This window comes from Lutra lutra, chromosome 11 (genome assembly GCF_902655055.1).
Source record: "Lutra lutra chromosome 11, mLutLut1.2, whole genome shotgun sequence".
Taxonomy (NCBI): domain Eukaryota; kingdom Metazoa; phylum Chordata; class Mammalia; order Carnivora; family Mustelidae; genus Lutra; species Lutra lutra.
In genome coordinates this window covers 65,560,186-65,802,595 of record NC_062288.1, presented here as the reverse complement: position 1 = coordinate 65,802,595, position 242,410 = coordinate 65,560,186, and the positions used below count along the sequence as shown (strand labels likewise).

Genomic DNA, 242,410 nt, shown 5'->3' with positions numbered 1-242,410 from the left:
TCATGCCTGTATAATTAATTCCTTTACACAGTGACACTTTCCTTCTCTGAGCTCTTCGGGAGTGAAGCATTTCTAGTTTAGTGGTTCTCAAATTCAGTGTGCCTCAGAGTCACCTGGAGGGTTTGTTAAAACCCAGGTCACTGCCCCCCCCACCACAGAGGTTTCTGATTCAGTTCTCTTCAGGTGGTGAGGTGGTCTGAATGTGTCCCCCAAGAATTCATATGTTGATATCCTAAACCCCAAGGTGATTGTATTCGGAGATGGGACATTTGGGAGGTGATTAGGTCATGAGGGTAAAGCCCTCACTAATAGGATCGTGCCCATATGAAAGAATCCCAAGCAAGCTCCCTTGGACCATCCATACTGTGAAGTTAAAACTACAAGGTCCATTTATGAATCAGGAAGAGGGCTCTCACCAGACACTGAATCAGCTGGCACCTTGATCTTGGACTTACAGTCTCTAGAATTGTGAGAAATAAATTTTTGTTGTCTCTAGGATAGCCCAAATGGACTAAATAGACGGGTCTCAAGAGTTTACATTTCTAACCATGTCTCAAGTAGTGCTCATGCTCTTGGTCCAGGGACCACAGGAGAGCGGCTGCTCTCATGGATTGCAAGACTATGTGGATGGCTGGCCTCTAGAGGGCGTTCCCTTCTTGACAGCATTTATCCCACATGATAGGCTACACGGTCCCTCTATTGGAAACTGAATTTTGTAGAGTCCCCTCTTTGTCTTTTGGGAGCATTGCCTCAACGGAACTTGCGAGGAGTGAAGAACAGATAAGGTATTTTTTAACCAGAACGTTAAAGAAGCTTATTTACATGGTGTTTGCTGAGCAGGTGGCTATGATCATTCAAATACTTTGAAACTGTAAACTAGACTGGGCTTCAAACACTTTCTTTTCAATTGAGAAATAAAAACGAGGAAATCCTTTAAAATCGAACTTCCTTTTGTAAAATTACTTTATCTAGAAGAAAATGGATAAATTCAATGATGTGTGTGGATTTTAGAACTCCATTTTTCACTTTATTACCTTTGGCCCCAGAAATCTTCAATCTTCTCCCTCTATTAGAGAGCAGCTAAGGACAAGCTTTGAGTCACGGATCACCTGTTTCTCTCTTCTGCCTTCCCTTTTCCTTTCCCCACAACTAGGAGTTTCTAATTTAAATCAGTAAAATTGTTCCTGTGCAGAGAAAAGAGAAGCTGCTTTTAAACTTCATTACATTCTTGAATTGGTCTTTATTTCACAGTACTATATCAGTGCAAATACAGTTTTACATTTGGAGTTGAAAAGGACATTAAGGCATAGGAGGGTCTTGAAAATTCTTTCCTTTAACCTTTCCTTCAGTAAGAGATTGAAAAATTCTGAGTGAACATACAAGTTGAAGTCTTTTTCTCTTAAGATTTTGAGTAATTGTAGTGTAGTTAAAAGGTAGATTTTCCTTCTTGTGCAAAGAGATTAGGATGGTATTGACTTTGGCTCTGCTTTCAAGGCAGTGTTTTCTGTACTCCATTATCTCTAACCCCAAATTCTAATTACTTTAAGTAAGCAGTATGTTGTCAAAATGACTTTCAAATAAATGGTAGTACTACCAAGTATTTTGTTTACGCAGGCATGTTCTTTTTAATTGAGCATAATATCATTTCATTGATTTTTAAGTACCTGGGCTTTTTTTCTGTATGCAAATTTAATGCCTTGAAAAAAAAGTTCATTGTAGCGAAATTAAGCTCATTCAGTTGTGATGCCAATTGCCCTTAAAGCTTTTGTACTTAGCCATTTCTAAAAACATTGAAAGAAATGAAAGCAAGAAATGACCATTTTTAAGTAGAGTTGGCTTTAGGCCACTAAAACTAGTTTAAAAAAAAAAAAGAAGAAGAAGTGCCCAAAGGCAACTCTTCAGCTTGGTTTTATCAACACAGATCACATCTCTGGCTCTGCCTCTGGGTGACAATCCCCTGCTCACTGGCCAGACCCCTCAGGTCTTCACTTTTGGTATCTGCTTATTGACCAGAGTCCAGATCAGAGGCCTCCCTTTTGCCCTAAAATAATAATCCCCAGGAAGTGCAATTTGGTAATTCTTCCAGCCCTTTAAATCTATAATGAATTAGACTTTTTCTGACAAAGACCCCTTATGGCAGTCATTCTCAAACTTGCTGCACATTGGAAATTACTTGGGGAGCTTCGGAAATACAGAATCTTTTCCTCCCTCCCCCAGAGTTTGGGACTGAATCAGTCTAGGGTGTGGCCTATGATTTGGGGACTTTTAAAACTGTCCAAGTGATATTTTAGAACCTGGCCTCTCTGCCTCACTTCTGGATCCACCCTTTCCACATTTCCTCCACCCAGTCAAATCAGAAATGGTCAGCAAGTTTCTCTCATATATACTTTCCTTTATAAAGGATGATGGACTATTTCTACTTTATCAATCATGGAACCTCATGTTGAGTAGACTCAATGCTGTGGAAAGAATGCTGTGTTCAGTTAGAGATCCCTGCCATGGAGTAGATGTCTCAAATGCATAAACCCTGTGTAGAGCGTCAGTGAGAAATGGGAATATAATGGCAAAAAATTAAAATAAAATTTCTTTAAAAATCACTGTCCATTTAATATTAGTGTGGAAAAGTATGTTTCTTCTCTTCCCAGTTTTTTTCTTTTTTCCTATTTCACTTCAAGATGCAGCTCAAGTGTCACCTCCTTCATGAAGCCTTCCCTGACAGACTACCCCTTGGCTGAGTGACCTGCCCGCACTGCCCATGCTCCTATAACCCCTATATTCCACACATATAACAAGACTTTTTCTACTGCATTGTGTCCTGGACTTCTATCTTACTATCTAACTATGTTCTGAATCTACAGAGCCTCCTAGCACCGTTCCTGGCATGTAGTAATGCTTAATGTTTTTGAAATAAATTATACTTCATTCAACTTCAACAAATAAATTCATACAAATTGAATTCAACAATAAATTCTTTCAATAAGGAAATCATACTTCATTCAACAATGCAGTAAATTCCATATAGCACTAAAAATTATTTGAACTAAAAGAAATGGAAGATTATATATTCTAGAGGCAGAGATGAAATAATAAGGACATTCAGAGTACCTTTAGATGAGATTAATATATATAGGAGAAAGGATATCCTTGACAAAGAGCAAAACAAAAATTAACCTCAAGACATATTCTGGCTAGGTATTTTGATACATTCAGACATGACTAGTCACCAGAGAACTATTTTTAAAAAATAATATGACAAAGAGGAAGGACTCACTGGCCTGGTTTAGGTTGTGTGGCTTAAGATTTGTTGCTGGCCGAGAAGCAGAGAACTCTAGGAATTTGGTTAAAGTATAATAGAGGAAATTCCTCCCATATGGGGAGCGATTGATGTGTCGTTGCTATATGAGGATATTAATGAAACATGACAGTGACATAATATTGTCATAATTGAGACAACTAAGTTGGAATCCTGGCTCCATTTTTACAAACTTTGTGAGATAAGATATGTTTCTCATTTTGAGAATCAGTTTTCTTGTCTTTCAACAGGATATGCCTCCTATGGTGGTAATTAAAAACAGAATAGATGAATTCACAAACAAACCAGAAAATCTTAACCTACCTCTCTTAGAAATTGATATAATAAGCAGGCAAAAAAAGTCAGTAAGGATATACATAATTCAAGTAATAAGAAAAGGAATCTTGATTTAATGACTATACTTAAAACAACTGCACCCAAACAAGCGGAGAATACACATTCCAGGTAAGCATGTGGGACATTTCCAAGAATTGACAATAGAATGTGAACTCCAGAAAGGCATGAATTTTTGGTCAGTTTTGTTCAGGGATGTAACACAAGCACTGAGAACAATACCTGGCATAGATGAGTGCTTAATACTTGTCCAAAAAAAAAAAAAAAAAATTGATCATATGTGGAACCAAATAGCACTTTGAAAACAAACTCATGATTGAAAACCCCTTATGTTAGAAATTAATACAAAAAGTTTTATGTAATCCATGATCAAAAAACTGAAAAAAATTTGAGGAAAAAAAACCCAGAACAATTATATACCACAAACAGCTTGTGCAGTATAATTAAAGAATGTCTAGAAGTATACTTTTTTCCCATTTAGTCTAAAATGCACATTAAACTAAAAATGAATTCAATTATCTATGTCAGAAATATAGACAAAGGATAGCAGCATCCCCTTTCCCCAGCCCATGAAAGGAAATAACAAGCAGAACTTGATGAAATAGAAAACAGAGATCAATAAGGCCAAAGTTGGTTATTTAAAATCATTCATAATAAAGACAAAATAGAGGAGGCATAAAATATTAGGATTAGCAAATTACTGAAGCTGCAAAGAGTAAACAGATAACGGGGATATTCTGAACAATTTTGTCAGTAAGTTTGAACACTTAGATAAATGGTTAAATTTCTAGAAAAATACCACTTAATAGAACTGACCCAAGAAGAAATAGAAATTAAGAACAATCTCATTTCCAGCAAAGAAGTTGAATTAATAATTTTAAGAAACATCTTGCCCTTAAAGAAAACAACATAACCTAGACAATTTTATAAGTCTGTTCTACTACACTTTCAAGATACTGATAATTCCAATCTTATACAAACATATGGAGAATGGACAATTAGGGAATTCCATTTTTTAGGTGATTATAACATTAATACCCATAGCAGAGTGGGGTTAATGCAGTAATAGGGAAGTCCAGGTTTATTATATGCACAAAGATACAAACAAGAACCTAAGAATAAATTGTACATAAGATAGAAAAATTCCAGCTCTCCTCAAATTGACCTATAGTTTAATCAGCATACCAATAGGGCTTTTTATGGAGCTTTCCAATCTGAATGTAAAGTTTTCAAGGATGAACAGTCCAGACAAGTCTGAAGAAGGACATGAAATAGGTGAATATTTTCCTACCAGATAACAAGATTTATCACAACAGATAAGAAGCATGGCACAAGGATATACAAATTGACTCATAAAAGAGGATAGCTCAAGAACAAATGTGCATATATTTAACAAATGAGGCTGACAACTAGTTATCTACATGGAAATTAATGAATTATTTTCCTACCTTACATCATACATAAAAATGACATTGCAAATAGATGAAGGACCTAAGAAGGAGAGAGAGAGTACTAGAAAACCTAGAAGATAGCATAGGGTAATATCTTCATGCCCTCAAGGAGGAATTCCTCAAAGAATAAGGACTTCCAAAACAAAAGCAAACAATCAAAAACCTTTAGAAGAAAGGATAAATCAATTCATTAGGGTCATTAACTTCTGTTCACTAAAAGATATAAAGAAAGTGAGGCAAGCCATAATGTGTAGAAAATACTTGATTAGCATCCAGAATAAAGAACTCTGATGAACAGTAAGAAACAAATATCTCATTAGAAAAAGAGACCGAAGACATGACATTTCACAGAAAAAGAAATGTGAATGAGCCAGAATCATTAAAGAAAATCCAGCCTACTCATAATCAGGGAAATGCAAAGTGAAACCATAATAATATCATTTATAACAGGACATTGGTTTAAAAAATGTACACATTGGGAAACGGGGAAAAGCACAGTCTCCTTTATTCTTGGTAGAAGGTCACTATTTTGGAAATAAATGGCATTACCTGCTAAAATTGAGAATGTACATACTATGACCTAGCTTCTCCACTCCTTAGACATATACCCCAGGAAATTTCTTATACATGTGCAGCAGGAGACATTGTCTAAGAAGGTCATTGCCAAGGGTTCATAATAGCCGAAAACCTGGAGTTCACTTATACTTGTGTCTGGAATAAATAATAGAACAGATAGATAGAGGGTCTTACTAAATATTTAAAACAGCGATAGACAACAATTTGGATGACTCTCAGGGGACTATTATTAGGCCAAAAAATCTAATTTGCATAAGAAATTATGCAAATTTTGAGGTGAGGTTATTTACAGGACATTCAATAACATGTAAAGTTAAACAATCTATTTTTAAGGACCTGAAACATGCTAACATACAAAGAAAATCAAGTGAATAATAAGTACAAAATTAGATTAGTAGTCATCTCGCAAAGGATGGGTGGAAAAGCACTACACTGGGGTCTTCAGAGTTGAAGGTTATGTTCCTTGAAATAGGGTAGTGGTTATGTAGATGTAACTTTATTATAATTATTTATACTTTTTCAAAGAGAGAGCAGGGGGAAGGGACGGAGGGAGAGGGAGAGAGAGAATCGTAAGCAGGCTCTACACCAAATGTGTTAGCCCGATGCAGGGCTCGATCTCACAACCCTGAGATCATGACCTGAGCTGAAATCAAGAGTTGGACGCTTAACCAGCTGAGCCACCCATGCACCACTGGTAATTATTTATACTGTAAACATTTTATAAATATTCGTCAACAAGTATTCAATGTTGGAAAAACAGGTAGACACTCTCAGATGCTAACCCACATGAAAAGAACAATCCCCAATAGGTGTGACAGGAAGTAGAGAAGAAATCCTCAATTTCTCTGGCAATCACAATTTGTAAATAGGATTTCCCTTAAGACTTGTGCATGAATAACAAATAGCATGGGGGACAAGGGGAGATGGAGAGGAGAAGGGAGTTGAGGGAAATTGGAAGGGGAGGTGAACCATGAGAGACTATGGACTCTGAAAAACGATCTGAGAATTTTGAAGGGGTGGGGGGGTGGGAGGTTGGGGGCACCAGGTGGTGGGTATTGTAGAGGGCACGGATTACATGGAGCACTGGGTGTGGTGCAAAAATAATGAATACTGTTATGCTGAAAAAATAAAAAATTTAAAAAAAAAAGTAAATTTTGAAGTATCAAAAAAAAAAAAAGACTTGTGCATGATGTGAAGTTCAATTTGAAGGGACAAGAAGGATGAAGGAAACGGGTGTCTCATTTAAAAAGCCAGCAGTGGCCACTTAGGTAAACAAAACCACAGACTGTTAGAAGAACATGTTGACTGGCATGGTCAAGGTTAACATATGTTTTCAAATCAAGAAACTGAGGCTCTGAGAGGGGAAGTCGATTTGCCTAGCTCACACTCCTACTCAAGTATGAGAGCTGAAATTAGAAAGTAGCTCTCTGGGTCCTAGCCCAAGGCACTCCTGTCACCTGGGTAAGGTAAGAAGAGCATGGGCTTGATCATACACTGAAGTTGGGTTGGAATCTAGGCTCTGACACTTAGCTCTATGAGCCAGCACAAGTCAGTTACATTCTGGAAAGCCTAATTTCCCCTTGGGTAAAACGGGGAGTAGAAATCGTACCAGTCTCCTATGGCTGTTAGAAGATTGCATGAGGTACTGTATGTGAACGTTTTATAGTCAGAGTAAAATCAATGCCAGCTGCCTCCCTTTCCTCCTACCCATGATGGCAGCAGATGAGGAGGCTGAAATGATGTGACAATGTCAACTCCGCACACACCCCAGCAGAGAAGCGCGCTGCCTGTGGGAGAGCCAGGGCCCTGTGCCTCTCTGGGTGTGCTCTGTGCATGCTGGGGTTTCTAGTTCAGTGTCTTCTTGGTGCTCCTTAGTTCTTACTTTTGAGATTCAAACCAAATTTTTTTCTGGTGCCAGATGACAGGACATTCACTTTACATTTGTGCAAACAAAACAATTACTGTTGTTTCCTGTTGACTCCAGGCCCACAGAGCTTTTGTTATCACCCAGAGATCCCCATGGGAATCAAGCTGAAGAATCAAGCTGAACAAAGATTTTTTTTTTTTTGCCAGAATCAATTTCCTGAAGTTGAGAGGCTTTATCATTTACAGTCTGTGTGCTAAGAACTTTTTTTTTTTTTTTTTTTTTGGATGAATGACTGACTCCTTTATTGGTTTCTTCCTTCACCCAACCTCCCATTGCCTGCTATCTCACCCTGATTTTGGGATCTCACCCTTGGGGGAAAAGAATTGCCATCTCTCTGCCCACAGCGACCACTGGGAGGCTGGCTGAGGGTCCACAGTAAATGTGCTATTGAGGCATGTCTGGGTCACATTCCGGCTATGTAATCTCGGGCAAATTAATTAACTTGTGAACTATCTGGAAAATATTCTCCATGACAGAACTTAAATAGGATGTCATTTCTTTCTTTTTCTTCTCTTTTTTGGCGGGGTAGGGGGTGGGGGTTGCAACTTAGTGTCTACATCTTGAGTACCTGCTGCATGTCAGGTAGCAGGAGAACACTAGAAAAGAAATAAGTCGCATTCCCTGCCATCCCAAGGAGATAGAGAGTGAGGTTTAGGGATGTGCAAATTTTATCACAAGCAGACTGGCCAGGAGCCCAGGAGCTGGAGTGGATCAGAGAGGGGTAGGCAGCTTGGTTCTACCAGTCTCTATACAAGGCTGCATGAGCTTAGGCAAACGCAGTAACATGTCCAATTCTGTTTTCCTGTCTCTAAAATATGGATAATAGGTCCTCACAGTCTGGGTGTGAGGTTTAAATGAGATCGTAATTTTTGATCAGGTTATTGCCAGCTCTCTGAGTTCAGTCTCCCATTTACTGTGAGAATAAACTCCATCTTGGGATCCTGCCACATGCGACATTGTTAATCATGCTGGCTGGCCTTCCTTCCATGCCGATATCTTCCCTATCATTCTTCTCTCTCCCGCCCTGAACTGCACTTTAAAGCCCCCCCACCTCCACCCACTAACACAAGCTGCATCATGTCCCGGACCTCCCTGAGGTTAGCAAGGAGAGGAGGGCCTGCCTCGCGGTACTGTCATTGTGCCCCCATTTCTACCTCAGGAACTTGTTCACGGCCGAGCTTCCTTCCTCGGCCCTGTGGTATGAACATTTAATCCGACATCTGCCCTGCTGACAACATTTCAACTGTGTGTCCCCCTGTAGTTAACTGCAGGCACAGTGTTGCGCAGGAGAGCTCTAGAACTCTACCTTGCATAACTGTTGATTAATAACTCCCAGTTCCTCCTCCCACAAGCCTGTGACAACCACCATTCTCCTCTCTGCTTCTATGACTTTGACTATTTTAGTTTCCTTATATAAGTGGAATTAGGCAGAATTTGGCCTTTTGGCACACCCTGATTTCACGTAACCTACTGTGCTCAGAGTTCATCCTTGCTGTCACAGATGGCAGGATTTTCTTGTTTGGAGGCTGAATAATATTCCACTGTATGTATAGACCATATTTTAAGAATCCACTTATTTGTTCTCAGACATTTTAGGTTGTTTCTGCTTCTTTGCTGTTGTGAATTCAGTGAGCCCAGGAGGGCTAATATCTCTTCGAGATTCTGATTTCAGTTGGTGCATCTAACCTTCTTATCTGGGCGATCTATTCCAAGAGGGTTTCATGATCCTAATCAAACATGTTTGTTAGGTTATTTTTCCCAACCAGAAGACCAGAACTCTCTTTGAAATGAATTTTCTATCAAGCTCAAGTAGCAGAGAGCTTTAAAAAATAACATCTCTCTCTGTTTCTCTTCCCTTAATCATAGTACCCAGCAGATGAGCAAATTGGGGTGGATCCGCTCACTCACCATTTCTAATGCTGAAAATCTTTGAGGTTTTCTTTGTACTTTTCTCCCAGATGTCTCCCCAACTCTTTTGGAATAATTTCTTTCTGTTCCTCTCTGCTTTTCATTGAGAATAGGAATAATTCATCCAAACATAAGGAGAGAAAAAAGGTTTTTTGGGAGAAAGGGGGAGGGGGGAACCCACCCCCTGTCAAAATAGTCTGGCTCCACATCTGCCCCTTTCACTCAGCCTTTGTGCAAAGCGGGGCTGGTTGGGTACGGCGGACTGGGGCTCTGTTCAATAGAGCATCTGTCACTCCCAGCAGAGCCAGGGCTGCCTTCTGAGCTGAACAGGAAAATGACTAAGTGATGACAGAAAAATGGCTGCCAGTTTCAAGTAGAATTGCCACCTCTGAGGATGCCCAACATTGTCTTTTCAAATGGCACTTTCACAACGAGCTTGCTCTCCTTGCAGTGGCTTATGATCTGAAGATTTGATTCCTGTCAAAATGCCCAGGCATCCACTGATTCCTAGATTTGCAGAATTTTATGCTGGGAAAGAAGTTTAATGGCGAAAGGCCAAGTTGAAATCTATGAGATTGATTTTGGACGGACAAGAAATTCCTAAAGAAATTTTTGAGAATTCCAAGGTTTCAGGGTGAGTGCTGACGAAGGAACACTGGACTGATTCCAGAAGACTTAAGTATTAGTCTCTGCTGTATCACTCTGTGGGATCTTGGACAAATTACTTTACTTCTCTGGATTTTAGCTTCCTCATCTATAAAGTAAGGATGTTGAATAGGATCAATAATTTTCAGATTGTGTTCTGAGAATCCTGTAGTCAATAAGTTAGAGGAAATGCTGGGATAAATTTCATAAAGTGCTTTAGTAATGAATTTCTCAGAAACTTTAATACATTACTATGCACCACAACTTTCCAGGACAAGGGTAAGGTAAAAGTTTTCATAAGCAATCAAAAGCTCTTTAGAGCAGGTGACAGTCAAGGCACTTAATGGCTTTATTGGTATGAAGGGTACTTGTTCTGAACATTTAGTTGCATCACTCAGGAAGGTGGGGAGAGGCTAGAAGAATGAGAAGCACAAGTCCTAATGTTATAGAGAGTGAGATCGTAAGAATAAAAATCCATAGAAATGAGGATGTGAATTAGGAAAGATGGGTAAAAGGTAATGTGATTCATCTTCACTTATAAGAAGGGCTTGCACGGAGAACCAAGTGAAGGAAGAGTGACTTAAAATTTAAATCGTAAGAAAAAAAATCGTACTGCTTGTTCATGGCTTTACCAGTTCTCATGTTCCTTACGCATATGTGTAACTCCAGATTTCCAACCAGTATCATTTTCCTTCTGTATGGAGGACTTCCTCTCACTTCCTTCAGTGTATGTCTGCTGGAGATGAATTCTTGCAGCCTTTGTATGAATGAAATGTCTTTATTTTGCCCTTGTTTTGAAATGTTTTTACTTAGTTATAGGTTGACAGGTTTTCAGTACAGTGTTTTCAAGACATTCCTCCATTGTCTTCCTGCTCTCAATATTTTCAAGAAGAAATCTGCTGCAATTCTTATTTTTATTCCTCTGTATGTGACTTGTCATTATTCTCTGGATGTTTTTAAGCCTTACCCATTATCACTGTTTTTAAGCAATTTCATTGTGATGTGTCTTGGTGTAGTTTTCTTAATGCTGTTGCGTGTGTATGTGTGTGTGCACTTGGATTTCATTGAGTTCTTTTCATCCCTGGTTTATAGTTTTCATTGAATCTGAAAAATTTTAAGCCGTTATTTCTTCATTTGAAGGAATATATTTTCTGTCCACACTCCTCTCTCTAATGTCTTTTCTGGAGACTCCAACTACCTAAAATTTAGCTGCCTGTGACCGTCCTGCAGCTCACTGATGCTGTTTTCATTTTGGGGGCAGTAGGGGGCAGAGATTCTTTTTACTCCCTTTCATTTTGGATCATTTCTATTGCCATGTGGTTGAGCTCACTATTCTTTTCCTCTACAATGTCCAGTCTGCTGGGGACACCATGTAGAGTAAATATTTCACCTCTTAGACTTCACAATTTTCACTCCCTGATGTTCCACTGGGGTCTTTTAAAAATATTCTCCGTGTCCTTAGATAACTTCTGACCATACTGGAATAGTTAAAATAAATGCTTATTAAAGCATTATTTTTTTTTAAAAGATTTTATTTATTTATTTGAGAGAGAGACAGTGAGAGAGAGCATGAGCTAGGAGAAGGTCAGAGAGAGAAGCAGACTCCCCGTGGAGCTGGGAGCCCGATGCGGGACTCGATCCCGGGACTCCAGGATCATGACCTGAGCCGAAGGCAGTCGTCCAACCAACTGAGCCACCCAGGCGTCCCTTATTAAAGCATTATTAATGTCCTTGCCTATTTGTTCTATCATCTGTTCTGGTAGTTCTGGTAGTTCTGGTAGTTCTGGGTCAGTTTCTATTGATTGATCAATCCTCATTGTGGGTCATATTTTCTGGTTTATTTGCATATCTGCTGATCTTTGATTAGATTCCAAACATTGTGAATTTTATCCTGCTTAGTGTGGATTATTTTTTATATCCCTATAAATATCCTTAAACTTTGCTCGGGGATGCAATGAGGTTTTTGAAAGATCCTTGTGAGATTTATTTGTGTGTGTGTGTGTGTGTGTGTGTGTGTGTGTGTGTGTGTGTTTGGTGGGTTCAGAGCTGTGCTCAGTTTAGGACTACTTATTCCCACTACTGAGGTATGACTTCCCTAGGTACTTTCCCAATGTGCCATGAATTATGTGTTTTCCCCTCTGCCTGGTAGGAACAGGCTTTGGTCATAGTCCAGTGTGAGCACTGGACACTGTTCTCCAATCTTTCAGATGGTTCTCCCCCAGCATTGTGTAGTTTCCTTAAACGTATATACTACTCACTACTGTGCTACATACCCAAAGGACCCTGAACAGGCTACTCTGTGCAGTTTTCTCCTGTCTTTGTACCCTATCTTACCAGCTCCAGCTCCCTTCTTGTTTCCAGACTCTCAATTCACAGGGCCCATCAGGCCCTATGTGGCTTCCTCTTTCTTATGCTCCAGGCTATAAATTCTCTCAAGGTAATCTGTGGCAATTATAGGGCTCACCTCCTTATTAGCCATCTCAGGGATCACTGTTCTTCATTGTCTAATATCCAGTGACTTGAAAATCTTCCTTTCATATAATTTGTCTGCTGGTCGTTGTTGTCGTTGTTGTTGTCATTTCAGTAGGAAGATAAACTAGTTCTGGTTACTCTGTCTCAGGTGGAAGCAGAAATCTTTAACTGAAAATTATAGCAGGAAGTTTAATTTGAATGTAAGGAATGATTTCTTTGTTTAACTCCCACTATTAGAAAAACAAAAAATCATTGAAATAGGAGACCCAGGAATATGCGGGAGTCCTCATGCTTGGAGCCTTAAAAAAGGGGACAGGTTGAGAGGGTGATCTGGTTGGGACATCTGTCACCCCATTCATGCCACGGTTGATTTGGATGTTCTGGTTGGTCAGGCAGGTGTCTCCATCCTTCCTAACTGCTGCAAGTTCGTACCTCCCAAAGTTGCATGCATGATTGAAGAGAATGACCGTACCCATAGAGGAAAATCATTCTTCAGTCAAGGCTATAAGAGTAGTTGTGCTCTTCTATTAGAACATCCAATCAACCCCTCAAAGTCCATTTGTAGAAGAACATAGTGTAGGCAAGCTTCCAAAACTCCAGACAGATCCAAACGAGCCACTGAATGTGGCAGTCTACCTTTCTTAAATAAAAACAAAACAAAACAAATACAATATAATAAATAGTATTTGTTATGGGTGGTTATTTATTAAAGATTCTTTCTGAGCTATGTGACAGAAAATAAATTTGAGCCTTCAGCAAAAAGGGTTATTAATTATTTTAACACTTTTCTGGAAAGTTCAAGGAGTTGTGCCAGGTACATCTGTTACTCAAGGTTTGAGTGATCATTTCAATCTCATGGCTTCCCTTGACTTGAGGGCCAAGACAAAGAGAATAATCCTCTCCCCAACAGAAGTAATCTGAATGATGCCTAGGTCATGTGAACACTGCCAGATTGATTCTTGTTTCCAGGGAAATGATGTAAATTACTCTGATTATTTACTTTGGATCTTGTTTTTCAGCCTCTCCACACTCCCCTCTGCCTCCCAGCCCCATGATTGACAGTTTTGCTAGAATCACACATAGTGGGGGAGGGATCCTGTGTAGTCAAAAATGTACCCGTGAAACATGAGGCAGCTTTACGAGATGATCTTGCAAGATTTCTATCGACTCTAAAAATTCATGATTCTAAGGACCCGAATGGTATTGAAAGGATTTGAAAAATATTTGAAAAATGATAAGACCGCAGATGACACACAATAAATTGATTTCCTCCCTAGGAATCCTTTCTTAAGGTTTTATTGTCTTTTTGATTTTTAAAATAATGCATGTTTATTACTGAAAGTTTGGAAAATCAAGAAAATGTCACTACCCGAAGAAGATCCCTGGTAACATTTCAGCGTATGTCCAAACTGTTCAAGAACTTGATTGATGGGAGTTAAAAGAAGGCACACCCGAATAAAGACTGTTGTTAATTCTCTTGATCTTTCATGCATATAGACCAACTTGAATACCAAATCTTGGCATTTATGCTCCTGGTAACAGTAAGCAGATTTTTCAATTAATTATGGCATATGAGCACTCTTGAAGGTCTTATTCCTCTAATTACTTACTAGTTGCTGCTCTGCATTTTGCTTTATTCAATAAAAATGCACATCATTAATGTCTAGTCACTGCCCCTGCACCCTGCATTGCAAAGCTTCAACAGAACACACATTTTATCTTGATGTATTTCTGAAGGATCTCACAGGAATGGTGAGGAATGGGTTGAATGGGGCCTATAATTAATTTTGTGCTAATTCTACTCATTCATTCCTACATTTATTTACTCATTTATTTATCACCTATTTACTCATTTATTCAACAACCTTTTATTGAATTTCTACTATGTTCCAGGTACTCATGGGGTAATAGAGAAATAAATGTAAACAAAGCACAGTGGTTTTTTTTTCCCCTTCCTCATAGTTTGAAGTTTAATGGGAGACACAGAAAAAAATAAATGTCAGTGAAATAATTACAAACTGTGATAAGTGCCAGGAAAGAAGCAAACAGGAGTATTGAGATTTATAAAATTGAGACCACACAAGGCTCTTCTCTGCTTCTAACCTTCCATAGCTCCACATTGCTTATGCAAGGCAGCCAGCAACGCAGCTTGATGTTCAAGGCTCTTCACGGTATGGATCCTGCCTGAAGTTCACACTTCCATTTCCCCCCAAACTCAGGCACACATAAATATCCACCACTCCCTGGCTGTGTATGTCATGTCAAGGAGCGCAGGATTTGACTCGCTAGTGATGGGGTGTCTTTGAGTGGTTCCAAGCAAGGCAGTGACAACGAGCTCACAAAAAGCTTGCTTTGAATGGTTCACCTTCACCTTGCAGGGCGATGTGTGCAGGAGGACCTGGTCAGGTGCAGGCATAAGCACCTAGTAGGAAGCATCGCCAGGACTGCGGCAAGAGGATGACATTGACTACATGCTGGTGGGAGCGACTGAGCTACAAAATCTGGATGCGATCCATTCTCTGGGACGTGGTGAGGGACTGGCTGTGATGGTGAGGATACAGCAAGTGACTCCCATCCTCCTGGCCTTGAAGAGGTTGGCGAGCTGCCAGCTGAAGCCGGAAAAGTTGCAGTAAATCGGTGTTAAGGTAGTCATACTACTTAACTCAATATATAGATTCTTCCAGAGGGAAGTCAGAAATAATTTCCTCCTCTGGGTTTTGCAAGAGCAGTATCCAGACTTCCTGCTGGTGGTTCTTTCCCAAAAAAGGATATGGCAAGAAAGATCATTTCGTAAGTCTCTAACCTGGGGTCTCACAAGGGTGGCCCACAGGCCGAATATGGCTTCCAGCCCAATGAGCTGATTTAACTTGCACTGTGTCTTAAAACTGGGAATTTCCCTCACAGAATTTCTGATTTTACCTTCTCTTTTATTTTATTTTTTTATTTTTTTATTTTTTTTAGAATATGACTTTTATTCTCCTCAAATGTCACTGTAGGATTTTGACAGGTCTTTCTTACATTTTGATTCTTTTTTTTTTTTTTAATTTTTTAATTTTTTTCAGCATAACAGTATTCATTATTTTTGCACCACACCCAGTGCTCCATGCAATCCGTGCCCTCTACAATACCCACCACCTGGTGCCCCCAACCTCCCACCCCCCACCCCTTCAAAATTCTCAGATCGTTTTTCAGAGTCCATAGTCTCTCATGGTTCACCTCCCCTTCCAATTTCCCTCAACTCCCTTCTCCTCTCCATCTCCCCTTGTCCTCCATCCTATTTGTTATGCTCCACAAATAAGTGAAACCATATGATACTTGACTCTCTCTGCTTGACTTATTTCACTCAGCATAATCTCTTCCAGTCCAGTCCATGTTGCTACAAAACTTGGGTATTCATCCTTTCTTTTTTCTTTTTTTTCTTTTTTTTTTTTTACAGCTTTATAAACATATATTTTTATCCCCAGGGGTACAGGTCTGCGAATCGCCAGGTTTACACACTTCACAGCACTCACCATAGCACATACCCTCCCCAATATCCATAACCCCACCCCCCTCTCCCAACCCCCTCCCCCCATCAACCCTCAGTTTGTTTTGTGAAATTAAGAGTCACTTATGGTTTGTCTCCCTCCCAATCCCATCTTGTTTCATTACTCTTCTCCTACCCCCTCGACCCCCCATGTTGCATCTCCTCTCCCTCATATCAGGGAGATCATATGATAGCTGTCTTTCTCCGATTGACTTATTTCGCTAAGCATGATACCCTCTAGTTCCATCCACGTCGTCGCAAATGGCAAGATTTCATTTCTTTTGATGGCTGCATAGTATTCCATTGTGTATATATACCACATCTTCTTTATCCATTCGTCTGTAGATGGACATCTAGGTTCTTTCCATAGTTTGGCTATTGTAGACATTGCTGCTATAAACATTCGGGTGCACGTGCCCCTTCGGATCACTATGTTTATATCTTTAGGGTAAATACCCAGCAGTGCAATTGCAGGGTCATAGGGTAGTTCTATTTTCAACATTTTGAGGAACCTCCATGCTGTTCTCCAGAGTGGTTGCACCAGCTTGCATTCCCACCAACAGTGTAGGAGGGTTCCCCTTTCTCCGCATCCTCGCCAGCATCTGTCATTTCCTGACTTGTTAATTTTAGCCATTCTGACTGGTGTGAGGTGATATCTCATGGTGGTTTTGATTTGTATTTCCCTGATGCCGAGTGATATGGAGCACTTTTTCATGTGTCTGTTGGCCATCTGGATGTCTTCTTTGCAGAAATGTCTGTTCATGTCCTCTGCCCATTTCTTGATTGGATTATTTGTTCTTTGGGTGTTGAGTTTGCTAAGTTCTTTATAGATTTTGGACACTAGCCCTTTATCTGATATGTCATTTGCAAATATCTTCTCCCATTCTGTCAGTTGTCTTTTGGTTTTGTTCACTGTTTCCTTTGCTGTGCAAAAGCTTTTGATCTTGATAAAATCCCAAAAGTTCATTTTTGCCCTTGCTTCCCTTGCCTTTGGTGATGTTCCTAGGAAGATGTTGCTGCGGCTGACGTCGAAGAGGTTGCTGCCTGTGTTCTCCTCAAGGATTTTGATGGATTCCTTTCTCACATTGAGATCCTTCATCCATTTTGAGTCTATTTTCGTGTGTGGTGTAAGGAAATGATCCAATTTCATTTTTCTGCATGTGGCTGTCCAATTTTCCCAACACCATTTATTGAAGAGGCTGTCTTTGTTCCATTGGACATTCTTTCCTGCTTTGTCGAAGATGAGTTGACCATAGAGTTGAGGGTCCATTTCTGGGCTCTCTATTCTGTTCCATTGATCTATCTGTCTGTTTTTGTGCCAGTACCATGCTGTCTTGATGATGACAGCTTTGTAATAGAGCTTGAAGTCCGGAATTGTGATGCCACCAACTTTGGCTTTCTTTTTCAATATTGCTTTGGCTATTCGAGGTCTTTTCTGGTTCCATATAAATTTGAGGATTATTTGTTCCATTTCTTTGAAAAAAATGGATGGTACTTTGATAGGAATTGCATTAAATGTGTAGATTGCTTTAGTTAGCATAGACATTTTCACAATATTTATTCTTCCAATCCAGGAGCATGGAACATTTTTCCATTTCTTTGTGTCTTCCTCTATTTCTTTCATGAGTACTTTATAGTTTTCTGAGTATAGATTCTTAGTCTCTTTGGTTAGGTTTATTCCTAGGTATCTTATAGTTTTGGGTGCAATTGTAAATGGGATGGACTCCTTAATTTCTCTTTCTTCTGTCTTGTTGTTGGTGTAGAGAAATGCAACTGATTTCTGTGCATTGATTTTATATCCTGACACTTTACTGAATTCCTGTACAAGTTCTAGCAGTTTTGGAGTGGAGTCTTTTGGGTTTTCCACATAGAGTATCATATCATCTGCGAAGAGTGATAGTTTGACTTCTTCTTTGCCGATTTGGATGCCTTTAATTTCCTTTTGCTGTCTGATTGCTGAGGCTAGGACTTCTAGTACTATGTTGAATAGCAGTGGTGATAATGGACATCCCTGCCGTGTTCCTGACCTTAGCGGAAAAGCTTTCAGTTTTTCTCCATTGAGAATGATATTTGCGGTGGGTTTTTCATAGATGGCTTTGATAATATTGAGGTATGTGCCGTCTATCCCTACACTTTGAAGAGTTTTGATCAGGAAGGGATGCTGTACTTTGTCAAATGCTTTTTCAGCATCTATGGAGAGTATCATATGGTTCTTGTTCTTTCTTTTATTAATGTGTTGTATCACATTGATTGATTTGCGGATGTTGAACCAGCCTTGCAGCCCTGGAATAAATCCCACTTGGTCGTGGTGAATAATCCTTTTAATGTACTGTTGAATCCTATTGGCTAGTATTTTGGCAAGAATTTTCGCATCTGTGTTCATCAAGGATATTGGTCTGTAGTTCTCTTTTTTGTTGGGATCCTTGTCTGGTTTTGGGATCAAGGTGATGCTGGCCTCATAAAATGAGTTTGGAAGTTTTCCTTCTATTGCTATTTTTTGGAACAGTTTCAGGAGAATAGGAATTAGTTCTTCTTTAAATGTTTGGTAGAATTCCCCCAGGAAGCCGTCTGGCCCTGGGTTTTTGTTTGTTTGGAGATTTTTGATGACTGTTTCAATCTCCTTACTGGTTATGGGTCTGTTCAGGCTTTCTATTTCTTCCTGGTTCAGTTGTGGTAGTTTATATGTCTCTAGGAATGCATCCATTTCTTCCAGATTGTCCAATTTGTTAGCGTAGAGTTGCTCATAGTATGTTCTTATAATTGTCTGTATTTCTTTGGTGTTCGTTGTGATCTCTCCTCTTTCATTCATGATTTTATTTATTTGGGTCCTCTCTCTTTTCTTTTTGATAAGTCTGGCCAGGGGTTTATCAATCTTATTAATTCTTTCAAAGAACCAGCTCCTAGTTTCGTTGATTTGTTCTATTGTTTTTTTGGTTTCTATTTCATTGATTTCTGCTCTGATCTTTATGATTTCTCTTCTCCTGCTGGGTTTAGGGTTTCTTTCTTGTTCTTTCTCCAGCTCCTTGAGGTGTAGGGTTAGGTTGTGTACCTTAGACCTTTCTTGTTTCTTGAGAAAGGCTTGTACCGCTATATATTTTCCTCTCAGGACTGCCTTTGTTGTGTCCCACAGATTCTGAACTGTTGTGTTTTCATTATCATTTGTTTCCATAAATTTTTTCAATTCTTCTTTGATTTCCTGGTTGACCCATTCATTCTTTAGAAGGATGCTGTTTAGTCTCCATGTATTTGGGTTCTTTCCAAATTTCCTCTTGTTATTGAGTTCTAGCTTTAGAGCATTGTGGTCTGAAAATATGCAGGGAATGATCCCAATCTTTTGATACCGGTTGAGACTTGATTTAGGACCAAGAATGTGATCTATTCTGGAGAATGTTCCATGTGCACTAGAGAAGAATGTGTATTCTGTTGCTTTGGGATGAAATGTTCTGAATATATCTGTGATGTCCATCTGGTCCAGTGTGTCATTTAAGGCCTTGATTTCCTTGTTGATCTTTTGCTTGGATGATCTGTCCATTTCAGTGAGGGGAGTGTTAAAATCCCCTACTATTATTGTATTCTTGTCGATGTGTTTCTTTGATTTTTTTATTAATTGGTTTATATAGTTGGCTGCTCCCACGTTAGGGGCATAGATATTTAAAATTGTTAGATCTTCTTGTTGGACAGTTCCTTTGAGTATGATATAGTGTCCTTCCTCATCTCTTATTATAACCTTTGGCTTAAAATCTAATTGATCTGATATAAGGATTGCCACTCCTGCTTTCTTCTGATGTCCATTAGCATGGTAAATTCTTTTCGACCCCCTCACTTTAAACCTTGAGGTGTCTTCGGGTGTAAGATGAGTTTCTTGTAGGCAACATATAGATGGTTTTTGTTTTTTTATCCATTCTGATACCCTGTGTCTTTTGATTGGGGCATTTAGCCCATTAACATTCAGGGTAAGTATTGAGAGATATGAATTTAGTGCCATTGTATTGCCTGTAAGGTGACTGTTATTGTATATTGTCTCTGTTTCTTTCTGATCTACTACTTTGAGGGTCTCTCTTTGCTTAGAGGACCCCTTTCAATATTTCCTGTAGAGCTGGTTTGGTATTTGCAAATTCTTTCAGTTTTTGTTTGTCCTGGAAGCTTTTAATCTCTCCATCTATTTTCAATGATAGCCTAACTGGATATAGTATTCTTGGCTGCATGTTTTTCTCATTTAGTACTCTGAATATATCATGCCAGCTCTTTCTGGCCTGCCAGGTCTCTGTGGATAAGTCTGCCGCCAATCTAATATTTTTACCATTGTACATTACAGACTTCTTTTCCCGGGCTGCTTTCAGGATCTTTTCTTTGTCACTAAGACTTGTCAATTTTACTATTAGGTGACGTGGTGTAGACCTATTCTTATTGATTTTGAGGGGGGTTCTCTGAACCTCCTGGAGTTTGATGCTTGTTCCCTTTGCCATATTGGGGAAATTCTCTCTAATAATTCTCTCCAATATACCTTCTGCTCCCCTCTCTGTTTCCTCTTCTTCTGGAATCCCAATTATTCTAATGTTGTTTCGTCTTATGGTGTCACTTATCTCTCGAATTCTCCCCTCGTGGTCCAGTAGCTGTTTGTCCCTCTTTTGCTCAGCTTCTTTATTCTCTGTCATTTGGTCTTCTATATCGCTAATTCTTTCTTCTGCCTCATTTATCCTAGCAGTGAGAGCCTCCATTTTTGATTGCACCTCATTAATAGCTTTTTTGATTTCAACTTGGTTAGATTTTAGTTCTTTTATTTCTCCAGAAAGGGCTTTTATATCTCCCGAGAGGGTTGCTTTAATATCTTCCATGCCTTTTTCAAGCCCGGCTAGAACCTTGAGAATTATCATTCTGAACTCTATATCTGACATATTACCAATGTCTGTATTGATTAGGTCCCTAGCCTTTGGTACTGCCTCTTGTTCTTTTTTTTGTTGTGAATTTTTCCGCCTTGTCATTTTGTCCAGATAAGAGTTTATGAAGGAGCAAGTAAAATACTAAAAGGGTGGCAACAACCCCAGGAAAATATGCTTTAGCCAAATCAGAAGAGATCCCAAATTGTGAGGGGGGAGAAAGGGGATAAAAAGGGGTTCAGAAAGAAAGAAAAAAAAAACTATTAAAAAAAAGAAAGCCGATAAAGAAAAAATATAAAAAGAGGAAAAAATATATATATATTAGATAAACTATTTAAAAAACGTTAAAAAAAAGAAAACGGTAAAAGTTAAAAAAAATTTAGCAGAAGAAGAGAAAAAGAAAAAAAAATTGAAAAAGAAAAAAAAATTAAATTAACTGCAAGGCTAAAAAATCATGGGGAGAAAGCCATGAGTTCCGTGCTTTGCTTTCTTCTCCTCTGGAATTCCGCCGTTCTCCTTGGTAGGTGAACTTGGTCCTGGCTGGGTTTCCCGTAGATCTTCTGGGGGAGGGGCCCGTTGTAGTGATTCTCAAGCGTCTTTGCCCCAGGCGGAGTTGCACCGCCCTTACCCGGGGCCGCGCTGAGTCATCCGCTCGGGTTCGCTTTCGGGAGCTTTTGTTCCTTGAGCGCTTTCCGTAGAGTCCGGAGGACAGGAATAAAGATGGCGGCCTCCCGGTCTCCGGCCCGGAGGAGCCGAGAGCCCGGGGCTCCACTCCTCAGTGCGCCCTCAGAGAACAGCGCCAAATGACTCCCGTCACCCTGGCCTCCGGCCGCGCTCCGAGCTGACCGAGCCTGCGACCGGTTCAAGGCAACCCTGAGCTGAGAGTCACTCCTCGGCTCTGTCTCTGCAGCTGGCTTCCCCGTTCTAATACCGGTAAGCTCTGCGACACTGAGACACCCCCGATCCTTCTGCGACCCTGCGGGACCTGAGGCCGCGCTTACCCCGCCTGGGCTTCACCCCAGTTAAGCCTCTGGAGCGATGTCCCTCAGCGGAACAGACTTTTAAAAGTCCTGATTTTGCTCCGTTGCTCTGGCGCTCGCCGGGAGCCGGCCCCTCCCCCCGCGGTCTATCTTCCCGTCGCTTTGGATTCACTTCTCCGCCAGTCCTACCTTGCAGAAAGTGGTTGATTTTCTGTTTCTGGAATTGCTGTTCTTCTTCTCTTCAATCTCCCGTTGGATTTGTAGGTGTTTGCAATCTTTAGATAAGCTATTTAGCTGATCTCCCGCTACCCGAAGTAGTCTCAGCCTGCTACTTCTCCGCCATCTTGACTCCTCCTACCTTACCTTCTCTTTTAAAAATAAGATCTGTCAACATTCTCATGGGACAACTGGCTGGAGCTGAGGGAGACTCTTTCCAGAGGCATTTCCACCCCTGGGTCATGACAGGCCCCACTACTCGCTAACATCTGTCAGGACTGCAGGTTAAGGAGTCCCCAGCTGCTGCTCGGCAGAAGGGCCCATGTGTCCTAGGTGCTGGGCCCTCCAGTCCAAGTCCCAGAGCATGCAGGTGAGGTTGTAAATGTGTCACCTTTCCCTGATGGCCAGGGGGCGTGGTTCTTCTCCAGGTGTTTCAGCAGGTGCTTGCCCCAGGGCACGCCAGGCTCTGGCTGCCCCCCTCCCCAAGTGGGCCCCAGGCAGCATGCGCGGTGCCTTGGTGCCATTACTGAGCGCTAACAATACTACCTCCAATACCACCCATAAGAAAAATTATAGAGCACTTACCATGGTCCAGACACTCTGTCAGGGGCATCACGTGGATACACGATTCCTGCAGTGAACAGGAGGGCAGATGTTATTGTTCCCATTTTACAGATGTGGAAACAGGTGCAGATGTGGAAACAGGCGCTGTGGCCCAAAGTTACAGCACAGGTGCTTAGGGAGAGGGAAGAATCTAGGTTAAATCCTTGGTGTCTACTCTTGAAGAATTTCTTGACCCATAGTATATTTTTAAATAAAAATCATTCCCGTTTTTTCTATTTCTTTGAAGTTTAATAATGCATATTTGAAATTCTCTTCAAATAGCCACATCGATCTGGAATGGCTTGTTATTTGCAAATAGTGTGTCCTATGCTTTCCTATTCTGCTTCTTTGCCCACGGGGTTCTCCTGCATGGGTTATGGTTCCGTCCTCCTCCTCTTGTCCATATGTAGGTCTCTGGCCTGGAAGCTTCTGGTAGCAGTTTGCATATGCCTTTTACAGATGACTATGAGTCATCTTGATTTAAAATATTTGGTCCTATTGTTATGCTTTCTCATCTCTTGGGTCCAGACCATGGATACCTGATTCATGGTGTGTTTACAGTCCTTTTAATTTCTGTTCAGGGTTCAAAAAAACTGTATGCAAGTCTCCCTGATGAGACAGTGAGATCCTAAGAGTGGAAACTGGGTCTTCCTCATGTGTATCCCTGTCCCTCCCTAAATGGTAATGAGCATTGCATAGAGTGGGCAAAGTCTGTCTTGTCCCATCAGTGTCCTTCTCTTGACTTAATAGCACGTTCAGATCCCTTTCTCTCTCCTCATCACATCGGCTTCCTTGAAATAGTGGGAATTCATTCTGAGGTGTCAGAGACAGATGACAGCTTTGTGTGGTATCTCTCTAGGCACTTACTCTTCAACTGGCATCAGAGGCCTCATCCAGAAGCATCCACGTAGAAAAGGTCAGTGAACAGAATCCAAAGTGTAGGAAGACAGAGTGCATATTAGAATGAATAACTATGGCAGGTTTGGGGCAGTGGTTCTGAGCCGGGGGTGGGGGATCTCCCCCCTTCTCTCCCACTTGGGGTAGTGTCTGGAGACACTCTTGGTTGTTACAAGTTGAGGAAGGGGCTCTACTGGCATCTACTAGGGTAGGGGCAAGGAATCCTACTAAATATCCTGCAATTCACAGGACTGCAGCCACGAATTTTCCAGCCCAAAATGTCAATAGTACTGAAGTTGAGTGGCAGGTGGAAAGGGTTTTCTATTGCTGCTTCCACAAACACCATGGCTTAAAACCTTACACAGTTTTAATCTTACAGTTCTGGAGGTGAGAAGTCCAAAACAGGGGTCACTGGGCTTAAATCAAAATGTCAGCAGGGCTGTGTTCCTTGCGGAGGTTCTAGGGGATAATCGACTTCCTTAATTTTTCCAGCTTCTAGAAACCACCCCCATCTCTTGACTTGCTGCTTCATCCTTCATTTTCAAAGCCAGCAAAGGCAGGTCGAGTCCTCAGCTGCCAGGTGGCTGGTTCTCCATCTTTCACCTAAAGACCCTGTGATTACATTGGGTCTATCTGGATAAACCAGGATAAATTTCCTCTTTTCAGGTCATCTAATTAGCAGCCTTTATTCCCCTTTGCCACATAAACTACCATTCTTGTAAGTTTGGGGATTAAGATGTGGACATCTTTAGGGGCCATTATTCATCCTACCTCGGAGGACTGCCCTTGTCCTACAACTCCAATGCATTTACTGGCTTTATCCAAACCAAGTTGCAAGTCATGTAGATGATGCCCAAACCGCGTCATATGATTTTAAGAGACTTAAGTGTGGACGGCTCAAGACCTCTAAGTCCCTTTCAGTTATAGCTGCTCTTTAACCAAGGCCTGCCCTAGGACCTCAAGGGACATCGTTTCCTGAGCTGTGGGAGTCTGGGCTCGATCACACCTGCTTCCCTGGGTGGTTACCAGGTAAGAGACTTATACACAAGAACTATGAGCCAAATGGAAATCCGTGTGCTTCTTCGTTAAGTGCCAGATGCAACAACTCCCAGTACAAAGATAGGAGTCCTAGAAAGACTTTACTCCTCTTTCCAGAAAATTAAAGACACAGCCTAAATTTCCTTCCCAGTTATACGCAGAATGAGGGTGTAAGAGCAAGAGCCCTGGGGCCTCTGGGTGGCTCAGTTGGTTAAGCACCCAACTTAACCCAAGTCTGCTTAAGATTCTTCCTCCTCGGTGTTGGGATCGAGCCCCACATCGGGCTCTCTGCTCAGCAGGGAGCCTGCTTCCTCCAATCTCTCTCTGCCTGCCTCTCTGCCTGCTTGTGTGTTCTCTCTCTCTCTCTCTGTCAAATAAATAAATAAATAAAATCTTAAAAAAAAAATTCTCCCTCCTCTCCTGCCCCCCCCCCCAAACTCTCAAAATAAATAAATAAATCTTTTTTTTTAAGAGAGAAAGAGGGGCACCTGTGGCTCAGTCAGTTAAGCGTCTGCCTTTGGCTCAGGTCATGATCGCAGGTTCCCAGCACTGAGCCCCACGTTGGGCTCCCTTGCTCAGCAGAGAGCCTGCTTCTCCCTCTCTCCCCTGCCCGTGCTCTGTCTCTTGCTACCTCTCTCTCACAGAAATAAATATATAAAATCTTTAAACAAAAAGACAGAAAGAGAGAGAGAGAAAGAGCCCTGGCCAGGCCTGGGCTGAGCTGGAGGCCATGCCCAGGTGTGCCTGCACAGAGAGCAGGGCATGCCCATGTGCCTGAGCGCTCCGGCTATGACCGATCAATGACCATGTTCAGTTCCTTTGTACCAACTTAGAAAATTAGGTAAGAAAATGGCTAGCATGAGTTTCGGTGGCCTGTTGGAGAGTTACACTTACCCTTAGGAGGCATGTTGGGGGGTGCCTGGGTGGCTGAGATGGTTAAGCGTGTGCCTTCTGCTCAGTTCGTGATCCCAGCATCCTGGGATCGAGCCCTGCATCAGACTCCCTGCTCCATGGGCCTGCTTCTGCCTCTGCCTCTGCCCCTCCCCCTGCTTGTGCGCTTGCTCTCTCTTGCTCTCGCTCTCGAAAAATTAAATCTTAAAAAAAAAAAAAGAGGTATGTTGGAGTTTGGGGTCCTTTATAATAGTACAGAATGGGTAGTGGAGAGAGTCCTGGTGCTGGAACCAGAAGACTCCGTGTCCGGGTGCCAGCTCACCTCTGCCCTGGACGACTGCCTTCCAGAGCCTTCCAGGACGCAGGTGGCGGTCCTGCCCCTGCGGTGCCACGGCCTGAGGTTCCAGCCCCTTCCGGTAGGCAGGTGCATCCCAAACAATAGCCCCTATCGAAGATGCCTCTGGGGGTCAGTGGCCTGACTGTGGGAACCCAGTAGGAACACAGGTGTCCTCTAGGCACTTGCCCGCTTTTGACAGTAAGGCTGTCAAGCCAGGCATGTCTTGGGTGGTGCTGTTTTTACTTCTTGGGTTGTCGCGTGAGCCAGAGAAATACTCTCCTTTGCAGCCAGCAATATGATTGATTTGAAAGAAAGTCTATAACGAGCATGTGCTTCAAATGAAAGACTCGGGAAGGTACTGCCAGAGCTCTTTTATGCTAATGCTCTGCAGGGAAGTCGCTTGAATGTGGCTTTTAGGAAGGGAACGGGACACGCAGAGTGGGGACATGGAGCCTGCGGGCAGCCAGAGGTCTCCTGTCTCTTCACCTTCAATATGTGAGCAGTCGGGATGCCAGGCGCAGTTGGCAGGGGCCACTGGCATGACGCTGGTGTTGCCAGGGCTGGCCCTGTGGGCTCTCTGGGCTGGAGAAGTGCTTTCTTTGCATTCTGTGGTCTGAATCTGCTTTCCCTGGCTCCATTTGCTCTCTCTGGGTATGAGTGAGGAAACAAGAGCCAGCTCTGAGTGTCCCCACAGGGACAGGGTGTGACACGTTGTGCTTCTGCTCAGAGGCAGGGTGATTGGTGGAATGGCTGGGCGTCACTGGCCCTAATAAACGCAATTCTTTCTACTGGGAAGAGGATTCCTGAGGGCTCTGGGTGGACACTGACCTTACCAGCTTCACAGGTAACCTTGTTGGTGATATAAATAGCCTTCTTCCAAGTGGGTGAATGAGCCAGCAACCGGGACAGGAACCTGAGGAGGTGCTGATGTTGCCATCTGCAGCATACATGCCCCCCCAAAGTTTTTGCAACCATCCAACTTCCCCATGCTCACCCCTCCCCGCTCCCTGCGCTATACAAAAGGGTCTTCCTTTCCTGTTGCCTCTGTTACAAATTACCATAAACTCAGTAGCTTAAAACAACACATATCTATTCTTCTGGGGTTCTGGAATTCAGGAGTTTATTTTATTTATTTTTTTTTTAAAGATTTTACCCATTTATTTGACAGAGAGAAATCACAAGTAGGCAGAGAGGCAGACAGAGAGAGGAGGAAGCAGGCTCCCCGCTGAGCAGAAAGCCCGATGTGGGGCTCGAACCCAGGACCTGGGATCCTGACCTGAGCTGAAGGCAGCGGCTTAACCCACTGAGCCACCCAGGCGCCCCTGGAATTCAGGAGTTTAAAAGCTCAAGATGTCGGTCAAGCTGCATTCATTCTAGCGGCTTTAGGGAGAATTTATTTCCTTGTCTTTTCAGAGTCTAGAAGCCGCCTATGTTCCACCCTCTGTAACCTCTTGCTTCCACTACTGACCCTGAGCCTCCTGCCTCCCTCTTATAAGGACCCCATGATTCCACTCGGCAACCCCCATATAATCTAGCATAATCTCTCTGTCCTAACATCCTTCATGTAACCATGTCTGCAGAGTCCCTTTTACTGTGTAAGGCAGAAGGTTCCGAGTCGAGGAGGTTGGCTTATCCCAGAACAGCAGGACAGCAGCCTGTGGTGTGTGTGTTGGGGGTCGGGGCACGAAGACCCTGCCCCTTCCAGCCTAGCGATGCCCCCTTCAGGGCAGTGGCTCTAGGACCAGACCCAAGGGCAACTCTGCCTTGGCTTGCTTTCTAGGTCAACACCAGCCACTCTCCATGACCTCTCTCTGACACCCAAGCCTGTTCCTCTGACCTGGATCAAGCCTGGGGATAGCTATTCTGTCCTTTGGGAGGGGACCTCGGACTGGAGATTCCAAGTCACCCTGCGGGGGATTCCCTCACATCCCCATCACTGTCCCTTTGTTTTAGTTTCCTGTAGGGAAGTGACAGGGGCCTGAGGGAACAAGGCAGAGGAGAGCCAGGGGCTACCTGACCTCTTAAACCTCCCCACATTCCTGTCTCTGGTGGTGTCACAGCCTGAACCAGTGCCTGAACCTCCTGGGGGCGGCGGGGAGGCCCTGAGCTCCTCAGCAAGCAGACAGTGCCGTCATGAAGGCCTTGCCTCCAGCTGCAGCGGGGCACAGTGTCCCTTGCCAACTTGTTATTTGTTCCCCTAATCTCTCTCAACACAACCCGCACTTCGTTAGAAAAAAAATCCTTGGGGATCTCCCTCCGCTTCCTGTGCAAATATCTATCTTTCTTTCTTTCCTTCCTTCTTTCTTTTTTCCTTCTTTCTTTCTTTCCTTCTTTCTTTCTTTCTTTTTTTTTCTTCTTTCTTTCTCCCTCCTTCCCATCTCCTTCCTTCCTTCCTTTCACCTGTTTTGAAGCTTAACTATAGATAGTGTGTTGGCTCTGAGGGGTTCTGGGTAATTTGCTAATATTTTTGCTTTGATCTTAATCTTTTAACCATATTTTTCCTAGATCCTGATTCTTTTTTTTTCTGTTTTTGTCATTATTTCATTGAATGTGTTTTTGTCATTATGACCTAACATCATTATGACCTAACACGGGGGGGGGGTGGGGGTGGGGTGTGTGTGTGTGTGTGTGTGTGTGTGTGTGTGCGCGCGCTATGTGCTAGCTCTGGAGACCTGAAGTGACTTTACTCCTTAGGAACGGGTTAGCTGCTCTTGGACGGGTTAGATACCATCCCTGGATCTTCTTTTCCTCATCTAAAAAATGAGGTAATTACCCTGCATAACGGTTTCTTGCAGCCCTAACTTCTTTCTGAATCAGATGGAAGCCTAGAGCGTTGACGGACCTCTTTTCTTCAGAGGTGTGCACATGGACATCACTGGACAGCCTCTCGCTCCCGCAGTGATCAGTCTAAATCAGGAAACTTATATTTGCTTTAGAGAATTTTTCCCCTTACTAGTGGAATAAATGTTCTACCATCTGTATTATTTTCCTGAGGCTGCTGTAACAAATTCCCAAAAACTTCGTAGCTTAAAACAACAGAAATGTATTCTCTCATCATTCTGGAGACCAGAAGTCTGAAATCGGTATCAGTGGGTGGAAATCAAGGTGTGGGTAGGACTAGCTGGCTCCGGAGGATTTGGAGAGAATCTGTTCCTTGTCTCTTCTGACTTCTGATGGCAGCTGGCATTCCCTGACTTCTACTATTCTAGTCTCTGCCTCTGAGGTCACATCATCCTCTCCCCTTCTCTGTGTGTGACCCCTGGCTGTGTTCTCTTCCCAGGACATTTGTGATTGTATTTGGAGCCCCACCCTGATCATCCAGGACAGTCTTCCCACGTCAAAATCCTTAACTGAGGGGCACCTGGGTGGCTCAGTGGGTTAAAGCCTCTGCCTTCGGCTCAGGTCATGATCCCAGGGTCCTGGGATCGAGCCTCGTATTGGACTCTCTGTTCAGCAGGGAGCCTGCTTCCTCCTCTCTCTCTCTGCCTGCCTCTCTGCCTACTTGTGATCTCTGTCTGTCAAATAAAATAAATAAAAATCTTAAAAAAAAAATCCTTAACTGAGTCACATCTATAAAGAATCTTTTTCCTTATAACATTTGTAAGTCCCAAAGGTCAGAATCTGATATATTTGGGTGACTGTTTTTCAACCCATGACACCACCTTATAACAGCCTTCCTAATGGCCACTGGTGAGCAAAAGAGATGAGTGACTATAGTGTCATTTCTAGCATCTCTCTCATCATAGCTGCAACCTTTGTGAAATCAATCCCGGGGGACAGGGGATCGTGGATAACTCCCGACATTCTTGGAGAAAAATGCATGGCACTTTCCCAGGCAAAGAAGACAGAGTGTGTGTCCACAGGTCTGTAGTCTGGGCTTCTTTTTGAGGGCACCATGAAACCCACAATGCCCCAATTTTCTGACAGATGATAAGAGACAGATAACCTGTTCTAAAAACCTTTTTCTTCTGTTATTTTCTCTTCTAAATCACTGTTTAGAGAGACAGTGGCATGGGAGAGAGACTGCAGAAGGAACTGGAGACCCATTGCCATGGACAACTGTTTTATTGTAAACATGGGACCTTCAGATCCAGAGCCTATCACCCCCAGGGCTCCTCTCCGTGCGCCCTCACTCCCTGCACATGGCTGAATGGTCAGATTGTTAATAAACATTTTTTGGATTTGTAGACATTAATTAAAAGTCCCAATCTCAAAATTTGTTGCCTGTATTTTTCCCTGTGTGACATTGGGCAAATCACTACCCCTTCCTAGACCTCAATTTGGAACTTAAAAGAGGATGGACAGTGAGGGCAGAGGCAGGAAGGGATGTCTAGTGTGGAAAAGACTACAATGTAGTGCAGAAACCCAAACTTGAGAACCAGGCAGACTTGAGTTAGAAACCTGACTTTGGCTCTCTGCTAGTCACATGCTCTTGAGCAAGTTGCTTCTCCTCTGCCAAGCCCTGGCTTCTCATCTGTAAAATGGGGGTAACAACTGGAGTGGGGATGGTTATGGGTTGAATTACATCCCTCAAAGAGACACTGAAGTCCTAATCCCTGGTACCTGTGAATGTGACCTTACGTGGGAATGGGGTTGGTGTGGATGTAATTAGTTAAGATGAGGTCTACTAGTGGAGTGGGATGGCCCCTAATCCCATATGACTGGTGTCCTTATAAGAGGGGAGGTAGACACATGGGGAGAAGATGGCCATGTGACAGCAGAAGCGGAGATTGGAGCCATGCATCCACAAGCCAAGGAATGCCTGGGGCTAACAGAAGCTTGAAGAAGAAAGAAAGGATCCTTTCCTGGCATCTTCAGAGGAAGAATGGCTCTGCCAACACCTTGATTTCAGACCACCAGCCTCTAGAACTGTGAGAGAAGAAATTTTTGTTGTTTTACCCCCTCCCCATTTGGGGGTCATTTGTTACAGAAGCCCTAGGAAATTACGACCATTGTCCTGCCTGCTCTTGGCTATAATAGTTTCTGGGGCTTTCCTTGCTTTCGATGACCTTGACAGTTTTGAAGAGTGCTGGGGAGGTATTTTGCAGAATGCCTTCTATCAGGATTTGTCTGATGGTTTTCTTATGATTACACTGAGGTTATGGAATTTTTGAAGGAAGACACAGAGGTAAAGTGGATTCTCATTCCGTCGTATCAAGGGTGCATGCTATCGATATGATTCATGGCTGTGAATGCTGATATGATTTATGGCTTGACCACCTGGCTGAGGTAGTTGGTCAGCTTTCTCTACTGCAAAGTTCCTCTTCTTGCCTCCTTTTCTTACCATATTCTCTGGAAGGAAATCACCATCTGCAGCCCACAGTTAAGAGATGGGCATTATACTACACACCCTTGAAGGTGAAATATCTGTATACATTATTTAGAATTCTTCTGCATGGGAGATTTGTCTCTCCTTTCTTGTTGATTAATTGAATCATTTTTCTATGAGTAATGACTGATGGATATTTATTGTGTCCTACGGATTATGATTCAACCCTTCTTATTTGTTGCTCAAAGTGTTTCCACTTGGCCGTAGTGGCTCTTCCCTTTGGCTTTTGTTTCCCATTAACACAGCCCCCATCACTATGGGATGTTTTTCCTTCCCTAGGACTTATTTCTGGCGTATAAGATGCTCTAGGTTCATCTTGTATATAGTCTGTTCTGGTTCTAGAATTAGCCATTTCTCTAGGGGGACCTGGCTTTTTTTTTTTTTTTTTTTTTTTAATTAGAAGTTAGTATTAGAAATCACTATGTGCTTGTTGCCCTAGTGTGTCATTGTTTCTAGTCCCCCTCTGTTGGCAGAGCAAGGAAATACATGTTTTTTCCTAAGTTGCTCTTCACTTCATGTTTGCTGCTTCTTGGATTCCTCCTCGTTATACTCCTAATGGGCATCTAACCCCCTGATTGTTGGGTCCATAAGCAGGAAGGATCCTAGTAGAACTCACATAATGAATGAATCTGAATGGACATGCTTTCTTTATCTTAATGACCCATGTGTGTCAAGCCTGGATTTTCATATCCTCTCTAGTCCCCCTTCTAAGGTCCTACGTTGGGACTTCGATTCATGTTGCTCCTTTCTCCTAACATGTCTGGCTGGCCTTTGACTTCTGTTTCTCCATGTTTTCCCCATTCTTCCAGGCCCAACCCAGGTGGTTGCACAGGTGTGTTCCCAGTATATTAATTTATCAAACTGTACACCTAGGATTTGCACACATTTTTATGAATGCTGCATTTCAATAAAACAGTTACTTAAAAAGATACCTTCGATCCAGTTACAAGACATCAACAACTTTGCTTCCATGAGGTTGCAAATAATCTTCATGATGCTAAAAATAAAACATTTTATGCATCAGTTAAAATATGTTTGCCTGTAAGAAACAGAACCTCCGTCTCAAACTGGTTTAAACAGGGACTTTATTATCTCGGGAAACAGGTGGTGAGGTAGGCAGCTTCAGGGAGAGCTGACTTGGTGGCTCAGTGGCGACACTGAGAGCTGGCTGTATCTGTCTCTTCCTGTGGCTCCCTCTGAAGAGCAAGAGAATTTTCTAGCAACTTCCCCTTTCAGAAAAAATCTTCCCTTCACATCCCTTCAGGCACAATTGAAGAAGAGAAGTGAAGAATCTTTGAATCTTGGTGTTAATAACAAACACTGTCACTCCTTCTTGAGGAAGGAAAGCTTTCTCGGGTCTCTTTTCTGCTCTGGCTTCTGATATTGTTGAAGTCTGGCTGGAGTGGCCATAAGACAGCCAGCCTGGAGGAGGAGAAGGCAGTGGCCTTTATGGAAGGGAGTTGCAGCCCCCTGGTGCCCTGAGGGGGTTATTATCAACAATGGTACAGCTTCGGCGCCTAGCCCAGTCCTCATGGTGGGTAAAATTGATCCTGGCCAGGATTTTGAATGTGGTTTCACAGTGCCACGAAAGTGTTCTCTCCAAGCATTTAGCACCGTTCCAATTTTATATTTTCTTTAGTGATTAACTGATTAATATCTTTCCCCCTACTCTGTAAGCTCCCCAAGAGTAGAGAACATGTCAATTTTGCTTAGTTTTGCATCTCCAGCATCTAGAACAGTGTATGCAACATGTGGGAGTTCACCACTATTGGCCAAATCCATGAACATGGTGGGAACGACATGGGTTTTTAGATCAAACCAATGTGGTTTCAAAGCCCAACCCAGGGACATGTCAGCTTCCAGCTTTGACAGGGCCACTTCGCTTCTCGGAGCCTCTGAATCCCCCACCTCAAAACGAGGATAATGTCCCCCACCCTTTAGAGGAGTTTCATGCATGTTAGCTTGCCCCTCATTTTTCGCTCCCCTGACTCCCAAACACCGCGGCAGATTGTTACTTTATGAATCAAATGGGCACCAAATGCTTATCTCATAGAACGGTTATGGAAATTAAATGAAGCAAAATGTATAAGAAGGGGTGCTTTGTAAAAGCTGGTGTTAAAATGACGATAATCATCATGTAAAAAGAAGTGTCGAGGAGCATGGAAGTCCATGTCCACCTTATGAGATTAGCCAGAATACGCCAGTCTTCTTACCCTGCAGTCAATTTTGAAGACCCAAGTGGCATTTTCAAGGGTTGATTTGCTGTATTTAAAATTTTTTCTGTATTTCTTATATTTTTGAAATGATCTGTATTCTTGATGCTCTGGCATTTGGGGCCTTATTCTGGGGAAACTGCCACTCCCTGCGCTAGCTAATTCCTCCAGATAGCAAATGACTTCCCCCGAGAGTGCCTCTTTGATACAGATACCACGGATCTGGTGCCCACATCCCCAACCATCACCTTCGTCGAACTCCCCCAGACCAAGCCTGTATTCCTCTTGCCCTGAATCACTCCACGGCCACGTTCTAAGGACAACTAGGGACCACCCCTATAGCCTAGACCCTGCTGAGATTATTCCAACTATCAAGTCCTAAGCTGTTCAGAGCACCTACCTGCCTCGCGCCTTCTTTCCCAGGAAAACCCCCATAAACGCTCTGGGCCAAGCTCTTCCCTCTCCTCTCTTTCACCTCCTGACTGACCCTGCTGCTTCTCAGTGTGGTCCTGCATGGTGTGTTGTGTCTCCTGTTTCTTGGGATCTGTGGGTATAGACTTCCTCCTTCATGACAGTCATATCTGTGTTTGTGTGTTTTACCAGACTTGATTTAAACGAATCCTGTGTATATTTTAACATAGAAACAGACCCCAGAACCAAATGCTCTGGATGGGGGTGGGTGCCTGTGTTAGAGAAAGGATATCAGGGGACCCCTCCCCCATCTTCTGAGAGGACACCCAAGGGCAGAGGCTGCCTGGGCAGTGGACTCAGAGCCTAGGGGTTCGGCCGTGAGGGTCCTCACAAGGCCAGGTATGGCCATGGAAAGGCTCTTGAATTTCATACTTATATGGTGAAGAATGTCCATACCCCTCAGGAATAGGTGGAAGAGATGTTATTTAATGCCCTAGAGACTTAACTGGAATCAAATCTGCAGATATTTCTGGTAAAGGAGTCAGAAAGGAAAATATTTTGCGGAGCGCCTCCGTTGAGTTCTGTGTCAGGGACCCGGCAGCCTTCCGGAGAAGGTACTATTTAACGTCATTTTACAAATGGGGAAACGGAGGCACAGAACAGCAAAGTCCCTTGCCCAGCTTGTAGGTGGTGAGACCAGCAATGGAACGCAAGCGCACTGCTTCAAGTCCTCCCCGACCTCAGCTGCCTGTTGTTTTAAGACAACAGTGTTATCTGTCAGACACATAGGGACAAGGGAGCCCCAGGTCGCCGCCATCTTCTGGGTGTGAGAGCAGAAGTGAGATGAGGGAAGGGCCTCTACAATGCCCTGGCTTCTTGGGGAGCCCTCTGGGCTGTCTGAGCCTTCCCCATGACAGTGGTGCTGAAGTAAGGTTGCCATGGGGCAACCCTTTCTCCTTTTGCTGGGCTTTGTTGGGCCCTTCCCTTTCCAGGCTCTTCCAGGGAACCCCTGGTGCCCACCACCTGCCATTTCCTGCCCTCCCACTACATGAGCCCAACTCGAAGGCAGGGAAGGGGCATTCCCGACGGCCATCTGTGTGCCAGATACCACATGGGGCTTCTTCTAAGTTATCATCACCAGCACCGGGACTTTGAGGTGGATTTTCCCATTCCGCTTTTGCAGGTGGGAAAATGAGAGGAAAAGTGTTTCATTGGGGCACTGGTTACTACACACAGCCAGGAAGTAATAAGCTGGGTTCAAACCAGATCCTCCCACTTCCTGTCCCCTCCTGGTATGAACAATAGCAGAGCCGGTTCTAGCACAGCTGGGCTCTGGCATTGGTAGCACTAGGGGAACCCGGAACCCCCCACAGCTCCAGCTCCCTGCTGACGTTAGCCCCAGTTTTCCTGCTCAGTCCTGCCATCTCCTGCTGACGGGAGCCCGGTCCTGAACGCAAGCCCAGGTCCCTGACCTCCTCCTTCACTCCTATTAAAAACAAAAAAGTTGATATATTTATTGAATGCAGTGAAATGAGTGTTCCTTCATTTGCAAAAGCTGGCCAGGCTGTCCAGCAGTCAGGACAATAAGAGTACTTTGAAGCAGACATCTGCAAACTCTCTCCAGAAGGAAGGAAGGAACAGCACACCTCTCTGGGAGGCATTTCATTTTTAGGAAACTCACACCAAATGTGTCATAATCTGCTCCCCAGCATTCACAAAAGCACATATTCATTAGTGAAAGAAATACGTGTTGATTGTAGAAAACCTAGAAAACTGAGAAAGAAAGAAAAAGAAAAGCCTGTCATCCTACTGCCTAGTATCTATGCATCTAATATGTACGTGTATTTTCAAAATTCAAGTTAGCCTATTTATTATATACTACAAAGCATATATAGACATATACACACACAAGTGGAGTTATACTATTTATAATCCTGGAGTCTGAATGTCTTTTGTTAACATCCCTTTTAACAGTCGAGTAGTAGTAGTATTTGGTGGAAATCAGTCTGGCTTGCTTCATTGTCGCCTGGGGAGCTCAGCTGTGTTTGTAGGTCCTTGGGCTCTTTCCCATACCCTGCCATGTCAGAATTTCTGGGTTTAGAACTCTGCGTTTTGACAAGACTCCCCGGTGATTCTGACACAGCCTGGCCTGCTGTGACCCATTTTCGGAGCCACCGGTGACCAGGAGCTGTCGTAGATGTCAGAAGTGGTGCCAGGCATGGGGCCACCTGCGGCTTGTGGGAGGCCGGTGACCGAGTTTCTCCCTGGTTTTCTCCTGGAGGGAATGGCAGAGCCGGCCTCCTGGAGTTGACACGGAAAGCAGCACTCTGGGAAAGAAGGAAGATGCATCGAAATGGAAAAGGCCTGAGTCTTCCTATGTGCGGACTCCTTTGGGGAACTCCTCACACCACAGAGAGTTCACCCCCTGACACCTGTTTTTTACCTTCTGACTAATCCCACTGTGGGGGCCTTCCCCACCCCCTTCCCCTTTGAGTGACTATTATTATTTTTTTTAATCCTCTTCCACTCCTTTGTCACAGCTGACCGGGGCTGCTCCATCTGGGCGTCTGCTCTGAGGATGGCTGGCATCCCTGCCAGTGGCAACTGAGAAGGTCCCACACAAGGTCACACACACCCCTGGAGATGTCCACTCACTCCAGCAAGCCTCTCAGCCTTGCTGTAGAAACGGGGTCCCAGACCTATGCAGAATCTCAGGCTGAATCCAAACCTGTCTTGCCACAGGATCCCAGGCATTGCCTGTATGTACTGGAGTTCCAGAAGCCCTGTCCTAAGCGGGAACTTCACTCAAAGAGCATTGCTGCCCTCCACTCATTGGTCTGTTTGAGGGATGTCATAGGCTTCAAGGGCAAGCAAGGAGCTGAGACCTGGCCCTGCCGTTCTGTTCCCAGTCTGTCCTCCAGCCTGGATTGTTCTGGAAATCCCAAGCTGAAGGGAAAAGCACAAGCCATTCTCCAAGGGGCATCAAGAGCCATGCTGCCTAGAGGCCTCTGGCTGTGGTGCCCCCGCTCCTGGCGACCACTGGCTACTCTGTTGGTGGAGAGTTAAGGGACAGTGGGGACAGCGGCTCTGGAAATGTTAAGTAATGGGGTGAAGCTAGGATCCTAGCTGCATTTGGAATGACAGCCCTGTTCTGTTTGGGGAAGAAGCACAATGGCTCTTTATCCCCGGAGGTACAGGATTTCAAGGGCGGGAGCCAGCCAGATAGGCCAGGGGATGATTAAGAGACAAAATGCAAGCCATTGTGAAGGGCCACGCTTTGCCCAGCCCCAAAAGTCCTATCATAACAGCCATTGTTCACACAGCCCCTGCCTGGGCCCCACCTCCTTCCTCAGGAATACTGTGGGACAGGGACATGGGTCTATTTCAGGAAAAGGGGGGGTGAAGTGGTAGTAAACTCTGGAATCTGGGAGGATGGGTGGGAGAGGGGTGAAGGGGGGGCACGGGTAGGACAGAAGGTGATGGTGAAGGTTGGTTAGCTCATGGACCATAGCAGATCAAGAATGGGACGTGGGAGGCAGGATGAATTCGTGTTGCACCGGGGCTTTGAGGAGCCAACAGCAAGTGGAGTACAGGGAAGGGCAGGGAAAGGCTGCTGCCGGCCCACACTGAGACAGGATGTCAGGGAGCCCAAGTTCAGAATCCATGTCCCACTTATGGGTACATGGCTTTGGCATTTTGTGTACCTTTCCCGAGTCTTATTTTCCTTGTCTGCAAAATGCAGATACTGACATTTGCCTCAGGAGGGGATGCGGCAATGAAATTAAATGAAATGAAGCATAAGAAAGTACCTAGCGCAGCACTTGGCACGAATCACGAGTTCGGGTTCAGAAAGATGTTGTTTCCTGTTGCCTGTCAACGAATATACCGTACGCTCAGCCCCGACAGATCTGTGAGGCATCCCTCCTCTGAACCTAAGAAGGTTCAAAGTGTGATTCCAGAAAGCAGCATGTGGGGGCGGGGGCAAGGTAAGGCTGTGGGCGGTTAGACTACTGCAATCATCCTAGTGCTGGTTCATTATGGTCTGACCTAAGGCAGGGTGTGTGGGACTGGGGAAAGGCAGAGATTTTAAACAGGATCTGATGTCACCAAATTTGCATTTTAGAAGAATGTCTTCCAAACACTGTGAATGACTGGGCCTATATTTTCTCCCTTTGAATTATTTTATTGTTTCCCTTGAATTGTTTTATTGTCCAGTCTCCTTTTGTCTGATTTTTGCCTTCACCCATTAATGAGGACACTTTCTCCCTTGCATTTGCCAGAGGGTGTCACTTGGCGACAGATATGTCTGCTACCACGCAGGGTAACAAGATGGGCAGTCTCCTTCCCATGGTCCTCATGGGACTCATTTTCATGGAAGCCTGCCCCTAAAAGCTAACAAGAATTAATTGTTCATCTGACATTTGTGGGTGCTGAGGGGTGCAGCCGCCTGGTCCATCCCCAGGTCTCCTGTAGAGGATGTTAAGGGGATACAGACCGCCTTTCCCTTTAATTTCTGGCATTCCCCATCTGCCCCAGGCTTCTGAAATTTGCCTTTCTTCTCCCGACTCCTTGCTCTTTAATAAAGGAAATTCACCAGAGATTTATTTAATAACATTCTAGTGTGTGCACCAGATTATTTGGTTAGTTGGCTAGTTGAACTGTCAGTTTTAGCTTCCTCTCATTTGATTTCCTCACTAACTTCTTTGTTTTGGGGAGGATTTAGAAAATTCAGTATATTATAGCTTCCCGTGTTACAAATTCTAAAGATTGGAAGTTTTTTCGGAAAACTGGCTGAACTTTCTGCATTTGGAGTAGATGAACCTCATTAGTTTATTCCTTCCACTGATTTCAGAGTGCCTCCTTTTCATAAATGAGCTCTCTCAAGTGAATGCGAGACTGTTTGGGATGCATCCTGGAACGCAGTCTGGGATCACTATTCCACAAGGAGGCCATTGAGCATGGGGAGCGCCTGGCTTCAGAATTTCTTAAGAGATTCTGCTTCTTGAAGACGTTGCATTAGTGTTCCCAGTGACCCTTTTCTTATTTCCAGATCAAAATCAATAGTCATTATTGCTCCTTGGGTGATAAATGGGAAATCTCCAGGAAGAAAGATAGCCCTCCTCTGTAGCTATAATAGATATGGGTCATGGGGACTTGGATGTGTTTCTCTAGTAGAACCTGTGACATTACCGGCAAGTGGGCATTGCCCAAAGACTACATTCGGACCCTCTAGCTCCTGACTTTGGGGCCCCAAAAAGCCTCAAGCCTTTCCTGAAGATGGGGACAGAAGGTGCACTGTGAGTCATCTAGTGCCGGGGATCTCCAGCCTCATGTGGGGATCCAATCTCCCAAGCTTCCCAGCTGCCACTCTGCTACTCCCTCCAGGGCATGGCATGGAGCTAAATTCTTCACCCATCCCTCTTCCTATTCACCCTGCTTTGGAGGCTTGTCCACTAAGACTCTTGGTCCTTGCAGCTCTGTCAGGACAACCACCCCTTTTCTTGGGGACATCTGTTGGTCTTGAGAATGGATTGAGGTTCTAGGCTCCATGTAACTGCAACTCATGTCTCTGGGCTCTTGTACTCGGAGCCTCTTTGCCGTCACTCAGAAGGGTCTCACTGGGAAGGGATCAGCATCTGTCTTGGGTTGAAAGGTAACAGTGAGGACATGATTTAGGTCTCTCCTTCCCAGCAGTAAAAAAAAAAAGTCAACTGATTTATATATTTATTTATTTATTTATTATCCAGTACTCATCATTTCCTCACATGGCCTCAACTGGAGAATTCTTCAGTCTGGCCAGGATTTTTTCTTTTCTTTTCTTTTCTTTTCTTTTCTTTTCTTTTCTTTTCTTTTCTTTTCTTTTCTTTTCTTTTCTTTTCTTTCTTTTCTTTTCTTTTCATCTTTTCTTTTCTTTCTTTCTTTTTCTCTTTCTTTCTTTTTTTTTTTTTTTAAGGATTTTATTTATTTATTTGACACAGAGAGAGTGAGAGATAGCAAGAGAGAGAATACAAGCAGGGCGAGTGGGAGAGGGAGAAACAGGCTTGGGAGCCCAACGAGAGGCTCCATCCCAGGACCCTGGGATCACAATCTGAGCTGAAGGCAGACGTTTAACAACTGAGCCACTCAGGTGCCCCTGGCATGGATTTTTTCTGTGGGTGACTTTTATCCTAAGCTCCAAACCTCATAGAAACCTATAGAATATCACAGAGATTCACCTGTCTTATTCTGCTTTCTTCCCAAAGTGCCAGTCTTGCCGAACTCTCTATTATTTATTCACAGCTTCTTCCCAAAGTTTGTAGCTCAAGGCATCTGACAGGTAGGAAGGAAGAGGAAAAAGCTCATATGAGCATAGTTTTCTACGAATCACTCATCACAGTTTGATAACACAATTATAGAAATGAATTGTTCTACTCAGACAAGGCTCTGTGATGTGCTTAAGTCAGGTCCAGGAAAAAGGAGGTTATTATAAGGATAGACATGGAAAGAACTGAATAACTATCAGGATCCAAGATATTTCTGTGGATGGGTTCCTCCAAACTGTGTTCTCTCTCTCTCTCTCCTCTCTTCTCCCCATCCTCCCTGTCTCCATTTGCATTTCGCCACACAACTGTCTCATTGTCTTTTCTCAGTCAATTTCCTCTGCTTACTCATGGTCTTATTGCCTTATGGGCTTGAGATGGTCCATTGTGACCTCTCTTGTGTGAGTCCTATATCATGAACTTTGGGTTTTTATTCCTATAAATGGCTTAGTCCCTTGGCCATAGTTTGTGGATCAGTCTGTAGATGAGCCCCCATGGATTGGGGGCTACCTTGGTCTAATCTGCTTTGGCCAGGAGGTACTAGGTCACATGGTGTTAGGCCAAATGTTGGCCTACACATTTAGTACCGAGCAGGACAGTGTCCCTCAGAAGGGACTGTGGGTGGGGCAAGTACATTGAAGTGGACCCACTCCAGGATATATTCTTGCTATGGTGAGGATCTGAGCTTTTCTCTTTCCATTTCAAGTAAAGGTAGAAGAAAGGTGGGTCCAAGGAAGGTGAAGTCTGGAGATGCTGAGAGCACAAATTTTCCCCAGAAATAGCCTGGTGACTTGTAAGCAAATGCCACCATTCTTAAAAGATAGAGAAAAAAAAAAAAAGCCAACAATCTCCTGTTATATCTACTGAGCATAACCCTTTGCGGATCCTGGAATCTAGAGCAGGTTGGGGAGGGGGTGGTCCAAGAAGCATTTTTTTTTTCTTTAATTTTCATCTAACTTTGCCCGGAGGGCATTTGGGCGGGGCTCCCATGGGCCAATCTCAAGAGAGAAGCAAAGGCAGTTGCCCTCTGTTTCACACCTGCTAGGGAGGTTGCGGTGGGAGTGTGTATCTTGGGAAAGAGCTAATAGACTCTGGATGGGGAGCAAAGGAATGTCGTCGGTGATCAAAGCAAGAGGTGCAATAAAAGAAAACACATCTTTGGTGGGCACATGCTTCCAGATGGAGGCATCATGATCTTAACCTCTGGAAAGAGGCTCCCTCCTCCCAGGTCTTAAAGTGATTGGTTTGAACCTGGGAAGACTGTGCTGAGCACACTCGGCTCAGCCCCACTCTCTTTCTCTCAGCCTTGGGCTGTCCACAGGGTGCAAAAGCTGCTCTGTCTCACGGAAGCAGCTAACTCCCTGCCATAGGAAAACCCATCCCGGGTGAACACTTCCAGAAGCTGGATGTGTAGATCAGGCAGGGTACGCTAAGGGCTAGAAGAAGCAACTTCTGGAAATTGAGTACCTTCTCCCTTATCTATGCCCTCAGAGTCCTCTCCAGTCAGTCTGCTGTTGGGGGTGGGAAGGAAAGCAGGAGAAAATGCAAGGGCATTGTTTATGGATCGTGCTAAGAGGATGTGTGTGACCTTCTCACAATCCATTGACCAAAACTCATCTAAGCAGAGTTGCCTTGAAGAGAGGCTGAGTATATAGAGTGCAGCTGGGCCTAGGGAAAGGGCTGCAGAGATACTGGTGAACAGCTGTATATGCCATAGCTAGGATGTCTCATTCTAGGATTCATTATTAGTAGGCTCTCTTGACTGCAGGTATAAGCTACATTTATTTGTAATAAGGGTGTTTTATCCTCCCTTCTGTCATCCTTTGTTTTATTTTATAATTTGCTCAAAGCTCTCATGGGGAAGAGAGAGGCTATTTTTGGACCTCTCAACTCCAACATTTGGTGCATGGCCTCGGAACACTGAGAAATAGAATGTAGGAGTGGAATAACAAATCAGGAGGAGATTTAGACTTTAATTTTCTTTGAACCTTAAATCAGAAGGGGAAGAGAATATGATTTTGGACTTTAAGTCCTTCAGACTCTAATATCTTTGGACTTTAACTTAATCGTTGAGCTTTAATTCCTTCCCAGAAAATTCACGATGAGCAGGGGTCGATATTCAAATTTGGAACATGCTGTAATTTGTATTTTATTGCCAAAGTATTTAACGTCATTTGATTTCATTGCAGAACATATAATGGTCTCTATTTAGAATGCCCATATAATTTATCACCCAAACCAGGATAGTTTTGAGAGAGAAAAGAGGCTCTATCAATAATTAAGCCATGACAACAGGTACAAACCTGGACCATTTTGGGTGAATTTGGACATGTGGTCACTCTAGCTATACTGAACAATGCGGAAAAATGTAATTAGTAAAGAGGAAGGGAATGGGGAATAAATTTCCAGTAACATAGTAGATTTAATCAATGAAGATTTTCTGACCCACATAAAAGCCCTCTGGGGATCAATTCTAACTTGTCCACCAGTGGTCCCAGGAGGACCCACAAAGGAAAATAACTAGTCAGGGACCATCCAGTTAAGCAAGAAGAGCCGCCATATGTATTTCAGATAGAGGGGACTCAATGCAGCGAACTGGGTGCACAGGTGGGAGGACAAAGGGACAGGGAGAGCGAAAAGGAGGAGGAGTAGAGAGATGAGTAATGACAAGAAGCTGCTACCATCCCTACGACTGGGGGAACAAAACGTAAGAGGTAGAGTCAGCCTAGGAGGTCATCCTAGGATCCAAGCTCCATGCAACTGAGGAGAGGTACAGCCTGGATGTTGTTGGTAACTCTGAGGAGAAGACAAGGCTGGTGCTTCGGACAGGACGAAAGCTCCCCCATTCTCCCCAGATTGTGTTCTTCCTTCCATTCTCCTTCCCATCTCCCTTTGGCAGACCCTACCTAACAGGAACCAACTGTCAAGGGAGTCTGGGAAATGCAGTCTGCAGAGTCCCAGCCCCGGAATCAAGGGTGGAGCCGACAGGTGGGCTTAGAGCCGAGAAGCAGCAGGGAGATGAAGAGCCTCCATGCAGTGGATGGCACTGGGGGGCATGCTTGAGGAAGGAGGAGCAGAAAGGTCCCGGCAGAACTGATCTCCTTCTGAGTATGGCCGCACTCCGCTAACCATGGCTTCATAGGTGAGCACAGATTGAGAACGAACAGTTGAGGAAAGTCACAGTGGCCGCTTCTCTGTTCCTGATGCTTCCTCTCACATGGAGGTGTCTCATAAGTTAGGTGTTCTTAACTTACCCTTGTTTGCCCTTCAATCACCCAAGGAAACTGGAATGGCCTTATCTGGGTCATGAATTTGGGGAGAAGAAAATGGCCATGCTCAGCTCTGCCTTCCCTTCTCATGGGTAGAGCCTACTTGTAGGAAGCTGAGGTTCTCCCCCGCCCCCCTCCATGTGTAAATCTTACCAGTTCATTCATAAAGCTGCCATTTATTGGCACTGTTCTGGTCCTGAGGATACAGCAGGGAATAAAATAGATTAGCTCCTTATCTCAGGGCACATGCAGGCAATAAACAATAAGCATAATCAATAAGTACACTGTAGAGTATATTGGAAAGTGATAAACACAGGTGCAAAGAATAACAGAAAACCGTGAAGGGGGACCAGGGTTGCTGGATCAGCACCTGTGATTCTAAACACTGTGGTCTGGGGGGGCCTTACTTAGCAAGCCCCTCTGAGCACACGGGGAGTGCTATTTGTTGTTGCTGACACTCAGAACCCAATAAAGGCCCTCACTTTTGAGGGGAATATTGGCCATTCTGTTCCTCAGTCTAAGTAATCACTGGTCCCCAGTCCTGGACGTGCTGTAAGACGATGAACTCAGCCCCCAGCAGAGACAGGTTGGTGTGGTCTGGGAGCCTCAATCAGAATTGCCTATAATTAGTGCTTTAAGGAGCTTTGCAAACAGAAACCTAGGGGCCCTTACTCTGCCACCTCACGCTGTTCTTGATTTGCGTCCAAGACGGTGGTAATGGCTAATGCTGTTGGTAAGGAAGCCAATGCTGTTTTTTTGTTTTTTTTTAATTTTTTTTTTATTAATTCTTTATTTTTTCAGCATAACAGTATTCATTATTTTTGCACCACACCCAGTGCTCCATGCAATCCGTGCCCTCCACAATACCCACCACCTGGTGCCCCCAACCTCCCACCCCCCACCCCTTCAAAATTCTCAGATCGTTTTTCAGAGTCCATAGTCTCTCATGGTTCACCTCCCCTTCCAATTTCCCTCAACTCCCTTCTCCTCTCCATCTCCCCTTGTCCTCCATGCTATTTGTTATGCTCCACAAATAAGTGAAACCATATGATAATTGACTCTCTCTGCTTGACTCAGCATAATCTCTTCCAGTCCCGTCCATGTTGCTACAAAACTTGGGTATTCATCCTTTCTTTTTTCTTTTTCTTTTTTTTTTTTTTACAGCTTTATAAACATATATTTTTATCCCCAGGGGTACAGGTCTGCGAATCGCCAGGTTTACACACTTCACAACACTCACCATAGCACATACCCTCTCCAATATCCATAACCCCACCCCCCTCTCCCAACCCCCTCCCCCCATCAACCCTCAATTTGTTTTGTGAGATTAAGAGTCACTTATGGTTTGTCTCCCTCCCAATCCCATCTTGTTTCATTTACTCTTCTCCTACCCCCTCAACCCCCCATGTTGCATCTCCTCTCCCTCATATCAGGGAGATCATATGATAGTTGTCTTTCTCCGATTGACTTATTTCGCTAAGCATGATACCCTCTAGTTCCATCCATGTCGTCACAAATGGCAAGATTTCATTTCTTTTGATGGCTGCATAGTATTCCATTGTGTATATCTACCACATCTTCTTTATCCATTCGTCTGTAGATGGACATCTAGGTTCTTTCCATAGTTTGGCTATTGTAGACATTGCTGCTATAAACATTCGGGTGCACGTGCCCCTTCGGATCACTACGTTTGTATCTTTAGGGTAAATACCCAGCAGTACAATTGCTGGGTCATAGGGTAGTTCTATTTTCAACATTTTGAGGAACCTCCATGCTGTTTTCCAGAGTGGTTGCACCAGCTTGCATTCCCACCAACAGTGTAGGAGGGTTCCCCTTTCTCCGCATCCTCGCCAGCATCTGTCATTTCCCGACTTGTTAATTTTAGCCATTCTGACTGGTGTGAGGTGATATCTCATGGTGGTTTTGATTTGTATTTCCCTGATGCCGAGTGATATGGAGCACTTTTTCATGTGTCTGTTGGCCATCTGGATGTCTTCTTTGCAGAAATGTCTGTTCGTGTCCTCTGCCCATTTCTTGATTGGATTATTTGTTCTTTGGGTGTTGAGTTTGCTAAGTTCTTTATAGATTTTGGACACTAGCCCTTTATCTGATATGTCATTTGCAAATATCTTCTCCCATTCTGTCAGTTGTCTTTTGGTTTTTTTAACTGTTTCCTTTGCTGTGCAAAAGCTTTTGATCTTGATAAAATCCCAAAAGTTCATTTTTGCCCTTGCTTCCCTTGCCTTTGGTGATGTTCCTAGGAAGATGTTGCTGTGGCTGAGGTCGAAGAGGTTGCTGCCTGTGTTCTCGAGGATTTTGATGGATTCCTTTCTCACATTGAGATCCTTCATCCATTTTGAGTCTATTTTCGTGTGTGGTGTAAGGAAATGATCCAATTTCATTTTTCTGCATGTGGCTGTCCAATTTTCCCAACACCATTTATTGAAGAGGCTGTCTTTTTTCCATTGGACATTCTTTCCTGCTTTGTCGAAGATGAGTTGACCATAGAGTTGAGGGTCTATTTCTTCGCTCTCTATTCTGTTCCATTGATCTATGTGTCTGTTTTTGTGCCAGTACCATGCTGTCTTGATGATGACAGCTTTGTAATAGAGCTTGAAGTCTGGAATTGTGATGCCACCAACTTTGGCTTTCTTTTTCAATATTCCTTTGGCTATTCAAGGTCTTTTCTGGTTCCAGCCAATGCTGTTTTTAAGTCAGCAGTCCTCAAAGTGTGGTCCAGAACCTGGAAGGTGGAGGGCTGTGACTTTGAGAACCTTTCAGGGGGTAGTGTGTGAGGTCAAAACTATTTTCATTGCAGCACTAGGATGCTATTTGCCTTTTTCATTTTCATTCTTTCATGAGTATGGTAGAATTTTCCAGAGGTTACGTGGCATGTAATAGCACAACAGATTGAGTGCAGAAGCAGATTAAAATTCTCCTTTTTTTCCTAACTACGTATTTGGGTGAAGCCTGATTTTCTTTATACATTTCCATCAAAACAACATATTGCAACAGATTGAATGCAGAAGATTTGAAAATCCAGCTGTCTTCTGTTAAGCCAAACTTAAAGAGATTTGCAAAAGTTAAAACAATGTCACCCTTCTCGCTAATTTTTTGGAGGGGAGATGCAAGAATTTTCCATATAAAAGATATCTTTGTTAATATGGAAAGAGCTTATTATTGTTACTTGTAAATGAATTCATAAATATTAAATATTTTTCACTTTTAATTTTTAATGCAGTAAATATCAATGAGTATAATCCACATAAACAAGTATAAAGGGGTCCTGAGATAAATAGGTTTAAGAAACGTTGTTCTAGAGGGCTTTGATGTGATAGCACCTGTTGTTAGAACCCCCACAATACCTCTTCAGAGACATTCTTTTTTGGGTCCAGATGTCACATAAATACTTGGCCATGCTTGGGTGCCTGCATGGCTCCATCAGATAAGCTTTTGCCTTTGGCTCAGGTCATGATCTCAGGGTCCTGGGATCGAGTCCTGTGTCAGGCTCCCTGCTCAGCGGGGAGTCTGCTTCTCCTTCTGTCCCTTACACCCCACCCCTCTCCTTATCAGTACTCAATATTTCTCAAATATTAAAATATTAAAATAAATAAATAAAATCTTCAAAAAAATACAGGGCTATCCTTGTCCACTTGACTCTCTTTTGGGTATCTACATGTGTGCAGAACTGATTTCAATTAAGTCTATCATCTTGGGTGGAAAAATGCCATTAATCCAGAGTGGAAGGAAGAAACAAGAGCTATCTTGAGTTTACCTACCAGATATCTGGAGGGCAGCAAGGTGATGAAGCTGTGGTCTTAGGAGAACACGTTTGTCCTCAGGTCGCACCCAGGGCAACCTGATGGAGGTAAGCAATGGGAGCCCGCACACGTCCAGCCACGAGGCACGTGGACTCATGGTTTCCGGCCCACGGAAAAGCTGCACAGAAAGTTCCCTGACACAATCACCCGAGTTGCTTGCCATTCATACGGAGTTTCAGGCTCCGCCCAGAACCCAGTTTAAAAAAAATCTAGGGCTGGAGATCTAGCAATCTATCCCCCCCCCTTTTTTTTTTCTTTTTAATTCCTTGGGATTCTGTGAGATAGATTTGGGACCATTTGATCAGCCTCGGTAAAGCCAGTCACGTAGTTATGGGGATGTGCTAGTTACATGTTGCTGCCCCAAATATTTCTCCCAGGTACCTACTGTGGGTCCGAATTACACACCTGTGGCAATTCGTTCTTTGGGGTTGGGGCAGCACCTTCTCCACTGTTCCCTACTTACATATAAACCTCCCAGGGAATGCTGTGTCCAGTTCTGCTCTGGGAATAACATCTTAGCAGGTGTATCAGACACCTGCTCTGCTCTCAGGGATGAGGAAGGGCAGAAAGAATGGGGACAAGGAAGAGAAGGAGACTTGCGGGAAGGATACAGAAGTGGGAAAAGTTTAAGGACTCCAGGGCCCCTTGACAGGCAAGAAGAGAACAGAAGACGAATATTGATTTCCACTGAACCGACTCCCAAGGCTCACTGAAGGAGCCAAGACATCTCTGCAGATTTTGAACAATGTTGTCGTCAGTATAGCTATTACTGGATGCTAATGATACATGCTGGTTCTGAATGCAGAGAAGGAACCCAGGAGTTTCCTTTCAGCCCTCTCTGCTGTTTCTTGTGTGTAACTGAGACCCAACTGATTCCCTACCTCCTCTTCCAGTCTGGTTCCCTTCTCCACACTGTTTCCAGAATGATTGTTCTAAAAGGCTTTTGAAAGACAGTTTTGGAAACTCTGTTTATTGTGAAATATGACACATGTTCACAAAAGTGCTCAAAACATAAATATATAGTTTAATGAGCAATTAGAACCTGAAGTGCCACCCAGAGCAAGAAACAGAGTCCGGTCCTTGCCTCTTCCGCGTGCCCCCTCTCAAAGGTAGCGCTTCCTTCCCCCACAAAGGTGCCTCGGTCTTAGCGTTTATAAAAAGTTGTTTTCTTGCTTTGCTTAAGAATTGTATCATCTATGTGTGAATTCCCAAACATTAATTTCAGGTGGCTTTGAATTTTATGAATCAAATTATATATAGTATCATTGGGTATCAATCTTCTTTACTTTTATGTTATGTTTTGAAACATTTTTTCATGTTACGGTAAGCCGCTATGTGGTTTTTTTGTTTTTGTTTTTTTTCATTTTTATTACTGTAAAGTATCCTACTGTGTGAAATACATCATCATCTCTTTCTTTATTCTCCTGCTGGTGGGCATTTGCTTTGCCTCCAACCAGAGTTCCTACAATCAATGTTATTATGAATACGCCTTCACACATATCATGGTGCTATAATCACACTCTTCTGTGGTGTGTGTACCCAGGAATGGAACTTCAAGGTCATGGGGTATAGGCATCCTAAAGTTTACTAGTTAAAGGTACATATATTTTCCCAGAATGGTTGTACTAATTATTCACCCACCAGAACAGAATGAGAATTTCAGATGCCCCATGTCCTTACCAGTACTCAATATTTCTCAAAGTTACACATGTTTGCTGTCTGGTGGGTGCATATTATTTTCTCATTGTGGTTTAATTTACCTTCTCCTGACCTTTAATGGGATTGAACATCACACATGTTTACTGGACATTTGGGCTGCCTCTTTCCTGAGGCCAAGTCTTGCCCACTTGCCATTATCTTTTCCATTGTCTTTTCTTACTGAGTAGCATGAGTTTTTATATATTCTAAACACTCGCTCTTGCTCAGTTATGTGTGTTACAAACACCATCTCTCATTCAACGGCTTGCCTTTTCACCCACCCTGTGATGGCTTTTGATGAAGAGAGTTTCTAATCTTAAGTAATCAAATGTATTGATCTTTTCCTTTATGCACTGTGTGTGGGTTTTTTTGTTTTGTTTTGTTTTGCGTTTTGTTTAAGAGCTATTTCCCTATTCAGAGATCGTAAAGATATTCTTCTACTTGATCTCCTTAAGGTTTTTTTTTTTCACAATCAGATCCATAATCCACCTGGAATCACTTTTGCATATAATCCACTAGGCTTTCATTTCAGTTTTCTCCCATGTAAACACCCAACTGTCCTGGTGTCATGTATTAGAAAGAGCACCCTTTCCCCATCCCTCTGCAGAGCTGCCTCTAAAATAAATCAACTTTTCCAAATACGGGCATCTTCTTCTGGACTCTTTTCTTGCTCCATTTGCTAATTTGTCTACCCTGGAGACCATGATAAGATAAGATTTATTTACTTATAAGATTTATGATAAGATTTCCTTTGGGTTTGTTTTGGTGATTTTTTTCTAACTTCACAAAATAGGTGATTTGTTTATTGTCTTTAGCTTTTTCCTCTTTTAAGTATGACTTTATCTGTATCCCACACATCTGACATATGATTCCATGATCCCTTAGTGCAACTGTTTTCTAATTTCCATATACTTTCTTCTTTGACTGTAAGTTCCAAGAAGTGTATTTCCTAATTTCCAAATAAATGGCTACTTTCTTGATATTTTTCTAGCAAAACTGCATTGTGATCATGATGAGGGAGCAGGAGGCTGGCTGAAGACAAAGCAAAAGCTGGCACCTTGCACCCCCTCTCCATCCGCTCCCCCTCGGTAATATGTGTAGCATTCCTCAGGCACCCCTGACCGCCATAAGAAACAAATAGTTAATTTGCAGAGATCACAATCCTGCAAGACAGGAATCTCCCAACTATCTTGATGTTAATGGCGTGCTAAAAGACAACATTGGTCTCCCGGCACCTTGTAGGCCCTCTTTAGCATATGAAAACTCTGTTGAAACCTCCCTTTCCCTCCCCTTCCCCCAACTGCAGGGTACAGAACCTGCCATCCCTCACAACCGGGGCAGCAGCTCTTCCTTTCCAGGGGTCCTGTCCCCGGGCTTTAATAAACCACCATTTTGCACCAAAGATGTCTCAAGAATTCTTTCTTGGTCATCGGCTCCGGACCTCAGCCCACCGAACCTCACCTAGGTTCTAGAACTTCATCAATCAGAGAGACTTGACTGTATGAGCTCAGTCTTTCAAAAGTTGTGAGGCTTGTTTTGTGGCCTGGTATACAGGCAACTTTTGTAACTAACTGTTTCACTTGTTCTTCAAAGCCTGATTTTTCTGGGGTGTTAGGGCGAAGCGCTTTCTGTGTTATTCACATTGTTCAGATCATCTATATCATTTCTAATTTTTGCTTCAATTACTGGAATTAAGTGTGATCAAATTCCCCAGGAGGCTATGGATTGGCCTATTTATTTTGTCGCTCTGACCACTTTGCAAAATAGATATTTGAAACCACGCTGTTAAATGCACAGAAATTGAAAATTATTATACCATCCTATTGAACAAAAACATTTATCATTTGCAGTGTCCCTATTTAACTCTACTAATGCTTTATGCCTTAAAATCTATGTAGCCTTTGTTAACATAGTTCCCTCACCATTCTTTCAACAGCTTTTGCATTGAGTGCCTTGATTCCTTCTTTTACTTTCAAACTTCCTGCGTTTGTTTAGGCATGTCTTTTTAAAGGACAGATTGTTGTTTGTTTGTTTTAAATCCAGTCTGATGATCACTGATTATTAGTTGGATCATTTAATCTGCTTACATTTATTATACTTACTGATATATTTGGATAAAAAACCCTGTTACCTTCCTCTGCTCTTTTTACTTGTCCCAGCTCTTCACGTCCCCCTTTCTCTCTTTTCTTGCTTTCTTTCAGTCTGCTTGAGCGATTTTATCATTCCACTTTCCTTCTCCTCTTTTAGTTTAGTAGTGATATACTTCTTCGATTCTATTATGTTACAACATGCGTTCTGGAGAGGACAACATGCATTCTAGCTATATCGATGGCTGATGGTAATCTATATCCTCTCTCATTCCAGGTAATTCAAGGACCTTTGATCAATTTCACTACATCTAGTTTTCTCTGGACATATGCTCTTGTGTGTAAAAACAGTGCTACTGAGTCACACCAGCTGGGAGCCTCTTAGAGGGTCCCTGAGCAGTCCGAAAACCATGAGATGACATAAGCCAAGCCACTGTCCACATTAACATTCTACAAGCATGGAGCTGCGCTTCTAAAATGTTAACTGGATCAGCTCTGTTGTGGATAATGCGTTTTAAAAATGCAATTGCGGAGCGATGAGGCATGGGTTTTTCATGATTCCCAAGGCAAGGAGGTTGGCACCTAAATGGGGCTATCTCCTTTTAATCAAATGCAATCGAAAGCAGTAGGGAACACGGGGAGATCTGCATATCAAATGAGGTACATTCAGATGATGATAAAAGAACTCTGCTTGCCTGCAGGTCTGTAGCTCACCTAAGGTGATTCTAGAAGGACTGAATCACTTTCCTTCCTGCTGTAAGTGTTTTTGTATTTCTGTTTCCTCAGCAGACCCAGGCTTGTGGTCCCTTTGCACTTGGTGCATGCAGAAGGAAAAAGCAAAGTCATTTCTGTATATGTGTGTACGAAGTTGTCAAAAAAAAAAGGGAAGGGAAGAAAGTATAAGCTGCATGTTTGTTTGCTTTAAGAAGGGAGACAAACCTTGTTAAGACTTTTGACTCCGGGAAACAAACTGAGGGTTCCGGAAAAGGAGCCGGGGGTGGGGATGGGCTAACTGGGGGATGGGCATTAAGGAGGGCATGTGATGTGATGAACACAGGGAGTTACACGCAACTAATGAATCATTGAACATTATGTCGAAAACTAAAGATGTACTCCATGTTGGTTAATTGTATTTAAATTTAAAAAATAAAATAAAGGGACGCCTGGGTAGCTCAGTGGGTTAAGCCGCTGCCTTCGGCTCAGGTCATGATCCCAGCGTCCTGGGATCGAGTCCCACATCGGGCTCCTCGTTCTGTGGGGAGCCTGCTTCTCCCTCTGCCTCTGCCTGCCACTCTGTCTGCCTGTGCTCGCTCGCTCTCTCTCTCTGACAAATAAATAAATAAAATCTTAAAAAAATAAAATAAAATAAAATGGACACTTTGTTTTCTTCTGATTGATTTCAAATTAAAGCCATTAAAAAGGTGTTGCTACGTTCCAGAAAAAAGAAAAAATGGTGGGACACGTTGCTTGGTGAAATTAAACTTCAATGAAATTATGCTTCACGCAAGCCCTGAAAGCAGAGAAGTTTTTACCATTTATGTTTAATTTAGTTCAGTGAAGTGGACACACTTATTTCCATAGCATGGCTAAATATATTAAGCACTCCTACTCTTGTTATCCTAAATTTTCACCTGTGCCCGATGTACCCACAGACCTCTGTGACGCCTCAGTGTAGGAAGTAAGCATCTTTATTTTGCACAGCGCCTTGCTGACTGCTCTGACCCCACTTAGGGGTCCACGGCTATCCACAGTGACATCACAACACTAAGCTTCTCATTTCCTCCAGGAGCACAAACTGTATTTCTCGATTGGGAAACGTGTCTCTGACTTCGTACTGATAGATGGGGAAGTTACACCTTCTAAAGGGCAAATGACTCAGTGTTGAGTCACCAAGTCTTTGGTCCCCTGGGGAAAGAATTTCAGAAGGTCAGGCTCTCTGGGTGTCATATAAACCATTTTGGTCTCAGAACTCTATCTATAAAGAATCCACAAGACCGTCTGCTCCAACCTTATTCTTTTCTCATCTTACAGACAAGACAGTGGGCGCCCAAAGACATTAAATGATTTCTCCCAAGGTCAGAAGACTAGTAATTACCGGTGTTCTCATAATGTCTAAATCATATTTCCCCAAGTTTAGCAGATACAGGGGAGATGAGGATTCCAGAATGCACACCACTATCGAGCGACTTTCATTTCAGCGGTAGCTTCTCCTGCAGCAATGTGAGCCATGATCTTCCTGATGTCCAGTCTTCCCAGGGAAGGAGAGGCACAGCGTTAGAGCAACTACAAAATTGCATTCAATTTCAGAAGAGCACGGAGGCCCTCGTTCCCCTCTCTCTTTCGCTGTCAGACTCTACTGATAGATGAGGTGGGCATTAATGGCTCTCACAGACCAGAACTTGACAGAGATTGAAAGTATCTGTCAGGAGAACCCAGGCCTCCTGTTCTGCCATCCAGGCCACCTGCCAGGTTTTGCTCTGTTAATTGGCTTCCGTGCAAGCAGCTATTTTAAACAACGATTCTGTGTGGGTCTTCTGCGGCACATCTTGATTTAAAGTGAGATGTTGAAAAGTACTTCTCGACCACTCAACACGTCCGGGGTTGCTCATGTTTAGTGGATCGGACAGAAAGGGAGGCATCCTTCAAAACTATTGTGTCGACATAAAACTAAATTATTCAGTCTCCTCAATTCGGAGAGTAATTCTCAGAGAGATGGTGACTGAGGAGTCTGATTTCTGCCTAGAGATACCTTCCCTAAGGACAGACAGAATTGATAGGAGAGTTTGTGGAAAAAATGCCACTGTGACCTTAAACATGCAGTTTCTGGGCTGACACCATAATGAGGAATGTAGTGCTATTAAAATATACTGCACATTTTAATGACTCCACTAGCGGTAGGCCAAAAAAAAAAAAAAAGAGACTTAAGCTCAGAATAATTCTGGGAAGGAGGATTTTGCCAAGGAGATTTTAATGTCAAGAATGTATGTGAGGCTAAAAATAAGGAGCTCACGCACATTCCAGAGCCGTGGGTGGGGATGTATATATAATCAAATTAAATTATGCCATTTCCACTTATGAAAAAATCTGATGGCAAAAATTGACTAGAAAACATTTAGTCATATTTCACTCGGATTAGGCTTATAAATACCAAACTCCAGACTTGTCAAAATAAACCCTACCAGCACTTTCTGGCCGAGGTGTTAGATAGACAATGGCTGCAACGTGCAAAACGGATAGAGAGCTTGCAGGAACATCATGCCTGGAAAAGCCACAGGGGTTCAGCTCCCAACTAAAGAGAGGGTTCAGAGAAGTCAGAGGGGGAAGAGGGGACCTGCAGGGTGAGGACTGGAGCCCAGAGTCACCCAAATGTGGAATGTCAAGGGAGGGGCTGTCCAGGAGCCTCAAAGATCTGTGAAACCCAGGTCCCAACTCTCAGAAATGGGAAATCTGGGGCCATGACCTTTTAGTATCATTATTATTTCCCATCAGAGAAAGTACCCCTCAGTTTTAACCTTCGTCTAGAGGGCAAGCATTGAATTCTTTTGACAAATCATAAACCATACTTTAGCCTCTCTGCTTGCTCGAGAATGGACCTTGGTCCAGAGATGTCTCTGTCCATTGAGTTCTGGTGCTGACCAGTGGGAAGGAGGGCCAAGAGTCACGGGGAAGGAGGAAGCATCTTTCCTGGCTGGCATGAATAGTTGGTGACCTCACATTGGCCAGTACTTGCTGATGGAGGAGACACACACTCCTTAGGCTGCTTGCCTCCTGCATCTCCCAAGTGATGGAAGGAGCAGGATGGAGAAGTCAGCTCAGGCTCCATCCACACACTCAAGGTGGTGACAGGGACCCAGAATTGCTGATGGGGCTCAGCCTCACAATCCTACTGCCTCAGAGTCTAGATAAATTCTGGCTTGGATAGAACTCGCATCTCGTGCCTCTGAGTTCTGTCCCAGAATGTCATTCTGGAATCCCTTGATGTTCGCTCCCTAGTGAAAGAATAAATCAGGGAGGGAAAATAATTTGACCTGATGGAAAGGGAAGCAAGGATGTTAAAGGATAATAGTTATGGAGGAGGTATTGAGGACCAAACACTGTTGTAAGCAGTTTGTATGTGTTATCTGGCCCCCTCCCCAGCCCCCACACACTCCTTCCTTGCCCACACTTCACAGCCCTCCTTCCCACGGGTCAGCACCAGAGTCTGGGTAGGAACTGCTACAGCCCCATTTTAAAGGCAAGGACACTGAGTTTTAGGGAAGTTAAATATCTCACTCAAGGTAAACACATAGCTATGAATCAGCAGCGGCCAGATTTGAACCTCAGCCACGGGCATCAAACCCAAGCCTTAAACCATTTTATTATTCTGTCTCCTACGGATCTCTCTACCTACTCCCTGCAGCTTCTGCAGTAAAACAACCGCAAAACAGCAAAATGACTGAGTAGTTGTGGGAAGGACCTAATTTCAACGTTGGTCCTTATTTTTCATATAATGTCAGTAATGTCACTTACCTCATGAGCCTTCCTTTGTTTATCCATAACACGGTAATAATGCTTTGGGTCCTGCTATTCTCACAGCATCGTATTGTACTGAGGAAATTCATGCTGGGAAGCTCCAAACAAAAAGTTTTATATATGACCTGAGTGAGATGATTGCTACCGCAGGTGAGGTGGTAGAGAAGAAATAACAAGGACCATGACCTGGACCTGGATTTGAATTTGTCACATGAGCAGGACTTTTCTGACCCTCAAGCATCTCATCTACAAGCTGCCAGGGAGCACTGAGAGAAAAGACACGTCAGAGTCCAAGTACAGTGGCTCTCTGCACTGACCCAGGCAGGAGGGCCTCTTACCTGCCTTCAGCAGATAGAGCTGCTGAAGACACAGTAGATGAGTGGGTTGATGGCACTGTTCAAGGCTGGGAGGTTCTGAATGATCACAGAGGCATAGAAGAGTTCCTCGGTGTCCGGAAGAAGACTGAAATTGTCCAGTATGTCGAAGAAGAAGTATGGACTCCAACAGCAGATGAAGGCTGGGGAAAGATAGCCATGAGCACCGTAGCTGACCACAGCTGGGGGGGTAGCTTTCAGTGGTGGCCCCAAGTGGAGCTCCAAATAGGTTCCTTAGCATCTGCGATCTCTCAGAAATATTTAGAACTGTTGTGTGTTAACATCCATGTCATGTTTACTCACATGCAAGCACACACACATATGCATGTGTACATGTCCCACAGATAACGTTGCTAGAGTTGAGTGAATTTGTAAACAGAGGGTTTGATTTGACCCCTGTTGTGAGTCTTTGTGGAAAGGTCGGGAACTGCTCAGCATGGCCTCAGCTTCTCATCCCACATAATGTGGAAGGAAAACCAGCAAAACTCTTTGGAGACTCTATGAGAAAAAACCCCAGAAGAACAGGAAGAATTTTGACCAGTAGTGACTCCTGGTCTTGGTGTATGGCAGGGGGAAAGGTGGTGCCTAACGTTTTCAAAGCACAATCTGTATTCATCACCATGTTCTTAATTTTCTTTTCCATTTGTTAGTCTGCCACTCCAGAAAAGAGCTGCACTCTACCCCTCTCCAAGTCAATCAATGTGTGTGAGCCCCTGATTCTATTAGTCTCCAAATCCTGAGAGGAAATGGGTGGTATATGGGGAGATCCAGAGTATGATAGTGAATTTTATGGGTCACCTTGACTGGGTCAGGGGTGCCCAGATATTTGGTGAAACATTATTTCTGGGTGTTTCTGGATGAGACGAACATTTGAATTGGTGGACTAAGAAAAGCAGACCACCCTCTTCGATGTGGATGGGCCCCCTTCAATGACCAGAAGGCTTGAATAGAACAAAAGCTGAGGGAAAGAGGATTCATGCTGTCTGCTGGACTACCTTCTGGCTGGGACATTGTTCTCCTGCCGTCCTTCACACTCAGACTGAACTACACTATCGGCTCTCCGGGGTCTGCAGACCCTGGGATTTCTCAGCTCCATGATCATGTGAGCCAATTCCTTATAATAATTCTTTTTACATATATGTCCATCTCTGGAGAACTGGACTATTACCCACACGCACCAACGTGAACAGTCTTGGCGCTGACTAGACAGGGATGTGCCCTTTTCTGCTTTCTTGCTACATCCTCTCCAGCCTCCCTCTCCCCCTTCTCACCCATAGGACTTCTCCTCAGAGAAGTCAGGCTTCCTTTGCCATCTCCTCGCAGGGGCCAACTTTCCTCTGTAACTGACTGGTGCGTGTTTATTCCCCAGGCCTTGGCAATGGATTAAAGAGGAGCAATTGAAACACAAAGACCACGGAGCACTCTAGGCACCAGTGGGTAAGCCTAGTGTTGGCTTAGAATAGTGGTTCTGGGGTATGATGGAGCAAAATTGCCTTTTGGGGGCATTTTGAAAAAAAATGTGTGTGTTTATGTATGTACGTGTGTGGGGTTGGTGGAGATCTGGTTTGCCCAGGGATACGAGTCCTGCTGTCTGGGGCAGTCCCATACATCCTTTGAAGGCCCAAGTGGACATTTATGTAGCTGGGAGCTCTGCTTATAATTACCCCGGTCTGGAAACCTAACTCTATTCTATATATGAACACAACTGTCTTTTTAAAAATAGTGAATTTTCCAGAAATGTAATTCCTTTGCAGAGGGAGGAAAGATTACTTTCTTTAATTTGGAACTTCAGCAGGATTTATTTACCTGTTCAGAAAATCAAGTCCTTGACAGCAATGCTGCTTTATTTTCACATCTTCATGAAAACACACCTGTACTGATTTTCCTTTGTATCTGTTACTACATCTAGCTGCCTACTTCATTCTTCTTCTAGGGCAGCCATAGCCAAGTATTTACATATTGAAATCTGCTGCTTTATTATACATTATTTCCTCTCTAGTCCTCCTTTGTGTCATTACATATTGATCTTGGAAGACATCTTAGGTAGATAGTGTTAATTATGCATTTCATCGCATGATGGTAAAGGAGCATCACAGAATAACTGTCATAGGAAGGGCTGGTTTGGTCTGTCCGGGCTGTTAACACTGGCTGACCATCTGGGGTCCTCTCTGCTCCCCGATGAAAGGACCCCCAGGGCCTAGCAGATGGTTCTTGATTACAAATAATTACGTTGGCTCTGGAACACATGTCTAACATTTATCTCCAGACTCAACATCCAGGGGATGAGTATCTCCTTTTCTGTCTTGGAAGGCAAGAGAATCTTGGTGCTACTTGGTTGGCTGCTGGGGAAGGACTGACTATGAGCCCCAGTGCTTGTATCTGCTCTGGCCCCAGCTCTGCTTGCACTGCTGTTCTGGGCCTCTATTCTACTGGCTGAGTCCCACTGCACCTATTCTGTTTGGCATTTTGCAACAGCTTCTCGGAAAGGTGAAATTGCCTGTTTTGGTGATCTGACATGCAGTTAACACGAGAGGTGTGAGGCTTTCTCAGGGCTCCCAGGAGCTGCAAGTGGGGTACGGAGGGGAAGAGGAGGACTGGAGACCCTAGTGTATGTGGGATTCTATTTCAGTTTTTGGTGACAATAGTGCAAGCGGCGCAAAGGCAAAAATCATTGGTCTCATGGAATTAAACCAGTAGGGGGAACAGACAATAAGCAGATCAATAGATATAATATTCAGAAAGAAAGGGGAATAGGAAGAAAAATACAGCGGGGCAAAGACTAGAGGAGGGCTATTTAAGACTTATGAAGGAGGCCTGGCTGAGGAGGGAGCACTGTTGGGAAACAAAATGATGTGAGGAGGGAGCCAGGCCATCCGGAGACAGAGTATTTTAGGTGTTGGAAACAGCACGTGGTCCCCCAGGTGCAAACAAGTGGACATTTTAAAGAAATAGCAAGAAGACCAATGCAACCAGGATAGAATGAGCATGGAGGAGAGCACTGGGAGGAGAGGAAAGAAGAGAAGATGGAGATCTGGCTGAGGGATAGATCACACGTGGTAGAACTGTAGGGTTTTATTCCAAAGTAATGGGAAGCCAGAGGTGGGTTTGCAGGATAGTGATGTTACCTGATTTATAGTCTTGAAAGATCACATTGGTTGTTTTGTAGAAAAGGAATAAAGAGAAGAATAGGTATAATGTTCTAGGCAGAAAGTGGTGGAAACTTAGACTAAGACAGGAGTTGTACAGATAGTGAGGACTGGTTGGGTTTGGGAGCTATTTTGCAGGTAGAACCTTCAGGACTTGCTGCTGTATGAGTTATGTGGGATGTCAAAGGAATAGAATAAAGACAGATAGATGACCCTTAAGTTTTTGGTATAGACACTGGGTGAAAGATGGTGTCATTTACTGAAACAGGGACAACTGGGGGAGGAGTTACTTCGTGTAGGGGAGGAGAACATGATGAGACTTTTGGTTTGACATGCTGACTATGACAAGCTTACTAGAAACACAAATCAAGATCTCAAGTAAAAATCTTAAATAGGATTTCTAAGCAAAGGAAGTGTTCTAAGAAAGAGAAATTGATTACACGTTGCTTACAAGTCAAGATGAAGATTGGGAATTGACACTGGCCTTTTTAGACGTCGTGATGACATTGATGAAGGTGGTTTTAGGAGCGACTGGAGAGAAAGCAGATAGAAACAGGCTCCAGAAAATGAGAGGTAGAGCATGGAGGAGTTGTACTAGAAGAGAAACTGATGAAGGGGGTCTGTTTTGAGGAGTTCACTGAGGGTCCTCCTGCACAGTTAAGGGGAGCTCCAGCAATCATTCTGGGTTTAGAAAGAAGCAGTGCCAGTTTATTCATATGAACAGGAGAAAAGACCGAGCACACTGTAGAAAGGCAGATAGGTCGATGAATGTGAAGGTGGGAGGATGAGGGAGTTCTATTCTGATATTACATTTTCTTAGTGAAATATGATGCGAGGTCTTTAGCTAAGGGAGCGTAAGGGGGAGGAGGCTTTGAAGGTTTGAGAATAGCAAATCTATCTACACCAATCTGACACATATCATGTGCTCTAAAAATACCTTTTTTTCCTAAGATGAAGTGATGTTATGGGTCTTCAGAGTAGAGAGAACGGGGAGAGAGTAATGAGGCCATGACAGAGGGATTTGTAGTGACCCTGTAATTAAATATCCAGAAGAAATGGAATGCCACTTCTGCTTTTTTTGCTCATAAGCTTCAGCCTTAGGAGAGAATATGTCTCAGAGAAGGCAGCTGGGTCACCTGGGTGAATGTGAGCATCATTCAGCCCGTTATGACTTAATCAACTTTCTCCCAATTATCTACCCCATGGTCTTGGTGGACAACTCTATTCATAAAGGGAAGGATCGGGAACCGCTGTCTGCCCTTGAAGGAGACACGGATGGACTGCTAAATTCCACAGATTCTTCTCCACTCAGACAAAGGTAGAGTGCCTGCAGACACCTTCCTTTCTTATGGGACCACCCCCCCACCCCCCCAGCCCGGCCCCCCAGCTCCTGGGACAAGCTTGCTTTTGGAATGTTCACACACAAGGAGGGACTTTGCTTACCCAGAATGATGACAATGCTATACTTGATGGCTTTGATTTTTGCCTTTGAGATGAGCCCTCCGTGGTAACTGGTGCACAGCTTTCCATCTGGAGATACAGAAGGGGAAATGGTGAAACGGGGTAGTGTTTGTGCCAATAGGAACATCACAGGTTAGATCCACAGCTATCATGGGGCCACTTAGATCCTGTTCACCTCTGCCCCGGAGGACACCCTTGGATATTTTCAGAGTCAAGATGGCTTTGGGCTGGATGCTGGTGACAGCTCAGGTTGCAGCTTAATATAAAATGTAAATGCACTGGGACATCCAGACTCTCTCCAGAGTCTTGGCTGAATGCCCTGAGTCAGCTGAAGCTGGAATTAGCCTTGTGACCTGGAATTAGCCAGGGGATGATGCTAAGCTACCCATCTGGTCACTTCTGCAACTTAGGGTGAAGCCATTTTCTTAGAATGGTTACCCCAGACTAACTCGTTCATCTAACTCAGAAAATCCACTCTCAACAAAACCTCAAACCAGGGATACGAGAAACAAAGCAAAGCAAAACAAAACAAAAAACCTCTCTCAAGTAGGATCCTGGATATATAATTTAATTCTATGTGGGCTGTTGTTTGATGGTAAACACACGAAGGATAAATATAAGAATCTATTAGTATCCAAGCTTGATGAAGGCAGGGACTATGTTTTCTTCATTGCTGTATCCTCTAAACTTCGTGAGTAATTAATAAATATTTGTTGAATCAATGAATACAAACCTCTCTCTAGTTAAGAAGCAGTGGTAAAATAAAAGTTGATTAGGGTGTACAGAATTTAGAGGGATAGCTCTCAGTAAAGAAGTAAATCGGTGTGAAGTAAATCAGTGTGAAGATGGTACACTTGGGAATGGAGATGTTGGATGCAGGGTCCTCTACCCCTGCAGAAGTGTTTTTACTGTCAGAGCTTCCGTCAGGCAGTATGGCGCCTTTGTGAAAATTGGGAAAAGATGCCCTTCCTGTGGATGCCCTCAACCTTGCCCCAGCACACCCTCAGCGAGGGAAGCATTGATGGGATGCCAATCCCATGCACCGCTAGCCGGATGCCGCTGACTGGAGCTCAATGAGCAGGACCCTAGTGGTGGCCCATGTCAAAGGCCTACCGGGGCACCTGTCGTATGGAGTTGTACACTAGAGGCCAGCTGCTGTGCTAGGTTGTCCTCACTACAGTGTTCCGATTCCACGTTTTTATTTTAATTTATTAAAATAAATTATTTTATTTTAATTTTAATTAATTTTAATTAAAGAGATTTATTTTAATCCTATGGAAACTGATCTGAAATTTACCTTGGCACTATTATTCTAGACCCTCTCCAGTCTAATCCAGCCCAATCCAACCAACATGGCACGTCTGCCAAGAGATAAGACTGAACAGAAGAGGCTGAGATAGAGTTCCTGTTCTCTAGGAGGTTCCAGTCCAGCAGGAAAGGTTGCACACTGTGCAAAGAAGAGAGAGAGGAAAACCAGCTGTGAGGGAGAGAGCCATCCCCCGCTACCCTGCGGGGGAGGCTGCAGGGCAGATGGAGAGAATCCAGAGGTAGAGCTGGGGCTGTGTGGGAGTGAGATTGGGAGAGACCAGCAAAGCAGCTGGAGCGTCCTCAGCCAGGACATGGAAACCAGAAAATGTCAGATGCATCTGGACCATGGGGGAGTCACCTCACTTGGCTGGAGCCTAAAAAAGGACGTTGGTTTTCAGGGTGGGGAGGAGAACTGAGGCAGAAGTGGAAAGACCTAGAAGGTACTCCCAGGGAGTCTGGGCTGAATTTCGGAGGCAACCGCCAACCACTGAAGCTTCTGAGTCTTTTCCCAGTGTGAACATGTATTCACTGGAGAGGACAAATGGTTATCAGGAAGAATAGGAAGAAACGTTTATGTGCAATAAGCTGAAATGCTAATTAGAACTGGTTTTTTATTTCTTAATGTATACCTTATGAGGCCACTCTTAGGTACTACTAGGATTTCAAATTATTCCATGCATTTCACAGAACCACAAGACTTCAGTCTCTTAAGGAAGCAAAAACCCTTCAGAAGCATTGATAGCTGCGGTTCTAAGCTGTGGGCAATATTGCCCCCGAGGGCTACATTTGCCAATGTTTGGACACATTTTGGGTTGTCTCAGTGTGCTGGGGGGTTGCTATTGGCATCTAGTGTGGAGAGGCCAGGAATGCTGCTAAACATCCTTAGAGGCACAGGACAGTGAAACAGAATTATCTAGTCCCAAACACCAATAGTGTCAAGGTGAAAAAAAACCCTGATTTCCACAGTGGTCTCCTGGGAAGGATATGGGCTCCAAGGTCAGACCTGAATATACCCTCCAGCTCTACCAAACTCCACCTGTGTAACCTTAGGCAGCTACGAACTGTTTCCAGCCTCAGTCTCCCAATTTAAAAAATGAGGCATAAAACACCAAATTCAAGAGGCTTTTTGAAAGGGGCAGAGGAAGAGAATCTTTCAAGCAGACTCTCTGCTGGGCGTGGAGCCCCATGTAGGGCTGGATCCCGTGATCCATCCCACAACCCTGAGATCATAGCCAAGAGTTGGATGCTTAAGTGACTGAGCCACCCAGACACCCTGCACCAAACTCAGAGTTTTGAAGATTAAAAAAAAAAAAATGTATTTAAGATGCCAAGTCCCATGCTGAGAATGTCAATTCCCTTATTAATTGGAATGAATAAAGTTTTAATAGTATTTCAGGATGAACATGAACTGCCTTTATGGAAGTGAACAGAGGTATTACTACATTTAGAGAGTCTATTATACACTGTTGTTATCTGGATATAGGAATTATATACATACAAAAGTTCTCCCAGAAGGATTTTACCCATGGGAGGCAAGTCAGAAATACAGCCGACCAAATTATATCCATTCACAATATCCCCATCGGCTGGCCTAACAGCTGCCTCCGAAACAATACAGTTCTGAAAAGTTGGTTGGTTTTTCAGAAAAGTTCTTGAGAATGAAATTTGTGCTCTGAAATCTTTTTAAAATGGAACCTCGAGGTACTTTCCGCAGGGCAACTGGGTGACAATATAATCAACTACCTGCCCTTTGATCTCCCAATGAGATCCGTGAAAGGCTTCTTTAATCTGACCACTTGAGGAAATGCAAAGCCTCTAGCTTCTAAAGATGGCTCTTCAAGGGAACTGAGCTCCCAAATGCCAGTAATTCTCCTTTATTGGGAGATAAAAGGATTATTTCCACCCAGGCCTTGGCACTGAGCTACAGCAAAAAACGGTTAAATCCAGCCATCCCTGCACATTGGTAGCTGGGGCCGCCTTGAGGCAACTGGTCCATTAGATTCAGGACTGGAAGCTGTATCCTGCCTCAGGCAGTCTCAGTTCCCGGATGCATCTTTGTGGGGGGGGGGGGGCACACTGTCCATCTAGTCTCCAAGGGACCACTTCCTGCCCCACCCTTCCTGCCCCTTGCAGAGCCATTGGGAATCCATTGTTTTCCTGAACAGACCACCTGAAGAGGGAGCAATTGGTATCTTGGGATTTTAAAATGAGACAGAATTTATTCCTGGCGGGAGGGGATTGTTCCATCTCTGGGTTTATAATGAGTGCAGGAGATTGGTTTGTAACAAGGAAATCTACCTGGGGATGTTTTAAAACAAATGTTTTTTTTCACACGTTGGGAAGTCTATGTATTTCCGATTGACTTTAAGAATGTAAATGTTTTTAATAGTCATGCCCAAATCGTAAAATTCTTAAAATTTGAAATTTTTTATTTCCAATCATTGATGGCCTGTTTATTTATAAATATAGCCTCAGGATTAAATATTTCTAGTGCATTTTTGCACTAAATTTTGACCACTACTTTCCCTTGTTTTGTTTTTGGTTTTTTTTTTGGACCCTCTAACAAACCAGAGGTCATAGCTAGATATGAGGAGGTATGACCTAATTTAGCTACCTCAAGCCTTTTCTGTTCCTCAGCTCCTTAACTCAGGGGGAACCAGGAAGCCTGGCAGACCTAAAATAATTGTGGCTGGGACAAGGGAGCGGTCCACCAAGCCTTTTCTTCTCAGCAGGGTGTAGTCATATGACAAAGCTCTACCTATGGGAATATGGGAAGAATCCATGGACACTATTCTCAGGCCTGGCTCAGACAAACCACCGAGTGATCCTCCTCTCTCTTGTGTCCCTACCCCTGAATGTAGGATGTCGATGCTGAGAGAGACACCTTATAGCCATCTGTTCAGTGAGGCAGAATCTTCATCTGCTTGAGTTCCTGAATGACTATGTGGAGCAGGGCCCTTCCCTTTGACTTTGTCGATTGGACTTTAATTAAATAAGAAACAAAGTTTCTTGTTAAGCTACTGTCTTTGGGGGGTTTCTTTGGTAGAGCAACTAGTGTTTCCTTAACTGAAGCAGAAATTGGTATCTCATATGCAATGCTATTATAACAAAAATCTAAAACATGTAGCATTGGCCTGTGGGCTGGCAGCAGGAGGCAAGGAAACTGATATTGGAAGCTGGGACACTAGAGATCCATTTCATAGAACCATCACATACGATGCCTAGGAAGTCAAATTGTGTACCTACTGAGCCTGGAGCCCATAGAACAGGCCTGGTTCAGCAGTCAGAGCTCTCCAGAAAATGGAACCAACAGGAAATACATAGAGATATACATAAAAGGAAATGTATTATAGGAATTAACTCACAAAATTATGGAGGCTGGGAAGTCCCACAGTTTGCTCTTTCTAAGCTGGAGAACCAGGAAAGCTGGTGGTATAATTAAGTCTAAGTATAAATCATGAGAACGAAGGAAGATGTTTGTGTAAGTCTGAACACAATGGCTGGAGACTCAGGCAGTCTGGTCCTAGCCTGAGGCCCAAGGAACAGGAGAGCTGATGTCCAAGGGCAAGAGAAAATGCATGTCCCAGCTCAAGCAAATTTACCCTTCCTTTGTCTTTTTGTTCTATTCGCCTTCAGCAGATTGCATGATGCCTACCACATTGGTGAAAACACCTTTATTTAGTCTACAGATTCAAATGCTTCTAGAAATGTCTTCCAGACACACCCAGAAATAGTGTTTTGCCAGCTACCTTGGCATCCCTTAGCCCATTCAAGTTGACACATAAAATTAACAATCACAGTTGGTAAATGGAATGTTAATAGTGTGTGTTGATTGCTACCGCTATGTTTAGCAAGGTATTAGAAAAAAGAGATGAGCTCAGACAAGAGTTTGTTGGTTTATGAACAAAAATCACAGGAACTTAAAGTCTTAAAATATGAGATCTCATGGAATTGCAAGTGTCCATTGCTTCTGGCCCCTGATATTAACAGATACATCCACCACATCCTTTGCATGACCTGGTGCAAATTGAAAATGTGAGTGGAGCATTAAAGCAAATGTGTACACCTTCTAAGTGTGCAAGTCTTATACCAGTGGAGCTGACCTTGGTCCCTAAATTAAGTTTGAGAGGTTTTAACCAACAAAGACCCATTCAGAATCATTCCTGAGGCAAAGATGAGACTAAGAATGTGGCCTCCCTACTAGTGTTTCAGATGGCTTCAACCTAGCCTCCATTAAGTTAAAGATAGGGATGGTATATGGAAGCAAAGACACAAGTCGGATATGAGAATTCTATTAAGAAAAACTTTTTGGACATGGTCACTGGCACATGAAACTGACTAAAAGCAAATGGACCAGAAGCCTACTACATGTTTGAGGAATGATACTGCCAAATAAACTCTGAGCTCTATATCTTTTTCAACACTTTGAGAGATCGGATGTTAACATTTTTACTAATCCTGTGGGTAGAAAATTGCATCTGAGGTTTAAATGTGCAACTACTTGATCATCAATGAGGTTGAGAATCTTAGTTTTGGCCATTCCTTTTGTCCCTTCTGTGAAATGTCTGTTTGTGTATTGCTCATTTTTTTCTTTTTATCTCTTGTTGTTGTTGTATATGTTTTTTAAAATTGAAGCATAATCAGCATATAATTTTATAGTAGTTTCAGGTGAACAACATATTTATTCAACAATTATATCCATTACTCAGTGCTCACCATGCTAAGTGTGGTCACTGTCTGTCACCATACAACCTTATCACAATATCATTACTATTATTATTTTTAAGTTTTATTTTATTTTTTTTCAGTGTTCTAAAATTCATTGTTTATGCATCACACTCAGTGCTCCATGCAATATGTGCCTTCCATAATACCCACCACCAGGCTCACCCAATCCCCCAAACTGCTCCCCTCCAAAACCCTCAGTTTGTTTCTCAGAGTCCACAGTCTCTCATGGTTTGCCTCCACCTCTGATTTCCCTCAACTCACTTCTCCTCTCCATCTCCCAATGTCCTCCGTGTTATTCCTTATGCTCCCCAAGTAAGTGAAACCATATGATAATTGACTTTCTCTGCTTGACTTATTTCACGCAGCATAATCTCCTCCAGTCCCGTCCATGTTGATACAAAAATTGGGTTTTCATCCTTTCTGATGGAGGCATCATACTCCATAGTATATATGGACCATATCTTCTTTATCCATTCGTCTGTGGAAGGAAATCTTGGTTCTTTCCACCGTTTGGCGACTATGGCCATTGCTGCTATGAAGACTGGAGTACAGATGGCCCTTCTTTTCACTACATCTGTATCTTTGGGGTAAATACCCAGTAGTGCAATTGCAGGGTCATAAGGTAGCTCTATTTTTAATTTCTTAAGGAGTCTCCACACTGTTTTCCAAAGAGGCTATCACAATATTACTAATTACATTGCCTATGCTGTACTTTTCATCTCCATGACTTACTTATTCTATTCAACTTTTTAAAAAATTCTTTTTTAAATTGGTTTTTAGGAGTTCTTCCTATATTCTGAATACTAATCTTTTCCCAGGTCTGTGTGTTGCAAATACCTTCTCCCACTTTATACTTGACTTTTTAGATATTAACAGAGCCAAATTTATCTATCATTTCTTTTATGAGTTAACATAAATTATGTTGGATCTTGTTGATCTACGTTCAACTTGTTTAAGAAGATCCAACATAATTTATGCTAACTGGGATATGACGTTGGGATATCTTATCCCAATGTCATAAAGGTATCACCATACATTTTCTTTTAAAAGTTTTATATGGGGGCGCCTGCGTGGCTCAGTCGTTGGGCCTCTGCCTTCGGCTCTGGTCGTGGTCTCAATGTCCTGGGATTGGCTCCTGCTCGGCGGGAGGCCTGCTTTCCCTCTCCTTAGTCCCCCTGCTTGTGTTCCCTCTCTAGCTGCGTCTCTCTCTCTGTCAAATATATAAATAAATAAAATCTTCAAAAAAAAATAGAAGTTTTATATGTTGTGAACATAAGGAAACAGGAGTCAGCAAGGCTTGAAGGGGGCGCTCACAGGCACGTACCACTCCCCGCAGCCTGCCTAACCAACAGAAGAACCACTTGGAGAAGGGAGGGCAGTTTTCACAGGAGTATTTGTCTCTTGCCTTTAAGAAAAGCAAGGAGGATCCCGCCTGCCTCAGCACCAAAGCACCAACCACCGCCTGATGCCAGTGAGAAACCGCCGCCACCCGGAACTCTTCGTTCTCCAGTGACCTTTTGTTCGGAGCAGCCCACCCCAGTTCCTCCTAAAACCTAATAAAGCTCACCTTCCCTTTGTCTCTTTGGACTTGCCTAAGGTTCGCCCCAGCTTGCTTGTCCCGAATTGCAATTTCTCTGCCGTTCATGAATAAATTCATTTTCTACATAAATAAAATTGCTCTTTGCTCTGCTTGCAGTTAACAAAATTTCAGTCTCCAAGACTCCTGGAATTTGTTTTTGCTTATAAATTGAGGTAAAGAACCAGTTTTATTTCTTTCCCTAGGGTCTTCTGACATATATCAAGTTTTTGTATATATGTAGGTTCTGTTTTGAGGTTGTTTCATTTTCTATTTGTGTACTGTATTGTCTCAATACCATACTCTCTTAATCACTCTGACTTTATGATAGATTTTAATATTGAATACAGTAAACCTCCTCTACTTTTGTTCTAGTTCTCTAGGAGTGTCTTCTTGGCTATTCTTGGCTCTTGGAATTCCCGCATATATTTTAAATTGGTCTGTCAAGCTCAATAAAATGTCCCATTTTAATTTTGACAGGAACTGCATTGATCTGTAGATTGTTTGGGAGAACCGACATCGTCAAGCTATTGAATCTTACTATCCATGAACTTGTTATAAGCTTCATTTACTTATATCTATTTCTTTTATGAAGTTCTTTGTCTTTTACTAAATGCCATTCTACATAGAGAAGCCATTTTGCCTGCGTTTACTGATGAAGAAAGGTGCTGAGGGCAGTTAAGGGGCTTATCTTAAATCATTTAGCTAGAAATGAATAGGACTCTAACCCAGTTCCCAATCCAAAGCTTTCTTCCCCACCTCATTCTGCCTCATTTGATTTGAAACATGCAATTTGAATGTGGCGTGGATCGTGTCCCGTCTCCTAAACCACAATGGCCAGACGCAGTCATACACAGGTTTGCAAACCCTATGGCTGCACTTCCTGCCTCTTCTGTCCCTATGTAGTTAAATGCTCTATTTTACAGAATTAGATTCCCCTGGGCATCAAAAACATGCCTGTTCAGGAAAGATAACTTACAAGATTGAAAAATCTCATCTCCTGTACCTCTTGCCTTCCGCCCTTGTTTGTGGGAAAGTATTTAGATCATTTATTAAATAGTTCTTTTTCTTTTCTTTCTGTCCACCTTTGAGGGAGAGAAAATAGACTTATTTGCTGGTAAGAGGAGTGGTTCATAAAAGAATGAGAGCTTGAATTTTGCAGCCTGTATTTACACCGTGTGCTTCTGTTCACACTAATCATGGCCGATGTCCCCTCGTTGATGAGCGATAATCCTGGCAGGCTAGCACCACTGGAGATCTATTTACCAGGCAACACCATAAGCTGCCTAGTTGTAATAACAAATAGGAAATCAGGTGAGTTCCGTTTATGAATCAGATACAGAGAGTATATGGGCTTTTGACACTACTATCTGCCCCTCATTCTAGAAGGGGCTCACTGGTGTTAATATGGACAACTAAAAAAAAAAAATAGGGGTAATGTAGATGTAGACTGGTATTAAAGAATAAAAATTGACTGTAGCCATTTCCACTTTGGGGAGGGTAATGGCATATTGTATCTCTATGTGGCTTTGGACTATTTCAGAAACTGGAGGACAGGGCTAAGCCAGTAGTTTAGGGACTAGGAAATCTAGTAGCAGGGAGATATGGGGGACTCTGGAGACAGACAGAGCCCAACCACAGTGGTGAAAGGCCTGCTAGAAAAGGGTGGGGGGCAGCTGATAGGAAGTGGAAAACTTTCATCCCCTCAAACCTACAGCAACATTTGCTCTATTTACTCTTGGGGGTGATAAACTCAAAGAAACTGATGTGGATCCCATGCTTGCTGGGCCAGGAGCAGAGGGAACAGAAGAGCGCTCCGTGGCAGGTAGGTGAATGTGACAGCTCTGGGCAGGAGGGAGCTCAGGACATACCAACCTCCTGGAACTGGAAAGAAGCATAGGACAGGGGTTTAAACCAAGCTGATTTAAATCTGTAAGTACAGGAAGACCTTAGCCTACCGAGATAAAATCGGGCCCTTGACCAGTAGTGGCCACCTTTTAGATTTTAAAGACTTCAAATCAAAACACTTCAGGGGCTGGGATCTGAATAGCAATCTGAAGGCTAAACTCTGGAGGGAGTGGGGTGGAAGAGAAGCCACGCCAAAAAGCCAGGGTTTGGGTTTTTTAACTAAAAAAAAAAAAAAAATTTTTTTTTTCACTTTGAACTCCTTTTTTTTTTTTTCCAGCCATGTACCCATGTACCACTCCCCTTCTGCAGTGTCCTTCCTTCTGAAAGGCAGCCTGATACTGGGGAGAAAACATAGGCTTTCTGGTCAATTGTATGGGCTGTCCTCCATTTGTAAGAGAGAGATTAATAATGCGCCTTGCAGCGTCATGCACAGATTCAAGAAGATGTAGTATGGAAAGAACTTAGTGAAGTGGCTGACAGGAGGTGCTCTGTCTGTTCCTCTGTCTTGTCAGCTTGTGTTGATAGACCATGTAAACAAATGCATCATGGCTGGACCATATATAGAAACAGAACCCCTGACCCACATTCTGCAGCCACCAGGCCAGGGAATTCCCAACCCATTACCTGTAGTGACCAGACCAGAAGGCCAAGCTACCATGTATAGGTCAAACGTGTAGCCAGTCTGACCTGTATCTCTCTCCCCCTGTCCAGTAAGATCCATAACAATCTACCCCAAATGGTCAACACTCAGTTAATGACTGACAGCTTCTTTAGTTTTTGTCTCCACTTTCAACTTAACCCCAACCAGAGCTAGCCAAGTATATACCCGTCACCAACCACATGGGATTCCATGCTTCTACCTGGCCTGCCTGCAGCTTCCCATGCCAACAGCCACCAGCCAGGGCACCTCTGAATTCTTCCCTTTCTCCACTATAAAGCCTTTCCACTCCTCTGCTTGCTTTTGAGTCTCTGCCCAAACAGAAGGCATGGTGCCTGACTCCCTTGCAATGCCTCTTTTGTGAGCTCTGGATAAACGATGTTTGTCTGTTCTCATTTGGTTGGACTTCAATTATTTCTTCAGTGTCTTCCCCCCGCCCCCGATTCTGCCTCTGTATGGACTATGGGTTTGCATTCTCCCCTAATGCATATGCTGAGGCTCTAATCCCCAATGTGATGGTCCTTAGAGATGGGACCTGTGGGAGGTGATCAGAGTTAGATGAGGTCATGGGCATGGAGCCCTCATGATGGGATTAGTGCCCTTATAAGAAGAGACACCAGAGCCTGTGCTCTTTCTCTCTCAATCTCCCCTCACCCCCATATGAGGACACAACAAGAGGGAAGGGGCAGCCATCTACAAGCCAAGAACAGCACTCTCACCAGGAATAGAATCAACCAGCACCTTGATGTTGGACTTCCCAGCCTCTAGAACTGTGATAAAATAAATTTCTGTTGTTGAAGCCACTCAGTCTAAGGCACTTTGTTACGTCAGCATGAACAGATGAAGACGTCCCCCTTTTTACTTTTTTCCCCTTCAAACCCAATGCTCTGGACCTTCCCAAACCCGCTGGTCCCACCACACTTGATCTGTCCACCATCAAATCAGGGTCATGTAGTCTAAGTAACAGTTTCATCAGTATATGCTTGTATAGTGCACATTACTCAATCCAGGTTACAAATGCACTGCTCCTAGGCTCTCCTAGAGACAGTACCTTAGTGAAAAAGGACTGATTCCATGTGTGAATTTCAGGCATCACAGAAAGCTCACAAGGGACTTATCTGTGGGCAGGCAGAGGCATTTTTTGTTATCTGTTATATCAACCTCCGGGAACTTCCTTATTGCTGGTAGCTTCTAGATCCTACCTATGTATCAGGACACATCTTATCTTGGTCATTACCCATTCCCTGAGAATATAGGTTTTGAATGTTTAGGGATTTATCAGTTTAAGATATATCTCTATATCTATCTATCTATTCATCTATCTATCCAGCGTACTATCACCTGTATATGCACATGCATATTCTAATACTTATTATATATTCATATATTTTTAAAAGTGATATCATTTAACTTTCTCCTTCTTAGTCTAATACATAATAAACATCTTTTTATTGCAATGAGTATATTACATAATACTTTTTACAGCTGTCGCATTTCCTTGTCTATATAATTAAACTCGATCCCTCATTACAGGTACAGGCAGAACTTTTCCCATTTTTTCCTGATTATAAACAATGATTCTTATGTTTTCTTTCCTTTCTCTCTCTTTCATTTAAATCATTAAAAAAAGTTTATTTCCTTGTGGCACATGAGGTAGGACTGTAGCTCTATTTATTTCCAAATAAACTGTCTCAATGACACTAATTACTGAATGATCTCTACTACGTTATCAATCCAAAACACTTTATCCTCCCCTAAATTCCCAAGGTTTCCTTTAGAGTTTCTGTTCTATTCTCCTCCTCTTGTAATTCTTTGATAGAGATACCCTAGTTCAACAATTATAGTATTTAATGTATCTATTTCATGCCTGATAGAGGAAGGATGTCTTCCTCCATTTTTTTTTTTCAGACAAATATGCTGACCTTTAGCCAGAGCCACTGATGATGAATAAAATGAATGCATTTGTGTTCATTCTTTCTGCTTGCTCTTGTTCTTCTAGAAAAACCAGGGTGCAAGACTAGACTGGAGGGAGGGAGTCTGTGTGGAGGACCTGCATGGAGACCAGAAGGGGTTACAAGTTGAATGATAGGTGTTTCATGGGTGTCACATTTCCAAGCAGCCTGCACACACCTCGGGGTTGCTCTTGTCAATCATGGTGGGAGTCAGCAGCCTCTAACTGTGCCTCCCGCTGGAGGAGAGGTTGCCAAACCTGGGTGCACACTAAAATCATCCAAAGAAGGGCGCCTGGGTGGCTCAGTGGGTTAAAGCCTCTGCCTTTGGCTCAGGTCATGATCTCAGGGTCCTGGGATCGAACCCCGCATCAGGCTCTCTGCTCAGCAGGCAGCCTGCTTCCCTCTCTCTCTCTCTCTGCCTGCCTCTCTGCCTACTTGTGATCTCTGTCTGTCAAATAAATAAATAAAATCTTAAAAAAAAAATCATTCAAAGAGCTTTTCCAAAGTAACAATGCCAGACCTCACTCCAAGCGGAGTGAATCAGAACCTCTCAGGCAGCGGTCTCCTGGCATTTGGTGCATTTGAGAATCTCCCCAGGCAGTGCTCTGGGGCAGCCAGAGCTGAGACCCTACATGGGGGCCTAGAGGCTTTCTCTAGTCTGAAAGTGTGCTATGGATTTATTTGGCATCCCCAGGCCTGGTACTGCTGCTGACATGTGGCGGACACAGCAGAACTGAACTGAATTCAGATAAGAACAGCCAGCCTTACACGTCTCTCCCAATTTACCTAGAGAAGGGACACAGATGATTAGTGCCCGCTTGGGAATCCTTAAGACTTTCCCTCCATCACACTGGGAGAAGTAGCTTCGAGAGGGAGGAAAATGAGCAAGGTCTTGGTCCGATAAAGGTGTTTGTTTGCTCACAGTTTGAAAAGAGGAGGGTGTCAAGACCATTTAGGCTTTCTCCTTATTTTAACCTCGTGAAGGCCAGAGAGGTTAAATGACTTTTCAAGGTGGCCCAGCTCTCAGTGGCACACCTGGAACAGAAACCAGCCCTTTTGTACTCCGGGCATCCGCATTATAGCCTGCTGTCCTCATGTGAGGGCGTGCGGGTATGTGTGTATATGTGTATATGTGTATGCATAAGTGTGTAAGTGTGCATGTGAGAGACTGTGAAAGGGTGCATTTGTGCATGTGGATACCAGGAACAGGAGGAGGTGGGGAGTCTGAGCAGATAACTAGTGGCATTTAATAAGTAGAAAGCCAGGAGTCCTCAGCCCTCTGTTTCCGGCATGTGGGTCACTGTGTTCTCTCTGGGTTGGTCTCCAGCAGGTGCGGCAGCATTGGACTGGGTGGCAGGGTAGGCCTCCAGGTCCCAGCGCCCGCAGTGTGGGAGGGGCTCTGCACTAAGGTTTACTGATGCAGAATTTGGGGAAGGGCTATAGTGGGTGTTCTTGTGCTCATTCTGGGGTGAGATGGTGTGTTGGGAAAGCATTGACCATGCTTTGCCTGGATTAGGGTCCAGGACTGTCCTGTGGATGGACAGCCGTTTTCTCCATCTGTAAATTCAAGTCAAGTAGAAATGTCTATGCCCATGCATCACTGAATGTGTGCTCCTTGGGCAGACCTCTGTACACCCCAGTGTCCTCCATGGTGTTCTCTTTGCCAGGCCTAAGAAACCAGGGGGACCTTTGGATCCTGGCACCCAAAGTCTCCTCTTCCTTCTTGAGTCTTCAGGGAGGCCACATGGAGGGGACAGCCCCTACCAGGAGAGGCTTTGTTGGGTGTGATCAGCTGGCTGGGTCCTGATGGAAGAGTGCAGGCTGGTTGAATTCAGGCAAAGCCTGAGCTCTTATTTACTGGACAAAAACCACTGAAGAAGGAAAATTATTTAAGAGCCAGGTAATGCCAGTTAGACACTTACCTGCGTAGTTGGAGATCACTGTCTCATGGACTTTGCTTTTCATCCAAATGGTTCGGATCACAATGGCATAGATGACACTGTGGAAAGGACCAGAGGTAATATTAACATGGCTGGTGGGTTCCTACTGTCAGGACACAGAAAGACCACTCTAGTTCTCTGAGTGTGAGGTAAGGAGGGAGGTTGCTCTAAACCATGCCTGGTCCCTATCCTGGCTGATTATAGAATCCCTGCATGTCACAGCTACCACTTCTTTTTTTTTTTTTTTTAACTGAAGAGGATAGAACATGGTGAAGTGAAATGGTTTCTCCAAGATAACTCAGATGGTTAGAGGTAGAGCTGAGATTAGAATCCAAACTCAGTATTTGGGATCAGAAAGATTTGTATTTGTATCTAGCTCTACTACTTGCTGCTTGTATAACCTTGACCTTAGACACTCTTTAATATGGCCCCATGACTCCTGCCTCTGGTATGCATGCCTTTGTGAGATCCCCTTCCCTTAACTGTGGGAACTGTGACTTGCTTCTAATCCATGCATTGGGCTGAAGGTGATAAATGTCTGGGATCATGTAAGATTTATGCTTGTCTTGCTAGTGCCTCTCTCTGTTGCTGCCATGAGTCCTACAGCCCCAGAAAATTAATTCTGCCAAGAACCCACGGGAGCCTGAAAGAAGACCCTTCCCTGTTGAGCCTCTGGTGATAGCCCAGCCCTGGCAGACACCTTGATGGCTGCCTTGCTTCAGCGGAGGTGAGCCATGCCCCATTAAGCCATGTCTGACTCCTGACACACAACACTGGAGATAATAAACATATGTTGTTTTAAGTCATGGTTTCAGGATAATTTGTTACCCAGCAATAGATAAGCAATCTACTAACTGATACAGGTTGAATGTTTGCTGCGTCTCCACCCCTAAGTTTACATGTTGAAATGTTAATGACTGTGGTGATAGGTAGGAGGTGGAACATATGGATGATTAGGTCGTGATACAGCCCTGATGAATGGGGTTAGTGCTCTTATAAAAGACACCCCACAGAGCTCCCTAGCCTCCTCTACCATGTGAGGACCCAGGAGAAGTCTGCTGCTCAGAAGAGAGCTGTCACCAGACTCTGACCATGCAGGAACCCTGTTCTTGGACTTCCAGCCTCTAGCACTCCAAGAACTGAAGTTCTGTTGTTTACAAACCACCCAATCTGTAATATTTTGTTACAGAAGCCTGAACAGACTAAGGCACTGGGCCTCTGTTGACACTAAAATGGAGTTAATAACACAAACACATTTTTGGGGATGGATCGAATGTGACAACATTGAAAATGCCAAGCACAGCACTTGGAAATTAGCAGAGACTCAATAAATGTCATTTTCTTTCCCCTCTTTCTTCCCCTTTTTTTCAAATATGATCACACCTACTGTAGCATGAAATAATTTATGCCTAACAGGAAAACAAAGTATTAATGACTCAAAAGCATCAGGAAATTTTGTATCTTTTGTTCCCTTTGATCAGTTGTTTGATGCTTCCAATATGTTAAGAACCTCAACTAAAGGGGCGCCTGGGTGGCTCAGTGGGTTAAGCCGCTGCCTTCGGCTCAGGTCATGATCTCAGGGTCCTGGGATCGAGTCCCGCATCGGGCTCTCTGCTCAGCAGGGAGCCTGCTTCCCTTCCTCTCTCTCTGCCTGCCTCTCTGCCTCCTTGTGATCTCTGTCTGTCAAATAAATAAATAAAATCTTAAAAAAAAAAAAAAAAAGAACCTCAACTAAAAACTTTGGGACAAAGCATTGCTTTACTTTAGAATGGCACACATTTCTCTCCTGAGATTTACTGGTTAAAATAAAATCAGAACTCTGGTCTGCAGTGGCTGATAAAGCGCTATTGTTTTTAATGATCTTTAGAATATAACTTAATTAATGACTGTGTTAAAAATCTTCTGCTCCTTTTTGTTTTTCCCATTCTTGCTTAGTGAACCCCTCTGAGTGCTCCAGGTGTGCTTGCAGCCTTTTTGGAACATCCCCAGTCCTTCTCATATACCTGCCCAGGGATTTTTCTGGAATTTGTGTGTCTACATTATAGAAGAAATGAGGAAAAATTACTTGTGAGTCTATTCTTTACCTTAAGTTGGACATTTGTTATAGCAGAGAAACTTTTTCCCCACGTAAATGAAATACAAGGAAAGGTTACAACCACCATGGAACATTAATTATGTATTACAGTTGCAACCCCAGTGCTAAATCAATCAATAATTCAATTATTTATTGGCCATGAGCCATATACACAATGGAAAATTGAGGAAGGTCTTATGTGTTAGGGGTTTGGGCCTAAGTCATCTCTGCCTCATCTCCTAAGGACCCTTTAGGCAAGTGGAAAGCAACTCCTAATTAGTAGGGTGTCCCTTTATGACCCAAATCAGGCCATTGCTCAAAGCGGAGCGGTTATGCATCAGAGAAATCTCTGAATTATATTCATCTCCTTCTTCTTCGTTGTTCCTTTCATCAGCAAGTTCTGTGGTCTGTCCCTTCAAAATGTCTCCATGTCTCCATGATTTGTTCCTTCTTCTCCATTCATGCTCCTCAGCATCAGTCTAGATCCTTACAACCTCTTTCTTTTTCCCAAATATTTTTACGTTTTATTTTTATTGTGGTAAAATAAACATAACAAAATTTACCATTTTAACCACTTTTAACTGCATGGTTTGGCAGCATGAAGTACATTCACACTGTTGTATAACAGCCCCCACTATCCATCTCCAGAATTTTTCATCTTCCCCAACTGAAGCTCTGTACTCATTAAAAGTACGGCTTCATGAACGTTCATGGCATCTTCATACAGGGACAGACTAATTTCTGTATGATTCCACTTTCAGTATGTGCGCTCCTGAAACAAGCACCCCTTATGACCTCTTGCCTGATTATTGTGATCTTCTAATGCCTCTGCTCAGCTACCATCTTGAATACCCGCACTGCCCTCAAGGTGGCGCTCTAGAACCCAGAGTCATTCTCTGGTTTAAAACTGCCCCATCTACAAGATGACATCCAGGCTCTTACACAGGGCATCCAAAGCCTCCCGCAATCTCCCTCTGTCTTCCTCACCTTTACCATCATCATCCTTCTTCCCTCCACCCCACTGTCTCTCAATGACCTTTCTCCATATCAGCAACAGGAGTGCCCAACAGGAGTGAGCTGACAAAACTGACCCCAACTCCATGCTTCATATGCAGTTGACTTTGGGTAAATCTGAGTTCCAGTGCCTTCTCTCTGTGTTTGCTTTGCTTTCTTGCTGAAATGCATTTTTAAGCCCATTCTCCATATATCACTTAGCTATGAAACCTTTCTGAGCAGTCCCTGTTCCTCAGTGATAACCGGCTCTCTCTTCCTTAGGGCCTCCATGCTGATCTAACATGGTTTACGTGGAGTCTTGTCTATGATGGTCATGTCCTAAAGATCAGCAGATCTATCCATAGCCCATTCTCCGAAATGGAGCTCAAAACAGATTCTCAAAACCAGAAACATCTCTACTGTTTTGGTTTAACTTCTTACATGTCTTCAATCTATTTCCACTCTCCCAACAAGAGCAAGGTTTCTTCAAGTTTCTGACAAATCTGAATACTGAAAGATCATCCAGATTGAAGAAAGTATCCCTTATCTGTAACTGGCTGCCTGAGTTCTTGATTTTATGGGACACTCTCTAGACACAGATCCATTTTCTCTCATTTCCTTTGTAGAGGCAGCTCGTGATGGGGGTTGCATGACAGCCCAAGCCAGAGAAAGACCTTGTAGGACTGCCTTAGAAGGATTCTTGAACCTGGTTCCTTAGTCCTGATTCTGAATTATGTGTAAGAAGCATCTAGGGAAGAGAACAAAACCTTTGCCCTTCCTGTGAGACACACCAGACAGTATTCCCCTCAGACTGTAAGTGCCCCAACCCCTGAAGGATTCAGCACAAGTCTGGGGACTTCATGGGTTACAGTCTTGGAGCCATAGACATTCAGAGCCAGAGGGGACCTAAGTCTCCATCTCTGCTTCCCATTTGGGGTCCGAGGATTGTGTCCAGTTATGCCCTGAAGGTCTCCTTAGAGGTCAAGCATAGGGAAGACAGGTAGGGTGAGTTGGTGTTTCACTGAACAAGACCCTTTTTTCTCTTCTCCTAGCAGGGGCATTAAGGGTAGTTGCTAGTCAAAAATATCTCTCTCATTAATTAATTCATTTCATTTTAGGTATTTGAGGACTCACTTTGTCCCAGGCACCTGTTGAGTCATTGTGGATACTGTGGTAGAAAATACAGAGTCCTAGCCCTCATAGAGCTCACATTACAATGTGGTAATACAAAACACATTTGTGGCAATAGGTAATAATAAAATGAGGACACAGTAATATATGCTTATAAAGAGGCAAAACACTATGAAGATAAAATGTAGGGTGAAACAAGAGTATATATTAGGGACTCTGACTTGTTCTGGGGGTCAGACTTCAGTTTTGAGAGATTCAGTGATTTGTCTGAGTTCACACAGCTAGAGGATGGGTCCTCTGACTTCAAGGGCTGTTAACCAACTTGTTAACAACCTTGTGTGTGTGGTTTTTTTTTTAAAGATTTAATTTATTTATTTGACAGACACAGAGGCAGGCAGGGGTGGGGGGGGGGAGCAGGCTCCCCGCTGAGCAGCTCAACCCCAGGACCCTGAGATCATGAACTGAGACAAAGGCAGAGGCTTTAACCCACTGAGCCACCCAGGCACCCCTGTTAACAACCTTGTTAAGAAGAGTGCCCAAGTTCCTCTGGGGGCTGTATTGGGTTACATATGCTATATATGGTTCTAGTTATTTCCTGAATGCCTTCTTTGATTCCTAGACCAGGTTAGCATCCCTGCTGTGGATCCCCTAGGGCTCTCTATTTACTCTACTACCACTCATCACAGTGTTGTAACTCCTTCCTTAATTGGCTGTCTTCTCTGTTATATAGGAATATTCTTAAATTCAGACAGCATGTGTGTCTAGTCATTTCTGTATCCCCCTTACTAGGTCCAGGGTCTCCCAGAGGGTGGGTGCCCTACAGGTATTTCTAGAAATAATGAATATATGGCAAAAGGCAAAATGTCAGGGACTCAACAGTGTCTCTGTATGTAGTTGGGTTTTGGGAGACATGAAGGCAAAACTAACTTGTAAAAACAGCTTGATACTTAAGAAACTAAAAAAATACACGAGAGTTCTGATATATACAGTCTATTGGCACCATGTTTAATGGGCTCCCAGACAGAGAAAGTCAAAGGGATGCCTTGGCTAACTCACTTGGTACCACTGAAATAACTGAGATTTCCTAATGGTCTTAGAAGAGTTCATTCTGATGACTTCGGTAGTTCAGATGAATTTACTGATGTCTGAAAACAGCAAGTTTGGACTGTTGGGTATCAGTTAGGATACTTTTTATAGCAACTTATAGAAAACTCCCGACTCAGATTGTTCTAAACAATTGGAATATTTCTTATCTCCCATAATCGCAACTTCAAAGGGCCAAAGATGAGCTTCAGAAATCTGCCTTTTCTCTTTTCTTTTCAGTGCAGGTGTCTCCCTGAGTCAACTGCAGCAGTTTCAGCTGTCAATCCTGGACACCTGTATCCAGAAGCAATATCCAGAAGATGAGAAGCTGTCCTTTCCTGGACTTGTTTCCTAAGAATGGGGAAATCTTTTCCAAAAGCTCTTCAGAAGACATTCCCTCACATCTCATTGGCTCGAATTGGTCACATGGCCATTCCCAAACCATTCACATACTGAGGGGAAGGGCTGCCATGAGTGCCTTATTGTGGAATGGATACTGGAAATCCAATCACAAATGTCTACCCTAACCTAGCAAATTAGTGAGAATGGCTTTTCAAAAGGTAACTCTTGCCACCCTTCAGGCAACACCATATGGTATGTCACTTCCTTTAATACTGTGATGGGTCATTCTCCTTGACCTTGGATCTCATGCCCAGGGACAGTGCTGGCCAGACCCCTGGGGCCTTTCATGCACCATGGCCTTAAACTCTACTGGGCTACACCAACCTTAGCATGGGACTTTCCCATAGTCTGATCTCCATTCTCCAAGCAAAATAAATGGATTTTTTTCCCATATAACATGAATCAATGCTCCATGACAAATGCGCTTTTTTCCCACTTATTCCTTTGCAATTGTTGGCCATGGATCTTTTATGCCTCTTTCTTTATGTCACAGAGATAAAAATGATAGAAGAATGAGAAATCAATTAAGTTACAAGAAAATAACCACAGCTAAAGTAAAGCAATTACACCAGGGCTAATAACCTACCCAGCAACAGTTAGACAGTTATGTTAAGTAAATTTTGAAATAATGGGAGTTATGTTGACCCAGAAAAACAATGTATTACCTTTATTGTCAGTCACTACGGTTTCAAGTGCTGGGAGCCTGATTTAATTAATGACAGAAGAGCTAAATCTTTATTCATACACAGCTCTCATGAGAGTTTGCCCCAGATAATGCAACTCTTCCTTCCTCTCTCCTTCCCTCCCTCTCTTTCATCCTCTCTCCCTTTTTCCCTTTCTCGCTTCCTTCTTCCCTTTCACATATATGGAGGATCTACCATCTTCCAGAAACTGACCTAGGTACTAAATAGCTAGAAATTTCCATCTCAGGTGTGTGTGTATCAGAGTGTCATGGTACCTCGGTCCTGGGATTGGTTCACCTTATCGGTCAAGCCTGCATTGTACATTTACTCCCACATTTATAGAGTGTGCATTAGGTACTGGATTTGGAATCCAGAAATTAAGAGACAAAGTTCTGTACTCAAGAGATACATCCGCACAAGCAAGCAGGGGTGACACTACCACAAAGTCTTCATGGCGGCAGGGACGAGCGGAGTTTGGAGGTTATGGGTGAACACCCAAGGCACTACTTGGCCTGGGACCTGCAGTGGCCACTCCGTGTGGAGTTGGTATGTGGAGTAAGATGTGAAGAATGTGACCTGGGTTTCCAGAAACAGAGCCGCAAGGCAGGGTGGGTGTGGAGGAGTGTTCAGGCGTAAGGAATGATGTGCATAATGGTAGAGGGGTGAAAAGAGAGAGGGGCATCCCTGTTATGGCTGTAGTAGTGGGTGAAGGAGAGAGCATCGGTAGCTCCCGGAAAAGAGCCAGGGACCTTTGAGAAAGAGAAAACATCTGTCTTATCAGATATTAAATGTATATAAAGCTATAATAATTAAAACAATATGGTATTGGTGGCAGAAAAGCCCCCAGCTTAGTTATTTGTGCATTCTCTGCTTTCTTCATTATGGCAATACCTATTAACTGAAAATAAAACTATTCAAAATGAAGAAGCAAGTGACAAACTAGGGACATGTTTGTAACATATAAAAAAAGAAAAAAGCTATTGTCTAAAGACTACCCCTCAAGATAGAGAAAAAAGAAAATAAAAGTGCAATGAAGAGACTGACAAGTTCAGAAACAATGAGAGTGTTTAAAATATAAATATACATATGATAGAATTGCCACTTCATACTATGTCAAAAAGATAGGTTATTCAGTATTCAGTAAATGGTGTTGGGACAAAGGACCTGGCCTTAAAAAAGCAAATTTAAGTTAAATCTCTAATTCATATATAACATCGAAAGGAAATGGTATTGGGGACTTGGCAAATCAAATCAAATTTTTTTAAAAGATTTATTTATTTGAGAGAGAGAGAGAGCGCATGAATGAGTGGAGTAGAGGGAGAGGGAAAGAGAATCCCAAGCAACACTGAGTACAGAGCCATTGTGGGACTCGATCCCAGGATCCTGAGATCATGACCTGAGCCAGACCAAGAGTGGGATGCTTACCAACTGGGCCACCCAGTGCCCCAAATCAAATTTTTTTAAAGTAAAATTTTTAGGGGCATGGAGTCTGCTTGGGATTTTCTCTCCCTGTCCCTTTACTCCTCCTGCTCATGCTCTCCTTCTAAAATAAATAAGTCTTTTTTTTTAAAGTGACATTTTTAATGTATTGTCAACAGTGAAATTATTTTCTAGTAACTAAGATAATAAATCATTGGGGCACCTGGGTGGCTCAGTGGGTTAAAGACTCTGCTTTCGGCTCAGGTCATGATCCCAGGGTCCTGGGATTTAGCCCCACATCAGGCTCTTTGCTCAGCAGGGAGCCTGCTTCCTCCTCTCTCTCTCTGCCTGCCTCTCTGCCTACCTGTGATCTCTATCTGTCAAATAAATAAAATCTTTAAAAAAATAATAAATCATTAAAAAGTTAAATCAAAGTAGAAATAAGCATGTGCAAGGGACAATTTCCTAAGAAAGAAATGGGAGGCAATATGTAAAGAAAAACATGAGTCAGTGTGAATACATTTCAACGTGAAAGGTCTGTGTATAACAGAGAAGCCTTATACATTTCCTTCGTATTTCCACATGCATTTGTGTAAAGTTTTGCATAACGCTTTCCTATGGTTCTTTTGACTTCTTAAAGAATTTGACTTTTTCATTTCTAATTTTTGATATTCATGCTGTCTCCCCTTTTCACATTTATGCCAGTCTTATTAACTGAAAGCAAAAAAAAAAAAAAAGAAAGCAAAATAAAGCCATATTCAAAACAAAAAGGCAAGTGATGAACTAAGGGATTGCCTCAACATATAAAAACAGGAAAAGTTTATTATATATAGAGTATCTTTAAAAATAAAGAAGAGAGAAAATAAAATTGAGAAAAATGGGTAAAAGAATATGAATATGGAATTTATCTAAAAAACTAAAATGATAATGTACATTTAAAAGTTTTTCAACCTCATCTGTAATAAAAAAATTAAAACAACTTTATATGTACTTTTTGCTTATCAATTTGGTAAGGATATATATATATATATGTACATATATATATATATATGTAAGTATATGTATATATATAGTAAGTATATGTATATATATACGTAGGTGTGTATCCTGCCTGAAGAAAAACGAAGCATTAGGCATGGTTAAGAAAGTGAATAGATACCTAATTTGAGTTGTTTCCTTTGCCTACTTAAGCTTGGAATTAAAAGTTTAACTTTATCCAAAAGAACTATAAGCAACAGGATCGAGCTCAAGAGTCCAAAATGTGGTTAAGAAAGAAAAAAAAAAAAAAAGATGAACTTTAACTCTGAGAGATATAAAATTGTAGCAAGTTATCCCAGGAGCTAGCTGGAAAACAAATTCTTCACAAGATTCCATCTGGGCCTGGTCTTGGGTCAAGAAGGAGGAGGAGCTCAGAGGGCTGGAGGGTGCCATATTCCCCAGAGAGAAGCTCTTGCTTCTGCAAGAGGAGCCTGACCACAGAGGACTGAAGGTCATGACTGAGCAGATAGAAAACGCTTCAGGGAAGCTCGAGACTGTGGGAGGTCACTCTGAATCTTCATCATTCTACCACAGCTAGGAGCAAGGAGCACAGGGCAGGATTTAAGGAGGCTGTGCTTTGTTGAAAGCTGAGTGCAACTTGCTTTTGAAATCATCCCTTTCATCGTCGTATTGTACTTGGCTTTTTCTAAGGGCACTACAAGAACACACAAGTCAGGCTGTAGGCAGGTCTGAGAGGTCCTGATGGGAAGGAGCAGCTTGAATTGATGGGGAAAGATTATGGATGGGGAAAGAGCCACGTGACAGATCTGGCCAGACAGCGCATTGGGAACCCTGGGGTGGACACACTGTATCCACCCGCCTGAGCTGGTGTTTGGACTGATTTCATGAGCTGATGGGAAATCAATCAGGAGAGAACAAAGACAAACACTGTCCACTGAAATCGATGCGTCAGTTGCCTGTGACGGACGGCAGGAGATGCTTCCCCCCAGATGCTTACCCTTGCAACCAGCCACCTTCCTCCTCCACGTGCCACTTTCAACTATGCTATGACTTAACTTTGACTGCTTGTCTAAATAACCTTCATCTTTCCTCCAAGATTCCTCCCAAATTCAACTCAGTGGAGAGGAGGCAGTACCTGGAAATCATGTAGGCATCAATTTGTCAAGTCAGCAGAGATGACTGACAATCTCCAGTCTCAGCAAGGTTGCTGCACTGGCTATGGGATCACTCCCCTGCCCAGCTCGACCTCTGATGGAGAGCAAGTCATTTTGTTCTTTTTAGCCTTAGGCCGACTTTTGTGAAAAATTCAGGGGCTGGCCTATGTGATGGATCACATTCTTCCAGCTATGGTATTTTATGCAACTAAAGATGAACAAAGAGCAAGAATGCAGGAGTCCCATAATATCAGAAAAAACTTGAAACGTATTTCATACACCTAACACTTCATCAAAGAAATGCATATGAAAACAATGAGATATTTTTTTGAAACGTCTATGTTGGATGAAGATTTCATAAACGATAGCATCTTCCATTGGGTCAGGGGAAGAAAACTCAGAGCTCTTTTTTTTTTTTTTTTTGCTGTTGGCAGGAATACACCTTTTCTGTAGGGCAGTTTATGAATATGCATTGAAAGTTTTAAAATGAGCATCATCTTTGATCTAGCAATTCCAGTAGAATGAGTTCTGAAGGAATAATCCGAGACTCATGAATAAATTTAAGTACAAAGATTTTTATCACAGCAGTATTTATATGATCTGAAACCAAAGGCTGGTTCCTTCATTCAGGACAAATTATGGGGCACACCGTGGCCAGCTTGGTGTAGGATCAGCCTGGCCAAGCAAACCCTCAACGTGCCAGTATCTCCATCAATCCCCGACCCCACCCAGGCAGAGTCATGCTGTCAGAGGTGATCCTGCCTCATGACAAGCGACACCCTGACTCTCCAGGCAGTTGTGGTCTTCTCTGCTGAAAGACCATCTGTGGCCATCATTGGCTGTGGGACAGAGGGAGCATCCTATGGCTTGGTTGTTAAGGCCCGTTATAATTGAATCTCACCCCACCAGAAGGAGCTTATTGCCAACTTCTTCCCTCTCCCACTGACATGCCTGTCTGTCCTTTCCCTGTCATCACACTTAACTCGGACCCCCAGTTACCAGGAAACCTGCTTCCCTCCCACCTTTCCCTTCTCCTATCTGAATTCTTCTCTCCTTCAATAGTCACTTCCAAGAAGTGTTCCTTGCCAGTTTTTTTTGCTCAGTTTTGCTTAAGGTTTACCTATCTTTTCAATGACAAGGTAAGATCTCTGAAATTGGTACTGTGCCTTATATTTGAAAGACTACATGAAATAAGAGAAAGAATAGGGTATAAACTCAGAAAAACCTCTTTAAATCCTGTGTGATGTTGGGCAGGTTACTTAACTTCTCTGAACCTGAGTTTTACCATACATAAAATGGGGACTAAATGTAATTATTTCATTGAGTTGGGATCTGTGTTAGCTATGGGATGGAATCCCATATGGGGTAACTGTTAGCTATGTCTGTTCCATAACACATACTCAGAAAATATTAGTTCTCCCCTCCTTACACTACTTTGGAGAAGTTGGGCTTAACACATATTTAGTTTAGATGAAGTCTTGTGGTCTGGCCACTTCCCTCAAGGACACTAGGACCAATGACGGGCCTTGTGGGGAGAGAAGAGCAGGAGTTGGTGAACCAGGAAAGCCTCCATGGGGGTCTGGCCTGCTGGTCTCTTACCTGATAATTGCCAGGGGGATGAAGTACACCAGGAAGGCCACGATGGTCATGTACGGGGTCCAGTAGGAGTCATCCGGCCATAGCGTCCAGCACTGCACTTTGCCACTAGAGAGTTTCCTTTTCCCAAATATGATCAGGGTGGGAATGGAGAAAAGGAAAGAAAGGCTCCAGGCAATCACGATGAGGATCTTGGCTTGCTTTTCTGCTCAAAGGAAAGAAGTTGGATGGTTTGTCCATGTAGATATCAAAGACATCCAAGATGGGGACAGTATGAGAGACTGAGAACAGTGATCGCATCTTTGGTAGGTGAGGGGCATGGCCATGTGGTCAGACAGAGAGGGAACAGGGTAGAAGGTAATCTAGTTTGATAGCATGAGCATCAAAGGAATAGATCAGTGCATGGGAAATAATGGAAGGGTTGGAAATGGTCCAGGGAAGTAGGAAAATGTCTATACCACCTTCAAGACTTGAAGGGCTCAGAAGGCAAGCTGAGAAGCATCCACTTTGGAGATGTTAGGAGAACCAGGGATCTCAGGAGGCGGGAGGTAGAGGGAAGCTACTGTGATATGGTTGAGGATATAAGGGAGTTGTTTCCCAAAGGAACAGAGGAAAGCTTTGGCTGGAAGAAGAGCAGCGGGAATTTGGGGAGGAAACAAACACAGAGCTCTCTGGCCTTCAAAGAGCAAGGGAGGATTTTTCCTCTTGACCACAGGGATGTGATGCCAGCCAGGTTTCTACAGATCCTGGCAGCATTCATAACCGCTCCTGCATGGTATCCTTCTTTCACTGGTTACAATTCACATTATGTCTCCTTCTGTAGGTCCTAGAGCCTGAACTTTTAAGGGTGATCTGCAAGTCCTGGGCCCCATTCAGATTCCACTGGATGGGTTAACAATGCATTCACTTTTGAGAGGGATGGGCATGGAAAGAATCAGAATAAAAGATTATGAAATTGTGCTTTAGCATTAATTCTACCAAGATACAAAAAAAATGTTTCCCCAAAGTGCACTCAGGGCAAATGTTTGGAATGACTTCTCTCATACTGGTGCTGGGCTGTCCTGGGAAACCCCCAGTCTCAGATGCCTCCATGGAACATTTTTCCATTTCTTTGTGTCTTCCTCAATTTCTTTCATGAGTACTTTATAGTTTTCTGAGTACAGATTCTTTGCCTCTTTGGTTAGGTTTATTCCTAGGTATCTTATGGTTTTGAGTGCAATTATAAATAGGATTGACTCCTTAATTTCTCTTTCTTCTGTCTTGTTGTTGGTGTATAGAAATGCAACTGGTTTCTGTGCATTGATTTTATAACCTGACACTTTACTGAATTCCTGTATGAGTTCTAGGAGATTTGGAGTGGAGTCTTTTGGGTTTTCCACATAAAGTATCATATCATCTGCAAAGAGTGATAGTTTGACTTCTTCTTTGCCGATTTGGATGCCTTTAATTTCTTTTTGTTGTCTGATTGCTGAGGCTAGGACTTCTAGTACTATGTTGAATAGCAGTGGTAATAATGGACATCCCTGCCATGTTCCTGACCTTAGTGGAAAAGCTCTCAGTTTTTCTCCATTGAGAATGATATTCGCTGTGGGTTTTTCATAGATGGTTTTAATGATATTGAGGTATGTACCCTCTATCCCTACATTGTGAAGACTTTTGATCAAAAAAGGATGCTGTACTTTGTCAAATGCTTTTTCAGCATCTATTGAGAGTATCGTATGGTTCTCATTTTTTCTTTTATATATGTATTGTATCACATTGATTGATTTGTGGATATTGAACCAAACTTGCAACCCTGGAATAAATCCCACTTGGTTGTGGTGAATAATCCTTGTAATATACTCTTGGATCCTATTGGCCAGTATTTTGGTGAGAATTTTCACATCTGTGTTCATCAAGGATATTGGTCTGTAATTCTCTTTTTTGATGGGGTCTTTGGTTTGGGGATCAAGGTAATGCTAACCTCATAAATGAGTTTGGAAGTTCTCCTTCCCTTTCTGTTTTTTTGGAACAGTTTCAGGAGAATAGGTATAAATTCTTCTTTAAATATTTGGTAGAATTCCCCTCAGAAGCTGTCTGGCCCTGGGCTCTTGTTTGTTGGGAGATTTTTGATGACTGCTTCAATCTCCTTACTGGTTATGGGTCTGTGCAGGTTTTCTATTTCTTCCTGGTTCAGTTGTGGTAGTTTATATGTCTCTAGGAATGCATCCCTTTCTTCCAGATTGTCAAATTTGTTGGTATATAGTTGCTCATAATATGTTCTTATAATTGTATTTCTTTGGTGTTGCTTGTGATCTCTCATCTTTCATTCATGGTATCATTTATTTGGTCCTTTCTCTTTTCTTTTTGATAAGTCTGGCCAAGGGTTTATCAATCTTATTAATTCTTTCAAGGAACTAGCTCCTAGTTTTGTTGATTTGTTCTACTGTTCTTTTGGTTTCTATTTCATTGATTTCTGATCTGATCTTTATTATTTCTCTTCTCCTGCTGGGTTTAAGCTTCCTTTACTGTTCTTTCTCCAGCTCTTTTAGGTATAGGGTTAAGTTGTGTACTTGAGACCTTTCTTGTTACTTGAGAAAGGCTTGTATTGCTATATATTTTCCTCTCAGGACTGCCTTTGCTGTGTCCCACAGATTTTGAACTGTTACATTTTCATTATCATTTATTTCCATGATTTTTTTTCAATTCTTCTTTAATTTCCTGACTGACCCATTCATTCTTTAGTAGGATGCTCTTTAGCCTCCATGTATTTGGGTTCTTTCCAACTTTCCTCTTGTGATTGATTTCTAGCTTCAGAGCATCATGTTCTGAAAATATGCAGGGAATGATCCCAATCTTTTCGTACTGGTTGAGACCTGATTTGTGACCCAGGATGTGATCTATTCTGGAGAATGTTCCATGTGCACTAGAGAAGAATATCTATTCTGTTGCTTTGGGATGGAATGTTCTGAATATATCTGTGATGTCCATCTGGTCCAGTGTGTCATTTAAGGCCTTTATTTCCTTGTTGATATTTTGCTTGGATGATCTGTCCATTTCATTGAGGGGGGTGTTAAAGTCCCCTACTATTATTGTATTGTTGTCAGTGTGTTTCTTTGATTTTGTTATTAATTGGTTTATATAGTTGGCTGCTCCCAAGTTAGGGGCATAGATATTTAAAATTTTTAGATCTTCTTGTTGGACAGACACTTTGAGTATGATGTTATGTCCCTCCTCATCTCTTATCATAGTCTTTGGCTTCAAATCTAATTTATCTGATATAAGGATTGCCACCCTAGCTTTCTTTGGATGTCCATTAGCATGGTAAATTGTTTTCCACCCCCTCACTTTAAATCTGGAGGTGTCTTTGGGTCTAAAGTGAGTTTCTTGTAGACAGCGTATTGACGGGTTTTGTTTTTTTATCCATTCTGATACCCTGTGTCTTTTGATTGGGACATTTAGCCCATTTACATTCAGGGTAACTATTAAAAGATATGAATTTAGTGCCATTGTATTACCTGTAAGGTGACTTACTGTATGTTGTCTCTGTTCCTTTCCAGTCTACTACTTTCAGGCTCTCTCTTTACTTAGAGGACCCCTTTCAGTATTTCCTGTAGGGCTGGTTTGGGGTTTACAAATTCTTTTAGTTTTTGTTTGTCCTGGATGCTTTTTATCTCTCCTTCTATTTTCAATGATAACCTAGCTGGATATAGTATTCTCGGCTGCATGTTTTTCTCATTTAGTATCTGAATATATCATGCCAGTTCTTTCTGTCCTGCTAGGTCTCTGTTCATAAGTATGCTGCCAATCTAACATTTTTACCACTGTATGTTACAGACTTCTTGTCCCAGGCTACTTTCAGGATTTTCTCTTTGTCACTAAGACTTGTAAGTTTCACTGTTAGATGATGGGTGTGGACCTATTTTTATTGATTTTGAGGGGGGTTCTCTGTGCATCCTGGATTTTGATGTTTGTTCCCTTTGCCATATTAGGGAAATTCTCTACAATAATTCTCTCCAATATACTTTCTGCCCTCCTCTCTCTTTCTTCTTCTTCTGGAATCCCAATTATTCTAATACTGTTTCATCTTATGGTATCACTTATCTCTCAAATTCTCCCCTCGTGGTCCAGTAGTTGTTTGTCTCTCTTTTGCCCAGCTTCTTTATTCTCCATAATTTCATCTTCTATACCACTAATTCTCTCCTCTGCCTCATTTATCCTAGCAGTAAGAGCCTCCACTTTTTATTGCACCTCATTAATAGTTTTTTCAATTTCAGCTTGGTTAAGATTTTAGTTCTTTTATTTCTCCAGAAAGGGCTTTTATTTCTCCCTACAGGGTTTCTCTAATATCTTCCATGCCTTTTTCAAGCCCAGCTAGCACCTTGAGAATTGTCATTCTGAACTCTAGATCTGACATATTACCAATGTCCATATTGATTAAGTCCCTAGCCTTTGGTACTGCCTCTTGTTTTTTTTTTTTTTTTTTTTTTTTTTGGTGGTGAGTTTTTCCACCTTGTCATTTTATCCAGATGAGAATATATGAATGGAGAATAAAATACTAAAAGGGTGGCAAAGACCCCAGAAAAATGTATGCTAAACAAATCAGAAGAGACCCCAAATTGGGGGGAGAAGAAAGGGAGTAAAAAGAAGTTTAAAAATTTTTTTTAAAAATTAAAAAATATATGTATATATTAGACTGGTAAATAGAACAGAGCCACCCACTTGATTTGAGGTGTATTTTGGTCTTTTAGAAGAAACTACCTCCCAAAATTTTTTAAAGAAAGAAAAACTTATGTATATACAAAAATAAGGGTAAACATGAGGAAGGGATGGAATATGACTAAGGATGAAAATTTTTAAACAATTCTAAAAAAAGGAATTGATAAGTTGGTTGGAAAAAGAAAGAAAAGAAAGTGGAGAGAATTTGCTCAGGGTGGAGAATAGAACAAAGCCCTGTGCTAGATTTAGGGCATATTTTGATCTATTAGAAGAAATTGTATCTCAAAAATTTTTTAGAAGGAAAAAACCCTGTATGTATACAAAAAATAAAGTCAGATACAATGAAGGTTTTAAAAGATTTTTTTTAGAAAGGTATTATTAAGTAAACTAGTTAAAAAATGTTAAAAGAGGAAATAGGAAAAATTAAAAAATTAGAATAAGAAAAAATAAAATTAAAAAAATTTAACTAACTTTGCAAGACTAAAGAATCATGGGGAGAAAGACATGAATTCCATGCTTTGCTTTCCCCTCCTCTGAATTCCCCTTGATCAGTGAGCTTGGTCTTGGCTGGATGTTCTTGCTGATCTTCTGGGGGAGAAGCCTGTTGTAGTGGTTCTCAAATGTCTTTGCCTGAGGTGGAATTGTGCCGCCCTTGCCAGGGGCCAGGCTAAATAATCTGCTTGAGTTCATTCTCAGGAGTTTTTGTTCCCTGAATGCTTTCCGTAGAGCTCTGGAGGACGGGAATGAAAATGGCGGCCTCCCAGTCTCCGGTACGGAAGAGCCCAGAGCTTGGGGTCCCACACCTCAGTGCGCCCTTGGAGAAAAACGGTCAATTACTACTGTCTCCCTGGTCTCCGGCCATGCTCGGAGCTCACCCGGCCTATTACTGAGCATTTCTGTCTCTGACACACAGCCCCATTTGGAGTCTCCAAACCCAGCAGATTCCTGACTCCAGGGAAGGAAGGTGAGTCTCCAAACCCAGCAGATTCCTGCCTCCAGGGAAGGAAGGTGAGTCTCCCTAGATCTGGCACTTGTGGTGTCCCTGCTCAAATAGCAGTGGTCCGACTATGCCACAGATCACAATTTAGGGTAATCCCGAGTTGAGAACGCACTCTTTGGCTCCGTATCTGTAGTTGGCTTCCCCGCTCTGATACCTGCAAACTCTGCTACACTCAGACACCCCTGAACCTTCTGTGACCCCGCAGGACCTGAGACCACACTGTCCCAGCGAGGGCTCCACCCCCGCTTAGCCTCTGGAGAATTGTCCCTCAGTGGAGCAGACTTTTAAAAGTTTGAATTTTGTGCTCTGTTCCTTGACTGCTTGCCGGAAGCCCGCCCCTCCCTCCGCGGTCTATCATCCCTTTGCTTTGGATTCACTTCTCCGCATGTCCTACCTTTCAGAAAGTGTTCGATTTCCTGTTTCTAGAATTGCTGCTCTTCTTCTCTTTGATCTCCTGTTGGGTTTGTAGGTGTTCAAAATGGTTTGATAACTATCTAGCTGAACTCCTGCAACCTGATGTCATCTCAGTCTGCTACTCTTCTGCCATCTTGACTCCCTTCCCCCTAATTCGGTACTTTTGTCTTAGTCCTCTCTTTCATGCATCCCATAGGCCTTCTTTGTTTTTAATAATGGAAGCTACCCATGATAATTACAGAAATACCAGCAGGGAAATATCAACAAAAAGAAGGCAAAAAAGTCCCTGGTGGAAAGTACCGGAAATAGCCAGCCCAATTTTGATAATGGGTTCATATGTAATATGTAGATTACACATATAAAAATGTGAACATAATGTACATGCTGGTTTTCAACCTGATTTTTTTCTCAGAAAAAATTTTTTATGACCATATCTTCATGTCAAGAAAGTCTTTGTCAAAAAATTTTATGACGTCTTTTCATGTCTGCATCTATACAAGTGACATTCCGACTTCTTTAGGCAATAAAAGCCTTTCATCAAACATAATTTTATCTCGAGCCCAGTGCAGGATGCCTGGGTGGCTCAGGGTGAGGCTGCGTGACAGCCAGAAGCTTCCAGACCTGTTCTGGAGCAGGTCTACAAAATGAGTCCTCCAGGGCCAGTGTGTGAAGTGTAATTTGAAAAGCACCGATATAAATTTTTTTCCCATCACTACTCCATCACTAAACTCCAATTTTTTTCCCATCACTAAACTCCAATTTTATTGATAACCTATTATTATTTAAATTGTTTCCAATTATTTTATTGCAAACAATTTATGTGTATTCTCTTTATGGTGCTGTTGCCTTAGGATGAACTCTGAGAAACAGATTTTGGCAAATATTATTCAATTTCTTCCAAAAGTGTCTACAACTTATGGCTCCCATCGGAAGTGTACAGACATCCCTATTTCTTTATACTCTCCCAACACTGAGAGGATTCTTCCTCTTACTCTTGTCATCTCATTGATAAGATTTCATATCCAAATGTCTAATCTTGCAGTTCTTCAGTTAGTGGTCAAAAGGAACATTTCTCTATATCGTCCATTTATTTTTTTTTTGTTTTTTAATAATTTGTTCATGTCCTTTGTCTGCTTTTTCAATTGTTCTTATTTCTTTGCCAGAGTTCTATAGAAGGATATTATGCCTTTGCCTGTTGTATGCAAATATTTTCTATTTGTCATTCTGCTTTGGTATGCATACAATGTTTATTATTTGTATAAAGAGTTTTAAAGTTTTGATATAGTTTAAACTACATTTATTCCCCTTATTGTTTCTGCTTTTGGTGTTATTCCCAGAAGGATCTTTCCCTCACCAAAAATAAAAAGTTTTACGCGTACCCTTTCAAGTTTAAAATTTTTACTTTTTCCATCCAACTGACATTTACTTTGTAATTCACTGTGACAGATGGCAGTCTAATATTTTTTAAATGGCTAGACAACTATACTAATGCCATATACTGACTAACTCATTCTTTTCTAACTGATTTGATATTTCATATGCCTTGTGTACGTTATTCTGATTTCAGTATCATATTTCTTAAATTATCAAAGTTTTATATTATGCTTTAGTATCTTGAACTATGTATTTCTCTTCATTATGAATAGATGATTTCCTAATTGTTCTTGTATTTATTTAACCTAAAGAGGCTTAAAATGTCAGTTTCTCTGGAGTTCCTGGCTGAGAAAACCACCACTTTAGTAAAAAGCAGTGAACAAGACCAGTAAGAACAAGGGGAAGGCCTCCCCTTCCCCTCTTCTTCCATTGGTTTAGTCGCCATCACCTGGTGTCTGCTCAACCCTGAGGGACACCCTGTGGCTTCAGCCTGCTCAATTCTGGGTAAGAAGCTGTGCTGCCTGGTGGGGAATCTCTTTCTGCTGCCCCCTCTTTGTTCAATCACATGAACCCTTAGCCCAGCCCCTCAATGCTGCCCTTAAATTCTGAGGAGCTATAACACCAAGTAATACCAAGTGAGCCCAACAGGGTTCCCTGTTCTAACCTACCACATCACCCTAAAACTCGTACATCGCTATGCAGCCTTTCTGGGTGGGTGTGGCATCCATTTTTCATCAGCTCCCTGTGTGCTGGGAATTCCATGAGGTTCTGTTATTTGAAGCCTTCTTTTCTTGGCTCCTTCCAAGCTGTACATCCTCTTTATTTCTGTTTCCTCTGTGACTTCAGTGGGATTGGCCAGAAAGGAAGGGAAAATGGGTAATGTCTATTTCTAAGTTTTCATCTTTACCCAAAGCTATTGATGATGATTATTTTCCAAGTGCCCTCCACCAAACCTCTATTAATTTTGTAGTGAGGAAATAAATTCCTTTACATCTTTAAAAGAACACTATAATATTCATTGCTGCTTCTTCTGTAATTTAGGACACTGTTCATAATATTGCAGTGTCTCCTAGAACTAGTCATATTTGCCATGAGCTAAAGCGTTGATTTTTTTTTTTTAACCCAATGAGTATTTTGAGATGAGTAATGTTTCCCTTCTGGTTATGGATTCCCTAAGCCTCCACCTCCAGCAAATGTCTCAGGACACCCCTCACATTTCTTATACTTAATTTCCCTAATACTCATATTTCTGTACCTTGAAATACTCTGGTGTATGTGTTTTTTGTATGTCCCCACTCAATCCTTCCTGGGGCTTGCTGGGCATAAATAAATAGGTGAATGAATAAGTATATCACACCTTTGTTTAGATCATGAAGTGTCTCTCCCATTTCCCTTTGTCCCACTCCCTGCTTCCTCCTTTATCACAATCACTGAGGCAATGAAAGTGCCCAGAAAGCTTGGTGCTGGTCACATACTTTACACACACACACACACCCAACCTTAAGAAAAGCCTACAAAAAACAGGTGTAAATTCTATTTTTAAACTAGTTTTAATTGCGCACAACTCATCAGTCTACCTTCTTTTACGTAAGTCCCTGTGGTCCCTATGGCTAGTTGAAATCCCATTGCCAGAAGTGAGGACTAGTTGGTGTGTGCCCTTGCAAGCATTTGTTTATTACTTTTTCTTTTTTTTACTGTCTGTGGCTATCCTACTTCCTCATTGAGAAGCAGGATATGCGGTAGTCAAAATACCTGAATTACACTCAAGCCATCTTGGGTTCAAGTCTTGCCCGGCACCTACCAGCTGTGTGATTTGGGCAAGTTACTTTAACTCTCTAAATTATAATTGTCCAAACTGTAGGATTCAGATAATAATGGGACCTATCACATAGAGACATTGTAAGAATTAAAGAACTTATATAATCACGAATGCATCTGGTATGCAATCAATAAATCTAAGCTACTGAAACATCTACATTCCTCCACTAAAGGAATTCCTGCTCTTCTAAGCAAAGCTACAATAAACAACACATGTACATACAGGCATGCATGTGAGTGTTTGTCCAGAGAAGATACCGAGAAGTAGAACTTCAAGGTCAAAGGACTGCACATTTTGTTTTAACTAGATGTTCTTAACTTATCATTCAAAAGATCTGTGCCAATATTGTCTGAAATATTCAATAGTATCTGATGACATTAATTCTACTTATTCTAAAGTTCTGCTTGTTCTGCTAATTTTACTTTCTTAGTTGTAAATGCCTCAGAATGGTATTCTGAACTATCATCTATTTTCCATAGTTTGGTTTTTGTCTCATTTTGTATGATATTTGATTGCACCTCATCTCTGTAGTCAAGATTTCATATTAGTTCTTCATTTTATAAGTTTTTACAGGCTTCCTGGGAGAGTGTGGCACAGGTCAGTCAACATTGGGTTCTTACTTGTTTTCAGGGGTCCTGGAGGAAATTGGGCTCTGCCCATGGGCAGAGTAATGGACAATTAGTCTTGTGACTAGGTACCAACCATCCCTCCAAGGAGTCATCTCTTCCTAGGACCCCACCCTGTCTCTTCAAATCCAGCATCCCCACTACTAGGAGGAAGAGCCCCCTATCTCTGTTGTCCCACTGGGAAGGGGGAGGACAGAGGGAAAGTAAACATGCAGTGATGAACCCTCCTCCTTGTGCTCCAGAAATCACCCTACTGGTTTCCTTGAATCCTTCTTGCTTTGGCCCTTACACGATCTATTTAGGAAGCACTCTTAACACTTCACCCATATTACTGTAGTGTCGTCTGTGGGTATTGTGAGTTGTGTGGTTTAAACCTTCCCTCTGACCCATCTGTTTTCTTCTTCTGGGGCTTCCGCACTATCACTGGTTCAAAGAGAATTTTACTAGTTTCCAGTAATAGTGTCAATTAAAAACATCTTTCCAATTATCTCTATGGTTTGGAAGTAAGGAAGACAAAGTGCTTGTTGACCATCCATGGGTACTATCTACATAGTAGATACATAGTATCCAAATAGTATCCACTTTTCCTAGGCATTCTGCTTCTAATTCTACATCTTTTTGGACCATCAGACCCATGAAGTGGAAAGAAAGTAGAAAAGAAGAGAGTGGGAATAAGAATTTAGGAGGATAATATTAGTGGAAACAATCCTACCCTCACCCAAGGATGATTTCTTACAGGATAGACCTTGGTTAAGCCCACTTACCTCTTGCAGGAACTTCATGGGGTAGACGATGGCATGGTATCTGTCTAGGCTGAGGGACACCAGCACATAGGTAGAAGCATAGAGCAGCATAACCTGAAGACAGAAACAAGAGGAGGTAAGTGAGAGAATGCATATCATAGAGGAGTATTTTGTGCTATTTAGAAACCTGTGCACTGAACCTAAGGAGGGATGAAGTTTGGGCTAGGGAGAGAAATGACTGACTCCCTATGTCTAGAAGTAGACTGCTGTTTTGGAATTGGACTTGTCATTGCTAATGGTGACCAGTGAGAATGCTTCTAAGCTCACCCTTCTTCATTCATTCACTTGACTTCTTGGAGACACCACATCTCAGGATCAGTCTTTCTTGACATTTGCATGGTACATTTGTTTGTAGTTGACTTATAAAGCTAAACTAATTTTCGCTGCCATACTTGACACTCCAGAATAATTAGAAAGAAACATTCATTTGGGTTTTATCAGTGTGAGTTGTTGAGAGACAATGGATGGGATCTGGTTTCCGGGAGCCCACGTGCTGTTTAGAATCATTTATCATCATCTGTGTTGACAGTCTCAGAACTTACTTCCTTCTCCACTTCTTTAGCAGAGCTGTTCATTAGGGTGAGTCCTTGGGTCCCCTCTTCCTCCTTCCCACCCCATCTCTTATAAACTTTGCTCAGGCCCTTTAATTATCCTAAGTATAGTGTTATTTGTAGAGTTTGCAGAGAAAGAAATTGGGATATAAGAGGTTAACTTCTTTATGAGAAGAGCATAATCAAAATATAATTAAGTGAAATATCTCTGAAAGGATGATCAAAGTGGAAAGTTTTTGGGTAACGTTGAGCCTCATTTCTACCAAGAGTCTAGCCATATCTCTGTTTTGTAATCTTTGGGCCAATTCCAGAGTGGGAAGGGTTAAGTCAAAGACCAAAGTCTAAGGGTGAGTGTCTGAATCTCTTCTAAAATGAAAGAAAAATACCATGACTTTGGTAATAACTTTTGTCTGAATTTATACCTTATTATTCTTTCCCTCACTCAACTAACAATCAACTATATTGTTGTTCTTTATTATTTTTACCTAGAATACTACCACAAATGCATCCCAGTACTACCATTGTGGAAGGTGCTATAGGGAGGGGGTTTTGAGGTCTGATTAGTGATTGAAGGTTCTCCTGAGGGATGTAAGAAGAGCGTCTCCTCTTGCTAAAAAGGTGCTATATGGATGGAGGGAAGAATGATGTCCAAGTTTAACCAAAAAAAATTAGACAACTGTCTTCTTAGAGAAAACTGGGATTTCTATGTGTGACCCAAGAATTCAGAATTGTTATAGCTGACCACACACAGCTCAGGAGGTGGCATTTGAGGAGGATGGGGAAAAAAAGTCCCCAGGGGCAGAACTCTGTGGGGTGGAATGTTGTGGTAAGAAGGTCACAAGAATCTCAGCCATTTTTGGCTGTGTTGAGTGAGGTAGTCGACACAAGTTCAGAATTTGGAGCAAAAGGAAAGTTCACAAAAGAGAGTGCCAGCATTAACAAAAAGAGATGTATTTTGAGACACAGTCAAAAACAGTAGTTAATTTCAAGGGTCTTCAAATATCTAGGCAGGGTAAAAAAAAAACTAAAGGTTACATAAAAGAAGTGCATTTCAAATTGTCGTGCCTCTTTTTTACAAAAATAAAATGCCAGAAAAATAGCATAAAAACATGTTCAGAGTTTTGAAAGAAAAATTATGATCCAAGAATTTTGTAAATATCATTTCTGTGCCAAGGCACAGAATAATTTACTTATATGTATAAGAAAGAAGAAAGCATAACATCACATAATCTCCTGCAAAATCTTCTATGAGGAAATATTTCTGCTGATTGAGCATTGTTTCAAAATTAAGAACTCTACAAGAGGGACAGGATTGAATAATAACAGCTATGGTAAGCAATGAGTCCAAAAATTCCCGCAACATGTTTACAAAATAACTATGAATTTATTTAGGAAACATTCCAGGGAAAAATCTGGGGAGTTGAGAAGAGAGTATAAGGGGAGAAGAGAGAGTATAAGAAAAGGAACCATGTTATATCTTTCCATTTGGGCATTTTAGGCATCTCTTTTGTTTTTTACTTTGATAGAGACATACTTAATTTAAAAATTAAAGATAAGCTATGATAGTGAAATAAAAATGGAGAAAATAATTTATTAACTTCTTATGGTTACTGTAACAAATTATCACAAACCTGTGGTTTAGACCAACATAAATTTATTCTCTTACATTTCTAGAGACCAGAAGTGCAAAATCACTTATAGTATACTAGTTCAAAGTCAAAATGTTAGCCAGGCCAGCCTCCCTCCAAAGGTTCTGGGGGGGGGGGGGTGGCGTGTTTCCTCCCTTGCCTCTTTCAGCTTCAGGTGACAGCCAGCATTTTTTGATTTGTGGTTATACCAATTACATCTTGAGTCTGTGGTTACAATGTCTCTTCTGTCTGTCAAATCTCCCTCTGCCTCCCTTTTATAAAGGATATATATGATTATGTTTAGACTCATTAAGATAATCCAGAATAATCTCCCCATTTAATTACATCTGTAAAGTCCCTATTTGCCATAGAAGGTAATATACATACATTTTAGGGATTAGGATTTGGATTTTGGTTGGGGTGGCATCTTTCAGCCTAATACAATTAATAACCAAATAGAAAAGAAAAAACATGTAAATAGGAAAAAAATTAACCAAAAAGATTAAAATCAGGTGATTTAAATAATACCAAACACCATTTGTCTCAATAAATATAAATGGCTTAACCTCCTTGACTAAAACAAAGACTGTGTACAAAATCCTTCCCCAAATCTAACTGCTTAGTGTGTTGAAAACAAACCTCTGAAACCAAATGATTATCAAAGTTTAAAAAATACAAAGATGACCAAAGGTATACAGAACAACTAAAACCAAAAGAAGGCATTTAATACAATACTGCTAACAGATAAATTAAATTCAAAACAAATTGCACTACATGAGACAAATGGATTCTTTTTATTTAAAAAAATACAATACAAAATGGTGATAGAATATTAATAAACTTATATGTGACAAGCAACATAATACTAAATATGTATGACTAAAATGTTTAAAGATTTAAAAGAATAAAACATAATAATACATGGAAAAATTAAACACACTTTAAAAATAATACACATTATTGTAAAATATCTAGGCAACCATTTCAAAACTGGTCCTAAACTAAACTACCAAGAAAAAAAATCCCTCAATAGATTCTAAAAATTATACAACTTATATAATTTGCATATTTAAAACAACAAGCAATAAAAGCTGAAATTAGTACCATGTTATTTTTTTTTAAATACCACTTGGAAATTTAAACACCCTTGTAATTAACTTGAGTCAAGAAGGAAATCAAAGTACAATTATAGTCAATTCATAAATGTCAACAATGAAAATTCTACACATCAACAACATATGGGATACCATTTGGAGAACAGATGGCAGCTTGAGGACATATGTCTGAATTCGCACTACCCCACCCCTCAATTCTGACAAAAATGACCTAGGAAATATAAAACTAAGGAAAATCTTCCAGAGAAGTGAGACTTGAATGCAGCAAACTTAGAAAATTTTTATTTAGAAAAATACCAGATTGGATCCATGTACAGGAGGATCCCTGGACTTAAAAAATTAATATACTTTATTTATTACAGCAATTTTAGTTTTACAGAAAAAATAGAGCAGATAGTACAGAGATGTCCCACCCTCCTTTCCCCTACTTTTCCCTATTATTAACATCCTTCCCTATTATTAGCATCCATTTGTTAAAACTGATGAACTGATATCAACACATTATTACCAAAATCAATGTTTTATATGAAGCCTTATTCTTTGTGTTGTATAATTCTGTGGGTTTTTGATAAATGCATGATATCATGTATCCACCATTCATACAGAAAAGTTTTACTATTCTAAAAATCCTCTGTGTTTTACCTATTCAATTCTTCCAAGTCCCTAGGAACCATTGATCTTTTTATGATCTTCATTGTTTCCCTTTTCCAGAAGGTCATATGGTTGTAATCATACTCATGTAGCCATTTTTTTTCATCCATTCAGCTTTTGAGGAACATCCTGCTTCTAATTTTTGACAATTCTGAATAACATTGCTATAAACATTCTTGTGTAAGTTTTTGTGTGAATGTAAGTTGTCAACTCATTGTTTATATACCTAGGAGTGTAATTGCTATATTGTATGATAAGAGTATGTTCAATTTTATTTTTATAAAATTTTATTTTTATAAAGTTGAACTGCCAAAATAGCTTTCAAAACGGATGTACCATTTTGCATTCCTGCAAACAGCATTAGCATTTTGCATCATCAGTTTTTTGGACTATAGTCATTCTAATAGCTATGTTAATGCTATCTTGTTCTAATTTGGGATTCCCTAATGCCATACAATGGTGAGCTTCTTTTCATATGCTTGTTTGTTATCGTTCTATCTTCTTTGGAGAAGTGTCTGTTCAGATCTTTTGCTCATTTTTAAGTGGGTTGAGTTTTAAGATCTCTTTGTATATTTTGGATACAAATCCTTTATCAAGTATGTGTTTTGCAAACATTTTTTTGCCATTCTGTGCCTTGTCTTTGCTGTCTCTTAACAGTGTCTTTTGCAGAGATGTTTTAAATTTTCATAAAATCCAACTTTTCATTTTTTTCTTTCATGGATGTTGCTTTTGGTGTTATATCTAAAAAGTCATTGAGAAACCCAAAGTCCCCTAGATTCTCTCTTATATTATCTTCTAGTAGTTTTATAGCCTTGCATGTTTCATTTAAGTCTATGATCCATACTAATTCGTTTTTGTGAAAGGTGTAAAGTCTTTAGTCAGATCATCATCATGATCATTAATATTATTTAATTGGATACCAATGACTCCAGCAGTATTTCTTGGCAAGGCTATCTTTTCTCCATTGAATTGTCTTTGCTCCTTTGTCAAAGATCAGTTGACTTTTAGTGTGCATTTGTTTCTGGGGTCTCTATTCTGTTCCGTTGATCTATTTGTTGATTTTTTTTTTGCCAATATCATGGTGTCTTGATGTAGCTATAGCATTTTTGTAAGTCTGAAATCAGGTAGTATCTCCTCCAACTGTGTTCTTCCTCAGTATTGTATTGGCTTGTCTGTGTCTTTAACCTATCCACACAAACTCTAGAGTTTGTCTGTATCTATAAAATAACTTGGTGGGATTTTGACTGGGATTGCATTGAATTTATAAGTTGTTTTGAACAAAATTGATATCTTAATCATAGTGCATTTCCCTAAAATAGAATACCTATCTTTATACTTTGATATTCTTTGATTTCTCCCACCAAAGTTTTACAGTTTCCTTCATACTGATCTTGCACATATTTTGTTAGGTTTATACCTAAGTCTTTCATATTTTTTGCGCTAACATTAATGGTTATTGCTTCTTAAGTTTTAAATTCAGATTTTTCATTCCTAGTATATAAAAGCATATTGCATTCTTCAACCTTGTTATTTTTTATTTTCACTTAATAAGCCCACAGATTTTCTATGTTTTGTTTTGTTTTGTTTTGTTTTCATCTGTGAACAGGTATTTCATCTTTCCCAATCTGTATGCCTTTTATTTCCTTTTTTTGTCCTGTTGAGTTAGGTGGGATTTCCAGTATGATGCTAAATGGCAGTAATGAGAGGGAATATCCTTGCCTTGTTCCCTATCTTAGGAAAGATACGTCCAGTCTCTCACCATTGAGTATGAGGTTAGCAGTAGCTTTTTGTAGCTACCAATTGAGGAAATTGCCTTCTATGAAAAGTTTGTGGAGACTTTTTACTGTGAATGGATATTTTATTTCATTTCAAATTCACAATGGATTTTAGCAAATGCTTTTTCTGTATCTATTAAAATTATTATATACATTTTTTTTCACTTCAACTTTTTGATTTAATGAATTACATTAATTGATTTTTGAATGGTGAACCTTGCATACCTGGAATGATTTCCATTTGGTCATGGTATGTAATTCTTTTTCTAAGTATTTTCATTCAATTTACTAATATTTGTTGATAATTTTTATATCTATGTTCATGAGAGATATTGGTCTATAGTTTTACTTTCCTATGATGCCTTTGTCTGGTTTTGGTGTTAGAGTAATGCTGGACTCACAGAGTGAGTTAAGAAATGTTCCCTTTGCTTTTATGTTCTAGAAAAGTTAGAAACTTATTAGTAGAGGATCCTGGATGGCTCTGTAGGTTATAGGTCTGCCTTCAGCTCAGGCCATGATCCCAAGGTCCTAGGATTGAGCCCTACATCAGACTCTCCTCAGGAGCATGTTTGCTGCTCCCTCTCCCCTTGCCCTTCTCCCTACCCCTTTCCAACTCATGTACTCTCTCACTCTCATAAATAAATAAAATCTTAAAAAAAAAAAAAGAAACTAGTTAGTATAATTTCTTCCTTTAATGTTTGGTAGAATTCACCGGTAAACCCATTCGGACCTGGTGCTTTCTTTCTTAGAAGATTATAAATTATCAATTCAATCTGTTTCATAGATATAGACCTACTCAGGTCATCTAGTTTTCCTTGTGTGAGTTTTGGCAGATTGTGTCTTTCAAAGATTTGGTCCATTTCAAGTAATTTATCAAACTTGTATTTCATAAATTCCTTTATTATCATTTTATTATCTACCAGATCAGTAATAATGACCCCTCTTTCATTTTTGATATTAGTAATTTGTGTCATCGCTTTTCTACTCTTCTTTGGCCTGGCAAGAAGTTTATCAGTTTTATTATCTCTTTGAAGAACCAGTTTATAGTTTCATTGATTTTTCACCATTGAATTACTGTTTTCATTTAGTATTTTGTTCTAACTTTTATCATTTAAAACATTCTGCTTGCTTTAGGTTTACATTGGTCTGCTTTTTCTGGTTTCCTAAGGGGGAAGCTTTGTTATTAATTTTAGATCTTTTTTTCTTTTCTAATACAAGAAATTAAATGCTATGTTTCTTCAAAAGCACTGTTTTTACTGTCCTACAAATTATGATAAATTATATTTTCATTTTTTTGACCCACATGTTACTTAGAAGCATGTTGTTTCATCTCCAAAAACATTGAGATTGGCCAGCTATCTTTCTGTTATACATTTTTAGTTTAATTCTCGTTGGGTCTGAGAGCATACTTTGTGCTATTTCCACTCTTTTACATTGTTAAAGTGTGTTTTATGGTGGTATGTAATTTCTCTTGGTGAATGTTCCCTGTGATTTTGATAAGAATAAGCATTCTGTTTTGTTGGATGAAGTGTTGTATAAATGCCAATTAGGTCAATTTGATTGATAGTTTAGTTTATTTCAACTGATAGCTATTTAGCTCAACCATATCCCTGCTTCTAACACTGAGAACTGGCATAATTTATTTCTCAGCAATTGCTAGAATAAGCAATTGATAACATCTACCTAAAAGGAAGCAAATTTTTTAAATAATAAATTAAAATATGTTTTAAAAAATTATCCCTGAAAAAATACCAGTTCCAGATAGTAATCAGGGCTCTTTCACATCTACTAAACTTTCAAGATTATGTTCAGAGCACAAAAGATTTTTAATTGTAACTATTCTCTGTCCATTCTCTGGAGATGAAGTAACTCCATTTCCAAGGTCTAAAAATGATAGAACAAATTAAAATCATGGATGAATATAGTTCAAAGATTCTACAAAACTCTACTAACAAATGGAATCTTGTAGGATAAGGTTTTCCAAAAATGCATTGTGCTTTATAAAGCTACAGAAATTTAGACCTGAAGTATGGGCATAAAAATAGAAATATATTAATGGAAAATAATTGTAACAGCTCTGAAACAGCACCTCAATCCTAATACCAGTTATGAAACAGTTCATTCTTTCTATAATTAGTTGATGTGCCTTAATCCATATTATATACATATATAATATATTACTAATATATGTACATGATACATATGTAATATTTTATACCATATATTTTATGTATATATATATTTGCATTTATAATTTTTACATTGAAGCATATTCAACAGGCAAAGTGTAAATGTCTTTAATCTGAAAATAGATACTATCAATAACTGAGAAAGAAAACAAGTATCTCAGTTATAAAAAAATAGAAAAGGAATAACAGATAATTTGAAGAAGAAGAAATTCAAATGCCAGTAGATATTTTAAAAAGTCCAATTTCGGTGGTAATACAAGAAATACAAGTTAAAGTAACCAGAGATAATACCTACTTTCTAACAATCTGTCAACGTTTTTCAAAAAGAACAGTAGCCGGTGTTGTGTTAATTTGAGTGGGGGAAATTGGTAAAAAAAAAAAAAAAAAAGGAAAGAAAGAAAAGAAAACTGATAAATTTTCTGAAGATTGTTTAGACAGTGCTACATATACTCTGAATGTTTGTGTCCTTCCAAAATTCACATGTTAGAATCTTAATGTCTATTGTGTTGGTGTTAGGGGGTGAGGCTGTTGGGAGATGATTAGGTTATGAGAGTGGAGCCCTCATGAATGGGATTAGTGCTCTTACAAAAGAGGCTCCATAGAGCTCCCTTGCTCCTTCTGCCATGTGCCATAATCTGGAGTCTGCAACCTGGAAGAAGGCACTTGGTCTGACAATTTCTGGCACAGTGATCTTGAACGTCCAGCCTCCAGAAGTGTGAGAAATAAATATTTGTTGTTTCTAAGCTACCTATTGTGTGGAATTTTTGTTACAGCAGCCTGAATGGACCAAGACAGCCAGAGTATGTCAAAGACCTTCATGTTGACTCCAAAATTTTACTTAATACTTGAAATCTGAACACTTATATTCTTACTAATGCTACTTATGTTTTATTTGTATGTTTATTATTTTAGCAAAAAACCAAAAATCTTACAAATTATTCTTGTCTTTCCAACTGGAAGAAAGCGAGAAGTTTATTGGGTAGAAGTGCTGGGTTCTATATTATTTTCTTTATGAAGAATCCAAGACCCAATCTTGGTGTCAGTTTGTTTCATCACGTTTGTAAGGCGCGACATACCTGCAAATAACGGACCACTCGGCAGACGAGATCAGGTGCCAGAAAGTCTCTGGTGAATCGCCAAATGATGTCTGTCAAGATGTTTATCAGACCTGTGAAGGAGTCTAACAAAAACACACAAGTGGTTAATTTGAATCTCTTTCAAATTTCCAGCCTTGCCACAGTAGAAATGAATTCCTGGGGAGATTTCCCCCTCTCCTGCCCCAGTTTATCAGATGGCCATTAAGGAAAAGTAAAGCAAGACAGGAGTCCATTGACTTTACTTATTGGAGCTTGTTACCACTTAGATGGAGCCACCTTGGAAGGATTTTGCTAATGACTAAAATGACTTTGGTAATCACACAGTTGACATTTTAAGTCCCAGAAGAGGAGTTTTAAGGGGGTTTAGATCTCTACCCAAACAAGGACTGTGTGAAGATCAATAAGGACAAAATTGAGAAAAGGAAATTATTTATCTTCAAGAAGTCCCTCAAAGTCCCCCTTCTTCTATCTGTTACTTTACAGTGTTGACATCTTGTTACCTCCCTATCATCAACAACTCCCCTCAACCCCCACCCCACGTTCCTTTTCTTCCTTCTCCTTTCCCCCTTCAACACCAGTCCCTAGAAAAAGTCAAGTGCATGATCTATCACTTTAATTAACTTCATTGATTAAACTACAGAGGAACTGAGGCCAAGATTTGAGACCAAGGTCAGAGACTTTATGCTCCTGTGGTTGTCCTTACTCATTTCTATACTTACAGGTTGTAAGTTGAGCAGATGTTTACATCAGAAATGCGAAAGTATACTATATGTCTTAAAGCTCCCTCTCACCTCTCCATGACCGCTATCACTAATTGATCATGTGATTCAAAATCTTTCTCAAAACAGTGCTGGAGGGATTCTCTGCTGATTGTTGGACAGGGATGGGACTTAGGACAGGCCAGAATTCACCGACTTAGGGTCACTTTCTTGGAAATGGGATATAACACTCTATCAAGGACCCAAGAGGCAAGACAAACTCTTTGGTAGAGTAACTTAGAAGTCTGGAGGAAGTGTTGGTCCTTCTTAGGCAAAATGGAAATGTCTGAGTTGCCCTGGCAGACAGTATAAAAAAAGAACAAAAAGGCCATGGTGTAATGGACATATTATGGGAAGCAAGAAGATCCACCAGAGAATGATGTTGCATGAAAGGGCTCAGAAGACACACCATTCCTGAAGAAAGTAATGGTGAGAGGAACCAGCATTACAAAGAAGCTCAGTGGTGGCCTCCTACTGTAAGGCAGAGTGGATGAGAGGAGAGGGGGTGATAAAGCCAGGTCTTGTAGAACTATAGTAAGTATGAACTGTAATAATTCTCCTAGTCCTTCCCCAAAGGGACCTATGGCCATTTTTATCTGAATGGCTGTGCACTGGGGAAAGAAGAATATACAGACGTTTTGAGGACTATTAGACACAGGGTCTATGTTGACCTGACACTTGGCAAACTGACGTGTCATTATGGCCCCACTACAAGCATGGAATCTCATGGGGCCAGGTAACAAATAGAATCCTAGTTGAAGTAGAATGGTTCACTAGATCTGCAGACCTTTCATTGTTCACTTCCCACATCCCTGGGGGTTTAATTTGTATTGACATACTTGGTAGTTGGAATAACTCCATATTAGGCTCCTCGTAATAGTGGCAGACAGTAAGACTACATATTTGGACAACATGATGAATTACCCCTTATCATTGTCAATTTAGCTATTGTTGTATTTGACTGTCTTGGAATTACCAACAACGGAGACCAACACTGAGCCTCAATATGGCACTATTTCTTAAGAAGACCAATTTGCTACCTTGTCAAAAGTTGACTACGCTGGATCCTTTCAATACTGCAAGGGAAAGCTCTCCATCTTCCCAGGGTATACCTATTCTGGGTATGAGCTTGCTTCCCTGACCTCTGAGTTGTAGTCAGCACCATTCACCAATCCCTAGAGGATTTCTGATTGCTCAATTGGAACAGCATGCCAAACAACATAATATCTGATCAGGAGACCCATTTCATAGTGAAGCAGATATAGGCTTGAACCACTGATCATAGAATCCTCAGTTTATATTATATAGTATACCCTCCAGCAGCAGCTGTCTTCTTGGAGCCCTGGGGTGGTCTCATAAAGGCATAGATAAAGTGCCAACCTAATGGCACTCTGAAAGGATGGAATACCATCCTTCAAAATGCTGTGTATGCAAAAAATCAGGGCTTTCTTTATCATGCTGTGTTTACTAATAGGAGGCAGACATACATTTGATAACCAAGGGTTAGAGACAGGAATGGCTTCATGAGACATTACTCCCAAAGAACCCCTGGGACACTTTGTGTACCTCTCTACTCTGCAGGCTGGAGGTCCTAGTCCCAAAAGGAAGTGCAAACTTGCCACGGGACATAGCAAGGGTCCCTTTGAACTAAAAGTGATGGCTGCTGCCACAAGGACTCCTTTGTGCAGGGACCAGCAGTCAAGATGAGAAGTCACCACTGTGGCCAAAGTCATTGGTTGTGATCTCAGCAAAGCTGGGTTGATAAAATGAAGAAAGGGAAGAGTATGGGTAGAACACAGGCAATTTACTTCTCAAGTTATGACTGACAGCAGTAATTAGTGAATGGGGCTAGGGATGCCAGGTATACTGCAGCATGCCCTCAGTGAAGAGTCTGGCAGATTATTCAGGCTCTTGGGTGTCCTGTCCTGCTGTGGTGGGAGGGTGATAGGGACTGAAATTGAATCTTTATTCTTGTCATGGAGACATGCACCTGGCTTCAGGTGGCACAAAGACAACGCTAGTATCAACTCTGTCTTGGATGACAAATGAACTGTACCCTCTAGTAAATTGTTCAGATCAAAATTCAAATCCTGCCTTTGTTGAGATTCACTACTAGCCTTTATGGGAGAGGACTGTGGTTTCTGTGCAACTCTACTCAGAGGACTGGGCAGAACTTTAGAAGTAAAGGGTATGCGTTTGGTTGGATTCAGGCTCTCAGCTGAACAGCTAAACAGCAAAAGAAACTCCAGTTTTATAGGAGGCCACTCATAATTCCATTTCCAATAGTTTATTTTTATTTTTATTTTTTTAATTTATTTGTCAGAGAGAGAGGAGAGCGAGCGAGCACAGGCAGACAGAATGGCAGGCAGAGGCAGAGGAAGAAGCAGGCTCCCCACCAAGCAAGGAGCCCGATGTGGGACTCGATCCCAGGACACTGGGATCATGACCTGAGCCGAAGGCAGCTGCTTAACCAACTGAGCCACCCAGGCGTCCCTCCAATAGTTTATTTTTATTGCTGTGTTTCTGTTTAAGAGCAGTAATGAAGGGACACCCTGGGTGGCTCAGTCGGTTAAATGGCTGCCTTTGGCTCAGGTCATGATCCCAGGGTCCTGGGATCGAGTCCCGCATTGGACTCCTTGCTCGGCAGGGAGCCTGCTTCTCTCTCTACCTCTGCCTGCCACTCTGCCTGCTTATGCTCTCTCTCTCTCTGTGTCAAATAAATAAATAAAATCTTTTTTAAAAAAAGAGGGGTAATGAAAACTGAAATGACACTGTCACTTGGTAAATGATATCTGTGAACCCTGGAGAATGAGAACCGAAGGGAAACCATCATCCAGAGTACGTAGGATATATATAGGTTCTCAGAGAATATTTATCCAATAAATTGTCACTGTGGTTTGTCAAAAGCATTTATGGCTTTGTAAAAATTAAACTTGTATTTAGAGATCATTAAAGGCTCATGAGAAGTTGCAGAAATGGCACAGAGTTTTCACATACCTGTCACCCAGCTGTCCCTCATGGTAACATCTTACCTAACTAGAGTTGACTTCGCTGTTTGAAGAATTACTACTCTTAATCCAGGTTTCTATACAACTGAGTGTGCTCTTAAGGAATGTTACTAAGCAGTCATTATATCCTTGTTAATATTTTAAGTACTTAAAGTATCTTAAGACTTTTTAATCTAACTAAAAACTGTGAGGTACAGTCCCTGTTTTATAGATTGGCAACTAAATGTGATTAGAATCTTTCTGAATGTTTTATAACAAATTAGAGGGAAAGCCAGGCTTGTAACCCAGACTTGGATGACTGTGTCCACAGTCTTTACCACAGTGCCTGTGTTTTTTTTTTTTCTTTTCTCTTTTCTTTTCTTTCCTTTCCTTTTCTTATCTTCCTTTCTAATTCTTGTTCTATCTGTTCTCATATAGTCCTGAGACCTCAGTGTATAAGGCATGATTCTTCCTCCCATTCCCCTCATTCCCAATCCTGGCTGCCCTGATTTTTGTTTTGCCCTCTCTGTTTATAGGGCCCCACCACCCATAGAATTTGCCTTTATTCCTTTAGAGAACTGTGATGGTAAGTCTTCCTCTTCTGGATCTTCACCATAAACAGGATAGCGCCCAGCTTAACCTAAAACCTTCTAGGATCTGGCCTTGCCTACCTCTTGTCAGATACCGTCATGGCATTTTTATATTGAAGACCCCAGTGATCACACATTCGTGTTTTCAGATATGATTTCCCTCTTCTTGAAATTGCCTCACTCCATATATCAGTCTGTTGAATTTTTATTTATCTTTCAATATCTAGCTGACATGTCCCCTTTTCTAGGAGCTTCCCTTGACCATTCATACCGCAGGGGCTACAACAAAATGGTTTTGGCCCTCCCAGTCTTATGCTCCTCTGTCTCTTCCTTTTTGTTTCTCTGTAGATAACCATTAGACCACTGGCAAAGCACATGGGAACTACAGCAAAAATGTCAGAGATTAGAGAAATCTTGTAGCGGTCCTGGGTAGTTAGAGAAGTGCTGAGGAGGTCAGATTTGAGCAGGGTGTTGGGAATTGTGAGTAGAAACCTGTCAGTAGAAATCTCATGAAGCATTTCCTCTCAGGAATCTACTGGAAGAATGAATAAAATGGACATTGGAGTTCCTTGGCTCTTCTCCTTTGTTGTACTTATTCTTTAAAGAATAATGGGGGAAATCCCTAAACTTATGTTTCTCTAAATCTAAGTGATTATATTAACAATTATAATGTACTCTGGTAAGACTCCCTCCACCCCCCAGCTCAGTCTAAGATAAGCCCAGATCTATCAATGAAACCCGGGCCCAGCCTTTGTGGCTATTAAGCAAATGCTGCTCTAACTGATCAGTAAAAAGCTATTTAGTTACCTAAATAATTGAATACATTACAAATAAACCTTTCTTAAATGGTAATTAACAGGACCCTGGGAACAAAGGGTATACTTCAAAGGCTTAATCACTTCCATGCTATTACTCCTGCTTCTCCCCATTTCTTCAGTGAGAGATCCTAGGAAACTGCAATACTCAGAAAACCCAAAACAGGCTCACTGCAGGTTTTATGGCTTCTTTGATGGTCTCTCAGAAATCTGAGTGTGGGTTCCCCATTGGAGCACAGATATGGGTGGAGTGGGAAGAAGTCAAGAATGAGAGGACAGGGGCATCTAGGTGGCTCAGTGGGTTAAGCCTCTGCCTTCTGCTCAGGTCATGATCTCGGGGTCCTGGGATCAAGTCCCACATCAGGCTCTCTGCTCAGTGGGGAGCCTTCTTCCTCCTCCCTCTCTCTCTCTCTGCCTGCCTTTCTGCCTACTTTTGATCTCTGTCAAATAAATAAATAAATTTAAAAAAAAAGGAATGAGGGCACAGCTGAGCTGAACCCTAAAGGGTCAGTAAGGATGGGTCAGGGGGAAACCAGGTGAAAGACACTGATTCTAGGCAGGGCTGACTGCGTGAACAGTTATGGTGTGAAACAACATCAATTTGTGATTGCTGAAGTCTGAAGTAGGAGCTTCCAAGGTCAAGATATGGGGCTGGGAAGACAAGAGTTGGTCCTTTTAGGGTCTTGTGTGCCAGTTAAAGGAGCTGTCCTTTTTCCTGTGTACTGTGGGAGCTATTGAATGTTGAAGTGGGGCAAACACCTGTTTCAAATAGATTTCTTTAGTCACCATTGAGGGATCTATTTGGGAGGTCCAACGCTAAATCGCACTATGCTTGTTAGGAAACCATGCAAAAGTATGGGAAAGAGATAAGTGATACCTGCTGTATGTCAAATAGAAATTAGGGTGGAGAGAAGGGTGCAGATCTGAGATATACTTTATAAGGTAAAATAAGGAGGACTTGGTGTTTTAAGTGTGAGATAGAGGGAGAAGTCCTGGCTTGGGTGTTCGTAGTAGGTGTGGTGGCTCTTGAGAATACAGGAGGATAAGCTCTCTAGATTTGGCTTGTTCCCAGTCTTTGGCAATTCCAGACAAAGCTGCTATGAATATTCATGTATAAGATTTTATGTGAATGGAAGTTTTCATTTCCCTAGGGTAAATACCCAAGAGTAAGACTATTGGGCCACAAGATGAGTATACATTGAACTTCACGAGAAACTACCAGACGGTTTTCCAGAGTGATCATACCAAAAATAAATGTCTGAGAGATACATTCTCTCCTTGTTAGCACCTGGTATGGTCAGTATGTTTTATTTTAGTCATCGGGCTAGGTGTGTTGTGGTCTCTTGTCATGGTTTCCATTTTGCATCTTCCTACTGGTTAACAATGTTGTTGCTATGATCATCCATAGCCCCTACACTTCACATTCCTTTTGGGGTACTGTCAGGGTGGGAGATGGGGTGGGGAGGGTTTTAGTGCTCCGGTCTCTACTTTCTTCTGCACCTGTGTTCATGAACATGGCTGCTGCTTGTTGCAGGGCTCGCTAAGCTGGAGGTCGGAAGCCTCTCCTTTGTCTGACTCAGCCTTTGTCTTATATCAACCTGTGCACCAGGGTCTTGGGCTTGGGAGCTTCTCAGGGTCCCAGTTCCTTCCCCACCATGGCACTTGAACTTCTGCCTTAGATCTGTGGTGGGTCTTGTGTGGGAGAGACTTTTATACCCTTCCCCTAGTGGTGGGTGACTCTCAATGGAATTGGTATAGTATCTTGGGCCAGCCATTTTATGCCCTCATCCCCAAGAGTTGGAGGCCTTCTTACTGGTTGTCTTTATGTCTTTCCCTGGGTTCTGGGGCAACAGTATGTGGTCCCACAGTGGCCTAAGGTGTTTGTTGAGAGAAGTGACTGAGCAGAAGAGCATGATTTCATGCCTTTCCTGAAGGCATAAACTAAACCTTCATGTATACCTGCACACCATCTTGGTAAGAACTCCTTAACTCCACCATTGTGTAGTGGAAACAGCCATAGACAACCCTTTATCTGAATGAACACAGCTGTGTCCCAATAATACTTTATAAAAATAAGCTACAGGCTGGATTTGGACTGAGGTCTATATCTTGCCAACCCCTGATCTACAGAATAAACTACAAATTGTGGTGTTTGGAGCCTTCCTATCTGCCTCTTAGGTCTGATCTTTTCTTGTCCTATGGTAAATTCATACCATAAGAGAAACCCTTTCAACCAGCACATTAATACTGACAGCTGGCTAATTGATCACAACGTTGGTTAAAAAAAGGAAGCACACACACAAAACCATCTTAAAACATTTGAATATAAAACATTAATGTGCATGCATTTATCATTTCTTTAATGTAGGGCCAAGACTTTTATTTGATTTTATGCATCATCTTGCTTTTGTCTGCATAAAATATATCCATAATGCATCTTTTATGATTTCCAGTTTTGTTTTCTTTAAATTGGAGTGAGAACTTGAGATACCAGCAAAGCAATTTGAGGCAGAATCTCATTGTAGGGATTTTTATAATCCTCTTTCATTCTTTTATAGTTACATACCCTGTGCTTAATTCTATTGCTTCTTTTAGTGACTCAGGAAAAAAAAGTCAAGTCTTTCCAAAGTATCCAATTTAATTTTCACAGAAACAACAACTCTTTAACATAGTTTATGTTAATTATATCATTTTAATAATGAGTACAACTGGCATAGGCTGGTTTGGGAACAAACACCTGTGACTCATAGAAACCAAGAGGTGGGAGCAGAAATGGATGACTTTTTAGGGACTATCCTGCTAGTCATGGGTGCTAGTTAGTCAGGGTATTAGAAGGAAGAATGGAGAGTGTTGGTTAGCCCATCAAGGCATGAAGAAGATGCAGCCAAGAGACCTTCTATGGGAATCCTTTAGTGGTCCTGGTTGTTCACTCTGTCAGCCCCTTTCTTTATGTTGCCCCTTGACTTGGTAGTTTTTTTATGCACCTCTACCTAAAGGTAGATATCCTAACTCCTCCAGGTTTAGTCAGGGTCACCTTCTTTTTGAAGCCTTTTTTGACTACTAGGATTGGCTGATTGCCTTCTCTGGACATCTCCCTGCCTTGCTATCAAATACCTATAACACATTAACACATGTATTCTTTGTATTTCTCTCTGATTCTGCTGTATTATGAGAGGATAAAGATTATTTATTTATGCACTGTCATGTCTTGCACCCTAACATCTTATTATATGGTAAGGACTTGGTAACTTTCCTTGAAATGAATGATGACATTGTTCCCGCTGTTGTTGGATCAGCTGCTTCAGCAGAGGTGGTTTCACAGAGAAGACTCAACCCCATTAACTGTCTCCTTTAGAGCAGATTGAGGTAATGATTATAGAGTCAAGATTGAAGGAGGGAAATGATTGGAAATTTTGATCCCTGAGCAGATTATTTCCTTCCTTCCTTCCTTCCTTTTTCTTTCTTTCTTTCTTTTTTTTTTTTTGTAAATTAAAAAAAAAATTTTTTTTTAAGAGAAGGAGAGAAAGAAAGAAAGGGATAGAAAGAAACTTAAGCAGGCTTCATGCCCAGTGCAGATCCCAACTCAAGGCTGGATCTCATGTCCTTGAGATCATGACCTACAGTGAAATCAAGAGTCAGATGCTTAACTGACTGAGCCACCCAGGCATCCCTATCCCTATGCAGATTTCTAGAACAGTGCTCTAGACTCTGAGATCTCTGCTAGATTGTAAGCTCCTGGTTAGCAGTGGCTGTGCCTTACTCATGTTTAGAGCCTCGTCCTTTTTCAAGGTGTCTTGTAAGACACTCAGTGCTTTCAAGATAAAGAAGGAAATGTTGGCGAACTAAACAGATTTGTAAAGTCCTCAAAAATTTGAGGCCAATCTTGTAAGATTCACCTCACATAGAGAACAAGAAGAAGCACCATTTCTTAGATTCCTACTTGCTCTTGGCTGATGTTCATACTTTCCCACCCAGAACAGAACTATGGGAATAATGAATACTTAGCAAACCGAGTAATTTTCCTGACAAGTGAGTAACATGGGAACATTTGTCACACTGGATAAGGGGACCACTGAATACAAACAATTTAAGAAGACTTCAACATATTTGACAAAGTCTTAGCTTCAACTATGGTGTTACGGGAGAGGCGCCCTGGTTTTCCTGGAGGACACTGTGGATGGCAATGTCGATAGGGAATCTCCAGGGTATACAATGCTTCCAGCTCAACTCCATGTCTTTAGTATTGTTTGTTTTATTTTTAAACCAAGGGAGGTGATAATTGTTTTCTTGTGGTTGTGCATGAAAATGTTTTTGATATTGCTAAGGATCATTGTCTCTCTCTTCGCCCCCCTTTCTTTGGAACAAGATTTGAAGACTTTATGTGAAAATTTGTTTCATGATGAAACTTGCATTGCCCAATCTGATGTCAGGTGCTTAACTGCCAATTAAAATTATTTCTCAAAAAATAAGTTCTTTCTCTAAGTTTTATTCTCATTTTATAATACTAATATGATCCTGGCACCATGCCCTTTGCCAAGATTAAGTACTGGCTGAGCTTAATGGCCCAAACTGTCAACTCCCCAGCTCTTTATTAATCCTGGGAAAGTGGCCTGCACCTCAGTTATTATTGCTCAATTAGGTAAATAACCATTACATCCATTCTCATTAGACCACTCTCTTCACAGAAAGCTCTTTCCGAGGTTTTCATCTAGTCTTAATAAGTCATAAATGCCACTAGTGTCTCCCTTTTTCCATTGGTCCACTAAACAAATAAAAATCATGTATATAATTAATGGAACCCCAATCCTCCTAAAACCTATTCTCTGCTTCCTTTGTGTGCAGAAGACAAGAATCCCATTACATGAGGCCAATTGGCTAGCATGGGTCATGGGTTATTGCCGGATGGCGAAGAATTCTTATACTCATATGTGTAAATATCAGGTTCAGCAAAAGCATATGTTTCCTTGAAGTGAGCGAAAATAAAGCATCGAGTGACTACTATTTCTCCTCCTTACTCTTCTTTACAGAGAAATTTCTTGAGACATGGCAGTACAAAAATGTAAGATATGGACAACTTGTCTCCTCCTTTAATGAGAGTTTGTTTTGCTAGTAAGAATGATCTTCCATCAATCCCATCAATGGTCTTGGATTTTTAAAAGGGCAAGTGAAGGAGAGAAGAGTTCCATTTGAAGTTATCTAAGAGATGAATTCTTTGAATGTCTTTTCTTTTTTCTTTGCAGTTCTTCCCCAAAGACAGCTGAGTTGTAGCAGGTTGGCATGCAAGTAGGAGATTGCAACAAGAAATAGTTGGTTCTCATTTCATCCTGCTGCAAAAGGGCACAGGCTTATACATACGGACGTGAGGCAGACACAGATAGGCTGCTCAGATCCCTCTTGAAGAAAGACCTTCCTGTGCAGCTGTGAGAAGTGTGGTTTGCTGGCATCCTCCCACTGTTAGACTTCTCAGGGCCTACCTCAGCTTCCTAGTTGAGATCACACTGTTTGTAGTACAAGTCCTGCCAATGACTGAGCAAGGTGTGGGTAGAAGGGTCTAGTCATTTATTTCCATCTAGCATGAGAATCCTAGAATGAGCTAGCAGAAACTGTAAGACTGCCATTATGTTCTGACGGGTCCTCCTGCCCAATCTTGCTTTTTCCTTTTTCTTTTCTTACACGTTACATTTTGCTATCCATTTTTGCGTGCCTTATTTTGTTCAGCATCTGTCTTCCAAAGAACCCAACTTGCTACAAGAGGTAGGGAAGGAAGGGACACATGACCATTCATTGTCTAGGGATAGTCTTTAAAGGCTGCCTCTTTGCATAATCTAAGATCTTAGCTGCCAGCCCAGTCCCAAACTCCTACCCAATTTTCTGGAAAATAGTTTTCTAAAAAAATTGATAAATAGGAGTTTCAGGCTTTGTTTAACTAGATCTACAGTAATGACTGTCTATCTTATTTTCTACAGTGCATGTTCATTAATTTGTGTTAATTTAATACATTTGGCATCCACTAAGAAAACAGTGTTGATTAAATTAACTGATTGGTTTACAAGGTGAATACAATCAAGCCAGTACTCGAGAGAATAGGATACAAAGAAATACTAGTTGTGATGAATGGTTCAGAGCTAGAACCATTATTTGTTGGCAGAGATACTGTTTATGGGGCAAATCTTTGTTGGGCTAGACTGTGCTGTGCAATGCAGGAAATGTGACATCCCCAGACTGTGTGATAATTCCAAATGCCCAGACCTTTCTAAATGCCCCAGGACTTCCTCCAGTGGGAGGTCACTTATAAAGCGAGGTGAGGTGTTCAAGGTCAGAGCTACCTAGAAGAGTCTGAACTGCTGCTTCATATATTAAGGCAAAGTGGAGTTGTCTGTGATGAGTCAGGAGTGGCGGGGGTTGGGGGATGGAGCCAAAGCTCAGAGGACAGAAGATAGGATCAAGCAAGCAGAGTGGGGTAGCAGGAGCCAATCACAGGGTCAGAAGGAAGCTGGAGGATTTGGGCCACCGTTGGGTCCTAGAATAGCAGAGTGGAACAAAGCCATGCCCCGCCTAGTAGGTGACTGATGAAAGCAGATCCAGGGATCAGTCTGGAAACAAGAGAGCATGCTGGGTTTCAGAGCACTGGACCCTTGGAAGAGGCTTCTTTGTTCCAGTGAATCTTGTAAGGCCTTGGCCTCATCTTTCCAGGTGATGCTCACCTTTCCCAAAAAATAGCTCTCTGAGTCTGATCTTGCCAGTAAGGAGGGCAGAGACAAATTTTGGCTGATGACCTTTGTGCCAGGTGTTGCATGGGGCTATTTAACATGTGTTAGTTCATTTAATGCAGCATTTGCATGAGTGTATCTGTGCCAGGCTCGCCAGTGTACACATCAATAGAATTAGTGACTGTTCAGAGTTCGCATTCAACTTTGGGTTTAGTGAAATCTGGAGCGTAAATTGGACGTTTATGTATTACTAATTGAATCAAAGAATTCTAATTAGATGAAATCATTCAGTCTAAGGTGAAGTATAACCACAGACACTCAGAAAAATCACAGAATCTTAGAGAAGCAGGAACACTATCAGCGAACCAACATGAGACTTCTGCATGTGACAAGGATTAACCTCCATAAACAGGAGAGGTCAGGTCAGGCATAATCTATAGGTAACCTCTTTCCATCACCATAACTGTCCCCCAAAAGGCAACAGTATAATTTCTGCATCTTGTGGTCATTATGAGGACTAAATTAAGCAAGGCACAGAAAGCACACGTGTCAGTGCAAGTCACAAGGGAGGCCTTGAATGCATGCCACCTGCTCTGCTCAGTTCCCCAAGAGAGAAATGAAGCCAAGAGAATGTAAGTAATGTGTTGAAAGGCACACACATGATAAACCCAAGAGCCAGGACTCTGACCCAGGTTATCTAGTCTCTTATTTTTGTACAGCTTTCAAACTAAGAATGGCCTTAAAAATGTTATAATGATCGAATGAAATGACAAGAAGGAAAACGGTTTGTGGCACAGGAAAAGTACATGAAATTCCAATTTCAGGATCCACATGTGTATTGGAAGGCAGCCAGGCCCGTGTGCTCCCACATTGCCCATGGCTGCTTTCCTGCTACACCAGCAGAGCTTGCTGATGGAGCTCAGGGAGCTCCCAAAGCTGAAAAGGTTTAGAAAAAGCTGGCTGACCCTTCTCTAGACCTGAGACCCCAGATCCTGCCGTTACGCCCAAGTGTTGGTGGATCCAGACTGCTTGTGATTTTGCCAGATCTTTCGGTATTCTTGGGGAATTATCAAACTGCCACGCAGGTTGCACTGAAGTGGGAACAGATTCTTCCATCTTAACAAAAATCCAATCTCACTCTCTTTCATGTTCAAAGCACTTGATTAATGAGGACCTGAAGTGGGAGAAAGAACACTGGGCTGGGCTGGGCTGCGCTGGGCCCGGCTGGGCTGGGCTGTCAGTGTGTGCTGCTGCAGTCAGAGAACCCCGGCCCCCCCCCCACCCCATCTGACAGGTTCCTGAGTGCCCAGCCCTGCCCCGACGCCCAGGCTGTGGACTCAGACACAGAGGACTTGGAGGCTGACAGCGCAAGCTCTGGAGGCAGGCCCCTGCTTTGCACCTGCCTCTCCATTGACTGGCTCTCTGGTTTGGGGCAAGGCACTTAACCACTCTCGGCGTCAGGTTCCACGGGTCTAAAATGGGAGGAGAGCAAGTGTCTTATAGCTCAGGCAGTTGGTAGGATTACATGAGAAACTATATGCAAAGAGTTTTTTGTTCATTTGTTTGTTTGTTTTGCAAAGAGTTGGCTGAGTGAGTATTCCATAAATATTAACTAGTATTATTATTTTGCTTGCCTATTTGTCAGGATGGAAGAAGCTCATTTTCTGATCTCAATGAAAATACCCTGGAAGGTGTTTTACAGGCATTTTTTTTTTTAAAGTAACACAAGCACACAATATGCGATTCAAGGAGGACAAATAACAAAAATAAATGTCTCACAAAACGAAGTGTCCTGTAATGTTCAAGGCAGCACTATTCATAATAACTGTAAACTGGAAAGTACCCACATGCCCGTCCCCGGTAGAATGGAGAAGTACTATATGCACTGTACTATATGCACACGGTGCAGCCATTCAGGTAAGAGTGTGATGGGTCTACAATAAGTGTAACATTGTTGACAGATCTCTTGAGCAGAACACTGTGTGAAAAAGGAGCGAGACATAGGGGCACCTGGGTGGCTCAGTCGGTTAGGTTGCTGCCTTCAGCTCAGGTCATGATCCCAGGGTCCTGGGATGGAGTCCCGCAATGGGCTCCCAGCCTGCTTCTCCCTCTTCCTCTACCTGCCGCTCCCCCTGCTTGTGCTCTGTCAAATAAATAAATAAATAAAGTCTTAAAAAAAAAAAAAAAAGAAGCCAGACATAGAAAGCACACATACTATAAGGCTTCATAAGGCTCCATGTAGGTAAAGTATAAAATCAGGTGAAGGACACCTTGGCCTCTGGGATTTCCCTCCATGGAGGTGAGGGGTGAGGACTACAGGTTGGTGGAGGGGGTTGGGAAAAGCCGGCGGTACTCTGTTTTTTGATTTGGGTGCTGGTTACATTGGTGGAATTCAGTTTGTGAATGTTCATTAAACTGATATTTATAATGTGTGCACAGGATTAGATTTCTTATTTCAATATAAAGAATAAAATCTGAAAATAAGAAAGGCACCCTCCGCCTACTCTTGACTCCCACTCACTCAGCTCCTTCCTTGGAAGCAGCTGCAGTTACCATCAAACAGAATATCCAGAGCTGGTCGCTGAACATGCAAGAACACGTCTGCACGTGTATATTTTGGGTATTTCTTTCTTTCTTCTTACTTCCGGAGAGGAAGTTTTTGTTTTGTTTTATAATACCCTTATTTTTAGAGCAATTTTAGGGTCACAATAAAATCAAGCAGAAGTACAAGTTTTAGGGTCACAATAAGATTGAGAAGAAGGACTTGAGTTCCCATCCACTCCCTGCCCGCCCCCACACACAACTTCCCTCATTCTCAGTCCCCACGGGGTGGTGCATTTGTTGCAATTAACGAACCTACACGGACACATCATAATCACCCAAAGTCCACAGTTAACATTAGGGTTTTCTCTTGGTGTTGTACATCCTAGGGGTTTGGGTGAATGTATAATAAAATGTAACCATCATCACAGATATTATCATATCGAGTATTTTCACTGCCCTAAAAACCCTGAAAGCAAGTTTTGATGGGCCTAGACCTATATCCAGCTGACAATATGTTACAAAGGCAGATCTCAGGAGAAGGAAGAAAGAGCAGAGGAGATAGGAGGGAGGCCGGATGCTGGGTAATATTCCTGGACCTGGCAAGATTTCTGCCAATGTTTGTTGAACTGTCAAAGCGAATTTCAGGGCTTCAAGATGGCTGGGCCTTCTTCCTGGTATTGGGTTGGGACCCAGATTTCATCACCTCATACCTTCTTTGTGTTTGAAAATCTAGGTATCCCTTTGGGCAGCCCTGGTCCTAAGCCTGTTCATGATGAGCACTGGGCCTGGTTTGTGACACAGAATAACATCCATCTTTTCTTGTGAAACTGTATTCCTCGTTCTGAAGCTGTAACAATGTCTGACAACAGGATGGGTTATTTGAAATCAAGGTCACCAGGAAGCCATGGGAAGGCATCCTTGTATTTCTGGCCTTTTATTCTGTCTCGTCCCCCTTGCTGGTGACTGTCTCCTATAGTTTTGGCAGCATTAGAAACCTCAACTGTAATTCATCTTTTAAGACCCACTGCAAGTTCTATCTCTCCATGAAGTTCCCACCTTGCTTCCCCGAAGGACTCTGATTTGTGTCACTTCATCTAGCCCTTAAGTGATCATCGGTCTGAACTTACTGATTGCTGCCTACTGGGCTTCAAATACCATGCCCTGTCCTAGAAATACCATGAGGAAGCAAACTCCATTCCAGTCCTCAACTCGTTCACATTCTAGTGGCAAAGGGAGGCATGTGAAATAATTTATTGCATGGTGTCTGTAGAAAGGATGGGGTGACTGATCAAATCTGCTAGGGTAGGAACCAAGAGGATGAGGCAGGCTTCACAGAGGTGCCCCTGGAGCTTTGTATCTTGAAGAAAGACCAGCGTTTTGCTAGAGAGATCAGAGCAAGAGAGCAGTACGTGTGAAGGCATGGGAGTATGAAACACCTGTTGTCATTCATCATCTTGTGTGTCATTGTATTTACTAATCTTTCCAACTAGACCAGGGAAAAGGCTCATAACAGCCTGCTCTGTTCCCCTAGTCGAGTTCTAGACACTAAAATTAGATAGAAACAAAAGATTAAGGGGAAGCAGAGGAAGAATCTTCTTAAAAGATTTAACGGAGGGCCTACATTTTACACATTCAACAAACCTCCATTTTTAGGAGGCAAACTTCTCATCAGACTTGGAATATAAAGGAAACCTTCTTCTTCTCCTTCTCCTCTCCCCCACTTCTTCTTCTTTGATAGAGTGTGTGTGTGTGTGTGTGTGTGTGTGTGTGTGCATGTGCGAGTCGGGGGAGGGGCAGAGAGAGAGGGAAATAGTTAATCTTAAGAGGCCTCCATGCCCAGCACAGAGCCAGACACGGGTTGGATCTCACTGCCCTGAGGTCATGACCTGAGCCGAAATCAGGAGTCATGCCCTTAATTGACTGACCACCCAGGTGTCCCTAAAAAAACCTAAAGAGATGAAACTGAACTTCAATTGGAGCAGTTTTCATAATCCGGGTCGAACTGTGATTAGCAGCTTGTCCTTTCTGTACTTTCCTCCTTACTCAACACTCCATGGCTGGGTCCTCAGGGCTTGGCTCTCCAGCAGTCAGGAGGATGTGAGTTATTTTGAGTGTGATTAGGTTTGGCCTGTGATATAGTCACTATCTGAATCCACTGTTTGCCACTTAATTGCTCTGTGACCTTGGGAAACTTACCTAGACATCTTGGGTCATTGTTGCTGCCTTATAAAATTGAGACAAGTATACATATTTACTTTGTTAAGATTCAATGTTATAAGTGTTTGGACCATAACAGCTCTCAATAATGTAAGCTTTTCCTTTCTTTCTTTTCCTGACTTCCCTTTCTATTACCTTCCTCTTTCCTTGGAACATTTAGGAAGAAATTTTGGAAAGAGAGAGCCTAGGAGTTGGAGAATGAAGAGATTCTGAGCAACTGAGAAAGACTTTGGGAGAGATAAATGGATGAGTTGAGATGAATTTTCAGACATTTTGCTGGGTTTCCTGCAATTTATCCCCGCCGATAAATGCCATTTCCTCTGAGAGTTCTCCTTAAGACTGAAGTTGGGTGTTTCTTTGGAACAGGGCATCAGGCTGAGACTGGCCACAAGGGGGACCGGCTTTGTTGGGGTGCACACATTGCAGAGGAAGGAGAGGACATAAGTAATCTAGAAGAAAAGATTCAAGGTCACAATCTTGACCTTAGTGTGTGTTTGTCATGCATTCCTTTAAGGGCTGTCACCTGGGAAAAGCATTAGGATTAAGATTAATACGTGGCTGGCTAAGGGCCTTTTCTCAGTAATATCTTGGAGCTTTCAAGCAGCTTATCCCCCTTACTAGAGGGGATTATGCAAAGATCCTCTGTGCATTTGACAGGGATTCAGGCACAGTGGTGAGATGGGTGCAACGACCCAAGCTATGTCTCCCGGACCTGTGTCTATGATTCATTCTATAATGACTCACACGGATCCTTCTCTATGTCCCCCACCCCGCTCCGGGGCAAGAGAGTCCCAACCTCTGGTTAGTGCTCTTCCCCCCACTTCCCCACTTCAGCCCACCAAAAAGGGCCCTCTCAGTTGCAAACAAATCTAACAACTAATTCTCCAGGGCTAATGGCTGAAGCCACTTATTCTCTCAACAGCATTTTCATTTTAATGGGGGCATCAAACCTCGGCCCAGGAGGGACTCTTTAATGGAGGGATTCTAGGCAGTGTAGAATGCAGACAGGAACAGAACGGGCTGGCAGCTTGCCCAAGGTCACACAGCACGGTAGTGGCAGAGTTGTAAATAAAACTCAGATGCCTCAACTCCCAGTCTCACAGGGCTGCCCCAGCCTGAGGCTGCCTCTCTTTGGATCCAAACGGAGAGCTGCGGCCCTATTCTTGAACTGTGTTAGTGACAGTGGCCTGGCCTGAGTGTGAAGAAGCTGCGACATGAGGAACAGTCCTCCCTCGCTGCCAGAACCCAGCATGAAGAACAGGAGCGTGGGGAGGGTTGATCAATAGATATTATGCAAATGCCTCAAGCAATAACATTCCCTTCCATTACCAAGCTAACAGTCCCAATAAAGAGCGTGCCTGGATTCTGACAGTTTTATTTTTCCTGGTTTGTCAGATGGAAACCAGGGTCTGACTGATGTCCACATGAAAGCATAAAAGGTACATGACTGGCAGAGGCCCAATTCCCTTTCCCTGAATTAGAGGCCCTTGCACCATGAGCTTCCAACAGGCCGGCTCTGTGCACATCAATTATGTTCTCTGGCTGACAGCCTTGCTGAGTAGTAAACATGCCTAGAGCCACGATGAACCTCATTGGTGATGCAACCCCCATAGCCCGGAAGCAGCGGGCAGCGGTCTCCGCATCCCCTCCCTCCTTTCCCTCTTTACCTCCTCCCACCTGTCACCGCAGCTAAGGGATCCTGGAGTTGGAGGACTGGTTACATTTTTGTTTGCAGTGTACAAGAAAAATAACATTCTTCATCTTCTAAACCTGAAATTAATTGCTAGTATGAACTCCGACTCTGTTGGATGTCGAAAACTTAATTGCAGTCAATTTAAGTGTTTACTCTTCCCCTGTCTCTGTAGTCCTCTTTATTAAGTTCTAGAAAACTTAGGCAGCATCAAGTCCTGTGTGTGCATGTGTGTGCATACGTGTGTGTGCATGTGTGCATGCAGTGTATCTGGTCCTAGGTATCTTCCCTTATCCTCACTGGCATCTACTAAGAAATGCCCAATCCCATCTCTCCTTTGGTTGTCAGCAGATCCAAGGGGTTCCTGCCTGGTCCCCACTGTGCAGCCACTTCTGGCCACCGGCTCTCTTCTCCTGTTGCTCAGAATACATTCCCCCTTCCCTGCACCAGGATGCAGGGCAGTCTTTGCCGACCGCCTGTGGCTATTTCAGGCTCTCTGCCTACACACCCACACGGACGCTTGTTCTCACTCTCAGTGCTGGGTGGAGGGGGTAACCCAGTGTCTCACTCACTCCCTGGACTCTCTCTTGAGAAAGTGGGTCACAGATCCCCTTGCTCTTAAATTTCTCTGACTTGTAGCTCTCCTCCCATGTCTCCCTAATGTTTGTTCTGGAGTGGCTCAAGGCTCAAGGTCCCCTTCTCAGCAATGACCTGATGGCTTGGCTCTGGTCTCCTGCACATGCCCCCTTGCCTTTCCCATTTCTGGATCCAGGTAGCCTAGCTTTTCAGCTTTTTTTCCAAATCACTTGAAATTCAAAACCCAAGAAGGAGACAATTTTTTGTTTCCATGTTCCCTTAATAAACCTTCATTATGGCAGTAAAAGCCTCATGACACAGTTGTCCAAATGCAGGATTATGTAGTGATAAGAATGCTAAAGAGGAGAGGGGGGAGAGCACATCGGTTGAGAAGCAAAAACACCATGCAGTGCATTAGATTTTTAAAACTTGCTTGTAGTCATTCTCAAACAGAGCTCCAGAGAAAATGAAGCCTTAAGGAAAATGATTAGAATTTTCATTTTCTCAGTGTTCCCAAGGTTGATAGCTTCCCAAAGTTGCCAAGGGAAATTCCCCAGGGTAATTCTGGATGCACGGGAGAAAAATAATTCCTTATATCAATGGAAACTTTGGGAAAGAGATTCTCAAAGTGTGATTTGAGGATACCCCCAAGGGTCCCTGAGATCCTTGATCTATCAGGTCAAAACCATTTTCATAGTAATAGTAGGACTTTATTTGCCTTTTTTACTTTTGTTCTCTCATGAGTGTGCTATGGCCTTTGGAAAATTCGTCTTTGCAAACAAACATCTGTGTACATTCTGTACACAAAGAAACAGGTGTATGAAGATTTCATATGTTAGAAACATCAGATAAATAATATTATATAGTTTTTAAAAGCAAAATAAGGCAGGGGATTCTAAATTTGATGAGATTAAAAGACAACTAAAACTGAGCAAATATATTAAAACAAGAACAAAACAACTTTTAGAAATGAAGAAAAATTACGTGCTAATTCAAATTAAAATCTCAATAAACATGCTAAATAGAAGATTGGAACCAGATGAAAAGAGAATTGTAAGCTTGAAGATAGGTCTGAAGAAATTACCCTGAAGGCAATGGAGACAACGAGGTAGATCAAAGAGAAGTTCAGGCACATAGTGAATAGAATGAGCAAGTCCAACGAAAATCTCATTGGAATTCCAGAAGATGGTCAAGAAAATGGAAAAGAGGCATTCTTCAAAGAGACAGTGACTATGAATTTACTATAATTGAAGGATGCCAGTCCTCAGACATAAGAAAACTGACAATGCCTGGGTGTTAAATATCCCACACAGTTTTCAGACAGCATGCAAATTTAGGAGGAGGAAAGAGTTTGTGTTTGTGAACTACTAACAAAACAGAGTGGTCATTATGAACAGAAGGCCTCAGGGATCAGGGTTTCTTAATGGAACTCCCAGAAAGTCAAACACAAAAATGTCATGGGGAGACTTTATCTGAGTCCAGGAAGAAGACCTGGCCATCAGCATTCACTTTAATGATTCAGTGAACATTTGTTGAACCCTCACCATTTTCCAGGAGGGTCACCCAACCTCAAGACTCCTCCCCCCTCCTCTGCTCTTCCTTGTCCTCTTATCCTGAGGACTCCTGGCCATTCGTAGCAGGCAGTCAAACTGCACGCAGCACTAGGCCCATGAATACTTGCTCTAAGGAAAGAAGAAAAAGAAGTATCTACACCATAAAAGTACAAAGCATTTTTAAAAAAAGAATATGTCAGACAAAATTAACTAAAACAAAGATGCTATAGCTACGTCAATACAAGACAAAATCTTAAAAGCTAAAAGCATTACTGAAGATAAAGAGAGTTACTGAATATTGATTAAAAGTTTAATTCACTGGGAAGATGTAGCAATTCCAAACCTGTTAGAAAAAATAAAGTAAAAAATAACAGAACTATAGGGAGACATAGAGCAATATACCTGCAGAGTTTAGCAACTTCTTTTGGATATTTATAGATCAAGTAGATAAAAAAATCACTAAAGATAGAAAAGATCTGAGCTACATGATAAGCAACCTTGGCCTGATATAAATATATATATAGGTAATGCTCCTCAAATCTGGAGAACACACATTTTCAAAGGTGCATAGCACTTTCTATAATTGTTAGGCATTAGGCCATGTGTCAAGTTTCATCTAATTTCAAAAAATCTAAAGCATATAAGACATTAAGCTAACAATAACAAAGACATAACCAGACAAGCCTGACATTTTTGAAATTAAGAAACAGACTTCAAAATAACAATTTGTCCAAGAAGAAACCATAATAGAAATTATAGATTGATTAATCATAATGAGATAGTAATGAAACTAATATCTGTCAGAAATTGTGAGAGGAAATGAAAGCATCTTTGGGAAATACTTGTAATCCCTAAGTGCTTATTTTAGAAAAGAAGAAAGTATAAAAAGAAATTATCTGAGTATCTAACTTAAGAAGCTAGGAAATGGTGCAGGTGTTATTACCGAAAGTAGCAGAATAGGGAAGGCCATGGCTCCATCACTCTAAAAACTCATAAGCTAGCAGAAATGTCAGAACCAACTTTCAAAGAACTCTGAAAGATAGTTAAAAAAAAAAAAAAACAACTTACAACAACTAGGGGAAAGCCTAAGAAATTGCTGCATTGTGATGAGAGAGTGCTATGGCATTTTGAAATTGCCTGCTTGACATGCCCAACTCCTCAGATCAGCAGTGGCCATAAAGACACTGGTTCAGGTTGTTGGGACCACAGGGAGCAATATTAATCTTGTTTTCAAAGAGCTATGGTTGTGTTTTGACTTGTCTGGCAGCTCCCCTTAACACAGGTACAAAGCCTGCCTTCGTTTCACCTCACTTGGAGTGTTTCCAGGCCTAAAGAGCTTCCCGAGTGGCACTTGCTGAAGACACTTAAAGACAAAGGTATTGAATACAGTCCTATGGAGCAAGGAGTAATAATAGGGAGAAGCAATAGATAAATCAAAAAGCCTGAGAAAGATGAGGTTGGGAAAGAAGATGTTTGGGGAACTAAAGGCTTTCAAAAGCACCCATGGGTACAGGTGCTCACACACATGCTCAGGGCTGTATGAATTCTCAGACAAATCTGGGGAGAACCTTATAAAAGCTTTCACTTCTGAGAGTCTTGGAGAGGGGGAGAGAGACAGAGAAGGGCAGAAAGAATATGAGGAAATAATGACCCAACTTCTCCCCCATTTGAAGGAAGACATGACTCTATACATACAAGAAACCCAGTGAACTCCAGTCAGCGTAAACTTATAGGGATGCTCAGGAAGACACACAATAGCAAACTGTCGAAAGCCAGAGAGAAAGACAGAATCTTGAAAGCAGTGGAAGAGAAGTGACTCGACATATACCAGGGATCCTCCTTAAGACCAACAGCATATTTCTTTACTGAAATTATGGAGGCCAGAAGGCGGTGAGATGATATATTTAAAGGGCTAAAAGAAAAAAAAATTGTTAATCAAGTTTTATATCCAACAAAACTGCCTTTTAAAAAAAGAATGAGAAGTGAAGATATTGCCTGATGAAAAATGAAGAAGTACCTCAGCAGTGGACATGCCCTAGGAGAAACATTAAAGGGAGTCTTTTAGGCTGAAGTGAAAGGCCACTAAACAGTGACTAGAAGCCATGTGAAAAAAACAAAGAACAACAGTAGAGCTCAAGGCAAGGGTAAATACAAAAGCTAATGTTTTTGCACTTTAGGTTTGTAACTCTTCTTTTTTTGTTCAATACAATTATTTACTTGTTTGTTTGTTCTAGAGAAAGAGAGAGAGAGAGAGAGAGCATGAGTGTGGGGAGGGGCAGAGGGAGAGGGAGAAAGAGAGAGAAAATTTTAAGCAGGTTCCATGCCCAGTTTAGAGCCTGCCCCAGGGCCAGGTCTCAGGACCATGAGATATGATGTGAGGTGAAATCAAGAGTTGGATGGTTAACCAACTGAGCTACCTGGATGCTCCTGTTCAGTATGATTTAAGAGACAACTGTATAAAGCAATAATGATAAATATATGTGAATGGACACACAATGTATAAAGATGTAATTAATGACTAGCAACAGAAAAAAAGGATGAAGTTATAAAGGCACCAAGTTTTTATATATAGTTGAAACTAAGTTGGTATTAATTTTCAAACTTGATTGTATAAACTATGACAGTTAAAGCTAAGACGTTAATTGTAATCTCCTGGATAACCTCTAAGGAAAAAAAAAAAAGAAATAAAAACCCCCAGGGAAATAAGAAATTAAAAAAACTATACACTAGAAAAAAAAAATCAATTATTCCTACAAGGAAGCAGTAATAAAAGAATCCAGGGGCAAAAATCTATAAACACAAAACAAATAGCAAAATGACAGAAGTAAATCTTCCTGTCTTAGTAATTACTTTAGATATAAATGCATTTATGTTTGCATTTAAGTAATCAAAAGGTAGAGAATTGATAAAAATCATTATCCAGTTATATGTTGTTTAAAAGACCCTCACTTGGGGCACCTGGGTGGCTCAGTGGATTAAGCCTCTGCCTTCAGCTCAGGTCATGATCCTGGGGTCCTGGGATTGAGCCCCGCATCAGGCTCTCTGCTCAGCAGGGAGCCTGCTTACCCCCTCTCTCTCTGCCTGCCTCTCTTCCTACTTGTGATCTCTCTCTCTGTGTGTCAAATAAATAAGTAAACAAAATCTTAAAAAAAAAAAAGACACTCACTTTAGTTTCAAAGACACAAATAAGAGGAAACTAAAAGAATGGGGGGGGAAAAAATCCAAGCAAATAGTAACCAAAAGAGAGCTGGTGTGTCATTACTAGTTCACTCATTCAATAAATATTTATTAAATGGCCCACTACGTGCCAGATACTCTTCTAAGCATAGTGAATAAAATAGATACAAATCTTGCTTTAATGGAGCTTACACTCCAGTGGCCATTATTGGATATTTTGGAGGTTGAAACAACTGGATTTCCTGATAGACTGGAAATAGAGTGTGAAAGGAAGAGCCAAATATATCTTCGAGGATTTTGTCCTGAGCAACATTAAGAATGGCCTTGCCATGAATCGAAATGGTATCACGTCTTCTAGATTCCACACTTCTCTAGGAACCATGTTTTCTAGATTCTCTTTCCCTGTGTTGTTCCAGGTTAGAGTTTTTCAATGAGAAATCTGAGAAGCAAAAGTGAGGAGAGACCATTCTGTCAGTAGGTCATAAAAGTACATGTATCGGCAGCTGCAAGATTGACAGTGGTTTCTGGGGTTTCTTGGAAGGGACTGTTTTGCTTCTGAGGTTGAGACATTTAGTAGGAGCTTTGCCATAGAACTTCAGAATTGCTGCAGTTCTCCAGAGAATATTTAAGAACAACTGTTTTTTATTTTTATTTTTTTGGGGGGTTTCCCTTCACCTTCTGGCTTCTTGGTCTTCGTTCTTCCAACTCTGCTCTCACTTGAGAAGGCACCCATATAAACTACCACATTTCTTTATCTTATAATAGACTGACTTTGATTTATTGACAAAATCTGGACAGTACAGATGGGACAGGGTCCAAGTGGAGAAGGTTTTGGGAGAGAGGATCAGAAATTCAGCTCTGAATATGGATTATTTGAGATGTCTTCCTGTGGCAATGTCTAGTAGGGTTTCATATTCAAGTGTAGAATTTAGGAGTGAGGTCTGACCTGAAGATATAAATGGGAAAGTTACTGGCATATAGATGATGTGTAAAGTCATGCTGCTATATGAGATCACTAAAACAGTGGGCATGGCTAGGAAAGTGTAAAGGTATGAGGACCAAGTTCTGGGACACCCCCAAACTAAGAGATCAGGGAGAAGATGAGAAACAGGGAAAGGAGACAGGGAAGGAAGAACCAGAGGGGTGAGAAAAAAATCAGGAGAGTATGGTGTTCTGAAAGGCAGGTTTGGAATGTATTTCAGGGAGTGGGAAGTGATCAGCTCTGTCAAATTCTGCTGACAGGCTGATCAATGCAGGGTGTTACTTCTTTATATAGCTAAAGTCCACTGTGCATGTACAATCCTTTTTCTCACTTTTCATTTACTTTATGAGATTTTTTCCGATACTATTACAAGTTTATTATTAACATCACTTTTAATGGTATGTTATATTCTTTGAGGGGATATAGCATATGTTTTTTAACTGTTCCTTCATTGTTGAACATTTAATTGTTTACAATTTTCTGCTGTTATAAATAGCCCTGTGATAAAATCTCTTTGCAGAAAGCTTCATCAGCAGTTTTAGATGACTTCCCCAGGGTAGATTATCAAAACTTTCACTGCTATTTTTTTTAAAAAAGAACATTTTTAAAGCTCTGTTTCAGGCTTCTGGAAATTAACTCATTAAGCATTACTTTTCACAAGATCCATTTTGTTTTCTCAAGAGCCTGAGGTTAAGAACTCCCTCTTTTTCAGCTCTTACAGTCCAATAATCACCCAATTTATTTTTTGGAGGAAAGAAGGAAGGCTGGCATGGCAGTTGTGGGGAACACATGTAGGGGACCCAAATATATATTTACTTATTCATTCATCTATTTATTCATTCATTTATTCATTTATCAAAGTCAACAAATAGAAGAGAGGAATAAGGCTCTGACATAAGAAATGAGAGTGTTGGCCCTGCTGTGAATGGTGCAAGTTGGCCTTCATTTTAGCTTTTTCCTCTAGGGTTGTTTTTTTCTCTGAAGCCTCCAGGGCCTCCCCATGAAGCATAGCCATCTCTGTCCCTAAGCACAGCTATGCATGGAGTTTGGGAAGGGAACATAGTAACCTATGGACTATTCCTGGTATTCACAGGACACTGGTGAGGCTCAAGGGAATGGAAAATTAGAAACTCACTAAAGTTTTGCTGGTCACCTCTTGTTTTTGCTTACCCTACATATATTCCTGCTGATGACAGTATCTCAATGATCCTTTCCCCAATAAGGTCTTAATGCATGTGATTTAGGTAGTGTTGACCCCATTCCTCCCATCAAGGGTGGACTCATGAGCCAGGCCTGACCAATCAGAATAGTCTACCCCATGGCCATAGTGATTAACTACTAGCTCTAAGGATAAGCTTAGTGCTGTTGCAGTCCCTTTTAGAGATATCCTGCCTAAGAGAAAAAATACAACCATTAAATGGGGAGAGAAGAACAATAGAAAACAGGTAAGGCCTGCAGGAGATGAAAGAGAACACACTTGCAGGTGGTCATTGGTTTTCAAGAAGGGTGAAACCTGATAATTGGTAGGAAACTTCATGACCATTTTTGGCCAATCTGCTGAGACCAATTTGACCATTTTGACCAATTTTGACCAACGCTGTCCTCTGAGGAGATGCTCCACCTCAGTCTTAAAGAAAAGAAATGATCAATCTCATCTCTGGTAGCAGCAAAATCCACATAATAAAATGTTGCTGTTTCAATTTCCAGATCTCCCTCGAGAACATGCTTCTATAGTCAAGCCATTTTCTCTTGTGGCTTTTGCGAGCATGTGATTTTTGCAAGCAGAGGTTTGTAGGACAGGCCAGGTTTTGAAGAGACTATCAGTGGTGGTATATTCAAAGCTTGAAATGTATTTAACTTTAAGAAGGTTCTCCATATTTTCCCCCTTAGTAAGTGTCCCCCAAACTGTCCAAGACCTACATCTTGAAGTTATATACTTCTTGTTCTTCCATTTCTATCAGGCATCATTAAATTATAAGTCTTGAGTGTTTTTTTAGTTCATCCACATCTACTGCCATTGCTTGGTTTAAACAGCAAAATCCCCACCTTTCATCTTGCATCTGGGGAACTTTAAAGAATACTGATACCCAGGTGTCACTCCCAGAGAGTCTGATGTAATTGATGTGGAATGGTATCCAGAAATCTGCAGTCTCAAGATCTCCCCAATGACTCTACTATCCAGCCAGGGTTGAGAACCACCGGGTTGGAGACTTATTTGAGATCTTCATCACCTTTTTAGGATTATGATAATATTCTCCTAAGTTGTCATGTTGACTCCTCCAGTCTGGTTCCTTCCCAATCTGTCCTCCACTCCACTTCCTGGGAAATCTTTTAGGGGAATGGGTCTGATTCTGTCGCTTTCATGATTGTGACCCTTTGTGACCCTAACTCAAATGCGTGGCTGGAAACACAACCTCATGGTGGGCTCCCTACCCCCATCTCCTCAGTATCAATTCTTATGCCATTCCCCGCCCAGTTTATCCTATAGCAGTACCAAAGCAGTCTTTGATATTCATAAGAGAAATATCTTAAGACTGTTGTGATGCTCTATTTTCTTGGATGTCATGTAATTTCTTTCCACACATGCGTATATTATACTTAAAAAGTTTATGACTTCAATGGCTCTCTACATGTAGAACTAGTAATTTAAATAGCAAGTACAAGTACAGTACATTTTGTCATGAAAATAACCTCCATACAATGTTGCATTTCATTCATAGTAATACAGACCAAGAATGATGAATGAGTTAAGCGTTCCAGTAGAGTCCAGTAGAGTCTTAGTGGTGTGACTAAGAAGTCCTCTCCTCATAAAGCCCCATTAACCTGAATTCTGCAAGGGAAAAAATATTTCCTAAAATTTCCAACCAATTTTTATCTTTCTCCACGTGCCATCAAAGCCTTAATGGTACTTTCGCTGTGCATGGGTTCCTGTAAAGAGTCAGACACCTGCTAACACTGTAAGCTCACCATCATTTGATCATTCATTTATCGTATCTCCAACTGGATGAGCAAATTTTGAATTGGTTATGGCAATCATGAAGACAGATTCATGAATCGCCTTTACTTCTTTCTAAACGCCATGCTCATTGTCATTCAAACTTTAACAAATAGATGAGTTCATATTTCTCTTTGTCATTTATCCACAACTTCTTTTCTTCTGTCCAAGAACTAATAAACTCTCACTCTTTATATCACCACAAACAGTGCCAGTTAATACCCTTTTTGTGCCCACTCTTTACAAAATAACAGCCTCATGGTAGAAGTGTGCATGTATATTTGTGGATAAATACACAAAAAGATGTTTAGTACTATGTGACTTCTGGGTGGTCAGCTCATCTCATTCACTAGTTGAGTGATGTATTTTGCACAATAACCTTAAATTGTGCATGAGTTACATCCAGCTTAGGCAAAATTTAAATTGCTAAAATGTCATGGACCTCTAGTATGGATACCTGAATGGTCTAAAAGCCACCCTAGAATTCTGGTATGGATGAACAGAATAGTCCAAAAGCCATCCTGGGAATTCTCACTTGGTTCCCTGCGTGATGAGCCGGGAGAGACAGTCAGGTTTTTCGCATGTCCGGAGATGGAGCTCTTCTCGTCCGTAACTTCTTGGTTCTCAAGCAGGCAGCTGGCTTTCTTAGACAACTACTGTAAACCTGCATCTAAGCCACCCTGCCTAATGCCCAGGCAGTCCCTTTCTTGACTCTACCACTCCCTTCCCCACCACTGATAAACTTGCCCTATCCCTTGATAAATAAGAAAGGTGAACAACTGGAGAAGTTGGGTCTCTTTCCTGGGAGATACACCCAAGACTGGCCCTAGCACTTCCCAGTGGGAGAGGGTAGAGAAAATTGCTCTTTTTTTACTGACATTGCTTTGCAAATTTTTGAAAATTCTGTTACCCATAACCTGTCATTCTTTAACCTGAGCCTTCTTACATGATGAACTTTTAGTGTAAACTTACAAATTCTGGAAAGTGAGAAGCCAAAAGTGTCATTCATTTGTGTAACGACACTACTGTGCCCCATCCTGTCTTGTGCCCCTATCCCTTTGCACATTCTTTTCTATAATTCCTTCTTCCACTGACTACCTGGAAACCTCTAGTGGGACTTTGAGATCCGCAAGATCCTCTAGTGGGACTTCAAGTATGTGCAGTATGAGCCCTCTCCCACCGGCCTTCATCCTAAGGAGAGAAAAATCACACTCTCCTCCATGCTATTGACAGATGCAACAGACCTAGGCAATTCCCAATACTGAGGCATTGTTTTCCAGGACTGGCCCATCCTAGGAGCCAAGGTTTACTATGTAGTTTTCATGTATAATTAATTTTTTTATCACATACATAATATGCTATCTCTAAAAAATGACAAAGTAACAAAAAGTGAAATATGATTCAGAAATAAATACTTCCTAACATTTTGTTGATACCATTTCAGACTGTTAAGAAGAACTGGCCTGATGCCTTACCAACTTCTTGAAACCTGCTTTCTTTTCTTAGTAGGAAAATATGGCAGCTCGTTGTTATTCTTATTTGCATTCATTTAGTTAGTGGCAACATTAAACATTTAAAATAGGATCACTAGTAAATTGTATTTCCTTTTTTTAAAATATATTTTTAAAATTTATTTATTTGACAGAGAGAGAGAGAGAGAGATCACAAGTAGGCAGAGAGGCAGGGAGAGAGAGAGGGTGAAGCAGGCTCCTGGCTGAGCAGAGAGCCCAATGCGAGGCTCGATCCCAGGACCCTGAGATCATGAACTGAGCCAAAGGCAGAGGCTTAACCCACAGAGCCACCCAGGTACCCCTGCATTTCCTTTTTAATTTTACCTGTTCACATATTTGTGCTTATTTCCTTATCTTAAGTATTTATCATCTTATTGATTTGTCAGAAGTCTTCATTTGGTGAGTGTATTAACTTGTTATCAGGTATGCAAATACTACTCATATTGTAACTATTCTAATTAGTTTGTAATTTTTTAAAAAATTTTCACTTTACAACTTAAATTTTTGTGTTTTATAATATTTTGGTCAAACCTGTTAGTCTTTCTTCACAACTTGATGTCACACTTAGCAAAATCCTTCCTCACCCTAATTGTTCAAATTTTTTATCTGAAAACAATTTCACGTTTATATTGGAGACTTTAACTCACTTTATTGCTTATTTAAGTAAACCTCTTTCCTTTAAAGTAAACCTGTCCTCTCTTCCTTCCTCCAGCAAATGCTTTTTGACCCACCAATTCCTTTTGACACTGGTGAAACAGCAGTGAACAAAGATGATACCATTACTGTCTTCATAGAATTAATATTCTAATGAGAAAAACAGATAATAAACACAAAACCCAAATAACTATAGAATTGTAATGTTACAGAGTGATAGGCATTATAACAAAATACGAAAGGGGTGAGGAGCTAGAGAGTGAGATGAGAGTGTTGTAGAAGTAAGCCAGAGATGGCCTCTGTGTATTGGCTCCTAGCTTGCTTCTTTGTTCACAGCAAGCAGAGATCTGTTAGCTCATATAGCCCCAATAGACAGATTTTTAGCTATTGAAAGGCTGCCTGCTTTGTAAACCCCGAAACCCTGTCCAACTAGCCATAAATGCTAGCCATAAATCAGAACTCTGGGGCTATGTAGATCTCAAACTGATGCTGTCAGCTTTGGGGCTCCCTGCAGTGCCGCTGAGTGGCATCATCTAGACACATCAACCTTCTCGATTCTACTCCCTGCTTGCCCTCCTGTCCTCCTGAACCTTGACCCTTGCACCATAGCCTCTGGGTCCTGTTGCCGGAAGGACTTCCTCACCAACAATCGTGTCAAAGTAGCACCTAAATAAAGCTTGTGCGCATTACTGCCACCGTGTGGTCATATCTTTTTCATTGATCACTCCTGGAAATACCTCAAAGCCTCTACAGGATGCTGTTTTTTTGACTTAGGGAGGCCAAGGAAGGCCTCTCTGAAGAGGGAACACTGAGCGGAGACCAGGAACAGCTTTGGCAGAAGACAGTTCAAGTCAGAGGGAAGAGCAAGCACAAAGGGCTGCAGGCAACTTGGAAATAACCCAGCTAGTTTGCTATTATTAATTCTCTAATTTTGTTGTGTTCAGAATAGATACACTGTATGTTCCGAGTTATTTTAAGTTCACGGTAACGTCTTCCATTGATCAGTGTATGTTCGATCTTGGTGAGTCTCACGAAGATTTGATTGGGATGTGTATTCTGCTGCTGGTGGATAGAACGTTCTGAGAGTGTCAGTTAGGTTAACTTGATAATTTGTGCTATACTTGTTATTTGTTAGTAAAATAGTAAATTTTTACTAATAAATTGGAAAAAAAAAAAAAACCCTAAGGGCTGTAGGCAGCATGGAGCTAAGTATGTGCCTGAAAGCAAGAAGAGCATCGATCAATCCGCCTCTGTTTATTCAACCACCTTACCCCCAACCCCTACTCATTTCAAAAGCACTTTTCCTATATCTTAAAGTCTTACACATATTTGCTTTGCTTCTGGCCTTTCATTCTGTTCCTTCACTTTCAGATCTTGAGCCAACACAGACTTGTTTTAAGATGAGCAGCTACACTTTACTTACTGTTTCCCTTACAGAAAATTTCATGGAACATATCAGGAGTGCATGTTTCCAGATGTGCTTTCAAATACTATGTGCTGGTTTTAAATTAAAAAATCCAGTTAGAGTCTTCATCGGATTTTCATGAAACTAAAAATTTTGATTTGGGGATAACTGGAGTTTTTACAAGCTGGTATCTTTTGACCAGAAACATTGAATGGGTTTTCAATTCTTAAATTCTCTTAATGTCACTTAGTTAACTGCTCATGTAAATCACCATATTTATTTCAAAATGGATTCACATGCACTTTGTGTTTTGATTGCTCTATGAAAATTTAATCTGTAGTTTTTTTATTAAATTTTCTAATAGGTTATTACTAGTATATAGGAAAGCTAATTGCTTTTTATATTTTTTGGTTTTATAATCAGCTACTTTAATTAAATCTCTTATTAGGCCCAATGGGTTTTCCAAACAATCTTGCATTTTCTTCTTAGATGGTCACATCATTTGCAAACGGATAATTTTGCTCATTTTTTTTCACTTACATCTTTTATTATATTGTTTTCTTATTGGATTGTATTAACTCAATTCCTTAGAGAGTTTCCTTGTGAACTGCAGAATCTTTGTATGTGTTCATTGATTCTTCTATCAGAGGTTGGTGTATATTTTCAAGATGTTTAAATCTTGCAAATTTCAGGGCGCCTGGGTGGCTCAGTGAGTTAAAGCCTCGGCCTTTGGCTCAGGTCATGATCCCAGCATCCTGGGATCCTGGATCGTGCCCCGCAGGCCTGCATCAGAATCTCTGCTCTGCAGAGATCCTGCTTCCCCTCCTCTCTCTGCCTACTTGTGATCTTTGTCTGTCAAATAAACAAATAAAAACTTAAAAAAAAAATCTTGCGAAGTTCAGGAATACATCTCTTCTCTGGGATGGAGCACATTTTGACTCTTTTATTCACAAGGAGATGGAAATTTCAGGAAGCAAAGAGGAAAACAGAGATCAATCAATAGGTTTTGCTTCTCTTTTATTCCCTCTTGAGTGTAAGATAAAGCAGTCTTCAGAGAGGACTTGTACTGCCATAGTCCTCAGCAGGATGGGCTTCTTGCACAGACTGGACCCTGGGGCTGACAAGGATCTCTGGGAGAGGACGCTGTGCTCAGAAGGGTTGTTCCTCTGAGGGGGGAAATGGGTGAGAGTTCTTGCCAAGGGTTGGTGGGAGGCGCTTGGACAGCCTAATCAATTTCTTTAGGTCAGAAACTATGATCACACTGTGAAATAGAATCTCACTTTCATTTTTCTCTCGGGAGACAGAAGAACAAACAAGTGTCTATCTTGCACTTAACAGCAATATTAAAAAGCAAGCAAAAATGTTTTCTAAACAAAAAAGGACTATAATGAAGAATTTACAGACATTTTATTTTCTCTCTTTGCTCCTATTTCCCTTTTATGTGGGAAGAGGCCCGCAGAGACTGGGGCCAGTCACCACCATCTCTGGGCCAGTGGGCTTTCCTGTGAGAAGACACTCAGGGCCCATGGCTGTCAGGGTCTCAGGCCTAGCAGAACTGTCCTTCCTGAGGCCCTTTCCTAACACCAGCCTTGGAACGGAGCTTATCTCTTTCACTGATGATATTATACTTGTTAAAATCCTTGGATCGTTCCTGAAAACCCTCAGGTGAGCCGACATTAGCTGAGGCAGAATATTCTCTACTTCCATTTAGCCAGATCAAGATCCAGTTCTTTTTAGAGACAAAAGCAAAAGTACTAGCCCCACCTCCAGCTTTTGAGCCTTTCAGGGGCCGAGGCCCTCCCTGCCATATTACCGGAGTTAGCATCACCCCGCCCTGGGGTGAGAACTGGCTCTGCCACGGCTGTCCCACTCCTACACCCTCAGCCCAGCGCAATCCACCACCAGCGTGCCTCCTTCACCCAGGATGGACTGGGAGGTCGCTCTGTGACTGGCTCTGGTGCATTGCTTCCGTGACTTATGCCCAGAATATCCTTTAATTGTAGCTCTTGGTTTTCTGAGTTCTGGGATTGAGAATGGAGTCTTGATGGGTATCCCATTCACTTGCTTCAAAGGCATGTTTCTGTTTTCTTGCAATGCTGGCTTGCCATGTCACCGGCTCTGAAACTAGTAAGAAAGTCTTTTCCTTTTTTTTTTAACCACATGAATAAGCACCCTTTCCTATCACCAGGGACACAGTTTTTATCTTTCCTCCTATATTTTTGTTATATTATTTCAGGGAGAATGTGTTTGGGGAGAGGCGGTCAGCTCATGTAGGTTCAATTGGCCAACTTGAATTGGAAGGGAGGACTCTTTAGGAGTGTGGTGCGGCGCTGCCAATCCAGACTTTATAAAAATCAAAATGGTTTGTGAGATCATCTGAGCTTATGCTATAAGAACTATGTGTCATTCATTATGTCATAGATTCAGCCAGCCAGCCAGCTACCTGCTATATGTTCATTCACTGAGTTACTTCACAGCCTTGCTGAGTATCTTAGTCAGCACTTGAGCAAGATACTAGGTGGGTGGGACGCCTGGGTGGCTCCAGTGGGTTAAGCCTCTGCCTTTGGCTCAGGTCATGATCCCAGGGTCCTGGGATCCAGCCCCGCATTGGACTCTCTGCTTAGCAGGGAGCCTGCTTCCTCCCAATCTCTGCCTGCTTCTCTGCCTACTTGTGGTCTCCATCTGTCTGGTTTCACAGATCTACACATGAAGTAAAGCACCCCCCCCCCAATTTTACCCACATCAGTGTCCTGATTTTGATGTTATATTAAAGTTATGCAGAATGGGATGCAAAAACCACTGGGGAAACTAGATGAAAGGTACAGAGGATCTTTCTCTAATGTTTTTGCAGCTTCCTTCAAATGTATTCTTATTTCAAAATAAGTTAAGAATAAAGCAAACAAAATAAACATGACTCTTGCCTCCTTGGAGATCGCTGTTTATCTATGTTTTTACAATTCATTGATGTGTTTGAAGATTGGCATCCATTTCTTTAAAAAAAAAAAGATTTCATTTTTTAAGAGCAGCTTTAGGTTCATTGCAAAATTGAGAGGAAGATATAGGGTTTCCAGACTCGCCCTGCCCCCACACATCACAGCCTCCCCCACTGATAACACCCTGCCCCCAAGTGGTGCTCTGGTCACAACCCATGAACTTTCATTGACACATTATTATGTTATCACCCAAAGTTCATCATTTACATTAGGGTCACTCTGGATGTTAGACATTCTCTGGTTTTGACAAATGTTTAAAATGACCTTTATCCACTTTGCAATGACACACAGGATGGTTTTACTGCCCCCCAAATCCTCTGTACCCTGTCTGTCCATCCCTCCTTTTCCCCTCACTCCTGGAAACCATTGATCTTTGTACTGTTTCTAGTTCAATTTTTAAATGAAACGATTTTAGAATCATTTTACCTTTCCCAGAATGTCATATAGTTGGAATCACACACTATGTTGTCTTTTCAGATTGGCTTCTTTTACTTAGTAATATGCATTTTTATCCCTCTATGTCTTTTCACGGCTTGATAACTCTTTTTTTTTAAGCACAGAATAATATTTCATTGTATGGATTCACCACAGTTTGTTCATCCATTCATATCCTCCTGAAGGACAAATGCAGTGCTTCCAAGGTTTGACAATATGAATAAAGCTGCTATAATAATCCATGTGTAGGTTTTTCTGCAGACATAAATTTTCAGCTCCTTTCAGTAAATACCAAGACGTGCAATTGCTGGACTGTGAGGTTAAGAGTATGTTGAGTTTTGTAAGAAATTGCCAAACTGTCTTCCACATCGGCTGTACCGTTTTGCATTCCCACCAGTCATAAATGAGAGTTCCTGTAGCTCCACATCCTCACCAGCATTTGGTGTTGTCAGTGTTCTAGATGCTAGCCATTCTGAAAGGAATACCGTGGTAACTCGTTGTTTTCATTTGCAATTCCCTAATGCTGCATGATGGGGGTATCTTTTCTTATGCTTATTTACCCTTGGTGTATCTTCTTTAGTGAGATGTCTGTTCAGGTCTTTCACCCATTTTAAAAATTAGGTTGTTTGGGTGCCTGGGTGGTTCAGTCCTTAAGTGTCTGCCTTCAGCTCAGGTTGTGATCCCAGAGTTCTGGGATCAAGCCCTGCGTCGGGCTCCTTGCTCCACGGGAGGCCAGCTTCTTCTTCTCCCATTCCTCCTGCTTGTATTCCCTCTCTCACTGTGTGTCTCTCTGTCAAATAAATAAATAAAATCTTAAAAAAAAAATCAGGTTGTTTCCTTACTGTTGACTTAAAAGAGTTCTTTGAATATTTTAATTGATCAGCCTTTATAAGAGTATGTCTTTTGCAAGTATCTTCTCCCAGTCCGTGGCTCGTCTTCTCTTTGATCACCTTCCTTTTTATTAACAAGCTGGTGATGACAGTTAGCTGGCGTAGTGTAGGAAACCACCTCCCCAATGGGTTTTGTCCTCATTCTGGGGACCCTACTACAAGGGTTCTGATTATAAGCAGGATTGGAGATGTCTTAACCTGCATAGAACCAGGTCCCATTCTCTAGTGTGTGTGCAGCCTTGCTGAAGTTCTTCATCTCTCTGTCCTCAGTACCCTCCATCACAGCAAGAGACAAAACCAACACTTATTCTAAGGTGGCTATCAAGATAGAATGAGCCAATCTCAGTAGAGGATTTGGTGGTGTTGAGGGGACATAGTAAATTCTTCAAAAGTGTAATTATGACATTCATGGTGACATCCTCTTTTGGCTTTAGTGTCTTTTTTTTTTTTTAAGATTTTATTTATTCATTTGACAGACAGAGATCACAAGTAGGCAGAGAGGCAGGCAGAGAGAGAGGAGGAAACAGGCTCCCCGCTAAGCAGAGAGCCCGATGTAGGGCTCGATCCCAAGACCCTGGGATCATGACCTGAGCCGAAGGCAGAGGCTTAACCTACTGACACACCCAGGCGCCCCTTGGCTTTAGTGTCTTAATTACTAAGTTTTAGTCTTGCAAGTGCTTTCTTTTTTTTTTGCAATATGAGTAGTTTCAGGAAGAGTTATGAAAATTGTGTTGGTAGTCACCTTGTGGCAATTGGCAAGCTAGGTTCCAGAGCTCCCCCTCCTTTTATTTTTATTCCTTTTTTAAAAAAAAGATTTTATTTATTTATTTGTCACAGAGACAGCGAGAGAGAGAACATAAGCAGGAGGAGTGGGAGAGGGAGAAGCAGGCTTCCTGCCAAGCAGGGAGCCTGATGTGGGGCTCGATCCCAAGACCCTGGCATTATGACCTGAGCTGAAGGCAGATGCTGAATGGCTGAGTCACCCAGGGGTGGCTCTTTTTATTCCTTTCTAAAATGGATTTTGAATATATCAGCCATTTGGTAGTTTGGTGACGTTTGCTGTCTACTATCATTAGTCATTCTCTCATCCAATCCTGTAAGTGTCAGACATACTACAAGCATACTACAGTACTGTTTAATGGCTTCACATACTACAATGATAATAATAATAATTACTCCAATTTATCAATTGCCTACTGTAATCCAGATACCTGTGCTAAGCACTTTGCATACATATACTATCTCCTTAATTTTCACGTGATTATCCCATTAATAAGCAGGAAGTTTGAGACTTAATTAACTGACTTAGTTAATTGACTTGCCACATTCACCCGGTTGTGAGACATAGAGCTGGGATTTGACCCTGAGAAACTGTTATTCCAAGTTCCTAACCAATAGGTGCATACCACCATCAAATATCACACTCAGAGATTCTCAAATAGTGCCCCAAAATCACTTGAGTAAGAGTAACTTTGAGGGAGTTGTTAAAAAAAAAAAAAATTTCAGCTTCCTGGGTCCTACCCAGACCTGTTGAATCATGCTGTCTGCTTTCTCTCCCTTTCTGAGCACACCTTATTGCTGCAAACGTTTTACACTTTATCAGAAGAAATAATCTTCCAGCTCCTGGGAACAGAGAACAGATGCCAGGAAGTGAAGTCGTGTGGGCTTTTGGGTAGAACTGAATGAGTTTATATCCAACCATGAACAAAGGCTGCCAAACTCTAGGGAAAACTTATATAATATGCTTTCCTTCTCTAGAGTTCTCGGGTTTATTTTTCTGAATCTGTCTCTGTGACAATATGGCTACACTATTTAGAGGTTTTCCTTTATGCTAGCGACACCATTTTCTTCCAGATCCAGTTCCAGGGGTGATGAAAAGAAAGTCAGCTTTAATTGTTTTTGGAGGAACAAGCTAGTAATTCAGGTCCAGGTGACTTTGAGGGCAAAAGTCGAAGTGAAAGTATAATGGGGCTTTCTTGGTAATGGCGTATTCTTTAAAATACAAGTCTAACTCCTTCGTGTGGGAGGTAAATGGGTTTTGGTTCAACCAAGTGGATAAGTTTTCTCTCTGACAGCTATAGAAATTAGGTTATCTTCTTTGAGTGATTGTTGAAAAGACAAAAGGAGATATATTTGACAAACTACAAACATTCATACTATTTTATTATGATTATTATTGTTATAAACTGTAACTGGTAAGAAATGTTGAGTAGATCAAGTGAAAAAAGAAATCTTTTGATAAAGAATTTCAGTGAAGATTTGAAATAGAAATTCCAGTGACCCATTCTTACTTTAAATGTCTGCTGAAGAGAGAGAGATAATTAAAGACCATTTTATTTTGGGCCATTTAGAAATTTGCACCCCCTTCATTCTCTATATAAAGGATGCTTTGTTCAAACCCTCAGGCTCTTGGGGTCCTAAGGGAGGGCCTGTCAGGGTGATGAATCTTCACATTCTGACAGGACCTCGAATCTTCTGAATGGTATTTTGGAGCGGGTCCTCAGGGAAAGGACACTTCAGCCCCAGTGAAGGTCACAGTGATGATTACTGGGCGATGGGACGTTGCTCTGCTATTGTAAGTCTTTGGTGTCAAATGTGTTACTATTTCCTAGAAATAGAAACTATGCTGTGCTTTGCTGATGCAGGATTCCCAGGAGTTCTCCGTTCAGGAGTAAATGAGGCGCTCAGCAGAGAATAACCCGTTCTGCAAAGCGGCCTTGGGCAGCATCCCCTGGGGGATTGCTTCGGCCAGGATGGATGGATTCATTCTGACTTAAGGTGCTCAGGGGTTCTGGAGGGAGCGGTGCTTTCCGCTCCCTTTGAAAATGTTCATTTAGATTTGGTGAGTATGTTTGCAGTTTGGCTGGGAAAGGCCACGGTGAGACAGATCAAATAACTGGACCCACACTTCTGGCTCCAACGGTCTTCCCGTCCTCTCCATCTGGCTGACTCTTCCTTATTCTTTAAACCTCAGAGGAGATGGGATTTCTTGCTGCACTGTACAGTGATTATCTGCTGCTTCACTCCCTTATGTACCCAATCTCCAGCCTCATTGGTCCCTTGTCCTTGGAGTGACTCAAGCCTGCCACTTTCGTCCATTTGCCCTGCCGCTCACTGCCTGTGGCTTTGGGCGTCCACAACCTCTCACCTGACTTGCTTCAGTTACTGTGTCTCTCATCCTGGCCCTCAAGCCTGTCTCCACCATTGAAAATCGAATACGTCACAACCTTATTTAAATCCCTTACATGTAACTTGCTGAAAAAACTGGAAAACCAGAGAAGCCAAAAACAAACCAACATAAACCAGAAAATAACAAGCATGTAAAACTTTTCCACCCAGATATAACAACTATTAACATTTACCTGCAGAGATGTTTAGATTTTATTTTCTGTTTATTTGCATAAGTTAATTTTTTTTCCAAAGAATTATACTATAAATATTGGGTTTTAACTTGCCCCCACCCTTTTTTTTTACATATCACAGCTTATTAACCTATAAATAACTTTTATCTGCATTGTTCTTTTGTAGTTCATTAAAGGTATAAATTATTGTTTCTACAGCCAATGACACCACTGTTCTTCTAATATTTTTCACTTTATGACACTGTAAACTGTATCTTGGTTTAGAGCCATTACACCCAACCTTAAATAATTTCTTGGAAAATTTTAATAGAATTATTAAGTTAAGGGTATATGTGTGTGTGTATATATATGTGTATATATATATATATATATATATATATATATACATACACACGTATATGTTCTTTTAAAAATATAATATTTGATACTGTTTTAGTTTATAACCACATGTACTAATTATTTATGATTATTTGTATTTTAATAATTTCAGGACTCTATACCATGAATTCCTCAACTTAGGTCTTTAATTTTGCTCCAACTCTTCCCTGGTTGTGGAATAACTTTAAGTTTATTTTTAAACATTCTATAATAATACCGTGGTTTCTAAACCACTGCTTATCTGCATACCTCATTTTGTTACCTTCAAACACAAAAGGTAACTTGGCAGCTTCTCAAATCCCTGGGCCACGAGCTATTCCCTTAAGACTTTACATGTCTTCTCGAAGTGTCCTGATGTTTGGTTTTGCAAAGAAATTGAAAGTCACTGTGGGTACTACTAGTCAACAATTTTGTTCTCCCTAAAATTTGAGGAATTTCCTTTAACCTTTTTAAATTGTAGTACCTACACATAAAATAAATATTTGTTGAGTAAATGCACAAAAACGCTTTGCTAAGATGTGACTCGATGATGGTAGACGTGGGGTGCAGGTCTGAACTTTCAATGACTGTGTCTAGAAATGACAAGTCCCTGGAACCTGCTCACACAAGTCTCTCTCTCCCCTTTTCTTTAAGCTCAGGGAGAATTTCTTCCGTTATAGGCTTGCTTCTGCTTTTCTTTCATTTACTCTTGCTTCTCTTTCAGGAATACTCTTCGTTCTCTCCCACTCTTACCTCCTTTTATTTTGTTTAGATTTCCTTATCCTTTTCCTCATCATTCTGGAAAGGTTTCTCAAATTTTCCTTCCATCAGTGGATGGGATGTTCTGCACCATGAATTGGGCCGTTTTTGGTTGTTGCCTCAAGTGTTGGTTGATGGTTCCCTCCCCGCCAGGGCTTCTTTCCTTTACGTGTCCTGCTTATGACACTGTTCCTACTTATGCCTTCTTATATCTTTAAATGACACCAAAACATTTCCTTGAAATGTATTTTTTTTCTATCCACTGAGGTATAAATTTTCCAGACATATCTTTTTCTTCTGAGCCTTCTGGATGTTGTTTCCTTTGTCTTGGTATAAACTACACGTCTATAGTTCTAAATTACTTGATGGCTTTATTATTGTTTTCAGGAAAACATCCGATTTCTTTTCAGATTGGATGATTAGAAGCAGATACAGTGGATGAATTACTCTTGCTCCTGCTCTGTTCGGCATCTGGTGAATAATACCCCCTTCCGAAATTCCCTGGGAGACCAGGTCATTGTGCCTCGCTCCAAGCCAATACCATGTTTCTGATGGCTGTTTGTCTAAGGGAAGTCTTCCCTCCCCTTCAATTGCCTGGCTCCTTGGGACTCTTAATGAGTGAGGTACACGCACACACCACACACAAACCACCCACAACTCCCAACATGGCACTATCACCAGAGGACTTCTCTCAACTCACACACCCAGCTTTTTACTTGTAGGACTACCCATCACCTAATACCCTGAGTCTGTTCCTACATTCTGCCCATTTCCCCCTGGGACTCATAGTTCTTTCTAGAAAGTGGTTCATGGTGTCATGAGTTCATTGTGCTTGCCTCACAGCTTGGCAGTATCTGAGGACAAGCTTCTCCTTGTCCAGCGGGTCACATCAGGCCACAGATCATCCCTCTGTCTTGAATTTGTTGTCAGTCTGGTTTTGTAAAACAAATGTAGGCATGGTCTCGAGGGCTCCCTGGCTCTGTGTTTTGCCATGCAACCCCATCTACCTAATCAGTCGTATCAGTTCCTCTCTAACTCTGACATTGGATTGTCTGTCATGGATGGTTTTTAATAGTAATGGGAGTTTTCACTTTTCCCCATATTTTTGAAATGAGGAGAGGGGACAGATTGCAGGGAGGGCAGTGAGACGGGCACAGTCCCAAACTACAAGTCCATCTAGATTTTTGGCAGAAGAGACTGGAAACAATCTGTGATTTAGGAACATGCTCTGACAGCAGTATGACAATACATTTTAAATCCTCATTAAAGAACCAGGTATGAAATATATATTTATGTAGTACGGTGCTAGCCGTATGAAAAATCCCTTTCTTGTTTCTCATAATATTGCAGAAACTTCTTAACAGTGCACAGAGACAGAATGTCATCATTATCCAGGGACGGCGCCTTATCCTTTTCTCCCAGGACCAATCTTTTCTAGGTCACCTGTTGCTTCCACATAGCTCTGAACAATCTAGCATGCTAACCATCTGACTCCATTCTCTTCACTAAGTCATGAGAGAGGAAACATCTTTGCAGCAAATTATGACAAGGATCAGCATGGAAATGAAAGGAGAGGAAACAGCTTCCCTGTCCTCTCTCCCCTGAGAGAGGCAGACATGGGGCAGGGTGGCGTTTGCCTGCCCAGCACATGTGCTCTGAGAGCACTTACCCTCACTCCAGCCCTCTGATGCCCAGCCGTGTGACCGCCCATTTTCCTCTCATTGCATAACGCACCCCCCATGCGCTTACTAGGTGTTAAGCGCTCATCCTCCCCTAGCATCCTTATCACATGCCGTGGGCTCTGGATAAACTCACAGAGCAAACTCCATCTTCCACCTCTTTCTGCTCTGCCGACACAGCACACCTCACCGGGCCAGCAGGACTGGGAAAAAGCCTGGGCTTGGAGGTCAGAGAAACCTGGATTCAAAGTAGGACTGTATCATTTTGTGTCTAATGAGCTCCTCAGATTACTAGATACTATATACACTCTGCAATCCCAGGGTGTGAAAGTAGTCTCTTCCTATGGTGAGACCCCGAAAACCCCGCTGGGCTTTTGAGGGTACGCCTCACCTTGGGGCATGGCCAGTTCAGAGCAAGAGTAGAAGAAGTTCTGCACCAAATGGCACCTCCCCGGGCTCGCATTTGGCTCCTTTGCCTTCTCCACTACTTCTCAGATCCTCTGGCTTTTCATCCTCTCCTCCATCTCCCCCTCACCTAAGCTGCTTTCAGAGAGAAATAAATTGTCTTGGAAGATTTCCTAATAGAAAGCAGGAGAGTCAGTATTTGGACCAGGACTGCCTTTGGAACCTGCTGCCAGTTGTACATTCTCTTCTTTTCATGTAAAGATTAATAACTGAGTGCTGAACAGCTCAGTCCCAAGCAGAATTTGCACCAGGTCCTGGTACCGCAACTCTGGAGGCCGCCCACACTATCCCCGCTGCTTCTAGGTTTTCTGTGCTTCCTTCTCTGGATTTAACCAGTGCCCCCCTCATTCTAACTGTGGCTTCACTCAACTCTCTTCTCATCCTGGAGCTACTTTCACTAGCATCCCTCCAAGCTAAGTATGGAGTTTTTGCACCCAGGTGCCGAGCTCACCACCTGCAGAGGTCCCAGCACCAGGATGCTCCTGGTGACCCCACCAAGTCTCTGGACTAATAGCATAGTTGAGGCCAATGCTGTCTGCAGGAGTGCAGAGAGTCAGAGGCTCAGGCTATTTGATCGAAAGAACCCGACATCTCAACACGTGGCCTTCACACTCATTACTGAACGTGGAGGGGTGGGGCAGGGTAATCGAGGGCCTTATTTGTGGCTTCAGCCTGAGAGTGACATGACACTTCCATTCACTTCCATTCACACCTCATTGGCTTGAGCAAATCACATGACTCCATCCAGAAAGGACAGACAGGAAATGGAATACAGTGAACATAATACATTGTTTAAGATAGGGTTGCAAAGAATGTTCTGTAGGGCCCACTGACAATTCCTTGATAGAGGCTCCAGTGCTATGATGGTTTTCTGACTCTCTTAAATACTTCGGTACGGGGGCACCTGGGTGGCTCAGTGGGTTAAGCTTCTGCCTTCGGCTTAGGTCATGATCTCAGGGTCCTGGGACTGAGCCCCACAACAGGCTCTCTGCTCAGCAGGGAGCCTGCTTCCTCCTCTCTCTCTCTCTGCCTACATGTGATCTCTCTCTGTGTGTGTCAAATAAATAAATAAAATCTTAAAAAAAAAATCTTCCATATGTGGGTGCCTATATAATCCACTTGGGCCTGATAGGTTCAAAAAGACCATTTTTTGGGGAGAAGGACTTTCTGGAACCATATTCCCATTTGCTTAACCCAAGAGCGGTGCTGGCTTGGGACAGCGTTGCCTTTACATGCCAGAGTTTCTTGATTTTATTGAGTTGGGTCTTCTTTCTTTGCTGTCTTTCTAGCAGCCCGAATTACAAGCCCATTCTATCTCTGCTCTATTCTGAAACATTGGCCAGGCAGAGGGGAACCTGTCACAATGCAGAATGTCTGCCGTGGCAGCCAGACTCCTCTCGCTCTCTCACATCAGGTGTCCTCAATTAATCTTCCTCCAGATAGAAGGAACACAATGGGACTTGTCATTTGTGTTAATCAGAGCACACATCTGGGACGCCTGGGTGGCTCAGTTGGTTAAGCGGCTGCCTTCGGCTCAGGTCATGATCCCAGCGTCCTGGGATCGAGTCCCGCATCGGGCTCCTTGCTCATCAGGGAGCCTGCTTCTCCCTCTGCCTCTGCCTGCCATTCTGTCTGCCTGTGCTTGCTCTCTCTCCTTCTCTCTCTCTGACAAATAAATAAATAAAATCTTAAAAAAAAAAATCAGAGCACACATCTTCACTGTGAATTGTATCAGCCTGGAGCTTCTTTTCAGAGATCACTCCTGCTTGCTTGAGATGAGAGGTTTGTGGTCCTGGTACAATTTCTTATGGACATGCCTGGGGGCTTATGTCCTTCAGAATAATAGCTCATCATCATTCATTTGGATCTAGGTCTCCATGGCATTCCTTGATGCATAGGTCACTGGGTAGCCCACCTACCCATCTAGCCATGACCCCCAGCTCTGCTTCTTTTCCAAGCCTGGTCAGGAATGACTGACTGGGTCTTGGGTGGGGAACCCTGTGGACCTCCCCTTGGTCAGCCTTGGCAATCACATCCCAGCTCTGCTAAGTGGGCCTCTACCTCTAAGTTCACTTTCCTATCACCTTTGGGATCTCTAAGAGAGTTTGGTGGGTGCGTTAATGTACAGAGGTCTTATGGGGCAATTTTTATGGTTACTTCTGAAGGGTCCTATAGAGTTGTCTTATTCTGAACCCATGTGTCTATTTGGCTTTTACACAGAGGTTCCTACTACCATAACCAAGTATGGCACATTGCCTACTTCCAGCCGCTTCAAAGATGCTCCCCCCCGCCACCCCAGCTCCTGAACCCTGTTTCGTTATTCACATGTGGTGCCCTCCTCTTGAATCCTGGCTGGGCTGTGACTCATGCTTGACCAATGAGATGTGGCAGAAGTGAGACTTTGTAACTTCTCAGCCTGGGCCATGTGACTCCTTGTAATTTCTACCAGGTGCTCCTGGAACCCTCTACCCGCCTTCAGTGAGGCTTTGGAGGAGGATCCAGGGAACCTGCCTAACAGTTCTTGACAATTTCCCAGGGGCCAGCCAGCATCAACACGCCCGCCATCCATTCACGCCATTCCCACCTGAGTCCCAGACCTCGTGGAATAAAGACCTACAACCGCACTGGGCCCTGCTTGATTTCCTGACCACTCCCCCCAAGACACATGAGGGCAACAAACTGATATTTTAAGCCACTAACGTTTGGGTGGGATTGTTTGTTACACAACAACCAGTGACCAGAACAGGGGACACTTGTTAATGATGGTGTCCAGTGTGCACGGTTGTTTGAGATCCTGTTTCTTGAGGTGTTCCTGTATCTGGAGGGGCCCGGGATAAGGCCCAAGACAGATGATTGGCTTCCCAGACAGCGGGGCAATTTTCCATTTCCCAGTCATGGATGGCACAGAGTCTCCCCAGCTCCAGGCTTTATTCAGGGAGCCTAGGTCTGCGCTTACTACTGGAGCCTTGACTACCCCCCACCCCACCCCCAGAGATGTGAAAACACAGCTCTTAAATATCACCTCTGGATCTGCACTGTGTTCTTTTTTTTTTTTTTAATTTTTTACTTCTTTTCAGCGTAACAGAATTCATTGTTTTTGCACCACACCCAGTGCTCCATGCAATCCGCGCCCTCTCTAATACCCACCACCTGGTTCCCCCAGCCTCCCACCCCCCGCCGCTTCAAAACCCTCAGATTGTTTTTCAGAGTCCATAGTCTCTCATGGTTCACCTCCCCTTCCAATTTCCCTCAACAACTTCTCCTCTCCATCTCCCCATGTCCTCTGTGTTATTCCTTATTCTTCACAAATAAGTGAAACCATATGATAACTGACTCTCTCTGCTTGACTTATTTCACTCAGCATAATCTCTTCCAGTCCCGTCCATGTTGCTACAAAAGTTGGGTATTCATCCTTTCTGATGGAGGCATAATACTCCATAGTGTATATGGACCACATCTTCCTTATCCATTCGTCCGTTGAAGGGCATCTTGGTTCTTTCCACAGTTTGGCGACCGTGGCCATTGCTCTGCACTGTGTTCTGCCCGGCTCCAGCTCCCAGAGTTTTCCCGCCTAAGCAATTGCCCTTCATGTCTGACCCCTGGAGATTTCTCTTGCTGCCTTTGAGCTGAATCATTAATTGTTTTAATATACATTTTCAGTTGTCATTTGGAGATGGGGCAAGGATGGGCTGTGAAGGAGGAATCCCAGAGGCAGCCACATCCAACACTATAGACTGATTTCTTTATCTTTGTCTCTCAAAGATTTTTAGGCATTTGGCCCCCACATCACAAGACTGTGCTAGTGAAACCACAAATGGGCTAACTCTTTTAAAAGATGCTAATTCATTCAGAAAAAAAAATGGGAGTTCTCTGTCGTAGGTTATTAAATTCACAGTGGTTGTCTATTGTCCCACCAAGATGGGTCTGACAATTGGAATTCTATTTGTTTGGTGGGGGGACCAGCGATGTAACTACTGATCAGGGCAGCTTCCTCTCTGGCCAGTCTGTGTGCTTTGTAACAAGTACCAGAGAGCTGTGTCCTTAAAATCACGCCTCCCCGCAATCCGTCTCCACGGTAGACGACGGCTAATGGGGCCAGGCTGCTCACATGGATCTCCTAGATAATGTAGAAGTTTTTTTTTTCTCCCCATTTAGATTTTAATAAAACTAGCAGATGGGAATTCAAGCTGTAACATTCAGCAAGAGAATTAATATACTGAAATGTGACCCTTTGACAGAAACTCAAATGAGTATAAGGCTATCAGGGCAAGTGAACGGAGAAAAAAATAATTATGGAAGGAAAGGAAACTGGAAACAGAACTGAGATGATTATATAGTCCTTTGAGAAATGAATAAAGGACTCTCTCAGAAGTAATTAAGTCTCCTTTTTCTATCCTCACGCTGTATTTTGGCTTCGACACTTAAACACATTTCTGTTTAAGTCGCTCCTCTGCTCAAAGCCTTCAGTGATGCCCCAGTGCCCCAATTTCTCACCCTCTGGCCCCCAGTCCCAACCCACCCCAGGGGCAGTGGTTTTTCACTTGGGGTGCACTCTCAAGTCATTGAGGACCTTTTATCAATGGTGGAGGCCTTCTCATACACACAAAAAGAGATCGAACGTTATAACCGACATGCACGTTCATTATATCACCATGCATATATTATTACATCCACCAGACAGCTTCAGTAATGGATTTGAGTTTTGAAAAGATCATTCTGGCTACAGTGTGAAGAAAGGACATAAAGCAGAATAACAGCCAAAGACAACACTGTGAGTAATGTAAAGGGGGAAGTAGAGTGGAGAAGTCAGGGAGTTTCAGATGGGTATCTGTGGCTTCAGACAATTAGTTAAATTAATATTACTTAAATATATACCATATGTTAGAACTCTGCTGGGTGCTGAGTGCAAAGGGAAAGAGATTGTATAAAAACAAAATGAAACGAAACATAATCTTTGATCTCCGGTGGTTCACGATACAGCGAGAGAGATAATATAAACAAGCAGTGATGATACACGGCATGCTGCGAAAACTGAAAGAGCCAACAAATCAATTTTAATGGGGAAATAGAGATCAGATCATGTGGCAGATGTTCATGGAATAATTAACTAGGAACATACTGCACACAGATATGGATATATTGATGTGTATATGCAGATACGGGTATATAACATATCTGTATATATAATATACAATATAATATATATCTGGATATATTACAAAGTATATCTGTATACTATATATCATCTGTATATATTATATATGCAGTTACATATAGATATGGATATATATTACATAATGTATGTATCTAATGTATAAGTATACATATCTATATAAAATACACATATCTATATATCTATACATGCATTATTATACTATATTATTGTTTTACATGTTTAGAGGATTTAATATCACTGGTTAAGCTATAGTAAGTATTTCAGTAAGTCTAGAAGACCCTGCCTTTTCCCATCATGGATTGGTTTAGTAAATTTGATTATTAAATGGGAAGCTCTGTTCCCTCACTGGTTGGATAGCAAATGTTTTCTTTGTTTCTGGTTTTTTGTTTTTGTTTTTGTTTTTGTTTTTGTTTTTGTTTTTTAAGTCAGATGATTTCTCAAGGAATTGCATGTGTGGTGTGAGAGAAGGAGGGGACGCTAGCATTCCTTCGTGTTTGCTCTAGGATTCTGCAAAGATGTGTTGGTATCACTGACAGGGAAAGCTGCGCAGGAAGAAGGGCCGTTTTAAGGAATATCAAGGAAGAAGTTGGGTGTAGAGGTCTGGAGTACTGTGTTTGTATTGGCCTGAAAAGTGTAAGAATGCATTTTAGACACAGGCGTTGATTCCTCCAGTTTTCAGACAATGGCTAAACTGTACAAACACCGTGGGTGTTCAGGACACAATGAGCTCGTTGTGGAGGAAGAAGTCGATTGGAGATCACACCCAGCCTCTGTCTGTATAACACTGACTGCATTTTTAATGACCAAGAAACAGTAAGCCAAAGAAAAGGGAAGTAATGGTCACAGAAAGTTATATAAGTTTCCTTAAGGATTAAAATTAGGGACAAGCAACAATTAATTCTTAATGTTGAGTTTTGGGCAGAGTTCATAAGGGATGGAGCCAGTAATCGCTGAGCCAAGGACACAGTTCCATAGGATAGAGCTGGGTTACCTGTCTGTATATTAAGTCACTCTACTCCAGGGCCTCCTCCAAGTATGACCACAAGAACTCCCTGAAGAGCTGCTTGGGGGCTCTCAGGCCCTTTTAAAAGAAAGTGACAACCTGTGACTCTAGGTTCCTCATGCTTGCATCCCTCACACGGCAGAGTGCCAAAGGCACTTGAGGATTTTTGACAGGCCGCCTACCCTCTCTGAGTCTCATTATCCTCTCTGGAAAATGGGAATATTTATCTCACAAGGCTGGTATAAGGTCAAAGGGATGATATTTGTTAACATCCTGAGGGTTATTGATCACCACTCACCTATCTACATAATTATCAGGGAGACAGAAACGATTGCAGTTTATTTGATCTGCGTTAAGATTCTCCTGAGTTTAATGGAAAAGCTTACTTTATAATTTTATAAATATTATTTTCCTTTAGCAGTGTTATAATGTTTTGAATCTTCAAAGATACTCAGAAGGCTCCCAGCTCTTGGGCAGAGTATGTTCTGCCATGTTCTGGAATCCGAGCTGCCCAGCTACCCCACTCCTGAGCCTGGAGAAAAATCTCCCTTTCCCTTCCGTTAACTAGAAGCTCATGAAGTTTGCGACTCCCCGTTTTTTCGACCCCCTTACTGTTTGTAAGCAGGCTATTCTCCCCAACATCTACTTCTCCTTCTTTCGGTAAACACCCTAACTTTTTTTTTTCTTTTTTTTAGTTTTTTTTTTAAAAATTTTCAGCATAACAGTATTCATTATTTTTGCACCACACCCAGTGTTCCATGCAATCCGTGCTCTCTACAATACCCACCACCTGGTGCCCCCAACCTCCCACCCCCCACCCCTTCAAAATTCTCAGATCGTTTTTCAGAGTCCATAGTCTCTCATGGTTCACCTCCCCTTCCAATTTCCCTCAACTCCCTTCTCCTCTCCATCTCCCCTTGTCCTCCATGCTATTTGTTATGCTCCACAAATAAGTGAAACCATATGATAATTGACTCTCTCTGCTTGACTTATTTCACTCAGCATAATCTCTTCCAGTCCCGTCCATGTTGCTACAAAACTTGGGTATTCATCCTTTCTTTTTCTTTTTTTTTTCTTTTTTTTTTACAGCTTTATAAACATATATTTTTATCCCCAGGGGTACAGGTCTGCGAATCGCCAGGTTTACACACTTCACAGCACTCACCATAGCACATACCCTCCCCAATATCCATAACCCCACCCCCCTCTCCCAACCCCCTCCCCCCATCAACCCTAGTTTGTTTTGTGAGATTAAGAGTCACTTATGGTTTGTCTCCCTCCCAATCCCATCTTGTTTCATTTACTCTTCTCCTACCCCCTCAACCCCCCATGTTGCATCTCCTCTCCCTCATATCAGGGAGATCATATGATAGTTGTCTTTCTCCGATTGACTTATTTCGCTAAGCATGATACCCTCTAGTTCTATCCACGCCGTCGCAAATGGCAAGATTTCATTTCTTTTGATGGCTGCATAGTATTCCATTGTGTATATATACCACATCTTCTTTATCCATTCGTCTGTTGATGGACATCTAGGTTCTTTCCATAGTTTGGCTATTGTAGACATTGCTGCTATAAACATTCGGGTGCACGTGCCCCTTAGGATCACTACGTTTGTATCTTTAGGGTAAATACACAGCAGTGCAATTGCAGGGTCATAGGGTAGTTCTATTTTCAACATTTTGAGGAACCTCCATGCTGTTTTCCAGAGTGGTTGCACCAGCTTGCATTCCCACCAACAGTATAGGATGGTTCCCCTTTCTCCGCATCCTCGCCAGCATCTGTCATTTCCTGACTTGTTAATTTTAGCCATTCTGACTGGTGTGAGGTGATATCTCATGGTGGTTTTGATTTGTATTTCCCTGATGCCGAGTGATATGGAGCACTTTTTCATGTGTCTGTTGGCCATCTGAATGTCTTCTTTGCAGAAATGTCTGTTCATGTCCTCTGCCCATTTCTTGATTGGATTCTTTGTTCTTTGGTAAACACCCCAACTTTTTTTTTTTTTCAGCATAACAGTATTCATTATTTTTGCACCACACCCAGTGCTCCATGCAATCTGTGCCCTCTACAATACCCACCACCTGGTGCCCCCAACCTCCCACCCCCCACCCCTTCAAAATTCTCAGATCATTTTTCAGAGTCCATAGTCTCTCATGGTTCACCTCCCCTTCCAATTTCCCTCAACTCCCTTCTCCTCTCCATCTCCCCTTGTCCTCCATGCTATTTGTTATGCTCCACAAATAAGTGAAACCATATGATAATTGACTCTCTCTGCTTGACTTATTTCACTCAGCATCATCTCTTCCAGTCCCGTCCATGTTGCTACAAAACTTGGGTATTCATCCTTTCTTTCTCTTTTTTTTTTTTTTTTTATACAGCTTTATAAACATATATTTTTATCCCCAGGGGTACAGGTCTGCGAATCGCCAGGTTTACACACTTCACAGCACTCACCATAGCACATACTCTCCCCAATATCCATAACCCCACCCCCTCTCCCAACCCCCTCCCCCCATCAACCCTCAGTTTGTTTTGTGAGATTAAGAGTCACTTATGGTTTGTCTCCCTCCCAATCCCAAAAACACCCCAACTTTTAACTCAAGTATCCATCCCATCTACTCGGCCCATATGTTTTGGAGAAAACTGAATCTCTAGGAGTAATGCCTTTGACTTCAGTCTAAGCTCCTCAGTGTATTTGCAAATCTTGTTCACATCAATTAGTTCAAATATGAGCATAAAGCTCAAGTTAGGTCAGGGAGGTGCATGAAGAGGGTTGACAAGCACTGCTGGGAAGAGTGCCTTCCTGTACTTCTAAGAAGGCTTCTGGAAGTCACAGTCTTTCTCAATGCTTGTGGACCAATGTTCCCCAGAAGTCATTAGGAGACATCTGCTGTGGATTGAATTGTGTCCCCCCAGATTTACTTGTTGAAGTCCTAACTCCCTGTACCTCAGAATATGACAGCATAGGGCTTTTAAAAAAGTAATTAAGGTAAAATAAGGTCATATGGTTGGGGCCTAATTCATATGACTGGTAACCTTGTAAGAAAAGGAGATTAGGGCACAGACATTCACACACACAGAAGAAAGACCATGTGAGGACAAAGGAAGAAGACAGCCATCTACAAGCCAAGGAGAGAGGCCTCAGAAGAAACCAAACTTGCCCACACTTTCCTCCTGAAATTCCAGCCTCCAGAACTGTGAGAAAATAAATTTCTGTTGTTTAAGCCACCCACTCTGTGGTATTTATGGCAGCCCCAGCAGACTATGACAGCATCCCATAACCAAGATAAGGAACAAAGTTTAGGGGGTGAGGCCTTCTACCATATCAGAGACAGGGTCCTTGGTGACATTGCTGAATTGCTAGAGCAAATCAAGCCCAAAGATATTCTGCCGCTGAACTTTGCAGGACAAAAGCAAAATTGTCTCCTTTTTTACGTTATTGTTTGAACTCTCACTTATAACCAAATACACCACTCACCGTACCTTTGGTACCTAGAACCATGCCTCATCAGCATCAGTGCTTAATACTTACTGAATGACTGAAGGAAGGAATAAATAAACAGCCATGTATGGGATTGTAGAATGTTGACCTGGAAAGCCCAGTGAGGCAGCGAGCAACAGGGGAATGAGTCAACCTTCTAACAATATTCCACTGGTCATATTCCTTCTGTGAGCCAGAAGCTACATATTACCATTATGAAGGAACAGAGTTAATTCATAAAGGTGTCAGCTCTCATTAAAACACAAGCTGTTTGGTTATTAAACAACTTATCTAAAGATATAAAAATTTCCCTCAATTTGTACAATTGGGAATTTCTGATTAGAAGCAAAGGATGATTACAACCAGATCACTCTAGCCTCTTAAGATCAACCAGCTAACCTCTTCATTTTTAGAAACAGAGACACAAAGACTTAGTGAAGATAAGTGCATCTCCCAGGTCACAGAGTGTGCTAATGATGGTGTGAGGGCAGGGAACAAAAAGAAATCCAAGGGGCGCCTGGGTGGCTCAGTGGGTTAAGCCGCTGCCTTCGGCTCAGGTCATGATCCCAGGTCCTGGGTTCAAACCCCACATCGGGCTTTCTGCTCAGCAGGGAGCCTGCTTCCTCTTCTCTTTCTGCCTGCCTCTCTGCCTACTTGTGATTTCTCTCTGTCAAATAAATAAATAAAATCTTAAAAAAAAAAAAATCCAAAAAAAAAAAGCATTCCTAGGAGAAGAGTTCATTCTTTTTAGTTAAATTATTCACGGAGTGAAAGGACAATACCTTCTTTTCCTGCTTAAGAGAAACTGACTCTCTTTATAAATACAGAGCTTTTCTTTTCGGAGTAGGGAACAATGATGATATTCCATAGCCATTTGTAGGAATTATTTAAATGAAAAGCATGTATATTTATTCAGATGTTAGCCAATTAGTCAACTTTTGGTGGAATGAGTGAGTCATATAGTAGAGAGATTTTTGTGGCATTAAGTAAGTAGAAAAAAGCACACAAATGTCAGGGGAAAAAAAATCTTAACATTAAAAAAAAACTTTAGTTCAGGGAACACTTCAATTTTAAGCAGTGTGTTTTGTGCTCATTTGCATTTTAGGAACACTTTGACAATATGGTATAAAAGGTGAAGGAGGAACCAACAAGACATTAGATAAGTTGCAAAAAAGGAAATACTGAGAAATTGAGAGAAATGAAAAGCACTAGATAATATAAAATAGATATTTTGAAACTGATCACTGGCAAAGCAACTTTCAAGAGACTTTATTTTTATTTTTTTTAAAGATTTTATTTATTTATTTGACAGGCAGAGATCACAAGTAGGCAGAGAGGCAGGCAAAGAGAGAGGGGGAGACAGGCTCTCTGCTCAGCAGGGAGCCTGATGCAGGGCTTGATCCCAGGACCCTGGGATCAAGACCTGAGCTGAAGGCAGAGGCTTTAACCCACTGAGCCACTCAGGTGCCCCAAAACAACTGTGAGTGCCCGGTTTAGCACTTTTTTTTTTTCAATTTTATTTATTTATTTGACGGAGAGAGAGATCACAAGTAGGCAGAGAGAAAGGGGGAAGCAGGCTTTCTGCTGAACAGAGAGCCCGATACGGGGCTCAATCCCAGGACCCTGAGATCATGACCTGAGTCAAAGGCAGAGGTTTAACCCACTGAGCCATGCAGGCGCCCCTTCAAGAGACTTTAAAAATGATGAAAAGCAGAGGTAATTCTGCTAATAATGGAATCTAAATCAAATCAGTGATCAGGAAAAGCTTAAATAATCCTTCCCAATGTAAAGGAATAGGACCAAGATTTTTAACGATGAGAAAGAAAAACCACGGTTGCAGACATATGGATAATTAATGTTCCTGAACAAAAGATCAGAACAAATGGAAGATGATCAATATTCAGGCATAAACAAAATGAGCTCAGAAGTCACTTTAATCTGCAGATCAAAAGAGCTTACTTGGCAAAGAGGAGAACTGATCAAACAGCCCAATAAATAGATATAAACTGTTAAAGGTATGAAACCACAAAGAAAAAAAATCTAGAAACAAACAAACAAAAATTTGATAACCTATAAAAGAAGAAAACTCTGGTTGACTTTTGTAGCATAAAGTGCCAGGAGTCAATGGAGCAACATCTATGGAGATCTGAGTTGTGAATTCAAGATTTCTACACCCAATTATATTGTCATTATTGTGGAGACAAGAGAAAGACTTTTTCATAAATGTCAGGTGCTTGAGACACCTATCCACACACCAATCTGGAAAGGAGAAGGAATTACCACTCAGGGTAGTTCAGAGCTGTAGTTGTGAGTTGTGTAGTTGTGAGCTGTACCAAACAGAGGGATCAAGAATGAGGAAGCCTATGGTGAGTGCTGTGAAGTGTGTAAACCTGGCGATTCACAGACTTGTACCCCTGAGGATAAAAATACATTATATGTTTATAAAAAATTAAAAAAAAATAAATTAAAAAATTAAAAAAAAAAAGAATGAGGAAGCCAACTGCTGGTGAGCATGGAACAGTCCAACATAGAAATACTTGTTGATAATTATTGCAAGCATTGACATAAAGCAGAAGACAAAGGCCATAAAATATTTTTAATATAACTTTCTATTAAAATACTTGGTCTAGTGTTTGACAAATAAATGCAATAAAAATAAAATAGATGAACTTAATCTTAATATCACATAAATAAAATTTAGAGCTAAGTGGATAAATGAAACTAGAAGGATTATGTGTGTGTAACATTCAGCACACAAACCTGTATTAAAGATACACTGGTCAGGAGCCTTTAGGATCCAAATAACAAGATGTTGAAATTTATAAAATAAATACTGATTTTAAAATATTGGGAGAAAATGAGAGAAAGTATGAAAGTCTGTAACAGCACTTTTAGTCACCCATGATGTATCAAATAGGCAAGAAATACATGAAAATAGAGAATATTTGAAGACTATAATTAATAAAGGCAAATTCAAAAAAGTAAGCATAAAGTAGAGACTGAATATACAAATGGACAATGGTCAGACTATATATAAAAATAGAACTCTGACCCACAACTGCAACAACCAGCCTAGGAAACCAACATATGACCTGTAGCAACCAGAAGTCCAAACAATACCTACGGTAGTAATCCACTCCAAGTAGCCAGGACTTGATTGGTAACTGACAACAGTTCTAATTTTTGACCATGCTTCCAACTTAGGACCAAACAGAGAAAGTCAAATCCTCACAGCTAACCAAACACAGAGGATGGCATGCTTCTGTTAGCCTGCCTTTGGCTTCCCTTGCCAGTAGCCTCCTATGGGGCTTCCCTGTTTTATATTATAAAACTTTTCCACCCTCCTGTCCATCTCTGAGTGGCTGTCAACAGAAATGATGGTGGCAGACTCCCTTGTTACAGCCAGCTCTGAATAAACAATTGTTGCTTGTTCTCATTTGGGTGGCTTTTTCTTATTCCCACAACATTAATTCTTATATCTTCTTTTTTAGTATCCACTAAATATATTTTTTAAAAGATTGTATTTATTTATTTGACAGAGAGAGACACAGCCAGAGAGGGAACACAAGCAGGGGGAGTGGGAGAGGGAGAAGCAGGCTTCCCGCTAAGCGGAGAGCAGGAGGTGGGGCTCGATGCCTGGGACCCTGGGATCATGACCTGAGACAAAGGCAGATGCTAAATGACTGAGCTACACAGGTGCCCCCATTAACTATTTTTCAAAATAAGTGACTACATGTGAGACCTCAAAGATACCCTTAATAAACTGCAAAGAGCAGGAATCCTTCCAAAAATGTTCTTTGACTGCAAGGCCATAACATTCAATATGATTTACAAAATGTTAAAGAAGGGGCACCTGGGTGGCTCAGTGGGTTAAACCTCGGTCTTGACCTCAGGTCATGATCACAGGGTCCTGGGATCGAGCCCCACATCGGGCTCTTTGCTCAGCAGGGAGCCTGCTTCCCCCTCTCTCTCTGCCTACTTGTGATCTCTCTCTCTGTCAAATAAATAAATTAAATCTTTAAAAAAAAAAACCCAGTAACATTGTATCATATATATATTTATGAATACAGAAAAAATTCATATTGCTAATGTTTTCATTATGAATGAGTATTGTAAGTAATGTCATCAAGAGGGCAACACACGTCATTCCTGACTGCCCCCTCACAAGACCAACTAGCAAGACCACAGACAAGACAAGATCATGTAGCACTTGGCTGGATCACAGGAACCAAGAAGGACTGCATTAGAAAGGTAAGAGGAGTAGCTGTATCCTGACTACATCACCCCTCACCCAGGTAGGCATGATGACACACCAATACCTCAGTTTCTCTAGTGGGGGAAAAAAGATTACTGGAGAAATCTGCAAAGCTTGACTATTGGGGATCAAGTCCAAACAGAAATCCCAAATATATTAATATCATACAATTCAGTAGCCAAAAAGAAATAATCCACTTAAATGATGGACATAGGACCTGAAGAGCCATTTTTTTTTCAAAGAAGGTATTGAGGTGGCCAATAGGTTCATGAAAAGGTATTCAACATCACTGATTATCAGGGAAACTCACATCACAATGAGATATCCCCTCACATATGTTAAAATGGCTATTATCAAAAAAAGAGAAGAGATAACAAGTGTTGGTAGGGATATGGAGAAAAGAGAATCCCTGTACACTGTTGGTGGGAATGCTAATTGATGCAGCCACTCTGGGAAGCACTATGGAGATTCCTCAAAAAATTAAAAAGAGAGCAACTCTATGATCCAGTAATTCCACTCCTGTGTATATATTCAAAGGAAGTGAAATCTCTATCTTCAAAAGATATCTTTACTCCCACACTCATGACAGCGTTATATATAATAGCCAAGACATGGAAACAAACTGTGTTCATTAACAAATGATTGGTGAATATATATGTATGTAGATTTTTGAAAGTTCTTAGTGCACGCAAATTGTAACTTTTTGAGGTGCTGAATGTTAACGAAATTTATTGTGGTAATCATTCTGCAATACATACATATACTATATCATTACTATGTCCACCTTAAGCTTACACATATCATATATCAATTTTATATCAATGAAGTTGAAAAAAATTTAAAAGTAAACAATTAGCAGAACTAAAATAAATAAATGAATTAAGTATGCAACTCACAAACCCAGAAAAAGACAGAAGGAAAGCAGCATAAGAAAGTTGTGGTGAGTTCCATATTTGGCCTGGGACAACTCAACACTCCTGATCTCACCTCTCTTGCTGAAACTCTCAATTTTCTCTGTTGTCAGATAATTAACAGGAGAGTTTTGAAGGTGGAGAATTCCTTAGTTCATCAGTAAATTGCTCTCCAAGAAGTGCTTTGAGATAAGCGAATTTTCTTTACTAATATGAGAAGATTTGGTCCAATCAGAAAAAGGAAGTTATCTGAATGTGTGCCAAAAAATATGTTTTCTATCTTTCCTTTGTTGAACACTCAACGGGAGTTATTCTCATTAGCTCCTTCTTCTTTATTGCATTTGAATAAAACAGACAAGTCAGTCTTGAAGATGATAAATGACTAATAAATTTTAATTGGCACTTTAGCTCATAAAATATAAACAGTCATTAAATTCATCCAGAAAATTGTTAGAATGGAAGTACTAAAAATTGCAGAATGTGCCAAAATAGCAGCTTCAATATCTTCTGGTTTCCTTCCATTCTTAAGGCTAATCCTATAATCAAAAATCCTAATGGAATATATAGAGAAGAACTGGTTAACATTTTTTTGGAAGGGCTCAGAAATGTGGAGAAGTAAGTTAAAACATATGAAGACAGGCACACAGATAAAGGTACTAGTATTGAGAGCCCAGAAATAACACCCCCCCATGTATGTAGGACCCATGATAAAGAAGGAGAGAATATGCAATGGGGAACAGGCAGTCTCTTCAGTGAATGCTGCTGGAAAAACTGGACAGCTACGTGCAAAAGAATGAAACTGTCCACTATCTTATACCATATATAAAAATAAATTCAAAATGGATTAAAAAGTTGAATGTAAGACAAACCATAAAACTTTTAGAAGAAAATATAGGCAGGAAGCTCTTTGACATCAGTCTTAGCAAGATTTTTTTGGACCAGTATTCTCAGGCAGGAGTAACAAACACTAAAATAAAACAAAATTACGTCAAGCTGGAAAGCTTTTGCACAGCAAAGGAAGCCACTAACAAAACAAAGGCAACCTACTGAATGGGAGAAGATATTTGCAATTGATATATCTGATACACAGTTACTATGCAAAATATATGGCGAACTTCCACAATTTAACATCAAAAACCGACAAACGACCCAATGAGAAAATGACAGAGGACGTGAATAGACATTTCTCAAAGAAGACATCCAGATGGCCAACAGGCACATGAAAAGATGCTCAACATCACTCATCATCTGGGAAATGCAAATCAAAACCACAGAGAGGTATCACTTCACACCTGTCAGCCTGGCTATTATCAAAAAGACAAAAAAATAAGTGTTTGTGAGGATGTAGAGAAAAGGGAACCCTTGTGCACTGTTGGTGGGGGTGCAGACTGGTACAGCCACTGTGTAGACAGTATGGAGGTTCCTCAAAAATGTCAAATAGAATTTCCATATGATCCAGGAATCCCCAGTACTGGGTATCACCCAAAGAGTATGAAAACCCTAATTTGAGAAAATATGTGCACCTATATGTTTTTTTACAGCATTATTTTCAGTAGCCAGATCATGGAACCAACCCAACCCAGTGTCCATTGATGGATGAATAGATAAAGATGACACATACACACACACACACACACACACACACACGAATATTACTCAACCATAAAAAAAAAAATGAACATGGATGAACCTAGAGGGTCTTATGCTAAGTGAAAGAAATCAGGCAAAAAGATAAATACCTCAATTATTTCACTTACATGATTTAGATTCCACATTAGACTTACTTACATTTAGATTCCACATGAATCTAAAAAAACAAAACAAACAACACAAAATAGAAACAGACTCATAAATACCAGAAACAAACTGTCAGTTGCCACAGTGGTGAGGAGTTGGGGGTTCGCCAAATAGGTGAAGGGGATTAAGAGGTACAAACTTCCAGTTTTAAAATAAAGAAGTCATGGGGATGTAAAGTATAGCATAAGGAATATAATCAATAATGTTGTAATAACTTCGTATGGTGACAGTTGATAACCAGATGTACAGTGGGGACCATTTTGTAATGTGTAAAAATATCAAATCATTACGATGTACACCTGAAAATAATAAGATATTATATGTCACTTATACTTCAATTAAAAAAAACCACACAGATGCAAAATCAAAACACTTGCTCCATTCAAATGCTCTGGTAAACGATGTGTTCTGTGTTTTCACAAATATATGAGTGCTGCTGTAGTCCTTATGGAAGAAAAAGGTAAATTAGTTTTCTTCTCCAATACACTAGCTAAGGTTAAAACAAATTTTCTTTTTTATTTTATTTTTATTTTTTTTTTTTTAAAGATTTTATTTATTTATTTGACAGAGAGAGATCACAAGTAGATGGAGAGGCAGGCAGAGAGAGAGAAAGAGGGAAGCAGGCTCCCTGCTGAGCAGAGAACCCGATGCGGGCCTCGATCCCAGGACCCTGAGATCATGACCTGAGCCGAAGGCAGCGGCTTAACCCACTGAGCCACCCAGGCGCCCAAATTTTCTTTTTTAAATAAGCAAATTATACCTGAATAGTGCATAAGTATAAGAGATGAACAGAGAGAACCCCTACCCTCAACGAACTTGTTATGATTCTCTAACTCTTGCAAGCCAGCAAAGCTTTGGTTTTCGGGGACCTTTAAAAATAAGGATCAGTGTGGATCTATGCTGGTGGCATCTAGAGCTTTTGTCTCATGACATTTCCCATTGTCTTTTAATCCTGAGGGACCTAAAAGGACATCAGCCAATTTGAAAGCCACAGAAGTATCTTTCTTTAATGCAGTAAGCCCACTTCTAGAAACAATCCTAAATAAATAAATGCTCATAAGATTTAATAGTAAGGATAGTCATTGTAGGATTGCTATAACAGCCAAAACTCTGGGGGGGGGGGATGTAAACAGTGAACAACAGGAGTTTATCTAATTAATGGGACAATCATCCAATGAATGGGTCACTGCAGTGTACGGCAAGTGTGCCAAGATAAAAAGTCAGAAGACCCCGTGACCCTCTGGAGGAAGCATTCTCAAAGGAGGGGAATAGTTAGTCAAACAGATTCGTTGTTTAAATTTCTCAGTTTTCTATGGAAATTGAAGTATGGAAAACAAGATATGCCGGAGACTGCTACTCATTCTGCCTCAGGAAAAGAACTCCGAGTTTCTTCTGGCGAAAGAACCCAGGTTAGAAATAAAGAAAAACATTTCCCTGCTTTTTCTTCAGTTGGAGATGGCTAATGAAATACAAGCAAAAATTAATGGGTGGGAGTTCTAGGAATGTTAGTTAGGAGGAGGACAGATAGCTGGCATGGGCTTCTCTTGTCTTTCCTCCCCCCTCCTTCCTATTGACTAGAATTTGGGCATGATGGCAGGAGTTCTGGCAGCCATTTTGAACCAAGAGCCTTCCATACGATGAACTGACCTTGAGGATGGAAGTCCTTAAGGATGGAATATGGTTCCCCAGTGATAAGCAAACACAATAGGAGCCCTGGACTACCTGCCTCAAGAATTCTTTACATAAGGAAAAACAAGTCCTTATAAACTTAGACCACCATTATCTGGATTTTATGGATGTGCAACTGAATCTAATTTCCACTGGTTTACTCACTAAAAAAACAAAAGACCAAATAGAAATCAGAATGTTACTCAAAGAATCACTCAAAGCTACTGGTCTATAAGTAGGAGGCTATTCTCAACAGGTGGGTGATGATGGAAATATTACTTAATGAAGGGTATTCATATTGCCTTGCCCAGTAATAACTGTTAGCACATATTTTTCTCCCTCAAAAAAAGCCAGGTGAAACATTTCAGAATTTAGTTTTCCAAATATTTGTGGTACTGATGATGTCAGTTGAAGCTGATGATTAAAGAATATGTTTATATGAAAATATTTGGTCATCCTTCAAAGCAACACTTGGGACCCAGAGCACACTTGAGCTAAGAACACTGTCCTGAATAAAAGGACAGAGCAGCTGAGGGTTTGCAGTGAACTTCAGGCCTTTTGGAGAACTTTTTATTCTTTTGCAAGTGTCTCAAATGATTTTAAATTAATCAGTTCCTTCATTTCATTTCAGTGAATGAAACAACCATAGTGGTACATTGACAGGTAGTGTTTATTGAGCAATTACTATGTGCCTCACACTGTATTAAGCACTTCATTGATATTATCTCATTAACTGCTCTCCACAGCTCTGAGAAACATCCCCACTTTTTGGGTTAGGAAACTGATATTCAGACAAATTGGCTTTTCCAAAGGCTCAGAGCTAGGCCATATAATTGTTGAGATTCATACTCAAGTCTGGATAACCTGAAACACTGGCAAAACAAAATGTTCATCCAAAGAGGTGAGTTTGTGGAAAGTTTTATGTACTTGAAAGAGGGATTTTAATACAGTGGCTGATAGAATATGCCTTGAAAAGACCATAAATCTCCACTCAGAATGTTGATTAAAATGATCTAGCCCTGGGGCGCTTGGGTGGCTCAGTGGGTTAAGCCTCTGCCTTCTGCTCAGGTCATGATCTCAGCGTCCTGGGATCGAGCCCCGCATCGGGCTCTCTGCTCAGCAGGGAGCCTGCTTCCTCCGCTCTCTCTCTGCCTGCCTCTCTGCCTGCTTGTGATCTCTCTGTCAAATAAATAAATAAAATCTTAAAAAAAAATGATCTAGCCCTTCCTAAACTTTAGAACCATGACGTTTGGCTTGTCTTTATGTAAATCCATGGCCCCCAAGACCCTTCTCTTCTACAGGCTCTCAGATTTTCATTCCATACTGAGAAGGAACAAGCAAAGTGAAGTGTGAGATAAGTTTTCAGAGTATTTTCATTTTAACAGGCTTCCAAGAAATGGTTATGCTGTGACAGACATTTCAGGCAATATCAACAGGTTTGCGAGGCATTGAGATGGGACAGGAGGATTCCTGGCATCCCATCCTGCACGGGCAGTTTTGACTAGTACCAATGCTGGGGCTCATGATACAGACTAGAAATCCAGCCAGCTGGTCAACTACAAAAAAATTTTTTTTAAGATTTTATTTATTTATTTGACAGACAGAGATCATAAGTAGGCAGAGAGGCAGGCAGAGAGAAGAGGAAGCAGGCTCCCCACAGAGCAGAGAGCCTGATGTGGTGCTCGATCCCAGGACTCTGGGATCATGACCTAAGTTGAAGGCAGAGGCTTAACCCACTGAGCCACCCAGGTGCCCCCAACTACAAATATTTTTAACTGAACCACAAGCCCTTTCAAAATTGTTTGAAGTGTATATTCAGCTCTTATATTCTCCTACTTCTAGTGACTCCTTGCTCTTGCTCCATCAGTCCCCTCATTTATTAAATACATTGGCACTAGCCTCTCAAATTTGCTCCATCTAACCAGCCTCACATTGTCCTGAGGTGTTGCAGTCTGTCCCCAGACCACTCACCCACACATAAGCCCCTCAGGGAGGCCCAATCTGTAACAATTAGAAGCTCATGGTTGGAAAAAAAAAACAAAACTGCCTTGGTTTGAATATCTGGTCTACCCCTTACTGTATGACCTAGGGCAAGGTCTGAATCTCTTCGAACCTTAATTTTCATGTCTATAAAAAGGGTAAGATTAGGGCAGGGTTAGGTCATGGGACTATTGTGAGGATTAAATAAAATAATCTACACAAAGCATTTAGCACAGAGCCTGGTATATGGTAAGCATTTAATAGAATTTAGCTTCCATTATGGCGACCCTGTTTACTAACGATTTTCCATGTGACTCTACTTTGGCTCCCTGTTACTAGAGGCACACTGAGTTACACAATCTCTGCAACATTCACCTGAGAATATCTTGGGTCTTGAACACATACTCCCTTTCCAGCTCTTTTATTTGGCAGCCATCACTAAACCCACCTTACCACTCTGCAGTGACTCTCATTCTTTGACTCTCCACCATCTTTCTTTTTTTCCCACCTGCCTGTTTTCATTTCTTTCATTAGTCATAGTCTCTTTAGTCATAGTGGTCCAACATTTGTATCATCCTCATGACAAGAAGTTCAACTTCCTTGCTTTACTGTGTTCCCATGTTACCAGCAAAACCTGGCCATGGGTTAGTATCACAATTCTCATTCTTATACGTTGGGATTTTCACCGTAAACTACTGAAGGGCAATGGTGGCCTGAACCAAGCTAGCACCACAGAGGATGTGCTCAAGGATTTGCTGAACATCTTAGCAAGGCGTCCAAACTCTTGTTTATGGTTACCCCTCATTTCTTTTATCTAGGTCCTCCAACCCCACATGCTATGTTCTGCACTCGAATCACTTGTAATCTTCTAATGCACCTAGCTTTTTCCCTCTGTTATTACCTGAATATTTGTGTCTCACCAAAATTCGTCATGTTAAAGCCCCAACTCCCAATGTGACTATATGTGCAGATAAGGCCTTTATGGAAGTGGATGATCATAAGGGTAAGGCCCTGATCTGACAGGATTAACAGCTTTATTAGGAGACACTAGAGAACTTGCTTTCTCTCTCTCCGTGTGAGGATAGAGCGAGAAGGCGGCCCTCTGCAAGGCAGGAAGAGTGATCTCACCAGAACCTGACCCCGCTGGCACACCATCTCACATTCCCAGCCTCCCGAGCTCTGGGATATAAATGTGTGTTAAGCCCCCCAGTTTGTGGTATTTTGTTATGGCGCACGGAGCAGACTAAGATATGATGCCAAGAGAAAAACACCTATAAAATTAGAGCTGTATTTATGCAAATGTCTTGGTATCACAGGGACACACTAATAATAGCAGCATCTTTATGTGAGAACAACTCATTCATGCTGAGTTTAAGCCAGCAGCCTCTGTTTTAATATCACCCTGATAGGGCCCCAGTGTCTCGTCAGTGATTTTCCCTCATATCAAGAAGCCTGAGACATACTCCTCTGATGGAAGAATTCTAATGATAAACAGATATGAGGATGTGCTGCTCTTGACTTTTCTCCTTAATCTTAGTGGTCATCTGATAATCATGTAGACTGGGTTATATGGGTTGGGCTTGATACCATTAGGAAATTTCCTTTATATTTTCATTGCGTTATTATTGCTCCTGAGGCATATAATGATTCAATTTTTTGGTTTTAATAGTTCAATATAATGGTCTATAATTCTCAAATTACAATAAAGGAAACTGGAGAAGAAAGTCCTAATATAACATCTTTTTTTTCTCAAGGGAATGCATTTTAAAACATTGACAAACATGCAATTTTTTTAAACCATTATAAATGATAAGCTCCCCACCCTTGCTCTCACTCTCCCCAACTACACCCAAAAAGCTTACTATTCCCATCACATGTATTTTCTAAAGATTTTATTTATTTATTTGAGAGAGAGAGAGCACGCGTGCACACGCACGCGTGCAAACATGTTAGGGGGAGAGAGAGGGGGAGAGGGAGATGCTGACCCCCAGCTGGGCAGGGAGCAAGATATGGGGCGTGATACCCGGACCCTGGGATCATGACCTGAATCGAAGGCAGATGATTAACCAACTGAGCCACCCAGGTGCCCCTCCCTTCACATATTGAGAATGGGATTCATAACATGGGGTGGGCTAGAATTTTATCATAGCAGAAGCTTTCAGAATTTTGACTTTAAGATTTTATATATCAGCAGCTATAAATCAGGGGCCCTTAGGCCAAATCTGTCTTGCTTGTGTGGTTTGTTTGATCAGCATAATGTTTAACAAGAATTGAGTTTGAATGCCTGTTGGTGGGGTATGCTTCCTCTACTTGCCCTGGGGATCCATCTTCACCTGTCCTTTCCCCGGGCTCTTTCACACAGTTACTCCTGAAAGCATTTGAGTTGGCAGTTCTGCTCCGAATTGAGGTGCTGTGTTTTGAAAATAAACCTTTTTATTGACATAAACTACATAAAGTACACAAATCATAAGCATATAATTTGGTGAATTATCACAAAGGGAACACATCCATGTAATTACCATCAACAACAGCAAAAAGAACATTATTAGCACTAGAATCCTCCTGTCTTTATTTTTCTCCCCTCTAAAACAAATGGGCACCGGTGCTTTAAGAAGCACCGCGAATATTTGGATTTCTGATATACATATGATATACATATATAGCTTCCTCAGCTGACTTTTGTTTTGTGTTTCCTTGTTTTATTATTTTTTTTTAAAAAGATTTTATTTATTTATTTGACAGAGAAATCGAGAGAGCACAGCAGGCAGAGCAGCAAAGGGAGAGGGAGAAGAAGGCTCCCCACTGAGCAGGGAGCCCAATGTGGGGTTCGATCCCAGGACCCTGAGATCATGACCTGAGCCAAAATCAAGAGTTGGATGCTCAACCTACTGAGCCATCCAGGTGCCCCGAGATTGTGTTTTCCTTTTGAATATGACCCCTACCAATTTGGGCTCTACCCACCTCTGTGAGAGTTTTTATTTCACAGATCATTTTTAAACTTGAGAATATCTCACCATTCCCCCTCTAAGTGTGATGCATTCACACTGCAACTGTACTGGACATTCCCCAAATCCACATTTAAGCATCTTGATCCCTGATATTATCTTATGTCCTTATATCATGCCCACCAGTGGTATTACATATCACTTGTATTTCAAAAACAATATCCACAGCCTTAAATCTGCAAAATACTTGAGACTTCACATTTATTATTGAATAAAGGTAATTCTGGTCCATTTGCTGGGATGTATTCTTTAAGCTCATAGCATGGTGTAATATCGTACTTTCACCTCAGTGAACTGTAGAGGCTGTTGTGTAGAGGAAGGGTGGTACCCTAGAGCACCCCTTGGTAGCACTGAAAATAGCATTTTTAAGTGTGCTATATCGAGAGTTATTTTTATAATGGAATCTTATGGATATATAAATGTGTTAAACTTGCTGAAAAAAAAAAAAAAAAGCTCCATATATGGGTTTTTGTATCCCTAAAGAAATTACTCTCAAACTCGCTGATGCCTTTTGGACTTGATAGTATGCTATTTCTATTGGTAAAATAATTGAAAGCGAGGAGCCACAGGAATTTTGCACACAGCTTATTCTCTCCCACTGCAAAGTTACTCACCTGTGATAGCCAGCTGAGTCACAAAGAAAGTCATTCTTGACTTCCTCTTCCTCCTCCACGTAGAGAAGAGCACCATGGAGTTTCCGACAATGGTGAAAACAAACAGGACCCATAGAGTTATCAGCTGCTCAGTCTGTGAGAAACAAAGCAACACAAAACCGGTGTACCGGGGAGAACCAGGGTACTTTACAGAACACAGGCTCAGTCTTCACTACTGGAATGTCTTCCTCCTAGTCTCAAATCCTTACCTCTCAAAGCTCTACTCTTAAGAGAACAGAGACACAGTGGTCCTTATTTACACTGATGGAGGTGTAAATTGATGTAACCTTTAAAAAAGATCTATTTGGAAATATATGTCAAGGGACAAAAGAAGGTACCTATATTCTTTGGCCAAGCAGTTGTTTAAGACTACAGGACAGAATTCAGGGTGTGAAAAAGAATACCACAGTAGCAAAGATGCGGATATTTATTGTAAGAATAAATTGGAAATCACTTAAAGATAACAAGATAGTTGGGGCATCTGGGTGGCTCAGTGGGTTAAAGCCTCTGCCTTCACCTCAGGTCATGATCCCAGGGTCCTAGGATTGAGCCCCACATCGGGCTCTCTGCTCAGCGAGGAGCCTGCTTCCCTTCCTCTCTCTCGCCTGTCTCTCTGCCTACTTGTGATCTCTGTCTGTCAAATAAATAAATAAAATCTTTAAAAAAGAAAAGATAACAAGATAGTTAAGTAAATAAAGCACTTCAAGTCAGTGAACTATTATGCGGCTATTAACAATAACGACCATGAAGATTATGTAGCAACATTAAGCATGCTTATACTATAACAGTAAGCGAAAAAACATGTTAAAATTGTATATTGGATATAATTATAACTCTGCAAAATTAATACAAGTAGAGAAAGACTGAAGTATACTAAAGTGCTAAGATTGGCTATTTTAGGGTAATGCGATTATGGGTTATCCTACTCTTTTTCTTTTGACAGAATTTTATAATATAGTAATACTAAAGTTTCACTGAGTAATACATAAATAGTAAATAATGGGGGAAAAAGCAAGAATGCTACTCATTTAAAATGCCAAGTCCTTTGTGAGAAGTTTTCCATAATTCCTTCAAATGGAGATTTCCCTCTGTTTAAAATCCATGGGCAGAGGCCCAGGGTGCCAGGACAGGCTGGACAAAGGAAAAAAGCAGAGCAAGGCCATGGGTGAAGAGCTTGGGATCAGGGGATCCGGAGGCAAGCTTGAAACAAAAGCCAAAACCTAGTAGCCCAAACAGTCTGGGCAGAATGCTGGTAAGAATGCACAAGTCTAATGCTGGCATGTGAAGTGCTTCTCTTACTTGGTGGAGATAAGAAGAGCCCGTTGTGATGGTGACATTTCATGTGTCAACTTAGCTAAGGGATAATGACCACTTACTTGGTCAAATAGTAGTGTAAGATGTTGCTCTGAAGGTATTTTGCAGATGTGACTAATATCTACTTTCAACTTCAGTTTAAATATACCAGATAACCCTTAATAATATGGGTGGGACTCATCCAATGAGTTGGAGGCCTTAAGAGCAAAAGCTGAGGTTTCCCAGCAAGAATTCCTTGAGAAACATGGGAATCATGCCTGAATTTCCAGCCGGCTGCTCCTTTATGAATTTCAGACCTGCCAGTCCCAAAATCACTTGAGCAACTTTCTTAAAATTAATCTCTCTCTCTCTGTCTCCCTCTCTCTGTCTCTGACTCTATATTTCTACTGACTGTGTTTTCTGTGGAGAACCTTAATATACTAAGTATCTGAGACATCACAGTAGCAAATTTTTCTTATATTAAATTAATTTTAAGTTATGCAATAACAGATACACGAATTCTTCTCTAAAACCTGTAACAATTCAGGGGGTCCTGCCTGGCTCAGTTGGTAGAGCATGTGACTCTTGATCTTGGAGTCATGAGTTCAAGCCCCATTTTGGGTGTAGAGATTACTTAAAACAAAAACAAAAACAAAAAACAACCTGTAACAATGCAGATAAAGCTCAAAGCCCCTTTGCCACTACTCTCTGTCTTAATTAACTTCCTTCTCCCAGAAGGTAACTATTATTTTGATTACATTATCTTTCCAATCCTTTGAAAAATACTTTATAGCTGGATGCCTGTATACACACACACACACACACACACACACACACACAGGCATAGCAAATAAATAGTATTGTGTGTGCGCGATTAGCAATTTGGTATTTACTATACTCTGTATATATTGTGCGTATTGTTTTTCTCAGTCAGCCAGAGAAATGGCCAAATAAAAGGTGATACTTTCATACAGTGTAGTAAAATAGTTCAGTTAGAAGAAATGGATTAGATTTGCTAAAACAAAATATGTTGACAATACGGGGAAACTTCTAGCCTGAGGGGGAGGAGAGCTGGTGAGTGCGTACTGAGTCAGCTCCATTCTTGAAGCCACTATCCTCCCCAAGCATCCCTGGGCTTTCCTGGCCCTGCCAGGTGGAAACCCAAACCTGGTCTGCCAGGCTCCAGGGCTTGAGCAGTTTCTCATGGTTTCTCCTCCAGCCCTATCCTTTTTAGAAGTCCAGGCTGGAGCGAGCATCTCCGTGAGCCCTGTTGTTTATAACACTGATATTCTGGTTCTCCGTCTCAGTTTTACAGATGGGTTCCTGCGGCCCTGGGAAGAGCTCAGAGCCTTGAAACTACAGATGGTTGGAGTTGGGGGCACCGTGGTAGTGTTGGGGGGCAAGGTGTATGACTGGAGTGGTAGGACCACAGGGTTGACGATCTCCACTCCCTTGAAAGGCACAGGCGGCAGATACCTCCAGCAGGCTTACTCATCTCCCATTTGGAGAAGAGTCTTTGCTCAGTGCCAGGTTCTATACTTTTTCTCTGGTCCTTTTTTGACCAGAGGGGTCACCTTCTTCTGGAAGATCCATTTCTCCAGCAGTCTAGATATGGGCGGCATTGAGAAAGCATCAAGAATGGAAACGGTGGGGCCCCTGGGTGGCACAGTGGGTTAAAACCTCTGCCTTCGGCTCAGGTCATGATCCCAGGGTCCTGGGATGGAGCCCCAAATCCGGCTCTCTACTCAGCAGGGAGCCTGCTTCCTCCTCTCTCTCTCTGCCTGCCTCTCTGCCTACTTGTGATCTCTGTCTCTCAAATAAATAAATAAAATCTTTAAAAAAAAAAAAAAGAATGGAAACTGTTACGAAAAGGGCTGGTCTGAGGGGAGTGAGGGAGTGGTTTTAATAAGAGAATTCTCTCCTTGGAGATAGACAGACTGTTGTCAGATAACAGCAAGGGAGGCCTTTGAAGTGCCAGAACGATGTTTCTCTTTCAGCAGCTGGTGTGTAGATGGTAGAGCATGAATAAGTGATTTGAACTTGCCTTTTAAAACTTTAGGGCAACCTGTGGACCAACATAAGGGGGCTTAGACATCTGTTAGCAGAAGGACTCAATGACACTGGGATGCTGATGGCTGATCCAGTTAGGGGCCAGTGTGGGGGAGGAGGCACTTATGTCCCCAGTATATAGTGTGCTGTCAGGGAGGGGCCCGGGGTCTTGGGAGTGTTTACAGGTCGGGAAAAGATAAGGAGCCCCTAGAGCAGGTGGTGTGGCAGATATGGGCACACAAATTCCTGTCAAGCCCTGCTGAGAATACAAATGAGAGACTGCCCAAGATTTTCTCCTCTTGCTTTCAGGAAATCTGTTCATGGGGAGAAACATTTCAATGCCTTAATGTCTTTTTTCAAATTAGAGAACACACTGTCACGTCCAAGCCACTTTTTCAGCCTGGGCAATGGTGGTGTGAGTGTTGTTTCCACAGCCGTCCAGTACTGAGTTGATTTCCATTGATCTCTTTCAGTATCAGAAGAAGAAGAAAGGGAAACATTAGAATATTGGTGATGTTTCTTTGTCAGATCAGAAATCCAGATCTCCACGGTGGGTGGACAGATGGAGAAGGAGGCAGGCTACTTTGGGGACAGTGGGATGTCAGGAAGGTGGTGGATACAGGGCTGTTTCCCTTACTGAGACTGTCTTCACCAGCACCACCTACGGCTCTGCTCTGCTGCCTGTGTCTCTTAGCTGGATGAAAGCAGGTGGCCGTGTCTCCTCCGTGGAGTCTGTGGCATTCAGTGACTTCCCACAGAAATCTGCCCCACCTCAGCCTCCTGTAATAGAATCTGCTGAGCTTGGCCTCGGCTTACTGCTCCTCCAGGAAGAGACTCTTACTTCAGAGGAGAGAGTAAATGAGTCTCTCTGCTCTGCCCTCAGAACGTCTTACCTACTCTATACCTGACAGAAATTCCTCCAGTTTTGCAACATGTGAGGTCAAACCTCCCTATTTTCTCCTTTTGACACAGAACTTTTTTCAACTAAAATTATACCCTGAAGGCCTTCTGGATGAGAACTGGAAGGCAGAGGAGATTTAAAAATTTGAACTAGAATTTTTTCCAGAATGTTTCTCTCCTCATGCTCTCCTTTCCTCACATAACTAACTGCCTGTGGTAAGTACGGTGAAGCCTCATTGTCAGAAAAACAACACTGAAGTGGGTAAACGGTTTGCTGTTCACATGGCACGTTGGTGCTCATGTGGCTGGCATCGAAGTGCAGAATTCCAGAAATCAAGTTCCTCTGTAATGGAGGATACCTCTGGCCTCTCACTGGTCATGGGGCAGCTGTGTTCCTTGTCTTCATGTAGCACAATTCTGACCCAGGCATCCAGTATCTTCAGAGTAGGCCTGGAGCTCAGATCGGCTCCACAGGGAGCACAGTGACAAACACTGCAAATCAAATTATCCTGGTTAGATAGATCCGTGAGTTGGAAGTCGGGCCTCAGGAGGGCTGGCATAGTTGGTGCTGGCTTGGCTGAGCCTTTTTTCTTAGAAGCTTGTGGTCACTGTGCTTTGGGCTGGTAGACCCAAGGCTCTCTGTAAACAGGTCAGAGTCTATTCTCCTTGGGACTGGATGGTATCTGTCGGACAGGCTGAGCAGGTCCTGTGAAATTAGGGGCCCTGTTCCTGCTTTAGAGTTCTCTATTTGAAGACAATCTCCCCTCAGAGACTTCAGGAAATTTCCAGATGCAAGAATCTCCCCACTCCCTTCTTGCTTTCTGGAGTCTTCCTAAGAGCCATGTTTCTTTACTTGTTTATTAATTCATTCGCCATCAATTAATTGTCTATAGTGTAAGGTGTTAGCAGTACATGTAGAGTATATAAATTATACTTGGCCAAGTTTAAATCCTGTTTCATTGAGTAGTACAAGGGGCATTAAGTATGCAAACACTTACTTGTAGGATCATTTATTCATAGCATTCTTACCCATGCATGCACAAACACAGAGACACACACAAATCCCAGGGTAATACGAGGATTTGGAAAATTATAACAATGGGAATTGAGGAAGCAAGTTCAGATGCATTTGAGTATTACAATCAGGTGAGTGATTTGTAGAAAAGCCTGACTTGGGATCAGACTCCTTGCTACTCCCTAGATGTGTAATACATAGGTAAATGGTAACATTTCTTAGTCTATTTTTTCACTTATAAATTGAAGATAAAGATAAAATCTGCTGCAGAACATTTGTGATGGATAGAAATGACAATGAAAATGCAGACTCGGAGCTCTGTGCCCAATGCATAGTATATACACAATAAAAACTGTTTTTTCTCCTTCCTAAGTTTCATGGACTACGTACAGGTTTGAGGAATGTTTTTATAAGTAACTCACAGCCTTTTCAGGAAGATGTTTGAATTCACTCTGTTCATCCTACTTTCAGTTCCAATCTGTTGGAATTTCACCCGAGTCTAACAGGCCCTCGAACCCCAGATTCCTTCACCCAGCCAGGTAGGGATGGTGTCCCAACACGGGTCTCAAACCTATTGGAGAAATATAGTTGGGAATCAAATGCCCCCTAGTGGTCACGTGGGGCAAAATTCCAGCCAGATGCTCAATACTGAGTAGAAGTAATGGGTGAGTTTGAAATTTTTCAGTAACTAAAGACTACAGCACTTTCAACTCAGTTACATGGTTGTAGGCATGACTAATTGGTTTTCAGCCTCAAAGTGATGAGGCCATGCCGTGACATCATCTCTCCGCAGTCCAGAAAATGAAGACCTGGGATTTAGAAGGATGAATTACAGCATCCCCTGGATAATGCTGGTGGTGCCACAGGGCTGGTATTTGGGGTTTCACCCCATGGGATAGGCTTTCAGGGCCAAAAGGATGCCTCTGAGAGCGGGCATTAAGTCTAGGACACCACTCCAGGGTGGCATTCCATCTTCCCCATAGAAAGTGCTTAATAAATATATCTGTTGGATGTATACACAGATATATATCTATATTTAGGGCAGCAATATATGTATATGTATCTACAGTTAAATAAATATATGTTGGGTGGATATACAGTTAATGACAAATGAAAGGGTACTTATAAGTATCACAGAACAGGTTATCTGAAATGGGAGTTATATCAGGAAAATGCCAGACATTTAGTTGGGGGACACTATTTTTGGTGCTGGTTATGTCAGACTTGTCTGGAGACAAAAACAAGATTTATCCAAATTCAAGGAATGGTAATTCTCTTTTCCAGGGGAGTCCTGGAAACCGGAATTAAAAGTGTAAAGTATCTTATGGATATTGGGGAGGGTATGTGCTATGGTGAGTGCTGTGAAGTGTATAAACCTGGCGATTAGCAGACCTGTACCCCTGGGGATAAAAATATATGTTTATAAAAAATAAAATATAAAAATTTGTTTCAAAAAAAAGTGTAAAGTATCATTAATAATTATAGGGTGAGTGGGAACTAATTTTATTAGAGTGAATCACATTAATCTAGCACCTGACTGACTTAGTTTGTCACATATAGTAGATGCTTAATAAACATTTGTTCTTGATTGATTGTCATGGACCAAACATTTGAGAAGCTTTACGTATTGCTCATGGATATCACAGACTGACCAATGAGATGTCACTGTCCTCCATTTTGTAAGTAAGAAAATAGGGCTCATGGAATACCCAGCTCATAAGCGATGTCGCTGGGATGTGAACATAGCTTTCCTGGACTGTAAAGTCCATCCCCTGCTTACTATGGTGGTTTTCTGTTCCAATTTGGGGCCAGGATTGGTGAAGTTGACTCATTTATTTTCAATTTTCATTCATTTTCCTCTGACTCAAAACCTGTCCGTAGCTGGGTTTCTGGGGCTGGGTCAGTTTCATGACTGTGTCGGGCAGAACTGAGTGTGTAAGGTCGATGCTCAGTACATGTTTGGATGGACAGACCGTGGAGCAGAGCATGGCTCCCACCCAACTGTCGTCATTAATATCACACAAGATGCAGCTGCATCATCTGTCCCAGGAATCACAGAACCTTCTGTACCGCTTACATTTTCATGGCTCATTTTATGATTATTGTTATTTTTGTGATGTTGAAGATGAATCTCTCAAACACAGGAAGGAGCAAATATATCTTAGTTCCCAAGAGAGGAAATGAAATCTCAGAAAGGTTATGATTCAGCCTCAGTTCTCAAGGAGCAGCAGGAAAGAAACTCTGCTCTTCTGTCACTGAGACTCATATGCCCCCTGTCATTCACAGCACGCAGGCTCTGAGGCTGCTCAAAGCTCTATTAATTTGCTTAGGTGGGCTGCAGATATCCAAAGCAAAGATCTGAAGATGTTTAATTCCACTGAGGATGAATCACCACGCAATGCAGGGAACACAGAATTGAAAGTGAGGCAGGTAGGAACAGACCACAAAGCTTTGGATTCCTGAAGGTGCCTAATTAGACCTGGGGAATGAGATCCATTGAGGGGATCTAGAAACCCCTGAGCAGCAACTACTTTTGCACAGTCGGGAACCTCTCCCTCGGGAGTTTGTCCCAACTTCTCCCTCTGTCTCACCCCACCTGCTGCTTCTGGGACACTGCCAGGGAATGGTTGGCTAGAAGGCTCAGAGGGAAGTCTGGGTTTGTTGCAGAGAACACACCTTAGCTTCTTCCCCACCACCCCCTCCTCCTAACGATGCCCCCTTTGAAAATCTGCAATTTCACCACTCTCCCAGTAACCATCTGAGAGATGCCCATGCAAATACAGTTCAATCACTACCATCAAATCATCTATCTGCATTCACCTTTTCAAACGATTTTACCTAAAACTACGAGAATCCCATCTAGGATTACCCATCTAGGATTATCCCATCTAGGATTAGGATAGCCTTCATTTCTAGTACTCAGTTATCAAGTATGAAAAAAAAATATATAACAAGACTTCTAAAATAATTAGTATTGCAAAAAATGAGAAAATTATATACAGCTACATGTAAGTCTGAACGTTAATTTAAGTTTCAAATTTTCTATAAGGCTTTTCATACCCCTTTAACGGGGGCCCAGGGCAGGGATGTAGGTTTCAATTTCTGACTAGGGGCTGGTGGGACACACTGAGAGGGGAGTCTCCTGCTTGAACGAGAATGTGAATGGGATGGGCGGTATTGTCACAGCCTGGGTCTGTTCAGGTTAACAGCATGGTTGTGGACCAAGGCAGTCCCAAAGAGTTACGGACCAAGAGTCATTCTGTGAACTCTATGTAGTATATCTGGGGGAAAGGCATTTGCCTTGAGGGGAGACCCTTGTCATCCATCCATCTATTTCTCTCTCTCTATCTATCTTGGTATAGAAATGATACTCAGACCAGAAGTGGAAAACTGTCCTTGAAATCATGTTGTTGTAAATACACACATACTTGCTGCATTCTGTATAATCAAGTTCAACAAGCATTTATTGACAATCTAGTTCTAAAGTTCCACATAGTTTGGGGATAGAAGGAAGGCTAAGACAAGGAGCTCATGGTCTGATGGTGGAGAAATAAATGTAAAAAAAAAAAATTACTGTGAGCTACTATAATGGAGATTTTGTAGAATTCCAAAAAAGGACATGCAGTAGAACTTTAGGAAAGACTGGCCATGGTTGGTCAAAAGGTGCACCCTGGAGAAATTAATACGTGAATTGAGTCTGAAAAAAATGAATTAGAAGTAGCCAAGGAAAGAGTAGGATGGCTGACAATAATATAAGTGAAGGCAGAGGTTGAGAACTTTCAAGTTAGTGAGGAGATGGGGGCCACTCGGGAACGTTAAGTGTGGTCACAGAGCAATGAAAGGCTTAGTAATGAGAAATCAGACCTGTGTCCCGAAAACCAACTATTTCAAATGGGCAAGGTCCATCTTAGGTCTCTGTTCTGAGTTAGGAGAACTTGTTACTAAGAGAAGAAAAGAATTCTCCATCTGGAACCTTCTCTAGTTACCTTCATTTCTTCAACTGTCTTTGCCCTACCACTCAACACCACCATCACAAGTGACAGAAGACCACAATTTTATCTCCTTCAAATTGGAACTGCACAGGGAAATGATTCACGGCCTAACATTTATTTCTCAAGTTAGCCTCTAGGATACATTAAATAACTGCATCAGCTCTTTCTACTCTGATGAGAAAGGGTTACTTATTGGTCTGGAGTGTTTTATCATTAACTGCCATGGGTTATATTTCATTTTTAATTCCCAAAGTTAATTTCCCACTACCTAATTATTTTCATTTCAATCAGGATTTGGTGCATGGGACTGCCTTTGGATGGGACTGTCTGATTCAGCTTTTTGGCTTCTAGTAAATCCTTGAATTTCACCCACAGCAGAAACACCAGCGCCCCATTCATTTCAATGTGAGTCCCTTCTTGTGCTTCATTCCTGGATCACAAGAGAACCTCTAGATCAATCACAAATAGGGTGTATTGGATGTTTTGGGGCAATTAAATTCTGGAATTCCGGGGCACCTGGGTGGCTCCGAGGGTTAAGCCTCTGCCTTTAGCTTAGGTCATGGTCTCAGGGTCCTGGGATGGAAGCCCTGCATCAGGAAGTGGCGGGGGGGGGGGGGTCTCTGCTCAGCAGGGAGCCTGCTTCCCCTTCTCTCTCTGCCTGCCTCTTTACCTACTTGTGATCTCTTTCTCTCTGTCAAATAAATAAATAAAATATTTTAAAAAAATTTCTGGAATTCCATCTGAATTCCCATAATATACCAGATCACAGATACTAGAAATCATCTGAAAACTCAGTAGGCTACAAGTTCAGATAGTAATTAATGTTTGTTGAACAAATGAATGAAACTCCTGCTATGTACCAAGAGCTGAGATTAACATTTAAATTGCTATTTGAGCTCTAGACCTTTGAAATAGAAAACTAACATTTGGATAAATTAGGTCCAAATATCTACACATAGTAGAAACTAAATAATTACTATGTAATAAAAATACCAAAAAACCAATTCTTCCTGATGATTGAAAATCATCATCATCATGCCTGGGTAGCTCAGTCAGTTAAGCAACTGACTCTTGGTTTTGTCTCAGATCATGATCTCAGGGTGGTGGGATTGGGTCCCAAGAGGGGCTCCACGCTCAACGTGGAGTCTGCTTGAGATTCTCTCTCTCTCTCTCCCTCTGACCCTCCCCTTGCTCACGTATGTGCACATTCTCTCCCTCCCTCTCTCTCTCTCTCAAATAAATAAATAAATTCTTAAAACAAACAAACAAAAAACCTCCAGGAATTTGTTTTATAGTCTGAGGGTACTAATAAATGGATAAAGTTTCCAAGGAATCTTTCTCCCCGGGAGCCCACTGCAGTACAGACTCTGATACTTTCAATCTGGACTTAGCAATCCATCTGGGAGATTCACAATCAAGTAGCCAAAAGAAACCAGGAGGAGTCAAGCAAATGAAGAACAACAGAAGCAGACGTGAAGACAGAATATAGAAGAGATGAGAATGGGTAGTGGGAAGGGGCATGAGAGGTGCTCAGTACAAAGATTCCAGGTAGATCATCTTGAACTTTGGGTGACTTTATTTTCTGGGGGCTGAAGTTGGGTGGTTGGCCAGAAGATTATAAATGGCTAATTGTTTGTCTGTACCCAACTCATACAGCTGGTGGTCTGCCTTGGTTTCCAATTGTCCTTTGGTTCCCTTGCCTGCATTTCTACATTTACTCTGAGTCTTGCAAGGCTCCCCTGCCCAGGGTAGCACACTAGTCTCTCTACATCTCATCAGTCATTCCATGGGAGCCTATCTGAGACTTAGAGAGGTAACCACCCGCCTAGCAGCAGGCATCATTCCCACCTGAGCCTCTTGGATTTTGATGGGGTTGGCCACAACACCTTGGGCCTATGCTCAGGAACCTCAGTTACCCCAACAGGGACCAGTCCCAGAGAGACTGGTCCTCTAGGCTGGTGCCTGCCTCTGTCTAAGCCACCTTTCTACTATTTTCCACTCGCCATGGGAGTCTAAACACATTTTGTGGTTCAGCCCATCCCAATGATGATAGAGAAATGATGCAAATGATAGGAAAAGTCGATTTTCAAAGAAACAGATAACTCACAGGTCACGTGCATAAGTCAAAAATCACTATCAAAATCTCGATTGGAGGCTGGAGTGGCGAAAAATTATGAGGAGAGTGATATGGGAAAATGGAGAAATAAAGAAATGGGAGAGTTCACTAAATTCCTGAATCCAGCTGTGGCTCTGGAAGTGGGTAACCATAATTCTTTAAAGACCACATCCCTCTCCTTCACACCCAGGTCATTACTAGAGAGACACTGGCAGCTCCCCAGACCTTTCCATGTGTGAGCCTCAGGGGCCAGGACATTCTCTGGAACTCCTCCTCCTTCATTTTGGCATACTCCCTCCTCCCTCTGTTTGGCATATGTTGTTGTCACAAAGGTGTCTTGCTTTCAGATGCCTTTTAGAACCTCCCTTAAGGTTTCTCTGCAGGAAAAAAAAATGATGCTTTCATTTGCTCTTACGGAAATGCAATGAGCAAAAAATATGTGAAAATCTACATGGTGTATTTTATAGGATTACTTAATTATTTCTGATAATAAAAGTAATCTGTGTTCATGGTCAAAAATTTAGTTACATACTGAAAAAGAACAAAGACAAAAACGCACCTTCTAGAGAGAATGTTTCACTTTCCCATTTTGGTACATTTCCTTTCATATTTTCTGAGTATATATCAATATAGCTTATAAAACTTGAAATGTATTATATATGCAGTTTATCATGATTTTAAAAAAGCTTTAGCATTAAATGAAGAGCAATTATTATTATAGGTGCATAATATTCCTTAATATTTCATCCAGTGATTCTATCATATTTTCCTCTTCTATTGTCCAATACCTATGGAATAAAATAAGCTAACACTTAAGACCATGTCTTGGACTTTCTTCTTCTTCTTCTTTCTTTATTTTTTAAGATTTTATTTATTTGGGGACCTGGGTGGCTCAGATGGTTAAACATCTGCCTTTAGCTCAGGTATGATCATGGGGTCCTGGAATGAAGCCCCACGTTGGGCTCCTGGCTCAGTGGGGAGCCTGTTTCTCCCTCTCCCTCTGCTTTTCCCCCCACTCATTCTCTCTCTCTTTCTGTATCTCTCTCTCAAATGAATAAATAAAAAATTTTTAAAAACAAAATCTTCAAAAAAAGGATTTTATTTGACAGAAAGAAAGAGCACAAGCAAGGGGGAGCAGTAGCAAAAAGAGAGAGAGAGAAGCAGGCTCTCTGCTGACCAAAGAGCCTGACACGGGGCTCGATCCCAGCACCCTGTGATCATGACATGAGCCGAAGGCAGACACTTAACTGACTGAGCCACCCAGGTGCCCATCTCATCCAATTCTTATTCTTAAGAATTCTTTAGTATTCTTATAATTCTGCAAGGAGAATTAACTAAATCCAAGTGCAAATACATTGTTTAGGCTTGAGTGTATATCACGAAATGGTTCTCCTGAAAAGTTAGCTTAATTGTACTGATTTACTGACAGTGTTACAGAAATGTCACATGCTTTACATATTTTTCTTGAATCTTTGCCAGTTGGATATGTCTCATTGTTAAGGTTGTATCATTCAGACTGCTGGCAAAAATATTTTTATATGTTCTTTTAACTCTGCATTTAATCTAAAATTATTTTTATTTTCTTTGCCCATTTTTCCATCAAAAACATCTTTTTTTTCCTTCTAGAAGCTCATTATATACTAATGGCTTTAATCATGTTACTCTTGTCATACAATTATTATATATATCATTACTAGCTATAATATTACATATATTTAGTTTTATTGCCAATAATTTTCTTAGTTTTTGTTTTCCTTTGAATTTTAATTTTTTAATTTTTTTATTTTTTTTGAATTTTTATTTTTAAACTCTGAAAGTTTTTGCTCATCTCAAAATCAGTCTGATAATTATACTTTTTTCTAGCTATTTTATAAAAACTTATTTCCGAAATCCAACTGAAATTGATCTTACAACCTTACCTGATCTAAGAATCATCACCCAAACACCCATCCTCTACTTTTATTGCCAAAATACACATTCCTTATTATTGATTTTTGCAGTTTCTTTGTAGTATTACGTTCATTTATATACAAGAATTTTATTTTCAGGGAAAACCATTTGTTATTATTGATCTGTCAAGTATTGTGCTAATTCTGAAATGTTTTTGCTTAATGCAGACTTATATTTATTAAAAGCTGATAGGGAAAAATCCCTTTCCTCATTAGCATTTATATTAAAATCTCTTAGTTTTTCTCACCTGTTTTTTTTATGAGTTTTGAATTATTTTTTCATAATAAAACAATCACATTGAAGTTTTGACTAAAATGGTTTTAAACATCATAAGATAATTTGGGGAGAAGTGACATCTTCACAAAATTTGATCTTCCTATTCTAAAGCACCACGTTTTTTCATTTATTCAAATATTTTATATATTTCAGTAGTGCTTAGCATTAGGAATTGATGCTATCTTAAATTTGACTAGTGCTTTCCAGTTTGTATTTTCATGATGCTTCCACAGGCCGACCAGGAGCTCTAACTTAGGTATCTAGAGACTACAGCTCTGTCCTGTCTGTACCATTTACTGGCCTGTCTGACCTTGGGAAGATCGCTTTACCTTTCTGGGTCTCATCGGCCCCAAAAGCTGGTTCTGTTGGGTTATTGCACAGGTTCCGCGAGAAAAGAATACTATGTGGCGTTTTCTGAGGTGCGTTCCAGGGACCATTGTCTCCATGGCATATTATTAGAGGTAACATCTTCATGTTCTATGGTCAGATAAGTTTGGGAAATCTTGATTAAGCAGAATTAAACTTTTTTTTTTTTTACTGTAAGACTTCTCAGAAACTTAAATAGGCTATTACACTATATATGATGAATATAGTATGTGCTCTTTTCTACACTTTTTTGGTCATAGTTCTTTTTTACACACTCAGCAACTTACATTGTTTGAGTTCTGTGGAACATCTTTAGGGAGTTCTGTTACGGTGGAGAATGCATGTGCTTCTGATCCAGATGGCTGGGTTCGCATTTCTGGACAATCAACTATTGTGTGAACTTGGCTTCTATGTGCCTCACCTTTCTCTCTGTAAATCAAGGATGATAATGCCTGTTTCAGAGTTGCAGGAGTGGCATTCACAATTCTCCAATAGCCCCTGACTTTCCCAGGGGGAGGCTGTTATTTCTGTGTTCCATTGATGTCAGATCTGACCATGAACTTAACTTTAGCCAGTGAATTGTGAGCAGAAGTGATGTGTGTCCCTTCTAGGCAGAAGCTAAAAGAACCAGGACAGGGTTCACCGTTTTCTGTCTGTCTCTCTGACTGTCTTCTAGTCCTGATATTAAGGCAGCCTTAATATCAGCCTATGCCCCTGAGGAACTACAATAAGCAGAGGCCCCTTGTTAACTTATAATAAACACATGGCATGACAGGAAATAAACATTATACTTTCAACTTTCTGATAATAGCTGGTTATTTGTTACCGAGGCATGATTTAGGTTAACCTGAGTAATAAAGGAGTAAATAAAATAATCGATGGAGAAGACAAAGTGCTTAGCAGTTAGCATTCAATAGATTATTCTAGGTTTTTGGGAGGAAGTAGTTTCTGTATTCTTGAATACCTTTTGCGTTTTTATACCAACCTAAGTGGAAAACAAAACAAAACAAACCAAAAATATATATATATATATCCTCAAAAGGAACGAAGTGCATTGGAAATAAAATCAAATTTATCCTCAGTTGAAAGAGTATCTTCTATTTGCATAGATTGCTATGTGTTGCCAAGGGCAATAGTCCACAACGTTAGATGAAAGGAAGGAAACTTGCATTTGGGCCCTAACAATATTCCGTTTCATTTTTTTATTAAATTATGAGTTGTGAATAATGGTCCTTGCGCAAAGACTTCGGTTCAATATCTGCACGTGAATGGAATTCTAAGTGCCTCAGGGAGATCCCTGATCAGATGCGGAGTCTGGAACATTGGAGATGCAGGCTTGGGTGAATCAGGGCTCCAGCCCACAGAGGAGCTGGGCGAATGCCTTTGGGAGCTGGAAGAAGAGGAATTAAGGGGAATCCTCTTCCCCCTTGCTGTTGTTTCTTCAAGGAACCCCAGCACTCCTCTAGACCTGTGATCTTCACTTTCTCTGCTCAGGGAGCTCTGGAGAGTAGGGGTTTGTTTAAGTTAAGCAAAATCCTCTTTAAAATGCAAACAGTGTTGGAAGGTTAAGAGGGCTGAAGGGAGAGACACTCCAGGGGAAGGATTCCTTTACTCTGAAAGGCTTTTATGCGGATACTTGGAATCTGCTTGTTGAGGAAAAAATGTTTTTAGATAGAAGGAGGACTAGGGAAAAGAGGGAGAAAAAAATTTTTTAAAGCAGAGCATGCAAGGTCCATGATGAATGCCTGGGGAGGCAGGGATGAGAGCAGGAAGAGAAGACAGCAAAGGGAAAGAAGTACCTCTTAAGAATGTGGGAAAGCTTGACCTGGTTCATGTTTGTGTTAAGGTTATGCTTCCTTCTTATTCCTCACCAACCACCTATTTCTATCTTGGGAGAACTGTCTCTTTCCTTCCAAAAATAGAACATAAATGGGGGAGGAATCTCTGGAAGTTTCTGCTTTACTTCCCTTCGGCAAAGGGAGAATAATCTGGGTGGGTAGAGAGTGTGGGAGGGTGGAGAATCTGGGTGGGTGGAGAATCTGGAGGGTGGTGGTGGAGAATATGGGAGAGTGGAAAATCTGGGAGAGAGGAGAGTGTGTAGATGGGTGGAGAATTTGGGAGAGTGGCAAGCTGGAGAGTAGAAAGTATGGCAGGGGACAACCTGGAGGAATGGAATATTTGGAAGAGTGGAGAATCTGGGAAAGTGGAGAGTGAGAAAGAGTGGAGAATCTGGGTGGATGGAAAATCTGGGTGGGTAGAGTGTTGGAGACTGGAAAATATGGGTGGAGAATCTGGATAGTGGAGAATTGGGGAGAATGCAGAATCTGGGTGAGTGGAGAACCTGGGTGAATGGAGAATCTGGGTGGATGGATAATCTGGGAGGGTGGAGAATCCGGGAGGGTGGAGAATCTGAGTGGGTACAGTCCTGGAGAGTGGAAAATCTGGGTGGAGAATCTGGATAGTGGAGAATTGGGGAGAATGGAGAATTTGGTGAGTGGAGAAACTTGAATGAGTGGAGAATCTGGGTGGGTGGAGAATCTGGGAGGGTGGAGAGTGGGTGAATTGAGAATGTGAGAGAGTGGAGAATCTGGGAGTGTGGATAGTGGAAGAATGGAGAGTGTGGGTTGGGGGAGAATCTGGGAGAGTGGACAGTGTGAGGGAGGGAGAATCTGGGTGGTAGAGAGTCTTTGAGGCTGGTCTTCAGGAGGAAGTCCATCAGCCCTCACTCACTGTTCACTAACTCTCAGCTTGAGGGGATGCTGACAGGAGACTCTGAGTAGAATTCCTCCATGACTATCTTCTTCCTTTCTTCCCCCAGATCCATTTTCCACATGAGAACCCTCTCCTTCCTTACTTCATTTCTCGGCTCCCCGGGCAGAGCTGCCTGAGGCCAGAGCAGACATGTGAGGGGTTCAGGATTGCACAATATGGAATTGGTTTTAGGTTCTAGAGCCCATGACTCACACTTTCCTTGGTTGTCTTTAAGTGTCAAGAATCCCATCCTTTTACTTCAGGAAGAACAATGGAAAATCCTCCTATTGAGCCATTATGAGAAAGTGACCTAATGTTTTGGGTAGTTTTTTAAGCTAATATTTTTAAAGTGTTTTTCACGTTTTTCATAAAATTACCTAGGTACTGTCATTATTTGAAATGTGGAGAATCATTCTGAAAAATTGAAGGTTTTTTTCTTTGGGAAAGAGGAGAGATTTTTCTTACTCAGAAACATATAATCCAGTCTGAATCAATGTTTATAAAATTCTATTCAGGGCCTCTTTAATAGCAGGATGAGAAATCTGAGCATAGCCAGCCCTGCACCACCCAAATGTAGAATAAAAGAAAATGAAATGTTTATTTGATTTTCTGTGGTGCACTTTGAAGGCCTTGGCTTCAGAACTCTAAACATGTGATTTTTTCACCTTTTTAAAAAAATCTACTAGGGAAGTGTTCAACTCAAAAATAAAAGAAAGCCCACTTAACAGGGGCTTAAACAAATAATGAGTGTTTTTGTTTTTGTTTTTGTTTTTCATATAAGAAGAAATCTGAAGGTAGGTGGCTGCTGTCTTTGACTCATCTAATTTGCCCTGGGTTTTCTCTTGTGGTCACAAAGTGGCTGCTGCAGCTCCATGCACTGTGTCAGGATTCAAGGAAGACTGAAGGGGAAAATAAAATGCCAGCCATATCTTTCTCCTTTTACTAGACAAGGAGAAATTTTATCAGAAATCTCATAGGCTTCCAATAAGTTTCCCAAACTGAGCTACTATGAACTGCAGGGGAGAGACTAAGGCAGGGAGTATTTAGCTGGGGAAGTGAGAGGGGGGTTGAGATTAGCTATGGGGTCAACCAAACAGCACTGCCCATTCAGCATCTGTTCATCTTCATCTCCTCCAGGCTCATCCAATGCTTCCTTTCACATCTGTTGCTGTTCTCCAAAATTTGGAAGCAACTTCTTCATTCCTCAGCTCTATTAGCTTTATATAGTTAAGATTCATGTAAATGGCTAATGGTTGATGTCTACTTGTAAAGTAGAATAAAGAGAAACCTAGGGAAACATTCATAGAGCTGTGCCCTGAATTCTTTGTCAATATTTATGCTTATCTAAGTCCATAGTAGGGTCTATTCACTCTTCAAGACTCTCTGAGGGTCTAATCAAGGCTAGCATGGTTGTTGGCACTGGAGACACAATGGTGAAACCAGATAGAGTTCTGGTCCTCGTAAAGCATAGTTTCTAGACACTATGAGATAGAGAGACAAGGCACAGATGTGTCCTATGATGTCATACAAGTCAAAGAAGACGACATTTGAGGGCGCCTGGGTGGCTCAGTCGGTTAAGCGACTGCCTTCAGCTCAGGTCATGATCCTGGAGTCCCGGGATTGAGTCCCACATCAGGCTCCCAGCTCCACGGGGAGTCTGCTTCTCCCTCTGACCTTCTCCTCGCTCATGCTCTCTCTCACTGTCTCTCTCTTCTCTCAAATAAATAAAATGTTTAAAAAAAAAAAGAAGACGACATTTGAGCAAACACCTGTGTGACATGGGGCCTCCATCTTTCCGTCCATTTTGATCCATATTTTCTGCTTTTGGAGGCTCATCCATCTTGAACCCTTGATTCTGTAGTAATCTTCTAAATCCATATTCCATTTCAGGTGCTCCTGGGGCTTCAGCTCTACATCCATTATGCTGTCACTTGGGGATTTATGATTTTTAAATGAAACACATTTTGTTGAAAATTAAATTCACGATATAAATGTCTAGATAATGAATTTTGTATTAAGGTATAATCTTTACAGAAGAAAACTCAGGCTTTTAGTGTACAGTTCTGTGAGTTTTGACAAATGTAACCATCATTACACTGGAGATCTAGAACAGTTCCATCATGCACAAAGACTCCACCGTGCCCTTTGTAGTCAGGCATTGGTCCACCCCCAGCCCATGTCAACCACTGATTTGTTTTCTGTCCTTAGAGTTTTATCTTCGCAATGATGTCACATAAATGAAATCATGACAGTATGTAGCATTTTGAGTCTGATTTCCTTTCACTTAGCATAATGTTTTTGACGTGCATCATGCTGTCTTGTGTATCTGTACGTTTATTCCTTGTTATTACTAGGGGATGTTCCATTGAATGTGTGTATTACAGCTTGCTTATCTATTCTCCACCTGCAGGATGATTGGGTTGTTTCTGCTTTTTGGTATGTATATATATATTTTTTTTTTGATAAGCATATTTGTATATGCTTTTCAAATGAAAGCAGTCTCACTATTGATATACAGGCTCTTGTATAGATGTATGTTTTACTTCTCTTGGGTAAATAAATGCCCAGGAGTAGGAGTTGGGGGTTGTACAATAAATGTATGTTTAACTTTATAAGAAAAGGGCAAAATGTTTTCCAAAATGTCTACCATTTTGCCATCGGGAATGTAGGATGCTTCTAATTGCTTCCCATTATTGACAGTGCTTGACGCAGTCAGTATATTTTTATTTTAGCCCTTCTAATAAGTGTGTGGTGGTATTTCATTGTAGTTTTATTCTGAATTTCCCTGACGACTAAGGAGGTTGAACATCTTTTCATGTCCTTACTTATCATCGATGTATTTTCTTTGGTGGGATGTCTGTTCAAAATTTAGCTACATTTTATTTTATTTTAACCTTCTTTAGAGAGAGACAGAGAGAGAAGAGAGAGAGGGAGAAACTGTGTGAGGAGGGGTGGGAGAGGCAGCCGGAGAGAGAGAATCCTAGGCTTGGAGCTCAATACGGGGCTCTATCTCAGGACCTGAGATCATGGCCTGAGCCAAAATCAAAAGTTGAAGGCTTAACCAACTGAGGCACCCAGGCACCCCTAAAACTTTTGCTACTTTTTTAAAATCAAGGTTTTTTTTTTTTCCTGCTTATTGAGCTTTAGAAAACTTTTATATGCTCTGGATAAAATGACCTATTAGATCTGTATATATTTTATAGATATTTATTCCTAGTATGCAATTAGCCTTTTAAAAAAATCTCTTAATAACATCTTTTAAATTATAGAAGTTCTTAATTAGGGGCACCAGGGTGGCTCAGTGAGTTGGGCCTCTGCTTTCGGCTCAGATCATGATCTCAGGGTCCTGGAATCGAGCCCCATATCGGGCTCTCTGCTCAGCGGGGAGCCTGCTTCCCCCTGTCTCTCTGCCTGCCTCTCTGCCTACTTGAGATCTCTCTCTCTCTGTGTCAAATAAATAAATAAAATCTTAAAAAAAAAAGAAGTTCTTAGTTACAAAATAGTCCAATTTATCAAATTTTTCTTTAATGGATTGTATTTTACTTTTGTATGCAAGAAATCTTTGCCTAATCCAAGCTCACAAAAGTTTTCTCCTAGATTTTCTTTTAAGTGTTTTATTTTCGGTTTTACACTTAGGTATATGATCCATTTGGGGTTAAGTTTTATAGGGTGTAAGGTTTGGGTAGGGGTTCACTTCTTACATGTAGCTATCTATTTGTTCCAGCACTATTTTTGCTTCCTTCGTTCAATTTCTGTTTTACCTTTGTCAAAAATTAATTGACTATATATGTGTGGGCCTGTTTCTTTTCCATTTCTGTATGTTTAGCGTTCCCTCAATACCTTACTGTAACATTACAATAAATCTGTAAGTCATGTAACATGAATGAGTACTCTGACTTTATTCTTTTTCAGAATTATTATGGCTATTCAATTTCCTTTGCCTTTTCATCTCATGTCATCTTCCTTCTCTGCCTAAGCTAACCCTCTCTGATTCCCTGAAACCTGTATGTGACCTGACACATGAGCTTTCTTTCCACTCTCCGACAAGACAATCCTTGCCTGAGCACCAACGCCTCTCTTTCAGGCATCAGAACTGACTCTCCTTTCCCAGGGTCCCCTCCCTGCAACCCTGCAGCCTGATCAACCTCTCTAAAATCAGTTTTCACTGTTAATATTTTTGTTAATGAAACTTTAAAGATCTTCTTGCCTATAAGAAAAAATCCATATTGTTTAGTCTAATGATTCCCTTGGGTCTCTCTCTTTTTTTTTTTAACCTAACTCTATTTTTTAAAAGATTTTATTTATTTGAGAGAGATAGTGAACGTGTGCATGAGTGTGGGAGGGGCAGAGGGAGAAAGAGAACAGACTCCCCGCTAGGCACAGAGCCCGATGCTTGCTCCATCTCAGGATCATGACCTGAGCCCAAACCAAGAGTCAGACACTTAACCAACTGAGCCACCCAGACACCCTTCTTCCCTTTCCTAAGTGACTATATCCTTTTCCCTTATAATTATTGACTAAATGTCTGGTTTCCCATTAAACAGAGCCGTCTGAAGTCAAGGTACCTCTTTCTTCCATCTCTGATCCCACAGTGCCTAAGGTAATACCTGGTCAAGCCAATCTGTGATTCTCAACATGATAGGGTAAAAGGGTATGTAACATATGGGGAGGGAAAGAATAAAATTTAAAAAATTGTATTCTGCATTATTACAATTACACTTTTGACTTATTCTTAGACATGATATTTGTATTTTAAAATTTAAATTGAGTGAAAAATATTTATGTTTACCTATAGGTATTAAGAATTGAAAAGGCTGAAGCCACTTTAGTAATATTTTTTAATTAAAGCTTTAGTTTTCCAGCCCATCCAGACAGTGATGCATCCTTCTTGGTTTCCTAGTACCTAGTATAAGGTCTTCTCCTGAGAAGCAGCTATAGTCTCACTGTTCACAGGACAGACACATTTTCTGCTTGCAGTGTCCAGAGGCAGCAGACAGGAATCGCGTGGCTGCTTGATTGTCTAGTAGACAGGGCTGAATCATTCAGCCCATTGCATTAGGTTCTATTGTCCACAGATGGTGCCCTTTGCCCTCTGTATCTTGCAGAAGATTTCTCTAGCTGAACTTCTTATTTTTTAATTTTTTTATTTTTTCAGCATAACAGTATTCATTATTTTTGCACCACACCCAGTGCTCCATGCAATCCGTGCCCTCTACAATACCCACCACCTGGTGCCCCCAACCTCCCACCCCCCACCCCTTCAAAATTCTCAGATCGTTTTTCAGAGTCCATAGTCTCTCATGGTTCACCTCCCCTTCCAATTTCCCTCAACTCCCTTCTCCTCTCCATCTCCCCTTGTCCTCCATGCTATTTGTTATGCTCCACAAACAAGTGAAACCATATGATAATTGACTCTCTCTGCTTGACTTATTTCACTCAGCATAATCTCTTCCAGTCCCGACCATGTTGCTACAAAACTTGGGGATTCATCCTTTCTTTCTTTCTTTCTTTTTTTTTTTTTTTTTTTTTACAGCTTTATAAACATATATTTTTATCCCCAGGGGTACAGGTCTGTGAATCGCCAGGTTTACACACTTCACAACACTCACCATAGCACATACCCTCCCCAATATCCATAACCCCACCCCCTCTCCCAACCCCCTCCCCCCATCAACCCTCAGTTTGTTTTATGAGATTAAGAGTCACTTATGGTTTGTCTCCCTCCCAATCCCATCTTGTTTCATTTACTCTTCTCCTACCCCCTCATCCCCCATGTTGCATCTCCTCTCCCTCATATCAGGGAGATCATATGATAGTTGTCTTTCTCCAATTGACTTATTTCGCTAAGCATGATACCCTCTAGTTCCATCCACGTCGTTGCAAATGGCAAGATTTCATTTCTTTTGATGGTTGCATAGTATTCCATTGTGTATATATACCACTTCTTCTTTATCCATTCGTCTGTTGATGGACATCTAGGTTCTTTCCATAGTTTGGCTATTGTAGACATTGCTGCTATAAACATTCGGGTGCATGTGCCCCTTCGGATCACTACGTTTGTATCTTTAGGGTAAATACCCAGCAGTGCAATTGCAGGGTCATAGGGTAGTTCTATTTTCAACATTTTGAGGAACCTCCATGCTGTTTTCCAGAGTGGTTGCACCAGCTTGCATTCCCACCAACAGTGTAGGAGGGTTCCCCTTTCTCCGCATCCTCGCCAGCATCTGTCATTTCCTGACTTGTTCATTTTACCCATTCTGACTGGTGTGAGGTGATATCTCATGGTGGTTTTGATTTGTATTTCCCTGATGCCGAGTGATATGGAGCACTTTTTCATGTGTCTGTTGGCCATCTGGATGTCTTCTTTGCAGAAATGTCTCTTCATGTCCTCTGCCCATTTCTTGATTGGATTATTTGTTCTTTGGGTGTTGAGTTTGCTAAGTTCTTTATAGATTTTGGACACTAGCCCTTTATCTGATATGTCATTTGCAAATATCTTCTCCCATTCTGTCAGTTGTCTTTTGGTTTTGTTCACTGTTTCCTTTGCTGTGCAAAAGCTTTTGATCTTGATAAAATCCCAAAAGTTCATTTTTGCCCTTGCTTCCCTTGCCTTTGGTGATGTTCCTAGGAAGATGTTGCTGTGGCTGAGGTCGAAGAGGTTGCTGCCTGTGTTCTCCTCGAGGATTTTGATGGATTCCTTTCTCACATTGAGATCCTTCATCCATTTTGAGTCTATTTTCGTGTGTGGTGTAAGGAAATGATCCAATTTCATTTTTCTGCATGTGGCTGTCCAATTTTCCCAACACCATTTATTGAAGAGGCTGTCTTTGTTCCATTGGACATTCTTCCCTGCTTTGTCAAAGATGAGTTGACCATAGAGTTGAGGGTCCATTTCTGGGCTCTCTATTCTGTTCCATTGATCTATGTGTCTGTTTTTGTGCCAGTACCATGCTGTCTTGATGATGACAGCTTTGTAATAGAGCTTGAAGTCCGGAATTGTGATGCCACCAACTTTGGCTTTCTTTTTCAATATTCCTTTGGCTATTCGAGGTCTTTTCTGGTTCCATATAAATTTTAGGATTATTTGTTCCATTTCTTTGAAAAAAATGGATGGTACTTTGATAGGAATTGCATTAAATGTGTAGATTGCTTTAGGTAGCATAGACATTTTCACAATATTTATTCTTCCAATCCAGGAGCATGGAACATTTTTCCATTTCTTTGTGTCTTCCTCAATTTCTTTCATGAGTACTTTATAGTTTTCTGAGTATTCTTAGTCTCTTTGGTTAGGTTTATTCCTACGTATCTTATAGTTTTGGTGCAATTGTAAATGGGATGGACTCCTTAATTTCTCTTTCTTCTGTCTTGTTGTTGGTGTAGAGAAGTGCAACTGATTTCTGTGCATTGATTTTATATCCTGACACTTTACTGAATTCCTGTACAAGTTCTAGCAGTTTTGGAGTGGAGTCTTTTGGGTTTTCCACATAGAGTATCATATCATCTGCGAAGAGTGATAGTTTGACTTCTTCTTTGCCGATTTGGATGCCTTTAATTTCCTTTTGTTGTCTGATTGCTGAGGCTAGGACTTCTAGTACTATGTTGAATAGCAGTGGTGATAACGGACATCCCTGCCGTGTTCCTGACCTTAGCGGAAAAGCTTTCAGTTTTTCTCCATTGAGAATGATATTTGCGGTGGGTTTTTCATAGATGGCTTTGATAATATTGAGGTATGTGCCGTCTATCCCTACACTTTGAAGAGTTTTGATCAGGAAGGGATGCTGTACTTTGTCAAATGCTTTTTCAGCATCTATGGAGAGTATCATATGATTCTTGTCCTTTCTTTTATTAATGTGTTGTATCACATTGATTGATTTGCGGATGTTGAACCAACCTTGCAGCCCTGGAATAAATCCCACTTGGTCGTGGTGAATAATCCTTTTAATGTACTGTTGAATCCTATTGGCTAGTATTTTGGCAAGAATTTTTGCATCTGTGTTCATCAAGGATATTGGTCTGTAGTTCTCTTTTTTGTTGGGATCCTTGTCTGGTTTTGGGATCAAGGTGATGCTGGCCTCATAAAATGAGTTTGGAAGTTTTCCTTCTATTTCTATTTTTTGGAACAGTTTCAGGAGAATAGGAATTAGTTCGTCTTTAAACGTTTGGTAGAATTCCCCCGGGAAGCCATCTGGCCCTGGGCTTTTGTTTGTTTGGAGATTTTTGATGACTGTTTCAATCTCCTTACTGGTTATGGGTCTGTTCAGGCTTTCTATTTCTTCCTGGTTCAGTTGTGGTAGTTTATATGTCTCTAGGAATGCATCCATTTCTTCCAGATTGTCAAATTTGTTGGCTTAGAGTTGCTCATAGTATGTTCTTATAATTGTCTGTATTTCTTTGGTGTTCGTTGTGATCTCTCCTCTTTCATTCATGATTTTATTGATTTGGGTCCTTTCTCTTTTCTTTTTGATAAGTCTGGCCAGGAGTTTATCAATCTTATTAATTCTTTCAAAGAACCAGCTCCTCGTTTCATTGATTTGTTCTATTGTTTTTTTGGTTTCTATTTCATTGATTTCTGCTCTAATCTTTATGATTTCTCTTCTCCTGCTGGGTTGAGGCTTTCTTTGTTGTTCTTTCTCCAGCTCCTTTAGGTGTAGGGTTAGGTTGTTACCTGAGACCTTTCTTGTTTCTTGAGAAAGGCTTGTACCGCTATATATTTTCCTCTCAGGACTGCCTTTGTTGTGTCCCACAGATTCTGAACCGTTGTGTTTTCATTATCATTTGTTTCCATAAATTTTTTCAATTCTTCTCTAGCTGAACTTCTATAATCAGGTGTCAGAACACATAAAAGGAGTGCAGGTACGTGAATGTTAACATTGTGCCCTTTCCTAATACCTGCCTGATGTCTTGGGGTTCAGAGGTGAATGGTTTCCAGGCCTCAGATGTGGAACCAGAACTAGCAGCCTAGAAAGGAGTATCGTCAGACCTTGGCTGTTGTTTGCTTCAGGTCTAAAGATCTCTTTACACACCCTCCCCTGTTCTATGGCCTTGCTGTGGTGTTAGGAATTCCCCCAAACCATGGTACCTTTAAAATTCAATCCCAATGGCTTGTAGAATAAGGATTAAGATTCCATCCACTCAGGGCGCCTGGGTGGCTCAGTGGTTTAAAGCCTCTGCCTTCAGCTCGGGTCATGATCCCAGAGTCCTGGGATTGAGCCCCTGCATTGGGCTCTCTGCTCATCAGGAAGCCTGTTTCCTCCTTTCTCTCTGCCTGCCTCTCTGCCTACTTGTGATCTTTGTCTGTCAAATAAATAAAATCTTAAAAAAAAAAAGATTCCATCCACTCGAATATGTTCACATTAATTTATTGAGACCTTAGGAATAAACTTATGACACAGATATGCTTGATATACTCTTTCATTAAACAAAATATTTTTTGACCCTTTATCTGCTCTGTGTCAGACACTATGCTAGGGAAGTGGGATCTAGAGTTACCTTTCCATGATTGAAGTCGACTGTGTGTGTGTGTATGTGTGTGTGTGTTCATGTGTGTATGTTATATAACATATTGGGGTTATGAACATATTTAGGCCAGGCTGAAGACTTTGGGTTTCAGCCTGTAGAAGGTGAAAATCAAGCCAAGCTTTAAAGCAGTACACTATGTTCCCCACACTGGGGATGTCCATTCAGTGAAGCTACATTTCCCATGCTCATCACCTAATTAATTCTTGCCAATGGAATCGAGTCAAGTCATATATCAGTTCAAGCCAAAGCAGATAAGACAAGGCCAAAGCCTGCTCCTTTTGAAACCATTTTGTTCTAGAAAGCAGAGTTACAAGTTGACCTGCTTGCAACTGGGATGTGTGAGAGAAATATACTTCTGATATGTTAAACCACCAATATTCAGAGTTTAGTTTTTACTGTTGTGGAACCCACCCTATCCTGACTTAAATCAGCGGTAGAATCTTATTTCTTTTTTCTTCTTTCTATTTCATTGGGAAGTTCACACCTTTAACTTTTCTCAGATTTCATGTTCACATCTAGTTAAAAAAATATGATATTTTAAACCCTCCTAGAGGGTCAAATGAAATCATGTGAAATTATGCTATTGACTATAAAGTGCTGACAAGTGTAAGAGATCTATCATTTTTAGGCAGCCAGCAATATAGCCTAAATTAGGAGAAAAAAAAAAAAGAACACTGATGATTCCTTCTTAATGACTTCATCATGAGTGCGCGTGCTTTTGCTATCTTGTGGCCCAGATTTTTTTCGCCCCAGTAGAAGCCCATCCTTTCTTCCACTGGATAGGGCATAATTTCCCATCATTGTAAATAGCCCTTCTTGCAGTGGGTCATTAAGCTTGCATAGATAAAAATTAGACATTATATCAAGATGATAAAGTAAGAAATGGAATCTTCTTTAAATATCTTATTCTACGGTTTTCATGGTCTAATTGAAAGAAAAGAAAGAGCTTGATTCACCACCTCTATGTAAGGACTTAATGTATATTAAAACTGTCCCAAAGAGCTTCAAATGCAGCGATGTCTTTTAGAATATTCAGAAGTATGAATAATGGTGGTTCCTCATCTCTCAAAGAGTGAAACAATTAGTTCCTGGGGATCTAACAACGTAATGATTATTGAACACTGTAGACCAATCACCATTCTTAAAGATTTCACAAGAATTCCGTCACTTGTCACAACAATGCTCAGAAGGACATTTAATTATTAGTATTATTTCTTGGACATGGAAACCATGGCAGAGGTAGAAGGGAATTGCTCAAAGTCACACAGTTAGGTAGTGTGGCCCTGGGAGCTGACCCCAACAATCTGGCTATAGATGCCATGCCTCACTAAAATGATGGGGAAGATCTGAGGGTCTGAGTTTACCTAGGAATGACCAAGCTATTTCTGCAATCAGGTGGACTGAGAGGTCCAGAGAAAAGCTAAGTTCAGTTATGGAACAATGATCTGACATGTCTTTTCTTTCTTTTTAAAATTTTTTTCCATTTTATTTCTTTTTAGTGTTTCAAAATTCATTGTTTACGCACCACACCCAGTGCTCCATGCAATACATGCTCTCATAATACCCACCACCAGGCTCACTCAACCCCTCCACCTCCTCCCCCTCCAAAACCCTCAGTTTGTTTCTCAGAGTCCACAGTCTCTTATGGTTTGTCTCCCCCTCCGACTTCCCCAACTCACTTCTCCTCTCCATCTCCCAATGTCCTCCATGTTATTCGTTATGCTCCATAAGTAAGTGAAACCATATGATAATTGACTCTTTGTGCTTGACTTATTTCACTCAGCATAATCTCTTCCAGTCCTGTCCATGTTGATACAAAAGTTGGGTATTCATGCTCACAGACAGGAAGAATAAACATTGTTAAAATGTTTATTGCCTAGAGCATTCTATGCTTTCAATGCTGTCCAGATCAAAATTCACCAGCATTTTTCAAAGAGCTGGAACAAACAATCCTAAAATTTGTATGGAACCAGAAGAGACCCCGAATTGCTAAAGAAATGTTGAAAAAGAAAAACAAAACTGGGGACATCACGTTGCCTGATTTCAAGCTTTACTACAAAGCTGTGATCACCAAGACAGCATGATACTGGCACAAAAACAGACACATAGATGAGTGGAAGAGTAGAGAACCCAGATATGGACCCTCGACTCTATGGTCAAACAATCTCACAAAGCAGGAAAAAATATCCAGTGGAAAAAAGACAGTCTCTTTAATTAATGGTGCTGGGAAAATTGGACAGTTATGTGTAGAAGAATGAAACTCGACCATTCTCTTACACCATACACAAAGATAAAACTCGAAATGGATAAAAGACCTCAATGTGAGGCAGGAATGTATCAAAATCCTAGAGAAGAATATAGGCAGTAACTTCTTCGACATTGGCCACAGCAACTTCTTTCAAGACATGTCTTCAAAGGCAAAGGAAACAAAAGCGAAAATGAATTTTGGGGACTTTATCAAGGTCAAAAGCTTCTGCACAGCAAAGGAAACAGTCAACAAAACAAAGAGGCAACCTGTGGAATGGGAGAAGATATTCGCAAATGACACTATAGACAAAGGGCCGATATCCAAGATCTATAAAGAATTCCTCAAACTCAACACACACAAAACAGATAATCACATCAAAAAATGGGCAGAAGACATGAACAGACACTTCTCCAAAGAAGACATACAAATGGCTAACAGACACATGGAAAAATGTTCATCATCATTAGTCTCAGGGAGATTCAAATCAAAACCACATTGAGATACCACCTTACATCAGTTAGACTGGCCAATATTAACAAGGACAGGAAACAACAAGCATTGGAGAGGACGTGGAGAAGGGGAACCCTCTTACACTGTTGGTGGGAATATAAGTTGGTGCAGCCACTTTGGAAAACAGTGTGGAGATTCCTTAAGAAATTAAAAATAGAGCTACCCTATGACCCTGCAATTGCACTACTGGGTATTTACCACAAAGATACAGATGTAGTAAAAAGAAGTACCATATGTACCCCAACGTTCATAGCAGCAATGGCCACATCACCAACTGTGGAAAGAGCTGAGATGCCCTTCAACGGACGAATGGATAAGGAAGATGTGGTCCATATATACTATGGAGTATTATGCCTCCATCAGAAAGGATGAATACCCAACTTTTGTATCAACATGGATGGGACTGGAAGAGATTATGCTGAGTGAAATAAGTCAAGCAGAGAGAGTCAATTATCATATGGTTTTGCTTATTTTTGGAGCATAAGGAATGACACAGAGGACATGGGGAGATGGAGAGAAGAAGGGAGTTGGGGGAAATTGGAGGGGGAGATGAACCATGAGAGACTATGGACTCTGAGGAACTAACTGAGGGTTTTGGAGGGGAGGGGGGTGGGGGGGATGAGTGGTCCTGGTGCTGGGTATTAAGGAGGGCACGTATTGCATGGAGCACTGGGTGTGGTGCATAAACAATGAATTCTGGGACACTGAAAAGAAAAAAAAAAAAAAAGAAAGGTTGCAAGGAGGGTATCTTAACAGCCTTGAAAAGAAATGGCTTTTTCCCTGGCAAGAGGAGTGTCTTTTGAGCAACCAGAGCAGAGAGCTTGGAATAATAAGTTTGGAAGAACACAGTGCAGCCAGTTTCCCCTTGATAAAGAAAGGCCGAGGGAGCTGGCACAGAGGATGGTACAGCAGTGGGACAGAAGGCGAGGAAGCCTAGACACTGATGAGAGGGTATTGTGTTGGCCCCTCCAAAGGCCTGCACCAAAAAAGGAAGAGAGAACACCCACTGAGTCTGAGAGCAGAGTATTAAAAGAGGACTGAAGTCCACTTACTGTGCAGGAAAGAGGGAATGGTAGTCCCTGGGGGTTTCCCAGGCTATTGTGAGTTGGGAGTTTTACAGATACGATCTCCATGTGGGTAGAGAGGGGGGCGGAGACAATACCTCTTTCTCACAGCCCAGAGCTGAGCAGTTGAACTTTTCATTCCCAGTAAGGAAACAAAAATTTAGCCAGGATTGAGATAAGAAAAGAGGGGTGTGAACACCCGTGTGGCTGCAAGAAATTTAACAAAAGTACTCTGCCTCAGAAGGCAGTGTGGTCCTGACCTGGGCCAGATGGGGATCCAGACAAGGGTCTGGAACAAGGATAACCCCTTCTGAAGGCCAGACAACACTTTTCTAGCTGACACCAACTTGCCCAGATCTCTCCCCAAGTTGGACCCACTCCCTTTCCCCTCCATCACACACATGTGAATGCACTAGAGACACCATCCCTAGAGCTTAGATACCTTCCTTGAGTCAGAAAATGGGAAAACCCTTCAGAGGCTGAAAAACTAATTCTGAGTTCACTTGGAATTAACTAAGATTATGTTTCCTGCCCTGAGATGTGTTAGTAATGCAAAGAGAAATTTAGTTGAACAAGTTTCCCTTTCTCAAAAACCAGAGTACATAGCTCGAGAATTGACCGATGTCCCTGTAGAGCCAACCAGCAACATCTGTGCCTTTCTCGATGACACAAAGTAAAATTGGACATGATAGAACTTACCCAGTGAGGGAATAGAAATTGGAGTGCTAGGTCTGCACAGCAGGAACAGGTAGTAAATAACAGACCTTTAATAATTATTTAACCGACCAAAACTAGTAGTCATTTCCTTATGAATAACCACATATTCAACCGCATGAATGTACTGAAAATGAACATACTTAGTGAAACTACACAGAAGGCATAAACAAAGGCATGATGTGAATGTTTTTTGTAATGGGCAGGAGATATCATGAGGAGGTCAGGGACTCCTGGATTCCGGGAAGGGCATCATTGATACTATCCTGGGGTCCAAAATAGGAAGGAGACAGACAGGCCCATAAAAGGTGGGATGGGACAAGAGGAGAGTTCAGAAAAGTGGGCAAAGAGGAACTGAAATGACAGTTGCTGGAGGTGAAAATATTGGTACTCAGTAAGTAGATCAAGTTGTTAGAAATGAGTTGTCAACCAAAATATAATGAAAACAAGCAGTCTACATAAGCTTTTTCAATTGAGCTCTTGCTAAAGCCTCCCGTGAGATAAGTGGGACAGGAATCGAACAAGAATTTGTTTTTGTTATATTAAAGGATGAAAGGTGTGTTAAGAAAATTAACAGACAGTAGGCAGGAGACTGCACTAACAGAGGGAAAAAACTGTGTCCTATCGCCCTCAAGCACTTAGAAGCAACCATTTACATATAAACAATAGTTAGACTAATCGCATATCATTTGTAGCTTTCCACTGAAGGAGATTCAATAAAAGATCATCATTAGGTAATATTTAGCAATCTTGGTTCAAGTTTCTTCCCTCACCTGAGAGTAATAAAAATGAGTTCATTTGCATTATTTTATAATTTCACCAATTTACTAATTCAGACAGGGTTCTCTCCTAGTTACTTTGAATTAATTTTCTCATCATTAAGAATTAGAGATACAGGAAACTCTGCTAGCACATTCACGGGCAAAATGAAAGGCTAAAATTAAGTTTCACCTTTGTCTTCCACTTGGACAGGTTTGTAGTCACATCCTCTATTGACTTTCTGATTAGCCAGGTCCCATCCTCCTTGGGAATTTCTGGTAGAATTTGGTGCTGGGGCTAGGAATTGAGGAAGTGAACTGGGTCAGGAAATTGAAATTAGAATCTATGAAGGAAACCAGGGCTTGAGCTGGGAACCTTGAACCCAGAACCACATAGGTTTGATCACGTGAAACTCACGATAGAAGAAGGGGGTGGTGAACTCACTGCTGACCTTCCTGCCTATATCCGAGGACATACTTAGATAGCAGAGTAGGTCAGAGCAGTGGGAAGTGAGGACAAGAAATTGGGGGTAGAAACGGGAGGAAGAAAAGGCTCTAAGCCTGTCAAAGAGAAAGTTACCCAGATACAGACAGGGATGTCTTGTTTCCTGCCAAGAGAGCTTTGGGGTTCAGAGGAGAACTCAAGTGCTATGTAGGAAACACCATCAGAAGCCCAGGCATGCAGACTGCACAAGACCACTGACACTACTAAGGCTACAACATGGTGGGTACGGATTCCCAGGGCTAAATCAGGTACTAGGTACTAGTCTACGGCGCCCACTAGACCCCTAACTTACCTTTGTTGCCTTGGTTTTGAAATGGGATAAGGATGATTTGAATGTTCATGCCGAGAAGGACCTTTTTGGCAAGTACAGTGGGTGGAGAGACAGGCAGGGGCTACCCTGTGGAGTGATGGTTAACAAGAGCCCCACCGCTGTTACTGAGAAAGCAAGATTTCTGCGAAAACATGGGCAGTTGATAGCAACAGAGCACCACACTTCATTAATGTAGTAAGTGCTTATTGAGTATGCCCAGCATAGTGCTGGTTTCTGGAGCGAATAGGAAACAAAAATCACTCGAGGAGCTTAATGGCTATTATACATCTCCCAGACACATATTGAAATAGCAGTTGAAGACAGCTGGATTACGTGGCAAGAAGGCAGGTACACTCAAAGGAGAGGTGAGTCAAGGGGGGCTTCCTGGAGAAGCAATTCAAGAGAAGACTTCAGAGGGGGTGGAATTTAGACCAACGCAGATGCAGGTGCAAGGCAATTCCAGAGGCAGAGATGCAGCATTGTGTGTAAGAAGGAAATGCGACACGTCACAGAGGTCATTTTGAAAGATTCCTAGCACCAAGAAAGCCCAAAGCAAATGAGACGTTAGGCTATTGTTCTTGCTATTAGTTCTGCTACTTTTACCACTGATACCATTTTTATTTTTATGATATTTTACTGCTTTTGGTAAAGAACGGGGATTAAAAGGACACGTTTGGGACATAGTAAAGAGCAGTTTGGACTTTCTTCTTGAGTAGTATGTGCAATAAAAGGCTCACTATGAACGAGAATTTGTATCAGAATTGTTTCTGGACCCACAGTATAACAGAACTGCCCTTTTCCAAGAGCACCATGGGAAAAAGTTACCCTGAAACTTTTTTTCTTTTTAAAGATTTTATTTATTTACTTGACAGAGAGAGAGAGATCACAAGTAGGCAGAGAGGCAGACAGGGGAGAGGGGAAGCAGGCTCCCTAATGAACAGGAAGCCCGATGCAGGACTCAATCCCAGAACCCTGAGATCATGACCTGAGCCGAAGGCAGAGGCTTTAACCCACTGAGCCACCCAGGCGTCCTCTACCCTGAAACTTTTAAGCTCAGTGTCCACAAACAGCACGGACCACCTTGTAACTACAAATCAGTGTGTTTTAGTAATGATTGCGTGGGCCAAAAAATGAAATAGAACATCCTAAGCTCCTGAACAAACAATCCCTCTCTTTTATCTTCTTTTCTTGTCTAATTGTTTGAGGGCAAACATGAATAGGAATGAGATTTAAAAAATGATGTGATTCCCTTTAGTGCCTAGAGATGATGATGTTAGGACAGCGTGTAAACACTAGTAGAGAACCAGCCAGGATCTGTTTTTCTGAACACTCAAAATACCCTTAGGAGCTGTATTCAAAAAAGGGCAAATCAGATTTCCGCGGAGAGTGATTATTGCCTGAGTCTCAGAACAGCTGCCTTACTGGGATCAGTATCCCTTTGCAATGGCCATTCTCTCTTCATTCTGGTTGCTATCCGGTTTTATAACTATCAAGACACTGCAGAGGTAGGGTCCCTGAGAAGGAATGGTGTGTTTCCTGGGTGCACAAAGCCTGCTTCTCCAAGACAGACTCTCTGGATCTGTGAGCTGATTCCGTAGAGACGATGTACTCAGTCAAAGGTAAATGGCAACAAACTCTGATTTCAGTGTCTATTTTCTGTCGCGGAGCTGGGCAGCGGGGCTGTGTGTGTGCATGCGTCAGGGGGTGGTTCTGAGGGGCTGGGTCCCATAGAGCCAGCCTAAGTGACTTGTTTGGGCTTTGCTCTGCTATTTTGTCTCTTGGCTTTTGTGGAAGGCTAGGCTGCCTCCCAGGATTGCTCCCCACTGAAAGTTTCATTTTGAGTGTTTGCAAAGAAGCAAAGCTCCAGGAGAGAGATAGATATTATAGTAATTCTACTTTGTGGAGTAAAAAACCAAATCACTTCAAGAACACCCAGAGGATCAAACAAACAAACAAACATGGCTAGAATTTTTCTTGAAATATTTTCCTTTCTGGTATAAAAGACCAGTTTGAGACCTGGGAATTATTGCCACGACATCAGGCACCTCCAGGCAGCATGTGAAATTTCCTGACATGTCTGCATTCTGATGCAAGAGGCAGAGAACTTGTTTTCCAGATGCCTGGCTTGTTTCTGACTATACAGTCTTATAGAAGAGGAAACAGTATTAACCTAATAAGGATCATTTCGCAGTGTGGCCCCTGAATGCTTTGAAGGTGAAATTCACCAAAGTCTGATTTACTTATCTGTTCCAGGAGACAACTTGTTGCAAACTGTGGCACCACAAACTACAGTCACAGAATCTATTACTCCCTGATGTTCAAAGCCAGGATCAAAAAACAAGTGGTCTTTCCTTCCTTACTGCTATGTTTCTCCTTGCGCCAGGCACTGTCCTGGGGGCTGGGGGCTCTCCACACTTCTGATGTTCCCAGCAAAACACTCACAGCAATAATCCTTACAAGAAACAGACAACATTTCAAGCAGTACTATAGAATTAATTAGAAGTGCTTATACCTAAGGAAATGGCAGGGGGGATCATCCACTCTACCGTTTCTTGCTTAACATAAATGCTACTCAAGATTCACACATTTTCAGCAGCAGAACAAAAAGACCAGTATTCATAAGAAACTACAGTTTAGGTCCTGGCACAGTATGAAAAACTCCTTGATTTAGCTAATCAGGGTTTGTTTTTTTTTTTCCTTTTTCTTTTACTCTTTTAGTTAAAGAAAAACAAACTATACCCATTCACGGTATTGGCAACGATAGTTTAACTGGATCTCTTAAATTCCACTTGTCTCATTATTGAAAATCCTTTTCAGAGTGGAAAGCAGGGAACGTACCTTAAAGGAGTAGTAGAATGAGCCCCACTCCTCGGCTTCCACCACTTCTGTGAAAGTTACCGTTTCGGTGCAGAAAACTGGGGAAGCATCTAGGGTCTGCGTGGTCCCGCTGGAGTCACTGGAGTCAGGGCTGCCCTCTGTGAGGTTGGCTGGCATGGCTCAGGTGAACTTGAGCCTGGCTGTCCCGGTGCCTGCAGCCCAGGAAGGGTCCAGCTGCCCTCTGAGCGCCAGACAGCAGCTACAGCTCTGCACCTGCTCTGCCTCCCAAGGCTTCTGGCAGAAGTTCAGCTGAGCAGAGGCATGGAGCCCTCCCGGAGCCCACCTCCCTGAGGAGCTCTGCCGGAAGCCTGCGAGGATCCACGTGCTGCTCTCTGCTCAGCAGTTACCATCCAGTAGCCGGCACAGCCTCCTCACCCCATGTCCCGCTCAGGGCCGGGACCTCACGCAGAGCAGGTGGGAGCCCCCTGACCTCTCGCCCCCACAGCAATCCACGTGGCTCCCGAGACGGGCCTTCCTGCCCAGCTATGCCTTCCCTAACTTCCAGAATGATCCTCCCTTCTGCTCCAGCTTCAACAATACAAGAACTTGGACTCAACGGCCAACTGATTAATTCAGGTCATGTTGGCTCTTCCGACATCAAATCATAATTGTGCATTTGCTCGGGCTGAGCTTGCTTTCTGACTTACAATACTCACCTAACCATTTACTCAGTAGCCTGTGCATTATTTCAGTAAACACGGGGAAAGAACCTATTGTATTTCATACCGTGGTTTACTCTAGGTGTTCGTAGGGCACTTCTCAGAAAAGCCTGGGGTCTGTGTTTGTCTGTAAGCTATGACCCCTGTTGAGGGGACTGGGACTGGGACCCGGTAAATACTTTGATCACCTTGATGTTCTTTCATTTGACATCCAAGCAACTCAGTGAGGTAGGCAGCCATTGTATCTTTATGTTCTCCTTATACCCTAGCAAAGACTGGCTTTCAGAGCTGAAATGACTGGCCCAAGGTCCCACAACCGGTGATGGAAATGAGGTAATAACTCAGCTCTTCAGAAATTCCTAGACAGCGGTGCTTGGACACTACCATATACTGATTTGCAACATATTTCAAATGCCAGTTGAGGCACGCAGTTAACACAGTAGGGGTAGACAGCCAGGTGTAAAACAACAGAACTAAGCTGCTTGTATTGCAACCAGGCATTAATTATCTGATTATTTACATGGAAAACGCTCCAGACGTGGGTAGCCATTGGTCCATGACACCTGGTAGAAGGAGTAGCAGGTTAGTGATGATCATGAAAAAACCATAGCTGGGATGGAAGTAAGTGGGAAAGCTTTAGCATTATCTGCCCAGCCCAGAAGTACATAGAATGCTATAGATGAGAAGGTATTAAGGCTACACCGAAGGGGCAACAAATGTCCTTGGTCTGACCTTCTGAGCTCAGGGAGGTCATAAAAGCTTCTGCCTAACTTTCAATCTTACCTTTTAGAAACTAACTAATGAGCTGCTGAAACAGAAGAAGAAACATTTGAGGAAGATGCCTGCACACAAGACTCAGAAAGTACCAGAAAGGGTGCCTGGGTAGCTCAGTGGATTAACTGTCTGCCTTCGGCTCAGGTCATGATCCCAGGGTCCTGGGATCAAGACCCACGTGGGGCTCCCTGCTCTGCAGGGAGTCTGCTTTTCTCTCTCTTTCTCTCTCTCTCTCTCTGCCTGCCTCTCTGCCTGCTTGTGATCTTTCTCTGTCAAATAAATAAAATCTTTTTTTAAAAAGGTGCCAGAAAGTGCCTCCACCTCATTATAATGTTAAATACTCCTTGGAATATTTATCCCACCTCCTAAAAAAAAGGAGCCTTTTTTTTTGTTGTTGTTGTTCAGGGAGACACGACTTTAGAAATTATTCTCCGTGATTTCCTTGTTTGTAGAAATAAAGTTGAGTTTGTGAGACAATGCCTCCTGGTGTTATCTCTGTCTGTGGTATGTCAAGGAGCAGATCCACTTTGGTCCAGTAACAAGGGGCAGCAAATAGGAAGGAGCTGGCCAGAAAATTGGATAAGCCAGGCATTGCAAGGGAAGAGTCAAAACAGGACAACAGATAGCAAAATGAGCAAAGGAAATTCTGACTGGCAGATAAACATGAAAAGATGCCCAACCATGTTAAAAAATTAAGGAAAAGCAACTTAAAACAATACGACAAATTTTTTTCTATTGGCATAGGCAAAAGTAGGGTCTGACTACCCCGAGTATTGACAAGGATGTGAAGAAATGGGTGTATTTTTTTTCACTTCTTTGGGAGTTAGCTGACACAGTCACACTGAAGAGCAATTTGGCAGTATCCAGTAAAGTTAGAATTACATGGCCTATGAGGCATCATTCCATTTCTTAATGCTGGTAATTTTCTATCTCTAACTGGGTTACTTATGTGTATTTAATTTAGGGAAGTTCATTTCACTGCAACATAAAATGTATGTACTTTTTCATAAGTATGTTTTACTTCAATAAAAAATTTTAAAAATCTGTGAGAAATTTCTGGGAGAGAGCAGAAGCTGGTTAAGTCATAATATGGTGAGGGTGGAAAGAGAGAAAAGAGTAGATTCCATGATGGATAGGGAATAGGTGGAAAGAACTTTCTGGTTGTGTTCTTTTCTCTCCACTCATGGTGCAGATGGGTCATTTTTTTGACCTGTGGCTGCCCAAGAGAAACATTTATGTGTGCGTGTGTACAAGGAGACACTGGAAAGGATGGCTTTGCAATATTGTTTAGAAATCAATCAAAAGCAACCTAAAATTCAGAGTGACAAAATTAATGAGACACTCCAAACTGGAAACTATCTACAGGCTCATCACTAGTAGACCAGATAAATACATTTCCATGATGCAGTCACACAATGAAATACTATACATCAATGAGAATGAATAATTTGTAGCAAATATAGCACATTATAGATGAAACTCACAAACATAATATTAAACAAAATAATACTTTTTTCATTTATAGTAAGTATAACTATATATGTGTGTTTGTATATACATACATTTATATGTAATGGAATAATACTATATCACAGTTGAAAGGAATGTTGTAGACAAGACAACAAGCTAATAAGTATGATATGATGGCTAGTTTTATGTGTCATCTTGACTGGGGAGTGAGATGCGTAGATATTCCGCCAAACATTATTCTTAGTGTGTCTGTGAAGGTGTTTCTGGATGAGATTCACTTTTGAATCTGTAGGCTGAGTAAGGCTGATTGCCCCCCTTAATGTGGGTGATCTTCATCCAATCATTTGAATCATTGAACAATAAGGCTGATTCTCCCATAAATAAGAGAGAACTCCTGTCTGACTGCTTTGAGTTGGAGCATTGGTCTTCAAAGGTCTTTGGGCTTGAACTAAACCATTAGGTCTTCTTGAACCTCAAGCCTGCTGGATTTTAGGCTAAAAGTACACATCAACTCCCTGGTTCTCTAGTATGCTGACTACAGATCTTGGGACTTCTCTTATGGTTTCTAGGTTCTCACCTGAATTCATCCCAAGAGACGCCACAAAAATGAGAGAGGCATTGATGGAGCGCAGGATCTAGCATGAAACCATGAGACACCTGTTAAAAAGGCTTAAATGATAAAGATGGGAAATACCTTTTGTTGGTAAGGATGGGTAAGATGAAGAGCTATCACACACTACTATGACAATGTAACTTGGTGCAAGCACTTTGGAAGACTTTTTGGCAGCATTATCTAAAGCTGATCACATGCATATTCTAGGACCTAGCAGTTTTTCTACTAAGAAAATACCCAAGACAAATGAGTACTTACGTTAATAAAAAAGTGTAAAGATGGGGTCGCCTGGGTGGCTCAGTTGGTTAAGCAACTGCCTTCGGCTCAGGTCATGATCCTGGAGTCCTGGGATCGAGTCCCACATTGGACTCCCTGCTCGGCGGGGAGTCTGCTTCTCCCGCTGATCTCTCTCTCCTCTCATGCTCTCTCTCTCTCAAATAAACAAATAAAATCATTTAAAAAAAAAGTGTAAAGATGAAATAGAGCAGCTTCTTTGTAATTGCCCCTAACTTGAAACTACTTAAGTGCTCATCAGGAAAAATGTGGACAAATAAATTGTGGTGTATTCATACCGTGGAAAACATATACCAATGAGAATGAGTGATCTGCCACTATCAGTAATAAAATGCATAAATCTCACAGCTGTTATTTTGAGTTATAGGGAAGTCATACTGTTTGATTTCATTTACATAAACTAAAAGTTAAGAAGCCTTTGCTGAGTAGTGACTGGAATAGGCTAGGAGGGAACCCCTGGGCTGCTAGTAATAGTCTATTTCTTGGTCAGGGTGACAATTACATGAGGGTATTCCAATTATGAAGAAGCTGTGAGCTAAATACACTTACCATCTCTGTACTATTTTGGGAGAAATTTCTGGATGTGAGTCTGAGACTGGTTGGGTCTCAATATGATGAAGGGTAAAGGTGGGAGGGGAAATCTAGATGAGACAAGGGCCAGGTGCCATGGATAGGCTGAGAGGATGCTTTCTAGTTGTGCTTTTTTTTTCCTCCACACATTGCCCAAGTGGATTATTGCTTGGCTCATGGTTACAACAGAGAAAAAAAATGGTAGCAGCAATTCCAGAGTCTGATCTGGGCTGATAGGAGTAGGTCACAATACACGAAGATGGGTAGTCTAGTCTCTGAGTCTTTCTTCTTGACCATTTGTGTTAGGCTGAGATCAAGGTGCTGGCCAGGATTGGGGTTTCATCAGAGCCTTAGCTGGGGTAGCATGCACTTGTAAGCTCTCTCATGCTGTTGGCAGAATTCATTTCTTTGTAACTGTAAAACCCATGGCACCTGTTCCTTCAAAGCCAGTAAAGGGAAGAGAGATTCTACCAACATGGGTTCAACAGTCTTATGTAATCACATATATGTAATTGCATACATCCCATTCCTCTTGCCTCATTCCACTCAAGAGAAGGGGATTATGGAAAGACATAAATTCCAGAAGTCAGGGATCATGGTGGCCACTTTAAAGTCTATCCTTCATACTACCCCATGGGTTAAATGTTTACAAGTGTGGGAGGTAGCTTTGAAAAGGAGAGGGTAGAGAAGAGCTGAAGTTTAAGGTGTACCAACTGGAAAAATGGATATAAAAATATATTGTTGGAAAAAAACACTAAAGAGATGTTTTGAATTGCAAAAAAAAGAGGAAAATTTGATAGAATTCAGGTAAGAAACTCTCAGAAGGCATTAAAAGTGATATAAGAAAAAGAAGGAGAGAAACATAGTTAAGGAATGTGAGCAAAAGAAATACATGTGTGAGCATTTAAATAATGAGTCTCAGAGAGACATTAAAAATAAATGGAAGGGATTGGATAACAAAGTTTACAGAACATTTTCATTTACAATTCTTTGGAATTCTTTAAATTTAGGAATTTAATACTCTTAGGAATATATTTAGCAAAAGATGTGAAATACTTTTTTTAAAGATTTTATTTATTTGACAGAGAGAGAGGGAGAGACCATAAGCAGGCAGAGAAGCAGGCAGAGAGAGATAGGGAAGCAGGTTCCCCGATGAGCAGAGAGCCTGATGTGGGGCTTGATCCCAGAACCCTGAGATCATGACCTGAGCTGAAGGCAAAGACTTAACCCACTGAGCCACCCAGGTGCCCCAAAAGATGTGAAATATTTCTATAAGATATTGCTGAGAGAAATGAACGAAGACACTGACAAATGGAGAGCTATACCACTTTAGGGATTGGAAGACTCAGTGTGGTTAGGATGTCAATTTTCCCCAAATTGATCTATAGATTCAATGAAATTCCAGTCACAATCAAATCAAGTTTTTTTTTTCTTTTTTTTTAGTAGAAGTGGACAAACTAATACAAAAATATGGGAACGCAATGAACCTAGACTATCCAAAGTACTCTTAAAATTGAAGAGTGTTGGAGGTCAAGAATTTACATAAGGCTACAGAAATCAAGACAATGTGATAATGAAATAAAGAATGACAAATAGGGGCACCTGGATGGCTCAGTTGATTGGGTCTGACTGTGGATTTTAACTCAGATCATGATCTTAGGGTTGTGAGATCAAGCCCCATGTGAGGCTCCAGGCTCAGCACAGAGCCTGCTTGACTTTCTCTCCCTCTGCCTCCCCCCTCTGCTCCTTCTTTCTCTTTCAAATAAATAAATTAAATCTAAAACAACAACAACAACAACAGACTGATGAGTAGCTCAAGACAAAACATTTTATGTGTGCAGAAATAGACCCCCATTTGTAAGGGTACCTGATTTTTGACAGAGGAGTCAAAAAATCTAATGAGTAAAAAGTATTTTCAGTAAATGGTGCCAAAATACTGGATATCCACACGGAAAAGAAAATGAAACTTGGACTTTATTTCATACCACACTCCCAAATTAATTTGGGGTGAATCAAGACTTCTATAAGCTCTTAGAAGAAAACAGGAAATATTTTCACAGCTGAAAATATCAGTACTGGGGCGCCTGGGTGGCTCAGTTGGTTAAGCAGCTGCTTTCAGCTCGGGTCATGATCCCAGGGTCCTGGGATCCAGCCCATGTCCAGCTCCCTGCTTGGCAGGGCTGCTTCTCCCTCTCCCTCTGCCAGCCACTCCCCTCCCCTCTCTCACTATCAAATAAATAAAATCTTAGGGAAAAAAAAAAAAGAAAATATCAGTACTTTAGCTTTATTAATTAGCTGTTAGTCCAAACAACAACAACCACAAACCCAGCTAGTAATTGTGGTGCAGTAGAGAAACTGTGCCTTGCCGATCCAGTAGTGCTGGGGGGCTGATTCCATCCTCTTTTGGGAGCTCTAGCCTCTGCTAGGTATATCATTAGAGGCAGCCTACTAATCCCCACCTTGCCACCTGCCTAATACAAACCTTAGTAAATCCTTTACTAACATTGCAAAGAGTGAGCCTCAAATCTCTGTGTTCCCTGTAGAAACTGGGAGCCCTCTCAAAGAAAGCCCTATATTGTACATGTTCAGTGCTCACCGGGGTAGACGCTCATAGTCCTGGCTATACATTGGAATAACCTAGGAAACTTTATAAAATACAACGCATGGAGGCCAACGTCCTGATTAGATTGTTCTAGGGTGCCGCCTGGGCATTGGGATTGTTAAAAGCTCCCCCAGGTGATTCAAATGTGCCTCCAGGGAAGAGAAACACTGTTTTAGGAGCAGGGCAATCTCTGGCGCCCAAATCCCAGTGAGGAGTTTTTGCTGCAAGCCCCTGGCATTCATTCTGGGGCTGCGTCTGAGTTAGCTCGCCCTGCCAGGTCTCCAGCCCCGAGGACCGATTCTGGTGTTCCTGGGACCCACCGTGAGCTCGACCTCATTTCTGGGCCCCGCTTTCTCACGACCAAGTTTGAGCTGCTGGGCACCCTTACCTCCAGAGAGGGAGGGAAGCTTCCCTCACCTTTCTCTGGGGACCTCCAGAGAGTTTTGTTCTCTCTTTCTGAGCACCGAGAAGTCATAGATTTAACCTCCCTTTCGGAGACACTCAGACACACAGTTTGGATCCCATTTCCAAGACTTGCTTTCTTAAAAAATATGCAATGAGAGCCTGAAAGAAGAATTTCCAGGTAAGGAAATGGGTCATAAAACTCCGACTCCACCCCTTGGATGCTCTCGGCCTGTGAGAGGTGGTTCAGTAATTCATTCCGCCTGCCTGGCCTTCGGGCCGTGAGTGGGGTTTAGTTCCTGTTCCTGAGAACGCTTCAGATCCCGGAGTGAGGTGTTTCAGTAAAATGGGACCAAGGCTTGGAGATACGAAAAGAGAAATTTGCACAAACTGCTAAGAAACTACTTTATAAGGTATTTACTCGTCCTGCTCCTGAGGCACGGTCGGTGGGGCTTTGAAAAAGAAGTGGTGTCTGGGAGAGTCTCACTTTTTATTTTCTGGTCCGCCTGTGTATGTGCCCAGTTCTCCTCTCCAACCCCCCAACACCCCCCCCCCACACACACACACAAACGCCTCCTGTCCTGGTGTATCAGTCCAGCATTCAGTTTCGAGGATGGGGTGAGCAGAATGTTGGAGAGGGTTTGGAAGGGAGATGCTCAAGGTTCCATGAATTCCCACCACCTTCCTGCTTCATACATTTATCACAGGAACCCTGGTTACGATATTTACAACCTTGAACAAATACATTGTTTTTCTATAATGTTTAAAGTAGAACATTCTTCAACTTTGGCATAAAAAACTATAGACAACATATTTAAAGTTGATTCTTGTATACATACTTTTGATGGTTAATGGGGTCCATCTCAGTGGGGATGCCATTCCCCCTCATTGCAGTTTGGAAGTCTGAAGGCTTCTCTTTAGTCCTATGTAAAGGAGACAGAGTTCGGAGCTCCCAGGTACTTCCTGACCTTCCCGGAACTCATTCATCATTTGAATTTTCACGTATTGGCTGTAACCACGGCCGTCAGAGTGATCCGGATCCAAAGCTAGCTCTGCTCCTTCCTTTCTATGAGTACAGGGACACCCTGAAGCTTCTCTTTTGTCTTCTGTGAACAGGGATGACAGTCGTGCCTGAATGGGTGGAGAATTAAATGAGATAATACTGATCCCACTAATGCTAATTGTCTTCCTTCTTTCCTTCTTCATTATGACTCTTTTATGTGTGTAAATTTTCCTGGGCTCTTTGTTTAGTCTCCATATTCCTAAAGGGCAGAAGCTGCCCCTTTTCTTTTTGTATCCTATGACCACACTGAACCTTACCTGACTCTGTGGGAAAACAGGAATTAACCAATTACTGTGAGTAACCATTGTTTCCCATTTGGCTGGGATCAGACTCCCCCTTGTGGGTCACGGCCAGCTGTAACAAGGCCAGACAGAGACCCTCCAATTCCCTTTCTTTGCCTCATAAACGTTAGCTAAACTACTGTGTCCCCACTGATCAACTGGGAGTAAAAGGCTCGTTAAACCAATTTTAGCCAAGATTCTGTCCTTTCCCAGGCTGAACTTCAGCCCCTCTGAGCCAGATTACAACCCCTTCTTTCAACCCCTCCTTCACCAGAATGGCCGGTCCCTCAAGAAAGCATTTTCCTTCTGCTATCAGACCATACTATTCCATTCATCCTTCTTCTCCATGCCTGCCTCTTTCCAGCCTCATAAACCTCGTTGAGTCCTAACCCTTTGGATGATTGCACATCTCCTGGTGGGAACAGTCTCCCTGTGATAATGATCCAGTTATCCTGTTGCAGTGGAGTCCTTCCCCTCTGGAACAATTCTTTCAAATTAGGTCTTTTCTTACCAGAGTCCAAACTGTTCAAAAATTCATGCTGCATTGAATTGAAGGGGTTATTGGTAGGAAGAAACAATCTCTTGAGCAATTGCTAAACAAAGTATACATTATATCAGGTGCTCTGGGAAAGTTCATGGTTTGGTCAGAGAGACCAGAGAATAGAACTCTCTGGGCTGAATCACAGAAAGAATAAAATAATATGAAATCAGTGGGCGACACAGGCAGAGTGCGATTAATCTCCAAGTGAGTAGTTAAGGAGAATTAAATTCCAAGTTCAGAGGAAGATCCTAGTTCTGAGGTTTAAGTTTGGCTTTTATTGTTTTTATTACTTTGGATGAAGCATACAACTTTTCTTTAACCACCAGCGTGGAAAATGGTGACTAAGTGTGGGTTTAGGACAAAGGAAATTAACTTCCTCCAGTGGAATTTTGATCCTCGGATACCAGAAGGTGCCACTGCCTGCAGAGACTAAATTTCTCAAGGTTGAGGTGATAATAGGCCACCCCCTATGTCCTGTGACTTCTCTCTCAAAGGAATGAGCTGACAGTCTAAACTTGCTGTCGATACAATGTTCCACACAGTATCTAAGTGAGATATATCAATGCATGCCTGGCTGTTTATTCTCTACTTGCCTCTTTTAGAATCTGTGTGAAAGTGGATTGGTTAGATGAGTTTTAATCATGTAGGAGGTTGGAAAGGATACGGGGGAGAGAAAAGGAAGAATTCCACCAAATCTCTGTGCTGGGAGTTTGACATATGTCACAACATTTAATTCCCAGAATATTACTTTCAAGTGGGTGCACGTTTCCCCATTTTAAAGGTGCAGAGAGCTCCTGGTAAAGGAGAGCTTTTCAAGTAGAGACATTGAATTGGAACCAATCATTGACTCCCTATACTGGTTAATTTTCCGTAGTCCCTTTAGTTTTGGCTTGCATTCTGAGGGGGTGGTAAGGGCTCTGAATCATTACTATGAAATAATAGTATCCTCTGAGGGGAAATTGCTTTGAAAGCAGAGAGAAATCCTTGGGATCCTAGAGAAAAGATAAATGCAGTATTACATCTGGTAATTGCTTGCTCTAATAGGTGCAAGAGGTTACACATGTTGTAATGACTAAGAGATATTATCCCTAAAGAAAAGGAATGCAGTGTTCTACTTTAAAGAGGACACCAGAGGAAATGGGATTTAGCAGTCCACACTTTAAGGGTTGTATTTTTCTAATTATAACAACAAAACTTTCCTACTCTAAATACTAACCTGAAATGCAAATATACAAATTATATGAACTGCTAATGTATTCCTCAGTTCCCCAGTGAGATCATACTATGTATTCTGCTTATGGTTCTGCTTTTTAATTTCACACATTTTGGGCTTTTATATCAATAAATATAATGGCTATTTCCCTGTAATGCTAATATGTGATGTTCCCATGATTTTCTGCATTCCTTCTCATAATAACTGAGTTTTCAGTTGTGTCTGATTTTTCAGAAACTGTGCACTGAGCAATCATCTTTGAGTACTTTTCTTCTGATTTTCCCCAAGAGATTTTCTTCTGGTATTTTTGCTACTCCTTCTTTGATCTACTTCTTTTTCTGTCTTAATTTTGCTGTTCTTTATCTGAACCCTTGGATTAAATGCTTTACATTTATTTTCATTCTTTCATGTTTAAAGCAATGACTTTTCCTCTGAATATGTTTTTAGCTATGTTATGGATTCTGAGGCATATTATTCTTATTTTAATATATATTGAATAATATATATTATATACATTGAATATATTAATATATTCCTTATTTCTTACAATACATGTAATATGCACTCTGATTTCTGTTTGGACCAAAGAATTATTTTGAGTGACTTCCAAATATTGGTATTTCTGTTCAATATAATGTACTTTCACATTTTTATTTATTTGTTGAATTATAATTTGAAGATAAAATCTATATTTTGAAATATTTAGATATTTTCATATAATTGATTTTTGAAAAACAAGCCCATGAAATTCTATTTATAAGACACTTAAATATAGATACACATGAATATATTCATATGCCTATGTGTCAAAGCACCCTCTTTAATTCTACTATATTCTTTAGAACCTTCATTTTCTTACCTAATGGTTCTATTTGAGTTTTCAAAGATTCAGAGAAGCTTGCTTATGTTTCTCATTCTAATTGAAATTCTGTAAGTTTCTCTTTGTAGTTCCTATAGCATTTCCTTCATTCATTTTGATGTGTTATTGTTACAGAAAAATTAATGACACATACTCATGTGGGATTATATCATTCAACAAAGGGATTCTCTGTCACATTTAATTTTTTTTTTTTTTGCACATTGGATTTTGGTTTTAAACTGATTTTATGATCTTGTATCAGTGAAGAATTGCTTTTGGGTACAGGAAACAGGGATCTGAAGACTAGTTGAAAACAGGATGGACTTTTGTTTGTTTTCCCTCTCAAGTAACAATCAAGAGTGACCCAGGCTCATTGTACATTCCTGCTTTAGCATCCTTGATGAATTGCTTCTTCCTTAAGGTCAACATCTGGTTGTAAGATGGACACTTCAGTTTTATCGTGTTGGCATCCCAGCCAGTGGAAGGGAGCAAGTGGGGAAAGCAAAAGGGTGCTCAGCACTTTTAAAAGAAGCTTCCCTAGGAAACTCCCCCAGTGTCTTCCACTCCTGTTTCTTTGATTCTCTGGCTTCTACTGTTTGCAAGAGAAACTGGGAATATTGTCATGCCCCGTAAAATGAGGGTTCTTGCGCAAGGGGCCGTGCTATTCTTCTCTGTATTGTTCTAATTTTAGTATATGTGCCATAGCGAGCACAAAATGAGGGTTCTTTAAGTCAGTCCGTTAAGCATGGAGATTGAGTTGGCAGATATTGGTCCCTGACACATTGGCCTTTTTTCTTTTCCATTAATATCCTTTGCATATCTTCTCTTGTCCTTTTTTCCTTGTGTTTTTTAGTCTTTGGCTTTAAGTCTGTCTGTAAATAAGTGTATTTATTTATTTAGGTTTTATTTATATATTTTTCGTGTAATGTTAGAGTGTTTTTCCTTTTTATTTTTTTAAGATTTTTAAAAATTTATTTATTTATTTGACAGACAGAGAACACAAGTAAGCAGAGAGGCAGGCAGAGAGAGAGGAGGAAGCAGGCTCTCTGTGGAGCACAGAGCCTGATGTGGGGCTCGATCCCAGGACCCTGGGATCATGACCTGAGCCGAAGGCAGAGGCTTTAACCCACTGAGCCACCCAGGTGGCCCTCTTTCCTTTATTGAGAGAGTAGTTTAACCATTTGTAATTATTGTTAAACATTTTATGTTTGGTCTCTTAATACACTTTCTGACTCTTACCTCTATTTTCCATCCTTTTCTATTGTTTTCAGTATTTTCTTTAGTTTTTATGCTATCTTTTCTTTTTTTTAATAATCTTTTAAAGGTTTTCTTTAGTTGTTTTTTTTCTATAATATGAAAGACATACAAGTTTTTTCTTCTGCTAATATATACCTTTTGTATCTTCAAATAATTTAATTAAAGCTTTATTAATTTATCAACACTGGAAATGAGATCATTGATTCAGTTCCCTCTGTGAAAAATAGGAAACAGTTGCACATACATTCTCTTTCACTTTCTTCTACCCACTTCTTCATAAAATTTTTAACTGATATGCACTGGAATTGTTGATGCACTAGAGAAGTTAAATATGGTGATAGTTTTTCAAGAAATTGAATATGAACATTTTGTCTAGACACAATATTTTCTGGATCAATTTATGCATAATTTGATTTTTAAAATGGCTTTGTTGCCCGCTGCCAGTCTTCCTCTATCTTACTTTTGTGTCTGTGAAGTCTGCATTTTGATTTATCCCACCATTAGCTGAAGAATGTCTTTGAGTAATTGCTTGGGTATTTGCTGCCCAACACTTTGTATATTTTTAAGAGCAGCTCTTTATTGTTTTCCTACATTAATTACAACTTGTCTGTATATAAATTGTTTTATGCTATTAAATGTTGTGGAGAATAAGTCTAGGACATTATTTACTTACTAAATTAAGTACTTGTTGCTTTTTAAATGATTGCTTCTACTGAATGCTACATGTAGACTTGTTCATTTATCTTGAAATGCAGGATTTTGGGGTACCTGGGTGGGCTCAGTGGGTTAAAGCCTCTGCCTTTGGTTCAGGTCATGATCACAGGGTCCTGAGATCGAGCCCCGCATCGGGCTCTCTGCTCAGCAGGGAGTCTGCTTCCCTTTCTCTCTCTCTGCCTGCCTCTCTGCCTACTTGTGATCTCTGTCTGTCAAATAAATAAATAAAATCTCTAAAAAAAAAAAAGAAATGCAGGATTTCTTGGAATGACCACTTTTCACTAATTTTGACTTGATATAAACACTTTAGCTCTACATAGTTGTTATAATAAAATGGTTAAGAAGAAAGACTTTGGAGACTTATATGACTATAAGTTTTGCTTCTGCAGCTTACCAGCTATGGTCTTAGGCTCAAAGTAAGGTCATCATGTAATTTGCTGTCCACATTTCTGACACTTTTGAGGATGAAATGTTGCCTAAAGTAATTTATATTCGTTTATCGAGGTACCACTGGAGTGAATCAGCATTGTCATAGGCAAGCTGGGAATATGCAGTCATCTTCTTCTAAGGATCATCTGTAAAATGGGCATAATTATAGTGCATGCTTCTTAGGATTGTGATATCAAACAAGATGCTGTGGGTGGCGTCCTCAGTGCAGCTGCAGGGACATTTTTATCTAGTATCTTGTTAGTGATGGTGCCATTTATATTTAAAATTCTCCTCTGCTAAGAGAAAATGTAGATAATAGCCTTTAACTTTGTTTTATGCTCTTCTCTCCTACACCCTTCAGAACACTATTATCTTTTCTTTGGTCCTTGTTTTATGTCATCCACATCTATCTATCATCTATTATCTGATCACATTAATCTCTTTCTCCTTTTCTTCTGCATTGATATACTGTCTTCAATCCCATTCTGATCATCATTAAACTACTTTTGGATCTTCATTTTTTAGTCTTTCTAATAGCATTTACAATAATGTAATGGCATTGTTAATTCCTTGCATTATTTCTTTAGCACTACCACCTTCCTTTTAATTTAAGCCTCTCTTTTTATACTATCATTTCATATTTTTAATGTCCAGTTAGGCTCAGATTCTCTATCTGTAAAAGGGGATATAGTATCAACTTTATAGGATTATTTAATGATAAAACAATGTAAAGCACTTAGAATAGCATTTGGCATAGAGTAGTAAACAATATATTTAATTAATATTTTTATAGAGCTCATGCATTGTTGAAAAAAAATTACTGCAGCTTTTTTTTCTCCTATTTCCTTAAAGTAATTTTTCAGAGTACTAATCTTTATTTTTGCCTGTTTGTTTTTTTCAGAACTTTATTTTTATTGATTTATTTTGAGAGAGAGAGAGAGAGAGTAAATGGGGGTGAGGAAGGGAAGATGGAGAGGGAGAGAGATAATCTTAAGCAGGCTCAAGGCCTAGTGCCAAGCCTGATGCCGGGCTCAATCTCATGACCCTGACACCATGACCTGAGCCAAAATCTAGAGTCCAAGGCTTAATTATCTAAGACACCCAGATGCCCCTTTTTTTCCAGAACTTTAAAACTAAGTCCACGTTGTGTCTTTCTAAACCGTTTTATTGTTTACCATAAAATTCACCTATTTGAAGTATATAATTAAACTGACTCTTGTTACTTTATAGAGTTGTGGAAACATCACCATAATCTCAATTATTGTAGCTTTGAAGTAAGTGTTGAAGTTAGGTGGTGTTACTCCTCCAACTTGTTCTCTTTCAATACTATGTTGGCTATTCTGAATCATTTACCTTTCCATATAAACTTTAGAATTGGTTTGTCAGTATCCACAAAATGACTTCCTGGCTTTTGATTGGGATTGTATTGAATCTATAGATCAAGATGGAAAGAATGGACATCATGACAATATTGAGTTCTTATCCATAAAAATGGAATATGTCTTCATTTATTTAGTGCTTCTTTGATTTAATTCATCAGAGTTTTATAGTTTTCTTCAAATATTATATATTTTGCAGCTTTTGTTAGATTTATATCTAAGCATTAATGGGGGGCTATGTAAATGGTATATTTTAATTTCAAATTTCACTTAACATTGCTGGTGTTGTCTATTAATTCTAAAGGAATTGTCTATTATTTTGCCAATATGGTAGTGAGGGGGTAGAGATATGGACAGTCATCTCTGGAGCTTATCTTTCTGCACATGTTCTCATATATTTAACTATTTTATCTGATACCAAGTTATGAGAGTATCCTAATAAAAGGATGATCCTTAAAGATACAGACTTCTCTTTTAATTCAGGATGAATCACCCTCATTGGTGAGAATTTGAGTTAGAGACAGTGGTTTTCTTTTCTTTTTTTTTTTTTAAGATTTTATTTATTGATTTAACAGAGAGAGATCACAAGTAGACAGAGAGGCAGGCAGAGAGAGAGAGAGGGAAGCAGGCTCCCTGCCGAGCAGAGAGCCCGATGCGGGACTCGATCCCAGGACCCTGAGATCATGACCTGAGCCGAAGGCAGCGGCTTAACCCACTGAGCCACCCAGGCGCCCTAGAGACAGTGTTTTTCAAGTTTGGATAGACTTTGAACCCTCTGGGGAGCCTTATGTATATATAACCTATGCCTGTGATCCACCTCCAGACCTTGTTATAATAGTCTGGGGTACAGCAATGGGGACTTTTAAATGTTTTCCAGATGATTCTAATGTGCAGTCAAAGTTGAGAAACACTGAGTTAAAACAAACAAACAAACAAACAAACAAACAGTTGTTCCTGCAGGTTCTGTATGTTGAGGATAGATAACCCCACTCCTACACAGTTAGCTGGCAAATAAATTGTGTGCTGCTGCTTGTGTCTCCTGTGGTATGAAGGCATAGGCACACAACCTCAGGTTTTTGAGTCTGTGTGGGCAGGGGTGCTCACTCTAGTCAGAGGGAGAAGACACGGCAATTAAGCCAATGTCTTCTTAGAAACTCTCTGAGACAGGCTGAAAAAGGGTACTTGTTTTCCTTCAACTAAGCCTCTCAACATTTTCCTATGTGCAGTGGGTATATGAATAGGAAGTAATGCCATTTAATCTACATTGGCCCCCTTTTCTCTACTTACTTTCCATAGTACTGTCTTGGCAGTTCTCAAACATTCATGTGTTTCAGAGTCACCTGGAGAGTTAACAAAGAATAGAGCCGGGATGCCTGGGTGGTTGAGTTGGTTGAACATCCGACACTTGATCTGGGCTCAGGTCATGATCCTGGGCTCCCCTGCTGCAAGCTCCACGCTCGGTGGTGAGTCCACTTCTCTCCTTCTGTCTCTCCTGCTCCCCCTCCTTGCATGTACTCCCTCTCTAAAATAAATAAATAAATCTTAAAAAAAAAAAAAAAAGGAACAGAGAGACAGGTACATTAAGTAGGTAAAGCCCTGGGCCTCTCTATTTTACAAGTCTCTCAGATGACACTGATGTAAATCAAAGTTCAAGAGTCACTGCCCTGAGGCATTTTCTTGGGAACTTTAATTAGTTACAGTCTCAGGGAGGAGTTTTGTGTGCTGTTTTTTGATGCACATTCTGCTGTGATTACATTTAGTAGAAATTTCTTGAGTTGCTACCATTCTACTTGATTTTTGTCTGGAAGGCATTAGACATATAAACGCTAAGCAAAATCAAAGCATAATAATACGGGACAGCACTTCCTGAATACCTGAGACTTTATTCACGTAGTTTGTTCCTGCTGAAGAGTCTGGAGATGCTATAATTATATACTATTGTGTAAAAAACCACTGCCTCCAGATTCACTGCCTACGCTGTGAATGAGGAATTTGGATAGGATGTAGCCCGAATGGTTTGTTACTACTTGGTGATATCTGAGGTCTCCATAGGAGGTCTTGAAAACTTTGGGTAATGTAAATGGCATCAGGTCATAATATTTAGAGACCTTTACTCTCACATACTTGGCACTTGAGCTGGGGTGACTCTAATGATGATCTCAGTGGGGAATGGTGACCAGAGTACCTACAGATAGTCTGTCCATATGGTTTGGGCTTCCTCAAAGCACAGCAAGCCTAGGATAACTGAACATCCTACATGGCTCAGGGATCCAAAAGTGAGTATTCCTGTAAGTAAGGTACAACTAGGTGGCCTTCTGTGACTCAACCTTCAAAATCGCATAGCGTCATCTCTACCATACTGTCCTCTCCAAGTTAAAACAATTGCAAACCCAGTTAGATTCAGAGATGAACATCGACCCTATCTCTTTACAAAATGCTTTGTGCTTTAAAACCCCCACAAGAGGGAAAGCAGTTTGTCGTGGGTACCCTGGACTGGCTAAACTTCAGTGCAGAATTCTCTTAATTATTTGACAAATAACCCATCTTGGGGCGCCTGGGTGGCTCAGTGGGTTAAGCCGCTGCCTTCGGCTCAGGTCATGATCTCAGGGTCCTGGGATCGAGTCCCACGTCGGGCTTTCTGCTCAGCAAGAAGCCTGCTTCCCTCTCTCTCTCTCTCTGCCTGCCTCTCCGTCTGCTTGTGATCTCTCTCTGTCAAATAAATAAAAATAAAAAAAAAATTAAAAAAAAAACAAATAACCCATCTTACTGTAAATAACACTGAAGTCTCATGTACATGATTCAATTCCAACTTCTATAGTCTTATTAGCATTCTTGGGTCAGTTTTTATTTTTAAATGTTATCATGGACTCAAGGATTACTTACACATTAATCTTATTCTAGTGGACCATAATTATTATTTTTCTGGTCATCTTTTTGCTGTTTGAATGCTCTTTTGTATAAGCATCTCAGGTCTACTACTTATTTACCACTATACTATCTCCAGAATGTCTGAATAGATCACCATCTCCAACCACAAACTGTCCCACACTCATCTTATTTTCCCATCCCCATATCTAGCACCCATACCCTATAGGGAAACTGTCATTCCCTTTAGGGAGAAAGTATAAAGATTGAATGCATGGTCTAATTCTGGATGGAATGATGCCAGGCATAACTGAATAATTTCAGTTTCAGAGTAAATGCTTTTCAAAGTCTTCAGTTCATGTCAATGATTTCAATTTTTACTTTTATATCTTTATCAAATATAAGAGCTTCTTAGTCCACTATTTTCTCTTATCTGAACTGCCAGCTTTTCTTCCTTTCCCTTTTCTCACATATGGTAAATTTATACCAGAATCAAAACATTATACTCTACATTATCACACTAAACTCTGTTTTAAATTATAATGCTGAAAGAGTCCTAGAAATACTGATGTTAAGGTACATTTGGTGAAAACAAAATTAATAAACCCAATCTCTTCTCACCTAAATAAGAGAAGATTCATTGCTCTAGGCTTACTTCATGCCGTTACTCAAGTATCTTGTATATGTCAGCAGAAAAGGAAGTTCTGTCTGATTCCTGAGACCACCTAGACTTCCCCAAGAACATCATTTTCCATTTGACATTTGATCTGTAGAATGCATCCAAGAGAGAAAAAAGAGATATTAACACTCTGAAGGAGAGTGGTAAGGGGATGTATAGTCCCTGATCTCAGCAGCTCCACCCAGCTACGAAGTTTCTGGGCTACTAGTGAACCAGTACTCAACATTTCCCTTGGCAACACATGCACTGGATCACATGAGGAGATCAAACTGCTGCACCAGTTCCTAACAGTCAAGGCGCTGAAGTCAGCTATTGGTTGGATGTGGGAAATCTGAGAAAGTCTTAGATGGCTGTTCTAACCCTAGTCAGTGTAACATCAGAATGGGGAGGTAATAGTGAGTTAAGATTATGTCTTACCCAAGGGATCAGGAGTTTAGGCTAACAATAGATTCTTATTCTTTTTTTTTTTTTTTAAAGATTTTTTTTTTTTAAGATTTTTTTTTATTTATTCATTTCACAGAGAGAGATCACAAGTAGGCAGAGAGGCAGGCAGAGAGAGAGAGAGAGAGGAGGAAGCAGGCTCTCCGCTGAGCAGAGAGCCCGATGCGGGACTCGATCCCAGGACCCTGAGATCATGACCTGAGCCGAAGGCAGCGGCTTAACCCACTGAGCCACCCAGGCGCCCTAGATTCTTATTCTTTATGTGCTGTGACACTTGGTTATTTGTTTGGCTGAAAGCCAAAGCTATTGTCCTATTTTCAAAGACAAGGCAAATGACAGGTAAGAAATCAATGTCCATGTATGTTTGATTAGGGTAAGAGTGGTACAAAAGTATTTGAGGGGCACCTGGGTGGCTCAGTGGGTTAAAGCCTCTGCCTTCGGCTCAGGTCATCATCTCAGGGTCCTGGGATCGAGCCCCGCACCGGGCTCTCTGCTCAGTGGGGAGCCTGCTTACCCCCCTTCTCTCTCTCTGCCTGCTTCTCTGCCTACTTGTGATCTCTGTCTCTGCCAAATAAATAAATAAAAAATCTTAAAAAAAAAAATATTTGAAATAGTCCTTAAGTATTCCTTACTGCCTCCTAGCTCATTGCTGTGTCTCTTCAGTAGTCTTTTCTACCTTGCTTTCAAACTACATCCCCAGAACTCAGACCTATGCCATATGCTTTAATGTTTACTTCTGCTTGGTTTTGTTCCTCCAAATTCCCATTCATTTCCTGACCTTGCCCTATCTCCATCTTGGCTTTGGATCCTGAATTAGGTTTTGCGAATCTGTCTGCACATCATTTTTCTTGCAATGTTCTCTGGATCAGGATGGATAATGAATTCACAGTGGAGCAGAAGCTGAGGCAACAGCCTGGGGGGTTCAAGTTGTCCTTTTCCTTCACTCCCTATCTAGCTGCTAAGATGTGCTACAGTGATAGTACAGGCCTCTCCCTGAAAGCAGCAGCTTTCAGCCACTGGTACAGACTCAGGGCCCCAGAGACGGTGTGGAAAAAGCACCCGATGAAGGGGAAGAGTCAAGGAAGATGGATTCCACCTCAGGTTGTCCCCAACTTGAGGTGGGGCCCATACAAATATGACAAGGAGAATGTGGGATATGATAGGGGTTCAGGAAGTAATCTTTATACTTTTTATGTTACCTAGGGCAGAAATGGAGGGTCCATAGTAAAACCTAATAACACATTTCTTTTACCTTTTCAGGACATTGATATGATAGCTTCTCAAACATATATACATACGCACCTAAATATCAAAAGGGGATATATAATTTTAAGAAATATGGGCTTTATTTTTTTTAAGATTTTATTTATTTATTTATTTGATAGATCACAAGCAGGCAGAGAGAGAGAGAGAGGAGGAAGCAGGCTCCCCGCCAAGCAGAGAGCCCAATGCAGGGCTCGATCCCAGGACCATGAGATCATGACCTGAGCTGAAGGCAGAGGCTTTAAGCCACTGAGACACCCAGGCACCCCAAAATATGGGCTTTAAATGAAAATGTTTAACTTGCTATAATTCCCAAAGAGTAACTCAGAGGCTATGGTTTTCTTTCCTCTTCATAGAAATGAAACCAACCCTTAGAAGGAGAACCTAGGCTTTGCAGTTTGTGGCTCAAAGTTCAATGTCACAATCCGTTCTTTTCATCTACTTTCCCTGTAAGACTGAAACAATTATGTGCAGATTTCAAGGGAATTTTTCTGAAGTTTCCAAAAACTTCTTCCCAGATGCCCACTGCCTTTTATTTTTACTACTTTTTTTCTTTGTTGAGAATTGAATAGAGCCCATAAAAAAATAAGATAATAGCCTAAGGGACATGGGGAAAATTTTGTTATATCTTATTTGCTTAAATGTATATACATTTTCTGGAAGTGAGGAATGTGGCTTTAGCCCTTTAGCCTTCCACGTCACCTCTGTCAGAGTCTCCCCAACTCAGGCCCTCAATTAGTATTCATAGACTATGTCATGTGGTCCTCTTCACCTCCTCTACCTACCTGCTATTTACACCTGTTCAGTAGGCGAGATGCACCTGTGCCCCCTCTTCAATGCTTTTTGAAACTATTTTAATTTCCATCATCACAATTCTTGTTCAGGCCACTATCATTTCTTAAAACCATCTGATACAGCATCCTTGCTCCTCAGTCTTGGTTTTGAGTTTCATATCCTTCATCTTAGCCCCATAGCATCTGTCTTATCTCCGCCATCATATTACAGAGACTATATTGTCCCCTTTTCTATTCCCTGGGCTTGACGACGAGATTGGCCCGCTTTCGGCATAGAGTGAGCATCAGTTGCATGAGCACTGATGAAGCCATCTCTAGCTGTTCAAGTGTAGATCACGGCTGGTTACCTGAGGGTTTCAGGTCTCGTGGTCCTGTCTTTATTTACAGAGGCCAATGGGTACAGCCAAAGCCACAATTAATTCAATTGACGTAAAGACAAAGTCACCATGGTTGTTAAACCTTAGCATACACACGTTGTGCTTAAACTCAGAATATGGTAAAATTTATAACATGAAAGAACAGACAAAGGGAGAAAAATTGGTATTTGTTGTATTTCTTGTATAGCCCAGCTGATCTCTTTTTATCTTCAGATAAGTGTGTTGTGGTAGACATCAGCCTTCCAATTTGACAAATGAGGAAATTGAGGAAAGAGTAATAGACCCAGAAGAGTGTGGACCTAGGATTTGAGCCAGGCAGTCTGGTCACATGCCCAGAGTTATGTTGACATCCTGCAGGGAACCAAGTGTCTGCTCTACACTCTCCTTGCTTGGATCTCACTTGGCTCCTGAATTGAATATTCTCTTTTTGGGAGCTTCAGAACTTCAAATGGCATAAAGAGCCATTCCCAGGAAGCCAAGAAGCCTGTCTGCCAATAATGAAACATTACTTAGGATAGGTAGGTACCCCCAGGAAGCTGGTATCAAAGGCAAACTCAATTGAGTGATGTGGCTTCTTGCGACCAAGGTCCGTTCTTGAGCATGGCACTGCTTTGTGGTGGGGACTGGAAAGGCTGAGGAAACCATCTTCCTCTGGTGGGCTTGCACCTGCTCATTGTGGTTGTGAAATATAATCCATGCTTAAAATGTCTTAACCTGTGGGATTTCTCCACTGGAGATTGTCAGATTAGGTCTTTTCTTTTGGGTCAGTCAGATGCGATGCTTGACAGGGCAGCCTGTTGCTATTTGGGGAAATTGCTGTTAGCTTAGATAGAGAGCTCTGACATCGTATTCCAGCGATGTCAAATTGTAAATTTGTAATACCAACTCCAATGGGAAAAATGAAACTTTATTATACAAATCAACTTAGTTCATTAAATACTATTTCTGCTCTATGGTAGGGGGATAAAAAACCACCTTTGTCTTTACATTAAAAAAAATAAAAACCCATGGGGTGCCTGGGTGGCTCAGTGGGTTAAGCCTCTGCCTTTGGCTCAGGTCATGATCCCAGGGTCCTGGGATCGAGCCCCACATTGTGCTCTCTGCTCAGCAGGGAGCCTGCTTCCCCTCCTCTCTCTGCCTGCCTCTCTGCCTACTTGTGATCTCTCATCCTCTGTCAAATAAATAAATAAAATCTTTAAAAAAAAATAAAAACCCAGTCTTTCTATTTCAGGGTAATTAAACTCAGTATCTCTGAGTTGTTTTCTTTCCACTTATTTTTCTTCCCATTTTTCTCATGCCATCACTTTCTCGGTCTGCTGGGGGATTGTGAATCCCTGACTGCATTCCAGCTTTTAATTATCAGCTATCCTTTGAGCCCCTGGCAAACTTTCTGAGTCTCTTCCAAGGCGTGCGATAGGTGATCTCATTATGCCATGCCCCTTACTAATCTGTAGCAGTCTACCTTTTTTTGGTACGAGGCAATTGACATGACTCTCCTGAATGGGTTCCAGACAGGGAGCATGGAACAGGCCTTTCTGCATTCGGTCCCCAAGCCTATTCTATCCAACTGTCTAATAATGGGTCAAATCTGCAAGAAAGGGCAGTTAGGATTCAGACCCCCAACATTAGCATCTATTGTGCTGCTATTTCCAGTCCTCTGTAGAAAATTTTATCTTCTCTGTGTGCAGTGAGGATACAATCATTAGGTAGAATTCTCCTGCCTTACTATATAGATTGTAGGCTATGGGTCCATCTAAATTTTCTCAAGAATCTGTATCTAACAATGAAAAGCCAAGGCTTCCTGTGGGGTATTTGCTTCTATTGCTTCACAAAAATGTCACTCAGAGACTCAGAGACTTTACCTGCCCTGTTTAGGCTGTATCTGTTTCATCAAAGAGGGCAGAACATGTAGAAAGTCATTGCTATTGCCCATTTGATGGCGTGTTGGTTTTAGGATATCGTGGGCTGCAACGAGCAGAAGACTCAACTCATGGAAGATTAAGACACGAAGATGAAATGTTTATACCACAGAAGGCTGGGTGTGGGCACTATCACACTGAATCTGGTCGCTCAGCAAGGCCATAGGACACTCAGACTCTCTTGATCCTTTATACCATTCTATCATGTTGCCATTGTCTCCCTTCCTGGTGACGAGATGGTGCCCAGATCCTTCATCATCATAGCTTCACATGTCAGGGTCCAAAGCAGAAAGCAAGGATGGTGGAGGAGAGTGTTCTTTTCTGCCTCTCTTTTCTGAGAAGAATATATTTTCATGATACCCAAGAAAGTACTGACAGTTACCTTTTTACATTTTGTTGGCAAGAACAAGAACATATGGCAACCCCTAGGTCTAAAATGAGTGCCTGGATTTTAAGGACTTAATAGTGGGAGGCAGCAAGGAAGAAAAGTGCTAGAAATGACTTCAGAGTAGCTGAGTTGGGTGACAGCAATAAGAAAGCCCAAGGAAGGGGCACCTGGGTGGCTCAGTGGGCTAAAGCCTCTGCCGTCCGCTCAGGTTATGATCCCAGGGTCCTGGGATTGAGCCCTGTATCGGGCTCTCTGCTCAGCGGGGAGCCTGCTTCCTGCTCTCTCTCTGCCTGCCTCTCCACCTGCTTGTAATCTCTGTCAAATAAATAAATGAAATCTTATATATAAAAAAAAAAGCCCAAGGAAGAAGCAATCTCTTAACACTGTCAACACATTCCCCTTCCTTATGTCCAACCTGGGCACATTCTCTACTCTCTACACTTGCTACCTTCCCCCTACCCAGTGAGGGTACCACCAATGGATCATGGCACTTAGGCCCAGTGTGCCTTAGTATATCCTTAATTTTTCCCTAAAACTGTAGTATAATGAGAAATTGACCAGGTAGTTTAAAAAGTAAAATCTAGATTTCATTTTGGAAAATTTTGAGAAAAATTTCACTCTGGCTTTAGTTTGAGTCTTTAATTTGAATCTCCAATTCACTTCTTAACAGCTGTCTACCATAGGCAAGTCAGATATCTCAGCTTTGGTTTCTTCCTAAATAAAATGAAGACAGTGAGGCATATACCAGCCTTTGTAAGGATTATATGCAAATGTATATTTAGAGCACCTGGAACATCATGGGTGCTCAGTCAACGCGTGCATTAACATCAAATGATTAAAGCAGTTGGTGTGCTCCCAGGTTCAAGAGAAAAGAAGATACTAGAAAGGAAGGGTAACTCACAGAAACACTGCCAATTGTGTATGCACCTTGGGGAACAGTTAGGGATAACTGAGAGGTAAGATGGCATCCTGGCTACCGGGACAACGAGAGAAAAATTGTGGAGATAAGAATTAGAAAGTAAGATTAGGATAGGAGTGGCAGTGTCAGGCTGTGAGTAAGGAGGAAAAGATTAAAAACTAAATGCTGGAAGATTTTGTAGGATCCTGAGTGACAGGATAAGGAATTTAAGCTTGACTTTAGGAAGAAGAGAGGAACTCAAGATTTTTCAGCAAGGAAATGGTACGGTAGTACCCTGATTTACTTAATAGAACTTTTCTTTCCTTATTACATTATATTTAAAGATAGGATTTTAATTGATAGTTGGTCAAAAAAACAGATGTCGATTGGCTTATTCTCAGGAGCACCTTTTGCTCTATGTCAAGATACTGCTAATGTTGGTTTTTAAGTTTAGATAGTTGGATGATAGAAAGAAACGGATTATTACAAAAGTATAAAACAAAACAGGGCATCCTCCTATGTAAGGCTGGCTGTATTTTTGTGCTTATTTTTGGTCTATAATTTGAATCTAGTATTGTTATTGGAATTGACCTTTATTTGGAGGACTCTGGATCCAGATTAACTGACGCAAATCCTGGCTCTGTCACTCTTTGCTGTGTGATCTCGAGAAGTTATTTAAATGATCTGTGACTCAGTTTCTTAATATGTAAAGCAGAGGCAATAATAGTACTAACTTTTACATATATAAAGTACTCAAGAGTAGGTAGTGTGTGGTATAGTAGGTGCTCAATACATACTATTAGTAGTGATTGTTCAGATTATCTGTGACCTGGTCATCATCCCGGCCATGTATTTAAAGCTTTGAGGAGGCAGTTGCCATTTCAAGAAGCCTTAAGTAGACAAAGAAAACATAACTACAACTGTTCTTTTCTTTTAAGTCTTAAATTATGTAAATTGCTTCTTTGTTGAGGATTTCTTGACTCAAGCTTCTTAGAAGCCAAAAGGATAATCTATCTCCAAAATGTAGTTAATGTTCTCTTTCTCTTCTAAATTCTAGACCTGATTAGAGACCTCATTCCCCAGCTGGCTCTCTTGTGAGAATCCCACAAAACTGAAGTTATGGATTAAATATAGCTCTTCCTACATGTATGCTCTAGTAGTCTGTTAGCATAGTGAATGCATGATCAACACTATTTCCATGTGTGAAAGATCCACTCTGCTCCCCTGCCCATCCTTTTCCACAGTGGAAAGGGTTCTAGGGGCCAGATAGTAACTTCCAGATAAAGAGGAATCCATGCTTCCAATATGATTGTGAAAACACAAGGTACCCTTTCAATTCCTATATGTTTTAAGTTAGATATAATTAGATATAATAAATAAATAGGTAATATATATTTGACTTATTCTCTCCCCAAAAGATATTTTCATTATAATGAGCACCTGGAGTCAATATGGATCTAGAGAATGGTCACAAATGGTTAACGATGGAAGTCCCATTACAAGAAAATTACAAGAAAACTGAAAAACAATGAGGCGATTAATGAATTCTTATTCAGGCAACATATGTTCTTTAACTACAACAGATACATGAGTATGTTCTATGTTTATAAATTTCTAATTTTTCAAAATATCCTAAGCAGCTCGAATTAATTATTGGCATGTGTTACTTCTTAAAACACATTCCATATTTTGTGTCACAAAATAAAATTAATTTTTTTCACTTGAAGTTTTAACTGATGTGGATAATCAGATGTCAGCTGTGCAGAGAAACTAATTTCATCCAAATTATGGGTAAATGACATTCTAAGTCAGTGGTGTTTTTTTCTTGGAAAAGTCTCGCCTATCTTACTTTCCACACCATTCCATTGCGTCCTGATCTAATGTACGACAACACATTAGTTCCTCCATCTCTTAACTTCCTAAAGAATAGTGTGCAGCCGAGATAGGAAATGCCTGGTACGAGACTCATACTTGGTTCGCACTTTCTCTTAAAATTTCCCCACTCACTCCCTATATTTGTCAATGATGATGATGATATCATGCACTCAAATGCTATTCAATTGTCTTGTAGCAAAATGCTTTTACAGCACTTTCACATTTATTACTTCACTTAATTTTTACATCAACTCTAGAACAAGGAGGGCAATAATATTATGACCATTTTTATAAACAGCATAAGAAATATGAAATATTTTCACAAAATTACCAAGTTCTTAAGGCTGGTGCTCACAAAGGTACTCAGGCCTCCTAACCCTCAGCACACAATGTTTTCCAGAGTATCCAGTATTTCCTCAGTAGAAATAATTTGAGTTTTTTTGTTTTTGTTTTTGTTTTCATTTTTTAAATTTATTTTCAGCTAACAGTATTCATTGTTTTTGCACCATACCCAGTGCTCCATGCAATCCGTGCCCTCTCTAATACCCACCACCTGGTTCCCCCAACCACCTACCCCCCACCCCTTCAAAACCCTCAGATTATTTTTCAGAGTCCATAGTCTCTCATGGTTCACCTCCCCTTCCAATTTCCCTCAACTCCCTTCTCCTCTCTAACTCCCCTTGTCCTCCAGGCTATTTGTTATGCTCCACAAATAAGTGAAACCATATGATAATTGACTCTCTCTGCTTGACTTATTTCACTCAGCTTAATCTCTTCCAGTCCCGTCCATGTTGCTACAAAAGTTGGGTATTCATCCTTTCTGATGGAGGCATAATACTCCATAGTGTATATGGACCACATCTTCCTTATCCATTCGTCCATTGAAGGGCATCTTATTTCTTTCCACAGTTTAGTGACTGTGGCCAATGCTGCTATAAACATTGGGGTACAGATGGCCCTTCTTTTCACTACATCTGTATCTTTGGGGTAAATACCCAGTAGTGCAATTGCAGGGTCATAGGGAAGCTCTATTTTTAATTTCTTGAGGAATCTCCACATTGTTCTCCAAAGTGGCTGCACCAACTTGCATTCCCACCAACAGTGTAAGAGGGTTCCCCTTTCTCCCCATCCCCTCCAACACATGTTGTTTCCTGTCTTGCTAATTTTAGACATTCTAACTGGTATAAGGTGGTATCTCAATGTGGTTTTAATTTGAATCTCCCTGATGGCTAGTGATTATGAACATTTCAAGCTTTACTACAAAGCTGTGATCACCAAGACAGCATGGTACTGGCATAAAAACAGACACATAGTCCAGAGGAACAGAGTAGAGAGCCCAGATATGGACCCTCAACTCTATGGTCAAATAATCTTCGACAAAACAGGAAAAAATATACAGTGGAAAAAAGACAGTCTCTTCAATAAATGGTGCTGGGAAAGCTTGACAGCTATATGTAGAAGAATGAAACTCGACCATTCTCTTACACCATACACAAAAATAAACTCAAAATGGATAAAAGACCTCAACGTGAGACAGGAATCCATCAGAATCCTAGAGGAGAACATAGGCAGTAACCTCTTCGATATCAGCCACAGCAACTTCTTTCAAGATATGTCTCCAAAGGCAAAGGAAACAAAAGTGAAAATGAACTTTTGGGATTTCATCAAAATCAAAAGCTTCTGCACAGCAAAGGAAATAGTCAACAAAACAAAGAGGCAACCCAAGGAATGGGAGAAGATATTTGCAAATGACAGTACAGACAAAAGGTTGATATCCAGGATCTATAAAGAACTCCTCAAACTCAACACACACAAAACAGACAATCATATCAAAAAATGGGCAGAAGATATGAACAGACACTTCTGCAATGAAGACATACAAATGGCTATCAGACACATAATTTGAGTTTTGATACTGCACATACTTCAGTTGGAATTCTCTCTCGTAACTAGCTAGGTGAATGGGACTGGAAGTGAACGGCTTGAAAGTCTCCTTGACCTTCAGTTTCCTTTTCAGCACAATGGAAATAATAATGTAGAACTAATGGACACAGTTCCCACCACATCCTAAATTTTTAATAAGTAATTGTAGCAAGGATGCTATTTGGTGCATAACAGGTGCTCCGTAAATGCACACTTTTTTTTCTTTCCAGCCAGATCACGTCAAGTTTTGTTGCAAGTGAGACTGTTGCTAAATGAGGATTGATGGAGCAAAAAATATTTTCCACTGTGGAAAAGGAAGGATGGGCAGGGGAGCAGAGTGGATCTTTCACACATGGAAATAGTGTTGATCATGCATTCACTATGCTAACAGACTACTAGAGCATACATGTAGGAAGAGCTATATTTAATCCATAACTTCAGTTTTGTGGGATTCTCACAAGAGAGCCAGCTGGGGAATGAGGTCTCTAATCAGGTCTAGAATTTAGAAGAGAAAGAGAACATTAACTACATTTTGGAGATAGATTATCCTTTTGGCTTCTAAGAAGCTTGAGTCAAGAAATCCTCAACAAAGAAGCAATTTACATAATTTAAGACTTAAAAGAAAAGAACAGTTGTAGTTATGTTTTCTTTGTCTACTTAAGGCTTCTTGAAATGGCAACTGCCTCCTCAAAGCTTTAAATACATGGCCGGGATGATGACCAGGTCACAGATACTTCCAGTCCCATCAGTAGGATGATTGCAGTAGCAGCATCATGAAGTGTGTCATGAATATCATCAGCCTCCAGTCTTCAGGGCTACGGGATCTTTCACAGGGAACTCCATGGACTGATGGAGAACTGTTCATTATGTGACTCCCAGGACAGCCAAGGAAACAACGGAGGCTCCTCAATGGAACTAGTGTGTCACTTCCTTTAACTTCCTTCCACATGCTTAGATTTTTGCAGTATTCTGGTACCATCCTCCAGTGTCTTTGAGGCTGAGTTCCCATTATTTTCCTTTCCATTCTTTGATTTTTTTTTTTTACACCCCCCAGACAGACGGAATGGCAAGTAACAATCTCCTTTATACAACTGGAAGCAAGATAAGTTTTCCCTGAGATCTGAGGGGACGAGAAAACAGAATGTCAACTCAATATACAATTATGAAAAGAGAAATTGTCATGCTTTTGCAATTTTGCATAAATTTTGTATAAATGTTGTAGCATATTTAGAAGGTCCCTAAAATGTTACAGAAAGAGGGACTCAGGCAGTGTGGTTGCACTCAAGAAGAATCAGGGGTGTCTTGGGCACGTGAATTACTTGGAGAACCATACAAGACATATCTAAACACAACAACAGGCTCATGTAGTGACCATGAATTCCATAATTAGAGCCAACACTCTGCTAAGGGCTTTACAGGTACCATTTCATTTTATCTTAACTATAACTGTATGAGGTAGATATTAGAAGGGAACTGATGACCAGAGGGATTAAATAATTTATCCATGGTTAATCATGAATAATCATGGAGAGGCAGGATTCACAGCCAGCTTTGCCTGACAGAAGAGTTCCTTTTGTGAACAACATGGTATGATGCCTGAGCTCTGCACAGATGTTGCCTTCTCCTATCCCTACCCTTTCCTTGCTTGTTATGGTCTCCTGGATGGTATGCTTGCGGGGGTGGGGGGGGGGACAGGGGCCACATCTCTCTTCTTTCAAGTGCATCCCAGCCCTAGGAACAGTGTTTACTCTAGAGCAGGAACCTCATGGTATTGGTTGAATGAATGAATGAACGAATGAATGAATGAATATCTGAGCTTCCTTGAAGTCTTTGAATAGAAAAGTATTTCAGAAGGGTTGAGCTCTGACTATGAAGACGACTTAGGAATTCTTCAATTAATCTCAAGTATATTTCTCTTTTACATATGCTCTCGAATGATAGTTAATGAAAATCCCTGTCTGGATAAACTTTAACAACTTTTTAAAGAACTATAAACATTTTCCAAGTTATAAGAAAGTTTCCTGTGTGGTTTCATCAACAGTTTTTTCTTCCTGGTACATACAATAGTATTTCTTCTAATCGACTGGTTCCTGGAGTCTATGACTTTCACATAGTAGGCAGGATGATTTTTTAAAAACTCTTAAATCAACTGTTTTCCACCTCCCATTCATCCTCCCTAAGTGGCTTCTCTTCACACTTAGAGTGTATGGAGAGCCTTTCCATGAATCATGCCGCCCCGGGTAGTTCTGCTCCTGCTCTGATCTCATTCCCCACCTGACCCACCTGAGCCACCTTCTTTCCAGCACCACTGGCCTTTCTGTTTCGCCAGATGGGCTTTTACTTCAGCACCTCTGCTCTCTCTTCCTTCCACCTGCAACTGCTTCTTTCGCAGATGTTCCTCAGACTCCTACCATTCTGATCTCTGTCAAACTGCTCCTTTCTCTGAGTCCTTTTTGATCACTCTCCACAGCCCCGCCTCACCCTATCTTCTCACATGAGTGCATTTTTCTCTGTAGAACTCGTTATTCTCTTATTCCAAGTGTGCACTACCTGCCTCACTCCTGCCTTTCCCTCCCACACCCGCTGAAATGGAAATGAGATTTGGTCTGCTTGGCTCATGAGGGGATCTCCAGTATCTAGGACAATGTCCAACACAAGGATAGGGGAAAGGATAGGCTTTCCCCAAGGCCAGCACAGGTCCGTGGGAATGCATGACACAAGGGTGGGGTACTACAGGTCACTGTACTGTTGGAAGGGGATATCATTTAAGAGGCCGGAGGGTGGACATACTTTGTACCCGAGGGCAGGTTCTCACGGTCAACATTCAGAAATCCAAACTCATTATCTAGTTCAATGGGCACTAATAATAGGAGGCGAGATTTTAAAACATCCCAGGAGCTGCACAGATTGCCAAACGGGGATGGTAAAGAGATGCAAGGGCTTCTTAGCACCAGGAAGCCCAAGCTTGTTCCTCGTGAGTACTGCAGAATTAGAGAAGGCCATTCTGTCTTGCTATTTTACTCCTATAATTTTTTCCCCAAGCCTATTCTACTTTTCCTTGCTCCCTTAATCTTCCTTTTCACTCTCAGAAATAAGCGTAGAGCCCTATTTGCAATCTTTTTTTTTTTTTCCTTTTTAAAGGTTTTATCTATTTATTTGAGAGAGAGAAATAGCACAAGAGATGGGGAGGCAGTGCGAGAGCCAGAGGGACAAGAAGACTCCCTGCTGAGCAGGGAGTCCAATGTGGGGCTCCATCCCAGAACCCTGGGATAATGACCTGAGCCCATGGCAGACCCTTAACCGACTGAGCCACCCAAGTGCCCCTTGCAGACACTTTTAACAGGAGCTATGTGCAGGGGGCTTTTTAATTTATTTATTTAATTATTTTTATACTTTTTATTTATTTTTTAAATTTCTTTTCAGTGTTCCAGAATTCATTGTTTATGCACCACACCCAGTGCTCCATGCAATACGTGCACTCCATAATACCCACCACCAGGCTCACCCAACCTCCCACCCACCCCGCCCCTCCAAAACCCTCAGATTGTTTTTCAGAGTCCACAGTCTCTCATGGTTCATCTTCCCCTCCAGTTTCCCCCAACTCCCTTCTCCTCTCCATCTCCCCATGTCCTCTGTGTTATTCCTTATTCTCCACAAGTAAGTGAAACCATATGATAATTGACTCTCTCTGCTTGACTTATTTCACTCAGCATAATCTCTTCCAGTCCCGTCCATGTTGCTACAAAAGTTGGGTATTCATCTTTTCTGGTGGAGGCATAATACTCCATAGTGTATATGGACCACATCTTCCTTATCCATTCGTCCATTGAAGGGCATCTTATTTCTTTCCACAGTTTAGTGACTGTGGCCAATGCTGCTATGAACATTGGGGTACAGATGGCCCTTCTTTTCACTATATCTGTATCTTTCGGGGAAATACCCAGTAGTGCAATTGCAGGGTCATAAGGTAGCTCTATTTTTAATTTCTTAAGGAATCTCCACATTGTTCTCCAAAGTGGCTGCACCAACTTGCATTCCCACCAACAGTGTAAGAGGGTTCCCCTTTCTCCACATCCTCTCCAACACACGTTGTTTACTCTCTTGTTAATTTTGGCCATTCTAACTGGTGTAAGGTGGTATCTCAATGTAGTTTTGATTTGAGTCTCCCAATGGCTAGTAATGATGAACATTTTTTGATGTGTCTGTTAGCCATCTGTGTGTCTTCTTTGGAGAAGTGTCTGTTCATGTCTTCTGCCCATTTTTTGACATGGTTGTCTGTTTTGTGTGTGTTGAGTTTGAGGAGTTCTTTATAGATCCTGGATATCGGCCCTTTGTCTATAGTGTCATTTGCTAATATCTTCTCCCATTCCGTGGGTTGCCTCTTTGTTTTGTTGACTGTTTCCTTTGCTGTGCAGAAGCTTTTGATCTTGATGAAGTCAGGGACTTTTGCTAATGTTTTTCAGCTTCAAACCACCCTTCTGTGCCCAACTTTTAATCAGGACTGCAAACCCTGTTTTTGTTTTCTCAGAGGGCTCCTTGTTGCCTCTGCCACCAGGGGGAACTAGAGGGAAGGTGGCCAGTTCCTTCAAGTCTGCCACGGGGGTGGGGTGGGGTGGGGGAGCTAGAGGGAGAGACATGCTCCTTCACCTCTGTTTCCAGTTCATCCCAGCCACACCACAGCAGCGGTCCTTTGCTCTGGCAGCAGTAGTTATCCACATGGTATCCCCTCAGGGGTTATAACACTGGCCAGCCTGGGCCCCACTCAAGATTTGAATCCCAGCTCACAAGGTTCCTCCTGTGGGTCTCTGTGGTGTCATCCCATACCAACCAAGAAGTGCCCTCTCACCAGAGGCTTCCATCCCACTTCTTCGACAACCCTCCCACCCCCAAGCATCTAAATTTTGATAATCCCAGTCCCTTCCCTTGTCCTCCCAACCCTGGAGAGAGTTGTTAGTTCTTGAAATCACAACCTCTATGAAACCTCAGTGTCCTGCTTTGTGTTTCAGTTCTCCAAAACCTAATTAGCTATACTTTGCATTATACTGTTTTTATAAAAATAACTGATGTGATCACTACCTCCTGACTGGATACTGGCTGAGACAAACCAGAAGGATAACTGGTTTCTGATAGAGAAGGAAGAGGTCCTCATTTTGCCATTTCAGGTTGGCATTAGAATATCCTCCCAAAGGAGATCTGCATTCTAATGGTAGTCAAATAACACAGATAGTGTTTTGAAGAGTGGGGGTGGAATTAAAATCTAACAGAGAATGCACACTATGAAATAGATGATGTTAAACTATGAGAACTGTAAAATAAAACATACTGAATTACAGAGGTTAACATGATAATAAAAAAAAAAGATGTGCAAGGGAATCCTAAAGGAGATGATTCATAATGTATTATTGAAAGAGAAAAAAAGGAATCGGCTGTAATATACCTTATTACTTCAATTGTTTGTGGGAGTAGAAAAGGGCAAGCAGAAGTAAAAGTACATCGAACATTTTCTTTGATGGTCAACATCAATAGTGCAGTTATGTATTTCTTACTGGTAGAAAAATCTCAGCTTTTTTCTCTGAACTAAAGGCTCTAAACATGATAAAGATACTTCATCTTTATATCCAGTATTCAAGGAGCCAACAATCTAATTGTTCTTTTCTTAAACACAGAAACACAATTATCCTTTTATTGTTCTAAGTCACTGGTGTTATATACTCATTTTGGAATAACTAGAAGATACAGATAAACCAAATACAGCATCATCCAGACAGCGCTAACATTACTGTGTTCTCTAGTCATTTTTCTACATGCTTATCTACTTAGGTATGTATTTATATGCCTATTTGAACAATATAAATGTTTATAACCTGTTTCTTTTCCTAAAATACATCATAAATATGTTTTCCTCATCAATAAACATCACATAGTAGTTATGCTGGCTTATTGCCTGCTTGCTCTCAGATGCATTCCCCATCTTTTCCTACTCGGTTCTGAAATGCGATTGCACATCCCAGGCTCCAGTGCCTCTCTAATTTCTAAGTAGACTCACCAGTGGGAGGAGGAACTGGTGGAAGATTGGGAAGGAGAAGCTGGGGTATCGCTCTGCCCTTCTTGTGGGTTGAGTGTTGCTTCTGACAGCAACTCATCTCTTCCTTGGCTCCAGCAGTGATAGGCCAGCCCTCTCCTCTACGGAACCTTGCTCCAGTTTCCACTGGAGCCCTAACTTCTGCAGAAAGGTTTCAGCTTCCCGTTCCAGTGACACCACTTCCTCCCCACCATCAATGCAGGCGTCAGGGTGTGAGGAGCTTTCTGCCATTGCTAAACTCTGTGTTGCCTCATCATCTCCTGTTTGCCCTCTCAGTTCTTTTGTCATCTGGAGATGACACCAATTCCCTGATGGACCGTGACTGACAATGACTGTACTGCTGAGATTTTTCTTCTTGTATGGATGTGCCCTAATTATTTATTTTTTAGATTTTATTTGAATTCCAGTATAGTTGACATCCAGTGCAATATTAGTTTTAGGTGAACACTATAGTGATTCAACATTCCATAGGACACTTGCGCTCATCCCCACAAGTGCCCTCCTTAATCTCCATCACCTATTTCACCCATCTCCTCTACCCAACCCCTCTCTTGTATTCTAGAGAATACAACCATCAGTGTAT

The 242,410-nt window shown here is 41.5% G+C and overlaps 1 protein-coding gene and 1 pseudogene across 2 annotated transcripts; both read right to left on the bottom strand.

The window, feature by feature from the left end:
• Positions 1–55,973: 55,973 nt before the first annotated feature.
• On the bottom strand, positions 55,974–207,320 carry NPSR1 (neuropeptide S receptor 1). 2 transcript variants are annotated; one of them, XM_047695132.1, is made up of 8 exons: positions 207,165–207,320; positions 171,952–172,084; positions 105,934–106,037; positions 96,906–97,002; positions 86,218–86,422; positions 74,663–74,739; positions 60,593–60,679; positions 55,974–56,146 (listed from the first exon to the last, which is right to left on the bottom strand). In XM_047695132.1, exons 1-8 carry the CDS (start codon positions 207,318–207,320, stop codon positions 55,974–55,976), a joined length of 1,032 nt encoding a protein of 343 aa, XP_047551088.1. The 2 variants fall into 2 exon arrangements, with proteins under 2 accessions (XP_047551088.1, XP_047551089.1); XM_047695133.1 differs by lacking the exons at positions 96,906–97,002; positions 105,934–106,037 and having other exon boundaries at positions 86,218–86,419.
• Positions 207,321–219,155: 11,835 nt separating this feature from the next.
• On the bottom strand, positions 219,156–219,256 carry LOC125081533 (uncharacterized; annotated as a pseudogene).
• Positions 219,257–242,410: the final 23,154 nt, after the last annotated feature.

Coding starts and splice junctions, on each gene's coding strand:
- NPSR1 (XM_047695132.1), bottom strand. CDS start 207,320: ATGCCAGCCAACCTCACAGAGGGCAGCCCTGACTCCAGTGACTCCAGC. Junction 172,085..207,164: donor CATTCTACTACTCCTTTAAG/GTACGTTCCCTG, acceptor TGTTTCTCACAG/ACTGAGCAGCTGATAACTCT. Junction 60,680..74,662: donor AGTGATCTCCAACTACGCAG/GTAAGTGTCTAA, acceptor CTGTATCTCCAG/ATGGAAAGCTGTGCACCAGT.